This window comes from Carassius auratus, chromosome 31, assembly GCF_003368295.1.
Source record: "Carassius auratus strain Wakin chromosome 31, ASM336829v1, whole genome shotgun sequence".
NCBI lineage: Eukaryota > Metazoa > Chordata > Actinopteri > Cypriniformes > Cyprinidae > Carassius > Carassius auratus.
The window spans coordinates 25,573,088-25,861,445 of NC_039273.1; the positions used below are offsets into that span (position 1 = coordinate 25,573,088).

Here is a 288,358-nt window from a genome sequence, read left to right on the forward strand (position 1 = left end):
CTTCCTAAGTTAATAGAAACGGTGCTATCTTTAATGATGTCCCAGATTAATCTCAGTTGAAGTGAATATGAGATAATTTAGACATCGCTGCCCTATGACTGTTGAGCACAGTTTATCCAAAGACAGCATAGATAGAGTCTTATCTGCAGGATAAGGAAATACACTTCACAATAACACAGTGCTCTGTTCTCACATCTATGAGCACAGGAAGCAACATTAAACTGAACAATTTTGTTTGCATCATTCTTATTTTAAAGCCCATTTAAAAATCTTATAAATTAACAAATTGAATGCACATACAATCAAATAAAACAGAATACAACCGAATCTCAAACTGAATTAAACCAGTCTCTCTAATCAAATCTTACATGCCAAAACTAAGATGTTTCTGTTGCCGTGCTTCATGAGCTTCAGTGATAATGAAATGTGCTGTTTTTATTTATTATGACAGCACACAAATTAAACAGGCCTTGACTGCAATGACTGTTATGTGTGTGCCTCTCAGATAAATGCATGTTTGATATTAAAAAGTGTGTTACATAGAGATTTCCTGTTGACATATAATGTGAAAGTAGTTTTATGCTTGTAGGCTGCTGTAATGTGAAGATCTCACAAAACGTTTCACACATTTTGATCTCTGAGCAGTGAGTGTTAATTTAGGTCACTAGAAGTTAATTCTTTGCGCTAGATCTCTATGACCTTCATTAATGAGAGATCCTTACATTTCTGTTTCCTGTTACAGACGCACTGGCAAACTTTTGCCCTTCTGTATCACATCGGAACTTTTTGTCTATAGACCTTTTGCTAATAACTGGTATGAAAAGGAATTAAATAAGGGCGTCACTTCTCAAAGTAATAACAATACTTATCTTAAGACAACACTGGAAGCCTTCCCTTTGCAATCGTTCCTGTTCCCCAAGAGTTGTGGTTTTATAATCATGATAATTACACATTTACTGATCTTGTACCATGATACCATGCAGTATCGGCATGCATTTAACTTACTATATTACTGGTTGGTTATAGGGTACTAATATATGTATAACAGAACTAACAGAAGCAGTGGAATTTGTGAGTGACAGGTCAACTGCTATTTTTTTGAACACACCCCTTTCAACTAATTGCCCAATTGCACAGCCTTAAGAGCGTGCATATCATGAATGCTGGGTCTTGTTTGTTTTCTGACAATCTACTGAACCTACTGGTAACTTGTTTGCCACGTAGCAATAAAAAATATACTAAAAACCTTGATTATTCTGGTTAGTCACATTGTACTGCTATTATTTTGAACAATACTGTATAACATTTTACACACACACGAACAATGACACAACAAGACAGATAAAACAACATTAATCACAATTGTTACATGTAAACATTATGGTTTTCAGTTTCATTTCATCATTTTATAAACAAATAAATACATTAGATCCAGGGGAACTCAGCATTGGAAACCTGGAGAGAAGTAAACAATTAATCATTAATCATTGTTCGTCCTTAGCAGCAATTCGTCTGATAGAGCTTACACCTGTTGGACAAATTCACAGCGAAAACGGTATCATTAACAACCTAAGGAACAGATATTGTGAATTTTGGTTAATTTTGATTCTCCGGAAGCAAGTGAACAATCACTAAATAAATAATCGATAATTGAATCAATCAATTATTACACTCCTGACATAAGTCAGACCCTCAATCACCCTCACAGAGGTTGAAAACAAACATTGATTACAACCTTAATTTTAGAAAGGGTACCCTTAGCCTATAAAAAGAAAATCTATTGTGCATTGAGAGATATTGTTAGTATAAGCAAGCTGCATCAGGGGCTTCACTTGTGCAAGATGCTTCCATCGAGTCAAGCCTGGCTTGATTTCAATGAGTAGAGAGAAAAGTTGGAGTAGTCAGCAACACTGAGTAAGGACCTTCATACCTGGAAGACATTGGACCTAAATTCCCTATTTCTGAACCATTACTTTGTCCCCCACTTGTACAGGATTTTAGCCGTTAAATTAAATGCAGAAGTCTTTAAGTCTCCCGCAATTTGGATGCTGAGGGCACTGAACGGGCATCCTTAAATGCGCATAATGTGTACCCATGATCAGAGGGTACGAAAATAAAATCTACCTGTCAATGTGTAAAAGGTCCTCGCGGGCGAGGACTGTGGCTTATTGATATCATACCTCTTCATAATCGTGGCTTTGTTTGTAAATGATGGATATATCTGGACAGTCTGTCCCTCACAGATTGTAACATCTCTGGTCAAAACCATGTTTGTTGTAACATAGTATTAGTTTTATGAACCCCTTGGTGTGCAATCCTGTGGTATAGATCAATTAATATCTGCTAGGCGGAACACCCTTTTCATTTAGAGCATTAATTCCTTCTTCAGTTAAAATAGCTCCTAACCTTTTTGACATATTTCATTATCTTCATTTGTGTACAATTAAGATAGGGTTTCTGATCCTGCACAATTTGGATGAACAGGGAAAATTGCAGTTACCTCTCCAAGTGATGCACCCTTGGCCGCCTCTCTCACAGCCTTATCAGCTAGCGAGTTTCCTTTTGCCCACCAATCATTGAAAGTACTGTGACCTGAAATGTCCTCTGTCACAAATAACCACCGCAGCACAGTCATGTGCACTCCCTTCGTTCTCCATCAGGGAGGCAGGGTTCGTCCGGTTATCTGTAACAACAGTAAGCTGAGGACTCATTAGAGCTTTTTTTTTTCACTTAGCAGGTCGCTGATTTGAGATCGATTTCACCTTTATTTCAGGTAGCAAACGTAAAAAGCGATGTGGGGTATGTAAAATCGTCTGGTTGTAGCCGACGATGTGCTCGGTGAACTTCAGTGCCCACTCTGCACAGTCCAACGCCATCAAGCATGGCATCTGTCCTTTCATAGAAGAAGGAATCACAATCGAATAATATCCAACAGTTCCAAAACTTTTGTCACCTTTATGCTGTCCCAGCACGCAGTTGTAAGCATTCGGGCCTACATGTGTCCAAATGTGGAGCGGTTTTGGTCATTTAACACAGGAGAGAGGCTAGTGCGGATTTGAGAAGAGTGAAAGACTCAGCCATGTCTGCTGTCCACTCTAGAGGGGAAGCACCCGGAAGGCCTTCCTTAAGAGCCTCTGTTAGAGGTTCAGCCAAATCTGAAAAATCAGGAATATAAACCCGATTAAAATTAAATAGCCCCATTAATGATCTTAAACCAGTAACTGTGGTTGGCTTCTTTAATTGTGTAATTGTTATGACCCGATCTGGAAAAGGTCTTTCTCCCTCACGACCAACACTCTGACCTAGAAATGTAATAATGGTTGAAACAGCTGTGCTTTCCCTTTGTTTAGATGGAAGCCAGCCTCTTGAAGTGCTCTCAGCAGGAGAGTGAGTACACTCAGATGCTGCACCTTATTTGGAGATGTAAGAAAAATGTCATCACAATATTGAATTATAACAGACGGCACGCACGATTCTTTTTAAAATGGTTGACTGATTGGCAACAATGGGGTTGCTTTGGTGGTCACAGCATTCAATGCGGTGTAATTTATAGTAAGCCAATAGTTATCATCTGGCTTTTTTTACAGGCCACAGGTGAATCACATTGAGGGGCACATTTTACCACAATCCCTTTCTCGAGCTGGGTCACAATTGCCTGTGCCGCTCTCTCTTTCTCTCCGAAGAGGATACTGGAATACTGGAGGAGGTACAGGACCTGAAACATTTAGAGGTTTAATTCTGCAAAGACCAACATCAAGTTTAGAAGTTGACCACAAATCTGAAAATTTCTCAGAAAAATATTGTATCATTGGAGAGTCAGTAGACTCTTTCTCATTTGCTGTAACAGCTCCAATGTTAAATTTAGGAGTTCTATTTTTCTGACGACAGGAATGGGAACTGGCAAAATTTGACTAACTATTTGATTTAGTTAATAAAATATCTGCTTCCAATTTCTCCAATATATCCATTCCCACTACAGTGCCAACTTGACTTTCTCCAACCCAGAATTGCACCCAAAATGGTTTGCTTAAGTGAATAAATTATTAAGGGAATTAATTGAGACTGTGTGAAAAGACTGTCATCAGATAATCCTCGAAGAGTCATGTGTTTATTTGTAAAATGTAAATTGGAGTAGCTAAATAAATATGTAGCTATCCTGATCTCAAGTGCTTTGGTCAGCCTGTGGCATCAGCAGCTTAAGCTGTGCCTGCACGTCGACTTCCTTTTCTCTGCATCACCTCTATTTTGAGAGCGAAGCCGAAGGTGGGGGGGGGGGGGCAACTTTGCTGGCCGTTGCTGAAAAGAGGAACCTTTTCAAACATTTTAAAACCCTCGCTCTCCATCTCGCTCAGGGCACCTATTTACTTAGTGGCCTGTTTCCTGACAATTATAACAGGTAATTACAGAGACAGAGGGCGATCCAATCGCATCATCTGCTCTTTTCGTTTGGTCAACAATATCTTGAGCTCTGGTTCCCCACGTGTGCAGTGTGTAACAGTATATGAGATTTCAAATCAACAGCTTCTTTCGTATCAACAAACTCTTTCAAAGCTCGAGTGAAATGCTCAGTATATTTAACAAAGGGCTCGTTAGTGCCCTGTCTGATCAATGTTACATTAGTAAAAGTTTGGATTACTGATCCAATCACCCGCAGTACCTTCAGTACGCATTTCATTAAATTGCGTATCAAAATCATTTGCGATTGTAATTTGTATAGTTAGATTTCATAATTGGCAGCGTGTTTACAATGCTAGTTAAATCACGCACACCCATAGTTCGATAGACCCCCACTTGGCCACCTGCTTATAGCATGGTAATCTTGAATATAATTTCACATATTTGCCCCACTCAGCCTCAGCTTCTTCCAAGCTGCCAGAAGAAATAACAAACTATATTCACAATTCTCAGAAATCTGTTACATTTCTGCCAGTTATATATGTCATCAATCTTAGGAGCTTTGCCTATATCGGCTCTCGGCTCCTTTATTACAAGATTTAATAAATCCCACATATCTTATCGCATCTTTAACTGCTTGCGCTAAATTATAAACCTGTACAATTCTACCATTTCTGTCTGTCAAAAACCCTTTAACTTTCCTTGTCCATAAACAACACGTGCCTATTTCTCTTGTTCTTTGTGATCAGTAATTTCCTTCAACCTGTTAACTGTCACCCCGTCCCGAATACGGGGCGCCTACGTTGACTATACTATATTACAATCAAATCCAATCTAATCTTGAAAAACTATGTATCATTTGAAAGGTCTAAGATTCCCAAATATATTTTGCCAATATTTTTGTTGAAAATGATGTAGGAAAAGTAATAAAATTAATTTATGACAAGAGTACACCCTCAGAAATCTACATTACAAAAAAGATTTCCCCATTGCCTTTTCTCTATCACATTTTAGAAATCATCAGAAGTGATATATCACTTGAAAACATAAAATCTCAAAATTCATCCTTTAAATCCCATTTTAAAATCAGACATTACATTACCATGTAAATGGCACATCAAAATCATGTTACAAAATATTTTCAGTCAAGAAATTATAAAATTTTAGGTTTGTATCATGCAAATTCAAGTCTATCTTCAGAAACCCGAGTGACAGTTAAGGGGTCAAAACCCATTCACTCGTGGACCCGAAATCTCTCTAAATCCATCTTTAACCATTTTCTGTCTTATTTCTTCTACATTACATATTCATTTGGAGTTTCTTTTATTTGAACAAGTGCCATTATCTCATGTGCTGACAAATCCAACAAGGAAAAGGTTTAATCAATTCAGATACACTTAATTAAAATTAATTCTTTATTTATCTTATTTATCTTTACTTATTTTTATTTAATTTCTTTACTTAATTTTACTTAATTCCTACTTATTTTTACTTAATTCACCGTCTGACAATTTATTGATCTAAATTTAGTCGCAAGGTGGGGTTCTGTTTGTGTCGAAAACCGTCAAGTCTAATCCCAGAAATTATATCAAAAACAAGAGAACGGCATTCAGATCCGACCAGCACGCTGTAAGTAAACCCTCACAGCGCGTGTCTCAAAATACTGTTGCACTTTCGGTTTAACCCAAAAGTGCTCACAATACACCCCCGGTAACCCCGCAGGATGTAAAGCGCAGATATTTATCCACACTACCAGTACCCCTCAATAGTGAACAACACATTTAATGCCGCGGATCGCCGTCTCGTCCCCCAGCGCGCGCTGATTTTTCAAATACGGTTAAACCACCATCTACGGTTATACCACCGGCTATGCCCCAAGCTCGTTCTCTTGCTGCAGTCAAGAATAGTGAACGAGGTGGGTCCGCAGATATATCTCCTAGACCCGGCAGGCAACACCACAGAAGCCCATAAAGAGAAAAAGATGAGCTACTCACCTCTCTTTATTTTGCCTTGCTTTGCATCAAAACTTCAATAAAATGAAAACTTCAACGATCCCAGCGGTGCCTCCAAAAACTAATGCAAAAAAGAGACTGCAATCCTGGTCAGACGGTGGGGTGGTATTTTAGTATGCAAATTTATTCAAAGAATATAGGAAATGAGAATACAACTCATAACTTGCAAACAGATTAGTACGTATTAAAATCAGCTTCAAATATAGAAAATACAAATCCCAAAATTAATATAGTTTTAAAAGCAATCCATGTATGATGGATGTTGCCCAATTAAGAGTAATACAAAATGCATTATAATATTCAAAAGTAATCAAGATGTTAAAAATAATAATACAAAGTATACAACAATACCCTGCATATCAAAAGTTATAATAGTATTCATATAATAACAAATAATATAATAATAATCATATCTGAGAAGAATAAAACCTGAGAGAAGTTCAAAGTATTCAAGTGAGCCCGGAATCAAAGATAAAGAAGGTGAGAAAAGACTAAGTCCAGCTAGAAGGGTTTAGGCTGAACTCAGTCTGATCTGAGAAAAGAAGGGTGAATTGCCTCCTCTTATAGTCCTGCAAATCTGTATCAAACTAATGCCACGTCTGCGCAGCCACGTCTCAGACAGATATCAAAACATTCGTCATCTTTCTCCGAAAATACATATGAGCTCTTGCAGCCTAATTTCAGTTCCCTATTTCTGAAGGTCAGCAATCGTCTTGTTCCCTCTTATTAAGAACCCACAGGGGGGATTAAAATAACTCCAAATAACAGACGTGTGATGGAATATGAACGCCTCCAAATAATGCGGTTTATAAGTATAGAAGTCTTCTAAGTCTAAAGTTCAGCTGAGACCTTCAGAACAGGCTGTCCTGTACTTTTAAGCACGTAGCAAATGCACACATGACAGAAGTCAAAATTTGGGTTACACCAAAAATTAAATCTGCATCTCTATAAAGTTGGTCCGCAGCAGGAAGCATGAAGTGCTCTTAAACTTCCTGGTATACGGCTGTGTTGACCTTGGACCTCAGAAAACACAGTGGACCAAAACCAGCAGATGACATGACACCCCAAACCATCACTGACTGTGGAAACTTTACACTGGACCTTAAGCAACGTGGATTGTGTGCTTCTCCTCTCTTCCTTCAGACTCTGGAACCCTGATTTCCAAAGAAAATGCTAATTTACTTTCATCAGAGAACATAACTGTGGACCACTCAGCAGCAGTGCAGTCCTTTTAGAAGCGAGACGCTTCTGACGCTGTCTGTTGTTCAAGAGAGGCTTGACACAAGGAATACGAACCTGAAACCCATGTCTTGCATACGTCTGTGTGTAGTGGTTCTTGAAGCACTGACTCCAGCTGCAGTCCACTCTTTGTGAATCTCCCCCACATTTTTGAATGGGTTCTGTTTCACGCGGTTATAACTATTGCTTGTACACTTTTTTTTCACACACCTTTTCCTTCCCTTCACCTCTCTATTAATGTGCTTGGACACAGAGCTCTGTGAACAGCCATCCTCTTTTGCAATGACCTTTTGTGTCTTGCCCTCCTTGTGCAAGGTGTCAATGGTCTTCTTTTGGATAACTGTCAAGTCAGCAGTCTTTCCCATGATTGTGTAGCCTACAGAACTAGACTGAGAGAGCATTTAAAGGCCGTTGCAGGTGTTTTGAGTTAATTAACTGATTAGAGCGTGGCACAAGATGTCTTCAATGCTGAACCTTTTCACAATATTCAAGTTTTCTGAGATACTGAATTTGGGATTTACCTTAATTGTCCATTATAATAATCTAAATTAAAATAAACATTTGAAATATATCAGTCTTTGTGTAATGAATGAATATAATATTCAATTTTCACTTTTTGAATTAGTGAAATAAATCAACTTTTTGATGATATTCTAATTATATGACAAGCACCTGTATATATATACTTTGTATTGTTAAGTGTTCCCTTTTTTTTTTTTTGAGCAGTATATATATATTCCATGGTGCTGACTATGGTATGCTGGTGGTAACCAAAATATTGCTCTGACATATTTACAGAGAAATAAAATGCAATACATTATTAAATCAGTAAATCTTGTGTCTGTTGTTTAACGCAGAAAATGTTCAATGTGAATAAAAAAAAAGACACCCCAGTGAGAGAAACATGTCAGCTCACATCTTTTACTGATGCACATTAATGATTTTTACAAATACATGTATGGAAGTCCTAGAGCCTCTGCATTCAGAAGTGCAGTGAGAACAAGGCTCATGTTTGAAAGCAACACGAGAGGCAGAAGAAACGTGCCGAAAGCTCAAGATTTCTTAAATTAACTACATACAACTCTATCTCACAGTATATGAACATTAAACATGTATTATAAAACAAAGCAATAAAATAGACTTCTTGATAGAAAAAAATCTTTTATATTTTTCTTTTTTTATAGTGAAGATTAGCCCTATCTATCTATCTATCTTTCGAACAACTGAAGGACTGCAGCAACCTTCCTTTCTGCAAATCCTGTCAGCTAGACAGTCCTAACAACATCCTCCTCAGCTTTCATGAATGCATTTCGGTCTCTAGAGCTTGGCTACTGCAAGGACAAAGATGACAGTTCATAAAAGTACAGCTGAGAAGTGCAAAAATAGCTTATTAAAACCGTAGGGGCTTCTGATAAAATGTGGACAGCAGTAAGAAGCTACATTAATAGAAACGTCTGAATGAAAGTGTATTGAACCAGAGTACAAGGCAGGGCTTGAACAGCTGTGAAATATGCAATATGTGAAAGATCCTTGGCATTTCAGTATCTACGCAGTCCTCTTTACAAAACCAGAACACACCTATCCGTGTCAGACTTCAACAGCACTGGAACTCATACTGCAAAATCGACTTTTGTAAAGCACCAGTAATAAATAGGCTTGTAAAAAAATGACTCTAAGACACACTGAATTCATTATGTTCCAAATAATGTACAATATTCAGGATCTCAACTGCACAATTTATGACAGTGTAGATCTTAAAAAAGGAGATCTGCATGCATAAAATGGCAATGGCACCTCCGTTCTGTAAAATACGGGTAAAAACAGCACCCTCGATTAAGTCAAATAAATTAATGCAATTTGATAAAAGTAGATTTTATGAAATGGAGATTACAAATATGCTGTATCAAACGAAAGTAATTTGGAGTGACTCCATGAACCTGATGTTCATGCTGATGTGTTTCTAGAGTGTTTGTGGCACAGTGTCACAGCGCTGAGGTTAAAAGGGTGTCACATCCAATGACAAAGCTGCATTCTCTGATAAAGACACTGTGAAACACCCTGCCTCGACTCCAGACCCATATATCAGAATAGATGGTCGACTGAGGAGTGGTCAAACCCATCCAGGCGTCCGACCCCTGTGAACTGAACACTACTGACATTGGCAGGGTGTGCTGGAGACGCTGGATGAGTGCTGGTGGTTTCGGGTGAAGGCTGGGTCATCGCTGGCTACTCCATGATGGCTCGGTAGATGACGGGTTCGATATAGTCGCCTCTGTACCTGGAGTTGATCACTCTCTGTCTCTTGCTCTCCTGAACCTTCTTCTCTCCAAACATGCCATCAAAACGCATGTCCGATGCCTTCGACTAAATCACACACATGCAAAACACACACACACAGAGTGCATTAGTCCTCACCCACTTTCTCCAGAAGCATTTTTTTTTATTCATTTTTCCTACAGGGACTTTAAAAAAAAAGTAATTATTAAAATGCCCCTATAACGTCATGTGGACCAGCTGGTTCCACTGAATCACAACCTGTAAGTATGATTATTAATAGATGTTTTTATATTTTCTCTCAAGCGCTCAAATTATGGAACTATGGCGTGGAAAGGAGGAGTTTAGAAAATCTAAGAACTGCTTCAAACGAATTGTTTGAGAATTATTGGAAAATGAAGTGATATTAAATGCATATTTGAGAAAACTAAAGCATTTTTTTAACCTTGCATGCATGTAAACCTATTGTAGGAGACTCCCAAAACAATATTATGAACCATAAAAATGGCATAATAAAGGCACTTTAAAGAACTATAAACCATAAACCAAACCAATTAGTAGTGAGGTGATTTACAACATTACAAACTCTGTTTTTTGAAGCAAAAAACTGCTTATTGGCTATAATGGGGTAGAAAACTACAATTCCAAATGAAATGATCAAATTAAAAATAATCAATTTAAAATCGTTGATCATCTCTATAGAAACAACATTTTGCAAAATATGGATTTAAACTGTATGTGTATAAAGTATTGTATTTGGTCACCTTGCAATAATGTGGACTGATGGCCACTGACATCTGACAAACTTAACAGATATGGAATACTGTTGTCGCATTAATTTTATTTTATTTTTTTAATCTTTGTATTTTTAACATCTGAGCTCACCAGACGAGATTTGACTCTCTTGGGCAGCTCTTCGTCTAGTGTGTAGACGTCATCTCTCTTAGCAGTCAGCTGCGACCCGTCCTCAAACTCCACCTGAAGAGAAGCAGTGGTTTACTAAACGGCTAAACGCAGACTGAACTGCTGGAACTCTTCTCTTAGACATTTACCTGGTACATCTGAATGACACGAGATGCCACGAACTTAGCTCCATAGACAAGACCGTCCGTCCATCTGACCTGAACCACTTCCCCCTGCGGCGGCGGACCCAGCTGAGCACAGTCTCGGTTCTACACCAAACCACACAAATATTAAATATACAGTATTTAGGAGCCAAGAATAACTAGACAGTCATGCACTGCCGTTCAAAAGTTTTTGTAAAAAGAAATTAATACATTTATTCATCAAGAGTGCCAGTAATGACATTTATAATGTAACAAAAGATTTCGGTTTCAAAAAAATGCTGTTCTTTTGAACTTTCTATTAATCAAAGAATCCTGAAAATAAAAAAAAGTGTGCCCGTTTCTACAAAAATATGAAGCTTCATTTCGTTCCCAAAATTCCCTGATACTTCTAGGTTTTCCATGCCACTGACAATTAGATAATTTACTTAAAACTGTAGTTAAATGCACTTTTTCTATGTTAAACTGCTGTAGAGAATAGATCGAATTTCACGTCTTACCACAATGTCCTCTGGGAAAAGGTTATCACTGAAGGAGCCATCGTCAAAGTTGACCTCATAAAATGTGGCTTTTGTCAGCTGTATGACTTCACACTGGTAGTAGCGTCCATTTTTGTGTTTGCATATGACCTTCTGACCCACGCCGAGCTCTCTCATGGCTGCTTTATTACGCTACAGTGGAGAAAGAGAGCGCACTGGTCACAGCAGCAACACAAATGATGCTAGATGCTTTTTTACAAAGGGGCTGCATGATAAATGTTAAAGTTAGTCAAATTATTTTTCTCCAAAAATGGTCATGATTATCATTTTTACATTTACTGTATTACACTTTATGCAAATGGACACCGTTCTAAACGCATTATTGTTTAATTATGGTTTGGAGAAAGAAAATGCCATTCATATGCTGTTCTATTTGAACACTTAAAAATGCATGAAAAAGGAAACAGGAAGAGACTATTGGGCAACTTGTACAGCCATCTGCAGCAGTCAAATCTCACTTTACTGAAGTGTGTGTTACAGTGCACAATCTTAGTGTTTCAGAGTCTCAAAACTGCTCTTAAGACCATTTCCTGAAGATCTTGTCTCCATCTTGACTGCATTTGTACTCGGTCTTGTCTTGGTCTAAATGGTCTGGGGATTTTATTTCAAGACCACAAGTGTGGAGATATCAGTAAATTGCTGTTACATCGTCTGATTTATTTTGTTAACATCTTTAATATGTTGAAGTAAAACTTCCTGCTTTAAATGCAATCAATAATTTATTTCTAATTGTATTTCTTTTCTATACTGCTGAGCTCAGTCAGAATTCAATGAGGAATTGTGTCAAAATCACGATATGATTGCAAAAAAGTATGACATCATTTTTATATTATAACATACAATTAAGCACCATCACAAACGCAAGAGAGCTGTTTTCATGAATATGTGCAAGATTGCAAAACAAAATTTTATACAAACGTTAATAAATAAGCATTAAGTGAATATTTTAGATGCAATAATTTTATTGTTTGCTATTTCGGCAACAAAAATAGTTCCAAAGTCCAGCAATTAACTCTTGCGTTTCCGAGCAACACACAGCAGCGATTCACTACTGAATGAATCCGCTGCTTTGAATGAATCGATTGAATAAATGATTCTGTGAATCACACATTAAGTGATTTGCTACGAACTAGTGTTGTCACAGTTCTCTGTAACAATTTCAGTACCAAAGCAAAATACAAAAACATGCTAATTAAAAAATGTTTTTATCCAAATTGTGTGCATATTTAATTTTAAAGGGCTTTTGAATTTTAAAGCCAATAATAACAACTGTTAGCTGAAGAAGAAAAAAAATCCCAGAACTGATTTTCTGACTAATTTGAGACAAACAAACCAAATATATTAACACTTTTGTAAATTCTCTAAAATGCATATTTTAGATTCACAATTCATTTAAAAGCCTTTTTTTAAATATCATCATGTCCTCCTGTTTTTTTGCACTAACAAAAGTTATAGGAGCATTACATAGTTAATAAAGAAACGTAATTCTAATGCTCATTATATTGTTCATTATATAATGTTCATTATACCGCGCTAATGCTAACGATTAACTACTTTAATAACAGCGTTCATTTAAATCCGACATTCTATTCTCTGCCAGCAGGAGGCGCTTGTAGAACAGGAGAGATAGAGGTTTCCCTGGTAATTTTACCGAATTATTACCAAATAAGTGCGCTCACAAATGCTGCTCAGGCATTACAGACCAGATGAAATGAAAATGACATCCATCATTTTCAGAAGACCGTTGGCTCCTTCAGAAATACAGGGATATAAAAACACCTGCACCGGGTTTCGACTGACTCGTGCAGTGCTAATGTTTATTCAACAAAGTCATGGCCTTTTGTAAAAATCTATTTGTGGTGGTCAGTTTTGATTATTGTAGTGGGTCGCCACAAATATATCAATGTATGGGAAACACAATGAAACTTCCCTGCTTCAAGTCTTTCATTTTATCTGGGTGTCGGTTTGTTTTTTTAGGGGGTTTTGACTAACTATTTCAAAGTGCAATACCTCTGATTGTACAGGCCCTTTGTGGCGGCAACAGGTGACATAGACGACGAAGGGCCAATCGTCTGGGTGCATGATGACGCCGGCGGCCTGTGCGCAGGTCGGGTGATATGAGGTGGGACACCGACCGTGAGAACACTGCACACAACACCCCAACGTTTTCTTCATTCGCCGTTTGCAGTAGTAGCATTTCTGTAAGCACATTCAAGAGACATCAGTTCACAGGAAGTTAACTCAGAGGAAGCGGGACCGGAGGAAAGGGCCCCAAGTGTAGATATAAATAACACCAAGTCAGCACTTTCAGTAAAATTCAACATCCTGAAGTTAGAATTAGCAGCAAACCGAGTCGTTCTCTTGCACCAACGATGTCTGGTATAATTTAAGACACATCCAGCTGTTGATTCATGGAGGTTTGGGGTGGAGCCACATCTCAGAGAAGTGAAATGTCTGCACAGTTTGCACCCTGCAACAGAAACTCACCAGCTTGAATCTCTGTAAGGGAATGCCGCTGAGATCCACGGGTGATCGTTCAGCGATGTTCACAAAGCGAGCCTCCTGCACTGCCACCGCACACAGGACATGAACCCATCTGCACATGGAGACACATGTTAGGAACCTGGGATGATGATTTGTTGAATATGCACAACATTAACCGATCATTATATATATATATATATATATATATATATATATATATATATATATATAATTTAAATTTTTTTACTATGGGACACTATTTTCATGAAAACTAAATACATTTCCTTTCTGAATTACTGTAATTTGTTGTTGTACCTTTGAGTCTTTTTGTAATCAATAGGGGCTTTTGCGCTCGAGGGACATTTCATAGTTCCTATAATTACTGACGGAAATATCTGCTTTTTGACGTGTTCGCATAGCAGGAACCGAGAATGATTTTAGTTACAGAAACACCTTTCAGGGGGACTATTTTAGTGCTTACTTGAGAGCAGGGTCTAACCCAACACAACAGGAACTACCAGTGACGTAAATGTAAGGTGAATGCATTCTGTATAAAACACCTCCGCCTGCCATTTACATTAATTTACTCTACAAACATGGAAAACAGTGATAAATGGAGCACTTCTACATCCTCCACTTGATGACCTTGCTAAATACAGCACTTTTTTCATTGCAAATGCAACCAAGAAAATGGCCCCTAGGGGGAAATGTTGTTCTCAGGGGACCACCGTGGTTCCTTTAACTACCCAGTGTGAAAGCCCCTAATTATTCCCTGTGATCTTCTACTGTGATTACTAAAATACAGGCTGTTTGTACTCCAGTAATAAAAATTACTGTAAAAAAATTACAACCCCATTTCGTTGCTTGTACCACTGCGTACATACAATGACAATAAAGATTCAGTTCAATTCTAAATGTTTTATAATGAATGATACATTATAGTACAAATTATATATAATTTATTATATCTATTATAAACAGTCATGAATAATTATGTCAACATGGAAGGAAAAAAAAAAGATTATAGGCATCACTTCCTTTAAATTCCTAAATTAAATTCCTTTAAATTTAATATCCCATTTCTTTATTTTGATTGTGAAATGAATATGATCTCAAACCAGAATTGTGTAATAAATGAGGTTATTGTTTATCTGAAGCACACAATATCCACATAAGCTCACTTCTAACAATTCAAGATCAGGATAACTTCTTGTTCAGGGGTCAGTGTGGTTCATGGTTTTTCACTTCTGCCTTCTAGTGGACTTCCATTTTACTTACTTGCCATTATTGGCTCTGTGCAATGCTCCACCTCTCAACGAACACAGACAGCAACTCTGCCAAGAATCACAGATTCAAGCATCATCAGTTTACAATTCATCCCACTACGTCATTTAATGGAGAGATGAAAGACTAGCATATAATTATGTTTAATCCAGGTGCACAGTAGCCCGAAAATTATTTGGACACTTAAGCCAGACTTAAAACAGAAACAAGAAACATTCATAAATATTAAAGGAAAACAAACTGATAACGCAAAACATTCAAAAAAATAGAGTAGGTGCACAGAATTTCTGGGTAAACTTTTTTTTTTTTTTAAGTGTCCAAATATTATTTGGGCCACTACATGTGAAGCTGTTTAGGTGTACCTCGGCGAGAGCGTTGGCTTTACAGCGAGCACATTTCCAGTCTTTGGAGACTCTTACTGGAGCCACACCGTAACAACCTAGAACAAACAGCACAAGTGAAACAGACTATTCAATTAAGGAAAAAAAATAGAAGATATTATATTCTAGTCAATGTTATAACCAGACAAACTACAAAACCGTTTGAGGTCAGTGAGATTTTTGAAAGTCTCACCATGGCTGCATTTACTTGATCAAAAATTCAATAAAATAAAATAAAATTGTAAAATATTATTACAATCTAAAAAAACAGTTTCTATTTTAATATATTTTAAAATGTAATTTATTTCCGTGATGCAAAGCTGAATTTCCAGCATCATTGCTCCAGTCTTCAGAGTGAAACGATAAATCTTGTGTAACATTCTAAAAGTCTTTATTGTCACTTTTTTTTGCATACTTGCTGAATAAAAGTATTATTTTCTTTAAAAAAACAAGAAAAAAAGAAACAAACTTAATTACTCCAAACTGACTCCCTTTTTGATCAGGCACCACAAACAGCTACTAGATGAGGAAACGAACCAGTACTGTGATAGTCAGGGTTGTCAGCTCAGTACTCACTAGTGTGCACACGGACACTGCACAGGGAGCAGCTGACGAGCAGACTGGTGCCGTCCTCCTCCAGGTGAGGTGTGGACGGCTGGATGTCTGCGCTGTCCTCGGTGGTGGTGGTGAAACATCTCTCTGGAATCAGAGGCTTGGTCCTCATCTGACCGCCGGGGAGCACCACGGTCGGCTCGCTCTCGCCCCCTTCAGACTGAACACAAACACATAAACAGGAAACCACAGGAAGTGTCAGACATTTGATATACTCCAGTGACAGGAAACAGATAAACACAGATCCTTGAAACAGGCCGGCTTACCCGCTGATGTGCCTGGAAGAGCGCACACACAGCGCAGTATGGAGGCCGCAGACCCATCTCTCTGTTGTATTCTCTCTCTCTTTCTGGATTATACGGTCTATTCTGCCACAATTGGGCCAAAGGTCGTGCCCAGGCCTCACCGTCCAGCCCGTCCTCCTCGGACGCAGCCTGATCCTGCAGCTCTGCGCATGCACACACAATCCAACACATCATTCTTCATGCTAAAGATGCTTTTGCAATGTGATTTATGGTATATTTATATGGTTATAATACTTTGTATTCCAGTTTAATTTGCAGTGGTGACTCTAAGTAAAGCATTCATATGGTCACTTTCTGAAGAGTCCAGGGCAGGACAGTCATTTTGCACAATGTGCAAACATTTGTCATTCTGTTCGGTTGTGCTAGTGTGCAGGAATTACACACTTCTGATGCATTTCAGACTACAATGAGTATAGTTTTATAGTAGCACTGGTTTTTAAACTGTACAAACTGTATTTTTTATCGCCCTACCACACCCTACACCTAAACCTACTCCTCACAAGAAACTTTCTGCAATTTTTGATTTTCACAAAAAACTACATTCTGTATGATTAAAAGCTTTTTTTCCTCATAGAGACAAAAATGTCCCCACAAGGTCAACGATTTTGGATACAGCCATCTTTGTAGGGATATTATGACCCCATAACACAGGGTAAACCTGAACCACACATGACACACTAACACACACACACACACTCACACACACATATATATATTTCATGGCAGTTATATACCAGGAGTTTGTGAAGTACTGGGATTTTAGTAAACATACGTAAGCAGTACATTGATCCTGGAAAGTGGTCCGTTACACTAATGACAGATCAAACATCAGTGTTAACTTAGCATTATTTATATACTTTTAATATAGATTTTAAATGATCATAATGTTTTATATAATTTCATTATTTCTTTTAATTTTAGTTAGATTTTTCTGTGCTTTCGTAATTTTTATTCATTTTTTTATATTTATATTTAGCTTTATTGGATTTATCTACTTAGCTTTTATTTTTGTTTCAGTTTTATTTCAATTACTGAAAATGATTTGTTACCATATTTTAATTCTTGTTAACAGTAACAACAGAGCCACACAATCTGACCTTCGTCACTGATGCTGTCCTTCATCAGAGGATGGTGCCTGGGGAGTCTGGGAAGTCTGTGTTGAGCTTCCACTGGGTGTTCATCTTCTTTCTGCAGGACAACAGAAACTCACACTCATTACACACAACCACACACTCGAGATCCTACAGGGTTTCCAAAACAAGAGCTCGCAAACCCCCTAATAATTTATGATGGAACTGCAGTGGCTTTGTGATGATGTAACAGAAATACCCAATTAAATCTGGAAAAAAAGAAAATGTGCATATAATCATGGATGAATTCAGAACATGTTTTTGTTCTGCAAATCTGCATCTCCTTCACTATCTACTCCCAATTACAGAGCTAAATGCATGAAAATGCATACTGACACTGTTATTGTTGAGTATTTAAATGGAGTTATTGTCATTCTTTTCATCACTTTCCTATCCATGTAAACTAGCTCATTATATCATTATGTGGCCTGGAGTGATAAGCATCACGCTATGTCTACTCCTGGAAGCAGGAGGCACACAAACTATTAAGAGAGATGTTCATGCTCTTCATTAATTGGTGGCAGGAGTTATTCATCAGATGATGAAGTGTGCTGTAAGCGGGCATCTATCCAAACATGTGATGCAGTTGAGAGCAATTTCATCATTTTAAATAGCTGGGACTGTGTAGTGGAGTGATGAAGCATGAAGGAGTCTTCTGCATTCTCCACAATCTACAGCACAGGCATTCAAGAAGGAGAAATACATCTAGCGTTAATTTTGTGGATGTGTTTACATTGCTAACTGATTTGATCTATAAACTGCTGCAGGAAATGAGTCCAAAAACCTTATGGTTCCATTGTCAATGGTTTTTTTTGGTTAAATGCCTGAAATAATGTCTGTGGTGATCTCAAGCTCAAGATTTTTTCACGTTTTATTTTACAACATACAATACACGAGTAACACCTCACTAATGTTTTTTTTTTTTTAAGTCTTTACTTGTCTTAAAAATATGGTTGCTAACAAGAGGCTAAATGGGCCTACAGAGGCATTGAATGTCATTGTGCCAAACGAGTAAACTCAACTACTCACTAGTCGCTTTTAAAGACTAATCAGTGCACTTGCAATTTTATATATATTTTTTTTAAATAAAGACTTAAAGAGCTTAGTAATGGTAACTGAAGTTGAGTGATTGTGGTGTAGTTTGTTTATATCTTAATTTAGGATTTTTTAGGCAGTTCAAATTGATCAAAGTTGTGTCCATGTGTGAAGATTATCATGATGAACAAAATATGTAAGAATCAAACTGCTTACTTTCCAAAAACCAGTGGAAACACCCTATTAGCATTCTGTCAAGCAAACCAGGGTGATGCAAACTTAGAGGTTGTTCTACAAAATAATGCCACTTCAGTGGAGCTCTATTAATTTAGTGAATAGTGAGTCAGACAGCACGTACACACCTTGCAGTCCTCTTGAGACTCGCTATCAGAGTCGCTGTCTTGGTCTCTCTCATGCTGAATGCGTGGCTCAAAATTGCTGTAATCTCCTTTAGCGTAGCTGTGGACGTGCAGGACCTCCGCGGGGCTCAGTGTTCTCTGGAAGATGTGCTGGACTGCAGGTGGACACACCTGGCTGCCGGTCACTGACGCAGAGCTACACTGCGACTCACCGAGATTAAGGTTGATGGTGCTGCTGCTGGGTTCAGTGATGACATCATGCATGTGGGCGGAGCTAATACTAGGTTCGTGGTCAGCACTGACTGTAATGTCGGTGGGTTCTGGTTGGACATCACAGCTGTGGGCGGAGCTAATGCTGGGTTCATGATCAGCACTGATATGGTCGTCGCTGGGTTCTGGTTGGACATCACAGCTGTGGGCGGAGCTAATGCTAGATTCGTGTTCAGCACTGACGGTAATGTCGCTGGGTTCTGGTTGAACATCACAGCTGTGGGCGGAGCTAATGCTGGTTTCGTGATCAGCGCTGTTGTTGTTGTCGTCGCTGGGTTCTGGTTGAACATCACAGCTGTGGGCGGAGCTAATGCTGGTTTCGTGATCAGCACTGATGTTGTTGTCGCTGGGATCTGGTTGGACATCACAGCTGTGGGCGGAGCTAATGCTGGTTTCGTGATCAGCACTGATGTTGTCGTCGCTGGGATCTGGTTGAACATCACAGCTGTGGGCGGAGCTAATGCTGGTTTCGTGATCAGCACTGATGTTGTCTTCGCTGGGATCTGGTTGGACATCACAGCTGTGGGCGGAGCTAATGCTGGTTTCGTGATCAGCACTGATGTTGTTGTCGCTGGGATCTGGTTGGACATCACAGCTGTGGGCGGAGCTAATGCTAGGTTCGTGTTCAGCACTGATGTTGTCATCGCTGGGATCTGGTTGGACATCACAGCTGTGGGCGGAGCTAATGCTAGGTTCGTGTTCAGCAATGACGGTAATGTCAGTGGGTTTAGGTTGAACATCAAAGCTGTCGGCGGAGCTAATGCTGGTTTCGTGATCAGCGCTGACCCTGATGTCATTGGGTTCTGTGTTGACATCACAGCTGTGGGTGGAGTTAACATTGGGTTTGGGTTTAGGGCTGAGGGTCATGTTGCTGAGTTTTGGTCGGGCATCACAGGTGTGGGTGGAGTTAATGGCGGGTTCGTGTTTATGGCTGAACGTGATGTCGCTGGGCTCTGGTTGGCCATCATAGGTGTGGGAGGAGTTACTGCCTGGCTCACTTGGACTATGAATGATGGTATTTATCGTGCTGTCGCTAGGTTCTGCAGACACATCACAGATCTGGGCGGAGTTAATGCCATGTAGAGAGGAGATACTGCTGATTACGGATATGAGAGGTGTGATGTCAGTGGAACACGAATGGGATGTGACTTCACTCTGCTGGGCATCAGTGAGGTCACCGTTTTGATTGATGTCAACAGTCTTGCTTTGGACATCACAGCTTTGAGTGACACGCTCGGACTGAGAGGTGACATCACTGTTTGGAGCCTCATCATCAGCGATGCTGTTTGTGGATTCTGAGGATGAGGTGACGTCGCAGGGTTCAGAGGGAGGGACGATGTCTCTTTGCTGCATTGTGATGTCACTGCTGGAGGTGGGGTCTGATGGCGAGAGCTCCACCTCCATGCAGTGAGGGGCTTGATTCTCTTTCTGTTGTGGTGGGGGCATTTCTGTCCCCATCGTCTGCTCAGCTTGCACATCACCTGCAGAAATACACATTGGTTGTTTTAGCATTTTTATTACCGCATCACCCGTGTATAATTTGCTGTACACGAGGCTCCACCTGGTTCAGTGGAGATGGATTGTTCATTCTTGTCGTCTGTCTCAGTCTGGCTGAGTTTGGCTTTCTTCTTCTCAAATTCCTCCTCTTCTTCTAACTTCACTTGATTGTCGTCTTCTTTTGCTCCATCGTCAGGACTGGGTCTGAGCCGCTTCTGCCCCACATTCTGCTTTGGACTACTACTGTATGAAGAGAAGGGAAATCAGAAGACTAAAAACAAAAAACTAAACTTTTTATTGTGCTACATATAAACAATGAGGCGCTTGAGGTCACATTGAGGTCCACACAATAAAGCACAGCATGAATGGTTCTGTACAAATACATTCACATAGCCACTAAAAAATACGCCATCAGTATCTCAGATGGAGGTCGTAAAACAGCCACGTATTTTCTTTTGACACACCTGTTGATCTGCTGTGAAGTGCCGCTCGGTTCTTCATCCCGAACAGGCTTCTTCTCCTCTACCTCCAGACCTCCTTTCTCTGCTTCTGCTTTCTCCTTTGCACCATCGGTTTCCCTTTTCAAAATATCAGATTTGTCCTCCTCTCCACCATCCGTGTTTGCGTTCAGCTCTTCTTCCGCCTCTGCTTCTCCTCTCTTCTCCTGTGTTTCTGCTTTGCTGCTATCGCCGAGCTCTCCTGTCTCTTTCTCCGTCTTTCCATCTGTCAGGAACTCTGCTGCCTCTGGCGTGGGCTTTGAGTGGTCTATTGGTGCACTGTCCTTTCCTGCTTTCCAAAGTTTATAGCGTTCTGGCTGGAACTTGCGAACAAACACATCCATGGATATCTTCACCATGTCCTTCCGGCAGGAGCACTGAGAAAGAGACCCACATCAACAAACAAAAACATATCTGCAATAACATACTTTAACATACGTGTCCTAATGTAAAAGATGCATGTGAAATAACATACTAATGTTGCCAGCTTTCCGTAATCGATCCAGCGCTGTGTGGCGAAGTTGGTGGATTCTGCACAGTTGAAGCCATGGTTAAACCCAGCGTGATATCCAAAGGGGAAGGACACAATGAACTGGCCTGCTTCCTGTGTGACCTGACAAATCAAGCAGAAAGAAGTCAAATCATGAGATAAAATCAGCGATGACATGAGATAAGATGATAAAGATCAAGTAACTCACCTTCTCAAAGGGTATTCCATACTTCCTCAGAATTGACGGCGAAATTAATGTCATTTTGTGGCGCAGGAAGGCTTCACAACTTTGGGCACTTCCAGGAAAAAATCCTGCATGATTGAAAATGAAAAGAGTACGGAGTTAATGAGCTGCGGAAGAGGAGGAGCAATAAATGGGATGTTTCCAGAAGACCACTGTACCTTTAGCAAGACGCTCTAATCGCTTCCCATGTTCTGGAGGCACAATGTACCTGCAGAAGAGCCGATTTCAATTCAAGACCAAGTCATAATGCTTTTAAAATCTCTCTCGGACAGTATGAATATTACTAGGGTCAGTAAGCTCTTTAAAGATGAAAAAAAGTATCATTTGCTCACCAAGGCTGCATTTATTTGATCAAAAATGCTATAAAAACTATGTTATTGTAATATATTAAAATAAATGATTTCTATTTTCAAATGTAATTTATTCCTGGGATCAAGTTTTCAGAATCATTACTCAGTGTCACATGATCCTTACAATGTCTCTTTCTTTTGGATCCTTCATGATCCAAAAGAAAAAAAAACAATCTTAACTTCTGAAAGGTAGTGAATATGAACAAATGAGCTTTATAAATGAATCTGCCAAAAAGTCTCAACTGAGAATAACAAAATATACTATAAATAAACTAGAATAACAGCAAACATGTTGTCCAAAAACATGATTTATTACATTCCAATACATACAAGTTGTGACATTACCAGGATTTGGGCTCTCCAAAGTGAAGGTAGTTGATGCTGTAGAGATCCATGTCCTCTGTGTGCCAGGCGAACGTGCTTTTCCACATCCCGAAATAAAGATACGGAGTGTTGACTCCTTTGATTGTGATTCCACTCTCTCTCTCCACCATGTCCAAAATAGTGTTCAGACGGCCAATATTCCACTCCGTCACGTCCTGTATACAGTCAGAAACAGATTTATATTCACTGTATAACACAATAGCATTATCAAACTCGAAACAACTCCTGTAACTGAAACATAATAGTGAATACAAAATATTTCATTAATAAAAAGGGCAGATTACTCACTGGATCATAGAGGGTTCCACTGACATCTGCCCCATATAGAGGTGGATTGAATGTTAAATTCTTCCAATATTTCCTCTCTAGTTCATCAACATCAGCATATCTGGGATTACAGAACCTGCAGTCGAGTTAGACAACCATTTTATTAGGGATTTACTTTAATGAATCAAGATATTAAAACTTACACTACCATTCAAAAGTTTGGGGTTTGAACTAGCAAATTATTAGTTTCAAGGATGTGTTAAAATGATCAATTTATAATGTCACAAACGTTTTCTAGTATAATGCTGTTCTTTTGAACTTTCTATTATTGAACAAAAAAAAAGAAAAGAAAATTTTCACAAAAATATGAAGCAGCACAACTGTTTTCAACATTGATAATAATCAAAAAAAAAATCTTGAGCAGCACATCATCATATTAGAATGATTTCTGAAGATCATGTGACACTGAAGACTGGAGGAATGATGCTGAAAATACAGCCGAACATCACAGGAATAAATTACATTTTACAATAGATTTAATTTGAAAGCACTTATTTTTAATTATAGTAATATTTCACAATATTAGCGTTTTTTCTGTATTTTTTGATCAAACAAATGCAGACCCCAAACTTCTGAATAGCAATGTAGTTACATCGACAAAAAAGAAAAAGTCACGACATTGGTGGAGAATGTTTTTATTATTTTAAAATAATTTGCATTGATTAATCCTGCATAATAGCAGCAGGAACATTTATTAAGAAGCTAATTATGGCTAATTCTTAGGGCATCAGGAGTGAACTGTATCTAATTATCTCAGCGTTTGCTGCTCACTTGTCTGTGTTGGCAGTTTTGCGAAACTCGCGGACGGTCATCGGCTTCTTCTGGATGTTGTACTGCGTGAAGAGACCTGATTGGCCAGTGACCACCTGTTGAATCGGTGCGGGAATCACCAGATCATCAATGTCATCGTACGTGCGCCGGGGCTTCCAGTCCTTTGGTGGCACCACCTGACAAACAATTACATCAGTGAGCCATGCAAACCTTCAATGATCAACAGCAACACCACAAAAAATCCTGTACACTAACCTTAGCCATGCCGGCTCTGTGAGCCCCCTGCGACTCCATATATGCTATGTATCTGTTGAAGTCTTTGAACTCCTCTTTTGTGGGGTGAAAGGTCATGATCCTGGTGACAGGACTCTGGGAGCTTTGAGAGACTGAGTCCGAAGCCATTCTGCCACTTTGACTGTAAGAGAAACAGAAAGATGAAGATTTCAGCAACAAACACATAAACAAAACACAATACGCAACATATACTCATGCTTTTTTTTAAAACAACCACACCACAGCAACACAAACCAACACCAGGGATGCCGGGTTCTCATAACAAAACCCACCCAATTGCTACTCAAAACTTGCCCAATCACATTTTGAAGGGGAACACACTCCGGGGCTAAATATCATGTTATTGGGGTCGCTTAAAACCGCAGGCATGAAAATCAACCCACGACAATGGTGTTAAAGTAGCTTAATTCTGTGAGAAAACCTGGCACAAACCAGCACCACCAATTACATTTGTATTACTGGTAAGTGTCTTCTTACTCCAGACTAATAAACTCCACATGCAAACCACCATCACTATAACTACCACTACTAGACAAGAGAAGTTACTTATAACACATTTTATACACATATGTTATTATGCTAATTTAAAGTGATCCAAAATATTTGCACAAGTAAAAGATAAATCAATTTGGGTTAAATTAAACATAAATATACACATAATAATTTATAAAATAATTATACATTTTTGATTATAAATATTTTAAAGATTATATATAAAAAGTACAGGAGTCATCAAAAGGACAGAAAAAGTATACATATTAGGCATACAACTTGTGGGAGCAACTAAATACAAATAATTCCGGGAAAACAAAACAATAAAAGGATTGATAAGGCACATTAATATCGATTTAAGTAGAAAACAATAGTATAAAGTAACTTGTAATAGCTAACAACATGCTCATAGATTTTACTGACAGAAATAAACTTAATGAACTGTTTTAATCAAATCAACATTATACAGAAATACACTCGCTGCACTATTATATTCAAGCACACAGTATATAATAAAAACAGTAGATTAATTTCTGTTATAGTTATGAATGCTGAAGCACCTGTAAACTCAAACTAGCATGCTAGCTCAGGCTAGCCTGACAAACACATCATATCTAAACCTTTAGAGTGTATCATGAGAAAGCATCATATCTATGAATGTGTCATGATCTCATTTTGAGGTTTTGCACAGGACCACTGAAAGTGTACGACACGAAATATCTAAACTCACTGCAAAAACAACAACAACAACAACACACACGACGGCTAAAGCCGCTCAAATGAACAAACTTAACGTTACTCCTGTCAAACACAAAACACAAACACACCGCGTCAGGTCGACACACACACAAACCAATCCATCCACACAGTCTAATTAACGGTTTGTTGTAGTTAATAACTGTGTTATTACATGAATTATTGATCCGCTCCAAACTTTGACGAGCATGGTGGCTAACTACTGTAAACACCGACATCCACACACTAAAACACACATGAAATCACTCGACATGCATGAAAACCCGATCATGTGTGTCAGCAGAGCACCAGAGGAGTTAACTCACGGGTGTCGCGGGCTCAGCTGAGGGGTGTTGAGGGCGCAACTCAGAAAAACGGCGCAGAAAAAGACGATTACCGATCAGACATGTCCTCCATTAGAGTGCGACACGACTGCGCATGCGCACACACTGTTTACAAAGATGGAAGAAGGCGTTCCCTGATCAACTCAGTACACATGAACCTCATGGGGCCTTGTGGATATCATGGAAAATTCTCTCTATATGATGGTCATAGGGCTATATGTTATTGATTCTATATATTTAATCATATATCCAATAGAGCTCATACAACCTATACAGACTGCTCATGCCATATCAAACATATAAATCCAAAGTATATAGTCATTTTATACATCATTTATATATAAACAATGATATAGAAGCGGAATCATACAGATTATAAAGCCTATGGATATTTGTATAGATCTATATATATATACTTTTGATCATGGGGCCATTTAGATATAGATAAATAAAAAAGATTAATGTACAACACTGCATTTAAGTCTTACAATGTCTCTTTCTCATAGAAAATCTTATACATATTGATTATAGATAATGTAGATCATTTGTATATCTTACTATGCATCCTAATGGGCCCCTTTCCATATATCTCATATTAATTTTTAATCTCCTGGTCTATTGTGTACATAAATATTTTATATATACATTTTTAACCATATACATATCATACATAGCTCATATATATATATATATATATTAGCCTTAAAGTGACCTTGATATGTAGTCTGAACATACTTGTCTTTCAAATATCATATAGAGCTATGAGTATGAAGTATGTGAATGTTAAATAAATTACTTATGCATGTGTATAGTATATATATATATATATATATATATATATATATATATATATATATATATATATATATATATATATATCCATGTAAGCTAAATAGTTGTGTATAAATTATAAAGATTATATATCTGACTCTATACATCTCATTCGACTCCTTAAATCCACATGCCACCATTTAAATATGATATGCTCTGCAAATATTTAACTATTGACTTGTATTTGTATATCCCATTCCATACTGGCAAGGTGAATATGTAAGTTATATGGATAATAGACATTATTTCTAAAACTCACTCTTCACATACAGTAGATAGCCACCTGGCCATACTGATGCAAATTTATAAACTCAATAGATCATGTTACGTATGTATTAAAAACATACAGTAAAACCTCTGTGCAATTTACAACATTTTACATCTTCAGTATCTAAAATAAACGTTAAATATCTATGGTGTGTTTTTTATTTGGACAAATTGTTGGTTTTCAGACCACCTGTTAAAAAATGTACAACTAACTTATCTGTGTATCTCCCACAACAAACAAAGACATTGAATATCGTCTACCAACTGGTAATTAGGCTCAATTCTTTTTTATCTACAGTGGGAAACAACATCTCTGACCTTAGACCAAAGGGACAGTTTGTGCCTAATTAGTGAGATGATTAGCTTTCAATAGAATTAGTAAACTTTCCTGTCTGGTTGCTGAGATTTTTGGAGGAGGACTAATGTCTCCAGGTGTTCCAGAACTAATGAATCATGTAGAACAGGCAGAATCCAGTCCACATGCCTTCACATTAAACTGCAACGGCCGGTGGGCCGACTAGCTTTAGCTTTCTGGCAAGGACACGGACACACTGGAGAGGGACCAGCCATCTGTTCCCGGGAAATCTGCTGAAGGAACCGGGATACTGCAGCGAAATCCCCATAATAAACATGTACAAAACCCACTTAAGCATTTTATTAACACATATTTCTCTCCTTTTTATTAACAAATAGAAAACAGATTGGCTGTACAACAGATTGAATGCCGTTTTGTCTCTATGCGAACACAAAGTGAAATGAATTCTTCCCATGTCCGCATTTTTCATCTTACTTTGTGCTCAGGCCATAGGAGGATAGAAACACTTGAGTATGCACATATTTTCAGTCTGATGATGCTGTCGCGACGTTACGGGAGATTTGTCTTTACGAGCCACAGTGAGAAATGATCGGCTGGCCGTTAATACCACATGTGGAAATTTCAGGTTTTGTATTCCCAGTCTGTTTTTCCCACTTCAGCTGTTAGTCTGAGCGAATGACGGATGGCCGTGGTTCTACTGGAGGTACGTGACGGCTGTACATGTGTGTGCGGGTCAAGGCCTGGCCATTCAGCATGAGCTGACCTTTGACCTCAGCTGACCCGGCACGGGATAATAACTTTGCTGTGGCAGCAGGAACACCTATTTTCTTGTCTTTCTTTCACTCGAGAATGGAAGGTTTCCAGAAAGTGTCTGTTTACTGCTATCCAGAGCAGAACAGCTCTGACTGCGTTCTCTCGTTTCATTGGTTTATTCAGTTGTCCTTAACGACGGCAGGTTCATTAAGGTCACTAACTCTCTTTTATACTTGATTATACTGTTTTATAAAGTATCAGGAGGTGAAAAGGTTGTTTTTAATTGTATATTTTTTATATATAAAAGTTCCCCTTTTCCCACCAAATAAGAGTAGATCATTAAAATATAATAATGACAAAAAGTAAGAAATCATCAGCAGCTCTGAGTACTTCTCTTATAGTATTAGTAACCTGGGCCATGTGAAAATACATGTCCACATGTGCTAAAAATAACATACGAAAAAATTATAAAGGAATGATAATAATAATAATATAATAAAAAATAAAAAATAAAAGAACCCCTTAGATGATCAGCATAAATGATACAAATATTGTATTTTCTGACATGTATACCAATCGTCATGATGATACAGTAATAATAATGATGATAATAATAATAATAAAAACAATAGGCAATGTTGATCGATTTGAAAATGAAATGCTCGTAGTAATCATAAAGCAGTAAGGTAATACAGAGACAGGAGCTGTGCATTAGAGACCAGAATGAAGATTTGTTGCTGTTTTCAGAGACAGGAACAGGATTGTGATGAAGTTCCAGTGATTTCTCCTCTCTTCTGGTCTGCCCTTTCTCTCTGTCTGTTTGTCAGTCTCTCTCTCTCTCTCTCTCTCTCTCTCTCTCCAGCAGTGGTGACTCAATAGATATGATGATTATGGCTCAGAAACAAGTGGCGGCTCTCCGTTCTGAGGCATTTTGGGAGTGGTTACGTTGCATAGTGATCGAAGCTGCCAAGGTACTCCAGAGCGGCTCTGTAGCACAGCTGGTACTGATCCTGCACACACAGGACACACACAGTTAAAACACAGACTAAAACACGTGTGTTGCGTAAAAATGAACTATCTGTCTGATTTGGAGTAAATGATGACATGTGAAGTATTGCTGGGCTGTCAGGTTTACCTCGGTCTGTACCATGGCAGGTCTCTGCGTGCGGAGCGTTTTTATGGTCTGGAACATGTCCACCACTCCTTCATACCTCATCCGCTCCAGAACAATACTTAAAGTGATGAAGACCCCTGTTCTGCCCACACCAGCACTGACACACACACACACAGAGAGAGACAGAGAGAGAGACAGCAGTTCAGCACATGTACCGTACACAACATCTGGAGTCGGTAAAGCTTGTTTGGAAGAAGTTTTTAAAAGAAGCCTTCTGTTCACCAAAGCTACATTTATTCATCATTTATTCAATGTAATATTGTCAAATAATTTAACAAATTCAAATAGCTGTTTTCTAAGTGAATATATTGTAAAATGTGATTTATTTCTGTGATGAAAGCTACATTTTCAGCATCATTACTCCAACCTTCAGTGTCACATGATCTTCAGAAATCATAATTATATGCTGATTTGCTGCTCAAGACACAATTCTTGTTACATTTCTTATGCTGGAAACAGTTGGGCTGATTTCTGTGGAAACCTTGATCATTTTTGTTATCTTCTTTTATATTTAATTGTATTCTTTGATCAATAGAAAGTTCAAAGAAATTCATGCATTTATAATAAAAATCTTTTGTAACAATCTCTCTGTTTGTAAAAATCAGTCTTTTCCGTCACTTTTGATCAATTTGATGCATCCTTGATCAATAAAAGTATTAATTTCCTTTAAAATAATCTTACTGACCCCAATCTTTTAAACTGTAATGTACAGATACAAAGTCAGCTCTGGCATACAGTCAATAAAATATAAGACTGAGACTGATTTAATATAGATTTACCACATTTTGAATATGCAATATATCAGCCATGCTCTGCTGCACTCGTTCATTCTGCTTCTCACCTGCAGTGGACAGTAATTGGTCCGTCCTGTCCAAACTGCTCCTTGGTTTTGTGGACCTGGCCAATGAAATCAATAAAGCCCTCTCCTGTCTTTGGCACGCCTTGTTCTGGCCAATCGGTGAACTGAAACTGCCGGATCGTCCTGGACTGGCCATCCTGAGAGAGAATGAGAGTGTGATTTAAAGACACAGCACAGCTGAAGTCATGCGGTCACGTCTGATCTACTCACCCTGGCGTCTGTGACCTTAAACTCCCGTAAGATGTACTGCGGCATGTTGTATTCAGCCATGGGGTCCACGACGAAATACTGATAGCGCGCAGATCTCTCTGCAGGCCAGTACTGATGACACTTCTCCTGTGGAGCCAAACACACAATCATAAGAGGATCTCCATTCATTTGTCCAAACCCCAACTTTATTTTTTGGTTTCTTTTTTTTTTTGCCTTTGGTGTAATGCACAGAATGACAGCCTGAGGCCAGCATACAACTAGCTGATTTTCAGCATCATTAACATTTCATTAGTCATAAGAGAATCAGAGTTTTTTTTATTATTATTGTTATTATTATTAATTGCATATTCAGACATTTTCCTCTGCAAACCAACATTCATATCACATGTTTATTTTGATATTATTGTCTGCTACACTCAAATCAGTTCCTCCAGGATTTTGCGTCCTCACAATTGCAATCATTTGCAGCAGCTTACAATATTGTATATTTGTAAAAAAAAAAAAATCCTGAGAGAAGCAATGTTAATTAATTAAAAATGCATAAATCTGAGCACAAACAAATTGATCAATATGTGTTCAACTGCTGAACCACAACTGATTTCAGTAATTATGCGCAAAATGATCAGTAACAGTCCTTTTGTGGTCACTGATACTAATTACTTATCCTAAAAATATAAACACCTTTTTTTTTTTTTGAAAAGCTGCAGCAAATTCAGTTACTTGCCAAAATAAAAAATAAAAAAAAGTCTTGTGAAATCCTAATGGGACTGTTGAATGATTCATAAAATAAAAAGCACATTCATGTAAATCTTTTGCTTATCAAAGCTGTGCATGAATGACCCTGCCTTAAAGTCCACAGGACATCAAAAACGAGCAGCGTTTCACAATCCAATCACTTCCCAATGGATGCAGTCAAGAGCCACCCTACATTTAGCATTTTTGAATATCTTGTTTCACTCACAGTACAGAAGTAAAATGGGTTGCCATCCACATTGACTTCACATTGAGAATCTGAGAGTCTGGACTCACCCGTCCCATCTCTCTGAGCTTCGTCAGCATCACCACGATGGTGGAGTTGTGCTCCCAAAGCATCCTCCAGAAGTCCTCCGTGGTTTCAGAGAGAGGACCTTGTGTGGCGATATACGCCTTCTGCTGCCTGCAGGAGCAACACATGAAAACACAGTCTAAAAAATCAAGAATCTAGACAGAATACTAATCAACAGTGCGTAATGCTTGCTTAAATTGAACAGCAGGAGGCGCTGCAGCTCCATCACTGTGATCATAAATGCATTAAGACAGTCAGACAAGGAGATAAATATGCAGTGAGAGAGAGAGGAAACACTGGACAGAGAACGAGGGAGAGACTGTGAGACAGATGCTGAGAGGCAGAAAGACGCTGGTGGTAGAAGATGAGACAGAGAGACATGATTGTGTAATGAGGGCAGCAGAGCTGTAGATCACTGTTTGGCAGCGTGGGGACGCGAGCGCTTGTGCTGATGTCCTGCTGTGAGATCCCCAGGCCTCTGCTCAAGTTTTTTTTTTTTTTAGATAAATGCATCTCTGAGATGGTTGAACAAGTGGAGGAAATGCCTAATCTGACTTTGGCAGCCTCATTATTCTCTTACAGTGATTTTATCAGCGCAGGTCTCTGAGTGGTGGTACTGCTGTACACCCACACTGTCAATGAACAACGACTCTCACTGACTTCAGCTCGTTTGATCACGTCGAATCACTCTGTGAGTGAACACATCTGCACGCAGGGCATGCTGGGAGAAGACAGCGTTCATCCAACATATGCTGAAGAGTCCTGATCTACGGTACACACATGCACACATCTCACAGGTGTGATACAGCCTTATCTGAGTCACCGAACGACTGGAAACTTTGCAACCCCCACCCTTCACACACACACACACACACACACACTGAAAGCTCATCAAGCTAAAAGCATGTGAAAGCCCTTCTCCCTCGGTTCTTCATTACAAACACGATTACTGCCAATTACGCTGTTTACACTTCAGTACGGCGGCAGATGCAGTGGGAGCTCTTTGATTGGCTGTTAATTTGATTAAGCGCCAATAATGAGCCCAGATTCTTGACAAACCTCCGCCCCTCCACCTCACATGACCCCCCAGCAGCAGCAGAGGAAGTGCTTGATTCAGGATGTTAGTAAAGAGCTATTCATTTGAAGCACTGATATTTGCAGTAACCATTCACTGTGGCATAAAACGGCACTGAATCAATGAATCTCAGAGACTATAGTCACCGCAGATGGGATAGAGGCTGACTTAGGTAATGCAAGTTTAATATCCATTTTCTACAGCTTTCTCTTCAGTGAAGTATTTTCAGTGCACCATCCATCAAACAGACTGTAAAAAGAAGTGATATGAAATGTAACTGCTACCAAAATAAGCATGTGTTTAGCATGTATACTATTATTTCACGCTCTAACGTACTTGATTTTGATTAGTCATGCTTGTATAATGAGTGTTATACTAAAGGGGTGTAAATGATTGAATCCGATCTAAGCTGTGCAATTATTTTCAGGGAATAAGGAAAAAGTCATACGGGTTTTATAATGATATGAGGATGAGTAAATGATGACAGAACCAGGCATGTGGCCAGCTAAGCACCAAAAATGAAGGAAAACCTTTTTGACTATAGTCCTACAGTAATAATAAAAAATTAATAATAATATATATTTTTAAAATATTATTTAAATTGTAAAGATTAAAGACAATGAAGAAATATTACTATTGAAGTGATAATACTGAATTGTAAAATAAAAATCATACATTTACTACTATACTACTACTAATTATTATTGTCATTATTATGGCTTCTAAAATTGAATTTTTAATTTATTTTTAATTTAAATGTTAAAAATACATCCAAAAAATAAATATAAGTTTCACAATTATAATATTTTACTGTAAAATAAAAAACATTTATATTTTATAATAATAGTCGTATTTTAGTACAGTAAAATTACAATACCAATATTTATTTACAACAAATACACTTCTCTTTATACACAGTTTGTGATCCTTTTTTAAATTCACATCATAATCATCCCAAACTCACAGCATTTACTGTTAACCGAGAGACTGTAAACACTGAGTCATGAGCTGCTCGCGTGTGAATGAACACAGTGCCACGCTTTACTCTGAAACACACGGCTTGTCGGACTATATATTTAAAGAATTAATTCATAGCCATTACAATTCATTTTACTGGTTGGAAATTTTGAAATCTGTATCAGTTTGCAAAAATATCAATGCTGGGATTGTTATTGGTGAAATTATCCCCTAATTCAGTGGTACACATGACACAAGCCCATTGCAGTCTGAACGTCTATCTGTCTGTGTGTGTGATAGATTGAGTGCTTCATGGAGACCGGACTCCTCTTGATGGGTAATCCTTTTATTTGTGCACTGAACTGTGTGCATCACCTGTCAGCTCATGGGCGCAGGACCGCGCCGATTCCCCAGTGCTGATAGCGCTCCAGTTATGGACAGTCCTGCCAATAAGAACAATTTCTCCTGACAACTAGCAGCACTAATGCAGAAGACACGCAGACACAGACTTCCTCGATAGGCCATGACTCTGAGCTGTCACATCCAGCAGGAGTCAAAGAGACGGGGGACAGTGATGGAGAGACCTCTTCAGGAGAACACGCCGTCTTTCATCTGATTTCTCCAGAGTCTGATTCACAGTTGCTCTCAGATCTCTGTTTATGACTTCATGCAAAATTCTGAATTTAAGATCTGGCTTCCTTTCAGTTCAGGAGTTTGAGTTTGAATTAAGTTGTCAGCACCACAGGATGTTGAATGGAAGTGACAGGAAGTGGAATTAACTGAATTTTAAATTGCAAATTCTGATTGATTAAGGCCTACCTGTATCCATCGATGAAGCTGGCGTTAATGTAGTCGGACCCCTCCACGCCTCTGATTGGCTGCAGACACACACGGCTGGACTCGAAGGGCATGATGTTGACCAGTCGGTTCTTGAATTTGTTGCACGGCAGACTAGCGCTGATGAATCTGGAGGTGTGTGCTTTGGAGTTGGCTAGTTTCTGTGGTGGGAAAACACAGAACACATTCATATTGCTCAGAAATTGAGAAATAGACTCATACACACTACCAATCAAAGGTTTGAAAAAGAAAGGATGCATTAAACTGGTCAAAAGTGATATTTATAATCATGTAAAACATTTGTGTTTCATAAGTGCTGTTCTTTTGAACTCTCTATTATGGTTTCCACAAAAATATGAATGAAACAGTTTTCAACAATGATAATAATTAGAACAGAGCAGCAAGTCAGCATATTAGACTTCTGAAGGATCATGATGCTGAAAATTCAGCTTTGATCACAGAAATTAATTACATCTAAAAATACATTACAATAGAAAGCATTTATTTTAAATTGTAATAATGTTTCAGAATATTACAGTTTTTCCTGTATTTCTGATCAAATAAATACAGCCTTGAGCAGCAGAAGCTTGTGGCTGAGGAAAGCTAATGAGATGACATTTTAGCCTTTCAAACATTAGCATTCTGTCATTTTCCATTTATTTTTGTGAGTTTTTAATAAATATTTGAAAATAGCTTGTTTCTTTTAAAAGTCAGCTTTTTGTGTACATCTTATTTGGCATCATTATACTGTATAATAGATGTTATTAGATTATAGATGTTACATTGTGCATTTGTCATTGATTAATGAAATATAAGGAACACTCTGAGTTCAAAAGTTAAGTTCAGGTTCAGTATTAATAGCAGAATGATAGATTGCCACACTCAAACTCAAATTTTTTTCAACAATTAAGTGTCAACAACTGAGATCCTTCTTTGGCGGAGAATGAGGTGTTTTGAGCGGCTTTGTTCTCAAACTTCAAATGATCCTTGCATTTTCAATCTCAGCATGTCACCAAAATGCATCATGGGAAAAACAGCCCATTAAAATCATCCATGTTGTGAGGGAAACACAAACAGATTTCCACACACAGCTCTGTTTCACTGGCCCTTGAGAATCACATGATTCCCATTAACCATTATAGATGAGAGTCATAAGGAATATACCAATTCAGCTTCAGATTCTACATTATTATTCCAGTTTTTTAAAATTTTTTTTACTATTATTGTATTTATTGATATTTGATTTAGCTTAATTATTTTTATTAACACTTCACAGTAATATCTCATTTGTTTACAATTGTCAATAGTAGTATATAGCATTCATTAACCTTCAATATTTACTAAAAATGTTCATAGTTGTTCATAGTTAATATTTTTATATTTTCAATTTTTATCTTACATTTTAGTTTCATTTTAAGTAATTCTGTTATGTGCATTTATTTATTTTTTATTTATTTATTTTTATATTATTTTTCAGTTTTACTTTCTATTAATTTCCAGTTAATTTAATCAGCATTATTACATGGTTACTTAACTTGAAGCATTCATTATATTTCATTAATTAATGTCCGATGCTTACTCTAATATCTAGTTATTTTAGTGCGTTAGCTTAAGCCTATTTCAGCTATTATTATTAACATTTATGAAACATTTTAATTTAAAGTTATATTTTTTTTTATTCCAACTGTATTTCAATTAACAAAACAGTTATAGCTAGCGATAATAACCCTTTTCCCAAGTCCAAAAAAACAACCAAGATAAACCGCTAAGCAACAAACGGCATCTTCTGCATGTTAATCAGGGGTTTTAACAAGCAACAAGGCATGGCATCGTCAGCTGCTTACTAAACATCAGCGAGGTTCTGATCGGCTGTGATTTGGTGCCTTCACACAGTGTTTCGAGGAGAGAAAAACTGACACAGGAACCCTGTTGTGTCGTGCCAGTTTAAGGTTGATGTGTGTGTCTGTGTGTGTTTTCTGACCTTAAACTCCAGTTCCATGGCAGTGACAGTGTCTCCGGGCGACACCTGCGTGAGCTTCTGGATGTGTGTGTACAGGCTCCGCGCCGGGACCTCTGTGTTCCCGCAGGTGGCGGCCTCCAGCAGGGCCTCGTGGATGAAGATATACTGATCTTCTGTCTGCACCATGTAGTTCCTCTGAGCACGCATGCAGGTCACATGACCGTAGATATCCACCGACTTCTCATGCTTCATCCGCTCCAGCATGGCCTCTATTACGATAAAACAGCCTGTCCGACCCACTCCAGCGCTGCCATGGGAAACACAGATGTAGAGTGAACTCACAGATGCATGTGCATGCTAACAGATACGTGAGCAGAGATCATGCACTACCTGCAGTGCACCACCATGGGTCCGGCGTCAGGTGGGTTGCAGGCCTTGACCCTGCGTAGAAAGGCTAAGATTGGTGTGGGGTATTCAGGAACGCCGTGATCTGGCCAGGCCATGAACTGGAACTGTCTTACTTCCCGTTTCTCACTTGACCCATTCTGTCACAACACATTCAAGAAGATATATGATGTGATGGAAAAGGGATTTTTCTTGCGGTTTTTAAATAAAGAAAATATGTTTATAATAACTACAACATATTATAATTGATTATAATATAGAAGTATAATTTGTCACTGCAGGTAAAATGAAACAAAAAGTGATGAAAAAACAATAAATGTCAGTTTCATCATCATCCACACACAGACCTTGTAGAGAGCGAAGGTCCTGACGCTGTAGGTGGATAACTCCACCGTATCCAGCATGGACACTTGAATCATGCCGTATGTCTCTGTTCCACGGCTCGGCCAGTACTGATCACACTTCACCTGCAATCACAGACACACACAAACATCACACATCAGGGGCCATAAGAGCACAGGAGACGGCTGAATCTGAAGCAGATGGGAGCCGTCTGTGTTGCGAAGCACCGACTTTTTAAAAATCATGCCATGTTTCTTTTGCCCGTGCAGCACTGAAAATGTGAATCACTAAAATTCACATAATTTCCCATAATCCGTGTGTGCATTCACACACAATCCGTAAAGGTCCCGTAATGACACGTGACATCAGGATGTGACGTGTAATGTACGACGCCAATTTTTTTTTTATTCTTGTCAATTGTGTGCTTAAGTTTTTTATTCGTATTTGTAGAATTAATGCACATCTTGGCGTTTCCATGCAGTGTTTTTAATGTGATATTCCAACATGCATATAAAAATCGGTGGATGGAAACATATTGACAGATCGGTCCACTGTCCCAAGCATCTTTCACACTGGCCTCTGGACATCAGATAGTCACTATCTCACCTGGTCATGATCCGATATGTTAGCTTTACTTGGCAGCATACAGTAAACATATGCAATTGTTTGTAAATTTAACTGACTAAAAACCAAAGTAAATAAAGGGAGTTGAAATATTTCTTACCCTGTGGCTCCCTCTAGTGGACTGCAGTTGTCCTCTAGAGCTTTGGTTCTTAACCACATTCCCGGAGGACCACCATCACGGCACATTTTGCATGTCTCCTTAATCAGTCACCTGCTCATTAGTTGAGACTCAAGTACTTGAAATGGGTGTGTCAGATAAAGGAGACGTGCAAACTGTGCAGTGATAGTGGTCCTCCAGGAATGTGGTTGAGAACCACTGCTCTAGAGAGGTCTATGCAAGTCTATGGGAAACCTTTCTCAAGCCAACATAACTAGTTAATAAGTTAGGTAACATTAGTGTGGTGGATCAGTGAATGTGGGAGAATAGGAATGATAACACACATACTGTGCATGTGTGTGTCTGTGTGTTGCAGTTAAACTGAATGCAATGTTTATATCTCCTTGTTTCAGATGATGAGAGAGATGACTCTTAAATGTGCACTGAAAATTGCAAGATGATAAATCCTGTGCTCCAGGGACCATGTTCTTAAGATAATGTTAACAGTAGAAAATCAATCAAGTCTCCCCAGCTATAAATGTCATTGGCTGTTAAAGTCTTCTGTTGCTTATAATAAATTGACATTGATATCACATAAGCAGTTTTCAGAATGCTCTCAGTTACATGTAGATGCATACTGTATGCATTACTGAGTGTGGTGGTGATATAGTGTCGCTTTGGGGCGGTGAGTAGCTATGAGTCTGCGGTAAAAATCAGAGTATACCCAATAGAAAAAACTAGACTACACCACTGGCTGTGCGAGTAATGGCCGGTAGATCTGGAGTTGAGATGCATTAATGTGACCCATCTGGGCTTCCATAAACACTGCTGTCCTTCTCAACAAAGAGCAGGTACAATATGTGCACTTACTCAAGATAATTAATAAATACGGCTGACTCGAATTTAGGTCAAAAATGTAATTTGTAAAAGGCATTTCTTGTTGTGGAATGAATATGTTTATTTTGTTTCTGTTTATATTTATGATGCAAAGTATATTTGTGACAACAGCATGCAACGGAAGGTTTTTGAACACATTCATTTTCTCCACAGAATTTGATTCAATTGACTTTAAAGCAGATAATATCAAGGCTTGTCCAATTCGATCAGTAAATTATTTTCTGCAATATTTTAACATATTAAAACAGTTAAAATAAATGTTATATATATATATATATATATATATATATATATATATATATATATATATATATATATATATATATATATATATATATATAAAGACAGATAGATAGAGATATTATACATAAATAGTATATAATAGATCTATACAGATCAAATTATAATATCATTGTGAATCGTGTGGTACATAATTCCATTATAAAGCTTGCACTGATTCACATTAATGTATATTGAGACTGATCATGTGGAGGAATAACAGAATGACCATCTGGTCACACAGCAGGTGAGGAAACACGTGACACCTCGCTCTCTCACAAACACACATGCACACACATCACTTCCTGTTCGACAGTCCTATGAGGACATTTATGGTCACTTCCCTTCCTCTGAAATTCACTTTATTTGCATCTGGTTTGGAATGACATTAGGGTGAATAAATGATGACCATTTAAATTTCTGGGTAAACAACCAACTAAAAAAACATTATAAAAGCTGCTGCTTGAAGTAATGGTTGAAGTGCAATGTGTAGGGAGAGTCTTTATAGTGTTTAAAAGTCTTTATAAGTTCCTATTTTGAAACTATTCTTCTAGAATGTTTATTTAATTCCATATAAAGCCCAATACACTCTCCTGAGAGATCATTTCTATGTCATCTGCATCTCTTGTCATCACTAAAAACATTTCTCTGGCTCTGAGGCCGGAGCAGGAGTGAAATCTCACCCTGCTCTTCTCCTCCAGTCTGGTCATCATGATGATAGTGCTGGTCCTCTGCTCCCATACCATCCTCCAGAAGTCACTGAACGTCTCGGGAAGAGGACCCTGAGTGGCGATGTAAGCGTTCTGCTTGCGGTAGCCGTCAATGTAGTTTCCATTGATGTAGTCGCTCCCCGGTACACCTGCGGTTCAGCAGTGCAGTGTTAACACGCAAAGGCTGAGAACTGAGTGGTCGTTGTACTGATGGTCTTGATATGCACACATGGTATCTACAGACTTTTCTTATTTATTTTCTAACTATATTTTAAAATGCATTCAAAAAGAGTACTTTGAAATAATCCAAAAATATTTAATAAACAGGCATGATTTGGACTTGATGGCCTTTCACAGAATTCAGTAGATGAAGATTCTGTGCAGAACTCATCGAAGCTGAATGAGAGTTTTGATATTTTGAGATGTCAAGCTACAAACACTACTCTTCAAAAGTTTGGGGACAGTACGATTATTATTGGATGAGCAGAAGAGAATCAATATAGGTTTGATTTCGGACTCACCATCAATGGGGGTCAGCACGACTCTGGAGTGATCGTAAGCGATGACATTTGCATAGCGGTTCTTGGGCTTGTTGACCTCTAGGTTGGAGTTTTCCCAGGTGAACTGCTGGCCGGGGTCAATAGACTGCAGAACAGAAAGATAAAACATGAGAACGTTTGTTAGAAAGCTACTCCAACACCACTGACATAAAAAAGGAAGACAATAGACATATCTAAACTTTAAAGTGATTATTCGAAATACTAAATATCGCGTGAGAAAACGGTAATAATTTCCATTTTGTATCAAACCCTTCAAATCTTCTGCAAAAATAATGACTGTTTCCTAAATACGTTCTCATTTGCCCATTATTTAGTCCTGCCCCCAATCTTATTCCATTGGTTGAGCCAAATGACACTCGCCAAACGACAAAAACCTATTTTACTGGAACATAATTTATTTCAGCGTGAAACAGTGTATTTAATGAGAAAAGATAAAGGGAAACTGTATGATTTAATGAGGGAATGGACTATAACTTCATATGACAGGTGACTAGAGGGAAGGGGTTTTAAAATAAGACATCATCAGCTAAAAAAGAAAGTCATTTCAGAGGTGGAGCAAGTTCAATTTCATTTTGATTAAAGTTTACAAAGCCTAGAATAATGTGCACCAATGAATCATTCATAAAACAGACGACTCTGGCACAGCAGGAACTGATGCTGCAAATCCTCACAAACCCACCACAACTCTGCAAATCTCTACCTTGACCTGCATCGCTCCGGCGCTTTAGAGACCTGCTTAATCCAGAATGTACATGTGCAGTTCATTCTAAGTGCAATGCAACATTTTTTAGATGTCTGTGAAATGAAGAGCAACCAGAGGCTTATGTTCTGTCACTAACAGGTGGATTATGAATAACAGCCTATGAATAATCATAAATCACTACACATCTGTCATATTGCAGGTGACTGTTCGCCAGCTTACACCTTCTAACAACAGTGCATTTTTATTTGATTTTGTTCATCTGTATGTGTGTGTTTGTTGACGTGCTGTGATGAGGATTATATTGATCGCTGGACATCAATGCATTTCAAATGAGCATGCACAAGCCCTATGCACTTTCTGTGTTTCATGCTGTGTCTTAACATTGTGTGCTAACCTGACACAATACGATTCATAACAAGCAATCTGGAAATCTGAAGGCGAAAATTCTGCACAATGCTGCACAATCAAAGCTAATCAGAAGAGTGTGGGACAAGTTCTGTCAGTTAGTTTGCATTTTAGATCAAACGCACAACTCCTGTTTTTTCGACTTGCATGACATCTCTCCAGATGGCACTGATGGATTTGTCATATTATATTAATGTTTCTTTCTGATCCATATGTGATCAGTAATATACTGTTCATGAGGAGTGTTACTTTAGACCACTGGGTTTTTGGTGTGAATATAACTCAGATCTATAGCAACATCTGAGCAATGAAATATTCATTTTAATAGCATTTAATAGTGTCACACTATATAGTGAAGTCTTCTCTCTTGTCTCTATCTAATGTATGGGTCATGTCATTCACAGGGGCGGAGCGGGGGTGTGACTAATTGGGCTTTAGCCCCGAATGTTTTTTTTTTTTTTTTAATAACTTCAACTTTGTTTCATTGCCTCTGAGTCTTTCAGACTGGAGGGGCAAAAAAGGAACACAAGCTCAAATGGTAGATGTTTTAATGCAGATATCTATGATCTGAAGATGTGTTATCCTCGTGTGCTAGAAGCTCTGCCCTGATCTGTGGTTACTTACCAAACATGGAGAAAAATAGCAGTCTCTGAAGTGAAATACATTTACAAAGTTAAAAGTTATGTATCACAAGCTTCAATCAGCTTGACTGAAGGTCTGTTGGGCATTTTTTCATCTCTCTCTGTTATTTATTTTTTTTTGTTTTATTAAAAGAAGTCTCTTCCGCTCACCCAAGTTGCATTTATTTGTTTAATAAGATAGTAAAAACACTAAAATTTGGAAATATTATTACAATGTAAAATAACAGTTTTCTATATGAACATTATGTAAACTGTAATTTATTCCTGTGATCTGCAGCTGAATTTTCAGCATCATTCCTCCAGTCTTCAGTGTCACATGATCTTCAGAAATCATTCTTATACGATGATGTGCTGCTCAAGAAACATTTCTGATTATCATCAGTGTTGAAAACAGTTGTGCTGCTGAATATTTTTCTTTAAACTGTTATACTTTTTTTTTAAGGATTCTTGGATTCTTGATAAACATCCTTATTTTAATTTTGATCAATTTAATGTGTCTTTACTGCATAAAAATATTAATTTCTTTAAAAAAAAAAAATGTTGTTCTCAGTGAGGACATTCCCACAGATGACAGGCTCACACCGATCTATTTCCATTTTATTATTACCTACAGGTATATTACTTTCTCTCCATCGTTGTACACAATTCCCTCCCCATATGTCTGTCTTTATCTGTTTATCTTGTTAGCTCTTTTGTATTGCAGTTTAATGTGTGCCATTTGGCGTTTGATTAGATCACCGTTGCTCTCTCAGTATTTGATGTCTATATTAAGGTCTTGATTGTTTAAGTACTCAGAAGAGCTGCTCAATGTAACAAGTCAAGCAGACAGCAGAGTCCCGCCCCTTCCCTACACACACACACACACACACACTGCAGGATTAGCCATCTTATAAAGCAGGTGACTCTCACGCTAACTACACTTTTAATAGAGTTGTTTCCCAGCTTTAATTTCAAGCTCTGGTGATCTGGGTACTGCCTTGTGAAGCTGATGTGAGTGCACGCGTGTGTGTGTGTGTGTGTGTGTGAGAGAGAGAGAGAGAGAGAGAGAGAGAGAGGACTGTCTGTAAATGCATGTGTAAGTGGTAGTATTATAAAGGTGCACAAGATCTTAGTATCATTTCAGAACATTTGAGTAATGCACAGCAGTACTTGTTGAACATGAGATGCTGAAGGGCTCACATTTATAAAATCTTTCTGATTTATATAAGGAAAACACTTTTAGCTGTTTGTCTATGATTTAGTAGCCACAGCATCAGACAGTCTCCAACAGGCCATTCACTGTGTGATTCATTCTGCACGTAAAAATGTCAAGGTCAGGCTCAAAATTTGCACTTATGTGCACTTATATTATATGTTATGCTGGATTTATGCAACTTCTGGGATTTGGGGTACATCTGTCCATCAAAAGTCATATTTTAATGCAATGAGCTCTTCTGACAAAAAACGAATCACTGAATATTTTCAGTTTATTGTCAATTTCTTCAGTGTCTTCTATACAGATCAAGTTGGTCTATTATTGTGGCTTCAGCTATATTGAATAGATCTGCCCTTAACTAGCTTATAAAAGATAAAAAGTGTGGTTGGTAGCTTTACATGTAGTTCAGAGGTGAGATTTTCTAAAGTGAACCCAAACTAGCAATGGAAGAACTCAATTCACTTTCACTTCTCAGACCAAATTAAGTACTTAAAGAAATAACAGTATTTATGTTAAATAATAATCATTATGAATGTCTTTACTGTCACTTTTGAACAATTTCTTACATTCTTGCAGAATAAAAGTATTAATTTATTACTGACACTAAACTTGAAATGAATAGTGAGTGATATGATTAGCACAATTGCTAAATAAGAATGTGCTCAGGCTTCAGCATAACTACAGTTTGGAGCTCTATTTACAACTGATCTGCTTTAAATGTACAGCCACGATAAATCCACTCTTTCTTCACTGTTAGAGGCAACTTCTGTACTCTTATCTTCATTGTTCTGTCCTAAAATGTACATATTCACACATGCTGATGTAGGTCAGATGAAGCACGAGTGTTTTCCAGCTGCACAACTAATCTGTTATGGATGCATTCTCCTCCCGTCATTGTCCTGATTTATCTTAGTAGACATTTTTATTGAAAATTGATGTTTGCAGGACGTCACGCAATTATCTTTCATTGGTTTTAGTAGAAGGAAGAGAGAGAGCGATTCTCCATAAAGTTGTTTAGACGGACAATCTGACGTGACTTAGGAAGAGTTACCTCATATTCCTGTGAGAAGCGTAGGCCATCGTTGGCTTTCAGCCGCTCGATGTGGTCAGCCAAAGCACAGACTGAAACTGGAGGGTGTTCCTGCATTCCTGCAGGGAGAAAGAGAGGATGAACTGATAGCAGAGATTTCTATTGGCCTGTTTGGTTTTGGTTGGCTGAACTGGAAGGAACAAACACACTTAGATTCACACAGTTTTTAGGCTTTTGGAAGATGAGCACACATGAAAACAACCTAAAGCATGAGATAAATAGAAGACGAAGAAGAAAGCACTAAGCTTTTTGCACCATGCTATGTGCTAAGTCTAGGGGCAGTGATGTAAGCAGTGAACGGACATGCTCATTGGCTGAAATATGAACCGCTTACGGGTCAATAGCAAGGTGGCGTGAGCTGTCCAGTACAAAATGGCACGTAAATGACACCGGCATATTACACAGAAGGACTACAACCTGAGCACACGTTAAAAAACACCCATCACATCCCACATCTTCTCAACTGAGGTGTTTGAGACCGACAGCCTGTGGAAAGGACGTGAGAGATGGTGAAGCTTTAACTCAATGCAGCCAGAGTGGTGGAGGGGGCGTGGCTTAGATCTTGATGGATGGGGGGAGGAGCATAGAGATGAAGGTAGTGAAAGTTGACACAGGAAAGCAAGAGTGAAACTAACTTGAAGTGCTGGGGCAGCTGAAGGCACTGGAACCTGCAGAAAGAAGATGAGGAGGGACTGTGATTTATGCCACTTACAGAAGAGAGAGGAAGAGGAAAGAGTATGTACAGAAAGAGCAAAAGAAACACCCATGGGAGGAAGAAGACAGCATGAAACTGCTTCTCCAACATATTTAACTTCCATAATATGAAATAATTTTGATTGAAACAAAACAGACTCTGTAGGTTCTAACTCAATCTGATATAATATCATCATAATTCACCAATGGGCCAATGAGCTTGCTGCTCAACATTCAGATACTTGGCTAGTGCTTGCTGTACCAGTTGAAGCACGCTTTGGAAACCCTCCACCTTCCCCAGCTCCACCTGTATAATTTCATGTATTTTATATATGGGGTTATTTCAAACATGTTAGATGTACAGCAGCAGTATTTCCTACATGCTCACAAGTAGCATGTTGTGGATGTATTAGCAGAAGCAAGTTGCTCTGCAGCAGGAGCGTTGCAGATCTTTTCTGCCAATACCAAACACGTTAACATTGCCATGTTCTGTATATTACCAAGCTAAACTCTCAGAGAGTTGTAAGACAGAAATAATGTATGGTGGGGTGTTTGGATTAGATTAAGAAGCTGGCTGAGAAATAACTGGTTAATTTTTGTTTCATCACATTAAACTAAAAGTAGTTTCAGAAGTTCCTCTATACATCCGTACATATATAAAAATACACTACAGTTCATAAATCTGGGATCGGTACGATTTTTAATGATTCCCAAAGGCTGCATTTATTTGATCAAAAGTCCAATAAAAACAGTAATTCTGTAAAATGTTTGTACAGTTCAAAATATTGTATTTGAATATATCTTGCTGCTCAAAAAACATTTCTGAGTATAATCAATATTGAAAATAGCTGCTTAATTTTTTTGTGGAAACCATGATGCATTTTTTAAGGATTCTTTGATGAATATAAAATTCAAAAGAACAGCATTTACTGGAAAAAGAAACCTTTTGCAACATTAGAAATTCCTTTACTGTCACTTTTGATGAATTTAATGCACTGTTGCTGAATACAAGTATACGTTTCTTTAAATGAATGTATTGGCCCTTGAACAGCAATGTTTCTAGATCAACCTTCTAAAGAATAAAGCACTGCCATCTAATGAATTATAGGCACTTTGGGACATACAGTATTTTAATGATTTAAGCACAATGTCTAAAGTGCATGGCTCAAGGTATGTCCGAATTAGAGGATGACACGGGAGTGGATTTTCACTCCTGTCCCGTCCCACTCCCATAGAAAGAAATCTTGTCCCGTCCCACTCCCAGACCAAAGTTAAAAAAATAATCCCATCCCATCCCGCTCCTGGTAAATTGACTCCCACTCCCATCCCGCTCCTGTTTAAACTGATTCCCACTCCTGTACCGCTCCCATATATTTTTTTTCTTCAATTAGTGTTTAGTTAATACATAGAATTTGATTTAATCTGCTCTCCATCCTGTTTTAGACCAGCTACTGACGCCTGTTTCTAGATTTTCTCCAGAAAATGGAAGACAGCAAATAAAAGAAAAACAGTACATAGTTCACACCATGTGTACAATAGTTTAATAAACCCAAACAGCACATAAAGCTTCATTTTACTCATTTATTGTTGAGTAAACAATACATTTATAGTTTACATTTATAGTTTTTTTAAATTACATGTTAACGATTTTCAAAAGGTCTGTGGTTACAGCATGGTCCCTAGTCTGCATGAAAGGAAGAAGAATATTTTTAATGGGCCACAAAATATCTTACATGTAAAAAAGATTACCAGTTTAGAATATGGAGATATTATGGCGTTTAAAAATTGTAAGGAAAATCTGGTGTTTAGGGTTTAGAATTTATAGATCACAGACTACTGCGTGAGAGGTACAATTTATGTATAAAAATAGTGCAGCGTGACATAACTGACGGAGCTCCTCCATGACCAGCAGTTTTATTTTCTCATACTCCCTTTCTACGTGACGGGAAACTGTGCGTGCACATGGCAGTATGTCTTCCACCTGCACGTTACTTCCATATTTGGCTCCAATGTCGAGCAGCTCCTGTGATACATTGGTAAAGCCTTTCCCCTCTACCACAGAAAAGGGTCTGAGATCTTGGCTGCACATGCAAGCAATTTTGTCGGTCAGACGAGACTTGAGACCTGACGGCAATTTTCGCTTGATGAACGAAGCGATGCTTGGCTGATTCTTGCCTTGCCAGTGTGCCTCTTCAGACCGCTCGTCCCTGAATCACTTGCGTACTTGACTAAGACTAAGCATGTCTAACAAGCAGTGTACATCGTGCTATCACCGTCACATTCTACTTTCATAAACTTAATTAATATTTCAGACTTTCCGAACAGTTCTTTGAACATAATAGACATGTCATTACTTATGACTTTGCGCTGTAAATCATTTTTTGCCACATCGACTTCTCCGCGGCTGTTAGCTCTCTCCATCACTGCTCTTTGAATTCCGGCTGGAAGCCATGACAAAAAGCACTGATGGCTTCTGGGACGGCTGGGTCGTGTAGTTATTTTTTAATTGTGTCACATTGTAGGCGTATTAAAAGGAAACTACAAAATGGTGCATTTACTTTTTTCTTTTTTTGTCGTCTTTGCTATTGGTTGATTCCCGCTCCCGTCTGCTCCCGTTAACCATTTATCCTGTACCGTCCAAATCCCGTGATTAATAGCAAAGGTGACTCCCATCCTGCAGGAATCCCACGAGAATCCCGTGACCCGTGGGATTCCCGAAAAAATGTCAGCCTCTAGTCCGAATCAACTTTTGAAACTAGCAAAAAACACTTGCATCACACCTGGCACCGCATTGCGCTGGGTGCATGATAGGGCCCTTTCTTTCTTTAGTTCACACATTAAAGCTCTCGATTCAGAAATCAATGACTGTTTAAATGTCAGCATGTCAAAACACGGGGGCGTTTAAATTGCACTTTGTGTGTCACATTATTCACTGTTATGACATGGCCCCTCACGGAGGCCTTTCAAACACAGTTTGCCTGAAACGTCAAACATGTATCTACACAAAAAACACTCCTAAAGCTTTTTGAAACACAAATTCTAAACTTTCACAAGTAAACATCAACACTGGTAGTCTGGTTCTTAATTTGAGGATTTGTAAGGCAGGAAAATACATTTCCATGGCAGGGAATTTGACATGTTTTATTATTATTATTTCTCCCAGTTTCGCCACGAGAAAGACTGCTCATCAGTTGAGTGTGCGCTTGTAGCCCAACAATCTGACATAAGAACATGAGTCACCTTGCAAATGAAGCAAAAGCAGATTTCTTATTGAAGTCAGCAAAATGTCTGAGCATTCAGAGATTTCCCCTGAGAGAGAAAGAAAGAGACAGGGAGAAGTGCAAAATATGGATTGAAAGGAGTGCGAAAGAGTGAATCATTCAGTTTAATTCTATCCATCAACTTCAAAGCTCAGTCGGAACCGAATGAAGCAATACGATCTGATGCCACGGTGTGTGTGTGTGTGTTGTTTGAGATTAGCTGGCAGGTTCTGCTCCTCAGTGTGTCCTTCACCTGACAGTATGCCTCTGTGAATAATGTTTTGTCTTCATACCAAAGCTCCAGCTGAATCTCACATCCATAAATCCAGTGAGCAGTTCTGTCTCTCTTTCTGAGGTCTACATCCAAACAACCCCAAACTCATTCATTTCCTATAGAAACTCTGTTGCAAAACCTAGTGAGCATTTTAAGGCATCACAAAAGCACCGTTACAAAAGGTGTGCAGTATCATGATGCTTCAGACCTCGTTCTGAGATAGCATCGCATGCATCTTTTAAGGATCTCAAAATGCATATTTAAAGATGATGGACAGGTGTAAAGAAATGCCCAGGATAGTACAGAAAAGTATGCATAAAATAGTTCAATAACATTAAAAAAAAAAAATAAAATTATTTTCAAAATTTTAAACGTGCATTTATTTATATGAAGCTAAACTGACTTAACCTATGAGAAAGGACAGCGCAGACTTATCCAAAGCACCTCTTATGTGCAGAAGTCGCGTGAATGGTTTGTGGGAGCCACATGCATCTGTTGACTGCTGCAGGTTCATACTTTAATAGGATTTACAGCTCCTATCAGGCTGTGTGACTATGAGGAATAATTACCCCAAAATGTACGTCGTTATGCAGTTTTCCTTATTGCTCGTGTGCCAGTGATTATCCCTATTTTATTTTATTTATTTTTTACAGAAAAATGCTACAGTAAAGACCAATTTAAGTTACCTGAGTCTTGTATCTCATGTGCTTAGAATGAGCTCAAGTTTTCAAGAATAGCCCCTCAACAGGCAAGGAGAGCCAAACCTCCAAACCTAGCTTTGTTTTTAAAAAATGTGATAAGCTGTTTGTAACTCAATAGCTTGGTGTTAAAACAATAGAGGACCATGGAAAGCATCCGTCATGATATACCTTGTGTTTGGTAGTTGAGCCTCCTCATTTCCACTGGGTCAGAGGAGTGGGCCAGTAAGTGATCTTTAACTCCAGCAGAATGCTCATCTTTAGCCGAGGGAGAGGACCGCTTTCTGTGCAGACAAGAAATGCCATCAAACATGAGAGTACAAACAAGAAAAAGAGATAAGGTGGATGTATAGATATGTAAGATATTTCTTAATGGATAACACTTTACAGTAAGGTTCATTTGGTTTAATATTAGCATTAGTCAACATGAACTAACATTCTAAACCATTTATTTAATGTTAATTTCAATATTTATTAATGCACTATTAAAATAAAAGTTGTATGAACTAACAATAAATACAGTAAAAAAAAATTTATAAACCAACATTAATAAAGATTAATAAATATGAATGTCTTGCTCATTAGTTATTGCTAATGCATGTAGAATCTTGCCCTCCATCTCCTCCTCTGGAGTCAGACGTGGCTCAAGTCGCTGCATACCGTTCATGTTCCAGGGGAGCCCAGTCATGCAGCCAATGCACTCTCATGACAGCTTACCCTTCTGGGAGAATGGACACTCCATCAGATTTGGAGTTGATTTGGTAGGGTGGCCATAAGCACCATTCATACGGGACACGTCCCGGTCAGGATTTTAATATGGCCTAAAACATCCAGAGCAGTCCCGTATAAATGGCGCATATGGCCACCCTATGATTTGGGGAAGCCCATGTTGACCTATTCGCTTTGCAGCGATCCTACCACTGCCAGCTGTTCTATTCCCTCACCGAGGCACCCCTCGGGACGGATGCTCTGGCACATCGCTGTCCCCAGAGTTTCTGCAAGTATGGCTTCCTCCAGTGAACCTCCTTGCACAGACCCTGTGTAAGATCAGGGAGGACGAGGAGCAGGTTCTTTGGATTGCACCATATTGGCCCTCCCAGACCTGGGTTTCTGATCTCATGGTCCTTGCAACAGCCCCTCATTGGAGAATCTTCCTGAGGAGGGACCTTCTTTCTCAGGGGCAGGGCACTATTTGGCACCCATGTCCCAATCTGTAGAATCTGCATGTTTGGCTTCTGGATGGGATGCGGTAGACCTCTCAGGCCTCTCACATGCTGTGATAGATACTACCATTCAGGCTAGGGTCCCCTCTACCAGACAGGCCTATGTTTCAAATAAAGGGTCTGTTCGTTGATTGGTGTTGCTCTCACCGAGAGATGCCCGGTCAGCATATGTCACTGTCATTACAGTGCATCACAGTGCATTGGAGGGAAGATCCTTGGGGAAGCACAACCTGTTCATCAGGTTCCTGTAAGGTGTGCGTTGCTCCCTCTTGGGATCTCTTTGTGGTCCTGGCAGGACTATGGGGAGCCTCCTTTGAGCAGGTTGACTCAGTTGAGGTCAAACTGATGTAATTTAAGACAGCATTCCTGGTCGTGCTCACATCTGTCAAGAGGTTTGGGGACCTGCAGGCATTTTCTATCAATGAATCGTCCCTTGAGTTTGAGCCAGCTGATTTTCATGCTATTTTAAGGCCCTGGCCCGGTTATGTGGTGTCCAAAGTTCCTCCCACTCCTTTTCAGTACCAGGTGGTGAACTTGAAAGGGTTGCCCTTGGAAAGGGCAGACCCAGCCCCTGTCTTGCTGTGTCCTGTTTGTGCTTTGCACATTTACTTGGAGCACACCCAGAGCTTAAGATGCTCTGAGAAGTTCTTTGTTTGCTTTGGAGGACTGCAGAAGGAGAGGTTGGCCCACTGGCTAGTGGATTCATCACTTTGGTGTACCAGGCACAAGGCGAACCGTGCTCCCTGTGGGTGAGAGTTCATTAAAACTCGAGTGTTTCATCCTCTTGGGTGTTGGCGCCTGGTACCTCTCTAGCAGCCATCCGCAGACACCTAATTCACCTAATTCCTTCATGAGATTCTATTATCTCCAGGTGGAGCCAGTTTCCTACCGTGTGTTGAGTATGAACAGATATTTTGCAGGAGGTCTGGCTCGGTGTCTCGCTTGCAGGACAGTTTCCTCTGGATAGGACACGTGCATTTATCTTTTCCAGTAAGTTCTCTGTCTGGTGAATCATGGTTGATTCCTCCAACACCCTGCGGCATTCCTACTTAGCGGATGAGTCTGTTACCGCGTCCAGTATTTGGGTTGCACGCCATTAGTCACCCCATTTTACTGGATTTAATGCCATCAATGAAATTCCCTTGGTAATCCTGTATGTTCTTTCACGATACAGTTTCCCTTGGTAAACTCATGTTTTCCATAGACAGTTTGTTTACTGTCGGTCCCAGTTGTGTTTCCCTGAACAACTGGGGTCACAACAGTTTGTTTGTCTGTGCTGTGACCAGTCTTACTATCCACACTCCTATTTGAATGTGTCTCTGCACCCCAACGGTTGCTTAAATCTAGTAATGTGAGAATGTCAGAACACCCTTTTTTCAGCTTTCCTGGTAAGTCTATATACTTGTTATGTGATCTGGGTTACAGATTGAGGTACATCTGTCATCTGGTTATGGCACTTTCCATAAGGACCTCTAATGTCAGTGTCGATGTAACATTGAATGTGACTGACTGAAAATACAATGTCTCGGTAACGTATGTAAGATTAGATCAAGATGTTAACTAATAGCACCTTACTGTCAAATCTTACTGATATTTTCTGTGTGTTAGTATGTGTTAGAGAGCATTAGCACTAATCTGAGCTCAATTAAACTCTTAAATTGCCTCTCATTAAACACCAAACACAAACAAGCATTTGTTATCGGATCAAAGAGAGCCACTCAATACCAACCTCTCCTGTTTGCTGCATCCCACGGAAAAAGATGGAAAAGCAGAGGGAAGAAAAGAGAAAATGTCACAGGAAGATAACGGCACAGACGGTGTGTGTAGGGCAAATTTGTCAGAAATGTGGAAATGCCAATGCTGCTAATGAGCTCCGATTCGAGCTGATATTTGCAAAATGAGTTTTCTCTTCACTAAATGGACATCTAACTTGAACTCGGCATTTGATTGTCCTGCATTCTTCAATAAGGCCAAAAGGAAATGGTCATAATTGAGAAATATTTTCTGTGACTTTGACGTAATTTAGGGAGATCAGATTTTTGTTAGGTGTGCTATAAAATATCATTTCTGCAGTCTACTTAAAAAATATACTACCATCATTTGATCATTAAAGTTCTGTCAAAGTGTTCAGAAAAAGAGTATTCTAAGAAAAACTGCTGACCGTCATACTAAAATAAGATTTCTTGACTTTTTGATTTTCTGCTCATTCATTGAGTCAGCAATGTCTCTGAGAGAGCCTGGCTATTTATATCTGACAGAAGGAAGTACAGTAAACTCTAGTTTGCTAAGCATGGCGAAAAAGAAAATATGGTCACTAAAGCAGAATGCAATACATATGATTTCAGTGCTGAATGACTGATTGTATTTTTCAGTAAAGTAAAAGTACCTCTTGAAGAGCAGGATGGCGATGACTATAACGATGATGAGGACAACAGCCAGCACTGGTCCCATCACCCACAGCATCTCTGGGTCCTCAACGTGAGGGGACATCCCGCTGTGGAGCTTCACCATCATGGGATCAGAGTAAGGGCTCACTGTGAACATCTTATGATAAAGAAAGAAAGAGAGCATGGAGAAAAGACAAGAATTACTCAAATGATCAAAACACATATACTTATTCTTTATCATGACTACTTTCCACATTTCCACAATAAAGTCATCATAAACTATGAAATAATACAAACAAAAGTAAAGGAATTATGCATTAATAAAATACATTTAAACTTTTTTTTGTTAGTTCAATCCCTTTGACTTCAGATATTTATTTTTAATTTAATATTTCAATTATTTAAAAACACATTTGCATGGTCACTGTTCTCTGAGGTCAGTTATATGTCACATGACATGCAAGTAAACATTATATATATGTACATAGACTAAATATATAGACATTTCTCTAGCATAGAGCGTATAAGCATAGACCCGACCCTGAGTGAGAAGCTGCAGTCCACCATTACTGTTTTCTTGCTGTAGCTGCTCAGCACCAAAGCGGCATTACAAGTGTAGTTTTGGGATGCACCAACGAACAAAGAAGTCTCCACAGACTGCAGGACACGGTGGTAACATTTCAGTTTCCAAGGGAAAAACTGAAAAGTCCTATATGTTTGTGCAAATAATTTTACGCCAGACTGCCTCACAAACGAGGGTCAGTTCAGTGCTGGAGTTGTGTAAGGATTTCTTCTAAAAGAGGAATCGATAACAATGATTTGTGTGCGAATGTCCAGACAAATTAAGTATCACGTGTCATATTTTGTAGTCTAATTGAGCTTCTTGGCTCTCTGTGAGCCTAATGTTGCTAAATATATCATGTTGAATGTATGCCAGATTATGAGCTCTTGAAGCTCCACCCTCTTCTAAAAAAGGGAGGCGGGAGGACCAGCTCATTTGCATTTAAAGGGACAAACACAAAAAGAGCGCATTTTGGCTCATACCCTAAAAGTGGCAATTTCAACAAGCTATATACAATTATTTGTGGGGTGTTTTGAGCTAAAACTTGACGTACACACTCTGGGGACATCAGATACTTATTTTACATCTTGTAAAATGGGGCATAATAGGTCACCTTTAAAATGAATAAACATTACTGTAAATGCATCATATATGCTTTATTGGTTGTGTCAGAGGATGTGATAGAGATCAAGCAATCTCTTGTCTATGCCATCTACTATAAAAATGTTAATGTTTGTAGGTAAAAATTTAGTAGATATATATATATATATATATATATATATATATATATATATATATATATATATATATATATATATATATATTTTTTTTTTTTTTTTTTTTTTTTTTTTTATGAAACAGCCAATATGCATGTCAACACTGTCACTGTCAGCCTCATGTGATGTTTTATGACATTCAGTGATCACATACAAACTGAAAATCTATTGACGGGTGTTTGGGGAGAGCAGGTGGAATCCTTCACATCTTCAAAGTAGCACAGAAGTCAGGCTCCTTCCACAAATGCTGGCAACTAATCGTCTTAGTAACAGCTTTTAGACAGCACAGTGGGGCGCAGGAGAAAGAGGGATCGAAACAGAAAGATAGAGGGAGTGTTTGAGAGAGAGAGGGCTGAGAGAGGGCTGAGACAGGGGTAACGTCTTCCTTCCCGCTGAGGATATGCACCATCAACTAAATCCCATCAGTACTACACCTTCTGCATTGCTCCAGAAGCGACACCAGGAACCACAGAAACCATCGCTGCCCAAAACTCATTTACAGCAGTGCAGCACAAACACAGAGTCTCAGACGAGTCTTAGTGCACAAACCAACAGTTCACCCAAAAATGAACACTATCTCAAACTTTATATATAGACTTTTCTCTAAGTACCTTATTTCATGTTCTGCAGAGCAAATAATGTCAGGTTTGGAACAACACACTGCTAAATATAATTTCAAATATCAAAAATTCTTAAATCAAGACATTTACTTGAGATATAAAATTATTTAAATTATTTATTATTGTTTTCTGAAAAAAAAAATCAATCAAAACGAAGTGAAAAACAATAAATAAATAAAGAGAAATAATTGTTTTCCAAAATGCAGTGGATTTTTTTTGCTCTTGCGTTGCTCAGGAGACTTTTTTTTTAAAGTCTTTTGTGGTTAAATGATCACAGACACTAGTCTGCATCACAATTTGAATTTGGTTAATTGTATAAGCCCTACTCTTCATTTATTAATAAAAATGAAAACTTTGAATTTTGTGACATTTTGTGCCACTTCAGTGACTGGATTCCATGATTGCACATTTTCGTACAGTCACAGGGCTCTAGATCTGCCGGGGTATTATGATCATCACCTCTGTCTCTCCGGTGTGACAGCAGAGAGAGGAAGCATCTAAAAGCGCTGTGGGAATCTGTCACTGGGAAACTTTCATAGTGATCAATTTAATCTGCACAACCTCAGATGGAAGCACATCAAGAGCGTGAAAAATGCATCTCTGACTGACTCCAGCCACTATTTACTGATGCATATTCATGTGTGCTTTGATTCCTCCTTCACCTCTGCTCCATCTCTTCATCTGTAATGCTCAGGTCTCATTAGTGATAGCATCTCTCTCTCCTCCGCCGTCACACTCTCTGCTGATCTGCCACAGTCCTTCATGTGATGTCTCCTTCTCCTTCTTTCTTTCTTTCTTTCATCTCCTCCTCTAATCTGTTTTTCTTTAAGTGCTGTGTTTGTTTTGCAGTCTACCTTTTTCATCCAATTTCACACTCGCTACTCTGTTTCCCAGCCCACCGCAGACTGTCCTTTCACAAGATCCTCTCCTCTGTTTTTCTCCTTTCATTCTTTCTTTTTTAGGATTTAAATTTAAGATTTGAGAATGAAAAATCTGACTTTTTTGGTCATTGTAATTGAAAAGCAAAAAAAAAAAAAAAATGGAGTATTAAGATACTCAAGATACATTTACTTAAGAAGCAACATGACTTAATATATTAGGTCTTGTTTTCAGAAAAACTAAAAAAAAAAAAAAAATGAAAAAAGTTTTATTTAAAATAAGAAATATCTGCCAATTTTGTAAAGGGTAAGGAAAATCATCTTAATTTAAAGGGAAAACAAGATGATTTCTCTTGTCCCATTAGAAGATATTTTTTGTTATTTAAGAAAAAAAACCCACTTAATTTTCTCAGAAAAGAAAACGTAATATCTTCAAACGTCAATGTTTTTTATTTAAAAATATTTAAATGTTTGCAATGGAAAACAAAAATAAAAAAGTAAGAAAATCATACTTTGCAGTGTATTATTGTTTTGGAATATTTTGAATTTTAATTTTAATTTTATTTTTTGATTTACCATTTTAATTTTAGTTACAGTTTTAGTGTTCATTTTTATTATATAACTTATACATAACTATAATTTTATTTTATTTAAAGTAATGAAAATGATTTTATAGCTGCTTTAATTTTTGTATTATATAGTGTTACTGTTATTACTCTGGGTCACACTAAATACATTCCCTACATTATGGGGACAAAACGTGCCCACAAGTATAATAAAACCAGTAAATTTGGACCTTGTGGGGACGTTTTTTGGTCCCCATGAGGAAACCAGCTTATAAATTTTTTTGAAAATCTAAAACAGCAGATAGTTTGTTTGAGGGGCAGGTTTTATGGGACAGAAAATAGTTTGTACAGTATAAAAAACATATTGTCCATGGAATGTCCTCACAAAAAAATGGAAACCAGTAAATGTGTGTGTGTGTGTGTGTGTGTGAGAGTATATGCCTCACCGAGTCCCTGTCTTTCAGTGCCGCCAGTATAAATGTGCGATACTGCTGCTGTCCAGGTAGAGGTTTGTTATAGAAGCCAGAGTAGCTTTTCTCGTCTCCCAACACGAAGGTTTCTGGAAGAAACTCCAGCTTGGCAGCGATGTAAGGTCGCAGGAAGTCCTGAGTTTGTCTCCTCCTCCTCTTCCTCACACCTGAGTCTCCATTACTCCCCAAAAGCTGATAAAGCACAGTAAACACCTCATGAAGCACATTAGTAAAATCACAAACAATCTCAATACACTGGGAAAAACATACAATAACATACAAAAGATGTATAAGGTGCGCGCGCCTTTTAAACTTTCTATTCATCAAAGAATCCTGAAAAAAATATATCACGGTTTCCACAAATATATGAAGCTGTTGAAATGTTGAACTGTTTTCAACATTACAGTATATTAATAATAATAAATGTTTCTTGATCAGCAAATCAGCATATTATTATGATTTCTTAAAGGATCATGTGACACTGAAGAGTAATGATGTTGAAAATTCAGCTTTGCGTCAAAGGAATAAATTATATTTTAAAATATATTCACATAGAAAACTGTTATTTTAAATTGTAATAACATTTCACTATATTACAGATTTTACAGTATTTTTGATCATATAAAGTCAACCTAAGTGAAGAGAAGAGACCCCTTTCATAAAAATTAACAATCTAACCAACCCTCACACTTTTGAACAATATATTAATATTAGGGCTGTCAAATGATTAAAATTTTTAATCAAATTAATCAGAATTTTCAGTGGATTAATCAGGATTAATCACTATTTGCAATTACACCTGAATCCTAACCATTTTTTTTTTCTGAAATGCATACCAAAAGATAAATAACAGGACACAGATACATAATTTTCATGTATTTATTCATCAATATGTGATTCTTTTTTCTGAATTTCAAAAGTTTAACATTTACTTAATCAAATTTACCTGAGCACTATATCAAACCATGCTATTTAACTACTGATAGTGTAAGAGTTTTAGGTGAACCAGTGGTTTAATATAGCCACATATCTATGAAATTATGCATAGAGAAACTAGAAAGAATGAACTCAGAAACACAAACATGCGCCACCATCACATAAGCAGCACTCTGGGCACGCACAGGACACTATAACAGGAAGAAGCTCCAGCGTATCAACCAAAGTCGTTTTTTACTATCTTGAGAATTCAGAGATCGACGAGACTTTCCTCACCTGAATAATTTGTCACACTGCGCATGCATGAAATGCATTAAAAAATTTTACGTAATTAACAACTAACAACTAATTAACGTCGTTAACGCACTATTTTTGATAGCCCTAATTAATATATTGCCCATCAGTCCTCTAGGTCTGTGCTGAACTGCTGATTGGCAGAGCCAGAGGTCAGAGGTCAGAAACCAGCCTCAGGTTATTCAGTCACGGGCATCATTAATTCAAAATGACACACACTGGCTCCAATACTTTTATCTGTCTCTTTATAGAGCACTTCCTCTGTTTCTCCATCCATCCATCACTCTTCCTCTCTTTTTCTTTCTCTCCACAACCATTATAACCGACAGATCGTGGTTTATTTGGCTTTAGTAAAGCACATTTGGTGGAGATTGACTCAAACCCAAGGTCGCAGGATTGCAGATGAACAAATGGAGTCTAGCAGCAGAGAGAACGAGGTCTGCAGCGAGTATAATATCAGCACAGGGATAAACAGTAGCACAACTCGATCCAATAACACAGCTCTCATTTGACTCGGCAACACTCACAAATAAGGGGTAACACGGGGAAAATGCTGGTGACACCATTGTGATTTTTACAGAGCCGCTGCGTTTTGATATTCAGTAGGCAGCACCTGAAAAGTCTGCCCTATTTTGCAGACGTTCGTTTATTGAGAGCAAGCAAACTCATGAGAAAGCAGAAATGTGTTGGAGCTCAAGAGCTCAGTAGTAATAACAAAAATGCTAAAACGCAAAGAGAAGCTTTTTAAGAGCCCTCAAAGTGCCTGTGTGTCTCAACAACTGATGCAGAGATGTAGAAGAACTGAGACGCTAAAAACAGGCGAAAAATAACAAGTGGAAGAACAAAGTAGTTGCATCATACTGATGTACTGTATGTCCATAACATAAATAAGGTAACATCGTGTGAGACATCTGCTTGTTATTATGTGATCATACCAAACACAAACTCACCTCATCCAGATCCATATCCTCCGGGTTTTCCCAACGGCGTAGAGTAGATGTAGTTACTGGCACCACCACTATATAAAAACAACTAAGAGGAAAACAAACAAACAAACAAGTTATTAATAATATGATACATTTTCCTTTGAGGTTTTTCTTATAATGCACACAAGTTTGGGGTCAGTAAGATTTTTTATTATATTTGAAAAAAAAGTCTCTTCTGCTCACCAAGGCTGCATTTATTCGATCACAATTACAGTAAAATCTGTAATATTTTGAAATATTAAATAACTAATATTAAATAAATTCTCTATGTGAATATATTGTAAAATTTAATATACTCTTGTGGTCAAAGCTGAATTTTCAGCATCATTACTCTTCAGTTTCACATGATCCTTCAGAAATCATTTTAATATGCTGATTTATGATTAATACCATCGCTGTGGTGCGTCATAATTTTGTGGAAACCATTTTTTTCTCTTCTTTCTCTACCTGAAATAGAAATGTTTTGTAACACTATAAATGTCTTTACTGTCACTTTTGATCAACTAAATGCATCCACGCTAAATAAAAGTGTTAATTCCTTTTTTAAAAGTTATACTGACTGGGTAGGATATACACAATGTTTATTATAAGGCATAACGAATTTCTTTCTAGTATTTATTCAGTACTGTCACACTCAGTACATCGTTCAGTACTGGTCATGAGTTACACCTGTTTCACGTCACACACAACACTGAGATCGTGATAATGAAAGCATCTCTAATCAAGACAGAGTTCACAAACCTTTCTAGCTGCACTTTATCACAGGTTCAGCAGGTTTGTTTGTTTGTGATGAAACCTTCTGTGTGGACATTACATCACTGATTGCATTCCTAAATGAATCTGTGACAGCCTTGCATCCTGTGGCTCATTCAGTGACTGAAACAAACACTTGAAACCCAATTAACGACTGAGTAATTCCCACGCTCTCATGCCAGCCTGAGCAAGAGCATTGTTTGATATGTGTGATGTCTGTAACGTCTGATGTAACTGCCGCTAACAATCTTGCTTGGGCTTTGATGAGGAAAAACGTCTGGTAGTTTCTAATTAAAGGATTTCTTTGGTCAGAACCGATCCTCGGGCAGCGTTCAGCTAGCTCAGACTGAACAGAATTACACCAAATCCAGCATGCTACAAAGAACTAAACCCATGTGAGACGCTCCTGTGAGCTGCCATGGGGATTGTTTTAGTATTAGCCTTCAGCCTCAGTCTCGCTAAAGCACAACGGTCCAATATTTGCCCAGAGAGGAACAGGATTCTTAAGAGTCCAGCAAACATCGCCTGATCATCTTTGAGCTGTTTTCAGATTAGCTGTGCTAACAGTGCTGCAATAGATGAACAGTAACGAAAATGGTTGCTTTTACTTTGACATAAAATGTGCTTATTTTCTTCACTTCTTCAAAGCACTTAATGTACAGTACAGTATGTACAGTAATATACATACACTCTCTGTTTTTATTGATCCTGTGGCTTTTTTAAGTCACGCAATGCAAACCGTTTATTCAGAAAACATTGTTTTTATACAGGAAAACAAACCCTGGTTTCCATGATTGCTGTTTTATTCCCACTGGGGGAAAATAAAGAGACATTTCAACAATGTCTGAAAAGTTTTTTTTTTTGCAGGCCAAATGAAGCGAAAACAACAACAGCAACAACAAATCTGCCAACTATATGAATAAAAGAAGCTGAATGAAAAATGCTGAGGATACAAACAACTGAGAAACAAGATGAAATGGAAACCTGGGGAATCACTCATCTCGACATGCAGCAGAATTTATTTAGCAAATTTAATTACAGGTAAAATACATATCAGTCATCATCAGTGCAGCTACAATGCAATTTTTCATGTTGTTAATTACACTACAGAACAATAAACTATATGTGAGGAAACTTGAAATGGTCTGAGTGAAGAGCTGTAATGTATTTTAGTGGAACAAAGTGTTTTTTGTGACATTTTCTTTATTTTCTTTATTTATTCAAAGCCTAGCAATGTCACATACCGTAATGAAAGTCTGCTACTCTTCACTCAGATATGTGATCAGCTAAAGATAAAAAAGAAAATAAATAAAAAATAATAATAAAATAATAATAAATAAAATAAATAATAAAATTTCTATTGAAATAATGCTTTGTACTGTAAAACTAAAAAATATTTGAATATATACTACTAATACTGATTATAATTTTGTTTTAGTACAATTTTGTTTTTTATTTTTTGGGTTGTGACTTTTAAACATCTCTTTCGTTTACACCTTTTTTCTCTGTTGTTTATATATAAATTATTCCCATTACAAATTTAAGAAGATGGTTGGTGTGTGTTGTGTTTTCAAATGCTCGTTATTAGCAACCCACAGCAGAGCAGAGATGAAGTTTGTGAACCTTTTACTGTGAACCAAGCTGAAAACACTGAATCATGAGCTGCTCACGTGTAAATTAACACAGTGCCACGCTTCACTCTGAAACAGAGTTCTTGCAGTGCTGTTGGAAGCTATGCTGTCCATATAGATTGCTAGATCAATAATGATAACAACACTAACATGACTAGTGAAGACCCGCTGGCTGCACAAGATTACAGCGTTTCTCTGACTGACCTGACGAGGGCGCTGTTGTGTATTTTGGGCAGAGTGATGGTGAGTTTGCCGCCTTCTTCTGGGTCTTGTTTGTGAAGAGCCGGTTTGGTGGTGAACAGGTCTGGGGCGGTGCGGATGGAGACCTGCTGCTGCAGTCCGCCGGCGCTGTTCCCTCGGCTCATCAGCACAAAGGAGTAATCCGTGTCTGGCTGCAGGCGCGTGATCAACTTCCTCTTCAGGTCGCCCTGTACCTCGACGCTCTGCTGGTTATACAGGATCTGACAGCAGGCGCGCACAGGTTAACTCAGTCACGCAATGAGATCCATTTAACACTGCATTTCTGCTTCATGACTACAGCATCTCACCTTGAAAGGCACTTGAGACTTGTAGGTTTCTGGGACCTCCCACGTGAGCAGGACAGAGGTCTTCATCACAGCTTTCACACCAAAGTTTTTAGTGAACTCTGCAGAGGAGGTGAGAATTAAAGAATCACTGCATTTGTCACAGACGTATTTACACAGAGGAACCACAACGCTGTTTAAAGAGACTTTAAACTTGTTAACATGGTGTACATACATCTTAATACCTTCATCTCAAATCACACATGAAAGCTAACTATCTGTTATCTGCATGTGGTTTACGCTATAAGGAAGATGAGAAGTCAGCAGATATATTGTACCCCCAAAATGAATATTATGTCATAATTTTGTAACCCATCTCATTTCAAATAATACATTTTGGGCTTATGATTAATTGTCAAACAAAATTGTAATTAACGATTTAATTGCCTGTTTTGCTAATGTTACTTACAGTATGAGCTTAATAAATCATTTATATTTTATTTGGAAACATGATTAAGTAGATCCATACATTTTTCTCATTAATGCTTTGAAAATTATATTTTAAAAGTTAAATAACACTATGTAGCACTTTAAGAGTCTCTTAATGTTTCATATCTTTCATATCACATTCTTCCTATTTGACAGCAATTTGTGACTATCCTAATTATTTCAATTTAATTTAAAGCACAGATATCTGAGTCAAAGCTGATTCTTAAAACATAAATAAGCTCTCCATTAAATCTTTAAATCTCCTGAGATTTCCAAGAGCAACCTCTGAGCAGTAAAGATTTTCTCTGGTAAATGCAGCTTTGAGATCAGTTTTGTTTTGAATTCTAGTTTTGTTTCCTTAATGATTCCATTCACTATTCTTTTACAACTTTTGAAGGAGCTACTTCTCAACTGATCAGTGATGCATTAAAAACCTGCTCATTAGAATGATTTGTTCCTTAATCAGTGGAACAAATCATAAACTCATGCGAAATAATTTTAACCAGTGAGCACGTCGCAATAAAAAATGAATTTTTACTCTGATCACATTCAATTCAGATTGCACAATTCAACTCAAACTCACAGCTCAAATAAAACATCATTTCGTTATGATGTTATAGATTAAGTATTGGTGCAGAATCGTTTCTGAATTGCAGTCCAAGAGTATTTTACTGTCGTTTCATCAACATCAATGGATGAATGCAAACGTTTCGGAATGAATAATGAAAATTAATGTCATTCAGAGTTCTTTAAAAACTCACCAGGCATGGAGGTAGACATAGTTCTGCTCTGGATGCTGGGGCTGATGGGACCCCCTCCTTTACCCGTGAACGCCCTCACTCTGATGTCATAGGTGGTGTCCGGCTGCAGACCCTGGATGGTCATCTGCGTCTCGTCTGTACCGTTGGTGTGGTTCTGATGGCTGTTGATGTCACGGTACACCACCACGTAGCGTATGATCTTCCCGTTCCTCTCTGGCAGAGGCGGAGGGTCCCAGGCCAGTTTGGTGGTGGTGGTCGTCAGGCCCACCACTCTGAGGTTTTGTGGGTAACTGCTGGGGATGTCTTCTGGGGTGCCGATCTCTTTGCTGTACTCCTCTCCGTTTCCAGCACGGTTCTTGGCGCAGAGCTTGAAGATGTAGGTGGCGCCCTTGTGCAGGCCGGTGACGGTGAAGTGGTCATCGGTGCGTCTGAAGTCACGGGAGGTGTAGGTCTCCTCCTCTTCACGCTTATAACGCAGTCTGTAGCCCATCAGTTCGCCCACCATCTCTTTAGGGGGCTGCCACTGGATCAGAGCTGTATTCCCAATGGTGGTGCTGATGATCATAGTTGGCTTGCCGGGAACTACCAGTGACAGAGATAAAGGCATAGTTTACCCAAAAGTTCGGCATCTCTCTGTAGTTTCAGCTTGTCACGAAACTCTATCTTGGAAATGCAACTCCAATATTTACCCGTGTCTTGTTTCTTATCTTGTCCCAAAAACCATCTCGGGTCATTTATTTCACCCGTACGTTTGCACTTCACAGAACGTGCAGGCAAAGCATAATCATGAAAGCATAAACGGACGACAAAACGGAAATAAAGAAACGTGCCGTGTCTTCTAATTAAACTATAATTTTCTCCGGATTTGAAATTTTGTGGAAACTGTCGGGATAATGTAAGTACACAACTAAAAAATATATATAACATAGATATAGTGATTTCTGCTATTTTTAAAGCAGAAAAATTACATATTGCGCCTTTCAGTAACTAATGTATTTTTGTATAGAGCTACACCAATGAAATAAAAAATATTGTTGCGATACAAGCACTGCATTACTGTCACAGTGAAGCACATCAGTGTGTTCATTTACATGCATGTAGCTCATAATACTCCTTTTTAAGAGTTTCACAGAGGTTTTGTGAATTTACTGCAAATCAATCTGCTCCGAGATGTGGAAATGGCATAACATGAGCTGCACACGTGTGCATGATGAACAGTGGTGTGCTTGCCTTTGAAAACAGCAGCACATTTTTATGAACACTTAAACACACAATCTCACCGGCCCCTGTTGTGGTCACCACTTTGGCTTTGCTGCGTGCTCCATCTCCCTTAGTGGTGTATGCCGCCACAGTCACTGAATATGTGGTTTCAGGCAGCAGGCCGGTGATGATGGCCTCCTGAGAGAGAGACGGACAGACAAAAAGAAAGAAAGAGAGATCAACTGATGCCTGGTCAAGTCAAGGTGCTTCTGACTTTCCTATCAGTCACATCAAATCTTTTTAGAGCCAGACAATGCTGAGTTTTATTTTGTCTGGGGTTTAAATGAAGATATAATCATGTTTTCTTGTGGTCAATAAGTGGCAAGATGTTTTCAGAATTAAACTGCTTGCTTTGTGTCTTTATAATTCAAGGATAATGGTCAAATCCACACTCGTTCTGCATGCAATGTTTCAAGTACTTTCACTTAATTTAATTTAGAATCAATGCAGGTTTTTTTGAAGCATAAAAGGCTCTTTTAGATATTTTCTTTTGAGTTCATTCACTGCAGGGCTGAAGGAGACTATGGAAGCGTCTTTAAAGACTACATTATTACAGCATGTTGGATGTATGATGTGATTGGTGCCTAATGTGAATGTGTTTTTATTCCCCGAGGTCTAGATCATTTTCTAATTCTAGTTTTATTCATTTTACAAGCAGGTTTGCCAGTACTGCTCATGTAGATCTGGTTTCCTCTGACAAGACTCCAGCTGCTACACTTGATAAAACAAACACAGGAAACCCATCAAAGCATCTAAGAATGGTCATATCAAGAACAACAGTGCAAGAATAAAGAAAACTGATGCAGGGGTTTGTTTCAGTGGGTGGAAGAACGGCAGGAGGCCACGAATATCTGCCAAAACCCTACTGAATATCTTCCTATTGAATATGGATGTATGACATATTGCAGTCTGCTTTTTCAGGGGGAACTTTAGCATCATAAAAAGAAATGTAAATCCGGAAAAAGTTACAAATGTTACAAACACTCCCACATGTATTTGTAGGAATGAAAAATACCAAACATACTCAGATGTTTGTAGTAGACAACATCCACCAAACCAACATTTGTTCAAGCTCAAATTCTGTACATAAAGATGTCTCTGAAATTGTAAAATACTTGAAGACTGAATAAATTTCATTTTTTTTTCTGCACATGCTTATTATCAACCATGACTCCTTGCAAACAGACACGGTGAAACAAGCAAACAAACAGCAAATTATCCTCACCAACATAAGAAACACTCATTATTGCTCTAACTGTTAACCAAAAGCATCCTTAAATCAATATGAAATCAAAATAGAACATATTTTTATTACACTGGAAAAAATTGGTATGGGATTTACTCTAAAAACTATTTTCACTCAGACATAGCTTGTTAATTACACAAATAATTACGAGGAAATGGCAAGTATTTCCCACTTTTCATGATCTAATCCATTTACAATGGATAAAATCCCATCCATTTTCTTTCATTGAATATCCGGTTTATCCTGGAAATGCATCATCGTGCAGAAGTAAAATAGGTTGCAAACTGAGTTGCACATTGACTTTAATTATCACTTCTCAGCTAGCCACACGATTCCAGACTCTCTCTTGCAGGAGATCAGAGGAAATGTGAATAATGTCAATCATGTATAGCGTTTAAATGCCAGTTTGAAGCTGCACCATGGCCTCTCGTAAAACCTGCATTTGCTTTTTGCTTTATTTCCTGTTTCGATTAGTCCGTCTTATCTCTGGCATGTGTTTGGGGGAGTCATTGAGTCCTGAAAAGTGGGAAGACTTCAACATTTCACATTAAGGCATGATAGATAGACTGCCTTTGGCAACACAGAGTTTACCAGAGCCGACCACCATCGAAAGAGACGCCTCTATCTGTTTAGAGTGATATCACTGTCACGACTCATTAATAAAGAAGAAAAGGCAACAGAGAGAGACGGAGGGACGGCTCAGACACAGACAGAGAGGTTTAACAGGGCATAGATGCACATCAGCATCTATAAATATGTAGGACACAGGAAGAGAGATACAGGCTGCCAGCATCAGAAGACGAGATTATGCTCTGCACATCTCAGTCACACATCTTCTGAACAATGGCTTTTAAATACTTCGACAGCAATTTGTGATTACTGGATCTATCTATCTATCCTGCAAAAACAACTGACAAAATCCACGTAATATTCAGAATTATTTCAGTGACCCTTTCAAAACAGACCAGGAACTCATTATTGGATCAAAGCCAGCCAGATATTAATCAAAAGTTTCTTCTGCTTAAACAGCAGAGCTTCAGGTAAAATCAACAACTTTATTCAATGGAAAATAAAGCTCCCATTCGACAAGAGATTGAGAAAGAGAGAGAGAGAGAGAGAGAGAGAGAGAGAGAGAGAGACAGCAGTGATGCATTTGAGTTGTGTAGGATAAATACGGGCTCTTCAGGGTGCAAGCTCTCATCTTCAGAGAGATGAGGGAAGATAAATCTAAAAGATTTTAGTGACAAATCCATTTGTGTGAGATTTCATAAAGATGTTAATTCATTCCCCGATGGCAGAACACCAATTCAAAAAACCATCGCTGAGAGCACTTGAACAGACCGAGAGCGAGAATGAAGGAGTTGTGAGTCTCCCGTCTATAATCACAACACACACGCAGTATTTCACGAGGCAGATGGAGGCGTATTCCTGCCGTATGCCCACACACACACACACACACACACACACTTCATTTTGTGTGCGATACTGCAGCTGAACCATCAACTTCATCAGATGGACATGTACAGTGAGCAGCTATTGTTTAGTGCTGGGTAAATCTGAAATCAATGTGCATTGTTATTCAGCTAATAGTAGACCAGTCTTTGTGTCAATGTCTGACAACTGAAGAATAAATGAGGAAAAATATGCATTGCTCATATAAAAGTAATGTTAATATTTTTATTCAGCAAGGATGTATGAAATTGATCAAAAGTGACATTTTTTTCTTTTATTCTTCTTCTTTTAAACTGTTTATTCATCAAAGAATCCTGAGAAAAATATATCACAGTTTCCACCAAAATATGAAGCAATTCAACAGTTTTAAACATTGATAATAATACAAAATGGATGAAGGGTCATATGACACTGAAGACTGGAGTAATAATGCTGAAAATTCAGGAATGAAATGAATTTTACAACATATAACAATAGAAAACAGTAATATTAAATTCTTAAACATTTCACAATATTAATGTTTTTACTCTATTTCTGTTAGTAAATAAAATAAATGCAGCCTTGGTGAGTAGAAGAGACTGCAAAAAGCATTAAAAATATTACTGATTTCAAACCTTTGAATAACACACACACACACACACACACATAAATGTCCTACATTGCTATATCATAGTGTTAGCATCCAAAGCCATCATTGCACCACATAAAGGGTTGTGTGTACGCCCAGAAAGAGTCAAATTGGGCAGTGAAGAGCGTAAATGGTTATATGGGTAGTAACACACACACACACACACACACACACACACGCTGATGATTTAGCCCCTCTGTCAGTAAGTAGAGATTAAGTTTCACCTTCAGAGGTTAGAGGATATCTGCTTATTCAGCACCTCGCTCATGGATTACATTTTCCCCCTTATTCCCCTCAAACACACACACACACACAAACGCACACACACACACACAAGGCTGAAAGAGCCCGCTGTCTGCCAGTCAAAGCCTCACTTCCTGCACACGTCTGAGGGCAGCAGGGTGATTTCTCCTCTTTATATGGCAGCTGCATATTCAGTCAACACTTTATCTTCCCCCAGATGCACATGAAGCGCTGCCATCTCTCCACTGATGGAGGGATTTATATTCTGCTCCATAACAGCAAATAAAATACACACCGCCTTCAGACGCTACGAAAATGCATTAAACAATCATAAAACAGCGAATACAAAAACACAGAGGGATGAGAACGCTAAAGCAAGACAAAAGGTTTCTGTTCAACGTTGATGGGACAAGCCTCTCATCAAACACGAATGTGAGTCTCCAGTTTTGCACCTCATTTGATAGATTTTGGGTGACATCTTTCAAAGTTTGGATGTCATAAACCTTACAAATTAGACTGCAGTCACTAGTCTTTCCTCATTATGCGATCTCACGACCTTTAGAGCTCGGAGTCTGACAAATAAAGTCTGAGTGCTTCATGTCTCCTGCATTTGGGTCCTTTTTGAGTCTCCATAAACCCTTGAAGTGTGCATGTGTTGGCATAAGTGCATTTTGTACCTTTTATACCTGTATTTTATCATCTTTTATAGATGTTTTATAGATGTTCTTTTTGTTCATCTTTTATAAACTGTAGATGAACTTCTACACTTGATCCTGCACGTCTATGAACTGCATGTACTAGCACACGCGTGTGTTTATGTGCCAGTGCATCTGCGCATGTCTGTAGATGTTTACTGTGCCTGTAATGTGTTTCAGCATCACAAACATCCAGTCATACAGGGAAGATGTGCTCTGGTTCTTCAATAATCTTATAGTTGCAATGTCTGAACCACCAAACATCTCAAAAACAGCTGTGAGATGAGAAACTGCTGAGATACATATGAGAGATTTCTCATGACATTGATCAAAAATGTTTCAGGCAGAGAACAAAATAAGCCTTGCAATTCGTATTCCAATTTCTTTTTCTATTTTTAACAAAGTTTAAACAAAAAAATTATAAACAAATTATAAAAATAATAATAAAAAAAAAAATCTATTTTATTTTATTATAACTTAAATACTATTTATTAATTTTTTATATTAGCTCTTTAGTTTTAAGAATCATTAAATTTGTTTTGTGTGTTTGTCTTTTTATTGGTGTTTGTTTTATGTATTTATATACACAGCTATATATATATATATATCATGTGATGTCACCTGCTGCAATAACTGACTCTTTTGATTTACTACACAGATTTATCAGTCATGAATGTGGTAAATTATCATTGCATTAATGCATTTCACATAGGCTAAAGGCCAGCATATTTCAGTTGAAACTCTATTTTAACCCTAACTGTTTAAAGAAAATACAGAAGCAAAAATCATGTCTTTCTGTAAAAAATGTAATATGCTAAATAAATGTTTAAGAAAAATTACTTTTCTGTAGCCTAACTATACCAACTTTTGCGATTAACTTCTGTCTGAATGATGTCACTTCTTGTGTCACGATTAAACATTTTTTTTTCTTTTTTCTTTTTTTGCACTAGAGCATCAAGAGTGCTTTAAAAAATCTACTTCTTCAGGCTAATACATATGTTAGATTATACAAAAGAAAATGTGATTTGTGCCTCTAATGGTTTTACAAATGTCACGAGACACTAAAATGTATCATATTGATGCAAAGTGCCTTCAGCTGCGACAGGTCTGGAGTTTGAGTGCTTTTTCTCTCTCTTATGATGAAGATGAGAAGTCATTTGACTTTGACACTGATGCCTCTTCACAATAAGCTCCAAGAGAGCTGAGAAATGTCACATCAGACATTCCTCAGAGTGGACAAGACGCTACATGACTGCTTTTCAGGCTTGGGCAAATATGAGGGAAATGATGATATATGATGCCACGCAAACTATTTGTGCTGTTAAATTGTTATATCAGTCGGCACACATTGAGGGTCATGTTCTGTTTGAGTCTCAGCCTTCATTTTGAGCTGATAAAAGCTTCCATTAGCATGACCCGATGCCAACGCTCTCTCGCTCATATTTCATCACAGTTGGATTCCCGAGAGCTGGTTTGCTCAGACTAATGCCAGACGCATGCTAGGAGACAGCGGTCAGCAGCCTGCGCACATACACTACAAAGACGGTTTTTGCACACTTTACACAGCTAATCACTATTGAAGCTTGTTTCTGCCACAAATGTTTTATTTTAATACATTATAATGCAATTGTGACTTTATATCTGACAATTCTGACCTTTGCAGGATATAAACTTTCAAAATTCAGAGTTTGCATCTCAAAATGAGAATCTATCTATCTATCTACGTTGTTTCTAGGTTTAAAATTTTCCATTTAATATCATTGCTATCTGTGGCAGCATTAAGAGATCTTATCACACACGTTTGTTTTTGTAAGAAGTGTGTTCATCCGATAGGTGTAATGGTTTTTATACTGTACAAACTGTATATTCTGTCACCCTACACCTAACCCTAACCCTCACAGGAAACTTTGTGCATTTTTACTTTCTCAATAAAATTCATTCTGTATGAAGTGTTTTGAAAAATGGGGACATGGGTTATGTCCTCATAAGACACCCTCTCCTTGTAATACCTGTGTCATACCCATGTCATTATACAGAGTTGTGTCCTTATATGACACAAAAACAAGAGCACACACACACACACACACACACACACACACACACACACACACACACACACATTGAATCCCTGTAAAAAAAACACTGCCCACCATGCTCTATCCTTTTATACAGTATAGACCATTATGCCGCCCTGTATGGAAAAGATAGTCCTGTTTACTACAGATTGCTCCTCTCCACCTACATGAAGAAGCTCTGTGTGTTTGGCTGAGTTTATCTCTGTCTCCTGATCTCTCTCTCTCCCTCACAGTGACCGGGTCACCGTGCACACTCTCTCCTGTGCTGAAGGAGACATAGATCAGACTTTGACAGCATGTCTTATCTGATGAGACGTGCCTCATGCTTCACAGCTCTCCTCTCTCTCTCTCTCTCTCTCTCACATGCAGGAGATCTTCAAGGTCCTCAGGTATGAAAACAAAAAGCAGCCGCCCATCACCGTCCTGTACCAAAACGCTCCTGTATCCGTCTTAAACTCAATCCAGAGAGAGCTTCCTTCAGTAAGAATCAAATCCGACATAAGCATCTTCCAAAGGCCGCTAGAGACAAAGCAATGCACCGTCTGAATCCGTCAGACCAGTCCAAACATCAAACTCTGAACCAAATATAAAGTTTTCAGTTACAGCCAAAAAGACTTTTAAAACCACAGGAAAACCTGCCACATAGAATGTCTTATTCTCTAGTTCATCAGTTCATGAGCCTTTTCTCAGATGAACACCTTTAATATTAACATTTACTTGAATCATCCTCTGAGATGTTGTCACGATCATTAGATGGAGTGCCCATGAGCTTCAGTAGAGGGCACTCCACTCAGGACCATTCCACCCATCAACCACCAGATGTCACTTGGACACTAGCACCTCTCATACTGTTGCACCACACCCAAACTACATTACCCATAAGTCACTGCATCACAATCACCCTGCCACACCTGCACATCATTTACACACACACATATAAGCAGCACACTCACTCTCACTCACTGCGAAGTCTTGATTTGCTGTGTCTGTCATTTCGGAGCGTTTCCCTTGTGTTTGATCTCTCTGTACCTGACCTTTGGATTGTTTATACCGACTCTGATTCTCTGCTGCCTGCCCCCGACATCTGCTTGTTCCTGTTTTCGATTCTGGTTATCCCTATATACCTGACGCCGTTGCTGATCATTGTCTGTCTGACCAATCTCATTAAAAGTTCTGCATGTGGATCCGAACCTCTCTGTCTCATCATTACAGAAGACTTCGCCAAACCAGGATCCAGCAGCTTTCTTGAACCCCAGACCAGGTATGGAGTCAGCTAACAGTTCATGCAACCCTATAAAGGTGCTATGCTCCATTTTTCAATATGGTAGACCAATTGAGCTCTTTGTGCAGGATTTCATTCAGTATAGTCACCTTTTGCCTGGGGATGAGGATCTGGTAAAGGACTGTTTCTGGAGGTTACTTCCCCAACGTATCCAGCTCCTATCTGTAAGACGGCCGCCAGCCCAGCGCCACAGCACAAGACGGCCGCCAGCCCAGCGCCACAGCACAAGATGGCCGCCAGCCCAGCGCCACAGCACAAGATGGCCGACTCAACGCCTGAGTCGCCAGTCCAGGTGCCACCGATTCGCCGTCATAGAGGACGGAGGACGAGGAGACGGACGCCTACTGTTCCTCAAGACCTGGAGAGCGTTCCCGAGCGGGCCCCTGTCATCCAGGAGGACGTTCCCGAGCGGGCCGCTGCCGTGCCCGAGGTGGTACCCGATGCTGTTCCAGAGACCGAGGTGGTGCCCGATGCCGAGGCAGTACCCGATGCTGTTCTGGAGGTCAAGGTGGTGCTCGATGCCGAGGCGGTGCCCGAGGTCGTTCCCGATGCGGTGCCCGATGCTGTTCTGGAGACCGAGGCGGTGACCGATGCTGTTCCGGAGGCCGAGACAGTGCCCGAAGCCAAGGCACCTCGGTCTCCACAGACAGTTCAGAGTCTAGTCAGATTCCCGTGGACTCTCCGGAGTCGAGTCAGGTTCCGGTGGACTCACCGCAGTCGAGTCAGGTTCCGGTGGACTCTCCGGAGTCGAGTCATGTTCCCGTAGACTCTCCGGAGTCGAGTCATGTTCCCGTAGACTCTCCGGAGTCGAGTCATGTTCCCGTAGACTCTCCGGAGTCGAGTCATGTTCCGGTGGACTCTCAGGAGTCGGGTCAGGTTCCGGTGGACTCTCAGGAGTCGGGTCAGGTTCCCGTGGACTCTCAGGAGTCGAGTCAGTTCCCAGTGGACCCTCCAGAGTCGAGTCAGTTCCCAGTGGACCCTCCAGAGTCGAGTCAGTTCCCAGTGGACCCTCCAGAGTCAGGGCTAGTCACCGTCGACTTTCCAGAGTCAAGTCAGGTCACCGTTGATCAGGTCCCCGTTGATTTCCAGGAACCAAGTCAAGTCACCAATGATCTTCATGGGCAAAGTCAAGTCACCAATGATCTTCATGGGCAAAGTCAAGTCACCAATGATCTTCATGAGCAAAGGCAAGTCATCATTAACCTCCGTGAACTAAGTCAAGTCACAGTAACTGAGCCCAATACAACAATATGAAGAATTTATTTCATAAGTTTTCTTTTTTTTAAATGTCCAAAATGGCCATTTAGCCAAAATGATTCTTGGTAAGACAAGGGCTGTTTGCTTAACCTTTTAGTTAAAAATAAATGGACAGTAACTATATTAGAGCCATATAAACTCCCATGAAGCCCTGGGAGGCAGCATCTAATCAAGGCTTTATGTAGCAGTGTGTTTATAACCATGACGCCTTAAAGTTTCACATCACTCTGTTAATTTTTTTAATTAGTCAAGGGAGAGTGGGCAAAATGCCAGCTTATTAAAAGAAACTGCTCACATTAGTGCTAAACACAATCTTAGCGTGTTTTACCTTCAGTCACAACTCTGAACTCCAGCCCAGATGCGGCTTTACTCTGTTTTTAGGAGTGTGATGAGAAATGACGCCCGTGGAGCATAACTGCTGGACAGACTTCATCAGGACGGACAGCCGAGAGCCACTTCTTATCTTTCAGACAAGGACATGGCAGTCAGATGTGAGTGCATGGGTGGCATGAGAGAGCAGTCATCCGCCTCTGAGACTGACAGAACGGGTCACTCAGAATGATTCAGCACACGCTGCACAGATTCAATCCATCACGCGTGGAAGTGATGTACGAGTGTTCATCTCATCTCCACTCCCCAGAGAACAGAGAACGAGCAAACCAACTGCTCCTTATCGATTCTAATATGGAGAGGCTCCGGTGCGCAGCTCGCCTTCATTACACAAAAGAAGAACACATACTGAGATGATGATGGAGATTTGATCATCTTTACTTATAATAACTACTGTTTGATTCATTTTTCCTTTGCCAATGATGTATTTTATGTCAAATTGCTTGTTTTCACTCACTATCATCTTACTTTAGTTTATTTCTAGGGCCGGGACTCGATTAAAAAAATTAATCTAATTAATTAGAGGCTTTGTAATTAATTAATCGAAATTAATCGCATTTTAATCGCATATAAATATTTTACCTGTGAACAGTGAGAAGAAATTTATTTTCACATGGATTTATAGTATACCATTGAATAATGACTAAATACATAAGCTCAAGCAACAAAATATTGTTTATTTTTGTTCAACCAAGTCTAGCAGACCAGTGCAATTTTTGCCATGACGTGTAGCAATAGCATATTTAGAAACAATTTAGAAATAGTACATTTCAGAAATTCAGGTAGCTTATAGGTGCTGGAACCTTCTGTAAAGAGTTTTTTAAGTAAAACACAATACTTTCAATTACATTCAGAACATTGGAAACCCTGACTATTAGAAAACATCTCTCTGTTGCTTCAGAGGCCATAACATACTAAGTCCAACTCTCAATAACCTTGGCCAAAACAATAAAGAGTTCAACATAAACTGCTGCACCAACAAAATAATACATAGTTCAACATAAAGTGTAAAGTCCACGCTAGCTGCTATATGTTTTGCGTTGAGGTGATACTTGAGACTCGATGAGCTGCGGTGATATGCGAACGCTAGTTGGTGCTTCAGTATAATTGGTCCGCCGAAACTCATCCAGTGAGAAACGTTCCGCGGTGCAAAAATAAGTTATTAAAAATGCGGGAATCTTTTTTTCTGTAATAAATTAATCTTAGTTAACGCGTTATTTTTTGTGTAATTAATTAATCTCAATTAACGTTTTAAAGTCCCGGCCCTATTTATTTCACAATATTTATCCAATGAGGAGCACTTTTGAACTTGTAGACTCTTAGAAAATACATTTCAAATGTGATTTCCACCATGTCTCAAATTAAGTTTTGTATTTAATAGCATTTAAATCATCATAACCAGTATTTTATTGTATATCTAAATACAAAAAATTAAATATAATTTCCCAACTTTTGCATAATTTGAAATAATTTAATTGGAAACTTTGCCACAACAAAAATATTGTGTTTTTATTTTTCATTTGATCACATGCTTTTTACCTTAACTGTTGTTTCCTTCCTAACCAAGAACACTAACCTTTGAACAAAAAAAGTGCCAAAACTATTGGTTGTGATGCAAATGACACAAACAGATTGTATTAATCAAAAATTATATAAATTCATATAAATATGGTGCCTTCTCTTTCTGTTTCCCAAACTATGTTTGAACCTTATTTATTTGAGCAGGTGATGATGGCTTAAAACGTGTGTTATTGTTTCAAAAGTTGCCAAATGTTTTATAGCTTAGTTTGTTAATTAATTTGTTTATTCATTTATTTGTCTTTTAATGCCCTTTCAGCACTTTGTTCAACCCATGGTTGTTTTTAAATTAATGAATTAATGTTTTTATAATAAAATAAATTAAATAGAAAAATTAATTATGTAAAGTTATGTAAGTAAAACAACTTGGAAATAATAAGATAATAATGATACTAATAATTGTAGACATCATTTGTACTACTGTTATTTTACTATACTCACTGTTTCACCAACATAAATGTCATGTTTTTGTCATGCTAATAAAGTGAATCAAGATTAGCAGTCAACATGCAATAAGTTTCTACTGCGTGACTGATGTGTAAATGTATCTACACAAACTGTCAAGTTAGTTTGACAAATAGATGTCCATGTATGACGACTAATGACTTTAGGTTTGCATGAGTGAATGTGTGCATCTGATAATAACAACAAATGTGCAGAGATGCAAGAATCTTGCTCAAGACTCCTCATCTCCGCACAGATAAGACAGGAATGCAGCTGACAAATGGATCAAGAGGTGTGTGTTTATCTGCTGCGAGGGAGAAAGGAAACCCAAAAAGAGTGTATGTGAACGACAGACGAGGTAGACGAGGCAGATCCTTCTAGGATGCATCCAAACTTTCCTGCAGTTTGACTCACGTCTCGTTCTGTTCCTTGAGTTCTGACACTCATGAGGCACAGGTCTCTTAGCATCACGCATGCTGTAAGTCATGCATGTAGTGTAATTCCCTGTCACACACACACACACACACACACACTAAAGCAGGCTGACTGAGAGACAGACACCTGGAGTCAGAGAGTCGGCATGCTCCTGCAAGCTAAACACTGAATAACAATCCTACAGCAGCTCTCCATCAATACTCAGCAAGGATTAGAGCACACTACAGCTCCTGATCCATTTAATCAAAAACCAATTCCTCTCAAATACATATATATATTAATATTAACTTCATTTGAATAACACTCGCTGAGTTCGGATCATCCCTCTGCAAGCTGGAATTATATTTTTATGAATAAAACTCTTCCCACTTCACTTTTGTCTGATTTTGGTCAGATTGAGATGACTGCTAACATTTTATGCATTCAGTAACATTTTATGTATCAACTTGCTTGCGTTAAAATGTGGTTGAGCTGTGGTTGAAATGCATCTATTTAAAATGTATACAGCACAAATGTATTCAGTTGGAATGAGTCGATAGGAACTTAAAAAAAAAAGTTTATATTGAGAAAGGACAAATATATTAAAAAAATATGTACCGTATTTTTCGGACAATAAGTCACACCTGAGTATAAGTCGCATCAGTCCAAAAGTACATCATGACGAGGGAAAAAACATGAGTCGCATTTATTTAGAACCAAGAGAAAACATTACCGTCTCCAGCCACGAGAGGGCGCTCTATGTCTTCAGAGTAGACTACAGGAGCAACATAGAGCGCCCTCTGGCGGCTGGAGATGGTAATGTTTTCTCTTGGTTCAGATCTCTTAGTGCATTTCTCTTGGTTCATGTCAAATTAATTTTGATAAATAAGTCGCACCTGACTATAAGTCGCAGGACCAGCCAAACTATGAAAAGAAGTGCAACTTATAGTCCGAAAAATACGGTATATCTATCAAAGAGGTGAATATGAGGACATATTCAATAAATTTTTTGTCATAATCTGGGGATCCATATACAATGTGACTTGGTTGCACATTTTCTATTCTCTCTCTGTGAGTACCTGTGCCTCGGGCAGGGCCACGTCCAGTATGATGGGCTGTCCGCGCGGCTCTCCGTTCTCCAGCCGTGAGTAAACCACCTGGTAGCCGCGGATCTGTCCGTGCTGCTTCTGCTGCAGAGGAGGCTTCCAGGACACCCGCAGGGCCGTGGAGTTCACATTGTCCACCTCAACCCTGCGTGGAGGGGCGCCAGGCACTGTGGGAGGCAGAGAAGAAACATTTAGAGCTCGATCACACACCGAAACACACTCAGGTCATTTAAAGGTACAGACCCCACAAGACCTGCTCCCAGGCTACAGCCAACACATTTGTACAACGTTTAGTACTGCTAAAAATATGCTCTCTGTAATCAACTTTAGACATTATATTTCTCAAGAAGTTAACATACAAGAAAACATTTTTAAATTAAAAAAAGGACAGTTTTCAAATATTATTACAAAATAAAATCTATTTACGTTGATGTAAAAATTAAATATTTATGGTATTTTAATTATAATAAAAATAATTAATTATTTATATTATATAATAATATTTTTATATTTTTCCTATATTAATATTAAAAGTCTGATTCTGGGAAAAGGGTAAACCAATAAAACAATACAATATATATAATAACAATAAAAATAATATGTAAAAATAAAATAAAAAATGAAATAACATTATTATTTTTAATAATAAAGTAGGTATGCAGTTATCTACCCTCTATAATTCACTTCAGACATTACATTTCTTAAATACACAAAGCCTACAAAAATTTAAAGGATAGTTCACTCACAAATTAGCATTCAGCATTAAGACGTTCTTTCTTTGTTTTGAAGAATATTCACACTCCAAAAATAAATGCATCATGAAAGCACTCATGAAATAATTTAGACGGAAATACCAGCTTTTTGTTCAATAAAAATAATAATAATAATAAAAAATAAATAAAAATAATAATAATAAAACACTTTTGTGCCTTTTTAGAGCTTGGTGGTCATCATAAACTTTAATTGCATGGAAACAATCAGTATAAATATATGTCATTCAGGTTTAAAATGACAAGGTTGAATTATCCTTGTGACATGCATTTCACAATTACAAATGTGTTGCATTGAGAGTCTGGGAGACAGGCTTCACCAAACCCACATAACGCTCCCGGCCAGCTCAGCTCCCCCAGGAGTTTGGGCTGACTTGAGTGCAAAAGAGCAGCAGTTCAGTAGATGTTAATGACAGTCAATTGATAGTCAATAGATGAAGCAGTGAAGGGAGGGAAGACAGGAGTGAAGGTTAAAAAGCACAGCATTAAGAGATTAATAACCAGATCCCATCCCAGCAGTAACAGCTCAAGCGCAGAAGATCTATGGAGTGCTGAACGTCAGCAAAACAGGCTGTGCTTAATTGGAGTCATTTAACTGTATAAATGTCTTGGCGCTGGCTGAAATTCAGCCTTGACCTGCAGATGAGAGAAAAGTCAATGCCTGAAAACAGATAAACCAAAATATCATGCTCCTTTGCAGATGTGTGATCTGGACTGGAACCAAACATCGACACGGTCAATTTTAACAGCATGTTTGTGCAAGTTTAATACAAGTTCAGCTCAATCGACACCCTTTGCAGCATAATGTCAATTACCACAGACGCAAATCTGGGGAAAAGGTTGGAACTTACAATGGAGTAAACTAGGCCAGCATTGCAGGGGGTTGAAAGCTAAATGAATAATTCAGTCTTGCACATTTCATGTGAAAGTTTACTTATGCATTCTTGACACTGTTGAAAAATTGCATCTGACTTTACACAGACCAGTGAGTGATCTCTATCACACTAGCATTTATGTTCAGTTACTGTCATTACTCTTTTGAAACTCTGTATTTTTTAATTAGTTTCATTTACAGAGCGGAAATATGTCAAAATAATGATCTTTATAATTAATATAATTATTCTAAATAAGCATCATAATTAAATAGAATAATCACAACAACATAATGTTGTTCATTGTTTACACTTTTTACCAATGACTTTTCTAGTTTTTATTATTTTTTATTGACAAATAGCAATTTTCATCCATATAACATCCCAATTTCCATGCAATCCATATTATATATATATATATATATATATATATATATATATATATATATATATATATATATATATATATATATTCAATGTAAATGACTTAAGTTCAACTTAAAAAAAAAAAAAATCAATTTCCATTACTTTACCAGGTCTACAAATCATTCTTTAAAAATTCCACTTACATATAATATAATAATATGGCTTGTTATTTTAAACAATTTTAAGCCATTTTTGGGGCCCCTGGTTGAGAACCCCTTTTGTGGCCTTTTTATTTTTATTTTTTAATATATATATAGAATTATGCAGTATTAATTAACCAATTTAAAAATGTATGTCCTAGTACTGTGTACCCTTTAAAAATGTGACTAACATTTAGACTTTGGATACTATCATATTCTTGTAAAGAATAATATTGATATATTTAATGTACTATGTACCATTTAGGGGTAAATAAAGTAAAGATGTGCATTTCAGCTTTTTTACCTTAGGGTTCTGCCACAGTGACAGCTATTTAATGAGAGTGCATTAAACAGAATTTCTAAACAATAGAAAACCTTTGAGAAGTCTCATTTCTGTTCTGTGGTAATTGATGTGCTGTTGATAGAGTTTAACTCATATTAAATGCATAACATTCCTCTGAGAGATGAAAACGCAGATTTTGCTCCTCAAATCTTTCGTCTGCTTATACTCCATCCTGATGTCTGAATCCGCCGTCTTTCTCGCTCTCTCACCATGTCTCCATGGAAATGCCGACAGAGAGATGAACCGGACAGGACGGGTTCACACTATCCTCGCTGCTCACAGCCACTTCATGCCACTCCAACTCCAGCTCAAATCATAAATATCAGAGATCACCTGAGAGTTAGGCTCAGCCCAGCCTCATGCAGGAAATGTGAAAACAGGACCTGGTCTACACAAGCTGCTAATATGCAGCTCAACACATGGGCAGGTACAATACATCTGTGTGAGAATACAGCATGTATTCAGATCCTGTGTGATGTGACCTTGCTCAAACTACTCATTCAACCAGCAGCACGGCACTTTGCTTTCCTGCGTAAAGGACATTCATAACTGCGGTGAATAAACTATGAATGCCTCAAACCAAAGTGTGTGCTTTGATTTGTGAGAATACACACGTTAAGAGGTTGAGAAATAAAAAAAAAACCACTCTGTTCTGTCTGGGATCAGTTCTGCTCGATGAATATGGATGTTAGCGAGCTTCTCTGAATGGGCGGAAAAGGCAAGAAGAACCGATGGAAAAGTTTTCAGATAAAAACACATCAATGTCTGCACCTGCACCTTTCAGTCAGCGCCGTTTAAAGCCTTATCAGCCACCGCAGCGCATTATTCTCACCAGAATATGCAAAAGAAAACTCAATAGTTTGATTTATCTAATTTTGTTCTGATTAATAACCCTCCATAAGCACCTGAAATGAAATTTCAAAGTCAAGGGCATCAACAGCCCCAGGCCTGCATGAATCTTTGGTTTAGAGTTTTGTTCCTTGCTAAGCTTAGCATCACTATCACTATTGCTCATGCTTGGTTCAATATAGACTCACATACGATTTACTATTACTGTTTTAAGCAATCACTCGTACAATTTTTTGCTCTGCAGACGGTAAAACATTCCACAGACTTAAATTGCAGGAAAGATTCAAGCTATATCTAGAGACCAGAATAGCACAGAAACAACAATCCAGAACAATCTAGCAGTGTATATCAACAACAGAGCAATCAGCCATCAAAAAAACATTGTTCAAAAGATTTTTCTGCTCACCAAGGCTGCATTTATTTGATTAAAATATACAGTGGAATCGGTAATATTATGAAGCATTATTGCAATTTAAAATAACTGTTTCCTATTTGAATATATTTTAAAAAGTAATGTATTTCTGTAATGAATGTTCAGCATCAGTCCTCCAGTCTTCAGTGTCACATGATCTTCAGAAACCATTCTAATATGATGATTTGCTGCTCAAGAAACATGATTATTATCAATGTTGAAAACAGTTGTGCTGCTGAACATTGAAACAAATTGATCATTTGTACAAAAACTATTTTAAAACGAGCCTATATAAAGTACTGTCACGTTTGATCAATCTAATGCATCATTTTTAAAATAAAGTAATAACGAAAAAGAAAAAGAATGTTAGCATGCACTGAAGGAGAAACTGGACTCATATTTAGATAGCATCATAGAGATTAGATTTGGGCCAGTGAATATCCACTTAGCAACTTCCCTGAACACCCTGACAGCTAACATCCTAGCATCTTAGCGGAAAGTTTTGCATGAGCAAACACCACTTTTTTAACCTTCATGAAATGTAAAAATGTAGTTGAATCATGAGTGTAAGTGCATGTGTGTGTTCTGTCCATATGTCCATATGTGGGGCTTGTTTAATGCTGCACGTTTCTGTCTCCTCTGGGCTCAGCGGTTTGATTGACAGGTGAACGCCGGAAGGACATGTCCCTTGTCTGTTAAGCCTGTCAATCAAATTCTGATTTCCCATCTCCTCTCTTCTCTCTCTATAAGTCTCTTTTTCCTGGAAGCACATTTTTAGCAGTCTATCGGTGCTGACTGCAATGGTAGTTTCAGTGTTAGTGCTGCCTTTCTGTTTTATTTAAGCCATTTGTAACCCATTTCATTTGTGACAGAATAAACACTCACTGATTCTTATAATACTTCCCAGGGCACGTATGATATTAACTCACTTATAAATTCACCTTAATAATGTTGCACAGCATGACTTACTAAACTAGATATGCTAATTTAAAACAATGAATCTCATTATTCCTTATTCTTTATTCAGAACACAAATTAATCTTTAAAAGCCTGCTTTTTAAGAGTCACTTATGTTCTTCAATCAGAATGATTAAACAATTTCATACCGTTGTTTTTTTTTTGCTCACAAGTTGGTGTTTTAGTGAGTGTGTGTGTGCATGTTCGAAGAAACTAATACTTTTATTTAAAAGGGATGCAATAAATTTATCAAAAGAGGCAGTAAATACATATACGACGTGACAGAATAATTCAATTTCAGATAAATACTGTTCTTTTGATTTTTGTAGTTATTAAAGTATCCTAAAGAAAATATATCAGTTTCCACAAACATATGCAGCAGCACAACTGTTTTCAACATTGATAATCATGAGAAATGTTTCTTGAGCAGCAAATCAGCATATTTTCATGATTTCTGAAGATCATGTGACACTGAAGACTGGAGGAATGATGCTGAAAATACAGCTGCGCATCATAGAAATAAATTACATTTTAAAATATATGAAAATAGAAAACAATAATTTTTCACAATATTACTATTTATTTCATTACTGTATTTCATCAAATAAATGCAGCCTTTTGAACATTTATATATCTGTGGGATTTTCTACCTGTTTCATATGAACTATGGGATAGTAATATTTGTTTATAGCCATCTATAAAAGACTTCTCTAAATAAAGGTCCGTGTTGGTGTGTGCGAGTGTCTCAATGAGGTTTGTGAACCCCACCGAAACTCTCAGTTCGCCCACTCGTTCTGAGTCTTTTCATCGCACAGCAAAGACTGACTCACAGAACAAAACCTCAGCGCTGTCCTGAACTTTCACTCCACTATAGAGACTCTCTCGCTTCCTCTGTCTGGTGCACATTAATAAGAGAAGAGTGAGGAACAGCAGGAATAACCTCCAGCGTGAAGGAAGAAAGAGAGAGAATCGCAGAGGGAGGCGTGGATTCATGCCGTTCAGTCAGGAAACCCGGAACGAAGAGTTAGTGCTGGTGAGTTTGAGACTCAGTGCTGCTAGTTAGAAGACACGGAGAGCAGATCTGAAGAGCACCCGTGAGCCGAGCATTACCATCCTCTTTGGTTCTGACGCGGGTGCTGCTGCTCTCCGGGCCGGGCCCCACATCCGTGTGCGCTTTGACCCACACCACGTACTCCGTCCACTTCTCCAGCCCTTCCAGCACGTAGCTGGACACATCCGCGGGGATGTCCTTGACCTCGTGACGCTGCTGGTCCTCGCCCGACTCCGCCTGATAGGCCAGAGAGTACCTGACGATGTTTCCATGGCGACTGGCGGCCGGAGGAGCCGCCCAACTCACCTTGATGCTGGTGGAGCTGAGACTGATCAGGTGCACTTCCTGTGGGGGGGCGGATGGGGCTGGAAAGGGGTGCAGGAACACATGAGCTGGGACCAGTTGCATACACTTAGCATCTGTATGTCTTAAGATCCAGTCTAAGCAAGTTTATGCAACCAGCTAGCAAAGAAATAAAGGTCCTTTGCAAAACTGGCAAATACAGGCAAACACACATAGAAATGAGAATCTGTGTACTCTATTCCAAATAGACTAAATGATGCTTTGATTTAAATGATATTGCTCAAAAGTTTGGGGTCAATATTTTTTATGGGGGGCGGGGGAGGGGGAGTATTAATATAATTCACCAAGAATGCATTAAATTGATCAAAAGTTAAAGTAAAGAATTTTACAGTGTTCCACAAAAAACCTATTTCTATTCATCAAAGAATCTTGACTAAATGTATTCTGCTTTCCACAAAAAACCTAAGCAGAACAACAGTTTTAAACAATCAGACATGTTTCTTGAGCAACAAATCAACATATTTTCATGATTTCTGAGAGATCATGTGACACTGAAGACTGGAGGAATGATGCTGATGGGACAACATGGGAATTAATTACATTTTAAAAATGCATCACAATAGAAAACAGTTTATTTAAATTATAATAATAACAGGGCTTCCTACTGGGGTCTTTAAAGCACTGATACACAAATTCATCTATTTTGAAATGTTCTAAAGTCAAAAGAATTTAGAACCCCTTAAATGTTTGTTTTTTTAAGTTTCTGCTGCGGAGTCAAACTAATTTTGGAAAGTTTCTTTACAAGAGAGAATACTCATTATTATAATTTTTTTTAAAAGTCTGCATATACTGTAGTCTAAATATTGTGCTCTGAGGTGAAAGCAGAGATTGATGGCTCACTTCTACTCTGTATCTGTGAAAGTATGACAGAGATAACAGATACACTGTGTCTGACACACTGTCTTTGGCTAGACACGTAATTGAAGTGATTGATGGCCTGTCTAGTGTCTGAGATGCTCTATCGATTTACTTTTAAAATCACTTGAGTTCACAGAAAATCCCGCTGCTCCTGTCTATCCCATCCTGAGAACACGGCAAACTAAAACAATATATAGTAGGATTATTACACGGCTCTCTGCAATCCTTGATTCTGACTGAAGAAGCAGCAGACATAACATATGGGCTTTTCTGAACGATATCAGTGATGGTGCACGTATGAAAATGTGAAAACTGCATCGCTCCTGTGTTTTGTTCAGCAGAGCAGACAGAAAATGGCTTCTGAGGGAAAAATAGGTAAAATAAGAGGTTCGACTCCACACAGAAGATCAAGGAACATATCTGTGAGTGTGAATGAGATGTTCTACACCTGTGGACTGAGGAAACCAGGAGAGGAAAGACAATGTGTGGGAAAAGGTGGGAGAAATGGGTGAGAAAACAAGATTAAACAGAGACGAGAGAAACTGGACACACATCTGGACAAACACAAGTGGGAGTTGAGAAGAAAAGAAATAGTGAGAAAAAAGAATAAATACAGGGACATATAAGCACATGGTTATGAGAGAGACTTGAGAGTGAGGAAAAAGAAAGAGAGCAAGTATCAGCAGAGGAAAGTGTGAATGAAATAAAACAGGAAAAGTGAAGAAACTTAACAGAGACGAGAGAGACACTGGTCAGTGAGGAGAAAATACAGGACAGCAAGAAAAAAGCAATGAATAAAAGAATATTAAATACGGAAAGAAACGGAGCAGATGGTAATGAGAGAGAATGAAGTGAGAGAAAGCTATAAAGAGGTGTGAAGGTCAAACATAGTGAGCTGCCTACCTAGACAGGATATTACAGAAATAACTCATTCAATTAGTCAAAAAAAAAAAAAGATTTGTATGATTTTCATTTTTGGATGAATTATTCCTATTATATATTAAATCCCATTTATATATTATATCTTAATTATATATTAAAATGCTGTTTTCCATGTCTTTGGAAGAAAAAAGTTAGTTTTTTTTTTTAAGTAACCATGAAATCTAAATGGACAGTTCTTATTTTTATTGCAGTGTTTACTAATTTAAATATGCACGTAATTTTGTATGTATTTTTTTATAATTCATGTGTGATCGCTGCAATTAGCAAATGGCAATGATCCAATCAATCCAATCAAGTCCCGCCCTACATTTATTTCTAGATTGAGAAGCCATTTCTCTTTGATGTAAGTCACAACAGGGAAGAAATGATCACAATTTGTTTCATGCTGACTTTAAAGTGTTCATGCTGCTCTTTTGCTGCTTTTTAAGCAAAAACATAAAGTAAATGAGTCATAGGAAAAAAAACATGATGAACAGGGTTTAAAAGACAATTAATATCCTGTAATTTTATTGATTTAACTGCACTCACACTATCAGATGAGAACCAAATCTGAACTGAATTAAGCTGAATAATGACTGTATTATCTTCTGCACAGCTGCTTTATAGCTGAAATTGATTTTGTTTCATTAATGATTCCTTTTACAACATTAAACTGTTATTTTCCTGTTAAACCTGTCTATTAATCTGAAGCTGCTATGAATCAGTCTGTATTGTGTGAAGTGCTATGCAAAGATAAATGTGACTTAACTTCACTATGAACATTCAAAAACTTCCTGTGTCCTGTGTGAAGTGAGTTAAACGAGTCGCCCATTAAAGTCTACATGCTCCCTTGATAAGCTAGCTGCTCATGTAGGCAGTGAGGCAGCTCACTAGGATCTGGCACAGAATTACAGAGACAGAAAGACAGAGGGATTTTGGTGTCTCAGGTCTGTGAGGATAGCGACTCAAAGACGCTAGGACAAAAAAGACGGACTAGGAGACGTAAAGAAAAAGCCAGTGTTTCTATGGGAACCAAGCCGCGGCTTATATCAAACCTCTCAAAGCTGACACGTCTAACAAATAGCTCTGAAGAGCAGGAGATCTCTCGGAGGAGCTGTCATAAATATCTCAGCTTTAGTCCATTTCTCTGGAGCCGGAGGAAGATGAGGACAGAGATTAAGCCGTACTGACTGCGTCATTCTGACGCCACGAGAACACAAACAATCAGCGTGTGTCGCACTCCACGGTCACTTCAGCTCTACACGGACCTGAACCACAAACCAGGAACATCTGAGACCTTGATGCCCAAAAGCTGGAGTGATGCTGTGTATGAAACAGACACCAGTGCTGCTCTGCTCTATTAAACACAGGGTCTTTTGTATGGCGATAAAGCGAGATAAATAACCATTTAGTACATGTAAGGTGACGTTTTAGTTTACACTTTTATAGCATTTCACTCCGTCTCCTTAAACCACTTATAATGTTAATTAATGTGTCTCGAGCCAAAAAATAATCATGCATTCAGGGTACCAATGTAGTAAATATTTCAAGATGATATTTTTGTGTTTTGATGGTCAAATCTTTGCATTTTATTTGTAAACACCTGCACTGAATGTTTCTTAAGTCAGCGATATGGTGCAGTAATGGAAAAATATGGAAAGTAACATACCTTATTAACAATCTTTAGCCGAGTGACTAAGCCAGTACTGAATTGGTCAAAGTCTAAGATGGTCACAGTTTGAGTTAATGAACAGTTGACACTTACTGGACTGGGCCGTCCGGGCCTCTATGGGCTGTGTGTACACCCCGAGTCCCATCTCTGAGCGCGCGGCTAGAGTAAACTTGTAGAGTGTGTCTGGCTTCAGGCTTTCGACAGCATATGAACCAGCTGGGTTAAAGATGACATGGTGCTGTGATGGATAAAAGACAAAGAGAGGCACACACAAGCTGTTCAGAATGCATTATTAGTGTACAACTGCATGCTGCATAGTATATACAGATTCTCATCTGTGAAACAGTATGAATTATATAACAAACTGCACTGTAATATGCAGTGTTGTCACTGTTAATAAATACTAAAATGATCAAAACTAAAGTTGAAATAAATATAAATTAAATCTAAAAATACATATTTATAAAAAACGACAAAAGCACACCTGAAAATATACAAATATAAACAAAAATAAAAATAAAAAAATAATAATATATATATATATATATATATATATATATATATATATATATATATATATATATATATATATATACAGTATATATATATAGGGAATATATAAATATTGTTGTTTATATGTAAATTCAGTGATGCCCAGTCAGCATAAAAAAATAAAGTTTTTTTAAGCAAAAAAATAAAAATAAAATATATATATTATTATTGTTAGCCCACAAAAAAGACAAAATGATTTCAATATATATATAAAAAACATAGTTGATATGGCTGATCAGTCATGTGTTTAAGATGATTGCATAGTGTGCTAATATTGTGTATTTTATACTGTATTCTGTAAATTATCCAGGTATTCCATACATACAAAAAACTTGCATTCTGCATACTGCAAAGATAGCATGTATGCTAGTAATATCATTGTGAACTTACTGTAGCCATTCACACAGATTCAGTGACCGTAGCTGTGTTTTGCCTTTACCTTGTTATCAGTGCCAGCTTCCCAGTATGTGAGCTCATATTTGGTGATCTGATCCTGGACGGGCCACAGCCATGACAGCATGATCCGGGTGTCCAGCTCGGCCTCTGCTTCAAAATTAGTGGGCTGCGCCGGCACTGCAGTCAGAGATGGAGTTTGTCTTACTATACACTTAAATCACACAATTATATTGACATTACAAAATCTTCATGTAGATATGTTGTTGAATTATCTTTTCTCAGCCCATATCGACCAGATTAAAAAACAAAGAAACAAAAAACATTTTGTTAACAAGCTTAAATAAAATATAAATTAAAATAAATAAATGAATACATAAATAAAGCACCAAATTTTCTAAGAAATGAATCTAAAAATATATTAAAGTATACTGAAATAAAAATAAATTAAACCTAAACAGTAATAATAATAAAAAAAAACTAATAAAAATGCAGATAACACATTTTTTTAAACAAACTGAAAACAAAATTAAAATGAAATAATAATAAAATATTAAAATACAAAAATAAAAGATAATCATTTTAATAAAAACTATAATAATATATAAATATAAATATAAAATATATAAAAAAATATATAAAATACAATTTATAAATAAATAGCAAATAAATTTATAAATTTAGCAAATAATAAATAAATACATACTAATATATTATTTATTATAATTATAATAATAATAAATATTATTATTATTAATACATTAAAAAACACATAAGAAGGTAAAATCAATATCTAAAAAACATAGTTTTATTTTATAGTAAATTAAACATAAACGGTAAATTTTAAAAGAACTAAAACTAATAAAAATGACAAAAGCACATAACACAATTACAAAAAATCTAATGGAGTATTAAAAACTTAATTCAATTAAAATTAAATAATAATAAAATACTCAAATAAAAATATAAAAAAGCTTATTAATAATGAAAAATACTGAACTAAATACTAGAACAACACTGATATTTATACCATGTGCTCACTTTCATTAAACAATAAATGATATGGCAGATGTCTCACCTCCTTGCTGTGTTTTAACCTGCAGTATGTCTGAAGGTGGTCCGTCTCCCACAGACGTGAACGCCAGCACGCGCAGGCCGTACGTGATGTCAGGTACCAGGCCGGAGATAGTGGTCAGGCTGCTGTCCTCTGTGTTGTGTTTCTGCCATGTGCTGAGTGGGAAGTGCATGTCGGACGTGTAGTACACTCGATATCCTCGTATCTGTCCGTTGGGCTCCTCTGGAGGTTCCCACTGCACCAGCATGGTCGTGGCGCTCAGCATCCGGGCCTGAACACGCAGCGGAGGAGACGAGGGCGCCTGTTCACTGGTGCGGGTCTCCACCGTCCCGCTGGGCGGCCCGCGGCCGATGTTATTGACCGCCATGACGCGGAATTCATACTCAGAGTACGGGCTCAAGCCACCGATGCTGTAGCGGGTGGAGGCTACTCCGTCCACTTCCTGGAAACCGTTGTCTGAGACTTTGGCCCTGTACTGAATGATATAGTAGGATACGGGTTCGGGGTTACCAGAATCCCATGTTAGAGTTACACTGGTGGCGGTGGTTTCAGTGACGATCAGAGAGGTCGGAGGACGGGGCAGAGCTGAGAATGCAAAAGAAATGAATTTATTTAGTGTCCTGACAATTATGATTGTAAATAAAAATGATAATATTGGCAACCTTGCATGTGCATGAGCATCTAAAGTAATCCAAAAAAGGACAGTATGATGTGTTTTCTTTCATTAATTAGTGTGAATTGAATCAGCAGTACAGCTCAGTGCACTTTATTTTAACAGCCACACAATTATATCTAAAGCACAACAGAAGTGTGTGTGCTGTCAATTTATTTCAAATGAATTTCCTAAAAGTGTAAATATTTCTCAGTTTGATCAATTAGAGTTGTCAAAATCAACATCAAAATACAAACAGTAATATAATAAGATCATAACACAATAAAGAATACGCTATAATAATCGTCAGTCGCTAAATCATACAGTGCTATACTGTTTTTGCCACATGTCCTGGATTATTTATCATCCTTAACACGAAAAAGTGTTTGAAATGTATTTCTCAGCAACTAAACCACATATTCTGACATGCTATCGTATGCCAAACGTATGCAAATATATCCGCGACATTTCTCAGGTTAGATACATGCTAATTATCTGGCATTTAACATCAAAGTAGCAAAATGTGCCGTGTTAAACATTGCTATTACGATTATTCGGTGTCTGTATCAGCTCACCCTATTTCCACAGGCGGAAAGAAAAATGCCTGCATCGTCATCAAATAGCTTCTGAAATCGACTCTAAACAACTTTTGTGCTTCATGCGATTAGACAGCTGTCAGAATCCAGACAGACCAGCTTGAATAAGCAGCAGCAGTGTGGAAATGGATAGAAAAATCCAGAGAAACCTGTGGCTGTGTGCTGCTTTAGGAGGCTTAAAGAAATCCCTAAACACATGATATTAACCTCCGCTAGCATGAAAATGCATGAAGGGAAACGGCAGTGAGAAAAACCCGCTGTAATGCCAGATAAACTCAACACGCTGCACACTTTAATCAATGCTAATGCTGTAACTCGACTCCATGTGCCTGAATTGAGCTGAACTTCTCTTTGACTACTGCTCTAAATTCTTTATTTTAGACACTTCCCTAGAAACACCCATAAAAACAGGCTGATTCACTGAGTGATGAGGAGCTCAGAGCAGCCTACATTTACAAACTAATACAGTAATCAGTGCTGAGTGGATCATTTATAAGTTGTAGCCCGAAACTGATTGCAACTTACATGACAAAAATGTGGTCAGTAACCTATTCAATAATGTCATACATTTAAGGTAAACTATAATCAGACTACTTTTTACTTTTAGTGTTCCTGTAGCTCATTGCATTATCAAGCAAGGTTGGGGGTTCGATTCCCCGGGAACACATGATAGGTAAAAATTGATAGCCTGAAAGCACTGTAAGTAGCTTTGGATAAAAGTGTCTGCTAAATGCATACATTTAATTTAATTTACTCTTGAACTAATTAGTTTATCACATTGATTTAAATATGATAATATTGCGAAGAATACGAAGAGAAAGAAAATATATTACATTTATTGTTATTAACAACATGAAGTACATTTAAACATACAATTACATAAAGATTTCCCAAACTGGCATTCGTGAAGGAACTGCAGGGGGTCTGTGAGTTAAATGAGAATCAAATAATTAAATAAAATACATAATCATTTTAAAATAGCAACTATCAAAATAAAAGACTTGCTAAAAATGTTTAAATATTTTATTTGTTTGCCTACATGTCATGTGACCATTAACCAACATCAGAGAACTGTGAACATGCAAATGTGATGCTTAATTATTAAAATACGTATTTTCAACTCTCAGGGGTTCTTCAAGTAAATAGGTGAAAGAGGTTCAGCTGACAAAAAAAAAAAAAATATATAATAATAATAATAATTAAAGCTGCAAGCAGCGATGAACGGGACCTCGCACACGGGCTCACCGGCAGCGAGTGGCTTTAGTAAATAGGTGAACGGTGAGAAACATGCATTTAAACTCATAAATATAAGTGGAATACATCAAAGTTTACTCCATATTTGTGCCAATCTTTGTGTTGCCAGCAGGTGGTGCTCTCATTATAATGGACTATTGGCCTTCAGATGTGTTCAGGGCAGGACTGTTATCGAACATGTGAAGTTTGGGGAAGATCGAACAAATTATGCCTGAGTTACAACAACTTCTCTTGCTGTGGCGAGACATCAAAATTTGTCATGACGCCATGGACATGCCCTTTAACAAAAACTCAAGATCTCCACAAGTTAACATTGCACAGGCCTTTAGATTAGACTGACTACAAAAAATACATTAATCTCAAAAAAATTCTAGGAGTAGTTTGTCACAGCATGCAACATGTCACTTCCTGTTGCCAGCAGGTGGCGCTATGACTATAACTGAATATGGGCATGTAGATCTGTTAAGGGCAGAAGTCTTATCTAACATGTGAAGTTTGGGGCAGATTGGACATTGTAAGTCTGAGTAACAGCAACTTCCTTTTTCATGGCGAAACATCGAATTTTGTCAGGCCGCCATGGACACACCCTTTAACGAAACCTCAAAATCTTCGCAATTTAACATCGCAAACACCTTTAGATTTAACTGACCAAGTTTGGTGTTGATCTGAACATATGGTTACATGCAAACAAAAAAATTTGGATAATCATTCAATATGAATACCTTATTGCTATTTGGTGAATAATATGTAATCATGTACTGAGTTTTCCGTTTTCTGCACATTGTAATTCTCCTCGTTAATAACCTAAAGCGGCTAATGAAACGGAAGTCTCACCCATAGGCTTACTTCTGCATTAAGGAAAAAGGTGGATAGAGCGAGTTGTATTGTAGTTGCAAGAGTCTCTGGTTTCCTGAGTGGCTTACAGTGAGTTGCTATCATGCTCTTAATGATTTGGAGTGAGTTGTTAGTTGTGCTTACGAGCTAGAATTAAAGAGCCCATTCCTAGGTGTGTATGATATTCTGGTGTACGAGCACACCTATTTGTCTTTTAGCATCATTTTATCGTTCAAATCTTTAAACCGTTGTGTGAGAACAACAGTATTTACAACATGACACAAGGTGTAGCCTCTTTCTAGATTTCACAGCACGGTAATTCAGAGAGTGCGCTCTTTCACGCAAGCGTTTAACATGATAAATTTGGGACAATGAAATGTTTCGAATGGATTCATTATCGCACAACAGTGCTAAAAATAATCCTTAATGATGATTCGGAGCTCAGAGATTCTGTTCGCGCTGTCAAGGCAGAATAAAGGAGGAGAGAGATCTCCTCATCACATTTCAGCTCTGATGAAACATTGATGAGGTGATTGCATGCGCCGTCTGTCTGTGTCGATGGGAATCCCCATGAGTGTGTTATTGATGAGATCTCTCTCTCTCTCAACGTTTCTGGGCCCAGTCTGATTAGAGCAGCTTTGTTTCTTATCGTTCAGATAATCACAGATAATCACTGACTTTAAGTACACAACTGATATCAATGCTAGATGTATGGATCACTTATGGACAAAGATTATAAAAGCAATGTATTCATTTAAATTAATGTAACCAAGCATCATATCATATTACTACTTTACTTGAATATAAATATTTCTGTATTACTACATTTTGAAAAGAAAATTTAAATGCACTTGTCATTTAAGTGGGTACAATTGTAGTTTGCATAACTAATTCACAAACAAAATTATTATTTCTTTCTTTAATATCCAACCAACAAATTAACAACTAATTCTATTATTATTATTATTAACAAAAATATACTTTTATTCACCAAGGATGCATTAAATCAATCAAAAGTGACAGTAAAGACATTTATAAAATTACAAAATAAATTATATTTCAAATAATTGCTAATTAAAATGTCACAGTATGCACAAAATATTGAGCAGCACAACTCTTTACAACATTAATATTAATAAGAATAATCATCAATAAGCAAATCGGCATATTAAAATGATTTCTGAAGGATCATGTGACACTGAAGACTGGAGTAATGATGATGAAAATTACATCTTTAAATATATTTAAAAGGAAATTGCAATACTATTTCACAACATTACATTATTTGGTAACACTTTATAATAACTGCACACTATTAATCATTAATTAAGCATTAGTAAACAGATAATTCATAATTTATAAAGCATTAATAGACAGTAATAATCAGTTTATAAATACAGATATAAATGCTTTATTCTTGATTTAAAAGCATATCTATAATGTGTAATTTCATACTTTATTCATGATCAATTTATAATTTTTCAATGAAGTATATAGCATTATTTACAAACCAGTTATTTAGGAGTTGCCAGTGATTCATAAGATCACAAGAAATGTAGTAAATTCAGGTAGTTATAAAGCATTTAGTAGTGGTCAGTTAACTATTTATGTGAGCTCATCTAAAGTGAGGACTAGTTATGCCTTGTAAAGCATTTATAAAGGATATTTAAATGCTCAGTTATCTTCTAAACAAAAAAAACAGAAACACAACACAGTGATACAGAACATAGAAATATTAACAGCCTTTAAATCTCATTTGTAAAAGCTTTACAAGGCATAAATAGTCCTCACTTTAGATGAGCTCACAAAAATAGTTAATAACAACTACATGAATTAACCCTGAATTACAGTAGAAATACATGTTAATAAACCATTTATTAACACTATAGGTAACTATTACTATATGTCTGAATAAAAAGATGAATGCACATTTAAATAGTTTATTAATCATTTACTTACAATTTCTAAGTGATCTTATGAACCACTGACAACTCTTTAATAACTGTTGTGTAAATAATGCTATACTTAATTTAGAAATGATAAATTGATCATTAATAAAGTATGAAAAAACAATTATTAAATACATTATAGATATGCTTTTAAATCAGGTATAAAGCATTTATATCTGTATTTATAAACTGCTTATAAATGTCTATTAATGCTTTATAAATTATGAATTAACTGTTTCCTAATGCTTAACTAATGATTAATAGCATGCAGTTATTATAAAGTGTTACCCATTATTTAACTTTTTTTTATCAAATTAATGCAGCCTTAGTGAGCATAAAAATACCTCTTTCAAAAACGTCAAAACATCTCAAACCTTTGAATGTTAGTGTATCTTTAATTATATATAAGCATGACTACTTTTCACACAAGTGCAAACCTTAAGCAGCCCCTGCGTGACTTATATCTGAGGTGAAGCGTCTCTTACCTTTGACGGTGATCTGAGCCGTGGTGTCGATCATGCCCAGGGAAGATATGGCCACACAGGTGTAGTTAGCCGATTGGTGGATGTTGGTGAGCTCCAGCACATTTCTGCCAATGGGCATCTCCTCCTCTTTGGTGAGTTCCTGTTCCCCCTTCATCCACTTCACATAGGGCATGGGAGCGCCCACCGCCACGCAGGTGAGGTTCACGCTGCCGCCTGGCATCACCTCGTGATTGGTGGGTGGGATCGAGAAACGTGGTGGCACTCGCCGGACTGTTGGAGGAGCGCAGATGATGTAATAAGCAGAATACAGATACAGAAGGGCAGGGAATATGCTTCAGGAATGGCTCTGACTATACACCAATGACATCTAGGGTCTGCACTGTAGCTATGAGAGATATGAAATATGAATTAGCTCTCTCTATATCTTAATGATTAATCTGATCGGACAAATGCCAAGCATAATCAAAGTAACAAAGCTGAGAGCCTTAATTTACTAAACATTCACCATATAAGAGCCTGTTCTGACAGTAAATACATTTCAACGCCTTTCTTGTCTTTACAGTCGAGTGTTCGTATTGTCTCATTAAATTCAACTTCTGCCAAAGAGCTGGAAAGCTATTCACCATTATATCACTAAATGAACTCTGCATTACAAATATATAGTCAAGAGTAACATCAATCAAAGTCAGTAAAATCAGTTCCAGTAGCACTGAGGTGTGCAGTGCTTTTTTCTGTGCTCAGGACCTCGGCGGACAGTTGAATGTCACGAACTTTAGTCTTTTTCTTCCCTGTGACTGATAGGTTTAAAGTGCAATGCACATTTCCTTTATTATTTCATAGATATAAACAGGGATATTCAGACTCTGAAAGCTGAGATTTCCAATGCCTGTCACTTATAAAGTTTCTAATATTCGCCACCCCTTGCATTTTTGTTTATTTATGATTATCAATAATTTGATTATGCCTTCAGCAATCAATGAGACTGTACGGCTAATTTAACATCAACAGCCTTTTTTATATACAGTATATGCTGCCTTTTTGCTAAAAAAAAAATATTTCCATATGCCTTATTTAAATATTGGCACGACAATGTCCATTCTAACATTGTAAACCTTTATTTTTTTGCATCTAATTAAGATCAATAATGCCATGATTTGACAGCAGAATGTCCTCACCATGTTTAGTTGGTGTGAAGCCAAAGCCAAACCATCCTGTCCACTGAATTCACAGCAAACACACTGTGTATCTCCAGGGCAAACCATAACGAGAAGCATATTCTGTAGACTTCATGGTTAAACAGCCTTCTGAGAGCGTCCATGGAGAGCCCACTAATAAACCGATCTTTTATAATGTCTCTCCTTATATAAAGAGGAATTGTTTTCAGATGGCAGCTGAGTTTAACAAGGAGCTCTGCAGCCAGACGTCTGCCTATATTTCATGGATAAACAAGTCTCACTTCTCTCATCCAAATCTGAACATTACCTGCTCATTTCCTCACACAGGAAATGATTGCTGATAAATGAGGAAAGTATGCGGCTGAGCGATTACAAATGCTCAGTATTTATTTGACTTGAATGCAGTTTCTGGAAAGTGCAGCATTGACTATCACCCAAAGACCAGCAATAATCAGTCATCTCGCTCTGTCACAATATAAGGACAGTTTTCACTTTCAGCATTATTACAGTGGGTAAGGTGGGTAACTCTTTATTTTACCGAGTCCATGTTACAGATGTTACATTTACTTGCTATAGTAATAACAATAAATTATGCATAATTACATGCAACTAACCCTGAACCAAACCCTCATCCTAACTCTAACCATATAGTATGCAAGAAAAAATTAATCACAGCAAATTAAATGCATAGAACGAAGCTTTCAGCTCATGAGTTTCCTACATTTTTGCAATGCAATGCAATGCAATGCAATGCAAAAAAAAAACAAAAAACTCAGTGACAAAGTGACAAATGATAGTGGCTAGTAAAGGCCAAAATAGCACTCGGTTAGGCCACATAATTTTTTTTAACCACAAAACTTTTAACTCAGTTTTTTGTAATTTGAATATATCGCTGAGGTGCAGGTACCGTAAATTAATATTAATTTCAAAATGTTTTGATTCAAGCCAGGTAAACACTGAGCAAATTGTGCTTCTAGTGTGTGATCTGTACTGTCCGTGGCCAGAGGCGGCCGGACTGATCATCATCTCTGAGAGATACACACAGAGTTTGGACTTTTGGGATTGAGTTAAGTTTGTTAGTCGGGCAGGAATGCCTGCAGGTGTAAGAGTGCAAGAGAGACATCACATTAATCCATGTTAGTCACTGTACATAGAGAGGATGATGTTACCCATGGACATGAGGGATGGTCACGACATAATGGCAAGAGTTTCACCCAGTTAGAGGTTGTTAAGAAAGTTTGAGAAGTCTCTGCTGGCTAGTAAAACAGACTGGCGTGAGCGATGTGAGCGATGCCAGCAGTCATGGTGAGATTAGAGAATGGGCTGAGCTGACTTTAGTCACTGATCTCGTGAGAATATTGCTGGGAGTGTTAACAGAGCAATGAAAGCTTGCAGTTAGACATGCAGACAAACACATATGCATGCATGCATGCACACATTCAATCTGAAAAGAGGAAGAGAGTGCAAGGAGAGAGAGAGAGAGAGAGAGAGAGAGAGGAGGTTTTGAAGGTGAGGTTATTGTAGGTAGATGGGGTTTATTCAGTGCACAAGCAATTTCATACACACGCATGTACACACATAAACAATCCCATGCACATCAATGGTCATGCAAGCATGAAGCAAAAAAGCACACATAGGCGATAGTCAACAGAGCATGTATGTGTGACCCACAGACTTAAACACCAATAAATGAAAAAATAATAAAACATTTATAAAATAGTGCAAAGATACCAATTTTAACTTTGTCTGCTCAACAGAAAATAAAACATGGTTGGATAACTCTTTGAAACAAGCTGTGATCAGAGAGGGATTCTACAACAAGCAAACTCCTGATCCTGCCAATGTTTCTGCTGTCAGGGATGGACACAACAGCTCAACCGTCTTCTGTGGTTTCAACTCGCTGTGAATCTTCTGCTGGATTATTGAGAACCAGTCTCTAATCGGCATCAAACAAGTGCTTTACAGAAATACGAGAAACATGAACTCAGGGTCCAAGAACAACATGCCAAAGAAGAGTAAATCTTTTGAAACTGCCAGGTTGGCTGGATTTAGTCTGACCCTCACTGATATACGGTTGCATCGACAAAAACATAAAACAAATAAACAAACAAAAATATATACGTAATATTAGTGACAAAAAACAAGAAGAAGAAAAAACCGTGCGTGAATGTTCTCTATAATAGACAAGAGAAGTCAAATTTTTGACTACAGGGTGTTGAAATGTCTAATTTGTGCTCTGCAGGTGCCAATGAGAGAGACTGCAGAACAACAGCGTGTAAGATATCTCGCCCAAGGCTATATCAAGTGAATTATTCATTAAGACATGAAGACCTGAAGAGATGATCAGCACAGAGATCGGGCTGACCTAGAAACGACTGCCAGAAACCTGGGACATGTCAACCCAACCAGAACCTCTTTATCAGGAACCGTTTGCCATATGGTTATTTGAAAGTTCCTAATGTTACATTATATATATTCTTCAGATGATTCTACTGGTTTCTGGACTTTTAAATATATATATTTTTCCTAAATCTGTTTAATAATAAATAAATAAACAAATAATATACAACACAATTGATTAATTGATTGTATTTTTTGTGGATTAATTATGCACACAACCATGCCAAAATATCTCATTTTTATTTCTGAAATGAAATGCATCTAATAAACATATAACAGCATTATTTAAAATTTAAGGTACAACTTTATGTGCAAAACATGGAAAGTTTTGTTGAAACAAAGAAAATATCATTACAAACAAAAAATAAACAAATAAAAATCATGATGATCTGAATGGAATGCAACATAAAGTTGTATATAATATATAAAACTGTAAAACTTTTTTGGTGCAAACTGGAAACTACTTTTTTGTAAGGACATTTGCTGTGTGTGTCCTGAACCACCATATTCTTTGACAGTATGTTGTTTCTATTTTCCTTAAGCTTCCACACTTCAAAGGGAAAAAGCTAATTTGTCAATGTCATGCATTGTTCTAGCCCAACTGAAACGGCTTGTTTCTGCAAAAATGTGACATAAGGAGGACATTGTCTTCCTCCTATATGAAGAATAGATGCCCGGGTTCAATCGCACCGGGTTTTTGGAAGGATAATGACACTCTTTTAAACAAACAACGCTGGGACGAAAAACCTCTTTTGCTTTCTGCCATCTTATTTGCTGTCTGTTTGTATTGTTCTCCACATCGGAAGTCCTCACCAAATGACTGAATCCAGAACAAACAATGAAAGCTGCTTTAGCCAGCTTAAATACTTGAGAGCTCAAAAGGCTTTCTGGCAGTTCACAGAACAAGCCCTCTGAAGATGGAGCAGAGAGGGGATTGCTGCCATCTTTGAAATTTGAACTGGTATATAAACAGGTCTGAGCCGCAAAGCTAAGGGTGGATTCCTCTGTTTGTTCTTTGACCTCTGAGTTCAGGCTTTAAACAACAGGAAATCATCCTGTTCATTTAGAGAGAATGATGCTGACAGACTACGCTGTACAAAACACCTCCTTAAAACATGAGCATGCACACAAGAAAACTTCTGTACATAAAAATACTTCAGACAAACAAAATATCTGCCAGAGATCCTTGTGACACAAAGGGTGTTTTCACACTTCACATGCTTCGCATCTTCTGAGATGATGCCAGGAGATAAATGCAAGTGTAATGTAATGTAATTTGAGTATCATTGAGATACTATTACAGTTTTTATTATTATTATTTTGGGTAAGTTTTTATTTTATATTTTCAGTTTCCATTTTAATAAAATAATGTGTTTATGTTTATTTATAATGGTAACTAGCTTAAAATAAGTTTAGATATTTTAAGGTAACTTTTATTTAATATCATGCAACATTACTTTTTTTCATGGTTTTAGTTTTAGTTAACTATAATAACCTTGGTAAAAACCAAAGGAACAAAAACACAGTTGTATAATGAAGAGTCCTTACACTGCTATAGGACAGCAGTTCACAGCTAAATGTGAAACAACTCAAACTAGAAGTGCAGTTTTTAAAACAAGGACCAGATGGATGTTTCTTTTGGGCTTTTGCAGTTTGCAATTGGTATGCATGTAAAACAACACAAAACAAATAAAAAAAGCATAACTGAAAGACTCAACACTGGTTTCCATTTTTTTTTAAACAAATGCACCATAGATGAAGCCAAAAAACACAACACATCGATCTCAGGTTCAAACTAAGTAGTCGAAGTGTGAAAACAGCCTAAAAGATCCCTGAAGTTGCTTTAGGGCTCTTTACACAAAACTACAAAACATCCACAGTTCTGACACATGCATCATGAAGAAAAAGGCCAAGCTGAAATGCGAGACAGCATCATGCATGTGGAAGAGGAGGATGAGAGAGATTCAGGTAGAGCAGAGCTCCAGAGAGACAGCACATGACAGCAGGGGACGCACGCCGCCTCCCGTCCACCGGCCGACCCTCTGCGTAGGAGGAGAGATAGTGAAAAGAACGCACCTTCCCGCTGGTCTGAGAGTGAGGAGTGGATTGATTTTGGATGGCAGGGTGCGATGATGATGGAGGAAGGGAAAAAAGAGAAGAGAGGTGGAGGAGGAGGAGGAGGAGGAAGACAAGGAGAAACAGAGAGAGTAAAACAGGCAAATATTCCGCTTATCCATAAAAGATATGTGAGACGAGAACATGGAGACAATCACACCCCCAAAACACACTCACACATCCATTCATTTACAGATTTGATCTTGTATTATAAATCAAGGTGTATTTTATGACAGCTTATGCATTACATTCAGGCCAGATTTGAAGTCGATACATTGCAAGCGCATACTGTATTTTCTGAAAAATAAGTTGCACGGGGTCAAAATTGCAGAGAGAGAGAGAAAAAAAAAGATGCACTGGTCACATGTTCTTATTACAGTTGCATGGCATTATTACACTCATAAATAATATAATAAAATATCAGAGAATGAAAGGTTTGCAAACATTATAAATACTATAAACATTAGTGCCAGACAATATTTATAGTATTTGTTAAAATTTATGAATTTGTTAAATGCATCACACAAGTCGCTTTGCAATATTTAAGTTTGCAGCACGATTCAGATGATAGAAAAGTGACATATTCCAGAAAATACAGTACTTAACATGCATTCTTGCCTTGCAGTGGTGATGACTAACCGCAGGAGCAAATTACTATATAATTATTATAGACTAACCCCAACCCTACCCAACAAGAAAAACGCTTGCATTTTTAGAATAAAAAAGGACTGAATTGTATATGTACACCTGTGTGCATGTAAAATGAATGAATTAACCTATGGTATGTCTCTCTGCAATCTCTTTCTGCCTACAACTTACACATTTACAACAGCACAAACACACACGCATATAAACAAACACAGAAGAAGCATGATGCAAGACCCTCAACAGTGCTTGAGGGTCTGAGTGTGATAAGGCACATGAGAATGAGAGTGAACACACACACACACACACACACACAATCTTTCACATGAAAGGATAAGCAGTTATGAAATGATCACTCCTATATACAGTGATAAACACCTACTCACTGCAGTTGAACCCAAGCATAGAAAAAAAGACAGATAAATAAGAGTAAAAGAGAGACGAGGAGGAAATGCACTAAACAATCACACACAGGCCCACACACAGCGTTCAGAAGAGATCTGTTAAGAGTACGTGTGTGTAAGTGAAGTTTGAACACCTGGAAAGAGACACTTGTTAGACAGACTATAAAGAAGAACAAAACCACTTCACAGCATACAGAAAACATTCTCATTAGCAGGGCTGGCCGATAAGATTATAAACACTGACTGTATTTAAAGCAGTGATAAGATGGTACGTTTGATTCATTTAGGTGAATCAGTTTCAATGAATCAATTCAGGAATCAACTGATTCACTGATTCAGTAAATCAATTCATGAAAGTGCATGTGAGGCAATTTATACGCCTTAATATTTAGTCAAATATATATCTTAACCAATGCTGATGTGTTTACTAGTAAATGCTGTTATGTTTACTGTGCAATACTATTCAGAATTATAAAATATTCTCATTCATTCAGTGAAAAAACAAGCATTCGAAAGCAATTCTTGATTATTCTAAATATATTTTTTACTGTATTTAACTTTAACAATTTTGAATTCATTCCTTGCAATGAAACTAAATCATTTAAAGCAAATACTAAAATATTGAGATATTGCCATTATTATTGAATGGCTCTATCGTCCAGCCCTACTCATCAGTTATAGAATAACAATGGATGAGAAATGCATACACACACAGTGATAAGCCTACAGAGTTCACTTGACCATAAAGACCACATATTCAAACCCTTGAATAGAAAAGCAATAAGAGTATGACACTACCAGTGAAAAATTCATGGACTTACAAAATGAGAACATCTCTCTCTCACCATAAAGCATCAGATGCTCATACATATATATTAAATGTCATTCATCAAAAGGCAAGTCCTGAGAGCGTGTGTGGTCTGTGTAAAGATCAAAGGGCTCCTGAGAGAATTCACACGATATGATCTGCACGATGCATCATTTATATGAGCTTCTCTCCTATTGGTCGAGGCCTTGAGGAAGAAGACCAGGAAAATTTATGGACAAAGATTTGTGTCTAGTTCTCATTTCCCCTGTTTTCATTTCACATACACAAATGTAAAAATTCAGAAGAACAATGTATCACCATGTTTGAAGGTCTGAATTTGAAGTGTCCTTTAAGCACTTGCCAGGCAAAAGTGGCTGTTAAATAAGGCATTTCTTTGAAACAAGGCTTCAGTGGTCTCTACATCTGCTGTAATAGATCCCAACATTAATGAGGGAATTTCCACAACGGGATTCTCCGTTCTAGTCTGCAAGTCTCAACACGGTCCTTTCCTTGATGAAGCCCTGACAACACTTTCCTCCAGCCTTCATGACCAGCAGCATTAGAGGGCATTATATCTCATTTGCTACTCTTTACTATTTTTAAACATATTCTGCACTTGTTCCTGAAGTCCTATTATAATGCTAATCAGGTTTCATGCACAAAAAATGTACCTCTCTCTCGCATTACCAATTAAACAGGCTGCATTTGCTACTGTACCTTTAAGACCTTTAAGACTTTTAATGATCTCTGGTGAAAGGCCGACCTCCTCACAACTAACAACTAATGCAATATAAACTGTAAAGTTATGGAATTAATAAGTTAAAACACATTAAATATGTCAAAAATAATAGAAATAGCAATGATCACTGTGAAAAAAAGCTATTTAAATATATCAGTGTAAATCAACTATAATCATCTTGGATTTAAAAGCTTTTAAAAAGTATATTAAGTGTAAAGATATTAAGTGAATTTCAAACTATTCATTTCAATGAACTGATTCGGGATTAAAATATTGATTCAAAGATTTGTTTGCTCAAAATGGTCATAAAAGTGGCAGTATATGTTCTAAAATGTTTTAATAAAAAAAAAAGATAAAATAAGTAAAAATACACATACCCTTAAAATATACGTTAGATTTTTTTTCATCGTAATTTTTTACTAGTTTGCTACTAGTATTTTAAAGTAAAATTACATGTTTGTCCTGTTAAATCTATGTATAATTTTTCACTTTATACAGTAATGTATAGATTTGTAACTTTAAAATTTAGTCAAATTTAACATACTCTAGTAAAAGTTCAAAGGTTTTAAATGATAAAGCGATGTAAAAACATATCTAGGCAAATACTGTTTACTATGCATCACTATTTAGCAAAAGCTGTGTGGAAAACATTTCTCGATTATTCAAAACTGGAAACCAGTGGAGCAGTTCTCCGCTGCAGAACTGTGTTTCTGTTAAGACAAATGGGTGATTAGAGAGAAACGTGAGCTTTTGAGTGACAGGTCCTGTTCTGGCCGTGCTAAAGCCTGTGTGGAGAGCAGATCGAGGTGAAATGGGATGGGGTTTTAGATTTGGTTGCAGATCTTACCTCTGACGTAGAGGTTGGCAGGAGCGGAGTAGCGTGTTCCTGCGCTGTTCACCGCCACACACTCGTACTTGCCCTGGTCCGATTCCTCGCTGTTCTCAATCTGCAGAGCCCCTGCAAACACAACACACACAATCACAAACGCTCTCTCACACACTCACAAACAATCTCAACCTCCATCGCTTTAAACCAAGGCAGTCTGAGGAACAGAAACTATTTTTCTGCCTAAACAACACATACATACACACTGACTAACACCCGGCTGGCATATGACCTTTCTTGTCTCTCTAAACACAGAAAGAAAAGAGCAACATCTTTCACTCCATAATTCAATAAATCTAAAGCAAACGGCGTTATTTATTCATTGTGGCAAGTACAAAGACCTGCAGGCTATGCCAGCTATAAACGTCACTGTATATAAGCTCTGCTATTCTGCGAGCCGAGACAAAGCCGTGCTCTTAGAGAACGAGAGGTAATACAACCGTTGCAATTACTGTCAATACATCTTTAAGAAATCCACTGACAAGAAATATTGCAAACAAAAGCAGTTCCAGGTGGACTAAAACTAAAAGTTTGTTTTTTTCTGATGGCAATGTCATAAAGATCTCGCAGTTCATTATCTCCGTCTTCACACTGTCACTTACCTGGGTTCGGCATTCTGTTGATAACACATGAAAAGGTTCATATACATTGCGTTTTTGACAAAAATCGTTAGCTCATTAGGTGTTTTAGTATGGCGGTGCTGTTTGTTTGCGTGATGTGACATACATCATGCAATCTGTGGATGATGGAAGCACACTGTGAGAAATAAAAATGCTGTCAAAGAGTATTTCAGAAGTATTCCTGAAATGCATTATGGGATGGGTTTGAACGTGTGCATTAACAATAGAAACATTATCGAAAGACTGTGAGTGCATGGGACCAGAGCATTAACCTCGCTCCACGAGAGTCTTTAAAACATTTACAGCACACATAAACACATACACACACATATGAGATCTGTTCCAAACTCAAGTGAGCTGTAAAAAAATACTTGTAGAATCACCCGGGGTTATTACTGTTTACTAAAAGTATTCAAAAAAGTACTTTAAATAAGGTAAAAAAACTATATACACTTATTTTATTTTGGTTATTTGCCAAGGGAACATTTATCATAACATAAATCTAAAAGTAAACGCCACCAATTATGTAAAACTACTTTTCCCAACATTCTCTGTGTCAGCATAATGAAATACTAAAATACAGAGTTAAATCATAAATCGCACACCTAATGCATGTTTTATTCTTTATTGTGTTGAACAAGTAGTGAAAATGATTCCTATGCACATTTTATGTTTAGAAGTATCTTCCTAGAAAGGTGAAGATTCTTTGATTTGGTATTAGGTATCTTTTTAATTATGCTGTTTGTAATGGCTTTTTGTTGCAGTACATAGAAATGCAGCTCAGCAGTGTTTGGAACAGAGCTACTGTCTCTTCTTCTCTAGTCATCAGGAAAGCAGACTTTTTCTATCATGTATTACATCTGAAGCGCCGGTGTCATCCTGACATTGAAAGATGCTGTTCTGCCCTCTCTCTGTCTCATCTCACTTTCTCACCCTGATATTCTCTCAGAGTTACAGTCAAATCTTGCATTTCTTTCCTTCTACATCAGTCCTGTCATATCAGTGGTGAGTTTTCTATCCCTCAGTTGAGCCGTTCTGGACTCTTCAGCCGGAGACGAGAGGTGCTCGGTTAATACAGACTGTCATAATGACATTACATTTTTCTGCTGCTGGGAATGAGATGTTGTTCAGGTATCTCGCAATTTCTCAAGCCACACTGCAGCTCTCCTCAGTTATTGATCAGACAAACTGTCAGCCATCTGGACAGTAAGTAAAGGTCAGTTCTGCACAAAATGACAGTTAAGCTCATATCCCCCACTTTCACATATTTAACTTCAGCCTTTTTGGTAATTATTGCTATATTCTCAATGAGGATCCTCAAAATAACATATGACAAAAATAATATATATACTATATATACATAAAAATGGTAATCAGATGCATTTGTTTTTGTGTCTTTTGATTGGTAGAGGGATGTATTATTTTCAGTAAGACTGAATCAGACGTCCATTAGTGAGACAGACGAGCAGAGGTTCATGCACAGAGACGAGGCCGGATCGAAGATGAGGAGGAAGACGAAGAGAAAGACTCCAGAATGAGAGAGAAGGTGGGGACAGGGTGATGGAGGGGGACACTTGGGGGTGAGAGAGGAATCGAATGATGACGCATTTGGATGTTTTCTGTTTTCAGCATTCTTACCTCTGATTGGTGTACCACCTGGTGAGGTAATATGAATGCAAATAAGATTAAAGAGAACTGTTAGTGTGAAAGAGAGGATAGCGAGAGAGAGAGAAGAGGAAAGAAAAATATTTCTTATTTAAGAAGCAGCATATACAATCCTCCCCAGAAGACGTTCGGCTCTTCTGTTCTCAGTCTGTGTTAATTCACATTATATAGCTTACATTGCTGCTTCAGGCCAGAAACATACAATATGAAAGTGTGCAAGGTCCTGTTGTACATATATGATGTTCAATCTCCAGAACCCAAGAGAGTTACTTTGCTAAATGTCTGTGCAATTAAAACAGCTGTGTTATTGTGAGGGTAGCTGGCTATAAAACATTCATTTGAACTAAATTGCACAGCAAAACATGACAGTAATGTCCATAGAAGAAGAGTTTCAGTAATATCTGCAATAGCATCCCTTGTACTTGAGTTTAGAGTTCATGTAGATGTACTTGTTTAGAGTATGTTTTGGCCTTTAAATGACTCATTCTTGTGAGCAGTAACAGTTTCATCTCTGTCTGCACAAGGGTCTTCTGCTATTTTTACAGTGATGCACAACTCTGGCCTTTTGATTTTTCCACAGCTGTGCTAAATAAATAGAGTTGTCTGAAGCATCACGGAAGAAAACCTTTTTGTGCAAACTGCAAAGTGATAGTTCAGATTCACTGCATCGACTGACCCTTGAGTCTTATTATTATTTCAAAAGAGACTTGTTTAACTTTGAAAAAGCTCCAGATACTTTCCATTTCATTGTTACCTTTTTTTTATGACCAAAATCATGTTGTAATTAAAACCTGTAGTAAATGCCTTGGAGTGTTGTTTTTATATATACTATACTTTGTGATATGTTGATATGAAAAGTTGCCTTAGATTTTAATCAAAAAGAGTCCATATAGAGTTTGTTGACTATGATGAAGATTCATGTCAATCTGGATCATTAGTCAACACTCCACCATGTGAAAACAGTGCGGATTTGGGAAGGGGGTCAGAGACACGAGGAAGCCCCTGTAAACTGTGTGGATCGTGGTCCATCAGCAGTTTACAGAGAGCCTGGCGTACACAGGGACCCTCAGAAAGCCCAGGATGTCCAGTACAGGACATGATTGAGGACTTTAAGGTGAGTCTGCAGTGTAACACAAACATAATGAAGAATAGTAAGACTTTACTATATCTTCACTATGGCAAGAGGGAGAAAACTTGAGTATGTGTTAATTTTTGCAGTTGGTAGTAAGAGTTCTCCATTCGTTGGCAGTCGAGAGACAGTCGCTATCAATCCTGGCTGTATTTAAGACTTTAAACAGCAGCTAAGCTGGACATCCGTTATCTTACTGAGTAGAAATCAATAATCAGCCCAACACATCTCTGTTCATAAAGATCGGCACACCAATCATCATAAATCACCTTCGGCCTGAGAGCTTAGTGTGGCGTAGTGGGTAAAAATTGGTAATGCATGTCTATGGGATCAGTGCTTTTTTATTATCTGTCAGATAAAAAAAAGTGTTTCGATTGCTTATAAAAGTAATTACACACCTCAAGAAGCTGATCTTTTTAAAGCATCATTTGTGTCTGTAGCACAAATGTTGCTAAAAAATTAAGTGCATAAATGATAAAAGATTTTTGTTTGAACAATGACGCTGATGCGTTTCCACAATAATTAACAGGGCCTAAAATTAACACTCGGTAAGCACCAAATGCACGTAAAAAAAAAGTATCAAAAACTCTTAATTGCCAGTTGGCTGGTAACTTAAAAAAAAATTAATTCCAACAATGCTTGAGTATGCAATATAGTGCAATTATCAAACTGCACAGACCGTGTTGTAATGCAACCTGATGTGCTTTGTGTTTCGAAGTAAAGCGTTGCGATATTTTCACGTGAGCTGCTCATGATAACAGTGTTTTCAATGTCTCAGAGTGGTTCACATTAAATACTGCTCCACACAAACGACATGTCCGTAAACGCTGTGAATTTGAATCGCTACAATTAGATTACAATTAGATGTGCTTCCAACGAATCACTGACTAATGGCAGGTGTTGGAAAATGTTCGTTTTAGGCCCTGCTTATTTACATCTAGAATCTAGAGAAAGAAAATTCTAGAAAATCTAGAAAAAGTTCTTAGTGCTGTATTTCCATTCTTAAAAACATTTAAAGTACACTTAAGTTTACTCTATGTGTTATATTACCTTGACATTAAATTACAGCAAACTGGGTGTATGACATCCTTTAACCTCGTTCTCTCTTCTGAACCCCTTAATCAATCTCAATATGTTTTTCCTCTGTTAGAAAGTAATATAAATACTATTGTTTGTATTCACCACTATAGAATTTGACCTAAGTGTGATAAAATTCTACCCCTAAATGTGAAAAGGGTCGACAGTAATGGACGACCTTTGGCTCGTGTGCAAGAAGCCTGCGTGCGTATATACTGAGAGGAGCAGGATTGCAATCCAGAGATACTCTCATATCCCATCTCTCTTTATCAGATTCGGTCTCACTGTCTGCGTATCGCCCGGCTGCATTGTAAACAGATTGTTGATTGGTGTCCAGGGCAGAATCACCTGCTTTGGCGAGGCTGGTGGTAATTACTCGTGCACAATGACATGCTCCAGTGAGATTAAGGTTCTGTTTGAAGTGGTAGGTATTGAATCATGAGTGCTTTTCCTATTTGTTCTTATGCATTCTGTAAAGGTCACAAATTGAAAAATTGTTTCATTAGCATTCGTTAATGGAAAAAGACCTTGGCGCTAATGGCTGGAGAGCAAAGTTAATCTCAGGATCAAATAATGGACTATATCCAAACAATTAAATGATGTGATTGTCTTGTAGCTGTGAGGTGGATTGGCCAACCCGGAATAATTTGACAAATACGGAGCTGTTTGACGATTGACGCAGGAAATGATCGTTGACAAGGGTCGACGATTCTAATCAAAACAAATCACTGTGCTGTCATGTTAATTATGTTTGTGTGTCCTAACCGGAGGGTTATGTGAATAATAACTGTGAGCCACTCTGTCTTCCTATTTGTTTCTGTTTACTTTAAGACATGCAATTAAACCGAAGGCTCATTTGGAACTGAAATGTCACTTATCGTACAGATGTGCAGCAATAGTAGGATTCTAAAAGTGAAGAATCCATTCATTTCCTCCATAGTGATTTAGCAAATGGAAACCTTTCCACACAGCCTTACGATGAGCTCTGAGGTTGTTAAATGACGATACATTGTGAGTTACCAAATTAACAATGAAAAAAATTGCACTATTCTGAATATTTTGTAATAATAAAGTCAAGCATATGGAATTTTATACTTTTAATCTGACATGTTTTGAAATAAGTATTTTTCGCTCACCAAGGTTGCATTTATTTGAACAAGAAATACAGTAAAAACAGTCCAATTTAAATAACTGTTTTTTATGTTAATATATATTTACAATTTAATTTATTCCTGTGATGTTAAGATTAATTTTCAGCAGTCATTACGCAAGTCAATGATACATTTTATTTTTCAGGATTATTTTTTGATGAAAAGAAAGCATTTATTTTTTTTATGTTAAATAAAAATCTTTTGTAACATCAGCAATATCTATGCTGTCACTTTCGATCAGATTAATGTGTCCTTGCTGAATAAAAGTATACATTTCTATTACAAAATGTAAAAAAAATCTTACGAAGAAATTTATTTTGCATTGTAATGTTATTTTTGATTAAATCCCATCATTCAAAAGGAATGGGAAGAATCTTCTGGAAAAGGTGGTCGCTCACTGCTGTGCTCTATCGTCTTTGAGGTTAAAAAAAAGATGTGGTTAGAAAAAAAAATTCATGTTCAGCAGGTGCCGTCGGCTTCATTGTTCGCAATCATCATCTTCGCAAAAGCGCTCATTATAATTCATTCTTCAAGCTCGTTTGCATTTTGTGTTTACAACGTTCTTTTTACCTGAACGGAGTTGCTTGATTCGTCCATTGCTGCTGTTAATGTCGACAGGCAGAAAGTCTTTAAACCAGGTGATCTCCGGGTCGGGGTTCCCGCTGGCAGCACAGAGCATGGTCGCAGTGCGTGTTCGCTCCACCACCTTCAGCTGCGGGCCCATGTCTATGGTGGGGAACCCGTGAGGGATCTGGTCCTCTGGAAACAACAAAGAGAGAGGCATCAGCACACATGATTGAATTGCATGATAAGCTGTGCTATTTTGGTCAGAAAAAAGCACCATGGCTCATTTTTCTCAAGCATAGCTCTTACAAATGTTCGTCTGCGGGACCACCCAGGGCGATTGGACGGTAACAGCTGAAATGCATGACTGTAAGACAGAGGTGGAGTAGAGATCACAGTGTGAAATCCACTGCTAGTGTAAATACGAGCGAGCCGATGCGTGACTAATCTGCCCGTGGTGTTCTGGTCATGGATATATGAGGGTGAGAGGGGTGATTTCCCTCCGGCTGTGGTGACACCTCACAGAACGGCTGGCTCTGTCTGACCCAAAGTTTCACTACAGGAAGTTTAATGCTGGCATTACTAAATTAGGTACCAAATATTGCTGAAATGAAAAAGGTAGAATTACATCTTGTGTTCACATGATCTTCTTTTGCACTGCAGAGGGCATGTGAAGCTCTTGCTCTCTCTGGCCCTACTTACACCTGCTATTATCATGCATCTCATATGAATTTCATGCATTTTGAGGGTGTGCATTTAGTTTGGCTATGTGCATCACTTATTACGTTGTCAGTTAAAAGAAAGATGGAATCTTTCATCCAAAAAATTATATCACCCACATGACATCTCAAACCTTTATGATTTTCTTTCTTTTGTGGGTGGTGATTCTTTTGTCTGTATGCTACTATTCAGAAGTTTAGGTTTGTTAAGATTTTTGTTTTTGAAAAGAAAAAAAGTATCTTCTGCTTACCAATGCTGTATTTATTTGTACAAAAATACAGTAAAATAAGTAATATTGAGAAATATTATTACAATTTAAAATAATGTTGTTTTTTTGGGTGAATATATGGTAAAATGTATTTTATTGCTGTAATGCAAAACTAAATTTTCAGCATCATTACTTCAATCTTCAGTGTCACATGATCTACAGAAATCATTCTAATATGCTGATTTGCTGCTCAAGAAAACATTTCTGATGATTATCAATGTTGAAAAACAGCTGTGCTGCTGCATATTTTTGTGGAAACCATGATTTATCAAGATCTTTTTTTACAAATGTAAAGTTTGAAAGCATTTATTTGAAACAGAAAACATTATAAATGGCCACTTTTGATTAGATCACAATTTGTTTTTGGGACCCCATTTATACTTGCACTTGGCACAGTCCACTTGTGATTTCAATCACTCGAGATGATGTCATTAAAAGTTGTAAACTTGCTGTATGATGGGGCTGGTGTTGGCGAAACAACTTTATGCTAATTGGCATCATTAAGAACAGCAGGTGCATACAGGAAACACACGGGACTAAATGCTCTAACTGTTCTCTGAACGTACACTAATTGAGCTTTAACAACACACAAGGGCTGGACAATTATTAGAGATAACATCAAAACTCTGATAGTGGCTTTTAAAAAATGTTTTAATGTGAAATCGATTTAATAATTCTCCACATAAAATCGATCGTGGGAGCTGCGATAACTTTGATTTGATTTAGGATTGCATATGGAATGGGAACTGAAGAGGATCTGGATTGTTTTTCATTTGATTTAATTTTGCATCAAGTGTGAACACTATTAAAGAGAGAAAGACTTATTCTACAGGCAGCCGAGCAAGGCTAAAACATTTCATGTATTTCACACAAAATATTTCACAAACATATTTTCAGATTTAATTGTAGAATATAATTTTCTCAATCAGCATTTTGTATTGTTTTCTAACAAAATATCAAAATATCCTTAAAATATATATTTTTACTTCAGATGCAAATGCAAATGCAAATTCAAAAAAAAAAAAAAAAAAAAAATATATATATATATATATATATATATATATATATATATATATATATATATATATATATATATATATATATAAATATATATATTATCCTTCTTTGGCTTAATTATAAAAAGTTTCTAGTTTTAAACATCTAAATACATTTGTATTATATTACATTAAAACAACTTATTAATTATAATTATTACAACTACAATAATTGTGCTCTAAAACGGTTTAAGATATCTAATGGTTTAAGGATGGTTTTTTTTTTTTTTTTTTCAGATCATACCCCAATCATCTTTTAAAATAAATAATAAGTAGTGGTTCAAATTTCAATAATCAATCAATCAATAAATAAATACATACATAAATACAGCCCAATATCTTGCATTCCACTTTGGCAGTGAAACAGTTAAACACTGCTTATGGTTTTTCCACGGCTAACACAATGATGAAACCGGACTCCTCAGCGGTTAAATTACGGTGTCACTGAAGCATTAAAGTTTCATTTTCTCACAGGAAGGTTCTTTTATGCTACACTACAGCTGGAGAGTTTCTCTGAGAGACAATAGAAGGAGAATTTGGGAAAGCCTTCATAAAGAGCTTAGCATGAGCCCTGCAATGAGAGAATGCGCCCAAATGAGGGGAGGGAGACTCCCTGGAGGGCCCCATGTCTGTCTCTCCATGTGTGAGAACGTGCACCAGAGGAACACCTCGTCCTGCTGGAGGTGCTGCCTTTTGTTGCTGTGTTTGTTTTCACTGGAAAGGTGCATTGTATGAAGGACTAGGTACAAGGACTAGGGTCACGGCAGGGTCGCAATTATGCACCACAGGCCTTTGTGTGACACGCAGCTCTGGTAATAGACCCCAGTGGGAATAAACCAACACCGGCTGCAGAAACATACATCTCTATGATCTGAAGGAATCGTCCATTCCAGGTCACTGCCAAAGGGAAAGGAGGGTTTGAGACAGATACTACGGTGTACTATTGTATCAGGCTGGGGTAGTGGTTAAGACAGAAATCACAAATGAGATGAATAGTCTTCTGCTTTTAATGCCGAACTCTGTAACAGTGCTTATATTGTTTATTAAAAGTATTATTATTTTTTCATTAATTGAAACATTGATTAAAAAAAACTTTTAAACAATCAAACAAACATAATAAATAAATATTACCTTGGCAATTAATACAAAAATGTAAAAATCAAACATTAAATAAAATATAAAAATGACAAAAGCATTTTACAAAATGATTAATTTCAAATAAATATAATATAAACTATATATTTTTAAAATGTAACAGATAAAAGCTCATTTAAAATATAATAAATACTATTATAGTATATACATAAATACTAAAATAACACTGGTAACCAAAAATCAGAGATATCAATGTAAGTGCAAACATTTCTGATCAAAATCTTTTTTTTTTAAATACATTATCATAAATATAACAAAGAACTATTTTAAGCAGCATTAACACACTTATAAACAACAACAACAACAAACACAATTTATTTTATTGGAAAGCATGACTGATTTGACTAGATAATACAAATGTCTTGTTTCTGACTAAAACAAGAACATTAGAGAATTTTATTTAGGAAAATGTGAGTGGTGTTTTTCTGTACAAAACCTAATGCTAGAATGCCAGGGCATTCTGGGTGGTTGCCAGGTCCTCACTCAGGCATCCTCGGTGTTGTTTAGTTCAGTGTTATGAGGTTGCTAGGTTGTTGTGGTTGGATGTTTAATGCCCCAATTCAACACCCCGAGTCTCTGATATCCTGGTCGCCAAGATAAGGCTCAGGTCCCTCCTTCAGTGTCAATCTGTGTTTTTTTCTGATTTCCTGCCTGACTTAGCAAGCAAGACTGAAAATAAAGAGGTTTCATGCCCCGCAGCAATGCAAATGTGCAGACTGTGCCAACAACATCTTCCAAAGTGCTCTAAAAACTAAACGCACTGAAGAACTGAACAGAAGTCAGGCCTTTGTATCTGGGTTTCACACGTCAGTTTGAGTTTTTTAGTGCCATAAACTCCACAAGGAAAGGTCGCTAAACGTCCAGCTCTCAGGAGATTTTTCGTATCCAACCCCAACACTTGTTTTAAGCTCTTTGTTAAATCTAACAGTTGAAGAAACTCAGTTTGTGCACTAGAAAAGAATAGTTATAAAGGAAAGCCCTTTAAACTCAGATCACCCTTATTATTCTCCAATAACAGGGTGACACAAATAGCCATGCTAACAATGCCACCGCATTTGGACCAGATGACGCCAGCACGCGTGATACCGCAGATATTCCCACAGTAATTTAACACTCAGATATTTAATTAAAGCGTGCAATGAGCTGGAAACAGAATTCAGACTGGCTCACCTCTGACAAATTAGTCAGGGGGAAATATTACGCCGTATTACGTGACCTAAACGCTGCTGCGATTATTCGCTGGAATTTGTGAAATTGCGGATTACTCCCTCCACCCTGTAATCCCTGAACGCTGGAATCACACAGAACTGACAGGCTGTCAGTCACAGAGAATTAGCAGCAGAGACAACGCCGTCCCGACACGCCTCACCGTCTCGCTCGCAAACCGTCGCCCGCTCGTGGAAGCTTATTGCCAAGGCAACTCCCACGAAAACACTTCAGAGGAACGGGGCGACCCGTCTTCAACCGCTGGAGGAAATCACATGAAAGACAACATTCTCCCTGTCTGTTTCCATCCCTGTCTTACCTGATAACTTCATCACCTCGGGGAGATTATCAAAAACAGCCAGACTGAGCACATTACGCTCTGTAAAACAGACGATGAGCAGTGTGTTGGAGAATATCGTCATTGCCAAGTGCAAACACATGACTGCACTGCATGTGAGTCTCTTTCTTAAGAGCTAAACTGACAACTAAGGATCCAGCCACCATGATGTTTAGACAGATTGAATAATCTCAATCATATTTTACAGTCTCTATTAGAAATGGGTGGCATGATGTAACAATATACAGTCATGATACAGTTGTTTTTGCTATAAAGTCAAACCAATTTTTTTTTACATAATATGCCTACAATTTTATGATAATCATGTAAATTGATAATAAATATTTTAAAGATAAAAAATGTATTAATGCATTTTAAATTATCAACTATATTTTATTTAAAATTGTATTTGTAATATGGATGACATTATTATCTGTTGTCTGCATAAAATTGTATATATATTTTTAAAGAAATGAATACATTTATTAAGCAAGGATGTGTTATACAAAACAGTAAATACCTTTATAATGTTAAAAAAGATTTATATTTTAATGCTGTTCTTTTAAAATTTCTATTCATCAAAGAATCCTAAAAATAAATGTAGCACAAAAATGTAAAAAAAAAAATTTAAGCAGCACAACTCTTTAACATGAACAATAATAAGATATATAAATATATATACTTACAAATTAAATTGTTTTTTAATCAAGGATGCATTTAATTAATCAAAAGTGACAGTTTATAATGTTCTCTATTTCAAATGAATGCTGTTCTTTTAAACCTTAACATTCATCAAAAAATCTTGATGTATAACTGTTTCCACAAAATTATGAAGCAGCACAGCTGTTTTCAATATAGATAATAATCAGGTTTTTTTCTTGAGCAGCAAATCAACATATTAAAATGATTTCTGAAGGATCATGTGATACTAAAGACTGGAGTAATGATGCTGAAAATTCAGCTTTGATCACAGAAATAAATAAATAAATAAATAAATAAATAAATAAATATATATATATATATATATATATATATATATATATATATATATATATATATATATATATATATATATATATAAAATCCCAGTATTTTCAAACAAATAAATGCAGCATGGGTGAGCATTTGAGACTTTACTCCGAAACATAAAAAAATCCTACCAAACTCAGTGTTTTGTATCAGTAGTATGTAGCAGAATCACTAACACATTTCTAAAGCAGCACTTTTAGTGTCAAACCTCCCAGATTTAGACTGTATAAAATACCCAGAATGCCTTTGCAGTGCGGGTCAGGTGTGCTGACTGAAGCATAATGAAGTAGCCCATTCAGTCGGACATGTGTCACAATGACCTGCACCCTCAGCTCTGGAGTGTGTGAGCAGGGACAAGACGCCTCCAGACTGGGGCTTTTTGTTCTCCGAGTGTTACTGTGACGGATTCTCAGACATTTCTGGAGGCGAATGAAAAAAGAGTCACATTCACCTGAAACACAGACAGACAGAGGGAAGGATTTGCTCAGGGGAAGACAGCGAGTGTCGTTGAGACTGTCTCACACACCGGGGCTCTGCTGAATTTAAAAGACGTGAGACAATGTGACTTAAGGCCCTGAGGATATTGTCTAATGTTTCTAGGTTGAGAATTCCTGGCATGAATGATTCACAGAATCTAACTATGCACCTTTTTTGTAATTTTAACGGTACAAGACAGTAAAAATGATTGTTTTCGGTTGGTTAATGGTATTTTCCCTTTCTATACTCAGATCTATTAATTGTATAGTATCTATTGTAATTGTACAGTAAAATACCATTAACTGTACAAAACTTATTATTTATAAAAAATGATTTTCAAGATATTAAATTGACATAAAACAATGTAATTGAAATTCACAAAATTCAGCTTATATTTGATGATATTTCATTCAAATAGTGATGTTTCTCATCAGCTGTATGCATTAGGGGTTTATGCAATCTCTTATGTTGTTAAATGAATGGTCTTTGCCTTATTTTACTGTCGTGGGTTTTGTATTTGTGTGTATAATGTCATGCTGGAAAAGCTACTTGTGGTAAACTTTCTCTTTACTACTTGTCTTATAAAGGAGGTCAAAAAACAAAAACAAATAATTTTTTTAGTAATATAGTACATGAACATGATTTCAGTTAATGATATACACATATGTTTGTTTATTTGTTCACTGTAAATTGTGGTTAGATCAGTAAAGTCTAAACTGTTGCTACAATTCTTTTTTAATGGTAAAATTGTGTTCATTTATTTATTTTTACAGCAGATGTCACAGATAATTTACAGCATGAAATGGGGTGGTGAGGATGTTATAAACTATTACTGGTTATAAACTAAGTATAAACATTTTCAACAGTTTGCTCAGACCATTCTCATTAAAGACTGCTTTCACATTGCTCACACTCAAACAATTTTCATGAAAACTTTTCCAAGATAAAATGACTTGAGCTGGAATCCACAAAACTTTGATGGATCTATACCATACCATATCACAACTGACTTGAGTGAATAATGACACTATTGTCTCTTTGAGCTGCTTTACAGCAGAATCTGAATGTGTCCCCATAGCTGAGTTTCCATAACTGATTGTGTTATTTTCATGTTCATGCTTGTGAAGCTGCTTTGACACAATCTGTACTGTATAAAGCACTACAGAAATAACAGTGACTTGACTTGCCTTGGTATTTATATTAAACACATATGAAGCCTCCATTAATCTCTTGAGCAATGAACGAGCGATCCCTGAGCAATAAACTGTTCCCCCGGGCTCATTTAAACCAATATATTTGTGTTTAGGAGAATCAGCTGTAAGTCTGAACAACAACGAGTTCCTCTCCCGCAATGCTGTCTCCTCTCACAATCACACATGCACACGTTCTCTCGGTCTGGGATGACAATCGTTTTCACAGGTCGTGGCAGCGAGCGAGTGCTTTAGACATGCAACAGTGCTGGTGCACACAAGCCAAAATACACATGCTAATCCTACAGTCCTGACTTATTCACATGCACCAGAATGAACAATCCCCAGGAGCCAAACATCAGTAAATATTGGTTACAGCTAATCAAATGGATATTTAGTATTGAATATTACATTGTAACAAAACTACGATAGCATCTATTAAAGAAGAGTATCGTAATAGTATCATATCATGAAAAAATGTTAGTAACAGTAAAAAAATAGTATCTCAATGATACTAAAATTACATTGTAATGCACAGCCTTCCATGACTTATATTAACTTGCCAAGCACATTTATCACATTATCCAAGTGATGCTAAAAGCTCTGATAGAGTTTAACAGTTAGACACCCAAACACGAACAATATTAAACGGTGGAGATTTCATTTCTTCAGGGAGGAGAAGCCTCCTGCCCCTTGTTAAATCCTACTGCTATCGTCCCTAAGCAGAGTTTCTCGAGTAGGACATGCACGCCTCATCAAGGACCCGATTCCCACCAGAGCGGACCCAGGACAAGATCACATCCTCCAGCTACTGCTGTTTTAATTAACATAACATGAACTCCTCTCCAGCTGGGAGGAAAAGACCCACCAAAAACAAACAGAATACACCTCTCTCAGCCCCTCGTTCGGATGACATTTCCTCACGCAGCCTCTCATCTTCCCTTTAATCAAGGAGCAGGCATGATCCCCCTTGGGGAAATTGAATGCTTTTAATAAAATCTTCCTCCAGGCAGATAAAAAACAGATTGCATGGGGATGAGAGGAGGAGAGGAGAAGATACAGAGGTGATGGGGGTAAGTAGGGATTCAGGAGAAGGACAGAGCTGGGATATATTCAATGGAGCGAGGTCTCACACCTGTCTGTATTTACTACATCTGAATATTTCTGAATATTTTATTACAATCTGTGAGTTTGCATTTGAAATCGAATGTAATTATACCAAATATTCTGTGAAATATTCAGAGAATAATAAAATAATAATAATAATAATAATACTAAAATTACCCACTTGCCGAGGTAACATTTTTCATATTTGTTTTGTAGTTTAGTTACATAATCACCTAAAACCAAATAAAGCACACACACACACGCAAGCACGCACACACACACACATGCATGCACACACAATTACAAAAACGTTAACTAAAACCAAAAAGGTAACAGAAAAAGAAAATGAAAATAAAAATAAACCTTATTCAAAATATTAACAAAAACTATAATCAATGATGCTTCAATAAAAACATTTGCATTAGCTTTGGGATATTTGATTCGTTTTAGTTAATCAGTATATTTAATGAACTGGTTCAAAACAAATTAACAGGCTGATTTGAGAGAGTCATCAAGATGTGTATTGTGTACTTTATGTAATTTTTTGTGTGAAATAAGTCTTGACCTAATTGCAAAAAGATAATTAGCCTGTGAATTATCATTACTGTGCATTTATTCATATATAGATGATATTCCAGTTGTTTGCTACTGTTAAAGATTAGCATGTCAAACCCCTCAGCAGGACCTGAAGGAAACATGTTTCACATTAAGCCGAGCAGAAGCAGCCTGTCTCCCGTCAGTGTCAGGGATGCGGGTGTCTGGAGAGAGTGATGTCAGAGGGCGTGGCCTCGTCCTGCTCTCCTAGCCCCCCAAAATTGCTTCTGTCAATCCTGCCACCATCGCCGCTGTGACCTTGTTTCCGTTTCATCAAGGATAATTAGTTAGCAGAATTTATTTGCATTGTTAATTCCTTCCCCTCAACTATCTGTCTCACACATGCACACACACTCACACACATATGGCATCTCAGTAACTAATAAGCCTTTAATAGCTGCTGTTTGAAGCTGGCTCTTTGAAGCATCTTCCCAGGAGCTTTGCAGAAGTCAGCAGACTCCATCTGAAGCTGCTGGTTGGTGCTGTTTGTGACTCTGGGATCACTGCAGTAACAGAGACAGCGTTTGTCTGTCTATATCCACATGATTTTATTACACACTGTGTGTTCTTCATTAGGTACTTACAAAATAAGTTACAAAAGGTTTTGAAGATGTTTTATTTTAATAAATGGCCAATGATAGGAGGCGCTTAACCTTCAGAAAATGTTAATCATCAATCTTTCTGAAGATCATCATCCTCTTTTTCTAGCAAGGAATATCAATTAACAATTACATTTTAAATTAAATAATTAATAAAATTACATATGAAATATTCATGATGGCCATATACTGTACACTTTAAGAGGGTAAAAGGGTAAAAAAGCTTTCATTGGGGCGGCATCATTTCCAAAGGGGACACCTCTGTACCTTAAAAAAGTCTCTCGACAAATGTGTAATGTGTCAGCAGAGTACTGCAGTACTTCATATAAACCCCTCAAAAACAATTTAGATTATTATTGCATAATCATTACGCATCTGTTATGATCTCATATTAATTGAGAGACTGCATAGAAATAAATGATGTACATTAAAGTGAATAACTAAAACTTTTCGTTTTGCTAAAAAAAAGTGACAAACTCCAATACTGTGATACTCTCAGTATTATATATATATATATTATAAAATAAAACGTAACTCTTCTCATAAGAGACAGATTTGACTACTACTCAACATTACATCTGGCTGATAGACTTTGAGACAGATTGCAACAGATGAGGATGGAGATTTGATCCACTAATAAGGGTCTTTTTGATAACCAATAAAGGTAGACCCTAAAGCTTTAATATTGTCATTATATTTAGAATTTGACAATGTCAACTAAGTAAACCTACAGAGCACTGCGTTTGAACTGTGTGTTATAAGAACAGCACACATCTGAACAAACAGCCAATCAGACATCTGGCACACTGACAGCTTTGTTTCATCTGATCATCAAGAAATAATCAAATGTGTTTCTTCGAGCGCAAGTGTTTGCAACTAAGCAACAGCATTTCTTGTCAAATGTCAATCTGGGATGTCTTATAAAGTCGGCTGCCACAATGGCTGAAAAAATTACCCTCATCAGCTGGAGGAGGGTCTTGATTACATATTCATGTTTTACCCACTCTGTAAAAAGTGCCTTAAAATTGTATGTTTAGTCAAAGTGAAATGCAAGTTAATTTTAGTAGTAAAAAATAATGTTTTAACATTTTTTTAATATATATATATATATATATATATATATATATATATATATATATATATATATATATATATATATATATATATATATATATATATATGCTTAGAGACAAACCATGTGCAAACGCATCAGTCAACACCACTGACACACTATCAGTCACCACCTTAAGACTGCAGTTTACCAAAGACAGACTCAAAAAGGCGGTTTGAAACAGACCGTTTTCTACCGTCACAAACATTTAACCAACTCGCAGGGTTTCTACCTAAGGATGTTGATGTTTTGAAGAGCTGTCTGAAATGGTGAATGGGAATGTGGTTTGTGTAACATTAGCAACACATTATTAGCTGTTTGATAATGTAGTCAAGTCAAAGGCTAATGATATCAATTACTGTTACGTTGTAGAGAACGATACATAAAATGTTTTCCCACTCCGTACTTGTAGATGAGCCTATATAATTCACTCTTCTTCTTCTTTTTCTAGGATCAGTTTCTGGTTTAAAAAAACATGGCACAAATATGAATGAATCCAGTATTGCCATTTGCCAGTGTGTAGATGCTAGTTGGTGTAGCTGGTGTGACTGAGTGGGGGCGGGGTCTACTTTGAATATTAACGACTCCACGTGTACTAAAGAGGTAAGTGTTATATTCAAGGCATTTTAAGGCATGTCAAAATTATTTCCACGAATATACGTAAATATGTAATTTAGATATCAAAGACAAGTTTCAAGGGATAAAATTAGTGACCGCAGGGGAACTTTAGTTAAGTTTAATTTGCAACAATCATTATTTTACAGTGCATGTGATGTAATTGGTTTGGGATTGGGATGTTTAGCTGACCAGAAAGGAAAGCAGTGATCCCGTCTTCAGAACTTCCTCAGACTGTCTGGGGTGCAAAATTTCCTTGACACAAATTAGACAACAATAAACAAACCACAATAATATATGAGCAAATACTGTTCAATGTCAGACGTATGCTGAAAAAAAAAAAAGATTTCTGGTAAATAAGTTGTTATTATTGAAATAAGAAATTCAGCAGCTTTAATTACTTCTTTATCAGGCCCCGGCATCCCTGCGGAGCTGTGTGTGTGTGTGTGTGTGTTTGTGTCTGTGCATGGCCTGTTTGTTGTAAGATAAACTGCAGTTTCTCTTGGCTAATAGCTGCAGCATACAAATGTGTCCGAAACTCCAAACACATCGGATCTCCTAAAGCAAGGACAAAACCACACACGCCCATTAAACATACTATATAACCACACAAATCTTCTAAAAGATCGTGCAATACTTAAAATACAACAAATGCCACATACTTAGAAAGGATAGTCATCAAAGAAATATAATCACATTGCCCTTAAAGCAGCTTAATGCAGTTGTAGCCTACTGGTTAGAGAGTCGGACTTGTAACTAAAGGTCACGGGTTCGACTCTTGGTACCGACAGGGATTGTGTGAGAAGGGAATGAAAAGTGCTCTCTTCCACCCTCAATACCACGACTGAAGTGAGACCCTTGAGCAAAGCACCACAGCAAAAATAGCTGTTCATGGTGTGTGTGCATGTTCGCTACTGTGTGTGTGAACTGTGATGGGTTAAATGCAGAGCACTAATTCCAAGTATAGGACACTGCACTGCACATCACGTCAAATAAATTAATGTCTGCAGTGCAAAACATAAATTGCTTCTTCCTTTGAGCTTTTAAAAACTGTTGCAGAACGTTAGCTGCAAAAACAAACTTTGCCATGTTATTTTTATGTAATGGTCTAATAACAGAGCGAGATGAAGCACGTCTGCAGGTATGCATCCTTGAACACAGTGCAGAAGAACAGAAAAGATCGAGCAATGAAAGCCTCAGGGCTGACGGCAACACACTGTCTAATGATGAGCTTTAGAGGCGACATGCAGCGCTAACTACCCAGCATGCTTAGCTGCATGTTTCTCTTTTGCTCCTTACATAACACGCTATGTTATAGAGTACACTTGTAATGCGATGATCTCCATGTGCTCGAGGCCATCTCTGGTTAACACCCTCTCTACATTGTAAATTAGCAGAGGACACCACTAATACACAAGTTGCTGAAAAAGCCTGTGGAATTTCAAAGGACTCCTATAGAGTTTCCTTCACTTTGTGCTCATGAGCAGAGAGCTATGTAGAGTGTAATGTATGTATGGAAAGTGTTTTTACAGTCACTGCAGTAACAGGATCTCCCTGTTACAAAATTGTCTTTTGAGCAGCAAATCAGCACATTACAATGCTTTCTTAACATCATTCAACACTGAAGACCGGAGTAATGATGCTGAAAATTCAGCTGCGCATCACAGAAATATATTACATTTTAAAATACATTCAAACAGAATGCAGTTATTTTACATTGTAATAATATTTCCCAATTGTGCAGTTTTTTACTATATTTTTGATCAAATAAATGCAATCGTGTTGAGCAGAAAAGAGTCACAAATGCTTTATTTACAAGCTAAGTCTTGGTCATTGATAATTTAAACATCCATCATTAACAAAATTCTAGACATGGTTTAGTCTAATGACTGTGTGTTTTTGACAACTTCATCTATACATAAAAGAAAATAATTTTAACATTTATAATTATGCACTGACAGTAAGTCAATAAGTCAATAAGACAATTCTTAGATGAGCTTCTGCTGTTGAAATAAACATGGATTTAGCTCAAGCTTTGGATTTCTCTGCATAAATCTACTGAACGGGACACATGGACAGGTTGACGTCAGGTCAGAGGTCAGGACTCCACCATGGCACCACACTGGCGCCTCCGAAACAGATGGAGCATGTGAAAATTAGACGCTACATGCACAACGGTTTAAATGCCATCTCATATTACAGGCATTAACACATTTTTAAAGGCATGTGGGTTTCTCGCATTAAAAAAAAATCCTCAATATCCTCAATGCTAAAATAAAGAGTTACTAAGAGTCATATTTTCTGTGCCAGTTTTGGGGATTTAAATGTGCAAAATGGAGCTAGAATATTTAATAATCAAACATGCATGTGGTGTGAATGATGCATGCAACAATGCACTTAGCTTTTACTACTTTAGATACAGAGACAATGACTTGGAAACAAGGTGTTTTTCACTGTCTTACTACAGCAGTTCATTTATCATGTTAGACTTTCCACTCTTTATATTTCACTGCAGGCAATGAGGTAGAGAGATTACTGGTTGAGCAGCCAGGACATGGTCCGTTTTTAGACTATTCCATCTGAGTCATACAGTTTAACAATTGAACACATACATGGCTAACTGCTTCCTCAATAAAGTGCTTCTCTGCCAGACTGATTCCACCCCAGCTGAGTAAATTACCAGTCCTGTTGTGGCTACTTCACACACTGCTGTGTTGCTAAGCTAGTAAAGAAATGAACCAGTGCACCCTCTCAGCCTTGTACTCCTTTCATATCCCAGTGTCTTTGAACTTCCATTTCTACTTTCTACTTATTTGCTCAAAGGACTGAAACAAGGGTTCCAGAAGAGCAAAGGATGATCAGAACAATACCGTCCAGCCATGCAGAATGACCTCGAATAAAAGATAGCAAACACTAAGAGCAAGACACACAGGATTTGTAAATAACCCTGAACTAGCCTTTCACCTTCAGCACAAACATTTACATCTACAGAGAAAATAATCAGAGCAGAACACGGAGCAGAGTTCAAAATCACACATTATGGGTCAGGAATCTCACAAAACCTGCCGAGGACAGGTCTGGGTCACATTAAGCTCTAAAATCAAAATCATAAACATTTGTGCACATTTAATAATTTGGGTGAAAAACCATAATTCCTTTGTTGGAATTAACATGACCAGAAAATGTTTTGTGGGATTCAACCGTACCATCTCCAAGGCTCTGGCCTGAGGGTCTGAACATGTTTGTGGGAAAGCAGTTTCTACTGTGAAAAGCAGTCTGGAGGATTTCGAGGGATCTCTTTCAGTGTTCACTGACACCATCGCTTTGAGCGTAAGACAGCTGAGCCGCGGTCTGTGATGTGAGGTCATACCTTACACATCCTAAGGGAAATTAAACCAAAGTGAAGCTCCTTTTTCATTTATGACCACAACTGTTGACGCTCAAAATTTTGAGCATTTAAAATTACCGATCAATGTAAATACGATGAAATGTCCTTTCAGGGTTTTAAGTGCTTGAACATCCTAAAACCTGATAAAGAAAACCATCACACACACACATATATGCTTATATCTTGGAATCATTTCACCATCATTAACGTCTGTCACATGTCTCCCAGATTATCAAGACATATTAAATTGGTAACCATTTAGGAAACATGACATGTTCACAAGCAATAAGGTTTTAACTAGAATTTATGATCCAATAAAACTTGAATTAATTTCAGGGCCTATCGTCACTGCCATACGTAAAATCCATAAGGCAACATAATGATTAACCATAAATATTTTAATATAACACAGGTATAATGCATATTGCAAAAGAAGATATCTGCATCTCTTTCACTTGCACATATGCTGTCATTGGTTAAAATCTGTATGACTTTATTATCATTAAATAAAACTCACAAGCAAATTAATTTAGTGTAATTTTTGAAGTACTAAAATAAATAAAACTAAATAAGCTAAAAGCTCAAACTTAATAAGTATATAGACATATTTTTTAAAGAAACACAACACAACTACTAAAACTTGAAAACAAATCTAATTTAAGAACAAAAATCATAAATCAAATTTAAATATCAACAAAAACTACAATCGTATATCCGTGATATTAAAATAGTACTGTTTGGAACACAAAAGAAAATATTTTTTGGGGGAAAAAGATTTTTCTTTCATACAATGAAAGTCAATGTCAAATTCATTTTTGAACCTCAGTGACAAAAGCAGCTGAAACATTCTTCAAAATATCTTCTTTTGTGTTTGTTTGAAGAAAGAAAGTAATTCAGACTTGAGGGTGAGTAAATGAGTGAACTCTCACTTTAATGCAAATACCCAGTCAGAAAGTTCATGCTTTGATGAAGCTTTAGACGTGATGTTTCTGAAGAAGACTGATTCAAAGGGCATACACAGCTCTTAATCCAAAGAAAATTCTAATGTGCAAAGTTTTTCATTTCAACGATACATAATTTGTGCAGAAACAGAGTAAAAGTGATGCTATATCTGAGCTCCGGCACACACTTCCTCTGTATATTTAGTCCCAACATCAAGTGAAATGAGAAGTGTTCCTCTGTTGTATTTCCTCCAGTGTCAATTATTCAAAAGCCGCTCTTAGATCAATTTAAGGTGGAGAAGAGAATCGAAATGCTTAGAGGAAAATATTTCAAGCTTTCTACGTTTCTGTGCCTCTCATCTGGATCAAACAACATCCACACTAACACAGAGAGATTACAGCGGCGAGGAAGACACAGATTCAGTGTAGCAGTTTAATGAGAACGCGGTGAAGGTTAGCTTGACATTCTGAACTTCAAAGAAAACAAACAAAGAAACAACTGAATTAATGAGCCATGTCAGCTCGTGTTACATGTCTGTACCATGGTGAGGTTTCTCTTTCTTTTTTTTTTATGTCTTTTTAAAAATGCACTGTGAATAAAATGGCAATGTATTATGGTAGCCTATACATAAAACTACCATATCTGAAGCTGATACATCACTTTACCATGGTATGGCTATAAACAGTTGTAACCAGCTGAAAAGAGAACATCTGAAGTAGAAGAAGGGATATATGAAAAGGCTGCGCTCATTCAAATGTAATGCTGATTATTTATGCATATTCTTTACTCAGCAGCGTGTGCGTATGTTTATGAACACTGTATATATAGATAGATACTAAAAAAGAAAGAAAGAAAAATCTGGGTAGCACTTTATTTTACAGTCCTGTTCCCCATGTACATACTATGTACTCATTATAGTAATTACAATAACTATGTAATAACTAGGTACTAACCCTAAACCTAACCCTACCCCATGTAGTTACCTTGTATTACCAGAACTTTCTTAGATAAATACACTGTAAGTACACTAGAAGTACATGTAAATACATGTACTGTAAAATAAAGCGCAACCAAAATCTGTTTTGATAGATAGTGTAAAATAAATCTATTGTGCCCAGCTTGTGCAAAATGGAAGCTTTTACCAAACCACCATCACACACACACACACACACACACACACACACACACACAGGTGGATGTGGCAGGTAGCCCAGTGTGATGCTGAGGAAGGAGGTGAGTATTTACCATGCTGCAGTTCACCACTGATGGAGAGCTGAGTAATTGATATTTTGCTAAACTCTAACTCAGCTCAGTGGGGGACTGGGCCACTGCCAACCACTGGAAACTAAACCTATGTCATGGATCAGCAACTCTGTGTGTGTGAAACCGCAAAATGGAAATGGCATGTTGTAATTTCTGCCCACTGCCCTCTTAAACGCATTAGCTGATCTTCGGAAAGGCCTTTCTAACAGCTTCAAGACGTAAGCAGGCGAGCGGCGGGGACAAGTAAACAGATGGAGTCTGTCTGCCGAGCATGTTTGCTGATAAGGAATGACTTTAGTGGGGGAAATACATTTGCAAATGTCTATGGGATAGAATTACCTGTCTGAATCACTTCATCTATTTGCATGCAGGGAAAGTGATGCTATATATTGGCTTTCTGTCCGGGGAGACATCTGTGTACAAGTTTTACATTTATGTCACTTATAAGTTGCAGCGCTCTAGCTGACACTTCCTGTCATTTTAGGAAAATATACCAAGAGGAGTTTTTCCTTTCCATGGTGGAGCATGCAGTGCATTTTCAGGAGATCTCGGAAAGGCCTTGCTCTTTTTGGGCTCAGATTTAGCATGCTGATCATTTTAGTAAAATCCCTTTGGGGGAGACTCTCTTTGGATTTCAGGTGAAATCATTTATTATAGCAGCAAGAACAGGACTGTAAAATTAAAAAAAAAAATTAATATTGCAAATTCATATTGAGTCACCATGTGCACTCAAGCCTTACAGTCAGAGCAGAAAAGAGAAGTGAAATGAGACAAAACTGAGGAAAGATGTGAAAGATAACAAACAAATGAATAAATATGAGATGATTCACAAACAGAGAAGATAAACAGAATGAGAACAGAAGAGGACAAATGAGCAGAGATGAGATGAAACGAGACAAGATAAAAAAAAAAAATTAATAACAGAACATGCTCAGAAAAGAAACAAGATGAAAATAGAAGAGAAGGAGAATGGGCTCAAAGAAGAGAAGACTTGATTATACAATAAAACATAAATGAATGAACATTCAACAGATGCAAGAAAATTAGTGATTTATTCTTATTTTGGTGTTGTGCTTTATCTTCACGCTTGATTATGTGTTCCAGCATGCAACTCTCAATACATGCTTCTCAAAATTGGAGATAAACACTTTGCAACAAAAGGACAGGTGAGAAATGATGCTCCCAAAATAATGAGACCACAGATATAACACCTAACCTACAAACCTGGATTCCTGCACAGGTTCAGCCCACCTGCTGATCCGTGGTTTTCAACATTTAACGGCACACTGGACCGAAAGCATGAGAGAGCGTGGCCCAATTTCAACACACTTGGCATTGTATAAACCCACACATTTCCTTCCTCTAACTGAATTCTTCAATTCCCCAGATTACCGCACAGATATTTTACAATAGACACCCTGAGTTGTGCCCCATGGTGCCGTGCTATGACTAGAACTGCCTTTATAAGGGGATGTTGAATTTCAGTGAGCTGTAACTGTGCACTAAAGCAAGCAGCCGCATCGACTCTTTGTCTAAGAACAGCATTTGGACTGAGATTTATCACCATGCAGTATCAGCACCTCCATATTCCTCATGTATGAACACGAATCCAGCTGCAGTGTACAGCAAGCTCACATAATAACACATATCACCGCTATCTGTGTGTGTGTGTGTGTGCTGTAATCTAGCGCAGGGTCACAGGGCCAGGCATGGAAAGATCACTCGATCAGAGCTGCAGGCGCAGGTAATCTGCTCAAATGTGGCCTGAAATGAACTCGAATCTTGAAACACAAGCGTATTTACACACACAACTCTTACCGAAAGGCTTGCCGAAAACAGAGGCAGCTATCAGAACTCTGCACATGTTCCAATCCTGTGGTAGAGTGTGTGTTTGTGTGTGTGTGTGTGTGTGTGTGTGTGTGTTTCTTCCCCTCACAGTCCTGTGAGATGGAGGGCTGATAAGCTTCATAACCATCGGCAGAATAACAAACCACTGAGAACAAAATGCCTGATCTGGCTGAACTTCTTACAGTCGGCATGTACCAAGATCCCAGCGATCGAACAGAAAACACCAGTGAGAGGAAGGCAGGAATCATTTTGGTAAAACATATTTGAGCAATATCACATAATCAAGCTGGTTCATAATATCTGCATAGATTCGGCCATAGGCACAGGATCACAGGTACTCACAACAAGTTATATTTAAACTAGGACTGGTAAGCGATTACAATTTTTAATCTAATTGATGTGGTGATTAATTAATCTAATTAATCACACATCATATTTGTAGAAATTACTATCAATAGATAAAAACATTGTTGTGCAAAGCAATAAACAGAGATTACAAAAAGTAGGTTCAGCAAGACATATTTTGTTTAAGAAAAATGTATTACATATAGCTTACTCTTTTGGACCATGTGAGTAAATGATGACAGAATTGTTTGGGTGAACTATAACTTATTAATAATTTCTTTTCTTAATTGTATTAATATTACTATGAAAAGATGAAATTATTTCTTTAATGAAATGATACTCTAAATAATAAACTAAAGGGTGTGGTAATGTCTTAATGATTAAGTCATCGCGTCATTTATTCATTCGTTTGATTCGTTCAAAAGGCTGATTCATTCAGGAGTGAAGTAAATGGTTCTTTATGAATGTTTCATTGAATCATTAGGCTTCTTCTACTTGAAGCGGTTCATCACCATCAAATCGATCGATCGGTGTGCGACATCAAAGAACCACAAGAGCTTAGAGAGCAGACGACTCCTTATGCTTTTGAATTACTTTTTGATGTCATTCACCGATCGGTCTGTGCAGCACCACTTCAGAGCCAACGTGACTACGGCCAATGGTTCAATGCGCCAAATGGTTCACCAAATTCGTTCAAAACGTGGATTAAGAAATGAAATGCCGCTATGGGTTGCTCGGAGATGAACAGTTCTGCTTTGTCTTTATATTTTGGTTGGCAAATTGAGCAAAACAGACAACACTGTGTCTAAAATAACACAATATTAATTTCTTAATGAACTTTTGTATAAGATGTGTATCACATTTGCACTCGTGTGATATTGCAGTAAGCCTACTTCTCGTGTGATTTTTTTAAACTATGTGATGTAAATATTAGACAAAATTTCAAAAAGGGGCATTTTGTCCCGTATCTTGAATTTTAGGGATATTCTCTAGACTCTATCACGCAGTAAGTTGTTGTTCTGCCTCATTTTAGTCATCAATCGACTGTATGCAATGACAGATGATCCACACAGCGGGGCACATGCGTTAATAATTTTAACGTGTTATTTTTCTCCATAATTATTCTAATTAACGAGTTAAATTACAAGCCTTAATTTAAACCAACACTGTTTGTATGCAACCGTTCAACAAATAGAAAGTTAATATTGAGTACTTAGATATTAGACACAATACAGTTTTTTACAATCTCTCATTTCACATACCTCAATTCTAAAGTCACTTTTTCATAACTCTTCACACAGTTCTCCTAACCATCTTTCAACTTGACAAAGCAGTTCATTTCACATTCAAAATGCAATAAAGTGCCAAAACACTTCATTATTGTCTCAAATCAAGGCATTCTTCCATAACACTTGCAAAGGTTTTCACCAAAAAAGAAAAAGAAAAACACTCTTAACACAACAACACTGACAAAAGATAACATTATACAATGTTTTCTTTGGTAGCATTTCTTTATATGTTCCATGTTTACATTTCAGAACAAAACTATTCCTAAGTTTTTCCCTTTTGTATAGATGGTGAAAAAGAAAGTGAAAGACTAAAACCTGTGAAGATGTTCAACTACATGCAACTGCTTTGATAGTTTTTGAATTTGTTTTTTTAAATTCATAATATTTTTCTATGTTATTACTGTAGAAATGTTGCAAATTTCTCTATTATTATTTGGCAAAAAAGTATGTAAACAAAGTTTTGGTGGTTTGAGAAATGTGTTGAAATGAGAAAATAATTAATGTAATCTGACAGATATCACTAATGGATGCATTTAGTGCCCAAGCAATTAAAATGGATCCACAGTTTAGCCCACATAGACTGATGTTGTGTTTGCTGTGAGAAGAGTTTTAAAAAAGTGACATAACTAAGAAATGTGTAATAGCGATTGTAAAAAAGATACAACATCTCCTAGGTGACATCAACTGAAACGGAATGTTGTTTTTGATGTTGCAAGTTATTAATTTTTCTTCCTTGCAATAACATGTGCTGAAGACTAAAGTAAACATCATCAAATTTTATTTTATTTTGACTTTAATCAGATGTTCCTGCTGCATTAGTGTAGGTAACAGGGTAATTTCATCAAACCGGTAAATATTTGCCAAAGCTAATCGTGATTATATGAGGAAACTCAAAGTTAAAAGGAAACTGCCATGAAAGGCTCTTTGCATGACCCGCCCCACCCGACAGACCACCTGCTGAATCTAACTTCAGCTCAATTCCTGTTTGTCATGTTCTCAGAATAGTAATTATATGAGAGCCAAAGCCCAACACTTAACAAGAAACTGAGTGTGAGAGAAACCAAAAATGTTCAGCCAGTGCTTCTTTGATTTCACTTCTGCACCATCCCTACACAAACCATGCAATGAATGAAGATACAAATGCAGCTGGAAATCTTCATGAAGTGCTAGAACAAAACTATGCTGTTAGAAAGAGAGAGTGTATTCTTACCTTCTAATACAGTGAGTTTAGCACTGGTGTTAATTTCTCCAGCGCTGTTGGTAGCTGTGCATTCGTAAATAGCTTCATCTCTATGTGTCCGTAATGGCTGGATCCGCAGCACAGAGCCTGAGCCGTCATCAAACTCTATTACCTGAAAAACACAGTCCAGTCATATACCAGTCAAAGGAAAAGTTTAACCGAAACTAATAAAATAAATCAAATAAAACGAATAAATGATTAAATAAATAAATTGACTGCAAGTTACTGCATGGCTTGTATTACATACTATTAGGCCCATATATACAGTAGTATAATATATAATATGCTTGTATAATATAGTGTACAAAACTACTTTTATGCTGATTTTTTTTTCTTTCTTTAGGAGCTTGACAGTATAAATCACCATCCACTTTTCTTGTGTGAACATCTCCTTTTGTGTTTCATGGAAGTTCATGGAAGTTGGTAAAGAATGATAAACCTGCCATTTTTTGCAGTGCTGCTCCTTGTTAACAAAATCATGGCAGATAGAGCAATTACCAGCCAAAATGTCTTGAGTACGAAAAAGTGATGAAACCATTTGGAAACAATCAGACTCACTCTTATATGTCAGTGGTGTTAAAGAGATCTGCTCCTGTACAGTCTCTGCTTCACTGTACTGGATGAGTGAGACACAGAGAGTTAAAGTAAGTGAGAAGCCGGTGCTGTCAGAGCCCGTCTCGTTCATGCTCCGTCAGCTCTGTTGACAGTGTGAGGAGGGTCGTCTCAGGAAGCCCTCATGCTGGGGCTGGCGTCAGCTTCTCTTTGTTTTTAGGTTGACTGCCAAATTGAGATCAACCTGCGCTCCCCTGCTGAAGCACGCAATGGCTACACTGATGTTGAAAACAAGCTCAACACTCCCCGGAATGAAATACTTCAGTTTGAGCTTAGAAGCTTTCACAACAGAATCCCTTTAAAGGGGCCGCATTTTTGCCACAGTTCCATAGCATCAATTGTCTTCACCTTTATATATTTAGTTTAGATTTCTTACATCAAAAATATTCACAATGTGTTTTTTCTTGACCATCAGTACCTTAAGCTAACCTTCACACTGCAGCTTACCAATAGTCAAAAATAAATAAATATGAAGTAGGTGCTGATGTGTAAACAAGTTGTTAATATGCTCAAAGTTAGCATCATAATTATAATCTCTGAGCCATTTTTGCAACTTAGTTTCAATAAATAATGTAGTCCACTTTTACGCTGCACATGCCAGTGATACCAGACTTTATGCTTTTGTTCCAAAACATAGTGAGCTGCCTTGCTCTTTACTACTGACTCCTAAGGCATCATTACAGTCATAAAACCTCAACTAGAACTGATCTTAAATATTCTACATCGAGAAAAAAAACCTCAAAAATCAAACAAACTAGCAAATAGTTCTCCATAACTGAGTCTACGTAGCTTTAGCATGTTGCTAAGTTAAAACTAATACCATAATAAGCATACAACAGCACAGCAACACATAAATACTGGGTGTAGTAAGAGTAAACTTTGTAACTAAACCGAGTTATATCTCATTTTAAAAACAATTTTAAAATAATTTCTAATAATAAATTTATCTCTGTTTTCTAATGCTGCCAACTACAGGGAACAGTTTTTGTTTTATGAATATGCCTATAAGTTTGATAATGTGATTATGAATAATAATAATAATAATAATAATAATAATAATAATAATAATAATAATAATAATAATAATAATAATAATAATAATAATCATCATCATCATCATCATCATCATCATCATCATCAGATTATTAATTATAACGTGATTATGAATGCTGCTTATTTTGGCAGCTCACTAGATTTCGGAAAAGAGTATTATAGAATTAAACATTAAATATTTATGATAATTAAAATAATTATTAATTATTTATAATAAATTAAAATGAATAATTTTTATTTATTATTCAACAACGATAATAATATGATAATGAATGCATTATAAATATGATTACCAAAAATAATATACAAATAATTCACTCTGTTAATGATTCATTAATTCTATTCAATTCAAGTTTCTTTGTATAGTGATATGATTTCTTTTACGATACAAATTGTTGTAAAGCAACTTTTACAGAAAAATTAAGTTTCTACAATATTTAGTAGTAGTTTATCAGTGGTGAATATCAGTTTATGCAAATATGGCAGGAAAAATCAATTTAATATGCAATCAAACAAACGATGAACATTATTAACAATTATTATATGATGCAATCAAACTTATAGCACAATTGTGTAGTTCTGTATGTTGTGAAGTTAAGCTAACCGATTTATAAGAATCAATAATTTTAGGATTAAATAACTTCAATATTTTTGTTGTGAAGAGATATGAAGATATGATAATTAGAATTGCAATTAATTTAATAGATTTACTTAATCTTTTTACTCTTATATCATATAAAACAGACTCAAAACTAAGCTAAAATAATGCTTGCTATAAAATATATTTGAACTATGACCACTGTTTCCATGACCAAGACACTTAACATCATTATTCAGTATGATGACATCTTCATAATGCAGTCCATGTATTGAAAGTCCCTGGCTTCTGCACACCTCTCTACTCTGGCCCAAAACAGCCACAGAGAAGCTCATCTGGACCTGTTGCAACTGCTGATGAGTTTATTGTGGCCTCTGTTTGGCACCAGACAGTCAGATGTGAGTTTTTGGAGAAGTGGGCAGAGGAGGTCTGACAGGTCCCCCTGCTCTCAGGCCAATAGTAGCGATTACATCCCTCACTGTCCTGGCACTGATGCAGTCTTTGCCTCTGCTGGCACATTCGGCAGTGGTACAGTTGGCAATACAGGTGGCTCAGGTCTGCTGTGGTCACTTTAGGGTGACCGGATCTTGGACGCTCATCTGTCATGCTGATCTGCTTTAACCTTTTTCTGCACTGGCTAATATACTCTATATCTGTTCCAAAAAACCATATAATGTCTGTAATATCTGACAAATGTTCCTGACACTGATGCAGCGCTGGGTATATTAACTAGTCAGGTACTAAGAGCAAATTACATGATAGAAGTTGTAGTTAGTAACGTATTCTATTGCATTACATGTATTAGGTTATATAGTCTGACTACTTTTCAATTACTTTTGGACTACTTGTTTATCACATTAACTTGAATAGAATAATCTTGCACCATACTGATATAAATATAGCAAATATATTAGGCCAAGTAGGTTTGGATGCATTTTTATTTAATTAATGCATTTAAAAGATGAGTTTTCCAAAGACAGTAATGAAGTGTTAAAAACCTGCTCAAATGATGGGTGGCCGCACAATTTTCTGTTTAGTTTTTTAGTTTTAGTTTCTTATTTCATTAAAAATAATTTCATATTTACACAATAATAATATACAATTTTAATTAAAGGGATAGTTCACCCCAAAAAATTAAAATGATGTCATTACAGTAAACTGTTTTGGTTACTATTGACATTACTCTGATTGTGTGAACAACAAAAAATACTGAGAGATTTTCTCCAGGGGGATCATTTCTCAGCCAAATTTGATGTGTGATTAATTAGTGATTAATTTGAATAATGAATCACCACATTGTGCAATTAATTAGACAAATTTTTTTTATAACTTCCCAGCCCAGTTCCAAATGTATTCATATGGGCTTTTTAGAAAAGGATTTGTAAAAGATAAAAAAGAAGAATTAGGGAGAAATAATACATTCGAAATAATTTACTGCCAGTGTGTGAATAATATATAATCTGACTATGAGTATTTTAAAGCATAATATAATTTCATTACAAAAACACATTTTTGGAATCTGATTACGTAATGTGGATTACATAAAATATTACACTGATATAGACGTCCACACTTTCTCAGCCAATGAGAAAACGAGTAATTGTGTGTGGGTTTTTCGACTGGCTGAAGTAATGGGGACAGTTTAACTGAGTGGCCAAGTTTGGCAGAATTTAATCTCTCTCAAACAGCAACTTTAATTTTCCAGTCCAAAAAAAAGTGCTGCATTTCTGTTTTTGTCGTCAGCGTTTTCTGGCCTTGCTGTCTAATTAAAAAATTCCAATGAGCACAGTTTTACCTGGGATCAGCCTTGTGCTGCTCACAGACCACATGTGTAATTCAGGCTCACTGCACTTCATATCTTGGTCAGTTCAGCATAATCTCATCTGTTCAGGTGTCGGCAGTGGTGTATGAACTCAAAGAAACACTCAACACTCGACCTGGTGCACGGATAAAAGCTGAAAACCCCTCACATGATCTTAATCAAAGAGAGCTGCTGTATAAAATGGGATGCCTTGAAGACATTGGTGAGGAGAAATGGTAGGTCCTTTGTTGCGTCTGATTTAATGATTTGATAAAAGAACAGCTGGCAGGAAGCAGGTCGATCTCCAATATGATGCTCAGCTTCACATCTAACCAGAGCGCAGGCACAAAGAAGCACATCTTATTATTTCAAACCCACCTCAAAGCGCTGTGAGCTGACTTTCTTGCCCTTCTTCATCCAGGTGATTCGTGGTTTGGGCTCCCCCACTGCTTGGCACACGAAGGACGCCACCCCTCCTGAAATCCCCGTCTGATCTTCAGGAGTCTTAATGAAACTCGGCATGCCTGCGAGAGAAAGAGAGACATTAAGACACTTTCACAAATGCAGGGAAAAGAAAACACAGATCTCTTTTTAATATATCATTTGTTTGCTGTAGATAGCAGTTAGATAAAATAGAGGTGGGTTTGAAATAATAAGATGTGCTTCTCAGTAGACAACTAGCTCACCAAAAAATATCTATGTAATCAGCGATATGATAGTTAACTAAAACTATATAAATAAATTTTTACTACTTAAAAATAAGTCTGTCTAATTACTAAAATAAATGTTAACTGAAATAAAATCAAATTAAATTGCTCCATTTCCATTTCCATTAAAGGGGGGGTGAAATGCTATTTCATGCATACTGAGTTTTTTTACACTGTTAAAGAGTTGGATTCCCATGCTAAACATGGACAAAGTTTCAAAAATTAAGTTGTATGTTTGAAGGAGTATTTCTGTTCCCAAAATACTCCTTCCGGTTTGTCACAAGTTTCGGAAAGTTTTTTTCGAGTATGGCTCTGTGTGACATTAGATGGAGCGGAATTTCCTTATATGGGTCCTGAGGCACTTCTGCCGGAAGAGCACACGCTCCCGTATAGCAGAGCACTGAGAGCACAACAGACTTCACTGATCAGAGCGAGAGCGTCGCCAAATGTCACAAAAGAAGTGTGTTTTTGGTTGCCAGGGCAAGACAACCCTGCACAGATTACCAAAAAAAAACAGCATTAAGGGACCAGTGGAGGGAGTTTATTTTTACAGAGCATCAACGGAGTTGTGCAAGTGTTTTTGTTTGTTCCCTGCATTTCGAAGATGCTTGTTTTACAAACAAGGCCCAGTTTGACGACGGATTTGAGTATAGTTTATTTCTTAAGGATGATGCAATCCCAAGGAAAAAGGGTCACGATTGTGTGTTGGAACCGCAGGCGGTGAGTAAAACTGCTTAAAATATCTCTGCCTCCTTGTTAGTGCGTCCCCTCCCATGCCGGAGACCCGGGTTCGAGCCCCGCTCGGAGCGAGTCGTTGCTGCTGCTGCTCTCGTTCAGTTTCAGCCTCTGGATCTGATTCTGGATCATAAATAAACGGCTGAATCTGACTGTTAGCCATGGTTTGTTTTGGATGATGGGTTTTCCCTCACGGTAATGTCACAGCTTCTAAACGCTCTCAACGCAAAAGCCTACTGGCGCTCGTGATTCTTTAGCTCCGCCCACACGTCACGCCTCCAGCCGGTCGTGTTTTTCCGGGAAAAATCGGTACAGACTATCTTTCTCTTATGAATATAATAAAACTAAATACTTTTTGGATTTATGAAGGATGCAGTACTACTCTATAGGTACTCAAGATTAACAGGATATTGAGTGAAAATGAGCATTTCACCCCCCCTTTAAGTTTAATCTGATGTAGTAAAATAATCAAAAATAAAAATTAACAAAAACTCACAAAAATCATATTTTAAAAATAAATAATAAATGTGACTAAAATTAAGATAAAATGTAAAATTAGAAAAATTATAATTAGTTCAAAATGTTGTTTTATTTATTCATATATAATAAAAAAACTAAACAAACAAACAAGCAAACAAACAAATTGAATAAGAAATAAACTAGTATCTTAATCACATTAAAATAACAATGTAATGTGGAGCTGAAATGATATTCTTGGACGATCTATTGCTGTAAGTCTTGTGAGCTACGATGGAGCAATCACTGAGCAATAAAACTGTCCTCGCTAGAAGCGTTGGAACAAAAGCAGATCTTTTGCCAATGTCTAAACACTGCCTTGAGCTAGACCTCCAGGACGGTACAAGTAATGTTCCTCCATGTGCATTGGGTCATGTCCCTCATGGTGAGAAACAATAAATACGAGCGATATGAGGGAATTCTATTTCCCCTACTGCCTAAACTCTCTGCTTGGCTGTACTCGAGATAAAAATAAACTGTTTATAAGCCACAAGAGCTTCATCTCCGAGGATGTATCAAAAGCATAATTAAATGCTCTGACAGAATACGAGCCATGGCAACCCAAACAAATTGAGCTCCCCGTCCACCACCATCCCCCGGTGAAAGCATGCCAGTAGAGGAATAGAGAGCTGACGGGAACATAATGAAAGATTCCAGCCACCCAGCTCACCGCAGGGAACAACAGATATATCATAACGTGCACTGCCTGCTTTGTTTACCTCTGTCTCTGGCTACAGATGCATAATGCAAACTGCCGGCCTCGCTGGAGACAATGTCTTCATCTTTTCTTTGGCAGGAGCTTTCTCGGTCCCAGTTTTTGTCCAGGGGACCCTGTCATTTTGCCTTTCTCTAATTCTCTGTCTCTCTCTAGCTTCACAGCACTGATGTCAGCAGAATTGATGTCATTATGGTGGCCCTTGCCTGGTGCAGTGTGTCGTCAAAATGTAGACTGCCAACAAATTCTCTGACTTCACATGAGGTTTATGGCAACTTTCCACAAGACATTAATTATATCACACATTCATGCAAACGGGGACAAACTACTTCTATTGTTTCACATTAAAGCATTTTAAATTATAAACACTACTGACTAGTGTTTTGTACAGACATGGGAATAATATACAGAATTGTGATATAACTAGGCCTGGGCAAGTTAACGTGCTATTATTGCGTTAACGCATTAATGCCGACAATTATTGTATAACGAGTTAACACAGTTTTTTATTATTATGAAAGTCATTTGTTTATTGGCTCTGAATACACATACAGACAAATCATGGGTCACAGGAGGGGATGCTCCCGATTAAATTATTAAGGCTAAGCATCAACATTCAGCTCTTAATCATAACTTGAAAAGTTGGAAATAGGAAGTTTCTGATAGCATGTGAAGACAGCAGAGAAGTGCTCTCGCTCAACAGTGGAGTGAATCGTTTTGTTAACTTTGTGGTTTATTATTTCAAGTCATATGGGACATGGTAACACACTGCCCTCTCACAATATATTGCTTTACAGATCTATCACTTTTTCCGCTCAGAAATAATCACACAATCATGGAGCATGTATTAGAAGATCTGCACTCCGGGCGGTTAGCGCTCACACTCACTGATCTATATATAACTGAACCACGCTCTTTCCCACCTCTTCCAACCGAGCCAGGGACTGCTAAACGAAATGATTACACTAGTCAAACGAACCAGGCTTTGGGAGTCAAGCGCGCTTCAGCATGGTTAAGATTGTCTAGTATGAGCGCACCCTAATTATTCTCCTGCATCCCGCACACACGAGTCTCTACCCACCCATCAAGTGTTGTGCACAATACACTACTTTTGAATGCATTATTAGTTTTGTGCATAATAATGTGATTAATTACGATTAATCACAGACAATAATTTGATTAATCGGGATAAAAAAATTAATCATTGCCCAGCACTAGATATAATATACTCTTTTCATTGAACATCTGACCAGTAGTGAAAAATAAATATTTTTATTAATTTAATATAAACCACTGTTCAAATGTTTGGGGTCTGTGAGATGTTTATATTTGATTGTTTTTTATTTATTTTTTAATCTTTGAGAATTGAATTTTGCCAGATCTAGTTAACTTCTGTTGACAGTTTTGTTTAAAAAAAAATATAGTATCTATTTTTGTGTAAACAGTATGTGTAAAATATGTGGGTATCAAACCTACATGCACATACACTCTCATATGGTGCATGACGATTTTAAACAGAAACACAGTCTTATTCACACTTCAGGACGATCAGTTCTGTATATTAGCATCAACCTCTCCTGAGGTCAAACTTCGTCTCATGACTCATTTATCAGACGGCCACCCGGCCAGATGACCTCTGACCCTGGATGTGTCACACAAGACAGGCATCACAAGGTCTCAGTCACACAAAGCTCTTTGTGCACGCTTTAGCATGCTGGTCTCCTGCAGTATTTACCGTGTTCTTCAGGCAGTGCAAAGCAATCTGCTGCCAAGGTTTCTGCCCTCTGTCTACCTCAAGTCTCTGTCAAGAACATTGCTTCATAATGGGCTGACAATTTGCATGGACATTTTGATTGGATAACTCATATTTAATCTTAAGAAACAAGTGCCTAGAAAAATCTCATGTAGACAGAAGTACATGCATGGGAAAAAAAGCATTTCTAGACATGACAACTAAAGCTTCACTCTGATGCCGTATAAATACTACATTACAATCTCATGATTTAATCATAACAATTTTAAATTGCTTAAAAGCAATCCACAGACTCATAAAACATTGGCATGTGATTAAAATGAGTATTTGTATGTGAACAAAACCCACTACAACAGGATCAAAGCCATGCTTAGTTGATGTTAACTAAAGTAGTTTACTAATGTTAACTATTAAACCTTATTGTAAAGTGTTGAGTGACAGAGTGACAGTCTAAACATCAAAAGCGCTATTCATTTTCAAAATTAAGTCAAAATATTATCTTACTTTTTATTATCTTTTCCAAAAAGTCAAAAATGCCATTATCATCACACAAAGATGATCTGATGTTTCAGATTTATTTCATCATATCTTTTATTTTACAAGATTTTGAGTAGCTAAAATTGCTATAATGTAATAATCACCCAAGAATGCATGTTAATTATGTATAATGGGCCAGCATGTTCACAGTGCACAGTGATGAGCAGCCAACCACAAACAAGGCACCCAAATCCCTCGGCCTGGTGCGAGGACACCGTTAATCTGCCCGCTGACAGATCACAGGATTAATGAGCATCAACAGCTCTGAAACCAGATGATCAGCTGCGCCGTGCTTCTACACGTCAGGGAGGATCAGTTGTGAGACACCCTTAATATTAGGTGCTAATTTAAGAGCTGCAATTTCTCCATTTTGGAGGTTGTTTAACCATGACTTTAACTCAAATTTACCAGATCTGACAAGAAGGCATAACTGGCAGAAAACACAAAATACACAGACAGCAGAGCAAGAATCTTTTATATTTCCTGCCACACAGCATAATGCAGATAGCCACTCCCTTGCAGATCTGCATGAGGTGAAATAAACTGACAGCATCCAGAAAATCAGCCTCCTGCACTCTGTCCCTAAACATCAAGCAGCTCAACATCGATCGAGACGCAGCAGTCCAGCCATTTATTCTCATTAATTATGGATGCACGGCTTACCTCCAGCCGAGCTCTCGCTTCATGTGTGCAAAAGATTATCTGAACAGAAGACATTAATATGCCCAACATCAGTGCTGCTGATACACAGGAGAAATAGACAACATGTTTGTTCAGACAAGAAGTCGTTTTAATTTTATTATTCATAAACTCCTTTGCATTTCTATGTTTATGCAGAGTTCACAGCTTGAACTAAAATAAAGTGCATGGTTCATTTTTTTTTAGAATAAGACGAATTCTCAATGCACACCTTGGCAATAGAATCAAAAATATGTCTAAACTTATACTCAGCTTCTAACTCAAAACACTGGCAAGTGAAATCTAACAATTTATTATCCATTGCTAATCACAGACATTATTAAGTCACCTATTAAAATGTTTGTTGCATATGTGAATGATATACTCACTAAATTGTTGGACTGCAATGAAACAGTTTTCATTAAAAAACAGATAGTAAGTTCAACAAATCATTTTAAAGAAGTAACAAATTGAATTAAACCTGACATTTTAATATAGTTTTAAAACATACTGCAATGATGCTTATTTGCAATGAAAAATACCTTTTTTCGTATACCCAAAGCATAAAAAAAAGGATTCACTTTGTTTCTGTGTTTAACATTTGCCCTCAATGAGCTGACCTGAGTTGGTCAAACCAATCTTTAGAGTCAAACAATGTGACCTCTTAATTTACAAGTGGTTTGAATAGTCTGTCGGCGGTAGTAAGGTGAGAAGGACACTAAACTCTCATACCGAGTTAGTGAGACTCCAGCCGGAATGCCTGGCTTTTTATTATTCAGGAGAAGAGAGGAGAGGAGTGAGATAAAGAGAGAAATTGCTTCTCTTTTATTCCCCATTGGGTGGTGCATTACAGTAATGGCTCTGTCTAAATAGCAATAGAGAGGCAGAATGGTGCCCCATTATCAACACCATGACCAATTCCTCTCTCTCTCTCTCTCTCTCTCTCTGTCTCTCTCTCTGAGGTGAGATAGCGGGGGTGGTCTTGTGCAGCCTAGTGCAATCATTGTGAAGATCGCTCAATAAATGGTGAGTGAAACAGAGAAACTCTGGAAGTGATTATATGGAAGCAATCAGAACACCGTCTCACGTCTGAGGCTCTGACTCGACTAATAAACTCATTCATCGCTCCGAAAAGTATGAATCAGAAAATGAGCTTTTTGATGACAATTTAATTGCCTTTCAAAAGAGCAGGAGTTATTTAAAAGAAACTGAACGATTGGGTCTTGGTAGTGTAATTTCTGTAACTATTCACATGAGGGTTTACTTCATGATTTAAAGTTCATCATACATTTATATACAGTGTATATTATAGAGTGTACATCCCCATCTCAAAGCAACCAAATCCCAAACATCTTTTCTATTTCTCCATCTTTATTTTACTGAGACTAAATGAATGATGACTAAATCGAAGCAGGTTTCCTCTTAGATGTGAGTCCTCTTCCCGTGAGAGCTTTTAACCACACTTTACATGCTTTCAAAGTGCAGAATTTGGGATGAAACATCTTTGTGTGCAACCAAAGATAGAGAGAACCTTCTGAATGAACATGCACGAAATAACAGAAACTAGATTTTTACATTTCTGTGCTTTTTATTGCAGTTAAAAAGGGGTTGGCCTCTGCAATTGTTGAGACTACAATGCTAGAAAAGTTGCTATTAGTAATATAACAATATATCAATATAGATTAATGCATTTACCAAATATCTATTACAATATGATGTAAAAAAAAAGTATAGTAAAATAAAATAGCACTATACTTGAAGACACTATCATAAAAAAGACATCAAGTTGTCACTGATCAACTGAACAATTACCGGGATACTAGACTTAAACATTTTAGAAAGCACAGAGGACTGAAAAACATTCTTGACACACTACACAATCCAATGATTGTGACTGATTGTCTTGTGTGCGTCTTGATTTATTTAATTTCTATATTATTATTTCTATATATTATAATTGGATGTCCCAATTGGGAAACAGGATTTGCTATTTTCATGAAGTTCCATTAAATGCAGTTATATTTTGGCAGCAACTTGTGACTTAAAGGGACAGTTTAAAAAAAAAAAAATGTACTCTCCTGTATGAGTGAGATATGTGCAACCAAACAGCTGATAATAGCAACTGTATTTTTTCCATACTATGGGAATCAATGGGGATTGATTCCCATAGTATGGAAAAGTATTGTCTTTTATGCTGAACAGAAAAAAATAAAAGTTGGCTCAAATGACAAAAGTCACAAACATAACTAAATATGCATAAAATATGTTTTAATATGACATTTTAAAGCCACTGTAACCATAAACTTGCTCCTAAAAACTGAATGTGAAGTGTGTGTCTGGCCATTGGCTGTGATTTAGGTTAGAGTGCCACAAACACTGCTAGTAGCAGTATACAAGCAGAAGGGATAAAATGTCAAGATGAAATAGAGACAGAGAAGCCCCCCCCACACACACACAGAGAGAGAGAGAGAGTCGATCACTGCAGCAGTGCCATTGTCATTCAACACCCTGCTCTTGTCCTACAGGACCTTTCTCTAATTTGGGCTCAGATAACCAGGGTTTAATGGCATATAGGCAGACAGCCAGATGTGAGTGGAGGGAGAACTGCATTTAACAATGACAAATTTCAAACAAAGTTGCTGCTTTTTGGACTGAAAAGCTCTCATTAATGGTGCAGCAACCCCGGATCAGTCATGCACATCGAGAGGAATCACTCACACAAACACAAAGACACAGGCACAGAGGTTTCACCAGCCACAGAGGTGCACAAGTCTTCTAAATGGCTGATGAAAAGAACATGCACTAGTCAGTTTTCGCTCAAATGATAACAATGTGGAGAAAAAGCTCTTCAAATAGTCTCAGATGTTTGTGAAACAGACCCCTGGGTAAGCTCAGGATACTAAACAAATCATTTTCTTAGTTGGATAAATACACTTATTTTAAAATGGCTTACTACTATAGCACTCCTGGAACTGCAGTTTATTGTGGACAGTATGAAAATATTGAATGCATGAAGTGGCTGACGGTATGTGAACCATGCATGAGATAATATGACGTTTTTACACAAAATGTAAAAACAAAAAGGCAAAATAACCACATTTACTGCGATATTTATTCCTATAATATAATTCTTTATTATCTTTACTATTCAGAAGTTTTTGATCTTTCCTTCTATTCAGCCAGGATAAGATACATTTATGAAAAAAAGTAATAGTAAAGATTTATATCGTTACATATATGCTGTTCTTTTAAACTTTATATTCCTCAAATAATTCCAAAAAATAACATATACATTATGATTTCCACACACATCTTTTGCATATTAGAATGATTTCTGAAGATCATGTGACACTGAAGATTGGAGTCACAGGAATAAACTACATTTTAAAATCTATTCAAATAGAATGCAGATATGTTAATTTGTAACAATATTTGACAATATTAATGTTTTTACTGCTTTTTTTATCAAATAAAGCCTTGGTGAGCAGAAGGCACTTCTTTACAAACATTTTAAAAAGCTTTACTGACCCCAAACTTTTGAACGGTAGTGTATATATATGATTTTTATATAAAAAAACAACAATAGTAAATAGTACACAATGCTCTCCTTACAGTATGTTACATAAAAATGAATTTTGTTTCACTAGAAGAACTGTCTGTATCTGCTCAAATGCTGCAGGATCTTTCTGCTCATAATTTTTGTTTTTTAATTATCTGGTGTTTTGGTAATTTTAGTGGATGTGTCCCAGCAGACTCATATCCTGTAGACATTCTCTGTGTTTACAGTGTCTCTTTGGTTACCTTCATTTTCAGGTTTATTTAGTGCTGGCAAAGTACACAGGATGATCAGTGTGCGTTCATGCACCACAGGATCTGGACAGAATGGAAAAATCCAAATGATCTGTTGGAACATTTTCATCACCTCACATTTCTGAACTCTTCATGGTCTGTTGTTTCTTTGTTGACAGGATATGAGAAATATAATCATCTGCTGTCATAAATCTGTTTTTAATGGACACATATAGTCAGTCAATGTCAAGCCTGCTCGCTCACATGTGAATGCACGTGCGTCTCTCAGGAGTGTATGTCCCTGGGTCAGTGTGTGTGGGCTGATGTGCGCTCAGGGAAAATGAACAGGTACAGAGGACACAGTGTGTGTGAGAGAGAGACAGAGAAATCCACACGCAGGCTTTTAAGCTCAGACATAGTCGAGTGAGCAGGGCTCCAGAGACATGCCTTATTGAATAAAGTGGCAGAGAACACACACACAAACACACACACACACACACACACACACACACACACACACACACACACACTCACGCACACACGCACGCACGCACACACACACACACACACACTGTATACTGTATTCTTCTCTCCAGTGTTCTCTAGTATGGTATTCATACTATTCTATTATACTACAGGGCCGTTGAATGCTTGAATCTGATTGGCTGATGAACGTTCTGAGGTGTGCAATTATTTTCTGGGAAACGCACGGTGAATGTAGTTCCAGGCAGCTCTCTTGACCGCATTACAGTTCCTTATAACTTCACATAGTTAACAGTAATAACGGTCACACGGTTTGCACAAAAATGTGTTGTCAGCGCTGCCCTGACACTTTTATCAGTTAGCCTTTATAGTGTAGCAACTTAAAGACAACACATGACATTTCTCACTAGTGAGGTAATAACAGCGCTGTTTAGAGACGCACAGAGCTAGCCTAATTCACACAAGCCCTCTCTCTCTCTCTGTGTCTCTGTCTCTCTTGCTCTCTTTCCTCCATTACCAGCTTTAAATTACATTTTGAACTAGCAAAAGAGACATTCGGGTGTGCATCATTTTTCTAATAATTCAACCGCCCGTCGTCAATTATTCCTTACTTATTCAACCAGAAGACTAATCTATACTAATATAGAATTTATTAACACCCAACTTGAAAACTACGCTTTATTAAAAATATAAATAAAATATAGAAATAATATAGAAAATAATTTATATTCATTATATACATAATTTTAGTAATTGTAAAAAATATCTAAAATATATTTTTTACCAATTGTATTTGTCATAACTGGTTTATATTTGATTTGTATTGAGAGTCATACAAGTGATGACTCCAGAAGGACTGGAATTATTTATATATAATTTATATATTTTTTTTTTGTATTGTTTAAACACAGTATTGACTTGGTGTGAATGTACAGGTACTTTTGACACCCTTACTAGCTAACATGTCATAAATGAGTCTGATCAGCAAAAAGGTAAACACAATTAATTTATGACAAGCTATGAACTCTCATAAATCAAAATTGTATCTTTATCAGATGACGACCATCATTTGCTATGTCACCTGGAAATAACCTGGTAAATCGCACACATATATAAGGGTCCTTTAGCTCTAACGAGTCTTCAATTTGAACACTAGCTCTCTCCGGTGTGGCACACAGCTGTATTTCTGGCCTGCAGGATGTGCAGCGCTCCTGCCGATGGATCTGAAGACTGACTGATGAAGTGACTCCTGCTGTGATTGTGTAGGTGTTCTCATCCTTCTCTAGACAGAAACACTCTCATCAGTCTGTCTGTTCATTCTACAGCCACTTACCTGCTTATAATATACAATAAACTCTCATACCTGCTTATAATATACAATAAACTCTCATTTAACACAGTCGAGCTGATCTGATTACTTTCTATTCTACATTAGAGTACATTTTGCACTCTTAAAGGCTTGGGAATCACAAATGAAATGTCCAAGATTATTAAAATAAAAAAAATATATATAATCACCTAGTTTAAAAAGTAGGTTTTAAGAATTCATCATAAAACCATTTTAAATATTTTATTCAATGACAATGTCGCATGGTGCTTCTATGCTTCTTAGGTAGAGGTTAATAACACACACATTTATATAAATATATAAATATTTATATAGTGTATGTGGATACAGCTTTTATTAATGTAACTAATATAGAAAAGGGTCTCAAAAGTTTCTTCTCCACCTTCTTCTTCCATGTTGTCAAGAGCGCTACGCTTCTGGCTCGATGCAAACACTGAAGTGCATCTTTATTGGTTCCAGTTCTATAAAGGATGATTCATGAGCTCTCGCCATTGAGCAGAACACTTAACCTCAGGTTACTCCAGAGGGATTCGACTTGAAATAAGCTAACAGTAAGTCGCTTTGAATAAAAGCATCCATCAGATTAGCAATTAGGAGCCCCTTCACCTCACACCTGACCTGAGCTCAGAGGCTCATGGGAGTCACGACACAAAACACTCACAACTGAACCGGCCAAACATCCGCTTCAGCTGCACAGGTTTAAACAACATTGATTATTCATGATAAATCAGTTCAGATTCGATTAAGAAGTGCTTCGTCTGAATGAACACATTAGAGGCACTCCAGTGCTTAATGGGTTAAAAAGATCTGCGTAACAAGATTTCACTAAATCTTTTTAGATTTCGCCCTGTGTGTGTCTGAAGAGAGCTTAGGGGACAAGCAACCCTTTTTTTGACCCCTTTTTGGGGTCAGGCAACAACCCATTGTTAACTCTCTTGTGAGTATTGGTGATTAGTTTAATTGACGCAGATGTCAATGGATTTTCTGGATACACTTCCATCAGTGTAATGTGTATACTCTATAATATTGTATATTGTATAACCTAGTTTTCCCTGAGTTTGTTCGATTTGTCATTATGTTCAACAGTTTGTTAATTATCTCATTAGTCACTGACTGTATATAAAAAAAGTTTTATTTTGGCTGAAAAATACAGGGAAACTTTTCAAAGGCTTCTCTTTGGTTGACAACAGATTTATAAATGTCTTTCTACTTCTGAATGTAATGTTTTATTAAATGTGTTAGTACCGTATTTTTCGGACTATAAGTCGCACCTGAGTATAAGTCACATCAGTCCAAAAATACGGCATGACGAGGAAAAAAACATATGTAAGTCGCACTGGACTGTAAGTCGCATTTATTTAGAAAACATTACCATCTAAAGCCACAAGAGGGCGCTCTATGATTTCAGTGGTGGACTACAGGAGCACTGAGCAGCATAGAGTGCCCTCTAGTGGCTGGAGATGGTAATGTTTTCTATTCGTTCATTTCTCTCGGTTCATATAAAATTAATTTCGATAAATAAGTCGCACCTGATATAGTCCGGAAAATACGGTACCTGATTCTTTGTAATTATTTGTGAAATTTGCTAGCAATTTCAGAGTGAATTTTTTTTTTTTATCACATCTAATTTTCCCAGTGTACGACTTTTCTAAGCAATAGTCGATTTTGGGGTTGAGAGATGAAGGAACCAGGCAAAGAAGAAAGAAAAGGAGCAGGATGGTTCTTTCCTTTAGCTGCATGTGGCTTTAGCGATATCTTGTTGAGAGGTGATTTCCTTTCCCTTTGCATTAATCTCATACTGGAATTAGCACAGAAGCAGCTCTGCAACACAGACTCAGCACAGCATCAATTAGAGGATGTGCCGCTCTACAAGTCCTGGCGCTGCTGAAATCACACACTAAAGGTGCACCGTATGTGCTCTCATAAATAAAACATGGTGATTTTGTACTCTGTGCTTACAGTCTTCAAGACTAATTCCTACACGAGTCTGCAAAGAGACTAAAAAGAAATGGAGGAGTTGAGAAAAACATAATGTGAACACAAGCTGGTCCAGCTGCTGGTGGAAGGACATCCTACAGTGAGGATAGAGAGACTGTGAGAGCCAGAGATTATAAGAGTGAAAAAACCAGTGCATTCAGCTGAGAAACCTGCTAAAGGCTTTTCTCACCCCTGCATAAGAGCACAGGGCTCCAGCGTCAAGAGCAAAGCAGAGCAGAGGGCAAATTCAGGAACATTCGCCATCTTCCCCATCTACAGACCTGACATCTGAGTCACAAACACTGACAGCTGTTATAATAAATTGTACAATGCCAACATAAAATTAGCCAGCATTACAATGATTTTAAACAACCTTTAGTTTTCCTAAACTTGTGCCACGACTCAAATTATGAGACCATTAAGACAAAAACATTTTAATTGCATATCTGATTTAAAATTAAGTCATAAAAGTGGCAACAGAGTTTGATTTGATTCTGCAGATCAGTTTTGATGAATTGGTTCAAAACTCGAATGAACATATCACATGTGTCACATCTTGCATGGCTGTGTAGTTGCATGCATAAAGATGAAGATAAGTCTTTAATAATCCGAAGAGGGCAAATCCAACTGAAGAACAGGGAATCCAAACACAGCAACACAAGACCAGAACCGGAAATGAAGCAAAAGGAGGACCGGACTTCAGTATTGGTGATAACAAGACACACCTGAACATGATCAAGTGAAAAACCATGTTGATACAAACACGGAGCGGGAAACTCATGGTGGTGTGACAATGTGCATCATCACTTACAAATGTTGTATAAAAATACTATGGTCGCTGTTTATATTAAATATTTTTATGTTGGGGAATATGAAAATCAACAATTACTCCACTGTAAAGACCACTGTAGATTATTTTATTATCTGAACTATATTTTAATGTATTTTACTTCATGCATTAAATATTTTGGATTCATTTGGACACAATAATTGTAAATTAAAATATCTATTTAGATTTTAAATACATTTTCCTGGATACTGTCAAAAGGCTCAAAATTGGCATAGCATTTATTTGCTCATCAATACAGTAAAAGTAAAAACATTTTAAAATATAATTGATTTCTATGATGCAAAGTTGTATTTTTAGCATCATTCCTCCAGTCTTCAGTGTCACATGATCTTCAGAAATCATTCTGATATACTGATTTGCTGCTCAAGTATTTATGGCCCACATGCCCCAGATATTTACACCATCTATTTCAAAACAAAGTGAATAAAAGACCACAGCCAATAGCTAACTTAACCTTGCTGTAAACCAAACACACTACATCTAACTTGGTCAACCTTCCAGAAGACTGCAAGATGTAAATATTTTTCTCAAAGTACACAACTATAATTCCATATAAGGTGAGTCCTAGTCTGGTAATGCTAGCGATAAGTAAATGATTAATGCTGCTGGTATTACTGCACCATAAAGATCAGCAGCGGTAATAAGTGACCAGACTTAGGTGTTCTTATTGTTTTTATTGGCCTCAGGGTTCAGGGACTACATGACATAAGGCCTGTGACTCTCATACTGCTGCACAAACACACTCTTATCAATTCTGATCTATTGCTGGAGTAAACACAGCTATTTGATTTTGCAAAAATACTTGCTGAAATCTTTCTCCAGGGACTCCTATGCTTCAGGACCCAAATCTTTCAATAATGACACCCGCAAAAAAAGCAAACTAGCAGGTCTCATATTTTAGGACTTTTTAATTTGCCCTTTGAAAAGCTAGATAAACGTGACATGGAGCATAACAGATTCAGTAAAATCCCCCTATTATTCCATTTTTAAGGTTCCTAATATTGTTTTTGGAGTCTCCTACAATAGGTTTACATGTATGCAAGATTAAAAACACCTCAGTTTACTCAAAATATGAATTTAATACCACCTCATTTTCGAATGATTCTCAAACGATTCGTTCAAAACAGTTATAAGATTCAGTCTCTCTGAACCCCTTCTTTTCCATGAGCCTACTCTGCTCTGATTGGTCAGATGCCACAGTCTGTTGTGATTGGTCAGTCTGTGTCGGAAACGATACCCTCATCACCATAGCTCTGTATTTTGAATGCTTGATAGAAAATATAAACATCTTTTATTTATCATATTTGCAGGCTGTGATTCAGTAGAGCCACTGGTCCAAATAAACTGGGTACGGAGCTAATTTCTCAAAAGCAAGTGTTTTGTGAATCCGATGTAGACATAGTGTCTTCTCGACATGGTGTTAACCACACAAAGCTACAGTTATAGTGTTTGAGGGCATAATAACTCTAATTATCATGCAATTTCAGCTTTACAACTTTGCAGCTACATTTTACACTTCATGAAAGACAATATTCGAAATACGGGCCCTTAAAGACCTGCGCGGGTCCCTCGAGACAAGCAAGATCGATGTGAATCCGAAAGCTCCTACTGCAAATGTTATTACACAAACAACACAGCAGTGATTGCATCCAACATCTCAAATCCCTCTGACATCCATATTTTCTCATCTCCTTTTTTTCCCAGGCTGTGCTTATAGCACTAACCAGAATTCCCTCAATTTAGTTGAAAGAAAACAACCCTTGACAACTGGTGTGATGTAAAACGAAAGAAGCTTGTGTTTGTTTTGTAAACTGCATGATACTCCCATTCCTACACACTTGACTCTTTAGATCATAGATGTACGTACTCAAAGTCTTGTACTGAGAAGAGAGTCATTTTAGTATTTTTAAGAGTGCTACTCACTGTCTGCGTGGATTTGCGCCGCCAGGCAGAGCAGCAGCAGGAGGGACGAGGTTCTGCCGCGAGGAGAGGCCTGTCGGGTGTGTGGCACCATGATTCGTGGATGGCACTCACCGCAGGGGTTCCTAAACTCCTGCTGGATCACTACACACTCACGCTACCATTTAGTGAGACCTGACGGGGGACACAAAGGAGAATAACATCAGAAAGATGCAAACCAAACAGCACATACAATACCTCAAACACGACATCATTATTAGCATTACATCACATTCCTGTAATTCTATATGATCGTCCCATAAATTAAAGCAATAGGAGAATGACACCATGAAGCATCATAGTAATGGATGCAATCAAACATTGCATCAACACATTTCAAACATTACTTCATTATTAGTACTCGGAGAGCAAAGCATTTCATATGAAGTCTTCTGAAGTCATACGATAGATTTTGTGAGGAACAGAGCCAAAAAATTAAGTCATTATTGACTGAAAATCATGTTACACAGTAATCTAAATATGTGAAACAAAAACATGAAATAACCACTCATTTTTGGCACAATGATTCATCAGCGTGACTCAATATGGTAACTAGAGCTAACTATTAATTAAACAAATCAGCTCTGGAATCAGACTACACTGGTGTTGATGTGTTTCTGAATAACTAAATAGATAAACTAATAAAAAAGAACAAAAGCCTATACCACTTTTACAAGAACTTGAACAAATATGAAAATAAAAATGTATGCAAAAATAAAAGCAAAATCATAATTTTAATACAATAATACTACAGGTATGTAAAAAACTGAAAAATAACACCAGATGTACTCCAGTAGTGTTTTATGGCATAATAAGAGTAAACCTGATTTATTTCCATATGACATTAAGTATAAGTTTAAGGATTTATTTCTCTATGACATAACTGGTCAGCAGGAGAACATAAAAAGTCAGTCAATGGCATTCTGGGCTGATCTATTCCTTTGACACAGTGACATCATGCACACAACGAATGATGTCACTGTGTTAATTTAATAAAGTGGTTATAAACACAGGTAAGTGAGCTCCAGACACAGTGAGTCCCTGGAGAGCATTTAAATGACCACAGACGCCTCTGACCTTTGGAGGTCACACGCATCGTGCCAGGTTCACACTGAGAGTGTGTGTCTTGAGGTGTGTGTGTGTTAATAGCCTGTGTGCTGAGGGCCCTTGTGTGTCTTTCCAATGAAGCCACCCCATGCTCACTCTCACTCACTCATGATTAAGATGAAGCATTCATTTATTAACCAGAAGTGTTCCTCATGTAATTGGCCAGACCTGGGCTAATTAATCATGCTCACACAATGCAGACATCTGCTATCCAACACCCCCCCTCTGCCACAGAGAAAACAATCATGGAAACAGCACAGAGAGAGACGCCTGTAGACCAGCACTAATCACACTGCCACCACGGCAGAAAACAGCTTCCACCATCAAACCCTCAAACACTTGATCGGGAGCTGAAGGTGCACTTCCACATTCCTGCAGGCTGAGCAGACGGAAACATCTCTCCGTCTCCGAGCGTGCCATTTCTCCCTCTTATTATGGAAATCATGAGTCTGGAAGAGAACCGCTGAGCTGACAGAGTCACCGACACTGCATTAAACTGCGAGCATTTAGGGACATGCACACAAACACTGCAGTGCATGACGCTCAGCACACACACACACACACAAGTCTCTCTGCTTCAGCACACGCTGTAATTACAGCAGGCTGCTCCCCACCGTCTCTGCCTTTCCAAAGAAAACACAGACCCAGCTTTTGAGTGGGTGCTACAATTGCACCAGCCAAGCGTCTCCGGCATGCCCAACCTGCAGTCTCCTGAACATTCCTGCAGGAAGAGCACGCTGGGAAAACAAAGCACGGACTGAACGCAGCCTGCATTTCTAAAGACCCCAGTTGCTTCTGCTGAAAGACAAATGATATGAGCAGGCAGCTAGACTCTCCATAATGGCAAGCGTGTTTGAATGAAAGGTCAAAGGTCAGTCTGTTTCTCTCAGGACGTGACTGCACAGGAACTGTAGAGTAGGGATGCAGCGATTCAAAAGCACGTCCCGACTACACTGGTCTTAAGTAGCATGTGATCTGTATATAAATAATGTGAAATATATTTAAATATTTACATCTAAGATCAGTGTTGTAGTCGAGACCAGCTCATTCGAGTCCGAGTCCAGATCGAGTCCAGAGAGGGTTGAGTCCGAGTCAAGACCGAGTTCAGAAAGGGTCGAGTCCGAGTCAAGACCGAGACCAGAGAGATTGGGTCTTTGACAAGACCTAAAGAAATCTTCAAGAGTATGTAAAATGTTTGGTGGAAACAATAAAGGGTAAAAGGGCCACATAGTATGTGGTGTAAAGGTAATTTTATTAGTATTATGAATTGTAACTTGTCAATATTAAGTGCTCATTTTCACATAACATCGTTGTACCACTATACACATCCATATAACCTTTCTAGTACAAGTAACATTACTGTACCACTATACCTGTAAATGTTCAACTGTAACAGCTTTTACATAACTTTTAACATTGAAGCTTAACTAATGACTGCTAATATCCTTACAATGTCTTGGATTATGTGCACTTTAGATGTTGTGAAGATTACAGATGGGCATCATTACTTTTCAAAAAAATAAGTGAGGAGACCATCCTGCTATCCAACCAAGCACGATGTGGTCTCATGATCAATCCACCCCGACTAAAAACACTCTACTGGTGCAGAGGAAGCGGGGACTGACAACAGTTACCATTTTATCACTTTCTGTAACAGCATCGGATAATCTAATGCTAATTTCCCTGGATGGTGCGTTTTAAGGGTGAAATACACACTAGTCCAAGTTTTTTTTAGTTACGGAGGGCATACACACAAGAGCCGAGTGACTGTCCAGGAAAATTTCATGCAAAAGTGTGTATGTGCCAGGGGAAGAAAGCTGGATGAAATGCCATATAAGTTCAATGCATTCTGTCAGACATGTTTTTGGGGGGAGATGATTAGTGTTGAGACAATCAGTCTGTGTCTGTATTCATTATATAATTTAATTAAACGATATTTTTTGTGACCATTTTGTCCTACTTTGTAAAAATAACACAGTTGAGAGAAATAATGTAGCAACGTGGCTTTCTGGAAAGCGGGATCACTACAGGCGGATGGCAGGAGGGTAACTTAAGGCCGGTGACACAATGGCTGCGTGGCGTCTCTGCTGCGTGCTAGAAACGTGGTGGCTGCTTCGCGTTTTCTGTGTCTTTACACACCAGAAGCGTGCCTGCATGCGGCGCTTGGCGCGCTGCTGCTGCTGTAGGTGACATAGAGGGAGACCTCTCCTTTTTTTTTTTTACACACCTACTGATAGGACACCGTCAACAGTATTGAAGGCACAATAGAGTATGTTTGACAGGTGCAATATTTGAAAATCGTTCATTATTAATTTATTTTTTAAATTACATTTATATCTGAATTTATGCCAACCTATAGACTTTCAAATATCAAAATGTCATGAATTAATATGTATTTATGTACAAAATGATATATAAACATATTTTCCTAGTATATTTTGCCTGGAAACGCTTCCAACATGCACGCGTGTCGCGTGAAAAATAGGCGTCGGTTCTATTTCTAGCATGCACGGGTTTTATGCGCGTCTCACGCAGGCAGTCTGCAAGATCTAACCTGTTAACATGGGAGCCGAATTAAAAACAGACACGCCACGCAGCTGAGACGCTTGCGCCACACATCCAGTGTGTCGCTGGCCTAACGTCTCAGGTCAAAAGAAAACCACCAGTCATTGGATGTCTCAAACATACATCAATTTAAATAAACATTAACATACAGTAATAATCATGAAATATTTTGATTGGGACTCGAGTGGACTCGGACATAAGTCCGATTCCTAATATGTTCGAGTCCGAGTCAATACCGAGTCAAAATGCACACGAGTCCATGACAAGACCGAGACCATTAAAATACGGTCTCGAGACCGAGTCCAAGACCGAGTCCGAGTCTCGAGTACTCAACACTGTCTAAGATCTAAAAACAATTACGGCATGTTCTCCAAACTGTTTTTCACTAAATCAAGGGCAAATATTTTATCATTTAAATTTATATGCAATAATTAAGCTAATTATTATAGAGTGCGTTGCATTAAAATGCATTAAAATTACTGTTATACTTACAACGTTGCATAACTTTATTGACAGCAAAAATCATCACAAAAATGTATTGCAAATATTAAAAATATTGCCCGGTCATATATCTCCATCAACAGTTTTGTTTTCTAGAGTGGCCCTCTAACATAAATGCACATAAATTCTGTATAATTTTGTCGTAATTCCAGTCCCAACATGATGTCACTTATTTGCAGGAGTGTTTGATATACTTATAGCTGAAAAGAGCACTTGCTTTATTACTTTTGGATTGATGTATAATCTATCACAATCCCAGAGGAAAAATTGGTTGGTGCAGATTTCTTGTGCCTCGACAGAAAACCCTTCAACACGAGCCAGAGCAGTGGTAATATCTGACATATACTTAGAAAATCAATGCTCTTTGAATATTAATAGTTCATCAGTCTGATGCATATGTACTTCCCTAAACAGCATTGCCATTTAAAAAGCACATTTCTTGCCGGATATTCAATTAAGCAAATGAAATCAAGCAAATGAAGGGAGAGGGCGGCAATGTGTTGTGCTGCTCATTTAATAACATCAATATTGTTACAAAGAGTACTGCTATTATCTATCCATGCAATGTTTATCCCTGAAATGAAGGTTAATATTCAGATGTCAAGTTTCTTATGAAACAGATCATACACAGAAGTCTCAATAAAGTAATCAAACAAAAGGTGATCCTTCACATTAATCAATGGTTTATTACCACAGATTTCCGAACTTAATTATAAAGACCTGTTACTTTTTTTCTTTCCTTTAAATGAACACCCAACATCAAAGTGATGCTTCAAAAGCAAATACTACAGAGGTCTTTTGATTTCGGCATATTGGCTCCATTCCAAACCCTAGTGAGCTGCCTAAATAGACATCATGTGCACACCTATAGGCTGTTTTAGGCTTTAAAAGATCTCATTTTGGACAAAATTCATCCAGCATCATCTCAATCCTTACTGAAGTACAGAACTGAAAAGTCACCATAAAAATAACATCTTATTAAAATGGACTATTTTACCCAATATAGATGTGAGCTTCATGTCTATTGTATTAGATTTCTTGTTTGGCGACATGGTTTACAGATGCAAACTCTTTATGTTTCTCTGGGTCTGATGCAGGACCAAGTCAGCTGTGTATACAGCGACAGGCAGAAAGCAGCACAGAGGGAATGATATCTTCTCGCAGCAGACTCTGGGGGTGTGAAGGGGAAACGATGAGGAGCACCCTTGAGGGGCAGCAGTCTCTTATCTCCCCTGTTATCCGCCCACTCCCCATGGGAAGCAGGCGCAGTGTGAGTCATAAACACCGGCTCTGTATTGCAAACAGTTCATCCAAATTTCATTAAAGACAAGAAGTGCCAAGACTGGTGGATCTTTAGTTAAGAAGGGGATTGCAGTTTAACAGCAATGCTAATGAGACATCTGTGTCTCACTTAATTCTGGATATACACTAGCAGCTAAATATCTCATTTCTTACTATGGCTACTTTCGACCACAGATCCCTGATGTCCACTGACTGAGCAACATCTATGTCAGATACTGAAAGATTGCGCAAATTATAAGGCGTTTTACTAGCATTATACCGTCCCCATAGGAGTAAAATTGTACATATGTTGAATTAATTATTAATTTAACCAACGTTTATATCATTATCTGCTGCAAAATGAATGCTGTTAACAAAATCATTGTTGAAACATTTGCAGTTAGCCTACTGTACGAATAAAAACTCTACTCTAAACTCTAATTTACTCTAAAATACTCTAAATTACATGAACAGTGAATAACTGGACAAGGTGAATTAAGGTAGATGCAAAGCATAAATCTTTACTCAGATTTCATAATGAGCACTTTGTCTTTTGTAATAGATATATTGAGCGTCCGATGTTCATCGTGTAATGAACTGTATATGAACGTAACTTTTTAATACGCAGGGGAAATTCGAGACATGAAACAAATAACCATTTACATGCTTAGGACGTTTGAGTTGAGGGATACTTCAGATTTATAAATGCTGACTTGTCAGGTGATGTTTTCTCATTAAATTCATATAATTGTCTATTAAGTCAATAGAATGTAAGGGCATACTTGGGAATACCAAGCAGTGGTGTCACTTTTATGACACAGATCAGTGCTTTTCACAATTATTAATAACAGTTAAAGTGCCCCTATGCCATTTTTAAGGTTGCTAATATTGTTTTATGAGTCTCCTAAAACAAATGTATATGCATGCAAGGTAAAAAAAAAAACCATGTTAGTTTTCTCAGAAAGCAGATATAATTTGAAAATCATTTCTAAATGATTTATAAACGAATCATACGAAGCAGTTCAAAGAATCAGTCTCTCTACACCCCTCATTCTGTGAGCCCTCACCTCTGTGATTGGTCCAGTGCCGTAGAGAGATCTGTCTACAGCTTTGGATTGGTCTACCACATACAGCGAGTGTAGGAAACAAAACGGCAATTGCCATGACAGAATGACAGCCCTGTAGACTTGTCAATACGTAGAAAATATGGTATAGGTTGTATCTTACCAACTTGAGCCAGAGTCTAATGATGAAACGGTTAAACTGGCTGATCAACAAGAGACTTGTTCAAATTTTTATACGTTTTTATTCACGAGATGATTAAAATTATGAATAAAAATAATATTAATGATAATAATTAAAGAAAACTTTCTTCATAGGGTGCATGCTGGGATGCTTAGGAGTTCACATGTATGCTTTAAAAAATAAATCAATAAAACTGGTGTCACAGTTATGGACGTTTTTACTGAATTTCCTTATTTGGTCATGTTCCTTTTCTTGTTTAGTTAATTAAACAGCCCCACGCTTGTTTCTGTTTCCCATTGATTACGTTCTCAGTATTTAAAAATCTGTGTTCTCCATTTTTGCTTTGTCCGCTACTGATGTTCAATTATTTGGATGTGTGTTTGAATGTGCCATATTTTTTTTCTCCTGTGGATCAGTAAAATAACTATTTAGATAACTCCTTCTTCGTGGGTTTTGATTTACACTCCAGCACATCTGACAAATGGAAGAAGAAAATATGGATAAAGTAAACTAAAATTTTATTGAAATAAAAACAATCTAAAAAGTTCAAATTCATAAAAACAATAACAATAGTAATTTGTAGTGTATTAAGGAAATTATGCGTCAATATCATTTACGTTTGCCCACAAAACTAATTTTAAACATTTTAGAAGTCTTTGCATCAAACTTTTTTATGTATATAATATATACTGTAAATTCAGTGAAGTGTGTCCAAACTCATGGCTGCATGTCTTTAAGGCTCTAGCTTTCATCTTATAGCTGATGGCATGCAAGGAACAGGAAGAGGAATTCTGGCTCATGCAGAGTGATAGAGCTCATCACTGGCAGCCAGGTGCAACGCGTGGCTCCACTGGTCGCCCTGCAGCTACGCAATACTGCAAGATTTGTGGCTTTCAAGTGCTGTGTGATGCTAGGAGATTTGTGGAGCGGCTGAGGGAGATTGTGCTGCGGAAGGAATCTGCAAAGATGGAAACGGATCTGAGGCTGTAAATATTGGAGCAAAGGAAGGAATGTAGTCTTATTGCCTCAACAGAGAAAATTGAGGAAAATTAAGGCGCCTAAAGGACGTTGGTGTGCTTCCTTTACCTTTTTTAACACGAATACACACAGTAATACATAGAAAACAAGGTTTCAAGATCATATCGCTCAGGATAAGTATGTTTACAGAAAGGCCAGACATAATGTGAGCAGGTATACGAGCCAGGTGTTAGAACAAATATTCACATTATAGCTACAATATATTTTATTGGAGATGAATAAATAAAACTTAAGCAACATAGTGAATTTTCTCTTTATTAATTAATTTATGTATTTGATACACAATAATAGTTCATAACAATTCAAATGTTCCAGATTTAGCCATATTGGATTACATCCATTTGTTTGGCAATTTAGTCAGTATGATTGATTCATGAATCCATCAAGGTCACAGAAGTCTCTATGTGGCATTTTCCCCATTTATTATTATTATTATTTTTTTTTTTTAATTAAACATATGTAGTGAAATATGGCTATTTATTATATATAGTTATATGTATAGTTATAATAATAATTATTATTTTTATTTAAAATGATTCAGCATAACTCAATATAACTTAGTACAAACTACTTTTAACTGGTCTTTTCAATTATTTATTAAATCTAATTGGCTGTTTGGATGAAATTGTGGTTTGTTTGACTGAAAAAAGTATATTTTCAAGCCACTTAAGAGTAGACATAAAAAATATCAAAATGTATACTCAGTATCATCAAAAGGCAAAAAAATATATATATATATCAAGAGATTCACTCAGCGCTGTACAACATGTTCACTGTTCCTCAGCTATCAGTCTGAATTGAATCCATACTAGACACTCAAAAACTCAACAACTTCATCTCTTTACAAGCCATTTACACAAACACAAACAGCACTAAAAACTCTGGGTGGCAGGACAGGGCAATACCCACTTAAAAATCAATAACACAAAACATGGAGACAGATCTTGACCTTGACTGATCCACAGCCGTGCTCTCAATGATTTTACTGCAGTCATTCCCGAGGGCCTTGTAGGAGCTTTTTGCTCCTCTTTCTGAATACAGAGCCCAGCATGCTGGATGATAAACTTTTTTAATCTTTGTATGAGGGAATGAGTGATGTGTGGCGCTTACAGGATTATGTGGCCAGAGGCGGATCTGTGACTTTTATCACCCTGCAACTAATTATTAGTGGTGAGAGAGAGCACTAAAAGAGTGCATGAGTATGTGAGTCAAAGAAAAAAAAAATCTAACAAGAGAGAAGAGATGAGCCCCTCAGGACATGCTATTGCAACATCCTGTGGTGTGGCCATAAAAGTTTTACGAAATAACTTTGGCCCCAGTGCAAAGTATCAACAGCAAATCTACAGTAATAGTCTGATTACACTAATAAGGGGAAAGAGATGGAACTGTGTTGCGAATGATGACATGGTGAAAACAACAGATAAAGAGAATGCAGGAGCGTGCAGATAAATGCAACTTCAGCGTGAGATGCAGACCACACAGAGCAATTTAAGAGGAGAAATCCTCCTGTGCTCTGCGACCGGGGCTGTTATATTACATGAGCAGAGCAGGTTGAGGGCATCGGAGGTTTATTCGTTGATCTCTTACTGAGTTCAGACACTTACATCACACTTGAAATGCACGAAGAGCATGGCACTAGCATTGCCAAGGTTTGATCTGATAAAATGTAGAACTTATGTAGAGCAATATAAGGTGCTTTTTATAAAAGCATTTGCCAAATGCTAAAATGCATGTCATTGTATTACATAACAAAATATATTTATTGTTTTATCATTTAAAAGCTACAAAACAATATTGTTTATGTATTTATTCATTGCTTGTAAAGTGTGTTTGCTATTATTAAAAAGTCTGTACACTTTGCTTAATATTTTGTTATTTATGTAATACAAAATATAAATTTCATAGTTAAGTTGCTTTGGATGAAAGTGTTTTCAAAATGCATAAATGTCACCTTGATTACATAAAATCTGCAATATGACACTATATTTATTGTTTTAAAAAAAAAGAAAACTACCAAGGAATAACTGTAATTATTTATTTAGTTATTTATTAATTAATTTTTTGCTTACAAGGGTGTTTGCTATTATCAAAATAAACACTCACTTTGCTAAGTATTTTGCTATTATTACAATAAAACAGATACGTTTCAGTGTGCAGCATGCACTTGCAATATATTTAATTCTATAAAATTTAAAATAGCATATCCTGTTTTCATTATTTTGATGACTGGATCATGTAGAGTTGCCTTCATATGATTCGTGCTTAAAGGATTGGAAAATTCTTGGTTACATCAGGCAAAAATGAAAAAGTTATCACATTTCGATGAAAGATTACACCAATGTGCACCAATGAATAAATCCCAATAAGAGTGCATATTAAAGTGGCTTAAATGTGCAGATTTTGGGAGCTATTGTGCATGCTCTCCTCCAGTGACCCAAGACAAAAGTGCAACTCTGGAAACCACTAAATGAAAAGGCAAGTGAAGATTCTATAAAGACAAAGTGTGAGCGGTTTATTTCCGAGTCTGTTGACAGTGCTTGACATGCCATGTCAGTATTTGTTTAAAAGGTTTATGAGCAATGATGTCAGCCCTTTACACATCTGAGAAGCTGACTTGTCTTAAGGTCAATTGAACATGTCTACAATATGATGTCATGCATGCAAGGTTCGAGAACATGAGAAGGGTTTAAAAATTAATCGGAAATCAATCAAAGGGAAGTGAAGGATGTAGCTATTGAAGCCTACAAGGAGGAACAGATGACCCAGTAGAGCAGAACACCTCGAGCGATTAGCGCGATTGGGCATTTCAGGAAGTCTGAATCACTGAACATGAGCCTATTCATGCCATCACATTCCCACGGCATTCCAAGATTCCATTCGGAGTGTTTTATTGCTCTGTACAGAAGTATTCTGTAGCCTCCATAAAACTGTCAGAGATCTCAGTGCACTGGAGTTAAAGCTGATCTACAGCCTGATACACAATAATGAGTTAATGATTAGCCATGGGTGACCCAGCTCTTCAGTGAACCGGTCAAAAGTGCCCCAGACGCCACAATGTGATGAACTGCACGTCCTGTCGCCTGGCTCTCTGCAACTGAACCTGCGATTCTGGAAATTACATGTATTGCGATCAACAGTCCAGATTTATACTCATCCCGTGAGTCTTATTCCAGCACCGCTGATGTTTAATGCTTAACGGATCATGAGACCAACAAAAGAAAAACATGACTGTATATTATCAGCTGTGGTACTTGTTTATACTGGAACAGACTGATGGCACTTATAGGAAAAAGTATGCAGTCTTTATAAAACTAAAGAGATGCTTGCATTGCTTGAACATATTCAGTCATCATTTATTCTCCCTCATGTCACTCCAAGCTCATATGACTTTCTTTCTTACTACTGAAAAACATGCCACAAGGAATCGGTCCGGTGCAAAAAATAATTACTTAAATACAAAGAAAATGCAAATGTAAGGAAGATTGAGATCTAATGAGTAATGACATAGTCTGGGTATTATAACTTTTAATCTTTTGATAAGGGAAGCACAGATACTTGTCAAAACATGAGTTTTTCAAGAAAGAAAGATACAAGTTTGGAAAAATAAGAGGGTGAGTAAATTATTTTTCATTTCAGGGGGAAATAACTATTAAAGCTGATGGATTTCATTCATTTCAAGTTTAATATTGCTACAAACAGACTGTTTCAAAGCAGCTTCACAGTATTAAAACAGGGAAGTAACATAATCAATGACGCCAATATTTCAAATATCACAATTCTGCTGGAAATCAGATCTAGAAGACAATAGTTTCTAAGTGAACTCGGTGTTCAATAACTGTAAAATCAGCTCATCTGAAGAAAATAGTGTTGTTTTTCAGCTCAAGTCAGTTCAATGATTCAATTCAATAACTGTCAATGTTGCAATTATACAAATTAATAAATAAAAATACATAAATATGACATTTTTATCAGTAATACAAATTAAAGAACAAGTAACTCATTAATTTCATATTTTGCATTCATTGAAACAGTTAATATAAGTACAAGCTACTTTAAACTAGATTTTAAAAATTTTGTACTAGCAGTACTAGATTTGTGCAATTCCTGTTTTTTTTTATGTGGTCAGTAGGTTTTTTTTTTTTTTGATAGTTTTAGTTTTTTTTTTCTACCTTGCATGAAAAGCACCTTCAAGTCTGTGTGGACTTGTCTCTGAATATGGCTAAGATCCCTCCTTCAAAGCAAGTCCATGTTATATATTTTCATGTTTCGTTTCCAAAGATTAATATTTAGTTCATAATAAGATTAAAAGTTCAAAATGTGGCTATAATTGCATGCATATTGATTGTGTGTCTTGCTGTATTGGAAACCTAACAAAAAGACTGGTTACTAACAGTTAATCGCTCCTTATAGAAAGAATCTGTGTCAAACACATTTGCTAGAAGGCTTTTGTTGATTCAAATAAAAGCCTAAAATGACGAAACAAGCATAAAATCTTTAAAAATCCTATGGTTTTATGTCATGAAGCAATTGGGGGAGTTGCTCCTAAAGTAGCTGGTTTAGGATTCACACACACTGCTGCGCATTGATTGTTGTGTTTTGATTAATTGGGCTTTCAAAGGCGTCTCATAAATGCTCCGCTTGTGATTAAACGCTGAGGGCCAGAGAGAGTGCCTTCAACCAATTAAATGATACCGTCTGCCACCAATCAATATCCTGCCACTGACATTTGGGAACAGGCACTTTTGCGCTTGAGAAGCTGTGACAGTCACATCTGTTATGACCTTTTGAGCGAGTGATGGCATAAGTTCAGAGGATTTAGCCAGTCGTGCTAGCATTAGCGTAAATGCTGTGGCCCATAGGTGACCTGGGTTAATGTTCAGCCTCGGGACACAACAGTAATTAACCTCTCCAGGTATCTGACCTCACAGAGTGCTGGCTGTTTGCTCTGACCCTGAATGTTTTACCATATGTCCAAGAGGGTTTGTTGTCGTGACCTGCCCAGAGCACTGTCATGCTCAGCTCTGATTCATTCGCTGTACAGGATATCAGTCATATGAACGCTCAACGATGCACTTCCTGGGGAATAAACACGCCACCTGCTTCTCGTTATAATACACAAGTGTGCCACATCTATCACCATTAGAGCTGGAGGTGTAGTATAACAGGAGTGACGGGTTGTCCATGATGTTGTCTCACGCTTAGTTAAAATTCACCTGTATTTCCTCTTATGCACGAGTGCGCTTACAAAGAGAATAAGAGGGAGAGCGAAAGTGTTTCTATCTGCCAGCTGGGTTATAACAGTACAGCAGTTCAGCAGGAGGGAGGGAGGGTGTAATGTGACTTCTGGGAGTCCCTAGAGCACATAAATCTGTCTATTATAACGATGTGGTCAGTGGCCATAGCAGGTCCCTCCTCAGAGAGATAGGCACCCAGGAGAGAGCTCTTGGCTTTAATAGAGAAGACAGCAGGGGAGAGGACTCCCTTCTCTTTTTCAAAACTATGAAACCTTGAAAGGCTTCAAAGCCCCAACACATAAACTGTTCCAAAACCAAGATTGGGGATAAATTCCAAAACAACACAATCTATAGAATATAAAAAAAATGTAAATAAAAACATTTAATGAATAACATGACATGCGGAGTCCCACAAGGGTCAATTCTTGCACCACTCTTGTTTAACCTGTATATGCTCCCACTAAGTCAAATAATGAGAAAGAACCTATGCTGATGATACCCAGATTTACCAAGCCTTATCTCCAAATGACTACAGCCCAATTGACTCCCTCTGCCAATGCATTGATGAAATTAATAGTTGGATGTGCCAGAACTTTCTTCAGTTAAACAAGGAAAAAACTGAAGTCATTGCATTTGGAAACAAAGATGAAGTGTTCAAGGTGAATGCATACTTTGACTCTAGGGGTCAAACAACTAAAAATCAAGTCAGGAATCTTGGTGCGATTCTGGAGACAGACCTTAGTTTCAGTAGCCATGTCAAAGCAGTAACTAAATCAGCATACTATCATTTAAAAAACATTGCAAGAATTAGATCTTTTGTTTCCAGCCAAGACTTGGAGAAACTTGTTCAAGCCTTCATCACCAGAAGGATGGACTTCTGTAATGGGCTCCTCACCGGCCTTCCCAAAAAGACCATTAGACAGCTGCAGCTCATCCAGAACGCTGCTGCCAGGATTCTGACCAGAACCAGAAAATCTGAGCATATCACATCAGTCCTCAGGTCCTTACACTGGCTTCCAGTTACATTTAGGATTGATTTTAAAGTACTTTCACTCATATATAAGTAACTAAATGACCTAGGACCGAAATATATTTCAGATATGCTCACTGAATATAAGCCTAACAGTGCACTCAGATCATTAGGATCGAGTCAGTTAGAAATACCAAGGGTTCACACAAAACAAGGGGAGTCCGCCTTTAGTTACTATGCCACCCGCAGTTGGAATCAGCTTCCAGAAGAGACCAGATGTGTTAAAACACTAGTCACATTTAAATCTAGACTTAAAACTCATCTGTTTAGCTGTGCATTTATTGAATGAGCACTGTGCAATGTCCAAACTGATTGCACTATATTTTCACTGTTTTTTTATCTTATTTTATTAAAAAATAATTTTCTGTTTTAAATTCATTCTAAATAAGTGATTTTTAAAATAATTTTAAAAGTTTTAAAATTGCTTGTTTTATTCTTGTTATTATTCATTATTATTTTACTTTCTTTTATGTAAAGCACTTTGAATTACTATTGTATTCGAAATGTGCTATATAAATAAACTTGCCTTGCCTTGCCTTGCCTTGCCTAAAATTCAAGATATGGGGCAAAATCCCCATAAGAAATATCACACGAGAAGTAGGCTTAGTGCAATATCACACGAGTGCAAATGTGATACTCATCTTATACAACAGTTTATTAAGAAGTTAATCTTGTGTTATTTTAGACACAATGTTGTCTGTTTTGCCCGAGCAACCCATACCGGCATTTCATTTCTTAATCCACGTTTTGAACGAATTTGGTGAACCATTTGGCGCGTTGAACCATTGGCCATAGTCACGCTGGCTCTGAAGTGGTGCCGCACAGACCAATCGGTGAATGACATCAAAGAGTAATTCAAAAGCACAAGGAGTCGTCTGGGTGGGGCATTTTAACATAAAATGGTACTCTGACAATAACTCAATCAGCACAGTATCTGTTGTTTTGGTAGTGCAGAAGTTGCCCAGCTTTGTAGCATCACAGTCATTGGAAATCACCTTATTGTTATTGAATTGTTATTCTTATTGAAAAGAAATTACTTGTGGTTGGTGTGTTGCTATCGGTGTGAACATCCCTTTAGAAGGCATCTGTGCAGACAGAAAACAGCAAGGTACTGTAGCTCACTTGGGTTTGTAAAAGAGCTTTTCCCTCTATATCTTTCCTGTTTCTTGCATCAGTGCAAAATGCAGGAAGAGGAGAGGCAGCTCATCCCGCTCCATCATGGTGGCTCACAGTAATCTTTCCTCAAAGCACTTAGGCCTTGAATTGGAATTAATTACCAGGAGGGCTCTCTCACTCGCATTGCTCACTTTAACATCTCACTATTCACAACAGTGTTTATGTGAGCATGTGTGCTCTGATGAGAGTGTCACTGTAATCAAGATCTATAGCATCACTCTCTCTCCCACCCTCATGCATGTGTGCAGCCGTCGCTGTGAATTTATATATATATATAAATATATATTGTGAATATATATATATATATTTATATAATTCAAGACTGACAGAGGTAAAGTGCTATTGATGCACATTGTGTCTGCACTAGGGGAGTTTTGTTACTGAGCTTCATGTGTGTGTGTGTGTGTGTGTGATTTGATGTTGAGGTTCTGTCTTTGAGAGATATACTGGCAGCTCTCACTTTTCTGCAAGTGAAATGAATGCAAAATAAACTTGAGAACGAGAGCGAGATACTAAAAAGTTTCAATTAAAGAAGCGCTCAGGGATGCGGTTAACATGCCTCAGTGAGTTATCACTGAGAAGATGCCTTATCATACGAGGGGAAAAGAGAAAGAGAGAGCAAAGGGGGAAAAATTCAATTCTGAAAAATGGTTCATTAGTAATATGATTGAAAGATAACGTGTTCTTCTGCCTTGACAGCAAGAATTTATTGCTTGTTCTAAAGAAAAAATAGAGGAAAACAGTTTTTTATACAAGCAAGGTCATGTGCAAACAATCTCATCAGAGAAATCACTGATGGAAATGTGATTTTAGAAAGGTTTTTTTGCTTTAGATGATAACCGAGACAAGATAAAGAAAACATGCATTAGTTATTAAAATGTTTTAATTTAAAAACTTGACGAACCATACAAAAATACCTGTTTTTAAAGAAAGAAGAAAAATCTACAAAGAATAGGACTGTCTCAAATTATCCAACCATAATCAATGTCAGGGATTTTCTCAAAAGCACACCGGCAAACTAAAGTGATTCATTAACAAAGACTTCCTTTGATCTCAATGACAATGGGATGACGAGACGAGATGAAGAAGATTTGATTTTAATTAAAACAACAATCACAAAACCATGAGAGAAAGAATAACACAGCAAGATATTTACAAATGCACTAGCAGTGCTTCTGAAGAGAGAAGAAAAATCTACAATATTGTGGTGGATTGATGCAAATGAACTCTGAAGTGTTTATAACTTAGTGCTTGCTATATAACTTAACCAAATTTATCCTATACATTACTATGACATAAATCAGATATACACAACAAAAAACAAATATTACAACTTACATCTGCACAAAATTATGCAAATGCACAGCTGAACTAATTAGCTCCTCTGAATGTCTAAGTTGCATTGTGAATATGCTTTTAAGTAACAATGCACTAGAAAATGGTTTATGTACTCACATGTTCTTGACAACTAAAATATTAGCTAAAAGGTGCAATTTTTGACTAAATATTGACTATGTTTAAATGATTTTCTTTCAACAAAAGACGAAAAACAATAGTACAGTTTGGTGAGTGTTTGCTATGTGCTTGCTATGGTGTATTGAGCATTTTCTTATCACGTTTCTGTGTGGTTGCTTACTGGCTTACCTTTGTAAATATGCAAAATGATTCTAACTATGGCCAGAGAAGCTACTTAAAACTTACATAGCATTTTTCATCTATAATCCACACTACATATCCTCAAGAATGACCTTTCTGAAAGACTATACAGAGCTTTTCAAACAGTATGATCTTTCCAGTGAAGCTGGTTGAGTCTGGTAAAGCTAGTTAAGGAACAAGTGAACGAAGCAACAAGGCAACCAACTATGCTGCTGTTTTCAGGATGGACAAATCTTTTAACAGACAATGTTAGAGACGACAGCTCCTCCCTGCCTGTTGGTTGTCTCTGTCAGGCCCAGTTGGGACATTCAGAGAGCGGATTATCCCAGAGAAGAGGAGGAGGAGCGGATCGATAGCATGCGGCTCTGACGAGCATCTCAACATAGCTGCCGTGGGATGTGGGAATGCAGCTCTGATCACTGTGAGTTAGTGAAACTGAGCTCATTGGTCTGGTTGGGTCATTCAGAAGATGAATGATGGGAGTCTGTGGGCAGGACACAGAAACATCGTGGATGTGGAGACAAATGTGAGAGCTGAGCCCAGGAACTAAGAAAAAAAGCAAGCTCTGCCAACCATAAATAATGAAAATAGTATGATCTCTAGCAAACAAATTTATCCCAAGGCCATGTTAATGCAAATATTATTGGTCAGAGGTTACATTTTATAACTGTGATTTCTCAGTTAAGTTTCTTTTAAGTATCAACTGTTATTCCTTGAATACTGTCAAGTAAAAAATAAAAAGTCAATAGTAATACTGTATGAATGAATGTGGATAGCAGCTGATGAGAAATGTTTGAGCTCATAGTGAGATCTTTGACATTTGATTGCGGACTTTACAGATGAGAAGTTGGAGACACTGATCACTATTAAACTTGTGTGAGATTCAGATGCTTTGTGCAGGAGAATATTTTATGTATGACGTCCTCTAATTGACCCACATGTACAAAACCAGCCACAATCTACTACATGCCTTCTGTAATTTGATTGATAGTTCATTGCTTTTTTTTTTGGCAAGTAAAAATTTCAGTGTCTGCATCATTTTTGTTTGGTTTAGGCCTTAACTCAACATTTTCACTTTATCATACAATATGAAAGACGTATCAAATATGATTCAACATGTGCAAGCAATTTTTTTGGTCTAAAGGTTCAATAAAAGTTTCAATTTTACGAATTTTATGACTTTCCTTCAAATATTTTTGCAGGGTTGAGCAAAACTCTCCATTTATCCCTCTGTTTTATCTAACTACTGTCTAGGTGAAAAATAAGAGATATTAAAGAGATCTCATTTGTGATTTTTCTTTCTTAAGTGTTAATGAAACCCATCATATTGCAAGCACACATCTATGGTATATCTATGGTTCTACCTCGATTAAAACGCTCTTGTATCTCCTACAGTGTTTGGAAACATGTAACCATCATATGAGCACAGGTTAATCAATGGCACCAGACCCTGATCTGTTTTCTGTCAGGGTTTTGGCAAGGAGGAACTCAGGTGCAGACAGGATTTACAACACAACAGGTTTATTTACAAAAAGGGGAAAATAAAAACCCACGAGGGGGAAAACAGGGCTAGGGCAGATACAACAAATACTAAACAGGACTGATCAGACAAGGTAAACAAAGACTCAAAACTAGAGAACACTAACTACAAATAACACTCACGGTTATACAGGGACTTCAGAGGTACAATCACAAGTGTAGAACACATAAGTAGTACACAAATCACAATGACAATGAACCGACGCAAGACAGAGCACACTAGGAGATCTAAATAGGGGTACTAATCAAGACACGACAGGTGTTACAGATAGGACAATCACGACACGACTATGATAACAAGAGGGCGGGGCAAGGGAACGAGACAACACAAGCACATGGCCCAAAGACAAGGCCATGCGCTTGTACACAAAACATGGGTCTGTCATGATCCTGCCTCAAGACTAGGAAAAATCAAGGACACGAGGGCAGAATCATGACAGTTTTCCATGAGAAGCCCTTGGCAGTGTCTCGACAGGATCTGCCCTTCAAATACTCTCCCGCAGCGCGCTTTCAGTCTGACAGTATTGATCACTAACTGTATCATTCATTCGATTACGGATCTCGGTCCGACATCAACATCCCAATCAATAACACTGGGAAAAAAAAGGTTACAAAAATCATTGTGTCTGGAATTGAATTACACGTAGAGAAAATATCAAATCCTCCAGAACTAATCTGACACCTGAGATGAATCAGACTCATAGAGTCGAAACAGATGGGCTGCGTATGGCTATGATTTGAATAATCCGACCTTTTACAGGGACACACGTTCATTATTTCCCAGTGATATGTGTATGTTTGAGTTCCTCTCACTTTTCCATCTCTAAAACAGGAAAAGAGGATTATGGCATGAATAAAGCTTTGCTATCTGTCACTGTATCAGCAGAACTAATTGAAGGATTCATGTATAAACCCAACATTGTTCCTAAGAGATATTTTATTCATATTTGACTTGATTTACAAGTTTGTCACCCTATTCTCTCATCTAAATGTGGTGTTTTTAACATTTTAACTGTTACCCTGTCCCGTATACGGGATGCCTACATTTACTTCACTATATTACAATTAAATCTAATCTAATCTTGACAAACTATATATCCTTGGGAAGGTCAAAGACTCCCAAATATATATTTTACCAATGTTTTTGTTAAAAAGTATGTAGGAAAAGTAATTAAGATTAATTTTTGAAAAGAGTGCACCCTCAAAAATCTACATTATAACAGGAGTTTTGACCTTTGTTTAAAAAAAGACTTCTTCATTGACTTTTTCTCTATCACATTTTAGAAATCATCAGAAATTATATATCACTTGAAAACTTAAAATCTCAAAATTCATCATTTAAAACCCATTTTAAAATCAGACATTGCATTACCATGTAAATGGTACATCAATATCATGTTACAAAATGTTTTCAATCATGAATTATAAAAAAAATAAGTTTGAATCGTGCGCCATAAAGTCTATGTTCAAAAATGTGAGTGACAGTTAAAAATCATGTTGCATATCAGAATATATTTAGACACATTTCAGTTATATAACCACATAATGAAGAATAGTTTCACTTCCCAGTAAACGGCAGCTTTAATATCACAATTTCACATATCAATGCAAAGCTTTAGATATAGATAAAGATAATCTTGTTTAGATATACAGTAAATCATCTTCAGACTATAAATTATATTCTTGACCAGTTAATAGTTTTTGCAGTAAAAAATCTAGAAGAGAAAGTATATGAGAAGTAAAATCGCATAAGAACATTTTGCTTCACAGATTTCTTTTCCTTATCTGGTTTACCTGACAGACTGTTTTCCCACTAATTTTAGATTATGGCTTAAACAAACATCAGAATCTTATGCAGTCTTGCTTATCATGTAAATGTTTAATCTTTTCAGCAGTAAAAACAAATCTAAGCTTCATTAGAACAATATAAATGTACATGAGAAGTAAAATTGCATAAGAATGTTTTGCTTGACAGATATTTTTCTATTCTTGTTTCCTTGACAGACTTCTTCCCACTAATTGTAGGTTTGATGGCTAAAAAACAAACATCTGAATATCTTATCCAGATCTGCTTATCGTGTAAATCTTGTCGTAAAGCTATTTAGGTAGCTTTTGCATAGACACAAGTTTAAAACAGCGTTTTTGCAGTGTTGTACTGTTTGAACAGTGATATATAAGAGTAAAAAATACATTGATAAATGAGTAAACTTCCACAGTGTCCAAATTCAGTTTTGGACATGTTTTCCACACAGTTGTGTGTTCATTAAAAGCTGAAGGGACGCAGTCAGAGATGCTGTTATCCAGCGCTGATGAGGAAAGCAGTGGGGTGACAGTCCCGACATGTGGCCCACTGGAGAGAGACTACGTTTAATCTGAATCCACCGCTGTGTGTATATATTTGGTGTACGTAAGGGAGACACAGGGGTCCTCCAGCAGCTAGGAAGATATCTAATGAAGGAAAGTAAAAGGCCTTATCTGAAATGACTGATTTGCATATGGTCAGCCAGTGGCAGATGAGTCAGAAAATGAACATGGATAAGAATCGTAATATCTCCTCAAGTGATTTTGACAGGTACAGACGAGCCTGTAAATGTAGAACATGACCGGCTAATAAATGACACGCTGCTCTGTATTTCTAGGTAGTCATTCATGCAAACAAACACTGTCACTTTTTGTGTTCCACAACAGCTGAGAATCTTTCTCAAACACATTCAATCCGATGCTAATTTTCCACGGTCGTAGGGTGTGTCAAAAAAGGTCATGTAACACAAAAGGGATACCTGTGACATGGATATGAATGACACCTTCCAAGTGGAGAGAAGAGCTTACAATGCAGTGGGACACCTGTTGTAAAAGCACCTTTAGACAGTATTCTGTACGTTTCATTGTACAAAGTTTTAAAGAGTCGAAGACTGGGTTTCCTATTGTCTACAAATGGCATTCATACACCTTTCTTATCCTCTAATCCTTGAGTTTTGAGCTTCATAGTGAGCGGGGAACAGACTGAGATGGTCTCCAAGCAACGCTACAGTCAGAATCCTTTCTGAAGATACTCAAGGACAAGTGCAGACTTGTGTCAGACACACAAACACACACACACACACACACACACACACACACAGCAGGAATCAAGAGTCCCTCGGGTTCTCCGGCACAGACGCCAGACATCTGTGACAGAGTATACAATAAAAGTTTAGAAAAACATAAAACTGCATAACATTTAGAAATGCTGGCAAAGAGTATTTGTGCTTCTTTATATTGCAAAACTACATTTACATTTCCACAAGGAAAAGGCAGTGCTTGCAATGCTCCTAAAGACTAGTGTTTTAGTTTAATGTAAGTTTAGGTTATATTCTTTGGGAAATAAACAGCACATCAGAGCATCGTTGCTGTTGTCATGAGACTCCCGAGAATACAGTACATAATACAACACCATCTTTGCAATGTAATCTAAGTGGATGAATAGAAACAACAACGGTTTAGTTTATTACACATTCAAAACACCATTGAGAATTCAGTATGCAAATATTATAACTATTTTGAATACTGAGCATTCTGTCAATGCAATTTACATAGAGTAAATCTTAAAGGGGTCATATGACGTTGTTAAAAAATAACATTATTTTGTGTATTTAGTCTAATTAAATGTGTTTATGCAATTTAAGATAAAAAACATTATTTTCCACATAATGTATATTATTGTTGTTCCTCTATGCCCTGCCTTTCTGAAACGCGTACAATTTTACAAAGCTCATCGCTCTGAAAAGCAAGGTGTACACTGATTGGCCAGTTATCCATTGGATTGTGATTGGCTGATTACCTCAAGCATGTGACGGAAATGTTATGACCCTTACTATATTGTGATGCCGTGTGTCCCGGTGTGATGAGAGAAAACCAATAAAACCCATAACAAACGAGGCATTTGTAGCATCCAGTGGGGACATAATTACTGATTATAATAATGTCTTTTTACACACTGCATTGCATCGCGCCATGTAAACATAAAACTATGTCTGCATTTGTGATAGGAGAAATGACAATCAAGCGCTATTCTGTACTGCTCAAAACTCACGTTTGAATCATCAGTGGCAAATCAATTAAATATAAAAACATACTTACAGGCTGTGAGTCAGCATTATTTGTCAGAACACCAGCACTGTAGGGTACTCTCCAAGGAAACAGTCCTCATCCTCTGTAAAATGTGCTGCACACATCTGAATATTTTCTTTGAACTGTTCTGGAACTGTGCTGTAAATACAACTTAACCACTGATGTCTAGTTGTGTCCTCTTTTGGAAGGCCAAACAAAGTAGTTTTGCTTTCACAAAGAAACACAGAGAATCTCCACAACATGGCAACAGCAATATTATACGTATGCATGCAACTTTCATTGTGTGACATTATTTGGGAGCTTTTAATAGTTTTAAAAATGCATGCTTCACATTGCAGGACTATACAAGACATACATTTTCTCTTAAAATATTATATACGTCTGACCTAAAATCTAGATGTTGTTAATATGCTGAGCTAATGCTCAAATTATCTACAAAGCATGTGCATTAAGCTTCTCAAACTGAATTAATTAAAAATATTTAATACTCAGAGTTGAACTGTATGTTTGAAGAATAAGGCTACAGCTCTGCAAGCTCTGTAATTACTACAGATGGATCCTATTTCATAAGGGGGAAAAGTACAGAGCTGCTCACCAATCAAAGATCTCAGGTCAAAGGAGATCAAAGTTTGCAGATTCACACATCAGCTTTTGAAGTTTTCAAAGGAAGGCAAGATGGTTGATTTTCAAGATTGTATCGCCACTTTTAAAGCAACAAGCTGAAAATAGCAGCCCAGAATAATACTGTTAAACGCTTGGCGCCTTTCACTCGGTTCTCCACGGCAGGCTGCGATAACAGAAATAACAGACAGAGAGGCAGTTTCAGTGGATGGCACTGTAAATCACAACAGACAGAAATTCAAATGCTAATTAAATGGTTTATTTTGAACTCCTCTTCAGAGGTTCATGATGGGAGGACTTTGAATTCTCCATCAAAGAGAGCAATAAACAGCAAATTCAGTCTTTATAAGCCAAACAAATTACTGTCGCCACTGCTAACAGTGGTTTCATTCACATCCAGTGAGATGAAACGTTCAGAGGAAACCCCCTGGACTCTGTATCTGTTATGTGTCCATCCTCCAATGACAAATAGAGGAGGAATTCATGAAAAAAATACACTATTCTTCATTTTTCAGACATTTTTTAAAACACGCTATGTTATTTAAAATACATGCTTAATAAGGGTTTCAACTTTCATATGCCAAATATGTTTAAAATGTATTTCAGGTGAAAGAAAATACATTTCCAATCTCATAGTAGCCTACCCTTATGAAACAAAAATATATTGCAGTATATTGGAAAATATCATGTAATATATTAGTATATATTCTTATATATATTTATTTTTTCCAAAATATTGCAATATATTGAAAGCGGCAATCATTTTTATATTTTGCAATATATTATATAATATATGTATCATCAATATATTATTAAATGTATTCAAAAATATAAAATATTAGAAATTAAAAAGGGTAAATAATATATTACAATATATCACAATATATTATAAGAAATATATTGGAAAATATATTTTCCTTTCGTAAGGGGTATATTTAGGCTTAATACTAATGTGGATGAAAAAACCTACTAAAGGTCAAAACTATATTTATACTGATTTAATAAAGTGTACAGTACATTACAGTGAATTAAATGAATAAAAACAACACTAGGGTCCACTAACTTTCACTGTATGGATTAAATAAAAGAAACATGTCCTGTGTTTCACAGAGGAAAAAGCTCACTGTCCCTTTAAAATGTTGCCATTATTTGGGGTTTGAAACCAACAGCCTCCACCTACTTGAATCACACTGCCACAGCAACCCAAAAACCAGAGCAAATCACAACAGTCATCATGCAAAAGCACTGTAACAGACCAAACAAAAAGATCCACAGAGCAAACAACACTGCATTAGCAATAAGCCCCTATTCAAACTGCTGTGCCACCGACCCAACTGACATGACACATGATGAACGTCCCCTTATACACACAGACTTGAATGGGCTTAGCATACAGTCGTAAAACGCACCATTCAATTGGGACAGTCGAACCACTGGAAGGACGAGAGAGGTCACAGATTGTGTTCAAAAGGCCAGCGGGGTCACAATCTCTTAGCATTGCTTTTATTGTTCCATCTGGGGACTAAACAAAGCCACAAACAGCCTCTCTAGATTGATGTCCCATCTCTCTTGAATGTCTCCTTCTCTGTTATCACGAACGAGAGCAGCCTGTTGGTGGTCCATGTAGCAACATGCAAGCCACTGAGAAAGAGCAAAAAGTGAGAAAGCAAGTGAGAGAGAGAGAGAGAGAGAGAGAGAGATATGCTGGCAGTGAGTGAATGGATGGCGTTGCAGCAGGGCAGGACTGTGGGATTAGACGAGACAATGGTATGCTTGAAAGACGTAAGCCTCTCTGTGTGAAATAGAATCACTCCCTGGGGACAAGACTGCCTTCCCCGCTGAACTAAGTGAGACAGACAGCCTGGTTCCCGCTGACTTCTCTCCAAAATGACACTTTTGATAACACCACTCAATCACGGTTCCCCAGCTCAATCTATACAGCTCAGATTCATTATATATAAAAATATATGTAAAACTCACTTTAAAGAAACAGTCTCAAAATACCAGGCCGTGAGATTGTTTCACACGTTAACAGTTTATCCCTTACAGGCCCACATATTAATTTTCAGTTTCTGCATTTTGGTTTCACCGTTCACCTGTTATCATATAGTGTTCTTGATTGTTATACTGTAGTCAAACATACACTTATCCAAATGACTTATTACAGGCATTACACAAATGAAAACGTGCAATTGTATCCTAGGTGAAAACAACAAACACGCCTGCGGGTATATACATGCGCTGCCACTGCTTCTGTGTGCCAAATTACTCATTCATTCATTCATTATTGCCTATATAGTGAATGCAATATACTGTATAGAAGGACTATATATAAACTATATAAGAAATAGGGAACACTTCTTACACTGAACAGATGGTGATGTAATGAAACTACATATCTCCCATTACAATTTAACAGTTCTTAAGTGTTAATTGTTTACACTAAATGCATGTATAGGCTAACTGCACAATCACAATCACAATTCGTGGTTGTATAAAGTTATTTGTATTTGTTTTAACTATTCAACTTGCTACTGATGAAGAACATCTGAATAGTCAAGGCAGACCTCTGCTTTGAAGAAAATATTTAACCACCTTGTGGTTAATAAAGTTTATATCTGATACGCAACACTACAATAACATTTTAGTCCAAAACTCTGATACTGAAAATTTGGAAAGTGATAATAAATAAACAAATAATTACAAATAATAAATAAATAATATTGAAGTTAAGTAAAAAATAAAAGTAATGACATAAGTTAATCAAATACATTTATCACATTGACTAGTGAAGTGATTTTCTTTTCATTGGAAGCTCAAGATGCCTTTTGGCACTTTCTCAAATCATCAAATAAGCTTGATTGCTGTGAATTTGTATTTAAATACAAAGTCTGTTTATCAAATTCGAGAAAAAGCATGTAAAATCACAGTAGTTCATAATTTTTGTACTTCACAAACTGCACCAGTTCACACAATCTCTGAAAAACATTTCCAGAAAAGACAGCGTAATATTACAATATCCCCCTAATTCAATCTAAATAATACATTCAACCAGACTAAAAAAAAAAAAACTTAAATAACACATTTAGAAAAAGCAGCATCTGGGGTGTATATTATTGGTTTCTCAAAGCCCCCAGTGTGTTTCTGTACAATAGCAAAGAAAGTGCACAGAAGAGATGAGAGACTAATAAGACCCTCATTTAATTAAGTGCAAATGATGGAATATTATTATGAAACACCAAGAAGATCATGCACACTTCCACTTCTTGCTACAATCCAATGCATGTGCACCACTTACCCATGTGAAAGAAAAAAAAACATCCAAAGGAAATTAGATTAGATTTTAGGAAATCCTTCAGCAAAAACCTGGAAAACTAGTGGATCCAAACCCAAGTTCTGAAGAGGAAGGCAAGTGCAAGTGTGCAGCAAGTGTCTAATCCATATATCAGGCACAGCGCAGGCGACGTTACTCTGAGCTCTTAGCTGGGACAGAAGCGTGAGTGTCTCCGGGGACAGACGCGCGGTTTCTGAGACTGTGTGAACAAGAACAATTCAGGCGCAAGTGAAATCCGTCAGGTGTTGAATTACAACAGAGGCTGAGGGAGCGGCTTCATCTCTCTGGCCAATCAGAGAGGTGGGCTATTGTTTTATTTTGCACAGGTAAACGAGGCAGCCCCTCCTGTTCCCACCTGGCAGCGGACCAACAGGTAACTGAGGGCAGTAGAGACACTGAATGGGGCTGGCTTGTTTTTTATAAAGTAGGTAGACAGACTGACTGGCTGGCAGTAAAGTTGTTCCTGAGATAAAGAACTCTTTAAGTAGAACATGCTGACTGATTCTGAACACAGCCAGAGATGTTTGTCTGACCTGTGAGCTGTCATAAAGATACTGCTAATAAAACCAACAGGATGTAAAATGTAACACAGTTTGTGGCTTAAGAACCTGACTTAGAAAAAAAGACTTAGAAAAACATACAGCTATAGAAAGACATTAAACATTGGTACAAATAAGATTCATGATCAAAAAGAACTGGTGAAAATTAAATCTCAGCCAGGTAAATTTACATAAACGCATTTATTTTTATATTTTGACTTAAATAGACATATTTTGAAGTATTGTATCAGAATCAAGAGAAATGCTTAATTTCAAATAAAATGTCTTAATTCGGAAAAAAAAAAAACGCTTTTACGCTCACTTGAGTTAGTTTCGTGATTTATGCAAAAATTGTTAATGCATATAATGGAAGATGGAAATACATTTTGCGAATAAATTCCTCCAAGCACATCAAAAAAAGTCATCTGACTTTGCACTATGGGACAGTAAATCCAGACTAATCAGCAGACCGATCTTGTTCCACAGCATCTGAAATGTTGTTTTATGCTCATTCAGAAATGCCAGAGCAAAGTCTGTCATCAAAGTATTTCTGTGTAATTGCCTCCCAGAACTGTTAAATGACTACATTCCCAAACAGTAGCATCCACCTCCAATAGCAAATATAAAGCAATAACAACATTCATTGTGTTTCGTCTGCTTGTTCTGAGGTGCAAGTGATTTATTATATAAGAAAATGATTATATTAATTAGCTTCTCCTACTTTTCTTAGTGATGTTTAGTGCCAGTTTATCAGTAAGTGACGAGTTTGTTCTCTGACTTGTTGAGTGGAAATGGTGCTTGTTCGCAAATGTTTTGTGCGATATCCCAATTTTACGCATAACTTTTTGTTGGAAACCCGCTATTGTGATTGCAAAAAGTGTGTATACACAAGTATGTGTGTGTGTGTGTGTGTGTGTGTGTGTGTGTGCACCGATCACACTTGAAATAGTATGATGTATTAAAGAGTATTTTATTCACATAACTGCTATCTACCAAAGTGCAGCTTTGTTAATTTGTTTTAAAAGCTCATGACTATACACCACTTAGATTTCTAAATAATGTAGAATGGCAGCAAATTGAGTCTGCATCTCACAGCTCAAACCCCTGAACCACCTGCCAAACATGTGTGTTTCCCTACAGAAACCAATTACTCTTGAACAGGACTGCTGGGTATTCTAGATAAAGTGCTTGGACTATTAATTATTGTGTTTTGACTAAGAAAAATGAGCCAGAATTAAATTACAGATGTATCATTTTTCAATAAACTTCTGGTTGATGGAAGGGCTCTTCAAACCATGAAAGCTAATGCCAGGAAAAAAAAATAAAAAAAAAAATAAGACTGTATCACTCTCAAAAGCACAGATTCGGTTTTCATTGAAGCATGGTTCCTGGGGTACATTTTTCAAAATAAAAGGGGCATATCATTTCTGAATGAAATGTTACTAAATAAAGATAAAGCGTTAATCCGTTTTCACCAACTGCTACCCACTGTTCACAGCATTCAGCAGTAAAATCAGCAATGAGCATGTGGCTGAATCTGTGCGTGCATGCCCAAAATTAACACTCGTCAAGTGCCAAATGCAAGTAAAATCACCCGGAAGTACATGTTGTGTATATAAAATTGCAACGTAAGATCGATAATCTGACCTTTGCCATACTGATCTCACCAAAGTGATGTAAGTGATTCTATAAAAAGTTATGTGACTGTAATGGTATGAAGCTGATTTATTTTATTTTATTTTAGGCATGAAAATCATATTGCGAAAATCAGCCAATTACATTTTTTGTATGTATATTTATTTATTTATTTATTTTTGTATTATTATCTTTAACAGGTTGCACTTCACTGATAGGCAGTATATGATGCTATAAGTGATACAAATAGTCTGTTATTTGATGCCAAAAACAGAAATAAACATAGATTTATATTTGTAAAAAAATATAAATAAAAAAAGAAAAAGAACTGTTATATTTAACTGCATGACACATGTATCTATTTTTACCCTGGATTATTAGCAGGTGTGACAAAAAAAAAACAAAAAAAAACCTTGGACTGTGTGCATCTCTATGTGTTTGTGAGTGTGTCACTTTTTTAATGAAACTTGAAATGTGCACTATAACTATGAAATGAGACACTCTACTGTACACAGTCTCAAGGCAGGGCTTTGAATCACAGACACACACACACACACACACACACACACACACACACACAAAGGCAGTGAGAACAGGGATAAGTAACATAATGCACAAACTGAAACTGAAGCCATGATTCTTGGTTTTTTAATAGTATTGTCATTGTGTCACATACGTAATCCTACAAATGCCTCAGCTCGAGTTTCACTTCAAATCTCACATATGCCCACATGAATGGATGTTTATGACACTGCTCTCATCTTGATTCTAGCCGAAGCTTTCAAACTAAAGGACAATAGCATCTGCTGTAAGCAAAGTGATATCCAGTGTGTGCAAATCTTTGGAAAAGAAATGAAGCGACTGAGCTACAGCAGATTCTTTTTTATTCAAGCTTGTTTTCCACGAACTGTTAAATGTTGATATAAGAATTTCTTTCCAGTACATCAGACTTGTAAAGCTATTTTACTGTTGTTTAATTAGTTTGCTAATTGGTAATGTCATGTAATGTTAATGCAAGCAAGTCTTGCTTGGAATAATGTGGCAATGATTCACAGCAGATGAACAAGCCAGGAAATCTCACATATGCATGTACTGTGATGGCACTTCTGCAGTGGAGCAAAGTCTCTGGCTGTAATCCACCAGTTTTCATGCTTGCTAAATGCTGACAGACTCTTTTTCGAATTAGACAAGTAATGCTGTTTCATTCTCTTGATCTGCGAGTGTCTTCTCTGTAATCCTCGCGCTGAGAAGGATTGCGTTTATGAGAATGACCCAAACCAGGAAGTGATCGGGTTGGTCTGGTTTGGCAGTCACATCAAACTGCCAAATTCATCACCAAATTCTGCTAAACAGTCCTCTGGGGATGTGTGAAAAGTGTGTACAGACACTTGAGGTATTACATAACTCTTTCTCTGCTTTTTCTAGGATGTAACGATCAGTGGATGCATCCCTCACACAAATGTAGGAATGTGTGGAGAAATTGTTCATTTGTGTGTAATTATTAGATATTTTAAATTAACTGAAACAAACTGTTTATTCTATACTGTAAATTTATAATACATCTATATAAATGCCTTATTCATTCATTCACATTATTTTATCTAACCCCTTTACATACTGAAATTACTAAATTATATTTACACTGATAGATTTTTAGTCGTCAACATGCTTTGAACTTGCACTGGAATTAATTGGAAGAAATTAATTGTTGAAATTATCTTATGCACTACTGAATTCAGTAAAATTGGACATTTAAAAGACTTTCTGTTGATTAGGTTTTTGTGGTTACTACTGTGGTAAAGAGTAGAGCTTGTGGTTGGGTTATTAAATGGTTACATGCTGTCTTTGGATTTTGTTGTATCATTTGAATGTTATCTGTGCTAATGTCAGTGCAGCGACAAACCACAAATGTATGTCTAAAATTGAATTTAATCTAAACAACGGCCTTAATAAATTGAGTAAAATCAAAAACTTCAAACATCAAAATCTTAATTTTACCTAACTTATTTAAGTAGATTTTACTTAATTCCAAATTTGAAACTTACTTAAAGCCCCCAAAAATGTAATTGTTTTTCAGTATAATATTACAAAAGCATCAGTATCAGAAAACAGATGCTAGCAAATATTTATTTCATAATATTGATAGATTATTGTTTGTACGATCACTCAGCAAGAGGAGCTGTGCTCAATATGTCAACGAACACATTAATTTCTACCACACAGTCATATTTACTAATGCTCAGAGAGGTTAGCTTGCAAAAAAAAAAGGATCATGATTGTCAGGGAAATCATTTATTTACACTAGGATCTGAAAAATGAAAGCACAGGCAATGTCGAGCACACAGACAATGACATTTCCATAGCACTCAACTACAAGAAATTTCAGTTTAACACACAGAATGTAAAAACACAGGCCCTCTGTGATTTAAACAACGAGGATCTTGTCTCTGCAAGATATAGGGTGACAGCGGGGTGAGTTCACATCTGTTCTGATATACCGCTCTGCTCCCCAGGGCCAGAGGCTGTACCAGACAGACACAGTGGCATGAATTCATAATGTTAATCAATGTGAAGGACGACACACCCCACTGTGACAGAGCAACAGATTCACTTGATTTATGCCCATGCAGAGCATGGAGAGGAAGTGCCATTAGCCAAAACACAATGCATTAAGATTTATCTTGTCCTAATTACATTCCCTCTCTCTCGGCACACACAGGGGTACAGTAATTACTGAGCTGCTGGTCATCCGGTGTGCTGTCTGTGCTCTGTCACACATTCAGTCACATGACACGATCCCAGCCTGACCACCTCTGGCATCTGTGCTTGACAAAACCACTATGCTTTCTTAATTTGTGAGAGTGCACATCTTAGTGGAAGTGGTGCGGTTACCAGTCTGGGAGCATCTCCCATAACCTTTGGATGTCATCATGTTTAAATGCAGAATGCATGTTTGATTGCTGTTTATATGCCATGCTTTAATATTTCACGAAAACAAAAGCTCTAGTAACTTTACCTTCATTTTATTTAGGATGCCTACAGTTTTTTCTTCCAGAGCTCCATGTGAGAACACCAATATTCAAACGAAAAAAAGGAAAAAAAAATTATGACACAAAATCTTCACAATTGCTTATAACAGGCCACTAATTAGTTTAATTGCAATAGGGACACAAATATACCTTTAATAAAAGTAATGCAAATACAGTTTCATGGCTGGAGAAAAATAGCTGTTTATGGCTAGTAAATATTCATAATTTATCCATCATTGGTAGACATGACAGAAAGCTCCCTGTAAAAAATATGACAAGTCATAAAAGTAAACAAAGGCAGACTGACTGTAGATTAATCTTATAATTACACTAAAAGCCAAAGTCTAATTTAAATTCAACCACAACCTCAAGCCACGGTCCTCAAAGACACACAGAGATCTTACAGAATCCTCCAAAACAGTTAAACCAGCCACAGAGAGATGTTTGGTGGTTAGCTTAAAAAATGCACTAGCAAGTGAGCTACTTGCATATTGAGCTTGCTATGAAAACAATAGGTGATGTATTATTGCAGACACAGGAAATTTGACAACATAGAGGACTCATTTACAACATTACTGATTACTTTCTACGATATCTGTAAACTGTTACTGGCTGTCATAAATATCCTGAATTGGTTTAATGAAGTCAGTGTCATGAAATGATTACAAAGGATTTTTATTTATTTTTTTCAGTGATACAGATGTACAGATTGCCATAAGAAATGCCACATTATGGAGAACACATGAAATACTGATTAAACTAAACTAATTACATAAACCAGTCTGCCTAAACCAGTTCTGATGGCTACGCATTGGTGCAACGATAACACCGCCCTGCATCATATTCGATGAATTAAATCCAATACATTTTTCTTTAATTTGGAGTTTCTTATTCCAAAATCTATTGGAATACGGTTTTGCTTGAGCATGTCTGATTTCCACTCTTTTGCAGATTGTAAGTTAAATTATACATTAAAACTTTTGACATTTGACTGCTTGTTATTTTGATAAGTGCATTAAAGCTGACAACAGTGTTGTAACACATGACAAGTAACACAAGTTAAGTTATCGATGACATTTTTCAAGTAACTAGTAAAGTAGTAAACTAGTAACCAATAAAAACATCACAAGTTACTTCAAATAAGAAAGAAAGCTACTTAGTTTTTCCCATTTATTCACCGACACCTCTCCTGTTCCTGTGTTGAGAGAAATTGGGAGTGACATGGAGAGGCAGAGGTGCTTCCTTCAGCCTGAAGCTTATTAATTTAACTTTTTGTGTGAAAGGGACAAAAATAAAACTTTGGGGGGTTTAATATTAAAAACAAAGGAGCAAGCACAGGTAGCAAAACGTAATGCATTACTTGACATAAATAAGTAACTAAGAAACACAATTAGTTTTTTCTTTTCATTTTCTTTTTTTTTTTCTTTTTTTTGAGTAACGTAATGGTAAAACATTTCTTTTAAATGTAATTTTCACCAATACTGGCTGACACACATTTATAATTTGAAAAATCTTCATTCTTATTTTGTGAAAAAGAAAAAAAACTGTAAGTGTTTATTGATATTTTGAACTTTTTTTTTTTTTTTTTGCAAATCAGCAGACATGCAGGGTTATATAATTTAACTAAATCTGCAGGACTGGCCTCACTGATGATTAAAGAGTCTTTTTCTTCCGAATCTCAATAATTCATGCTAATTCACACATTCTTCTCTCCCAGGCAGTGTAGAGGAAGATTATGAGCTCTGATAGGGGAGAAGAACCCGGCAGCATCCAGACTCCACACTATAGGTGGCCCGTGAGCATCCTGAGGCTCGGGTTTCAGGCCCACTCATTCCCAGCCTGCATGCACAGGCCTGTCCTGAAAGCTCTCCTTATGTACACCCCTGCTGGGAATGAGGGTCTTTTGATGTCAGCTTACACAGATACCACTCATCAGGGTAGTGAAGAGTCATGTCCGCCTCTTGTTTTATATTTCAAGTGAAAGGAATTGAAAAACACAGCTATATTTATATAAGGGGACCACCTCAGGAGGGTGAGTAAAGAGAAAGGCATTACAGCGAGGATGTGTGGTGTCACAACACAGAATAGGTGGTGGTGCTTAACATTTTGCACTGCCAACACAACAGAGTCCAGGTAAGCGGACCTAAAAAAAGTGGAAAGATAAAAAGCTGTCCTATCAGCACTATGTCCTTGAGCAAGACACTTAATCAAGATCGCTCCAGCGGGAATGAAGCAGCATGGCGTGCACTGTAAGTTGCTTTAGATAAAAGCTAAATGGCAAGCAACCCCCCAAAAAAGGCTATCTGGAACAGAAATATTCCCTCATTTAGATATTTATAGATACAGAACACTCTGAAAACTAATTACCTATAACAAAAAGGGTGGTGTAAAATAGACTGGTCTGAAATCAGATTTAAAGCCATTGTAAAATAGCCATTATACACATTATTTACATGCCTGTAAACTCTGAATAGGCTACAGTTAAGCTGATGGAAAAACACTTGCATTAAAAAGATTGGGGTCAGATTTTTTGTGGATTTTTTTATGGTTTTGTCTCTTATGATCATCAATGCTACATTTGAGCAAAAGGTAATTTTGTGAAATATTATACTTATACTTAATACTGTAATATATTTTAAAATGTAATTTATTCATGTGATGTAAAGCTGAAATTTCTGCATCATTCCTTCAGTCTTCAGTGTCACATCATCCTTCAGAAATAATTCTAATATGCTGATTTACTAACATTTCTGATTATTATTTATTAAACAATTATTATTAACCATGATAAATAAATATATAAATAAATAGCAAGTTCAAAAGAACAGCATTTCTTGAAATCTTTTATAACATTATAAAACATTTGATCAATTTTATGCATTAAAGTATTAATTTCTATTAATTAAATAGCTGTGTATGTCAACCAGTGTCAACATTCGTCTACTTTCTTTTTCCACTGCAGACAGATTTAAAACATCTGACATGAGTATACTTTGCACATTCTGCCGCAGACAGGAGCCTTTAATGTAGACAGCTTCATTTAGGTTTTGATATGTTTGGCCACAAGGTAGTTTTGCATCTTAGACGTCAGACCCTCCAGGTGTGTGCAAAATTGGCTATTTTACAGCTCCCAGACTCACATTTAAAAACAGATCCAATCCATATTTACAAACCAAAACCAAAAAAAGAAAGAAATGTATTTGTTTTTGAAGATACTGTATTTTATAATTTTGTTGTTTCCTCATATAATAAAACTTCTAAACTGCAGTATGACTAAAATAAATTAATCAATTTCATCTACTGTCCGTTTCCCATTCACAAGCACATAGACATTGATGCCTGCTGCCAGACTCTCTAAACTCATGCTCTGCAACTCAATCAGACCCTCGTTTCACTATTTGCAATTCACATAACAATGTCAGAGTTTACACAGACTCGCACACCTGTCTAGGCTGAAAGGTCGACATGGTTTTTGATCCTGTAATGTTGACACAGTAGGAGCTGTCGGCAGGTCCATCTAGCATGATGGCCACCAGAGCGAGACTGACAGAAATACCATGTTAATGCACAATTCAGTATTTCTAATGAATATCTCAATTAAACACATGATTCTTTGTCTGGTAAAGATCTGTGGCATTAAGCGAATAACTACAGTACACAACAGAACAATTATCTCTCTGAATGGATTCTAGACAAAACTGTATAACTCAAGACACCTGACAGAACACATGTGCTATGTGGGCATTTGTGCATGCATATTACATTTTTCAATGTGCACCGTCTCAAGTCAAGTTTGTTTCCAGATGTACATGTTTGTGGACTACAGCCACTAGAGGTTTGAAAGGATGAGACGTTTTGTTCATAAATGTAGTTCACAATTCAGATTTTCTGTTGATCATAGATAGCAGATACAGTATTCCAATCATCATAAGAAAGAAAATAATCCCCACGCTCTCCCTGTGAGTTCAGGTGCTTCAAACTAATAATTAAGTCCATAAAAATAAATCTGCATGCTTGAAAGATCTTACCAAAATACTTTGTTTTAATACATAATTACAGCCAAAGAGGGAACATGTATTTTTGTAAGACATTTGCAGAGAGCAGATCTCTTTTGAAAGGATATAATCATACTTCTGTTCTCTCTTAAAAAAAAAAAAGCACATACAAAAGCTGTGCTCACACAGGAAAGAAAAATCACAGATAAGATCTCTTTAACATCTCAACTGTATCTTTCAGACAACAATGAGATTTAATGAGAAAATGAAGACTTGCTTACTTTGTCCCATGCATAAAACCACAATAATATTATACGCATCTCGTGTAGAGTTTAAGATGAAATCTTCACAAACAGTCAAAAAAACAAATCTCAATTCGATCTCAAGTATTTCTCATCCAGTGTTAAGAAGACCGGGGCTGCGTTTCCCGAAACCTTAACACTACATCGTTCTTAAGTTATACCGTAAGCTGTACCTTATCGTTAATATGTTTCTCCTCGAAACCTTAACACTACATCGTTCTTAAGTTATACCATGTCAGAAGCTAAAATTCTGTAATAAAAATTATAATAATTGCCTGCCACGGCAACAAATTCAGTAGCTTTTAGATCCTGAGGAGACAAACTTCAACAGAGCTACTGAACCCCCTCAGCCCCAAAATCCAGCTACTGGCGGATCTCCGCTATCTCTCTTTAATTGAATAGGTCATCCAATAACAGAAATGATTGTTTTTTACCAATAATGTAATGCGGCTAAATTCAACCCTGGTTGTGGAGACAATGAAGATGCAATTGAAAATGTATTATGACAATGTAAATGTCCCTTTCAAAGGCCAGTGAAGGCATACTGCCAGTTACTGATACGCATGATTGTATAAAATATCCAGGGTTGGATTTTGATTATTTAAAAAAAAAGTCCACGAGTCCTGATAAATTGCAGTTTCAACTATTTCTCAAGTACTTCTAATTGGAAGATTTTTTTTTCTTTTGTTAAAAGCTGTAAATTATTAAGCAGTGTCTCATGTAGGTTTTTTCCATTTGTATTTTATATTGTGACCACTGGGAGTTGATCTGGGCATATATTTTTCTTTCTTGGTTTTCGTTACTGATGTGATGTATGTTGGCAAGCGAAAGTAAAAGTTTCTTGCATGTTTGTTGCGTCCTAACAGGAAATAATTATATCTTTTTTTAAATCAAGAACACTGTTTTCTCACATAATGCTCTGAAGCAGCCCCCGCATAGAGCCTTTCGAGCCATCGATATCAACCAATTCAGCACCAACGCCATGGACATCACCTGGTAACGTCGCACGTAAGACGGTATACCTTAAGGAACCACCTAAAGGTATAGTTTGAGGAACATGCCTAGGTACACTTTTAGTTAAGTCTTCATAGCGCACTAAGATTATCAGAACTGTACGTCCACCACTAATGGACAAATGTTTGGAATGATTAAGATATTTTTATCTTATTGTTTTTAAGTCTCTTCTTCTCACTAAGGCTGCATTATTATTATTATTATTATTATTATTTTTGCAAAAATACAGTAAAATTGTGAGGTATTGTCATTTAAAATAACCGTTTTTTCTATTTGAATATATTGTGAAATGTAATTTATTTCTTTGATGTGTAGCTGAATTTTCAGCATCATTACTCCAGTCTTTATTGTCACATGATCCTTCAGAAATCCTTCTAATATGCGTATTTGCTGCTCAAGAAACACATATGATTATTATCAATGTTGAAAAAGGTTGTGATGCTGAATATTTTTGAGCATGTATGCCAACAATTGTCATTTGTTTCTGTGTTTCTTCTAAGGAGAATGATTCTTAAATGAAATGAGAGCTGCAAAATAGCAGCCAATTAGATTTCCCTGTGTGCCAGAACAGCTCTACATAACATATTCACTCTTATTTGCAATGAACCTCTGTAGCTTGTAATGTAAATAATTTTAGAGTTATATTCTCCCGGCTAATTCAGCTCTCGTCCCCAGGACCACAGCAGGAAATCTCTGCTTTAGAGTCAAGACACGGTGCACAAACCAACAGACAATTAACCAGGCCACTTCAATCTCTTCTATTGTCTTTCAAGGGCTGCCCTCAATTATATACACAGAGAAAACTGATTATTTTCTCTGTGGTGAGATAAAGTTTCTTCTTTTGTGGATGGTTTGGGATTTATTAGGTACTGCAAGCCACAAGGATTTGCTCAGTATTGGCTGGGGTGAGATTTCAATCATGCAGGAACAGGAAACACATATTTTCCTCATATCCATTTGCCATTTACTGCTCAGATAAATGGAATTACATATTCAATATGCATCAATATGTATCAGGCCCAGGCAATTACAGATAATCTTTAAACTGTAATTTGTATGGATTACTACATCCATCATACACAGCGAGCATGTCATTAATATACAGTTGATCTCATGTATTTGTCTGATCTTTGTTATGTGTGGCCTCATAAACATTGACCTTGGGCTGTCAAGGACTGTTTTGTATGTTAGCGGTTTTGTTGTAGTTTTTTTTTTTATATTGTGGTTGTCATTTTAGCAGTTAATTTTATTCTTTGGCAAGCTAAGTGGCTCAGTAGTGGTCAGAGTGGAGCAAGGAACGAAAAGAGACAAGGAGTACATCAATCCATAGAAGTTGAATTAAACCAATGAACAAAGAAAACTCAAATTATCTGTAAATTCAACAATACCGAAGAGAACACAGGAAATACTATTTATACACATGACATGGAACAGATTCTAACATTGCTCCCCCCTCATGGCACACAGTATCCAATGGGGAGTTGTGGGCACTCTGGAGGTCCCTCAGGACAGACAATGGAGAGCGGGCCTACAGAGTGGTACCCGTTCGGGGCACCATGGCGGATCAGGAGACTTGGATGGCCATGGTGGATCTGGGGATCTGGGAGTCCATAGCGGAGCAGGTGCTTTCAAGGAGTGGGCACTGGAGGGTGCTCTGGAAGGCTCTTATGAGGAGCAAGCACTGGAGTGCACTTTGCACTTTGGGGCATTAATATTTGTTGGGCTTGCCACATTAATGTTTGTTGGGCTTGCCATATTACCGGCCGGTGATCGTGTGTGAGCTGCGGATTGCTGCCAGGAATCAGGAACTGCTGGCTGATGGGAACAGCGCCTCTAGGGTTTCCCCCTCGAGCGAGCTGGTGAGGGCGAGCGCCACAAACGCCCTCATGAAGGCGATGAGGTTGGCAATGAACATCACCTGTTCATCTATTTCTGCGCGGCTGAAAGAGCAGGAACACTTCTCAAAAAACTGAAAGTAAACATGGGGAGAGGGGGTTCCGCTTACTGTTTTGGGTCTGGTATTCTGTCACAGGTGCACTATTGATTGGAGTGCGGAGCAAGGATAATAATAATTCCCACTAGGCTGAGAGTAAAATGTGCATAAAATACCACAAAATTACATTGAAAGACCAGAATAAACAGACATGAACAAGAATGAATACCTTAATAATGCATTATGCAAAAAGGATTCACACAAAGTGCTATGAGTAGGACTAATGACTCTGGAAATTTAATGACTGTGAAAAACTTGTTCTTGAATATACCGCTTATTACAATAATGTCCTGATTTTCCTTAGCAAACCACACAGCAGCTTTCAGGAAGTGCGGAAAGGAAGAATCTGAATGGACAATTAAAGGAAGCAATAGGTTACAGAGTCTGATGTGCAAAAAATCATGGCGTAGAACAAGTAAACAGCAGAAGAGGTGATTGTGATGATTTTTGATGTGATGCCACACACATCTCACCGTCCCTTACCTACATGTTCCTCTGGGGCGGGAAACGAACTTTACACCTCGAGCCTCCCTCACTAATGGCCTGTCAAAACTCTCACTGCAATCAAATAACACTTCTCTCCAGCAATAACACAAAGGCTGTCATTATAACAGACCCCGAGCAGACAAGAAGCCAGTGAATCGGAGAATGAGGACAGGGTGTGGACAGAACTGAGGGACAGGGAGAGTCTCTGAGTCTTCCTTCAGTCTAGCAGAGGACATGCAGAAAACCTATCATCTACTCTGTCAAACTGTGTTGAGCCCTTCTAGCAAACAGCACGGCCAATTAGCCTTAATAACAGACCTCACACGCCTTGCCCAATCCTCTTTCATCTCCACACTGTCCAGTCCAACACAGATGCAATGCATTACCATACATCAATGTGCACATTGCTTTCACTCTCTGTAATATCCTAGAGGACAATTTTATTCCTCAGAGGTTGCTCTTCCATGGCTCTTTACTTGGCTGTAGATATTGTACAAATGATGTTTATATACAGAAAGCTCCTGAGGCCTTATTGAAGTCTCTGACTTTTGATTGCAGACTTTGCGTTCTTGGCAAATATGAGCAGAATTAGTTTGAAACACCAGAAATATTGTTAAAATAGCATCTAATAGAGTTTCAACAGAAACTGGGGCCTTGTTCTCATCACTCAATCACATAGCTAAAAAATTGAGACATTGAAGATATCTTATTTGTGCTTTTTATGAACACAATTCAACGTAAATTACAGCGAGTAGATTTTTTTAATTTCAGATTTCTATACCATATATATACCATATATAAATTGATAGATAGATCACATATTTAATGCATTAATTGTCTTGTAATACATTACTATACTTATCTATTCAGTGTTGCACCTTTAAAAAGTATATTGCATTGAAAAATATTATGACAAAAAAAAAATACCTTTCAGTTGTAACAACGAACCTGCAAATATTGTAATGCATTTTAACTTTGATTATGGTTATTCATGAAAAGATTAATTATAACGTACATTATGGATATCTTAATAATGCATTATGCAAAAAGGATTCAAGTAAAGTGCTATGAGTAGGACTAATGACTATTCATCTACATCATGGTTTTAATTACCCCTGGACACATCAAACCAAGCTGCCTTCATGCTTCCCCATATAAATGTGTGAATTTGTATGCTTGCATATGCACTAAAAAAAAGTATCCTGCATGAAAATGGTGAATCCCAGTGACACAAAAACACTTTTGTCCACCTTTCAAGTTTGATTCTTTGGTTCATGTGTTTTTAGATTTGTGTCCAAATAAAATCCAGGAAAACTTATGATTTTTTTTCTTCTTCATTATTTAAATTCTGTTTACAAACTCTCAACACACAATAATGGTCAATAACTGTAATTTACTCAAAGCTAGTGGTGAATTAATAAGCAGAACTGTGAATCTCATATTTTTGATAAAGCATTTACATTTGTTTTTATGAGCTTTAACCTACTGTACCTACTTACTGTATATTGGCATCATTTTGTGTGTCCACAGTATAAGAGCACAACTGCCACTTTTATCTATAACATGAAACAAGTATGGGTTTGATTCAGGTGCATTTATTCTGTTATCTGAAATTAACTTCATAAAAACAATCTGTTTCTGTCTGTGTGAGCTGGAGGATTTTGGTCTCTGCTCAAAGGAGCTTCTCTCCTCCGGTTTATCCTGTGGGTGGCTCAGTGCAGATCCATCTCTCACATTAATAATGTCCTGACGTGAGGAGAGTACAGCCAAGAACAGCCACGTTACACCTGCACTGCAATACAACACAATACAGGATCATTACACGCTCCACATCACCACCTAAATAAACACTGCATGCACAGGTGTGCACATGAATGGAGGTCCATGTGCTCTATAAGCATTATTTCCGAACTTTGTGTCTGTCATGAGACATAATAAAGAGCCCTTTGTGGAGGAAGGACATGTAGCAGAATTACAGGAGATCTGTGTGCGTTCAAGGGCTTTAGTATCCTCTCAGGACCTAATCTCCAGCTAAACCTCATGATCTGTCTCCATCAGTCTTGAGAGGCTGGATGATATGCATTAGAAACTGATGGAATGACGTGCTCAGGTTCCTTCAGACCTTAGGGCAGAGTTTGATTCCTATATAGTGCTGCTCTGCTGAAAGACGTTTCTCATTTCATGCTTCATGTGAACAGACTGGTGTATGTTCAACATGCAGCTCACGGAATCAGATCCGGTCTGACAGCATGCTAAGTGTTGAATATATAAAGTCCAACCTTCTTTCTTAAAGGCACAGATCACAAATTTCCATTATTTGCATACCCATGAGGTTGAGCACATTTCCATTTAGGAGTGAACTATTCCTTTCAAGCCTGTTCTGACAGAAACTGGCAGAAGTATCGTTAAAAAAATTGAGTAAAAGGGGGAATGGGATCAGAAACATCACCTACACACACCTACCAACCACACAACACATCACACACACACACAAACACACACACAATGTATCTGCAGTATCCACCAGGCCATGTCTCTGACAACTTTCTATACTTGTCTAAAAAACAGCAAAATATAGTATGCATAAAAAAAAATATATATATATATATATGCAATTTTTATGGAAATAGTTGTGTCATCTACACATCAGCAGGTCATGAAAAGCATGCATTTGTGCATCATATAATTAAAAGAAAGGCTGCTACCACTTTTATTTTATTTTTAGTGTGTTTAACACTCCTGCTCGAGTGTGTGCGATTGTGCATGCACAAACATATTACTGACACACGAGGAAAGCTTCTTCACACAGTACCACAAAGTGAAACACGCACAGTATGCCTTAGTTCAGTCCAAGGGCTACCGATCAACAGAGAAAGAGCCTGATCAAGGCCAAAGCAGCCAGCATCAGATTCATGTGGGTGTAAAGTTAAACTGGGCTCTCACACAGGCTGCTGTATCTGCACCGCACCTGAAAACTGCATCCCTGAAGAGACTTTTGTCACGAAATAAGCCTTTGTATAAATCATTTTGCAGATTAAACAAATGGAAGGCAGCAGCTGTGGTGTCGTGAGATACGGTCCATCTGTCTCATGGACCAATGGGGGTCTTAATGTGCTCATAAGCCTCCAGAGCCCCTCAATCACATTGTCGTCCCACACAAGGGAAATACTCCCAGTCAACCAGCAGGAGAATAGCGAGCTTACGTATCCCAGCATCCCCTTCCTCCAGCTGTCCTCGAAAGATGCCGTATGCTTCTCCACCCTGTGCTTCACTCTGATGAATGCTCTCGCCCCAAAAATAAACACATTGCATGAATCTCAAAGCTTCTCCTCCTAAAGAAACATGGCACACAAACACAGAACAGAGAAGAGATGTGACGTTTGAATTAAAAGAACAGTTTACCCAAAACTAAGGAAAGTCAATATGGTTCTTTTATGTTTTAAACCCCACTTATTTTGACTGTTGAGGGAAGAAAATCAGGTTCCACGATTTGGGTGAACTATCCCTTGAAAGCCTCACAGAAGTTATTCAATGCAAACATTTCTACACAATTCTTATCTTGGCAGCAAAAAAAAAAAAAAAAAAAAGCACATCAGTATTCAGCTACATGATCAAGATGACAATTTGATTCAAAAAAGTGTTGCATAGTGATATTCACCTCTGTCAGATTGAGTTTATCTACTATGCTCATCATATAAGTTGACAAAACAAACTTTTAACAGACATACACATTTAGGATTTACAGTCTTTGACTTCCTGGAAAATGGACTAAACATATTGATAAATCATATGCATGGCTGCATACAAATATATGATAAATTTGTTAAAATAAATACTCTCTAGAATGAGAGTGTCCCATTTTATAAATATAAACACCACCAACCACAGATCAAAGTTTCCATGAAACAGCTCAGAGATACAAAGTCATACGCAAATAATTGAATTTGACCATTTGGCATTAATGAACCCCCGCTGACGACAACTGGCCTCTTCATCGCACTCAAACATTGGCTTCCATAATGCCGTATATACTGCCTAATGTTGTTTTAAAAAAAATGACATGAAATGAAAATAATGTTTTTGGGAAAAATTATCTTATAAATAAAAAGGCTGTGTTAAAATATGTTTTCCTGTAACCATTGGCAGCCTTATCAAATGATGTGTCAAGAAAAATTGTGGGTGATATTACTAACAGCACACTGGAATTTGTACTGGAAGCAATGCCAAGGTCAAATTATGCACATATGCAGTTTTGCATGTGCGCTGGTATATACTGCACATTTAGACAAAATAAAGAAGTCATCAGTTATTCCATGCATAATGTGCACAATACACACACACACACACACACACACACACACACACACACACACACACACACATATATATATATATATATATATATATATATATATACTGCAGAAATAGGAGAATGGAAGTATGACATTCTGAACAGTGGTGTAATGCAACAAAGTAAAAAAAGTATTTTTTGGAGAACCTGAACTTTACTTGAATTTTTATATTTCTGTCAACTTTCACTTTATCTCCACTATATTTCCTAATTAAAATGTATACTTTTACTCCGATACATTTGTTACTTCAAGACAGACTACAAGAAAGCAGGTTTGATGAATCAGTGTTCTGGCACTTGCAAGTTAGACTGCAAAAAAAAAAAAAAAAGGCGTGCTGTTTGACTTGTAAGGATGTTTGTTTGCTTTCCATGTCCTGCTGTTGCTTTTATGTGGGCTAGCATCAGCAGGTGCGAGTCTGAGAGGTGATGAAATTCAGGAAGCCACAAGGAAACTCTGGTAAGAAATACAATATGAATAGACATGTGGTGGACGGTATTAACCCTCTCATTTCTCAACACATCAACCAGCGTGCACATGCCAAGAAAGTGTGGAAGAACACAGTCATCGGCTTCAGAGAATTCCTGGAAACGTAAACACATTGCAGTGAGAATGAGAAATAATTAACCTGGTCACAGCACCTCGTGGCACATAGAGGTGAAAAGCGCTGGTTGTTTATGATTTTTTATCTTGTGCTTTATAAAACAACAATTTTCTAATTGCACCAAATCAGCCTCAGGAGAGTTCATGGCCAGAGGCTGCCAAGCTACACGCTAACTCATTAATAGCGGGAGTTCAAGTGGACATTTCTGCACTTTCATCCAACCGTGCGTACAGCAATTGCTCTTAGATAAAACACTACTGTGCATGGCTACTCAAAGAACAAACTTAATCAAGGTTATTAAAGCCGCTAAGGTTAACTCTAAGTAGTCCACAGATGCTCTTTTGGAAATGTCTAATGGCTACTTTATGGTTTTGTTTACCAGAATGCTTAATTAATAAAAATCACTGCGAGGCATTGTAAACAGTGAGTGAAGGAGAACGCAGAAGCCCTGTGGCTTAAAGGCAGATAAAATATATAACATGCAGCCCTCCTTCTTTCTGTTCAGAGGCCGAGAGGCAACTGTGTTCAATGTGCATTGATGTGTTGAAAATGAAGTCATGAGAGAATATGGACTGTCCTGTGGTCATACTGCTGGCACTGAGTCTTTCTTTCTCAAAGACCAACGTCACAAAGTCTAACAAAGTCTACCATCAACACACTTCCCACATAGTGAATCTTCATGACTTTTCCATGACCTTTCCATTGATTTTATTTTTCGAATTTTTCTGAATTATCTTTATAGAGAGACTGCTGAATCTGTAATGAATGTCATGTACCAGTCTTAATGAATAATTGATTAATCTCTTCCTCTTTGTTAAAGCACAAAACAAAACATGAATGCACACTATAAGGTATGTCTGAAATGAGTTATCTCTCATGTAATCTCTCAATAAGTGTTTCAACCATGGAAAGAGACGTCATAAAAATACTTGTAAAAAACACATAATGCTACATTTACCACAAGGAAAGCCATTTGATGCGCAAAACTGGTAGTTGGTGAGAAAAAAATAACTATTTTGCTAAACATATGCATTATATTTCATATTTATTATATTATGAAGGATAATGTTTTGTTTAATGTATGTTTTCATGACAGCAACTATTTAAGTGTTTATATTTTAACAAAAAAATAATGTATAAAAAATAATTATATCGTAAAAAGGTGATATAAACTGCCTTATGTTCAATTTTCACATGTGAGTGTTGATTATTATATCTAAAACTACAAAGCGACTGTCTTTAATAGTTTGGAGTTCTAATTGTTTATTATTTTTACCCTTTAAGATTTTAACAATGTATCAAGTAAGAGGGTTCCCTCTATAATTTACAGCAGTGGTCTTCACTATTTGTTTCATGGGAGCCGCACTTTTACCATGTAGTATTAAAAGTTACATCCAGTCTTAAATAGCATGTCTTTTTATCAATCTGTCATCCCTGATATGCAATGCATTGCAATACAAAAGGAGCTATCATTCTTTATCTTTTATTTGTAACTGAGACGAGATGTTTTTAAAAAAGCAGGGTTACCTTAATGCTGGAAAGACCTTAGGTTATTTTTTTTATACTAGCCCATCATGTATCTAACCATCCAAGTGCACATTCATTCAGCATTAAGAGCTGTTAAATGATTTGTTATAGAGCATCACTTCATGTCTCTCGTTTTCTTTGGTATTGTTTTATTGCACATTGAGTTACAGAAACACAAATCACTGGCACTAACAGTCACTCAGGATATTAGTCAGTGGGGGGCAGCAGCACATGGACTGACACGTTACAACATACATTTGGCAACAAATCCCATGCACTTACACTTGCTGTAAGTATGTCTGCACTTCTAAACAACTCATTTATATGACATTATAACGTTAAGTACATAATGCATGACAAGAATAAAGTGCAAACTGCTTGCCTCACTAAACCGGAGCCTCCTTTTGATAACAGAAGCAGTTCCGTCAGCGCACAGGCGCACCGCCCACAGTGGTAGCAGATTGCATTGAAACTGAGTGAGGCCAGACCCAGCAGGCCACTTCCCCTCATGGGCACGGAGTGGAAAACTCATCCTAAAGCATGCCTGTGACTGGTACGACACTTAAACACTGACCGGACATGGCTTATCATCAACAGTCCAGATGCTTGAAACAACAACCTGTGAACAGATGACATCTTTACAGAGGTGATGGTGTACAACTGATGTTTTATGGTGGAGAGAGCCAGAGGGCGTCATGTTATACAGGTGACTCAGAAACATGCCTGTCCAATTGGACATGAAATATTACATCATTCTTCTCTCCTCAGCGACTTAATAGGTCAGAATTGGAATAGGATAACAATTTTGTCAAGGCTTTCCTACCAAGTTGCCATCAGCCAATCTATTACGAATGCTCTGACATTTCTCAAGTATTCCACTTTTATACAGAATGAAAACAGAAAGCTTGTTGATAGAATTTAAGTAGTAAATCTCAGGGAGAAGAGACACATTGACTTATAGTCTATATAAAGTAGAAGCACAGAGACACATGAACAACAAAAACAAGAGCAACAAATATCAACCGAACGGCGCTTGCTGAAATTGCTTGTGTGAATTTGTGACTAAATCGTTCTGCCTCTTATTGGTTAAAAAATTATGCCAGTCTATGGGATGTCATCAGAATATCAACAGGGGAAATGCAAAATCAATTTGTATCTCAAATTAAAGACATCTTTTATTTACAATAAAAATGTTTCCATGAAACAAAACCAATAGTGCTTCACAGAATGCAAAAAGACCAAAATCTTTATAGCTGCCACACATTTGACAGCACTTACAGTAAATACAACATGAAACTTACCTATGACTTTGCCATTTCTAGGAACTTAAACACACTTTTAAATGCACTTGCATTTGGCAGATGCTTTCATCTTAAGTTACTTACATTGCATTCAAAGTATATATTTTATCAGTTCATGCATTCCCTGGGAATCGAACTCATTCTTTGCGGCTGCAAGAGTTTCCTTTCTAATCTCAGCACTGTTTCATTAGCTAAAAATAAATTAAAAATCATGTGTTGCAAATGTGTTAATTCTCTATCTATATGAGATGCAGTTTAGACTGTCAAGGCCCAAGGGAAACTGCAAGTTATTTAAGTTAGCCTTCTTTGAGGCTCTCTGGGGTGTTCCTCTGATGACAATGATCTGTGTCACACTACAAATTACTTTTGAGCTAAAGACAGTACTTACAGAGATGGCCCAAAAGGATCCATTTAACTCTAAACGCCGTGTGCGTGACTGAGTCTACACAGTACTTAATGACTGTAAGTCTAGTTAAAGGAACTGCAGTAATTGTGACATTTCAAATAAGACTACATTGCAGACTCTCTGTTTCTTTAAGTATTTATCCTGTGGTGTGTTTGTATGTATGGTCAGTGAATTGGTAACACTGTGAAACAGAGAGATCAGTCTTATCCAGAATTCAAAACCGTGGTGAGAGATTTAAAAAGAGTTTTGCATAAGACTCAGATCTGACTATATTGATGTTCTATCATGGAAACAGCTGAAACTGGCTAAACGTTGCTTTAAGTTTAAAAATATCCCAAGTTAATTGGGGAATAATTTGATGCTTTAAGCACATATAAAACTTATAATACTGCAATGCTGCAATACATATAATACAGGCTAGGTCTGTCATACAACAAGTCTTGAACACAACTGTGAATCCTATATTTCAAGAAATAAAAATCCCAGAGAACTGTGGAACATTGGCGACTATCAGCAAACGCAAAGGATACACATTATAAGACATTTCAAGGTCAACAAGGATACAAATACAAACACACAATTGAGGTTAAAGTCGATGTGTGAAAGGATTCTCCTCAAAACACAGCACAGTCCTGAGTGTTTTCTCTCTGATGATAGGATTTGTTCCACAATGTGAGGTAAATAATGAATACAAAGGTTCAGTCAGCCAGTAAACAGGATCATCGTGTCCATGTCTAAAGTGAGGTAAATGTTTCCCACCACTTGAGACATGCAGTAAAGTGGTGAAGAAATCTGATCCTGTCCAGCTGTGCAGGAGATCGATCATGTACATTGATCAAAGTTTCTACGCATTAACAAGAATAGACATAGAGAGACAGAGAAGCACCAGAGATCAGATTTGATGTTTTCATTGACAACTCATTGAACGCTGCCACCAAGCATTGCAGTATGTAAAGTTCAAATGTTAATTGTTCTCCATGGTGCATGAAACAAATGTGCTGCAAAAACCACAAAACGGCATCAAAACAGCAGGGGCGTGCAATTTATTTTCTAGAAAGCTCATTTTTTTTACTTCAAAGTTCAACTTTGAGGATTTGAACTCCATCCCATGTTATTTTTAAGGTCTTCTAGCAAATGTTCTTGTTTTTTTATCTTTAACGAAGCTCTTGACAAAACGTAAGATAAGAAAACAAAACAGTCGTTCATCCTTGTCCTTGGTTTGTTAAAACAACGCTTCCCGCTGGCTGCTTGCAAACAAAATCTCTCTCGTCATAAATTTACAGAGGCTTTTTCCTTCTCCATGTCTCCCAGAATTTATGTCTGAAATAAACTTGAACTGTGGCCATGAAAATGCTCATATCCCTCTGGTAACACGACTAACTATTTGCAGCATCACGGCCGATAAATCACATGCCGTACGGCCTGTCCTGGCCGGAGCGTTTTCAGACCCATTTACTCCTGATAATGCCTGCAGTTGACCGGGTCTCGGCGGGGAGGCAGGCAGGTGAGCTCATGAATCATTCACTTCTTTTATCAATGCTCACCTGCGGGGCAGGTTTAGGGTTCTGCAGAACATGAGGGGATAAAGGGGTTGAGGAGAGGGAGAAATCCCATTTGCTCAGTGCCCACACGCTCACATTAATTAAAACTTAACCAGACTAAGAGCATGGTGGGATTTGCTCATTAAATAGCACAGATTTCTTCTTGAACCATTCCTGCTTTTATCTGTCCATCATGAGTGTTTACATGCACAAAAACATGCTGATAACTATCAACATCTACTTATTCTGTAAATCAGATAATGCAATAAAAAGTGCTAGCGTGAGGCTTGAAAAGATCTATTACTGCTTTCTATTCGATTTTGACATCAACAAATAAAAAGATACAAACACAATATACACATCAAACATCATTATGGCATAAGATTATGCCTTTGACAGTTTAATCCATCTATTTGTTTGCTACACAGCTCTTTACCCAGAAATATTACATTTTATAAAAGAACTACCAAACAAACTTTTGTAAGAAAAAAGGAAGCAGAAATGTAAAAATAATATATTTTTTAAAGCCTTCAGGAAGTCTGTGGTTGATTACTGTCTACTTCCTTATCACATCTATTTGTGTAAGATGCTCTTTATCCAGAAATATGCATTTTTCTTTTAGAAAAATAACTTACATTTCTTTTTAATTAATTCAATTAATTATGAAAAAAATAGTAATAATAACAGGACAGCTTTCAAAAATTCTGGGGGTTTACTTCACAGTTAACATGTTTATTGGAAAGTATAGAAAGCTACTGTAAGCACTGAAAATTGATGATTTAAGATGATCACATCTAAATAAACTATGACTTCATTAGTCCCCGTGCTTCACAGATAGCCTTGGGCACTTCAGACTCAAGCACAAAAAGCTTTCCTGCTGACAGATATGATGGAATATTTTATTAACCAACGGTGGCTTGATATATATACACTCTTGAGTTTCAATCCCCAGAGCGTGTCAAGGCCAGAGATGGACCACTTTGTCCTGTGGCCTATTATTGCAGTCACAATCTAACACCTATCTATCCACCATCTGGGAGAGGCTTCGTAAAACTCCCATAAAAAGACAGAGTGGCTGGTCACTTGCAGATCGCCTTCAAAGGACACGGCTCATAAAGCACACACGCTCACACACACGTGTAGTCACGAATCAAATATGAACAGTCAGAACATCAAACCTGAGTTGTATTGTGGTCCATCCTAATTTGAGACATGTCAGAGCCTTTGAAACTCAACTGATGGATTAATGACCGTAATGAAAGTCATCCGACACTCATTCGGTCTCAGACAATCTAATCAACGAATTTAAGATTAAAGATAAAAGAAGTCCATCTGATATCTAAGTCCATCTCCCTCGAAGAGAAGCGCTGTTAGGGAACTGTCAACACAGACATGTGACATTGGTGTGTTTTATAATGCAAACAAACCTGAATACTCGTGATGATTCATGTTTACAAGAGAGCAATCGTCGTTTTCACTGTAAGCGGCCTTATATCTGTTATCTGTATGTTCACATAACTGTAAATAGGATTTTCCAAGCACCTAACAAACGCATTAATCATTGGTCTGTATGTGTGGTAATGCAGTTAAATATGTATGTGTGTATAACCCAGCTGAAATATAAAGTGTTCATTCTATTTCAAGTAAAAAATAAAAGTTCTACATGGTTTTAGTTTCAGTTTCAGTTTTAGTAAACTTTAATAATCCTTTATAGTTAACTATAGTCTACTTAATTATTAAATTGCATTTTATTATATGCATCGAGCACTATGTTTTCCTGCTGCTCACAACAGCAAATCAAAACATACCAGCATGTCATATAATTATGGGTTATTACTGTAAATATTCATAATACGATTTGAATCTGTTACATACAACAGGATGCTTTTTGTTTTACCAAAAGCCCACATATCCGCTCAGCTTTTACAAAAGTTGACTCCATTATGTGCTGCCGGAAAGCTTTAATCAGCACATGTCAGTGTAATAGCAGCTCTCATCATCCAAAGACCAAAGTAAAATTATTCTTCCTGTTGAACCAGGATTACACTCAGCTAGAAGCCAGCACTGAGGATACGATGGGTCAAATCTCTGGAGAATAACTGCTAGAAAAGCAAAACATTTGCTGTACTGTCAAAACCGTTATATCTTTTCTATATTACTGAATTTATCTTGTGAATAAACAAGATATCAATTTTATCTGCGGTGTAAATTATTCGTTGAAGAGTTCAATTCCAAAACACTCTACACTTATTTCCTCTACAGACCTTCATAGTACCCATCTGTCTTGTTAAATTATCAGACTTCATTTATATATATATATATATATATATATATATATATATATATATATATATATATATGTGTGTGTTCAAAGAATATACACACTTATATGCACTACATATACATTTTATTTGTACATTTACAAGTGATTTTATTGTCTAATTGCCTTAGGGACGACCACGCAAATTGTCTAATTAAATAAAAAAAAAGACATGCCACGTTTAAGAATAAAAACAGCATCAGAGGATCTAGGCTATACATGTAAATAATCAAATTAGGAGAGGAAATATTTCTCAAGCAGGGACATACTTTTTTAACAACTTGCTTACCATCAACTAGAAGAAGAAAAAAAGAAACGATGCCTTCACTATTGTACCAACAGCATTGATAGCACACCTGCCGTTAGTCTAAAAGATCATTTTACCGGTTCTCTCTACTGCACATGCACTGAAAAGTTGTGAAAATGTGAGAGAGAATGTAGGGAAAGTGTTCTTCATTAAAGGGAACAGCAGAGGGGATATATGTCTGCTGAGGCATTGTTGGAGATGTTCGGTAGAGCCTGACAGAAGAGTATTTTTCACCAGTCAGTCTTTCTCATGACAACAAATGATAAGTAGAGCATGAGCAGATCTCACGATGCAGACAGAAAAAAAGACATTTCTCTGCCTATACCGCTTCTACAAAGAAATCCACAATACTGAAAACAGACGGATGAAATAAAACACAATTTTGTCATCTTCATGCCATGTTTTAATAAACCCTGCAGGACATGATTTGTAAGTTTTACCTCAATGAAGGGTTGCTGTTTGGATGGTTAAGTCATGACAGAAAGAACAAAGTATCACGCCCCTACATGAGATGAGCGAAGACTTCAGAAGAGTGAATCGTTCAATGAATCATACAGCTGAAGTATTGCACATACTTCATGCATGTCAAAAACTAGATCCTATCCACTGTGTTTTAACATTCTGTTTTAACCAACATCATACATTATGTTCAAAGAACCACATCAAAATGTTCACCTTTGTTCACAAGTGTAGGTGGAAACCAAATGAATAAATTATTAGCAACAATAACACTACAGTATTCATATTCTTAAAGGTTATTTCAAGTATTATTGTATGATATGATAATCGAGCCTTATTTAATGATAGAAGCTTAGTCATTAGAATTAAAACTTGGCAAAAAAGTATGCATGCATATTAGGGGGAAAACTAACTAATAATTATAATATTTTGACAGGAAACTGCATCAACGTCACCAAAGAATATTGTTTAGAGCGTAAATTCTGCATGGTATGTAAGACTCTCTCACTCTCTCTCTCTTTCATTGTGTGTGTGTGTGTGTGTGTGTGTGAGAAAAAGAGCTCTCAGCAAAGTGACAGCGAATTGTGCACCTTCACACTAGAGTTTACTGTACGACAAATACAGGTGCGCTGTTTTAGCCAATGGCTAATGTTAGACATCACTTATTTTAGGGCTGGTTTAAATAAAAAATTTTGAGCATCGAAGCTTCATAGTAATCAACATTCGAAGCTTCGGAGAGAGGGGACTGAACATATTCTTCTCTCTAATAAAGACAGGAATATCTGTGTCTGTCTGTCTATTTGCATTTATATTATGTCGATAACCATTCATCCAATCGATTTCATGCGTGGCAGGTGTGTTGCTGCGGACCCAAGGGAGTGCAATGTTGCATTTTGTTTGTTTTATATTGAATGCAACGAAGCTGTTTACTTGGCTATTTGATCAAATAGCGTGCTTCCGCTTAGCTAGCCATGGAGAAACTTGTAGCCATGCACCAGAGTGGTGACGTCAAGCACATGCACTCTAACAGCACGGCTAAGCTCAGTTGTCTAACCGTGCCGAGAATGATTTAATTCAATTCATGGGGAAGTCGTGGCCTAGTGGTTGGAGAGTTTGTCTCCTAACCCTAGGGTTGTTGGTTCAGGTCTCGAGCCGGCAATACCACGACTTAGGTGCTCTTGAGCAAGGCACTTAACCCCCAGCTGCTCCCTGGGCGCCGCAGCATAAATGGCTGCCCACTGCTCCGGGTGTGTGTTTACAGTGTGTGTGCACTTCGGATGGGTTAAATGCAGAGCACGAATTCTGAGTATGGGTCACCGTACTTTCACACTTTAATTTCGTGCCGTGCCATACCAGGATCATATGGAAATACAACTGTAATCGTACCTGACAGTACTTAGAACCATTCGCCCTGGTAGTAAAAAAAAATAATAATTATATTCAAGCACGAATGAAGACCGTTTCGCGGGGGATATGAGGTGTTCAAAAAACAAAAAAGAAAAAACACACACACACAAAAAGATTATTCGATTCTCAAAATTTTCAATCGAATGCCAACCCACTAAACGAATATTCAAATAATCTAATATTCTGGTCCAGCCCAGATTTGTTCACACAGATGGAAGATGTAGTCACATATGCAAGTGATATACTTGCATTGTAGAATGTTGATGAATCCTAAACAGTTGTTTTTGTTCTTACAGACTTCTTAATGCTCCTCACATAGATGCATATTTAGGTCCTTCACAGTCTTTAATAGATGCACAGACAAGGGTGAGAAAGAGACAACTTCATCACAGGCCGCCCTAATAGCTAATAAATAAGTCTGTTCTGCATGAAAGTGATAAATGCAAAAAGTGTTTGTGTCGTTTGGCTCATTGCTTTCCTTTCTGTTACTTCAGATTTCTCATTTACCTCTTTTGCAAGTAATTTTCACCTGCCTGTTTTGATAAATAGCTGAATATCAAGCCTTTTCAGAAAAGAAAAAAACATCACAATTTGTCATGAAAATTAAATACTGAACAAAACAGCTTTTCTAACTATATTTCCATTCAACCGTATTCAAATGTACTGAACTTGAGAATCTGCACATACGCAGTAGTGTTCATTTCGTTAACAAAAACTATGATGAAAATTGTTCGAAGACAAGCTTTTTTCCCAGGACTTTAACGAGATGATACGAGATGACAATAAGGTCAATAAATGATAACTGTGACAACTATCAACATGCAATATCGTTAATGATAAAAGCTGACACTAAAATGTATTTACAAAAATATAAACTATACAAAAATTTATTTTTATTTTCGTCGATTTGTCGCCAGATATTAAGAGTTCAAATGATGATGAGATGATCAGCTTAAATGAAAGTGTCATTCAGCCAGATGTTGACTATTTTGCTTGCAACTGTGCAATCTTTGTGCTTTTAGCAGTTTTCATAATGTAGACAGAGTACATATGTAACAGAGGCCAGCTGTTAGGTGCTGTGCAAGTTAACTCCTCCCTCACTTCATTCACAAAAACTTAGGCCAGGTTTTGGCTACAGTTCAGTTAGGACATTTAAGTATCTCTTATAAATGTTCCTTAGAAAAAAGAAAAAAACATCACCGGTGTGCATCTCGAGAAAAAACAATGGCACTGATATATTTTAAAACATGTCAGTGCAAGTTTATTTAATTTAAAACAGCGCAGACATGCATTTAAGTCTGGCATTAGGCTTAAGACTTGTTTGTGAAGCAGGGTTGACTAAAACTTGATTGAAACAGGACAAAACATGACTAAACATGATAATAAAAGTACATTTGACACAGGATTAAGACTAAGACTAATTTAAAATACTAAGACTATTTTGATGACAACATTAACACTATTACTCAGAGCAAATGTGTTCTTAAAAATAGTAGGGTACACAAATATTACGTCTTATGAGTCTGCAGATAACCTAATAAATGGTAACTGGGGATTGAAGGCATGCTTTACTCTTAAAAACCAATTAAAATTAATCTGTAGACTTCACAAACATCTATTTTGCAAAATAATTTTAAAGCTTTAATAAATCATGTAAATTCAATTAAACAAGTCTATTTGTCCACACAGACCTATTAAAGTCACATTTACAACCACTGCAGGCATTAAAGCATAACACATTTTAAGTCTTGTTAACTATTATGTTTGTCAGTAAAAATTATACAAAAAATAAAAAAAACTGATAAAACTTTTTTTTATCTCAGATTCCAGTGTTTCAAGATTCAAGATTGATTGAGAAAGCTTATTACTCACAGCTTGCTGGTGTCCAAAGTTACAGAACGGTGTTAAATTAAAACCAGTGTGTTTACTGTGTATAATTTTCTGATGTGTTTTAGTACTGGCCTCTAGGCCGCTTGCCAATCTGTCTGTATGTTTTGTGTTATTGTTAATTGTGACAACCGCAAGCAATCTATTTTTTTTTTTTCCTTTTAGTTGAGTGAACTGCTAGAAATTCCCCAGCAGTCACTTAAATCGTGTTGTAATACAATCCAGCAATACATGGGTCAAGAGTTTAAAATGTTAAAAGCAGGACTTTAACAAAGACAAAAACAGTTCTGGTTTATGTGTTAAATGTCTTCAGAGAAAATCTGACGCTTGTAATAATTCTCAATAACTACATCTACAGTACAGCACCCAAATAACCTGTTTATAGAAGAATTGATGGTTCAGTTGGACTGAAAAGCCTTCATCTAATTGAGCTCAATCGAAATTACATTTGATCAGATTGAAAGGGGTGCAGTAAACCTGAGACAATAAACAGGACAAAAAAATAATTCTCATTCATCAGTTTCAAAAATATCTTTGTGCATATGATGCAAACATTTACATACACTTCACATCACACCAACATGGGTATTTATTTATTTGTTGCAAACGGGTTAGACGAAACTTTATAAGTATTTGCTAAAATGCTCTTCTAACATAAATGTCAGGTGTCAACTCCATTTGGTGGTATTATTGTGGTTCTTTCTCCAGTTTTGATAAAAAAAAAAAAAGTACATGTGGAGTAGTATCTGTAATGCATATGAAAACGAATAGGATTGCAGCATTTAGAGTTCATATAAACAAGTCTCAGAATCTGAAATCAGATTGAATTCATTCCGCCTGAAGAAAATGAGTGCATGTAAACTTAACTAATGGCTCAATTACAGTAATGTGGCTGCTTCGCTAATATACTGTGAAACAGGCCTAGGATATGAATGGCCCATATACTGTATTACAGACCAGATTGCTGTCCTCTGATCGTTTTGTAGCAGCTTGTGACTATTGTGCCTGTCTATAAGTCCTGCTGATTGAGTCTGGCCCTTGATCTATGCTGGGATGAAACAAAAGAACTCCCTTCCAGACTCTGGTCGAACAACAAACAAAAGCACGGGTAATTGAAAACCCTGGCCACTCTGTTATAGTCTACTGGTGGGAATGAAATGTGAGCGCCGCAACTGGTCTGCAGATCGGTCAATCCACACGCTACAGTATACAAAGCACCAAGGGTCTTCTAGCCTTTCCCTATGAACCGTTATTGCATATGCAGTTTACAAGCTTATAACATGTGATGCACAAACCGGTTCTACAGAGCGTGAGATGTGTAAGCCAGTGAACACATCACTCACGTTTTCAATCTGCACAAACACTGACCTCACGATATTTCATCCAAGTCGTATTTCAGACACCTTCGTTACTAGAGAGATAGATGTTCAATGCGTAGCTGCACTTGCCATTACTGTGAGGGGCTTTACCTGCTGCATCACCCTGTCATGGCATGGAGAAACTGTGGTACATCATAAAATAAAGGTGGGGGGAAAACTACCTCTCTCCACATATGTTTACACTCCCACTCATTACTGAAATTACACATCATTTATCAGCACGGAGAGCCTGAATGAGCATGGATAGAGCTGCTAAGAGAGAGAGAGAGCAAGAGAGAAATGCTGTTTGGATAGAGTAAAAGAGCAGCTCTCCAACATCTAATTAGCTGAAGCTGTGTTTTTCCTGCATTTGCTGTGGCCTGCACATCTCCACCCATAATTGGAAATCATCAGCTTAGGCCATAGGTTCAAAACGGATACAGATGTCCAGGCCTGGTGTGCATCAACAATAAACACTGATACTGAAAGGGAATCCAACATTTAAGAGACAAATTCACTTACTTCCCAAATTAATTTAGGAGAAGGCCTTTTTAGTCCCCAAAAATAAAATAAAATCAAGGTTGGATTGGGAAAACAAGTTTCCTTTTTTATTAAAAATGTACTGTAAGGTAATTTATAAATATGATTCATGTGGTGACATTTAAATGCACTGGTTTATTATGACTCAGTTACTGTGACTGCATTTTGGATACATCATCAAAGGCCAGTTTTAGGGGTCAAGTCTGGAAGAAATAGCTTGTAACAACTGCACAGTTTTATCTTTCACATAACAGAAAGGCATTTAATTCAGCAATTAAATGGCAGATTTGAAATGGATGAGACAACCTCCCCTCTTTTTTTTAAAGGAACACTCCACTCAACACTTCTACTAAACAAACTAGCTGAGGACTATTTTTAGGCACTGCTTAATATAACTGTGCCTAGTGCACCCATGGTAAAGCAGCAAAGTTTCTTAATTATTGCGCCAGAATTAGAGTATAGTTTCTAGCCATATCAGCCGAGAAAATCTCAACTTTTCATTTTCCGTTGGTTTTAGTACACGGTGTAACTACAGAAGAGTCCAGTTTTAATTTGGAAAAACATAGAAACTCTTTGGTCATTTTTGAGCGAGTTGCTAACAGCCTATTCAAATTCAATGATTTATGCTAAGCTAAAAGTGCTACCGCCAGACAGAGATTGGCTGAATGGATTTAAAAACGGTAAAACTCAACTGTTTAACCCTAGGGGAGTTGGAAAATGAGCCTATTTTCATAAAAGTGGAGTGTTCCTTTAATGGCTTTTGTATGTGTACAGTGTTATGGTGTTAGAGCCAAAACCTCAAGCCAAAAACACTGGAGAAACATCTGCAGATCAGGAGAGAAAAAAGCTTTGGACAGCAGCATTTCTGCATCTCTCTCTCTCTCTCTTTAAAGTATTTACAAGAATAAATCTACACACACACACACACACACACACACATATAAACCTTCAGCTATTTATTATAGATATATAGACAAATGTTTGGCAATAAAAAAGCATAGGATATCAAAAGTGTACTGCTACTACGTATATAAAATAAGGAAGCATATTTTACTTCTCTGAATAACACTGATAAAAAGAAAAGAAAAAAGAAAAGAAATCTCTGAATATGAGAAAATAATAAATGTAATAGTTGCAAACCTAACCCTCCATCGTGATCATTTCTTTACAGCCCAAACCGAGGTTTGAAGTTGAATGCAGATAATTAGTCATCATGTCGTCTTTTGATGTGGTGGCTTCTCCAGTGTCGATTTACACAGGTTTGTTTTACAGTAGGATACATCTCGCAGCAGATTGGGTTTGTGCCTCCCAATTATTAATCCGCTGGAATTAGCATTAACAGAACGACCATACTCTGAAAACGATCTGTCTTTGACAGGAAAATGTCATTTGCGAACTGAACAGAAGATGCGATCTGAGACGGAGAGATGGAGCGCGCGGACCAGCCCATGACTCAGTGCTGCAGCCTTCGGTTTCCTCCAGTTTCTCTCATCCAGACTCCCAATCTGACATCTCATCACATAACCAACAAGCCATGACAACACTTCACATTACCGTGTGTCCACGTTAAACATTTTGCACTTTCATATAATTATCTATACTGGCAATACGAATTAGTGTGTGCAGTCCATCAGAATAACCACACGCACTTCATTTGTGTTACGTGCTTGACACAGCATTAACATTCGCGTTTTATGATAGGTCACAGTTACGTCTCCGAACTGATTTTTTTTTTTTTTTTAAATAACAGATATATCTAAATCTTAAAGTTGAAGATCTGACAAGTGTCACATGATGCTGATACACGACCAAGAGACGAGCTCAATTATATATAGAACAAGCAACTGACAAGCAAACATATGTATTAATAAAATATGCTAATCAAATATTAATCGAATAATATATTTAAATAAAACAGGGAGAAATAGAGAGAGAGAGAGAGAGAGAGAAAGAGAGAGAGTAAAAATAACAGCCAAATTAGCTTCCAATGAATGTCAATCAAGTGAAAGGTCGAACAACAACTGTGCTTTCCAAATAAAATAAAACAACACCAAAACACATTTGAACTGTAACAGGAATGTTAACAACTCAACTTACTCTTCAGCGCCTCATTGGTTAGCGTCGTTTCTATATTTTCTTTGGTCGTTGGCATCAGCTGAGACTATTTTCTCCTCAGAAGTGAAACGGGATAAAATACTCCTCAAATCAGCAGCTCCTGACTCAAATCCCGATATTTCTTCTTCACGGACACCTTGCGCGCACACACAAAATAAAATTCAAGTATAATATATCCTTCAAGAACGTGTTGTGCCTGAAAAGGTCCGTTTTCATAGAATAACAATAAGAGTATTTTCGGCACCGACTCTCTCCTCCTCGCGCGCTGTGTGCGGACAGGTTGCGCGCTCGCCTCACGAGCTCTGGATCTGCGCTCAGTCTGCCGCGCGCCCACAAACACACGAGCACGCGCGAACTGGAGCGCTTCATTTTCCACACCGGACACCGGAAGCGTCCTGTATACGTGTGTGTGGGTGTATTTCATGTTATAGTAGGCTACACTGTTTTCTAGGGCATCCCGAGGTACTGTGTAATCATTGCCACCTTGAAAAAAAGAGATCCATGTCGAGACAAACTGCTTTGTGCGCTGTATTTTGCTGCTATGCCCTCATTTTAAGAAAAAAAACATAAGAGTCCTCACTAACATTATTTCCCCAGTGTTGGCTAAGCTTTTTTTTGTTGTTGTTGTTGTTCTTTGTGTGGCTTTCTGGCACGTACAGCTTGATGTTTTGGCTTCTGTTGGAATTATTTTCGTTGGTGGAGATGAAAAACACGGAAAAGTGTTTTTGCCACACTTTTTCCAGCCAGACTTCCCACTGAGGTGCCTTGATACAGCACTCTGGGAACAGCCTATTCGATCAGAAATTTCTTTCTGTGTCTTACCCTCTCGCTTGAGGGTGTTAATGATGGCCTTCTGGACAGCAGTCAGGTCGGCAGTGATTGCGGTTTTGAGTAATGAACCAGGCTGGGAGTTTTTAAAAGCCTCAGGAATCTTTTGCAGGTGTTTAGTGTTAATTAGTTGATTCAGATGATTCGGTTAATAGCTCATTTAGAAAACCTTTTCATGATATGGTAATTTTTTGAGATAGGAACTTTGGGTTTTCATGAGCTGTATTCCAAAATCATCAGTATTAAAACAATAAAAGTCCTGAAATATTTCAGTTGGTGTGCAATGAATCTAAAATATATGAAAGTTAAATTTTTATCATTACATTATGGAAAATAATGAACTTTATTACAATATGCAAATTTTTTGAGAAGGACCTGTATATCCATCTTTAAATAGGGAAAACATGGAAGTGTTTGGTGGCTTCTAAATTCATTCCTGTTTGGATCCTAAGGAATGAATGGTGCTAAAATAAAAGCTAGCATAGTGGTGCCGCGCGCTACAACGGCTGAGTGCATGCACTGAGACAGGAGAGGTACATATCAACTTATCTAAGTTAAAGGAAGAACATAATGGAATATAGAAAAACGGTGGCGTTTTCCTTTTCCATATATTAAATCCATAAAATTAAAAGTAGTTCTAGTTGAACCTGATTGATCAAGCAGCATTCCAATAGTGCTGATATAACAGTTCAAAAGCACTGGGACTTTTAAATGTTTGTATTTAAATGTCTGTATTGGTGTGGATTTTAAAGCTACCCTTTCTGCGGGTTCAATCGTTACGCCAGTAGGTGGCAACAAGTGGCTTACTGTTAAGTGAGTCATTGACGATTCGTTCGAAAACACCAATTCATTCTGAAACAGTTAATTCTTCTTTGGCTTTGTTTGCAAGTATTTTCTTTGTTGCTGCAAACAAATCAAAACGTACATTCTAGCCGAGAACGGCGCTGACCCCTCCGCTCCCTCACGGACGGCAGCTGCCCCTCCACATCATGGGCGGCCGGCAGCGAGCTCGCCCGTCCCCGGCAACTCCAGCCCACTGCCTCGAGCGTCCATGGCGGCACACTTCCTTCAGCAGCGTGTCCCTCCTTCTCCCGGGCTTCGACACCACTGTAGCAATGTACAAACTTCATAATCTTCGGGAAGAAGGAGGCGGGAACCGGCAGACAATCCAATGATATTTTAATTACAAAATAAACACAAAACAGCGAGTCAGCCCCTCACGGATGACTGATGCACACAAATAAAAACCAAACACAACTAAAACGCAGGCCGGGTCCTCTCTCGTCCATATATCCCTCCATCTCCTCCGTGGAACTCGAGACCGGTGGGTCGAGCAGGTGTCGCTCTTTTCCAATCAGTCCACCGGCCTCGCTCCTGTTCCCACGTCTCTCGCCCCCGCCCCACTCATCACAGTGTTAAAGGCCTGTTCACACCAAGGACAGTGACTATAAAGATAACGATAAAGATATAGTTGTAAAAATCTTTATCGTTATTTAATAAAAGCAGTGTCCACACTACAGCTATAACAATAAAGACATATAGAAACAAATCGTCACTTTCACAATTTTTTTTTCCCAGCTGATGAAAGATAAAAAAACATTCACAGCCAATCAGAATCAATCCTGCTATAACAAGCTTAAAGAATTTAAAGTGTCAGACAAGCGTGCATGTAGAATAAACAGATGTTATCATCTGCTGGTGTGGACGCTAATATAGTTATTTTTATAGTTATCATCCTTGGTGTGACCAGCCCTTAAGATAGCTAATGATTAAACTAATGATTTAGGTAATGTATCTTTATGTCTTCAGTGAAAATGTTCGCAAAGTGTTAATGGCATTCTCCATGACCAAATAACTGACACACACACAAAAAGAAAGTTAAAGTTATAGATGTACATATATATAAATGTATTTATGTATGTAGAATGGATTCATCATCAATCCAGTTATTTAGTAGTATTCAGTATTTTGGCACTTCTGCTGCAACAATACTTATTACTGGAATCCTTAGAAATGGAGGCGGAATATTACAAACACATGACATTTCTTGACCTTGCGCAGAGTGCCGGAAGACACTGTATTGATTTTTATAACAAGCCCTGCATAGAGCGCAAACCAGATTATGTTATTCAGTCTCTCATTAAAATGTACAGACCCGCCCATAATCTTATTAAGGATAAATTAATGTAAGACAAATGGATTAATCAAAAAGTTCATTTTACTTACATAGATTTATGTCCATTCACACACCCTCAAATATGATTTTCTCATACTGTCTTTTAGCATGTACAATGTGATCAGTGCTGCAATCCGGTTTACCAAGCACACACCTGCTCTCCACTTTCAGGCATTGAGGAAACATTTCTCTTCTGCACTGCCTCTTCAATTTACAGCCTCTCAGGCATTTCAAAACAGGTAGAAATTTACAACATCTCAAGCATTTCAGATTGGTACAATGGATAATATTTTTGGCAGTGAGCTGTGATATTACAGATTGATTTTTACTGTGATATTACAGATTGATACTTCATCCAATAAAAACGATTTCCTTCATTTGGTCTTAAAGGAAAAACAACCAAAATAAAAAAGGGGAGCCGATAGCTTGGGCCCTATAGGACATAAATCTTTTATCCATGGCTTTTGAATGGGAAAAAGATAAGGCACAGGCAAACGAAACACTGAATGGCTCATCTAAATCTCCCAGCAGCTCAGTTCCCCTGAGTGGGCTGATGCACAGACAAATATGCCAGCTCGAAATAATGAAATAAACATCCTCGTCGCTTTGCTCAAAAATAAGTGAATATCTAAATATGTAAAAGCCACAAAAATATAAAGAACAGAAAGCAGACTCAAACTCTGTCAAGTAAATGCCAGTAACAGTGTTCAGATAATGGGAAAAATGCCATATTGTGGATGTTTTTATAAAAACATTAATCAAGATACTATCTAGGAAATCTCATTTATTCTATCCTTCAGCTCTATGACTGGATGTTTAAGCATAATTATGCTATGCATCAAAATCAATGCATAACCTAGAGCATAATTTACAGTGCACAACCTGTCATGCAGCGAATCTTTCTTGCATTGAACATTGCAGTGCGATTCCTAATTGTGTGACATATCCTATTCCAACTGTCATCTATTTTAGTCACCCTTATTTGGATTAGCTTCAGTGTTGTCATTGTCAACAACACAAGTACCAAGAAACCCCAAAAACAATCATTGAGTGAAAGTTGTAGAAAGGAAATGTAGGTTCAGTTCAGTTAAATTTTATTTATATAGCACATTTAAAAACAACATGGTTGACCAAAGTGCTTTAACAATGTCCAATTTTTTTTTATAAATAATAATAATAATAAATAATAAAAACAACAACACACACAAACAAGAAAAGTACAGTAAAAACATCACAATGTCTCAGCTCAGCTTGAAATAAAAGCCATGGAATACAAGAGTGTCTTAAGTAATGAATTAAAAATTCCAACAGTCTGAGCAGTTCTTATGTGTACAGGTAAACTATTCCACAAATTGGGTGCCACCACTGAAAAAGCTCAGTCACCTTTATTTTTTAATCTAGTTCTCGGAAATCAATCCTGAAGCGAACAGGAAGCCAGTGTAGTAAAGCTAACAAAGGGGTAATGTGTCCATACTTTTTAGTCCCAGTAAAAAGCAGAGCTGCTGCATTTTGGACTAACTGTAAGCATTGAAGAGATGACTGATCAAAAACTACATATAAAGAGTTATAGTAGTCTAGTCTAGAAGTTATAAAAGCTTGAATTACACTTTCAAACTCCTTACGTGCAAGGTAGTGCTGGACTTTAGCCAACAATCTCAGTTGAAAGAAACTGGCCTTTACAACATAACTAATCTGTTTTCCCATTAAAAGCACTGTCAAAAATCACACCGAGATTCTTGGTAAATGGACGAACATACAAACCTAATTTACCAAGTTCATCTAAACAAGCAGTTAAATCCCCAGGACGACCAGTCTTATTTTCATTAAGACAAAGAAAGTTCTGATCCAGCCATATTTTTAAATCTCTCAAGCAATTAAGTAATGACAGAAAGAAAGCTTTGTCATTTGTTTTGACAGGCAAATAAATATGTACATCATCCACATTATAGTGGAAGGAGATATTGTGCTTTCTAAAAATATAAAATACACAAAGAAAACCTGACCCTTGGGGGATGCCACCAAAAAGAGGGGCAGCAGATGACGAAAATTCACCAAGGTGAACAGAAAAACTTCTGTCTGTCAAATATGACTGAAACCATTTAAGGCTATGCCCTTAATGACGACACACTGTTCAAGTCTACATAATAGAATATAGTGGTTGGCCGTATCAAAGGCCGCAGTCAAATCCAAAAGGACTAAAACAGCAGAGTTACCAGAGTCCACAGTTAGTTGCATTACTGTGACCAGCTTAAAACAATACTGAACATTTTCATAAATTAATCTAGAATTGATTGAAGTTGATTAAAACAACTCTCTCCAGGTGTTGAAGTCAGATCACATTGTAAAGCAAGATGTGTTTGCATTGACTCTGCATATGCATGTCTTTTAATGCAAAGACATGACTTGACAAAGTCCTCTGACACTTTATATATAGCAGTATGGACTATACAACAATAGGTTTCATTCACTAAATATGCATAGGCCCATATTTTTGCGTGAAATGTGCCTACGGATTACTTGCTACGGGAACATTTCAAAGAGAAATTGGGGATCGTGATGGAATATCCCAACCTTCTATAAGCCATGCAATTCATAATGTGGTAAAAGCTTTTGTAGGTCTTATTCCAATTTATGTAAAATTTCCTTATGACGTGGCACACCAGATTGTAGTTAAGAGGGGGTTATGAGATCAGTGGCATACCTAATACCATCAGTGCAATAGACTGTACCCATGTATGTATTAAAGCACCATCCGCAAATGCAGTAAACTATGTGAACAGAAAAAATTATCACTCCATCAACATTTAAATAGTCTGTGATGCCAGCTGTAACATAGTAAATGTTGTTGCATGCTGGCCTGGAGGAACTCACGATTTCTTTATTTTACAAAACAGTTATTTAGGACAGCGCTTGCAAGCTGGGGGTGGTGAAGAGGGATGGCTTCTTGGTGAGCAGAAGTGTGCCCAGAATATTTTTAGTTCATTTAAATAAAGGTTCATCATATGATGCTTGCTGTAGGTGACAGGGGTTATGGTCTCAAAACATGGCTTATAGCCAACCCAACGACCCCTCAAGAAGTGCGGTACAACCTGAAACATGCCCGTGCGCGCTCAGTGATAGAACGCACAATCAGGTTACTCAAATCCTGTTGGATGTGCTTGGATGCAGCTGGTGGAATGCTGTTATACAGGCCAGAGAAAATCTGTCAGATTGTTTTATTGTTTACTGCACAACATCTCAGTGGCACGGGGTATACCTGCTCCTTATGGACCACACGCACAGACGGAATCTGTGGGTGACGAGATGCACGCACCAGCCCAAGCAGCGCTTCAAGCACGCCTTCAGTTGATACAACGTTTTATTTTCAAAATAGCTTTTGTAGTTTGCTACAGTGCATTTCTATAATTAAGCAAATGGAATTTGTAAAAGTGCTTTTAACGATAGCAAAAAAGTTTTAAGGAATATTAAAACGCACCAGAAAACAGAAATTTGCCGCAATATTTATTCACTTATGCACTTCTGTGATAGCCAAGCAATGCTATCAATTTATTCAGTGAGTCATTTATTTCCCGTAGGCCAGCTGTCACCTCGGCAAGGAGGAGGGCATCTTGACTAGCGAGTACCTCGTCGGTCAGGACTCGTGCACTGGTGCGCCTCTGTGAAGGGGTATAACGAACACCAGTAGATTGGGAAGTAGATGGTTGGACTTCAGCTTCACTTGCATCTGCTGTTTGTGGATGTTCTGTAAAAGCCGGAAGTTTTGAGTAGATTACTTGAATACATTCTTTAAAATAAAGATTTTGATTTAAACAAATTACCGTGTTGTAATTTCTCCTGTATTATTAGGTCACTTTCACCCTCACTCCTTTCTATAATGCCACTCAAGCTTGACTGTTCTATAATTGCAGCCATTCTTTCATCGAAGGCAGACAGATCAGGTGGCCCCTGCCCTCCAACCCATGTCTTGAAATTCTTCTTTTGGCCTCGAACTTCATGTCAAACCACTTTTTTTTTTTTTTACTTCAGTAACCGTCCGAATTTCTGGTGAAACAATATTAACGGCATGTGTTACCATATCCCATGCTTCTTTTTTTACCTGTGCCCGTTACGCCAGTTCATACACTTTTAAATTATGAATGAATGTTTCGATGCCATAATTGTCTTTCTCTGTACAAGTGCCGCTTTGTGGAAAGCCCTTATATGGAGCTGGTTTGGGCATGCATTATGCTAATTACTAACCTCGAGCATGCGGGCGCTCATCTACAAGACTCCAAATTCATTAACAGAAGAACAAGTTTAAGAACAAGCTCATGTGAATTAGGTGGAGAGTTTTCGTGAGAAGTTCGAATGTGCGTATGCAATTATTAGTGAATGAGACCCAATGTTTTTGTGTAAATTGAATTGATTTAAGCAATCTTCAGATAATTTAATTATTACAGCTTGCAGTATGAAATGATTTCCTTGTACTCATACTACCATGTCAACTGGGTTTACGCACACTAATGGATTGCATTGGTTGTTATGTTGCTTCTTTCTAATCTGGCTGATTAGTTAGGGTCTAAAATGAGCTCACACGTACAGATGGTAAACAATGTAACAGCTCGGCATCATCCTCCATGAGCCCTTAGGGACAGAGTCGGACTCTCAGAGCCTGCTGCGCCCTTTGACCTCAAGATCAAGCTCCTCAATAACTTTATACCTGCACACAAGGATGGGTGGGGTCAACAATTCAGTTAAAGCCAGCAGCACACCCACTAATCACATCAGGTCTGGCAGAGTTTCATTAGTGCACAAGAGTCTTCAAAGCCCTGCCTCTGTCAGTAAGGGGATTGGCCACCCGCTCTTTCATGCTTTAATTAAATTTGAAGTCTTGTTGGCCAAGAAGGCAGATTCAGTATTATGGTTCTGAGGTTGATGAATGTTATATAAAAACTAAAATGATTGCCAATGAAGCATTTTTAGTTAATATGCAAATTATATAAAGTACAACTACAAGAGATGGACATTTCCATGACATATTTAAAAAATAAATTATAATTATAATGCAATATATATATATATATATATATATATATATATATATATATATATATATATATATATATATATATATATATATATATATATATATATATTAATAATAATAATCATAATTATTATTATTATTATTATTAAAAACATGACTCAGACATGTTTTCGTGAGATTAACTGAAAGAAACATTTCTTGGAGGATTGTATGTGTTGATGACAGTGACAGTAAGAGGAATCGAGGAGGAGAAGGGGCAGAGCTTCAGGGAAAACATACTTCTTGAACCTTTGCAATTTTCAAATGAGCTCAGGCTAAACTGAAATTCAAAGAAGCAGAGTGGATAAAGAACGGCAGCTGTAAACTGAGAAGTCACTGATGGGGAAAATACTCTGCAGGCTTCCTGCGCTCTACTCAGAGTGATACGGGTGAGACACCAAACAAGCGTTTGATCATATTGACTCAAGAAACAGCGCTCTAAATACAGAAACATAGCTTTTCTTCACTATGATCATATATAGTGAAATACAACACATCTTAATTTATGTATTTTTATTTTTTTTATTTTTTTATCACACACGGTGGACCAAATGACTATTTAGTCACAGCAGCCACACTTAAAAAAATTATGTAATGCATTTTGCATTAGACAAAATAAGTGGAACTAACCTTACCACTTTGTGTTTTTGTGGTTTTTAATAACTCCTTAAGTTCACACAGGTGTCCTAGAAGAGGACATATAGAACATACTTTTTTTTCATAGTGGTTTTAAACGGATCCAGAGGCTTTTTAGGTCGGGTAGATTTAGTTTATTTGCTGGCTTCCATGACAATATACTGTTTTTTTTTCCTCGCCAACTGGCAAGCCGAGAGTCAAAATACTATTGGATATATCAGGAGTTGATGGAGTCACACAGACCAAAACAAAAATGGACTTTCTTGCACGGAACACACATTTCAAAGTAGAATAACTGGCTGTAGCATAGTTTTTAAGAGGAACAAGTATGTGAACTTAGAATGTTTCTAAAATATACTGTATGACAGCATGTTACTGTATTTTATGCATTAGTACAGTCAAAAAAGTACAGTACCGTACAGTATGGCTGCGAAGTAAGTTCAAATTCAAATGTAGTACCTACTCAGACAGTATGTGATTTCAGATGCACCTGAAGTGTTGTAGTACTTTTAGGGGTACGTTCCAATCACCCAATAGTTGGCAATCTTAAATAAAAAACTAAGACCCCAAATTGTAGGAAGTAGACTATAACTCTGACTATACAAAGTATGCATTAATGTTTGACTTCACCGAAAGTGAACAGCAATTAAACATAAGCAGTTGCACACTTTCTCAGTACTAAGTTTAGACCAAATAAATGGCCTATTGAAGAGGCTTTTTTTTTCACGTCATGTTTTAAGTGTGGCTTAAACATATTTAAGTGGTTTAAATACTTTTTGGGCTGCTATCCCTGTTAAATACCACAGAGAGGAGGAAAGAGAGACTGGGAAAGAAGAATAAGAGGGACAGTAATTACACTGATGATTGAGCGTGAAGCTTCCCATCAGCTCATGAAATGATGGTTCCTGTGGATCAGTCACTCAGTGCTCTTTACTCAAACAGCATTTTGGGAAGTGAGAATGACATGTTGTGTTTCTTTTCATAAGGAATTATGATACAGATTAAATATAGACAAATGTGTGCCACAACACCAAAATAAGATCCCTCGGTGCCCAAGACCTCACATCACCCCATAAATGAAATCAACTCTGTCAACTCACATGGAGCATCCCATTGTAGAGCATAAACTAACTGCTTGTGCTCTAAATCCAACCCTGATTATTTTATAGCTGATGTCTTGGGAATTACTGTTCCTTCATGACAGTTGGAGTCCCAAAGCGGTTAATCTCCTCGGGTCTTCTTTGTCATTGAAAAATGACTGTCCTCACAATGCTGCTTTCTGCACTTAAAGCAACAGTGTGTCATTTTGCACTGCTAGCAGTACCAAATGGATTCGCAAAAGTAATGAATAAATCATTTCCAGAGAGGTTACCCAAACACTCATCCAACCTGACATTTTTTTTTTAAATTATGATTATCTAGATTTTTATATGCGGCTGACTGGACTGAGCTACATAGAATTTTGGTGCAACTTTCACAATGACAATAAAGAAATTAAATCTAAATTTATTTAGAAAAACACATAGTTCCATCAGAAAGTTATACTATTATTAGGACACTTACATATGCACTGACCTCATGTCTTCAGGAACATGTAACCCAACATATTACAAATATTATGTAAAAGAAGAAAAAAAAAAATCAAATGAGGGTCTGAAATTTATGATTAATCGATCAATTTGAACTCACCTCTACAAAAATACCAGCCGTTCAGAACTTTCACTAGCCAAAAAAATATCAAATATTTATTTATTATTTTATTGAAATATATTACAAATCCATTGACCGCTAAAAAGCTAAATCATTCTCACTCCCTAAGCATCTGATGAAATTTATGAAAATCATGCCCCAAAATATCATGGTGATTAAAAGATACCACAGCAATATAATCGAATGATAGAATGCTCTCATCACTGTGTAACAGTGTTCATGCAAATTAGACTTTATCAAAAGGATAAATAAATAATCAGAAGTTAGCCTTCAATTGATCAATATTCAGAATGGGTTGTTGCACTTTGCATTGTAAAAATCTTCTGCCTGATAACCTGAAAATACATTAACTGGTTTGAATCAAGTCTAATATGTTATTTAATATGACCAAATGTACACCATGTTACACAAAAAGTGATTTTTATCGGTCAGATCAAGTAGAATCATAGTCTAATAATGTAATAAAGTACAATGAGCATCTGTGTCAGGAGTCATTTGTAGCCTATTGTTGATGATAACATCAATCTTTGGCCATTTTCTCTCACTAATGCACCAGCCGTCACTTCACACTACAGTTTTCTTCCTGAGCTATTTTCTGTGCGCCCTTAGCAGCTCAGAAATGGGTTCTGTCTCACTGACTTCGTTAATAATCATAATTATCTGCACATCTCGTTTATCCTCTCTCTCTCTCTCTCTCTCTCTCTCTCTCTCTCTCAGCGTTCCCTCAGCCGATCAGGTTTCTGACGTCACGTTGTAAGACTGAGCACTGGGAGTTTCTCTTTCACCCTCTATCCAAACTTGTGCATGATAGAAAAAAGACATCAAACTGATTAATTTTTAATCTCTTGAATGCAAAGCCGTGTAGCACAGGACTCTGCACTAATGGCCCAGATTGGATAACTCGTGCAAGGCTCTGGAGATAACAGAGATCCTTTACTGCTGGATGATGGGTATGATTACAGGTCAAAAGAAAACAAGCTTCTGTCAAAGCACCGCAGTTGCACATACTGTCTGTCTGCAGTCAGAATGCTTCCCTGGCTGCTTCATGCTGGAGAACATGCTGTCTGAGCTGACATATGACAGCTGTCTGTATTTCTGTTTCCCAGCACAAACCAGAAAAGAAACCCATAGCAAAAATGTCAGGACAAAAATAAAGTCATCTAAGGGTCTTCCTTCAAACACTGCAGCTTTCACTCTTAGCTCAAGTAACTAATACAGAATTGTTCTGACATCTTTTAAACCATCAAATATTTAATATTTTAAAGATTTTGGTCTCAGATTTTGCATTTACGATGTAAAAAATCCTATTGGTGTAGCCATTAACATAAATAGCATAAACAATTAACACTTATTCAGCAAATTTACAGGAAAGTGAAGCTGCTGCTAAGCTGCTAATTTCAACATTGACAAATTGACAAAAACATTTGACATTATCAAAATAAATGTTTTTGCACAATTCAGTGTTTATGTTAGATTTTAGTAATAAATCATAATGTCTGTGTAGTTCTTTCCCATCAAATTTCAGTGAAACTAACGAAGAATTGATTCAGATCATTGCAGGTTTATTGCTATTCTTTTCATGGCAGGCCTGATGTATTAAAAAAAGCATGACATTTAGTTCCTGTGAAACATGGCACAAAGAAAGCGATCTGTGATAAGAGAATGACCATGCCAGCAAGCCATAAACAATTAATACAAAAGATCATATAATAAATATGTCATGAGGCTGAAAGGATGAACAAGTTTGAACAGATTAGAAAACAATACACATTCAAAACAGCATCTATGCATGTTTTATCAATTATATTCCAAATTTCATAAATTATAAAAAAGACATCAAATGTACAACTATTACGCTAAAGTTCCAGTAACTAAGAAGTTAATTTAAAAATACAGTCATTTAATAGACGTTTAGCTGTGCATGCTGTATTTGTTGTCTGTATATTGTGAATACTGTTAAGTAGTTCTGTTTTTAGGGCACAAGGATGCATTAAGATAAAAATAAATAAAGAAATAAATAAACACCCACTTACCAAAAACAAGATTTGAAGAAAGATTTCAAGTTAAATTAAATCTAAATTTACAGTATTAATTTTCATTTCATTTCCATTCCAAGGCAAAATGTATTTTTGAACCAAAATGAAACCAAATTAAATAACCAAATGAAATAAATAAAATTAATTGTACACAGAATTTCATGTAACTTTATTCAGCTTTAATCTAAATCCATGCACTTAAGAAAATGTACTTGCACAATATTTCCAAACATAAACAATGAAACTTTCACCTTTTCAATATGAAAATGGTTTGCGTTGTGAGAGATAAAAAAAAAAAAAGCAAGTGAGAGATTATGCTTATTTCTCCCGTCCTCAGTCTGTATGTGAATACAACACACATACTGTGCTTTCCAAATTGCTGACTTTATCATTTCATTTCTGCACTGGAAAAATAGCTAGGATGATAAAACCTCCCGCTATCTGAATCAGACAGGTGTAGCCTATTCAACAGAGAGAGAGGGGGGGGGGGGGGGGCAGAGTAGATTGTTTTTGTAATGCTACAGTTCTCTTAACATATAAAGCTAGTGTGGTGAGTGACAGCCAGCTATTTAGTTGGTCCTGGACTGTACAGCACACACACATTAATAAGCACATGCAGCTCCGCATCCTCTCACTCATGCACAGAGATCAGCGATACGCGGCTGCCAGCACAGCATGCAAATCTCACTGTGTCTCACATTACACTTATTTGCACGATTTCGCCTCTCTCCTCACAAACAAATGTGGCTATATTGGTCTTTGTAATGCATGGTTTTATCTTTATCAGCATTAAGATGATGTAACTTATTTTGTAATTATAAAAATGATGTGAGCAAGGTCAGAGGCCCAAAATCATTTACTCGAATCACTGCTTTCATAATGTCCACAGTAGTAATGCTGAGACAGGAGCTGGACAAGCGTCCCCTACGACGTCCGGCCAAACCTAGAGCCACACTGACAGATGGCCTCCCCCAGGACACTGCCTCCAATGGGATGTGCGCTGGGAAAGAGGAGGAAAAAAAACACTAATATTAGACATACTTGAGCATTTCTGAAGGTACTGGCACTAACAGATGGCAACAGAGCTCTGATTCACGGCATGAACACAGAACGATGGCGCAAGTCTCTCTGAGATGATACGCCCTGCGAGAGCGAGGAGCTGGAGCCGTGATCGGGAACGGCCCGAGATCTCTCAACGGAGCATGTCCAGAGAGCGACACTTCCCTCTCCTCATGTTCAAAAGCTTCCCTACAGCATGCTCAAAATCCTCCAGAAATCTCTCCTTGAAGCATCTTCTACCAAATAAACTATTCACATTGTTCATGTCAACATGCCAAGATGTTTGTATGAAAGCATGTCACCCATGTGAGCGCCATCATGTGCAATCGGCGTATACTCTGGCTCTGATTAATCCAATTCATTTTAAATAACAATAAAATAACAAATAATATTTCATAACACTGTACTTAAAGCCTTTATATATAATGCTCTTAAATAATTATACTGGGGCTTAAAAGGTTCTGTAGCACCTCAACCACCCCAAAGAACCACTGAAGTACCACTGAAGTACTAATTTGTGTGTGTGTGTGTGTGTGTGTGTGTGTGTGTGTGTGTGTGTGTGTGTGTGTGTGTGATTACCAAGTGTTTTTAGTTCAGTCCAACCAAAAACTCCACATATTCTCTGAAAAAGTCTTATAAAAATGAACAACTGAAGACTTGGATCAGTTAGACTGCTGCCATTAATAATAATGGCCTCCAAATCAGTATTATGTTCACATAAAGGTTCACATTATTTAAAACCCTGATTTTAGCCCAATCGTATCTGCATTGCTAGCTGATCCCATTTCCATAGAATAATTGGACGATCATCATCTAAAAGCTTTGTCTAGTGGCCGACATTATCAAAATGACAGAAGCATTATCGGTATATGTCAGTCTCTGAAGATGCTCTCAGTATGTCTGCTAGCCAAAGACAAACTGCTTCACTGCATCTACAAAAAAAAAAACACATTCACTCTCCCTCTATAGTTCTACTTTGACCGTGACATGCACAGGACAACAACTGAATAATGTCCAGATATCTTAAATTCATAACATTGTGGCTGCAGCCGTAGGCAATGACATTTCAAGGTTTTGCTCTTGTCTGTGTGTTCTGATAAAGAGAACACAGATACAACAGATCCACACGCAGTATTTACTCTGAGTCTTATCTGAGCACACTGAGAATTCTTCCCATAACGCCATCAAATGCGGAAGGTGCAAGCACAAAATTATAACTCTATTACTAGATTTATTCATGGCATTGGTATTTAAGCTATTTTTAATAATGCCTTCAAGAAAGCATTATCACAGGAAATAACTATTACTATTGCACACATTAAATGAGGATAAAAAATAAATAAATAAATAATAAAATAAAATAAAATAAAATAAAAATTTACGAATCTCTGAGATACCCTTTTCACTTAGAGGACAGTAAAATAGGCATGGTGGGACCTCAAAACATATTTAAGGACCAAAATTTCACAGATAATGTTTAGTATTGCCTTCAGGACAACATAAATATATTGCTTATATTAAATAAATAACCAAATCTTCAATTCAATTCAATTCAGTTAATTAAAACCCATTTTTGAGGACCAGAATTTCGAAAATATTGTATTTGATTATTATTATTATTATTATTATTATTATTATTATTATTATTATTAATTATTCATATTATATAGAGGACAAAATCTGAAAAATGTAAATTTAGTAAATTAAATAAAATAGAAATTAAATAAATAAAATGATAAATAAAATAATACAATTAAAAATGTCATTAAATTAAATCAAACCAAACTGAATCAAATCTAATCAAATACACAAAGTTCTAAGACGTAACATTTTCACCAGGACAGTATATCAGGTGCAGGACAATGTCAAAACATATTTATGACCAGAATTTCTATATAGTTCCAGTTGCAGGTTTGGATATTTTACTTCAGACTCACAAGCAAGCACATAGCAAAGCCCCAGCTACCATTTAGCATAAAAAACACATTTAAAACACCTTAGTGAGCAAATAGCATCCTGGCAGCCAGCCATAACTGCCTAGAATCAGGCAAGCACCACTCATATTTCCTTCAGAAAATGTAAAAATATACTTTCCTGCAAACTCTCCCACACACAGCTTCAATCAGCAGACGGCCGTCACTGCGCTCTGAATCTACTGAGGAAATACAACACATCTGGGAGAATGTATTGCCAAGGGCACTCACAAAGTTTCCCATAAGACATTAGTAACTTAAACAGGTAATAGAGTTACAGCCCAAGCATGTGATTAGGATCACATTAATGTACAGCTCTCCACAGTATATTAAGTGTGTCAAGAACTTAATGTACAACACCTCTGACCGCATCTGTATCATACTCTCACCAGCAGCAAAACATCATGAAGTAAGCAGCATATTACATGAGTATTACATGATATTACATTAAGCGCATTTGCAATTAAATAAAATGAAATATTCAACTTAATATTTAATATAGCATTGTTTGCTAAAGGCTAAGAATATTATGCAAGATTACAGGTTATGCTGAAGTATTTAGAGCTGATCAGGATGTTCATGTGGGCTGAAGTGTCTTGATTTGATTGTGTTTTCCATCTAATCAATAATCTGATTCTGTTTATTCGCTGATTTTATATTCAAATTCTAAGCATAGATGTCGTAGTTCTTTTTATATTCTGATTTTATGTGAACTGCCGTTAAAAAATGTGAGGTTTGCAAGATTTTTGTTTTTAAAAGAAGTCTCTTCTGCTTAGCAAGGCTGCATTTATTTGATCAAAAATACAGTAAAAAATGAAATATCATTACAATTAAAAAAAAAAATTCTAGGTGAATATGTTGAAAAATATAATTCTGACCAAAGCTGTATTTTCAGCTTCATTCCTCCAACTTTAGTGTCACATGATCTACAGAAATTATTCTAATATGCTGATTTGCTGCTCAAGAAACATTTCTGATTATTAACAGTGTTGAAAACAGTTGTGTTGCTTCATAATTATTATTCTTTTTTTAAAACAATGATACATTTTTGATTTCCAGCTCCTATTTGAAAGTATAGCTTCATATGAGTTGTCATGTTTTTACTTGATCAATTTAATATCTATCACATGCGTCAAATGTTCAAAGCTGGTGTGCATTAATAATCTATACGTTGTACTCATTAAACCACATTTCACAATGGCCGGGAGGCAACCAACAAGCAACTTTTCAGCCACAGCTGTGGTGATGAGTTCTACATGAACATTTTTCACTAGAAATGTAAAAATCTTGTTTTTAAGAATAGAATGAGAGAATGTATTCCACAGATGTCTCCCAAATAACTACTCGATGCACTAACAACCTTGATCCTGAGATTTAATTACATATCAGGGAATTAAATGTACCATCAGAGAGAGAGTGAACGTGAAAGAGGGAAAGAGGGAGAGGAGCGTGAGTTGATTGCTCAGTGACTGGTTGGATTCACATGTGTCTGCAGGCAGAGACAGCATCGATCACCGCGCGGCTTATTCTGCTTTCAGTCTGATGCATTTACAAGTGAAATGGGATATTCAATGAGAAAGAATATGTAGGGTGGGATGGATTTTATCCATCATGAACTGAACTGATGGTGAAAAGTTTCTCTGTTTGACAGGTGGATGAAAATAAGATGGACGGATGACATGAGCTGAACATGAGCTGAACATGAGCTGAACATACATGAGCTGCTTTCGCACATTTGAATTATTCAGTATAAGACAATAAAAAAATAAAAATAAATAAAGATAAATGCTAGAAAATATGTCGATATAACACAAATGTATGTATAATTTTGGCTTTTTCTATGCCATAACCTGCTTGTGGTATTATTATGATTATTTGATGATGATGATTATCATTAATATAATAATAAAAATAATAAAATAATGATTAAAAATTATGTTAATAAATATATCAATTTTTATAAATAAAGTATAAATTGTAAAGTAATATCTTATTACTCTATAAATCAATAACTTCAAGATAAAATAAATGAAATATAAAGATTTGATGTAAAATGCTACAGTAGAAACTATTTAGATGTGTCATAATTTCAAATTTTCTGTGGATTGAAACTTCCTGTGGCTATAAAGCAAAATCATTTTTTTTTTCCAAAAACAAAAACAAATAGTGACTAAACAAACAATGACATTCTGCTGAATTTTCTACACAGGAGCAGATAGGACTCTGACCTCCTATAACAAAGGATTATATTAAAAAAGCAATAAGACAAAGCAATTAATCAGAGTGCAGATGAATGAACAAATAAAGTGTCTTGCCACTTAGTGCATTAATGAGGTGTTAATGACTTTGGCAGTTTCACAGCACTGGCAGCAAATGCACTATAATATCGCCCTCACATATGTAAAAACACGAAAAATGAGCCGTACCAATTCATTACTCACATTGCCATGGTGATGCATAAAGTCTGTTAATGTAATACATTTACGTGATTAAAATATTGAGAGACATCTTGCTTGGCTTGGCCACGAAAACCCTTAAATAAATAAGCCGCATATGGTGCATTAAGTCTGCAAGTGGCACAAACACACACTGATGAGTTATTCCATCTGCCTGTCATACCTAATATGCCGCAGCAAATAAAACACATCCGGCGAGAGCAGGTGGCATTTCTCTGTCTAATGGACGGCTTTATTGTGAGGAGAGCTGGACAGACAGAGGCATGAAGAGACGTAAGCTGCTGTCAGAGGTCAGACACAGAGGTCAAACACTATTACAGGACTCTGATTCTCTGCACTTGGACTTTGCACTCTGCAGTTTTTCCAAGAATGATTTTAATGAGGGAACGAGCATTTTTAGACAGCGAAGATGAGACCTTTCAAACGAGACCGACCAAACAAACATTTAAAATCATCTGAATTATATTATGGATGTATGTTTGTTGGGATTTACTCACTCTCAGAGTTATTTTTTTATTTATTTTTGTTGTGCTCAGAGAAGAAACCCCCCCCCCCCCCCCCAGAGGAGAGAGACAGTCGGACTTGAGTTTAGTGTGTATAATAGTCTTATAATACAACTGCCCACTGTTACTTCTGATTGCGTTTATTTGGAAAAGCTGCCCGTAACCCCTGGTCTAAGATCTGTTTTTTTCATAATAATAGCATAATGAAATAAAAAGCATCAAACGATTTTACAATGCATTTTCACAGAGGTGAGCAATGCTTCCAATAACAGACATGTTTGTTCATTTCTAAAACCCAACGACCAACCAGAGGTGTTCAGGTTAGAATCCACGCACTCACTGCTCAAGTCACAATTTTTTGTCGAGTGCTTATTTCTATCATGCACATAACCTCTTTCTAACAAAGACATTATAAAAAGTTTCATCGTCTGGTCACGTTCATTGTTTTAGTTTTTTGGAACGTTGTGAAGTCGTGATGAGTGACAATTTTTTATACATTTATTGGGAGCGCTCTTTGCATGCTGTATACAACAAAATTCTGTTCTGAATTTAAATAAATGTAATCCTTGACAAGCGGCCACATATGACTTCATCTACAGCGATAACATTGACTTGATTGCAAATAAATGCACAGACACTATTTAAACTGAACAGAGATGACATCACTGAATACAATGATGAACTGCCTTTAACTGTCATTTTGCATTATTGACACACTGTTTTCCTAATGAATGTTGTTCAGTTGCTCTGACGCAATGTATTTTGTTTAAAGCGCTTTATAAATAAAGTTGACTTAACTTGACTTGACACACACAAACTACTACACTATATAGCAAAAGATGATAATTTCAGAAGCACGTGTGATTTTGCAAACAATCTGGTCCTAGTCTCAGCCTCAGACATCACACCCATGGACCATTGCCTAAACGTTTGATGCATATGGGACACAAAAGTGGAAAAACTTCAGGCATGTCGAAGTCATCATCGGATTGGTTGAATATACAGGATTGCCATGAGATGTGTGTGTCGCGTTCTTTAACGTTCAGCCTGGAAACAAAAAGGCTGTGGTACCAAACCACCACACGAAAGAAGAAAGCCATCGAGTTTACAACTGTGACGCTGAGCGCTCATCAGGATCAACCAAATGCTGGATATACAAAAGTATGTAAAATGTTTAAAGTTTGCGGCATAGAATCTTTAAAATACGTTTGAGAGTTTTACTCACTGGTGTGTTATTGTGTTGACATTTCCACTCCCTGAAATTTGATGCTGAATGAAACGAACTGTTGTTGGACCAGACCAGACTTTCAGCTGACTAGCTATGCAAGACTAATCTGGTCCAAACGCAGGATTTAGGTAAAGAGTTACTATTTGTATTGGCTGCAACGCCAAATCATGCACACTTGCTTGCTTCTCTTTTTAATTTATGTAAGTGTTTTTGTGAACATTATATATATATATATATATATATATATATATATATATATATATATATATATATATATATATATATAGAGGCTACTTTAATAACAAATAACACTTTTCCTTATGGTTCAATTAGTTAATGTTAGTTAATATAACAAAGTGTATTAACGCACTAGTTTATTATTGTAAAGTGCTACCTAAATAATACATTACATGCGTTCACTTGAAAAAATTAAATACTTAGTTCGTAAACGATGACCAAATTTTGGGATCTTTTTAACTACATTTTCTTCAGTGGTGTGACATAGCTCAGCTGTTCTCAAAATAGTTTAGTTTTTGTAAAAATACACATACTGTAGCAGATAAAGATTAAGCATTGTCTGTGCTGATTTGCGGTTTAACCTGCCTGTGGCTGTAATGCAAAACCAAAATGTTTTTTTTATTCAAGTGCAAAATGTTGAAAAAAAAAAAAAAAAAATTGCTAAACTTTCTGCAGAGAAGCAGATGCATTTGAAAACTAAGACAAATAAATTAATCTGAATGCAGAAAAAAAAATCACTTAGTGAATTACTGAGGTTTGGCGGCTCCTCAGCATTTGTACTGTAGCGTACTAAATACTACATTTCTTGTTTCACATTAAATTTTTTTAAACAAAATCAACAATGCTGTCTTATTACATCTCTCTCAATTAGCTTTGAAAAGTCAAATTCATTTTAGCAAATTGATTTCAATTCAACGAATTGGTGAAATACATCATGTTTTGATTACAAACATATTGCTTTGAAAATGCTTTACAAAAGAGTATGAACTCAAAATCTTCCAACTCAACATCACTTCTGTACCAGATATGAGGAAAATAGAGGCCAAACATTACAAAATTATATATTAATAATGTATTAAATAAAAACTAATTCACAATATTAATAACTATAATAGTGTCTCAAAGCTAAAAAAAACAAACACCTGCTCTTTGACTGATAGTCTTGCTAACTGATTCCCACGTTTCATCCTGGTTTGTTTAGAAGCAGCGCATCATCCAGATTCCCACTGGGAATGACTAAAAGCACCGTCTTCATTTGCCTGAACTGCTGTGACCTTGCTGTCTTATTAAAATTCTGAATAACATAATAAAGATTGTCTTCTCTCTCAGTGGGAAAGAGTGAATTTGTTTGTTACGATTTTCCCATATAACTGATTTGTTTAGTTCTCCTATTTAGTTTTATATACTTGGAATATTGGATGCAAGTACTACATAGATAAAGACAGACACAAAGTCATACATCAATAAAACACACACAACACGAACACAAGCCACCAGAGAACAGGAGATGACTGCTGAGCATTAATATCCGGACACCCAGAGAGGAGGAGATGAGAGAATTAATTTACTGCAAACATCATTTACATACAGTATAATAGCTTTTAAAAACCTACAGTCAGTAACTAAATACGAAAAAAAAAAAAAATAGTTGACCGAAAAATAAAACGTTTCAGTAAATGTACTCACACTTTCAATTTGGAAAAATGTTGCATTCCAATGTCGTGTTACATGCTCTAGAAAACTTTAAAAGTAAATCTAAAAAAAAAAAAAAGCTTTTAAATAATACAATCCCTAAAGTAAAAAGAATAGAAATTAAAGCTTAAAAAGCATTTTGCTCAACATTTAACATACAATTGATCAGTATTGTCAGAAAATGTATCACCTCATTTCACTGACCATTTTTAAATAGAAAAAAACTGTAGTATATCTGTTCTAGGTCTCTCCGTAACACTTCAACTGATAAGTTCAACTGATACAAGTTCCAAATAAATGAACTCACAGCTGCAGCTTTTCAGCGTCTCTCTGATACAATGTATGAACTGTTGAATTTATCACTCTGTAAGAAGCAAACTGTGCGAGTATAGCAAGGTGACCCCACAGAAAAAATATAGCCAGACGCCGCCAAGACTTCCCGGGGAGTTATTTGTCATCCACGAATCTGCTGTGCAGAGTTACAAAGCTCCAGCCGCCAGTTGATCAGCTCACACACATACACACACCAACACAGGTGGGCAAACATACATAAACACACACACACACACACACTTTTGGCTCTGAGCTGAGCTGTCTGAGCATTGCATCCTTCTATACATATATCTGTCTCTGTAAGAGTCTGTCAGCTGGCATTTATGCACAAAAACTGCATATGAGAGAACTTTCAGTGTGCAGCGACATATTCACAAATTCATGTCGATGACTTCACCTCTAAACTGCACAATCTGTCACAATGTAAACTTATGACCTTCAAGTATGGCTCCATGAAGGGCACAGCTTGTTTTGTGGTGTATTATGATAACAAATCCAGACTTGAAGATTTTCTGGGTTGATGGAATGATTGATCGATTTTGGATGCCGGCTGGTGGAGTGCGATTAATAATTCAGCCACAGGGGTCAGTGGAAAAGAGCCACTATTATGGGAAATAAATTATTACAGTTGTGGCAATCATCACCAGCCACAGGAAAAATCACAATTGAGATCTCAGTTGTTTCTGCTACATTTCTAATTCTCCTACTTCACATGTGTGAAGATCCAAGTGACATGAGTTTCAGAAGAGATCTAAATATCTCAAACTGCATTCAGGTTTGCCAAAATCACAAAGTCTTGCAGTCAAAGATCAGATGTCTCATTATGAACATTTCTCCTGAAATTCTATCATATGTTTAATAGTTTTTCTGCAGTACAAACATATTCTGTTACTAATGTAACATCGGGTCCCTTAGATACCGAGCAAGTACTGCATCATATGCCTTAGGCTAGATGCTACATGGAAAAGTCCTTTTTCTCAGATTTCTGAAGCCTTTTTCAATCACGCAGTGAAACTGCATGACCATTGGTTCGTGGAGTTCGACAGAAACTAACCAATGGCGGCACGGCAGAGCGTGCCCGGGGCCACCAAAAAGGGCGGGGTATGGGGCTATATAAGCAGTCGTCTTACCCAGGCAAACTGATTAAATTCGACTGAAGCGACAATGGAAGGTGTCCTTGTGAATGGCACGGAAAAGTATGCAGTACTCATTCCATATCTAAAGGAGGAACTGAGGTTACGTTGGGAACTGAGTACGTTCCCTTTCAATACTAAACCTCATACTGCGTACTATGCCATTAGGAAGGATGACCGAGTATTCATCTAAAGCACAAAGAAGGGCTTGTAATGAACACCTAAGAATATCCCAGACATTTCGGGGATGCAATAGTCACATTCATCTTGATGAGCTCATAGAGTTCAGGCACCAAAGGGCCTGGGAACGTTTAGGGGAAAAGCTAGAACCAGAGGCTCGGACGTAGTCCTGCTCCTTGGCTGGAAATCGAGCAAAGCCGACCATGGTGGTGGGGCTTATTCTGACAGCGAGGCCCAGCTGGCCGCCGCATATATTTCTGCGATAGACACACCACTAGACCACCCCCACGAGGAGGCCATGCCCGAACTCAAGACAAGAGGGGCTCACGGAGAGCACCTGTAAGTCTCCTACTTGCTTAACCAATGCTAGCGCCCTTATCCGAGCAGTTTTCAATGACAGAGAATATAAGTTGGCAGTTTGAAGTGGTTCAAAGGGCGGCTCTTTGAGTCCACTAAGAACCATGGATAGGTCGCATGTGGGGATAGTGAAGGGGCGATGAAGGTTTAGCCTTCTGGACCCCTTCAGAAAATGAACAACCAAGTTGCTCTTACCCACAGACTGCCCAGCTATAGGAGCATGAGAAGCTCCAATAGCCACGACATAGACATGGAGGAAGGACAATATCTGCGATATGTCACAAGTGAAAGGGGCTTCACTCTGGGCTGTGCAGCAGGTGGTGAAAACTGACCATTTAAGGCTATAGAGGTGCCTTGTGGATGGAGCTCTAGCCTGTAATATGGAATTCACGACACTCTCTGAGAAAAGGTCTACTGACTCCCATCAAGAGGCCATACATGGAGAGCCCAGAGCTCGGGTTTGGGGTGGCATATCATTCCTTCGCTTGAGAGAGGATGTCCCATCTCAAGGGGATCGGCCATGGCTCTGCTAGCAACAGCTGTGACAGGTCATAGAGCCACGGTTGGCTCCTCCACAGAGGGGCTATCAAGAGGATCTTGTGGGCATCTTCCCAGATTTATCTGATGACCTGGGGGATCAGAGTGATCGGGGGAAAAGCATAATGGAAGGAACTGAGCCAATGCCTTGCATATGCGCTGCCCTCAACAATAGCAGGTTGTGCTAGGCCCACTCTAGAATGCCTTTGACTTGAGTGAATTGGGGTTTCCAGGAGAGCCCGGCTGTGTTTTGTCTGAGAAATGTCAGGGTCTAGGAAGGTACAAGGGAATGTCCTCCATCTCCAGGAGCGGTGCGTCTGCAGCAGTGCAGCGATCGTTTACGTACCGAAAGCATAATGAGTATGAGTCTGTGCTGCTTCAGCACCACATACGAACTGCACACGGACTGCATATGCACTGCAGACAGAGTATGTGTGAAACAGGCGAGAGTCTTGTCGAGGTTTCCAATGGGAAGCTTCTTAAAAAAAAAAAAAAAAAAAGGTTCCCTGAAGCAAACCAGGCGGCTTCAGCTGCATCCATGTTGGCACGTCACGTTTGATGTGGCAATTTCACAGTAGGCATACACACAGGTTCGAAGACTCGTTCTCTCCCTCTACAGTGCAATTCAGCTAGGTATACACCCGTGCTAAAATATCAAGGTGAAAGTCATCATAGTATAGTATAGACCTAGTATAGACCCAGCTCTCAACCCAACTTTGAGAATGTGTAAAGTAAATGTTTATTTCAACAATTAATTTATTCATTTTAAAAAAATTTATACATACATATATATATATATATACATATATATATATATATATATATATATATATGTATATATATATATATATATATATATATATATATATATATATATATATATATGTATGTAGTCAGCGAGTGGAACCAGCAGCACACAAACACTGTTAGTAAAGCATTAAGAGCTGTCATATACAGCTTTCTGTGTGTGTGTCTGTGTGTGAGACAGGGCACATCTGAGCTTAGTCTGGTGGTCAGAATTAGACTCTCTCTAGCGACGCAGGTCCATTCGATATCCGACTCATCCTCTGCGCTTGGGGTTCTGCCTTTCATATGCCTGAAAAATGATCTGTCAAAATGTGCTTCTGAGTTACATGGCCCCCCTTCTCCCTTTCACTTTGGGGACTGCAGAGAAAGACCGGAGAGATTCTCTGTGTTCAGAGATCGCTTACTCTTTCCTCCACTCATAAAATATGCTTTCAGTCACTGTAAAAGACACACAATAATCAAACATTTCCGACTTTTTTTAGAATCTAAAATTCCATTTATTTAATGAGCAAACTTATCAAAGTAATTCATCCAATTTAATTATACCCAATTAAATACAGAGGTGTCAAGTAAAGATGTACAAATACTTCGTTACATTACTTAAGTATAAATTTTGGGTATCTATACTTCACTTGAGTAATTATTTTTCAGCCGACTTTTTACTTTTACTCCTTACATTTTCATGCAAGTATCTGTACTTTCTACTTCGATACTGCTATTTCATTTCGGCTTGTTTTCATTCTGGCTTGTCATCATAAAAAACAAACAAAAAAAAAACCTATCCAGATAAATCGCGCCATCCAGATGGAGTGAATTTGATTATGGTTGGATGAGAGATATAAATATATATCGACACCATATTGGTTTGTACGCGATCCATCGAACCTGCACATGACACAAATCAAATCACACTCCAGCAAGGACATGGGTTTAGTTTTGGGTTCGTTTATCAAAAAATATATTTCTTAAAAGTAGGGTTGGGTATGGAACTGGTATCCGATCGCCTCAGAGTCAGTCCCTTTAAATTTCATATGAAACTGGCGTCAGACCGGTCTCCTCTCCGTCTTTCAGCGTGCTCTTCAATCCGCAGACCGCGGCGGACTGCACTTAAACACAAACAGAGGACACAAGGTATGTGTTCATCGATAGATTGATAGATAGATCTACTGTAAAGTTTTCACTTGTCACCATTCATCACACCACAGTTGTTTCCTCCACCGACAATTTATCCCTTAAAACATATGAACGAACACTTTAATTACACTTATTTAAACATACTTAATTTAATCATACATACTTTATACATACACTACTGTGCAAAAGTCTTAGGCATGTTAGTATTTTCACTTTAAAGAATGGTGTTCGGCCAGTTATTTATACATTTTGCTGTAGTGTGTCAGTATAAAATATCAGTTTACATGTCCAAACAATCATTTTGCCGTTGTCAGACTGCTTGTGCATTCAAAATCGCACTAGATTATTATTAAAATTAATGGGAAACTGATATTTCCTACTGAGACACTACAGCAAAAGATATAAATAACTGGCTTAAAACTTGGGAAATGAGAGCATCCAAGGTGAAAGCTATGGATTTATTTTAAATACTTGTAATGTTCTTTAATGTCATCCTTAGTTCTTTTTTTTTTTAAGTATCCGTTCAGGCATCGTTTAGGAGCTGGTACCGTTTTAAAAGTATCGAAAAGGCACTGGACCCTACTTAAAAGTTATTATTTCTCACTGGCTCATTAACCAAATGGGTGCTTTCTCTTCGTCATCTGCAAATTTAGGTACTGTAGGTTGTTCAGTAGCGAGGCGTTTTAAAAAATTATCGTTTGCGTTTGCTATACCAACTTTGTAACTCATTACCCCCCCCCCCCCACCCCACACACACACACACACTGTGGATATAGCAGACCTATGTACCGAATACAGGAAGCTATCAGTCAAGAAGGTATCAGGATTTTTAGTCATTTTTAGTTTTTGATTAATCACTTGGATTAATCATTCATTTTGACAGCACTATAATGTTTACTGTAAATAGACAACGTTACAAGTGTAATTGTTACTAAGCCTGCACCAATGTTCTTGTCCATTGCCCTCGCAGATTCCTGCAGCTAATCTTGGATGTACATTTACATTCCATTAAAGGTTATTGATGACATGCCTCTGAAGTTTGATTTTTGCACCATAACAATACTTATATGCAACTAGTCATCCAAAATAGAGCATCCCAAATTTTTCAACATGAACATTTTAAAGGTCCCATGACATGGATTATTTCCTTTTCTTTAAATGCTTTTTAATGTTTCCTTAGGTGTACTTATATTGTTAGTATGATTTTTACATTTAAAATTTTGAAATAAAAAGCATTTTTAGATTTTCACAATTTAAATAACAGATTTGTTTCATGCTACTCAGAAAAACAACGTGAAGTTGATCGTTTAGTCACTGGCTTGATTCACTGATGCATAAGTATTAAACGATTTAGAAAGAAAGTCTGTGTGAACTTGAATGATTAGCTACACATCAGAAATCACTGATCACAGATCAGGCATTAATGAACACTGTTACTCACTGTTTGTGCCGGTGCTGTCGAATCCATATCATAAAAGTCTGTTTGTAACGACATTGCGACTGAATTAAATGTAAATATTTGGGCGGGCAAAGCAGAGAAAGGGGAGGTAACAATTCTCCTTACCACGTCACAACGAGGAGATTCAAGATCAGCCCGTTTGAGCTTCCCTTTTCTCAAAGGCAGAGAAAGATAGAAAAATCTCGATTTACACCGATTAAAATTTCTAGAAACTTGGGGAGCATATACAGGCTAGGGGAACTGATATTAATGTTAAAAAACCTCAGAAAGTGAAATTTTCATGTCATAGGACCTTTAAAATAACATTATAGTCATTATGGCCTATGGCCTTTAGAAAAATGTTTTTTTGAGGAGGTGGGGTAGTGCACATTAGGCCCGAGGCGCGGACTAAGCTTTTGTTCTTAATGGCATTTTTTTCCCCTTACATTACTTTTACTTTTACTAAGTAGTTTTTTAAACCACTACTTTTACACTTTTACTTGAGTAAAAAGCTTGAGTTGATACTTCAACTTCTGCAAAAGTCCTTTTAAACCCTAATATCTATACTTCTACTTGAGTAATTAATGCCAATACTTTTGACACCACTGATTAAATGGATGGCTTAATATCAACAGACTGACCCACACAAAGCTCTCTGACTCTGAGCCGTACTTTCAATTTGTCCATCAAAGGGAAAACCTCAAGATCTGTATCAACCCCTTGTGGGTTAGTTTGAGAAATGTAACATGTTTTTGATGCACAACAGCTCTGAAAGATCTCCAAAGGTGCAGAAGCTGAAGGTAGAGTCAAGATAAGGATATGAGCCATATCACAAAAAAGTAACTCAAAAAGTAAGTTTCAAATGTCCTAACCCTAAACTTGAAGAGCCAAATTCCCATCAGCCATGCCACTTGACTGACATGTAATGTTTATATTTTAAAAGTGTAAAAGACATTAACAGCATCATTTGTGAAGACTTACAGGTCGTTTAGTTTCAGCTTTGAGTAATTCTGCCATCCACAATGTTCAAATGGCAGTGGCTCAGTGTTGTTATTGTTAACGAAAACAAAAACTATATGATTACATTTGTAATTATTAATTATGATTTTAATTAATTAATTATTACAAATTAAAATAAAATAAATTAAATTGAAATAAATTAAAATCTAAATATTAAATTCAACTTTAAAAACTTGCTTTTTATTCAATTATTTGCTTTTGCAACTTAATAAATAAAATGTAATTACAACATTTTAATTATTACTAAATTTAAAATAAATTAAAATATAAATATTAAATTAACTTAAACTTAAAAGACTTAAAAAATTACTTGTTTTCGCAACTTAAGTGGGGATGTCCCCAATTTTCACAAAAACAAATGTGTGTGTGTGTGTGTGTGTTAGTATATCCCTCTCAGCTTGTGGAAAAGTTGTTTGTGAAGAGCTTTGATTAATCATGTCATCATCTGAATTTCTCATCACCACCTGTTTTTGGTGGTTATCAGTATTACAATGGTTCAAAACAGATATTCGTACTTCAATATGTTGGTTTATTAACATTGCATTAGTTAACTAAATATGGTTCTTTATTGTGCATTTAAGTTAAGTCTGTAAAACCAAAAATGTTGCTACAATATTTTAAATGGTGAAGTTCTGGCAAGTTCACAGCTGCCAATGTTTTACCGTAAATGTCACAGTTTTGTTTTTACAGTGTCAGATATCCTCCCTGTGTGTCACAAGCATCTGTGTATTGCTGTCTGTGTTTTGGTGCTGGTAGTTGGAAGTCTAAGAGTCACAGCGGTTTGTAAACTAGAATGAAATTCTAATTAAAAGTCATATCATGCAGTCTGTTTACATCTGGGATCAAAGCGCCTGACAAGCTGGTTTGAAGTGTGTGGTAATGGAGGAGACATGTTTGATTGGTAACGTCTGAAAAGAGCTGTGTTTAAAACAGATCTTCTAACCTGAAGGGAATTATAACAGCACATGCACACGTGAGAATCACGTATCCTCATAAAACACACACAGCATCATTAACAGGCAGAAATGAATCACGGATCAAGGTCAGAATCACATCTGAATGATTTAGCTATAATAAGGAATGATTTGCAGTCAGCTGGTAATTTACACTTAATAAACCTGCTGTTTGTTTCGCCATAATGACCATCTGACTGTATATGCTTCCACACTTATTAAATAATTCAATGGGTTTGAGCTGAAATTATTATATTGTGTGATTTGAGAGACATGAAAATGATGCAATAATCTGTTAGATTAGAATCATCTCACCAATTAGAGTCAAGGATTAAAAAAAAAAAAAAAAAAAAAAAAAAGATTTTCACAGCACACTTCACAAAATATTGCTTATGACCAGACACATACAAATATAATAAACCCTGAACATCACACATTTAAAAATGATAGCAATAAAAATATTTTTTGGATGCAACGTTTCTGTATAGACAACAGGTTTCTTGGATTGAACACAAAAAATAGAAAAGATAGTTTTAAGTATGTTTCATTATTTTCTTTAAGTTTTTTTTTAATTTTTATTATTTCTTTCTTTATTTATTATTTAGTTAATTTCATTTTTCATTTATTTATTTTTGTATTTGTTTAGTTAATTGTTAAAAAATAATATTTACCACAATATATTATTTTATTCGGTCGGTTTAAATTTCAATTTTTTTTTTATTTAATTTTATTTGTTTTAATTTAAGATTAAGATTATTTACTTAATTTCTCCAAGGCAACAGGCTCTTAGATTCAATTATTATAACACAAAAATGTAATAGTTTTAATATTACACACTCTTCTCCATTTTTCTATTTAAATAATTAAGTTAATTTATTTTTTTGATTATTATATAATTATATTACATTCAATAATTATTATATTTATTTTGTTGATTTATCTAGTATTTATTTAATTTAAAATAAACAGTAACCACAAGATATATAAAATATGATTTAATTTAAAAGGAAACACAGATTCCTAGCTTTATAAATGTGTTGAAAGCACAAGAGTGCGGCTCTGCTGTTTTTGCTCAATGACAGACTGAAAAGGTCAGTGGTGATCTATCGGATCGTCTGTGCCTTGGAGAGTCACTGAGGTTTGATCCTATTCTCTTATCGTACGTATCTTATCCTCTTAGCCTCTGATGGTCAAAACAATAGCACAACATGTTTGGCTTTAGCGCCTTACGCAGATCAACATGCTGCTCTTTTGGCCCAGGTGGACTGGGATTTGTTGACATGGGCTAAGCTGTCTGTTAGCGAGCCGCCCTGTGGACACAGGTTTCCTCTGAATGCCAATGAGAGCAGAGAGTCATGGCAGGTCTTAGCCGAGGATAAGACCGCGGCTTATTGTCTTCATTCAGCCACCTGCCGGCCTGACCTCCTGGCTTAGACCGGATGCTTCACCCATAATTAAACAAAACAATATGCTCCAAATCCGATTGGCTGCTACTCCAGTCCAAATCGAAGGATTACCAACCAGATTCCTCGGGCCGGCGTGACTGCACTCGCTCCCATGATGCTCTGCTCAGCAAACATTCAAAGGCAATTTAGTTGCAGAGAGCAGGAGGAGAGGCTTTTAACGTCCTGCCAAAATGAATGACGGCTTCTCCCTGACCCACGGCTAAACCGCCGCGGCTGTTTGCTGTGTTAGTTATCTCATAACCGCACAGTCAGGAGGAGGAGGGAGGATTCTTGTGCTTTTATTGAGCAAGGCCGCGAGGTCTCTGAGGGAAGCCGCTCATATTAAACGGCACGGTTTGAAGGCATTTCTATAGAAAAACATTGACAGATTATTTGTTTGATGTGGATTTATTCAGTTTTGTTTGTTTGTTGTGATTTCGGTATAACTTTTGAACTCCAATGAGCAAGACATTAATTCGTTTTTTCTCTCTTTCTCTCTTCTTCACTCTGGAAAGTGAGCAGATCTGTGTCTCTCTCAGCGGTTCAAGTTAACAAAACTAGAAAATGTGAAGGCGTTCAGTTTTTTTCCAAATAAAGAAGTTCTGAAGTCTCAATCAGCAAAGGAAGGTCTGAGATGTTTTTTAAGTGACCAAGTAAAACCGAACCTGAAGAAAGTTCACAAACTGTTTAGACTAGCCTTTAAAAGTTAGTCATCTTTTTTTTTTTTTTTTGTAGGTTACAGAAAGGTAGATTGATCTAATTTGAATTTGAAAAAGACTGATTACCTCTCGTCTACAGCTAGTTGTTCAAACTAGTTCTTAAGATAAAGTCTTAACATATTGGCTATGATTATGCATCCTGTATTTATTTTGTGATAAATCTGTCTATAATGTATTCTGGATAAAGTCTTTAACCGAGACTAAACCTTCATTTTTAGTTCATTGATGTGGCGTTGTTGTTGTTGTTGTTTTTTTTGTTGTTTTTGTCACATATAAAATTTATTCAAAACACATTAACAATCCATTATTAGAATGACTTGAATCTTTTTTATGATGTATCTTATAAATATTTGAAAAGATTAATATTTTAAAAACTTTTTCTGTTGCATATAATATTTTCACCTTTTAATGACATGCAGTTTTAGGTTGTCAACTGTCATAAAAAAAATAAAAATAAAAAAACATGTTTCAATATGTAACCATGTCTCTAAGTTTGTTTGTAACTGGTTAGATCTGTAGACCAAAGTGACGAGAACATGCTTTTGGTTTGTCATTTCCAGCTAGAGCTGCTTTGCTCATGCAAACTGAAAATATGCAAAGCCTGTTCAAAGAGAGATGTGACCTGGAGCATCCATATGACCGCATTAGCTCTGACGCTGACCCTGCACAGACCCAAATGAAACCTGTGCATAAGGCAGACTCAGAATGTAAGTACAAACCTTCAGATTTCTGAGGTTTGAGCAAAATGAGCAGACAGCATGAAGTCCATCTATTGAGTGTAGAACTGGAGCCATTTAAAAAAACACTTAAATCTGGAGTTCATAACGCCATAAAAGAGAACATAAGGAAGCCCACAGAGGCCATGCACTATAATGTTTCTGTCTTGCATTCATTTTTTTACCAAATAAGTAAAAAAAAAAAAAAAACACGATAGTGCATGCATTAAAAGTAGCTTTTCAAGCAAGTAATGTTGTATTGTGACAAATGCTGTACAATATTTCTGATTTTACTGTTGTGTTGCACATGCAACTTTATAAGATGAGCAAACTGATACACCCCTTAACTGTCCTTTCTCTCTAATATTCTAATATCTAATATTTACTGTATAATATTTACTGCCATATCCAGTTAATTTTATTGGCATGACTGAAGTAAAATTTGTATAAATCAATTTAAGACCCCTTTTAAATCTTTAAAGCTACTTTCTGTTTGCTTGTATCTGACTAGTTATTTTTATGTTGTTGATTTTTTAGAAAGGTTAAACTTCTTACTACGATTGTTATCTTCGGAAAACTCAAAATCACATCCATAACACTGCTTACTATTACTAAATAATCATAATCATTCTGGCATAATTAGCCTAAATATACACAATACATGCATTTCCATTTCTTTTCTACAATTAAAAGGGAAGAGTTCCTATCCCGAATCATTCATTCATAATTATCAATTGCAGGAATAAGAAAATGCATGAATTAACTGAACGAGTGCCAGTGACTGAAGTTGAATGTGGATTGTTATTCTGTAGGGCTCATAAGGAGCTGTCAGCGGAGAAGCTTTCTCTCTCGAGGTACACAATCCTCACTGACAGCGCAAGCATCATGTGACACGTCTGTTTCTATGGCTACAAAGTCTTCATTCCTGAAGTGAAGCCCAGCGTTTTAAAATAAGCTGATGCTTGGTCAACAAATAAGCCATGCTACATTATCAGGGTTGACTAAGCATCAGAAGATGTCAAATGCGTATTGTTCTGCGCACACATGTGGAGAATTAGCAGCCGCTTTGACAAACACTGGCGCTTCAGAGCGGCTGCATTGAGATCTGCTTGTGTAAGGATCAGTGGAGTCTCCTGCTTGACATTTAGATATTGATGTAACATGTAACTGTGCCTAATGTTCAGAGTTAATCTAACAGGCTCACAGATTTAAAATCATGGGTGGCCGCGTGGTCCTGAACGTTTTACAAATGTTAAACATTCAGTCTGATACGTGCAGGACATGCAGATTTATAATCTCTTAACTCGTAAAAAGAAATGCAGAATTGAAGAACATTCACACAGTTCCAAAAAGCACAAAAACACCATAAAAGTAGTTTATCTTATATAATGTGTGCACTGTATTCAGAGTCTTCTGAAATCATAAAAAAAGCTATATGTGAAGAACAGATCAAATTTAAGTTATAACTCACTCACTACAAGATTTCTCCCAGCAAGTATTTCTAAAATTTCACTCTCAGTTGCACATATTTGCATGAATGCACATACAGCATTTAGAAACAGCACATGCAAGAACCAGTAAATGATGTCAAACCTGGTGCAAAGTATCAGCAGATCATATTTGAAACTGAACGTAAAAGTCAATGGAATTTGACAGCTGAGGAGAAAGCACAATATAAAAAACTTAAGATAAAAGTTTCTTTGAAAAATAACTCAAATTAGAGAACACAATATCTCAGTTATTAGTGTTATTCTGGCACCTTGTGCTAATTTCCTTAATTATTTGACAAACCCTATCTTACTGGAAGAATTGGTTTAATTTTCACTGAGATTGCAAGATGGCGGCCCACTCTAAGGTGACTAAAAGTCTGAAACAGCAGGTTGTCCAGATGAAGGCCAAAGGGATGACACTTTCAGCCACTGCAAGAGAAGCCTGTCATTCCAAATCTGTGATTTCTTGAATATTGCATCTTTATAATAACACTTATTCATTCAAGTCCCTATAAAAACTTTGTCATCCAAGATATGGATGCACTTAAATGCACTAGAAGACAGGATAATGCAGAGACTCTAAATGAGGAATCAGTTCAACACCACAGCTGGAATTGATCTGTGGTAACACTTTATTTTAAGATGCAATTCTCGCAAATAATTAGTTGCTTATTAGGATGCATATTACTAGCATATTGGCTGTTTATTAGTATTTATAAGGCACATGTTAATGCCTTATTCTGCATGACCGTGTTTTAGATCCCTTATTCCAACCCCGTACATTAACTTAACAACTAACTTACTAACTATTAATAATATTAACTATTAATAATATTAATTATGCTCCCTATTCTTAAGTGTTGCTGGATCTGTCTCTGCAAGTTTGATGAGAGCAATTTATTTTTAATTTTTAATTTTAATTTATTTTGGCCAGATGGGAAACATTTTGTTCAGCATCAAACTTAAGAAAAGCTGGAGGAGGCAGTGTCATGGTTTGGGGAATGTTTTGTGCAGCAGGAGTTGAGGCTCTTATACAGATACATGGAAGGGTGAATGCAAATGTTTATCAGAATCTCCTTCAGCAACATGTGGTAGCATCTTCCAATCAGCCTGCAGTTTTCATTAAAGATGATACTCCCATCACACAGCAAAACAGAGTGGAAGAAGAGTAGAGCAAGATCACATCAGCGCAGTGTGAGAAACTAGTGAAGTCATTCTACATTACATTATATTGTTCTCTAATTTTTACCTCCACTGTACATCCACCCAGGGCACTGCAGGTCATCTATAGGGGACAAAATTGCTGTGAAAACACAGTGGCATGCTGATTCTGCTGAAATGGCCTGCAATCACACAAGATTGGAAGAAATTGTGGGCAAATCGGCCCTGAGTGTTCCCAATATAACGTTAAGGCCATTTGCAGTAGGGCTGTAATTGAGTGTTCGGGGCAGAACTGAGAGTCACTACCTGGGGCAGCAAGAGACGGACAGATGAGCTAATGTAATGTGCCAGTGATACAACTAAGTGTGGCATCTCACACGTAAACTCTGTCCCCTGAACCACTTTCATCAGCCGCTCACGGTGCCCTACTATCACAGAGGACACGAGTCTGGGCAAGTAAAAATCTGCTTAAAATCATACACCTTTACATACAAGACCACAGTGCTCTGTGACCCTGTCTGATTACTGACTTCATGCATTTTTCCAAAATAGAGACAGCACAGAAAATGTGTGTGTGGACATGTGGCTGACTGAATAAATAAACATATAGGGAATGTATCAAATGACCATAAGGAGTGAGAAGAGTGTTCTAGACAGACAGACAGACAGAAAGAAAGAAAGAAAGAAAGAAAGAAAGAAAGAAAGAAAGGAAGAAAGAAAGAAAGACAGAAAGACAGACACATACACATACATATCCACAAACACAGACAGACACAAACAGACACATTCACATACACATACACAGACAGACAGACAGACAGACATACACAGACACAGACAGACATACACAAACATACACATACACATACACATACACGGACTGACAGACAGACAGACAGACATACACATACATAGACATACAGACAGACAGACAGACAGACAGGCAGACATACAGACAGACAGACAGACAGACAGACAGACATACACATACACATACACAGACAGACTGACAGACAGACAGACATACACAGACAGACAGACAGACAGACAGAAAGACACATACACAGACAGACAGACATACACATACACAGACAGACAGACAGACAGACAGACACAGACAGACAGACAGACAGACACATACACAGACAGACAGAAAGACAGACATACACAGACAGACAGCACAGACACAGACACATACACAGACACAGACACAGACAGACAGACAGACAGACAGACAGACAGACAGACACATACACAGACAGACAGCACAGACAGCACAGACACAGACACATACACATACACATACACAGACAGCACAGACACATACACATACACATACACAGACAGACAGCACAGACACAGACACATACACAGACAGACTGACAGACAGACATACACAGACAGACAGCACAGACAGACAGCACAGACACATACACATACACATACACATACACATACACATACACAGACAGACTGACAGACAGACAGACATACACAGACAGACAGACAGACACAGACAGACAGACAGACAGACAGACAGACACATACACAGACAGACAGACAGACAGACACATACACAGACAGACAGACAGACAGACACATACACAGACAGACAGACAGACAGACAGACACATACACAGACAGACAGCACAGACACAGACACATACACAGACAGACAGACAGACAGACACATACACAGACAGACAGCACAGACAGACAGACAGACAGCACAGACACAGACACAGACACAGACACAGACAGACAGACAGACACATACACAGACAGACAGCACAGACAGACAGCACAGACACATACACATACACATACACAGACAGACAGACAGACAGACAGACAGACACATACACAGACAGACAGCACAGACAGACAGCACAGACACAGACACATACACAGACAGACTGACAGACAGACATACACAGACACATACACAGACAGACAGCACAGACACAGACACATACACATACACAGACAGACACCGATACAGACACACACGCATACAGACAGACACAGAAAAGAAAAGAAAAGGTATTGGATGTCAGAAGCAGTGAAAGCTTAAACTGAGTGCATTAGCATATATTACTAATACAACTTCCATAATTCATTTCAGCATGCTTCAAATAACTTCTTAGCATGAGCAAAATGCTTTGATCCCTGTTGCCTTTAAACCTCTCCATTCCCACACAGACAAACACACATGATAACACACCGATCATGTTCACCATGATTCAGCAGAGCCACCTGAACTAACCCACTTCATCATTTACCTGCTGTAATGCACTTCAACCTGAGCTGAAGGTTCTATTATTACAGGTCATACCTTACCCTGGGTTAGTAATGAGATCCTTAACTGTACATATAAACCTATAAATACTGTAGGACTATGAATACTGTAAATGTCATGTGACTGATCACATTAGAGCTGCATGTTGCCTGCTAAAAAATACAAACAGATATTAATCTGATCAAAAAACACAGTTATTTGATATGGAAACCCTTGGTTTAAATTAAACATTTTCTATTACATTTGCTATTTTAATGACATCAACAAATGTGACACTGAAAATCATGAGTGCTGGTTCCTCTCAAAATGTAGAGCTTCAGAATTAAGGTAAATGTGATGAAAAGTATCAGTAGATATGTAAAAATATTAGGAGAAAGATAAAAAATATTACACAAATATAATTAAAGATAAACAAATATATAATCAGTAAAGGTAAAACATAACATCATAAAACTAAAAAGTAACCTAAATATTTTAAATAACATGATGATCAGAGTATGAATGCATGAATAATTAAATCATCTTTAAACACAAAGCTGTCGAGGGATCATCTCAAACATGAACACAACTCTGCCTCCACATTGTCAAAAACTGATTCTCGTGGACCTTTCCTGACAGTGATCAAAATTTTTATTTATTTGTACATTTTTAGGAATTGTACTGCACAGGATCAAACATGGCCTTGTGTCATATTAAATGTGTGAGTTTTTTTTTTTTTTCCTACATAAAATTGTAAATGATCCCCAAATTAACTAGGCAGGAAATTTTTTCTCATTGACAATCCTGTTTGGCTATGAAACATGTCACTGTAGAGAAGTAAAACGGGACTGCGTTTCATGCTGAACCTTTAGGATTGTACGACTATCCAGGATAAGTGATCTAAATGAATGAGACATCAAAAGGTTTTGCTTTGATATCCTCCCACTTCATCACCGCCTCCGAAGAACGGAGCAGAGCCAGAGCGACAGGTAATTGCCTTACATTACAGAACGTCACAATCTACCCTGCTTCACTGGAGTTATTGCCTGATGAATTACTGGCACTTGAACACAGTGTGCCATTACTAAAGCATCAGGGCTACAATTCACATGTCTTTGCTGAGACAACTTCCAGATATGTTAGACTATTATCCAGTGTTATTTCAGTATCACTGAGATACTATTATAGCTTTATCCTTTGTTTTTTTATGTGCATATAGTTTTTTTTTTTTTTTTTTTTTTTTTTTTTTTTTTTTTAGTTTTACTTTTTGTTGTTTAAGCACATCAAGTTAAACTAAATGAAAGTTAGAACTGTTGCTTTGGAAACTATTTTAAATGTGGGTGCACCTAGTTATACATCAAACTAACAGAGTGGTCACATTAATGTTTTACTAGCACAACCTAAAATTGCTTACTACCCCAAGAGGGATATTACATATCAAACATGCTAGCCAATGTATTCATGAAAAGAGTGATTAATTCAAACATCACTATACCTGATGCTATTTTGTAGTAAAGACACTGATAATGTTACAGTGCACACTGTATAAAGCTGATAATCCGAAGCAGTGTATATTTACATCAGGAAATCTGAAGCCTATAATAAAACACTCCACTGAGAGTGATTGACTTTGTACTCAGACGCCTTTAAATCGACAATCATGGCATGGCATTACAGTCGCAGCATCATAAGTGCAGTGCGATTGGGTGTTTAATGGATAATGTTGCCCATGAGAAGGAGTGCAGTGATCATTAGACCCAGAGCTCCAGGGAAGCGATGCTAGCATGACTAACTGATCATTTATAAATGATAGCCATTACAGGAGAATCATGAATATTCTCCATGGTAAGACATACAAATTGAAGAATTAAGTGCGCTGGCCCAACGCGTTAAATGCTTATGAAAAGAGCGGACAGAAAAAAATAACACACACACACACGGTCGCCCTTATCAAGATCCTCATTGATTTTGTGCCAAACAGTTACTACTAATTGCAAAATAATGTCAGAATATCATCTGATATCTATTTATAAAGATTTATTTTTTATTAACTAACTATTAACTAAGACTATTAATGCCTTAATAGACTCTTTATTTGCTGCTTATTAATAGTTAGTAAGGTAGTTATTATGTTAATTTTAAGTAAAATATGGTTATGCAGTATAAGACATTAATATGTGTTTTACAAATTCTAATAAATAGCTTATAATAAGCATGATAATGAGCAACTAGTTAATAAAGTGTTACTAATTTATCATATATTTTGCATAGTATACAAAGTTGCTGTATGTACTGAAAACACAGATGATCTGCTACATTCAAGACAAATGTGTGTATACAAGAGAACACAATGTATGAAAATTACACATTGATAAAACATGCCTGTCTTGACCTTCCATTTCCAGCATTATGAATGAACTGGACATGATTACTCATACAATTTTTTTTCTTGATGCATTATTTGTTCAGAATGCCAAAAGCATTTTGTTTTTGTTTTTGTTTTTTTTTTGCACAAAGTGGAATTCAAAATGAAAGAGAAGATGATAACTGGACGTCAGCAGCAAGTAGTATACTGTGCATTATGTGCACTGTTCAGAAAAGCAAACACACTTTATTTCTCAAGCTTCTGTAACAACACCACGACTGACCAATCAGAATCCACTGAACCAGTCTCTGGACTCAATCAGTGACTGGCAGAGGAAACTGTGGCATTTCAAGAAATTAATTGAGTGCCACCGTCTTTATAATCCGCCATCAATATCTTGGCCTTGCTGCCTAGAGCTCTTATGGAAACAATGCTGGGATGAGGAAAATTAAACATGGCAACAGCCTGGCGACGGAGGTCTGGCTGGATGATAATTGGGGTTGTGGTCAGTGTTTAACGATGGCTTTGAGCTCTCAGCTCACACCTCAGGAGATGATCTTTCAGCTTGATACACTATTAGTAGAGTTCATGTTGTGCTTTCTTTGTTTTGCAGAACTAGTTGTTTGCACCAGGTAAACTAAAGTTATATCATCTGTAATTGATGATGTTCTTACAACATGTTGATTTGGGAGATCAAAAACTGCTTTTTGTATCTTTGGGGCAAGATTTCTACTTTTGTGCAATAAACAACACCTGCACAGAAATGTACAAATATATCAATTGCCATATTTAGGAAACAAGCACCATTTTGCTGGAGTAATTAAATCTGTGCTATTATCTCCCACAGGAAGTAGGCAGTAAATGCGTTCATTTAAAATAGTTGTTTGTTTACATGTTCTTGCAATTGTGGTGGCAATAATTCATCAAACGATGCTATTTGAATTCAGTGTTGTTGCTTATGCTTTTGTTATTTAATCGTTGTAACTCATGGAATTATGATGTTATAATTCCATAAATTAGATGCACATTTCAAACATCTATTAGTCATAATATCTGATGAATTGAGTGGAATAATTTATTCTGAATTCATAGTCTGTTGATTATTATGTTCTCTCTTCAATTAAAAATGTAAAATACCAATATATATATATATATATATATATATATATATATATATATATATATATATATATATATATATATATATATATATATTGTGTTCAGGCTGTATGATTGCTGAAGACTACAGAAATGCTATAGGAATGATGGTATTCAATTACATATACAGCTAGTATATTTCTTGTCTATTGCCACCCACTGCCACTTATACCAACCACAGAAATAAAACCTACAGTAATTCCAAATGGCCCTTTTGTTACATTAAGGTTTTTGGTACTTAAGGTTTGGGGCAGGAAAGCAGATGTCTTTGATCATATGATCAACCGTACATTTCAAAAGAATTCTTTGACACTGAACACCGGAGGAATTGCTGCTGAACATTCATATTTGCATCAGAAAAATTAATCACATTTTAAATTATTTTCACATAGACAACAATTGATTTAAGTTGCAATAATATTCCACAGTATTATTGTTATTAATGTATTTTTTCTAATACAAATACAGCCTTGGTAAGCAGAAGAGACTTTTCAAAAACATAAAACAATAAATAAAAACTTACCAACCCGCAAACTGTAGTGTTAATAATTAAAATAATCAGTGTTATTCAGATGTATCTTTTTCACTTGTATTCTGTTATTATTCTATTCTATATTCTAAATTGTTGAGATGCATACATTTACATAAGACATTTGAATATTTATAGACTGTTTAACATTAATGACATTACTATTTCTTTTTGAAAAAATTGCATAAATAAGAGAAATGAAGCATGAATATAAAAGTATCAAAACATCCAAATGTGGAACAAATGTTCTGCAATTACATTCACATAAATGTACTGTAAGCTGCATGATTCACTGTATCCTGACTCTTTTTATTTATTTTTTCTTTGGTCTGCCAAATCATGGTCTCAGGGCATTGTGTGTCCTTCTTGTCTAAAGCAGGGTGGTTTTTTTTATCTCCAAGCAAAACAATGCGTCTCATCTTTCTAAAGGCTTCTCTTGTTAATAATGTCCTCTCTCAGACAGACATTCCCATAGTTCCCTACGCAGCATGGCACGGTGCTTTGAAGCCTCTCTCTGTCTCCATCACTGCCTGGCAGCGAGACACATATCTGGACACAGAAACACTGAACACAATCTAGAGCTTCAGGACAAAAGAGAACATTTACTCTTTGAGCAGGTACTTGAGACATGCTGCAGTCCGCCAATGTCAAGATGTGTCTGAGCACCAAAGCAGCTAAAGTTGCATGGGAAAGACCACCAAAAATGTTTCATAAATAAATAATTCTGCCATCATCTACTCGTGCTTTCCCATGTAATTCTGAACCAGTTTGAATTTCTTTCTTCTGTGGAATATGAAAGGTGAATTTCTGAAGAATATTTCTTCTCATATCATAAAAATGAAGGAAGATTGGCGCTGTCAAGGTCTGAAATTACAAAAAAATGATATTCCAAGCTTTCTAAAGCCAACTTTTTGGAAGTAAATGGCATTTATGTTTATATTGCACTATATACAGTAGTATAGTTTCCAGCATCAAGTTATTTACAGTATGTTAACAAAAATGATACATGTAGCTCCAAAACAATTAAGATCTATTTTAGAAATCTAAGATAATAAAATGTAATTTAATTCTGAAAATGTAAAAAAAAAATGATGTTGCCTTTTTGTTTTTCATTCACATATATTGGTTGTTGTTTTTGTTGTCTGTATGTTTATATATATATATTTGTGGTAGTTATTAGTTAAAGTAAAACAGAAACTTGCACGCTCTCTTTGCTGTGAATATAGCTCATTATGCTCATGTTCATGTGGACATGATTAACAAAAAAAATTTAAAAATTAAAAACAATTTTTTGCACAAAATGCCATCAGGTTTACAAACTCGTTCATTCAAGTAAACTAATTTGGACCCTAAAATTGCCAGTCTAGGAAAGCAAATATCACCACAGTCTTCCATTAACAATTTCAATGTGCATTATTTCATTCACAAAACACTGTATTTTAGTGTCTAAAGTGTGCAATTTCCTTTCCTTTCCTCAGTACTCGAACTATTCAAATAATCACTTAGAAAAAAAAATTATAATAAAAAAAAATAACAAGTTGTATTCATTTCCTTTGTTTAAAGAGGCCAAGACTCAACTTGTCCTCTCCAGCAATAATCTGGCAATAAGATAATTACATTTTAAAAGGGTCATCTCATGCATGTTTTTTTATTATACATTTTTCCCTGAGGTTCAACTTAAATTGTTAACAAAGTTATTAGAGCCATGAAGCCAAAATATGATGACTTTCACCTTGATATTTTAGCGTGGATGTATGTATGGAGTTAGAAATGTGTCTTTATTACATGCGAGAAAATAAAAGATCTGAGAGAAAAAAAAAAGTTTGAGAGAAAAAGTTATCACACTGATAGCAAAAAAACATTTCATGAGAGAAAAAAGAATATTTGAGAGAAAAAGTTTTCATGCCAATAGCAAAAAAATAATAATATTTGAGACTAAAAAAAGTTTTGAGAGAAAGTATTTTCTCATAGAACATAAAAAAATATACATTTGAAATTTTAAAAATTATTTCTGAGAAAAAAAATCTCTCTCAAAAAACTCTCAAATATATATTTTTTGCTATCAGTGTGAAAATATTTTCTCAAAAAAAAAAAAGTGTTTCTCTCGAAACGCTTTTCTTTGCTCTTGATGCAATTTCTTGCTCTCATGTCAGGATTTTGCTTTCACTGTGAGAATTGTGTCATGGGCGGGGCCACGTTCCTATTGGCCAGTCGGGTGAGCATCGTCTTGTCTTGGGAGTCGAACTGAATCATTACACCATTGTTCGGTTCACCTGCATAGATGCCGCCTCTGCCTTATGGATAGTTAAGTTGAGCAGTGAGCACGGACACTCCAGTGTTTGGGTAAGATGATGACACACAGCTGGCTGAGCAAGTTCAGTATCACTGAAGATTAAACATTAAAAATAGCACTCATATTAATGAATGTGTATTATATTATTTGCTTGCTAATTGCTAGTAAAGCTAACCAGCCATCATGCTAGGTAAACTTGCAAACTCACCTGGTTTATACTATGTTTAAATCAAATGCCAAATTAATGTTTTGATTTAGATAGTTTCACGCCTTATTTAGTGAGTAGTGAGCAGTGATTGATATACCGTTTGAAAGTGTCCCACCTAGTTTTGTTTAAAATAGTCTTTGTATGGTTGTTGCACATGTTTAGCTACACTGCATGTATAGCTCGCAAACTCAGCTACACGGGGCTTATTCTAAATATTTTTTACCATCTAGCCGAGGTCTAGAGCTGACAAGGTAAATTGCAGGTCTAGGACTAACTCTTACATTAGCAACCCACAAATATGTTTGTGCCTGTACTGTCATGGTAATTATTTTTTCTTTTAAATCTTTCAAATGGTATGTCAATCATTGTCTAACGTTAGCTAGTTGTAGGGTTGCCACCTTCCATGCATACTAACGTTAGTTGAAAGTTGTGCGGGAGGTTGTAAGAACAAGCAGTTACTCTTCAGGTGCTTTGAGGCTAGCAAGTGCAAAGGTAGAAACTAGCTCACTACTCACTAAATAAGGCGTGAAATCTAAATCAAAACATTAATTTGGCATTTGATTTAAACATAGTATAAAACAGGTGAGTTTGCAAGTTTACCTAGCATGATGGCTGGTTAGCTTTACTAGCGATTAGCAAGCAAATAATATAATACACGTTCATTCATGAATATGAGTGCTATTTTTTAATGTTTAATCTTCAGTGATACTGAACTTGCTCAGCCAGCTGTGTGTCATCATCTTACCCAAACATTGGAGTGTCCGTGCTCACTGCTCAACTTAACTATCCATAAGGCAGAGGCGGCCTCTATGCAGGTGAACCGAACAATGGTGTAATGATTCAGTTCGACTCCCAAGACAAGACGATGCTCACCCGACTGGCCAATAGGAACGTGGCCCCGCCCATGACACAATTCTCACAGTGAAAGCAAAATCCTGACATGAGAGCAAGAAATTGAATCAAGAGCAAAGAAAAGCGTTTCGAGAGAAACACTTTTTTTTTTGAGAAAATATTTTCACACTGATAGCAAAACATATATATTTGAGAGTTTTTTTCAAAGTATTTTGAGAGAGATTTTTTTTCTCAGAAATAATTTTAAAAATTTCAAATGTATATTTTTTTATGTTCTATGAAAAAATACTTTCTCTCAAAACTTTTTTTAGTCTCGAATATTATTATTTTTTGCTATTGGCATGAAAACTTTTTCTCTCAAATATTCTTTTTTCTCTCATGAAATGTTTTTTTGCTATCAGTGTGATAACTTTTTCTCTCAAACTTTTTTTTTCTCTCAGATCTTTTATTTTCTCGTATGTAATAAAGAACCAAAACTCACTCCATATGTATGCCTAACCGAATTGCACTGTAGGGGGCGAGAACGAGTCTTTTAAACCTGTGTGTATGCCTGTGAAATTGCCACATCATACGTGATGTGCTAATATGGATGCAGCTGAATCCGCCGGGTTTGCTTCAGGAAAGTTTTTTTTTAAGAAGCTTCCCAATGGAAACCTCGACAAGACTCACGCCTGTTTCACACATACTCCGTCTGCAGTGCGTATGCAGACTCATCCTCATGCTTTCACACAGGAGGCATTTGCTGTCCGCTACTCGGTACGTGAACGATCGCTGCACTGCTGCAGACGCACCGCTCCTGGAATGCACTGACGGACCGCAACCACGTGAACGCTGGAATCCGTTAACATGGGTGCGTAAAAAAATATGCAACGCATACGCACTGCAGACGGATTATGTGTGAAACAGGCGGAAGGTTGTTTGCACCTTGTGCAATGTGGAAATCGTTTACCGCTTTCTCAAGCACTTTGTGATGCATTTTGGAAACAGGAGATGAGCCCCTGGTCTAATGCACCATCTGGCTTGAGAATCCCTTTCTCAAAGACTTAATGTTACTTTTAGTCATTGTTTATTTGGGTAACACACATATTCTGAATGCCTTCGGCAGAATTCAAATGAGCCATTTTAATAAAGATTAATCTAGATTAATTCCAAGATTACAGTGAGATTCATCTAGATTAAAAAAAATTATATATAAAATAATCTATGCCCACCACTAATACACACACACACACACACATATATATTTCTTCGATTCGATGGTCTTCGATTACCAGCTTTAGTAACTTTCAATATATAGAAATAAAAAATGAAAAGGCAGGATATTCTTCAGATATTCAGCTTTTATATTCTCCTGAAAAAAGAAAGCCATACAGGTTTGGAGCATTCTCTGCAATGTTGATTGATCAGGCATTGGACCAGAAGAGCTGAAAGGGAATTTAACCTTCAGTGTGACATGAACTACTTCTAGTCCAATGGCTAGATTCATTCTCTACCAACACGAATAAAAATGAATAAACCCGCTGAGATCAACCTGTGTTCACAACAGCTGCACTCATCAATGCAAAATGGCTTACTTTAATGGGAACAAGTGCAAGAATTTCTTGTTGGAATTGAATATAGCAGGACTGAGGGAGATTGGCAGGGTCTGTGCGACCGACTGTATTAGACTGGGCAGCCCAGTTAATTAATGTGTTTCTGCTCTGCCCAATGGGATTCTGGGCCATCTCCATCGCCAGACACTTTGAATCTGAGAGCTGCTACAATCTGATGACTGGAGCGCCAAGATGACACCAGCTCTGGATCTCAGTGTCTTTCAAAGATTTTTCACGGGAAGGTCTTCCATCACTAACTATGCTGGGTAAAGATAGAGAGCTACACAGAACAACTCAATAAATTTCATGCATTTATATGCACATTATACAAATTAATCAAGTATTTTTTTGCTTATACAATTAAAGAAAAAATATTTTTGGAAGCTAACCTCAGTGTTACAGTTATGCACTTACAATGGAAGTGAATGAAAGCAATTTATTATTATTCAAAAACTGTTTCAATAGCAAAGCCACAAGACAATATGCATGTGATCCATGTCCATTTTACAACTTGGTAGCCATAACATCTAAAACCCTAAAATTACCACAATGATTTAAACAGATTTTCAGCTAAACTAACATGGTACTTACAAAAAAAAAAGTTTCACATATCTTTTAAATCTTCCAAAATTGGCACATTCAGCTTCACAGTAAGTGCCTTGCTGTAACCTTGAATTTTGCTTTGAGGGAGTTGGATTTTTTATGTTTTATTGATTTTTTTGGGGTAGAAATCAACAATATGCTACAAATTCTGTGGACTGAACCCAACCTGTGATGAAGCCAAAAAATGCATTTATAGAAAAAATTCTAGACCAAAATTCTAGGCTATTCTGCCTTTATACTAATACTACTGAAACATTCAACACAGACACATTGGAAAACTGTGCCCCTACTCATAAAAACACACCTTTACACAAAATGTACGGCAATTTCCAGCTGAAATGAACACTAGTGTTAGGGAAAACACCAACTTACTTTATTCCCAATTTTTATTTTTTTATTTTATTTTATTTTTTACAAATTATGACTACAAAGGCAGATTATCAATTATTAAAGACTTATGTTGGTCACACTTTAGTTTGGGGACCAATTCACACTATTAACTACAAATTTTAATCAATAAAGTCCTAATTACTGCTTATTAATAGTTAATAAGGTATATGATAAGTTTCGGAATGGGGGGGATTAAGGGATCTAAAATATGGTTACACAGAATAAGGCATTAATATGTGCTAGTAATAAAGTGCTAATAAGCATCTAGTAAATAGTGAGAGCTGGTCCCTAAAATAAAGTGTTACCCATGAAACACAAGTCACGATCAAAGAGCCTTAAAGACTTATATAAGCAATCAAAAATCACGTGGTTGCTTTATCAAATGCGATTTTTAACTGATGTTTGCTTCTGATTACACTTTGGTACTTTTTTTATTATTTCGGAAATGTTGTTTTCAAGATGAAAATGTTGAAAATGTCCTTTTAGGTGGAAGTAATGGATGACTTTTGCAATTATATTTTGTAGTACTGCACAGCAAGTCTAGTTAATTCTAATACTAGTCCTTGGTAATGGCACACAAGCATAATAATATCACAGTTTATCTTTATTACCTCATTGTGAGTGGATGCACACATTTCTTTGAAACTCTTTTAACATCTACTCATCCTCATGTCGATTAAAACCATCCTTTCCTCTGATCACAAAAGAAGATGTTTAGCAGAACGTTTAAAGCTTCTTCTTTTTGTTTCACTAAGCTATCATATGATTACAGAAGTTGTATACCGTAGATACTTTAATAGGCCTTTTTTATTCCCCAAGCTTAACATTTTCTGCCGTTAGTTTGGAATGACATGAGGATGAGTAAATCACATTTACATTTAGTCATTTTGAAGATGCTTGTATAAGTGACTTACAATTGGGGAATACATTAAGAGTCGCTACAGGAGGCCTTTGTTCACCCCCCTGAGCCGTGTGACACACTTTTTTATGGATGGGTGCTTTTTATTTCACATCTTTTGGACTGGAGCTATGCAACACCCGCTGACTGCAATGATAGAGCTTGAAAGATCAAAGACTATTTTTGTTATTACTCCGACTGGATTCGTCTGAAAGAAGAAAGTCATATACACCAGGATGCCTCGGGGGTGAGTACAATTTTGGGGTGAACAAACCCTTTAACCTATCTATCTGTCTGCTATTTATATATAGCACTTTACAGCAGCTCTGCAGAAACGGAGACTGTCATAAACTGAAAGTAATTTGCAGAGTACTTTCCAAAAGTGTTGCACAATTAATGTGCTGTTCAGCTAATTACATTCAATTTGATGATTCCCAAGGCACATTCCACTTTAACAAACCAAGACTGATATAACCGTCAAATGAGTAATTGTGGCTGACGGCGCTTCATAGCAGGACTGACACAGTCTGAGAGAAGCACACCAGATATTATTCTACTCAAAAGCTTGGCTTCGGAAAAAGAAAAAAATATTTGGTCTCTTTTATGTTCATAAGTTCATGTAAGGATGGCAGATCCTCTGGTTGTGATTTCATAAGTCTAAGATGACAGTTTTACTACAGTAAAGTATTCTGTTTTTACTAACACGGCTATAGAAACTATAGAAACTATAGACAGCTATAGAAACATGTTAATTAAATGAATATATATATATATATATATATATATATATATATATATATATATATATATATATATATATATATATATATATATATATATATATATATATATATATAAAATTGCTGTAACAAAATATATATTTATTATATTTATTTATAATTTTTTATACAATTTTATTGATTTTGTGATGAACATTTTTATACTAAAAATAAATTAATTTAATAAGAATTTCAATTATAGTACAATTTAATAATACATTTGTTTACTCCACTTTAATTTTGCAATATTTTAATAAAAATACCTAAAAAAAATCATAAAAAGTATATGAATTTTTATTTTTTTAAATTAATTATTACATTAAATATGTAATAATAAAATACATATGTAAACACGTAATAATAAAAATATTTAATAAGTATTTTAATAATAATAAAATGTATTGATGCATTTGTTTGCTTCAACTCCAATTTAAGTGCATTTTGGTGCCCACTGAATGTTAATTTAGGAGCCTGTTTAAAAAATATAATGTTGTAAAAGAATAAACTTCCAGCCGTACAGGCTCATGTTTAATATTCAGATGATCCGCTCATGCTGTATCCACACAAATAACAATTTCCACACCTAATGTCATCCTAAGTTTTCCTCAAAGTGTCCAGATTTTCAAAGTAACCCGAAATCGAAAGATCTTTTTAGAGGGACCTTTCTTCATTCTTCTCTCCAAGCGCCGGAGAGCAGAGCCACCTGTCTTCAGCATCTCCTTTCTAACGTGTGTTTATTTGAGCAGCAGCTTTTCAGAGTGTGTCATCTCCAAGTCCCATTTGCTGCCAGTAATGAGACCATAAATCATATATTGATGTGTCTCAATGGCAGTTTTCGCTGCTGGACTAATGCATAATATTAGCTCTACGAAACCCATAAAGACACACAGCTGACTGTCTGCTGCTCAGAAATATGTGCGTGTGTCATGGACAATATATGTATGTGTGTGTGATTTCACACAAAATGCTATAAAATGCACAGAAAATTATTGCCCAGTGCGTTTTAACAAGAATTGGGGTCTGTCAGAAAAGAAAATGAAGAATCAAAAATATGTATAAAAGATTTACCCATTTAAAAGTTGTTTGTAATTATTCAGTTTGGGTTAAAGTATGATGTATTACAAAAAAAGCATTATAAACAGCACATTGTATTTCGTAGTATGACTGATCAGAGTTGTTTTTGTTAGTTGTTTACTCTACATGCGAGTCCCTGCGTTAACAAACTTTAAAGATGTTAAAGCTTTCAAGTTAATAACTGACTAACTTCTAAAAATAAATTTATAGTTGTCTTTGTAAAGAAATATATAGCAGTACAAACATGTCCAGTTGCCGAGATCAATTTACACGGACAATGACAGAAGAGACTGTATTCATTTTTACATTCTGAAGAGAAAATATAATTTATAATATAAGAGCTGAATATAAAAAAAAATAATCATAATAAATCAATAAGTCCATATATCTTAACAAGTGGTCAAAATTTTGAAATAATTATTTAATAATAGTATTTTTGATCAAATATATATATGTGTGTGTGTGTGTGTGTGTGTGTGTGTATACAATGACAATATGTGTAACAATTTAAAAGTCTTTACTGTCACTCTTTTGTTCAATTCACTATGTTTTTTTTTTCTGAATAAAATATGAATTTCCCTTTTTTTTAATCATAGTGTGTAGTCAAATGAATTAAAAAAATATGAAAAAAGGATAAATGAATTAATTAAATAATTAATGAACAAAGAAACAATCAAACACAGTTACATTTTCTATTCAATCAAAAGCTACATAAAAATTGTTATTAGCTGTGCAACTAACAGTAGCAGATTAAACTATGAAAAATTATTTTCAGTTACTACTGTAATGAATTAAATAGTGAACACCATAATACTGGATGCTTAAAGCCAGTGAATGATATTGAATCAGCTGACGGTTCACAGGCGGTCAGTGGGAGTGTGTAGAGACACAATCAGGTGACCAGCGGATAGCTGGAGTACAGACATCTCGGGACACACCACAGGTTGTAGAGCTTAGTGTGAGCGAGCGCTGCGGGGTGGAAGATCACTCAGCTTTCACTCTTATCCAAAATGGAGCTCCCTCATCCCTCTCCAGGCCAGCTCTGCTCCTCACATGGATTTAGGTCTTCTCTCAGCCTGCTTTCCCTTTGTAGCTCTCTAATCTCTGGGCTGCGGTTGGCATTTGGAGCCTGACGGAGCCAGTGGAGTTTTGCAGCACGTTTTCTTGGTTTGAAGGGAATCCAGTCCCTCCGCTCAGAAGGAGGTCGGGCCTTTTCATCTGGTGTTTGGGTGATACTGTGCTTTTCATCTGTGAAGGTAACCAACAACCTACCTCTCACACCCTCTATTACAAAATTTCTTGTTTTTGTTTTCATGTGTCGCTGCATTTGTGTGTGTGGGCTGAAATCTGATTGGCTGATAAGACCGGACATAACTTTGAACCATTTGCCTCAGGCTCTAGATTACTGGTAATAATGTTGTGAATAATGTTCAGTTTCTTGCACAGAACGATTGCTCCACTTCATTAGACCTGAATGTATTATCAAGTTTTTAATTAATACATTTATCATTATTTTAAAAAAATCCTTGAATTTCAAAAAATATGAAGCAGCACATTTGTTTTCAACATTGATAATAATCGGAAATGTTACTTGAGCAGCAAATCAATAATTAGAATGATTTCTGAAAGAACTTGTGACACTTTCTTCTTTCTATAATTTATAGTTATTTTAACTTGTAGTAAATTTTCACAATATTACATTTTTTTGCTGTGTATATATGATCAAATAAAGCCTTTGTGAGCAGAAGAGACTTCTTTCAAAAACATAATAAAAAAGGAACTCATGACCCTTATACATTTGAACAGTAGAAACTATATGTCAGACTCTGTCCCGTGTTTTGTGTGTGTTTTTGCTCATCTTCATTGATTTCATCCCAGGTGTTTCCTATGTGTTTCACTGATCCCAGGTGTGTATAGTCTGTTATCCCATTTGTCTGCGTATAAATAGTAATAGCAGATTATGACAGGGATGCAGATATCCTGAGACTGACATTTGTTTAGAACATTTAAGTCTGAAAGGAACATGCTGACATTTACCTTTCACACATAGATGAGATATGACAGAGCTAATTAATATTTTAATAGAAGGTCAGAAATAACAGGCAAATGCCAACGGAGATCTAAAGCATGTGTCTGTAGATAAACACACACACAGAATCAGTGCCACTGAGTCTCCGCACGTGTAAGAGACCTCAATGTTTCGTCACTATAGCAGTGAAGATCTACAGGTACATGCTGAGGACTCATTTATTTATTTGACCACTCAAAATTAGATGCTGCATGTAAATAACTTGGCTAAAATGAGCCAAAAAGGAGTATTTGTGTGCATGTCACTTTCACAGTAAACGACACGCAAGACAATTAGAATTAAATGTATGCATAAAAATAGAAAGAAATCCAATGATACAGTGGAGTAAAAGTCATTCCATATGATGAATTGATAAATTACACATGACATTTATCACTGAAATGTATTGATTATGTGTACATATACAATGTTTGTGGATTGGAAATGTGTAGAGGTCATTGTGAGTCATTTTTGTTGCACACAGCTGTTCTTTCACACTCCCATATGTTCCTTAGAGCAGCACATAACACTCCTGCAAGATAATCAGGTCACAGTTACTCAAACTACAACCGGCCCATCTGTGAAGAACAGAAACATCACTTCAAATCGGATCATAATGGAGAAAAGATCCTCTAAAGCATAACAACCACAGTGGACAGACCTTTAAAAGACACTCTTCAGCCTTTCAGGGTATATGATGATGTCATACCACCAACCATGAGTGACTTGACCTTTGACCCTTTCCTATAATTCTAGGCTATGTCTTCTTGTCATTGTGGATTATATGATAAATTACAACTGATGCAAGACAGAAGAGGCTAATCACAATTCAACATGCAAACAGATGTAAGAAATGGAGATCTGTCACATGCAAATATTCCAACGCTATCATTTATTGATCAGTTTCAAAATCTATAAATTTAAATCAACACATTTAGATTTTGAATTTCTTCAGTTACAGGACATTTTTTCCAAAATGTTAATAAAGGAAGATATTTTGGAGACTGTTGGTAACTAAACAGTTGATGATAGCCATTGACTTCCAAAGTATGAAAACCAAAAAAAAAAAACTATGGAAGTCAATGGCTACAGTGAACACCTTACATTTGAACAGATTAAATTAATTAAATTATTAACATTATTTACATGGGCTAGAATAGGAAATCCTCTAAAATAATTAGTGAATTCTACAGTGATGTAATCCCTGAACCAATTCACCAAACACCCAGAACAGATGGTCATAAATTGGAGCTTAGCAAGACATTTTCTTAGTGAAAATATTTAATTTTCACTCCATAAAATCAACGGCAGCAGTTTTCTGAAAGAATGTACAGATGATCTGATCACAAGACTTTTTAAACCAATGCAAAACTAATATCAAGTGTTCAAGGAACATTTTAGCACATTTTAAAATGTAAACTTATAATGCAAGTTTACTTAAAATGTGTTTTAAAGTGTAAATTACGTATAGATTAACTTTACACATAAATATTAAATTGGCTGCCTCTAAATATGTATTATTATTACTATTATTATTATTTATTAGATACCAGTTTAATTATTTTGCAATTCTAATATAAAAAGTAAAATACTTAAAGGGATAGTTCAGCTTCCATTGACTTGCATAGTGTTTTTTAAGGGATAGTAAACCCAAAAATTTAAATTATGATGATTTACTCACCCTCAGTTAAGCCATCCTAGAGTAGGTGCATGTGACTTTGTTCTTTAAGATCGGAGTTAAATTAAAAAAGTTCTTATGTTTTGTTTACAGCAAAGGAAAACCAGTCTCCTCTTGGCATACTGTATATCGAAATCCTCAAGACATTTTTTAAATCCTTGTTTTGTACTTCTAATTTCTGACCATGTTTTGCTGTCTGCTCTGCGCTTCCGCATTCTTGTCTCGGAGCTTATGCTTTTATAACTCTGATTGCATTCGTCTGGAAGAAGAAATTTAGATTTAAGGGTGAGTACATCGGGTAATTTTCATTTTTGGATGAACTGTCCTTTTAGCAAATCAGAACAAGCCAACAAACAGCCAACACCAACCAAAAGTCCTTCATAACAAAGCAATAATACACAATTTGCTACATTTATCAAAACTATAACTGATTGTAAAATGCATTGATTTTGTGTGAAAACTAGTTACAGGAGCTATCATTGGTTGAGTCAGCAGGGAGAATGACAATAACTGAAGCACAGAGATGGTGACTAGTCGTGTATGAAGTGCATCTACAGAACAGAAAACAAGAAACTGTTCATCATTGAAGGAATAGTTACACATTTCAGTGAAAACACTGATGTCAAACCTGATCTGACATGTCCTTAAGTGCCATATTTGATTTGAGAGTTGCAACAGAGAACAATCATTTTCAGTGAATACAGTGCATGAGTCACTCTGATTACTCTTATGATACTTTCATTGTGCTTTTTTGTCCTTTCTACAGCTTGACAGCCCCCATATCCATTATATGGAAGAGATATTCTTCAAAATTTCACCTTTGTGGATGCTATAATTTTGAGGGCCTCTCATATGCAATGGCTTTCATATAAAGACAATATTTACTATAAACCAAGTGGCTGACATGATTTGATTTAAAGCAAAACTAGGATTTGGCTGATTTATTAGCCTTTCAAATATTCCAGGCCACTTTAAATGTCTCAACAATTCGAGTTCACTATTTTTGTGAGGACATTTTTAACAATGTGGCCCCCACAAGAAATGACAAACCTGTAATGTGCACTAGAGAGAGAGAGAGAGAGAGAGAGAGAGAGAGAGTGTGTAGCTCTCCACATCCACTCACTCACATCAGGTCACATCAGACCTCCTGTAGGCTACAGAGACGTACTGAAAGCTGTTTATACTCACAGAGCCAGGTAAGGAAGTCTGAGGAAACGTCAATGCGAGAGATCATCATCAAATAAAGAAGACTCATATTTTTTCTTTAGAATTTAATAACTGGCTTCCTTGCAGTTCATGAGTTAAATCTGTAGAGTCACATTCTACAGAATCTTTGAATGACAGGTAGATTAATTTACTGAATTAACATTCAAATGCATTTAACAACAGAGGTCATAATACAATATATAATTTACAATTTATTCTCAGATATACATACTGCACATTCTCTAATTCTCTAAACTACTGTTGGTTACATTTTGAAATTGTATGTAATACTGTATACTAATTGTAGTATTTTTAATTTTTTTTTAATCAGCATTCATATCATCTAGGTAATATTTATGGGTAATAATTATGGGCATAAACTTTTGAAACTGTAGCATATATATATATATATATATATATATATATATATATATATATATTAATTACATTGCATTTAATATCATAATGTCACAAAAAAAACACTTATAAACTTACACGCCAATGTTCCAAAGATGTCACTACTGTTGATTACATTTTGAATTCTGAGCTTTATAAATTTAACTTGATAAATTTAAATTTAGAATTTTATTCAGGTATTTGTAAAAAAATTTAACATCCAGTTTTTAAAGTTAATTCAAATTCATTGATTTGCAAATTAAGAAGGGATTCTCAACTCGATTCAGAACAGTTGTTTCTGCAATTTTTATATATATATATATATATATATATATATATATATATATATATTGCATCATTTTGGGGAATAATTATAAAAAAGCTAGTACTATAAATAAACTGAGATGTGCTGTGAACAACACTGTCAATAAATGAGTGAAATCATCTGAAAAATAGGAACATCAATAAATGGAGGTGATCTCTGAAGAAAACCACTTACTACACTTACTTACAGACTTTGGTGAAACTCTCCATTTAACGTATGGAGAGATGCATGGACATTCTGCAAACAAACAGCCAAGTGCACACACAGAAACACACACACACACACACCACACAAAGTAAGGCTTCTGTGGTTACAGTGTGTGTGCACCTGTGTCATTTACACTGGTTAATTTCTTTTCCCATGGGTCCACTTCAGTTTAATGCAAACTGTCAACATTTGTTCAGTGGCGGTCTGGAGAGACTGTGTTTTTGTCACAGATTCTTGCTTAACCATATGCAATTTAGTCTAATTTAAACAGCGTTCACAACTCATAATCCTGTTGGATTTCCAAAGTATATCGACGTAAAACATAATGCCACATGAGAAGAATGTACGATCGGATTAGATTTGCAATGTGAAAAAATAGCAAAGAAAGTTAAATACAGGTTAAATACAACCAAATCAAAGATCCATGATAAAACACAGTAACACATTTACAATAGAAGCATATGGAGCAACTATATCTTCTTCCCTTATTCTTTACAGTTTTTTTCTTCTAGCTTGTGAGCTTCTCTAGTGTCCACTGGAGCAGACAGAAACTAGATTAAGAGACTGTAAACTACAAATATTGTTGCCTCTTGTAATAAACTGCTTGTGATGCTGCTCATTTGTAAATCAGTTTGGATAAAAGTTTTGGCTAAATGACTAAATATAATACATTCAGTTGATGGGTGCATATGATATTTAATATACTTTGAAATTATAGCACTTGATGTGGCATTACCCTGAATTAATAACACTAAGATATTAATTAATAATATTTTTTGCTCTTGCAATAATCTTTTCTGAGTGAAAACAGTTTCAACAACAATTTTTATTTTTTTCAGTGTAGTGTACATCAGCATCGTTTCTATATAATCCTATAAAAAAACAACACAAAGAACAATTTAGTGCCCATCTCTGATGCTCATCTGCTGATGACAACGATGCAGATGTTTGGTCTGAACTAAAAACTGACATTCCTCTACACGGCCGTATCTGTGCTTGGAGATGAGTCCTAACCTGCGTGTGAAATCTTCATCTGTGAGGCGAATCGGTGCGCTTGAGCAGAGCTGTGATAAGAGGCAGAAATCTAAGAGTTCAGAGATGAGAAAGAGTGTGTGGAACGACAGGGATTTGAAGCTGGATGATGAAAACGCAAACAGACTCATTAAGTTGGGATGAACTGACACCGGTTGAGACCACAGACTCCAAGCATGAGCAGAGCAGGTAGCTTTAAACATATACCAAGCCTAGACTTTTTATTAGAAAGTAATATAAGATGCTAAAATAAGAATATAAGAGCTCAATAGTATCAAAATTCTCTCTATTTTTCTTTTTTCTTAACCATCAAGTTCTGAAACCACAATGCACTTTCTCCCATTCTGTACAAAGATATTTTAATTACGTGAACACATTCTTCAACCAAATTCACTCCTATAAAACAGCAGAAACAACCAAATTGGTATTAAAATTACAGAGTGTGTACAGAACAAAATGATCCACCTTACAGGTATGTTTAGTTAATATGAACTATCGTTTAAAAGTTTGACGTAAGAAAGTAAATAAAGTGATACTTCCATTCAGCAAGGAAGCATTAAATTGAGTCTTAAGATACTTATATGATTTCAATTATTTGCTTATCGGAAATATTACGTTATATAATATCACATGCAATATTTTGAGCACCAAATCAGCATATTAGAATGATTTATAAAGGATTATGTGTAAACCCTTAAATAATCTCATAGTATTACTGTTTACTGTATTTTTGGCCAAAATAAATGCAGCATTTGCAAACAGAAGAACAACGAACAAACAAAAAACAGAATACAGTATTTATATATATATATATATATATATATATATATATATATATATATGTGTGTGTGTGTGTGTGTGTGTGTGTCTTCATTTCAGGCTGCAAAAAAAAATAAAATAATAAAGTGATTATTTTAAAAGGGAAGGTGGGTGATTCTTTTCTATACCCACTGTAATATTATTACGATATGCACATAAACTAATTGTTCTATGGGGATTTTATACAGTATATGTTATGCGCTAATATCATCATCTACCCAGAGAATGAAGGTACTCTATGTGGCAATTATATATCACCTCACAGGTAACATGTACGGTAATATCACTCTTGATAGAAAGCAATACAGGTTTTTTAGAGCCATGAGATGCCATGTGAAAGCCTGTATGTGTATCCAGTGTGACCTCTGAACTTTGGTTTACAGTGGTGCTGAGCAATCTTCGGGTGAGACATCAGCAGCGCAGGTTATTTGTGTCTGTGTTGAGCGACTCAGACTTCAGAGAAGTAGATGGCAGCTCAAAGGCCTGTCTCAGCGTACACTTGTGCATGTCACCAAAAAGATACAGCGAAGCCTGCTGTGAGTCGACTTCAGCCGCGACTCTCAATCAGAATAAACACCCACACACACACCCACACACACACACACACACTCCAGCAGTGGTGTGTTTACTGGCATCGCAGCGCTGAAGCTGTAACTGTGTTGGCTGCAGGTTGCGCTCTCATTGTCAGCGTGTCAGCACAGTGGGTCTGATGGCTGCTATTTTTACTGCTTAAAGTGGGTTTATGTAAATGCATAATTATACAGGATTATCATTGCAATTTTAATCTTCTACTGCTCTGAAAAAAATAAAATAAAATAAATTAACAATTCAGAGTGAATGATCTGTGCTGACAGATAAGAATAAAATAGCTGGAAACAGAGTTTCTCGTTTTAGCTGCATGTAGAGCAAAACAGACAGACTATGAAGCAGCTCCAACTCAACGTGACTCTTTGATGAGTTTAAACTCAAACTGAGAGGAAAGAGCGACTGCTCACATAAAGAGACTGAACGTGCATCAAAGGTGGATTCTATGTGCTATTGATAGTAAGATTACTCTCTATTTTATGGCAGCCTTGTTAGAGTGTAGTTGTACATTTAACGATTGAGCAACAGTAATTAACTAATTAAAAAACCTATTACTTACTACAGGGTTTGGTTTAGGGTTATTGCATGTAATTATGCATAATTTACTGTTTTTACTATAGTACCTACACGTAACATAAAATCTGCTCTTAAAAAGTCACTGTTCAAAGTGACTTTTATGTGATTTTTTTGTAACAGTTTTTTATTTGATATTAATTTTTTTCTTAAAATAGTTTGATGTCTTTCCATATATATACATTTTTTTATTTTTGTAAAGTGCTTTGATTTTGCTGTATATAAAGTCAATAATGTAGTATATAATTATTATTATTATTGCTATTATTATTATTATTATTATTATTATTATTATTATTATTATTATTATTATTAGTTTATTATTAGTTAGTGTGTCTGTGAAAAACACACAAAAAAAATTTACTCTATATTAAGGATTGATGTATTTTAATTGCGAATAAGGTTTAAATCCATTTGGATGAAACCTAATATGATGCATTTGTCAGTCATCCAGAAATAAATATTTTTTTCTTGTTTTCTTGCATTAGTACTTATGAATCAAATGTGTATTAAATACACAATAATCAGAATTCTATATTTATCATTAATAAATCAAATTTATTATAGGTAAACTAATCTCATACATTCTAAATGAATCATGTTCCAGAGCTAGCCATATTTGAACCATGTTCATATTTTTACTAATTAAATGTAAATGTTTGCACAATTAATATATTTATGCAGATTTATGTAAAGTCTTTATTTAAAAAAATACATTTTGAATATATGATTATTTAAATTAAATGAAATGCCTAATCAGATGCAAATACTACTTAACCTATGCCATGTTTTTTTATTTTCTTTTTTTTTTATTGTATTATGAAATCTTTATTAACTTTCAGAAACAAGGCCTCATATCTGTATAAAGTATAACTTTGTTAATATTTTTAATTATATTTTATTTGTATATTTTATGTTTCAATGTTAATTTTAGATAAAGTTTTAGTATTTCTGTCTTATGTTTTAGTCAGTTTCATTATTATAATTAATATTATTATATAGGTTTTAGTATGCCTATTTATTGTTTATTCTTTTTTATTTCAGTTTTAGTTTTTAGTTATTTTACTACATCAAGTGTCTTGCCTCTGCACGAGTGTTGGAAACAGTTCTGCTGTCTAATATATTTGATCAATAAAAGGTTAAAAAGAACTGCATTTATTAAAAAAAAAACATCTAATAATATATTTTATTTACTATTACTTTTTTTATCAATTTAACACATCCTTGCTGAATAAAAATATTGAGTTTATTTAAAAAGAAGAAAGAAAACAAAAATACTGACCCCAAATTACTGACCAGAAGTGTATATTGTTATTACAAAATAGTTATATTTTAAAAACATAGCTTCTTTTTTTATTTTATTTTTTTATTTTTTATTCATCAAAGTATCCTAAAAAAGCATCACATGTTCTGAAAAAATATTAAGCAGCAGAACTGTTTCCAACTTTGATAATGAATCATCATATTAGAATGATTTCATGTCGTCATGTGATAATTATCCTAAAAATTCAGCTTTGCTTCACAGAAATAAATGATAATTTAAAGTATAATACATTTTAAAACTATTATTTTAAGTTATAATAATATATCACAATATTACTGTCTTTTCTGTATTTTTGATCAAATAAATGCAGGCTTGATGAGCAGAAGAAACTTCTTACAAAAACATTAAAAACAGTAATGCTTCCAAAATTTTGGTCTGTACTGTATATATAATTTTTTTTATTTCAGTTAGCATTTATTACAATACAATTAGATACAAAACATTTTTTATGCTTTTATTTTTAGTAAACTATGAAAAGACTGGTATAAACTATTACCTCTAAATGTTTGCTCTGTTGAGGTGAGGAGAGTTTTTAGTGTTTCAAGTCATGTTGGAACACCTTAAAGGAATAATTCATCAAAAAAGAAAGAAAAAAAAGAACTCTAGCATCCTCAGTCATCATTTACTCACCCTCATGCCGTTCCAAACCTTTATGATCTTCTTTCTTCCAGAGCCAAAAAAGAGACATTCAGAAGAAAGCTGCTCTAAAACCAGGCTCTTTTCATCTCATTTTTAGCTCCATAGAAGAAAGTCACATGAGGTGAAGCAGACGATGACAATTTTAATTTCTCAGCAAACTATTGGTCTTTCTTCATGGACCCTGTGGAAACAGCAGTTGAGGAATTCAAATGTAAGCGTTGAATCTGCACGACTTATTGAGTTTGCACATTGTGTGTAAAAACGTGTGTATTTGTGCACTTTACACTTGATGTTGCTGCTATTTTACACCTGAATCCTCCCTCTGGGATCAATTAAACACACCGGCAGTCTTCTCTGTCTGTCTGTATACAACCAGCTGCAGTATTCCTCATCATCAAATGCATTTGGTTAACACGCGTGACACAAACAGATCTGTTTAGAATCATATGATGGACTCAGACATCGTGTAAAAATGATATTGACAAACATTTCACATCCATCTCTCTCGATCGATCAGTTCAGCCAATATGCGCTCAGCAGAAATGAAGAAAAGAAGAAGGCCGGCTGATGGGAGTTTTTAGGTTTATTCAGAGTCATGTTGCCCAATACACTGTAAAAAAATTAATAAAAAAATAAAAAAATAGTAATAAAAATTGGGAACAATGTACTGAATTGTCCATATTATTATTATTATTATTATTATTATTATTATTATTATTATTATTATTATTATTATTATTAATAATAATAATAATAAACCTTATTGAAATGTATTTTAGAGTTAACGGAAATGTCTCTAAAATGACTGGATAATGTTCTGGGAGAAAATTACCAGTTGTTAATTAATTAATTTATGTATTTATTTATTTTTTTAAGTTTACACCAACAATTTCCTCAACCAGCCTTAAATCTACACAATATATAGGCTATATATATATATATATATATATATATATAATTATTACATTGATTATTATAGAATTAGATTTTCTTGTTTTAAGCATACAAATCCAATAATTTACTAAATAAATGTAGTAATATTTATGCTAAAAATAAATAAATGCAAAATATGTTCTGTCTTAATGTTTCAATAATGCAATTTTGAATAAATCTTTCCTGTTTTAAGAATTTTTATACATTCATAAAAGTACTGAAAGTTTTATCCTATTTGTGTGTTTTTTTTTTGTTTTTTTATAATGTGTAGTTATGTCTTTATTGTGTCTGTGTTGCTCTGAATTTTATTTTAGGATTTTGCATGAGTTACCGGTGATGTAGAAAGGCAAAGATCTGCAAATCAAATCTGTTTAGCCATGCGTAGCCTGAGCAACAGCCAAAACATCACACTGTTTCAAATCCGATTAAATTAATAACAAATGAAATGCAAATCTAATAAATTTTTGAAATTACGATTTCAAAAGTGAGACAACAATAGGTTTGTTTTTAGTTTTTTTTGCTGTCTCAATTCACTTGTCATTCGAACTGAGAGTCAGCATATCTTTAAATTGAAAATGTAAACCGATTCAGATCCAGTACGAGCACAAGCAGTATTTCAGTGGGAGAGGGTGAAGGGGTCTGGAGTGAGAAGAGGAGAGAACGGATGGAGTTTTGTTGAATTTTGGTGGGGGATTGGACCACAACTGTTTGTGTGACCCACAAGCCAACAGCCATTAGGAAGGAGTGCTGACCCGTGATGGACTACTGAACACAGAGAGAAATAGAAACACAGACAGACAAAGAGAGAACATTTGAGACTCAGCGAGAGAGGGCAAGATAAAGAAAGAGAGAGACGCACACAGAGATCAGGATTAATGGACGGTTGTGAGAGGTCAAAGATGTCTCTGCACCTGGAAACAACAGAGAGAACCGCTCCAAACACAACCACACACTCGTCTACTACATCACAGTATTACTATTATTATTATTATTATTATTATAGTATAATACATTCAATAATAACTTTATAATAATAATAATAATTAAATATACAATTATTAGTAATAATATCAACAAAGCAATTATTATTTTTATTGTTATAAATAAATAATATATTGCAAAATAAAAAACACATTTTTGTATTAAATTTATAATAATAAGTAATAATAATAAGTACAAATTAATAATATAAAAAGTTTAATTAAGTGATTGATACATAAAAACTAACGACAACAATGACATCAGTAGTAATATACTGTGGTTACGTACATGATAATATATTTAATATTAAATTATTAACAATAACACTACCAGAATTATTTTATTGTTGTTGTAAATAAAGTAAATAATACAATAAAGCAAAATACATATATTAATTAAAATAAAAGTAATAATAAAAAATATATATTGTACAATCAATGTTGTATTATTATTATTGAAAGTAAAATAATAATATATAAAATAAAATTATATAACATAAAAGATATAGTAGTAGTATAATAGAGTACTTAACTATATATATATATATATATAAAATGATTCAATTAAGTAATACTACATCAACTAATGACAAATGTTACTGAAGGCTTCATGCACCAAAACCAGTAATTAAAACTGTAATTTTCCACAACTGTTTTCCAGCTCTCATGCAAACAGACTTTAGATTAAGTCTTTAGATTAAGTGATGTGCAACATATTTTGGCCATTAGACAGGAAGAGACCATCAAACAACATCTAATGCAGTCGTGAAATACATCTTGGTTTGATTACAAATCCCTGTGTGTGTTTATCATCATAAAACCAGATTCGAGTTCTGGAAAGGAAAGAAAGCGAGAAATCATCAAACTTGTCTCATCACTGTCTCTCTGTTTCCTATTGGACAAGCCAAGACAACAGGACACAAGAGAAGCCGCAGTGATCTGTAATACATCGGGTTCTTTCAGAGCTTCTCTAAGTGCTGTAAATGAGTTTGTGTTAATGACAGAGGCGAGCGCTAATGACTCTCAGATAAAACAGAGCAGTGATGCAGTTTGATGAAACATCCTCTCACTCGCTTCACCTGCTCTCCCCGACAATACCTTGCATTGCTGAGAAATAATTAAAGAGTAATTATGGAGTGTGTGAGCATGAGGATGAGTTAAGGACGTTAATTACAAGGCACTCTGTGTTAACATATTCCTGTTAGATGACATTTCATAGAAAGAAAACCCACAAAACACATTGTGAGGTGGGTGAAAAAAGTTTTCTGTACTACAGAGCATAAAGTAAAAAAAAATTATATAATTACATTATCATAAATGTTTTATTAATAAAAATATATTTGTTATATTAATTATCAATTATAATAAAAAAAACACATTACATTAAATCAAGTGATAAGAAATATAAAACAGTAGTTGTTATTGATCATTTGTTTTCATAAAGTTATAATTACTAATTTTCTGTCTAAACAAATTGTGAGGTAAGTAAAAACGTTTTCAGTAAAAATTCAGAGCATAAAATAAAATTAAATGTAGTTCCTGTTGTAGTTATTAATTAATTATTATACATTTATATTATTATATTATTAATAATTTGTTATTAATAATTTTTATATTAATAAATTATTTATAATAATGGAAAAGTACAGAGCATAAAATCAAATCAAATGTAGCTTGTTGTAGTTAATTAATTAATTTATTATTAAGATAAAGAAATTGAAGACTACAAAAAATAAAATAAAATAAAATAAAATAAAATAAAATAAAATAAAATAAAATAAAATAAAATAAAATAATGTTGAATGCCCATTTTGCTTTGCTTTATAAGTGTTTCATCTCATCAACACTTGTTAAAAGTCAAACACCATTTTTTTTACTGGAGGATATGCACAGGACACAAATAAAGTAGCAATAACATGATAGCATTATCTGGAATTATTAAACTGCATAATAAGATCTCTTTTCTTTAAAAGACACAAAAGAGACTCAACTTTATTCCACTTAAGTCAAAGCTCATTGAGTCCCAGACCAACTTTTCAAGCACTTCAGAAAACAAAATGAAACTGAACTGCTCCAAAACCTTTGAGATATGAAAGAGAGCAATAACACTAATATTCTCTGAATGAAAACACAAGATCTTCTGGAGCTGCTGTTCATCATTAGAGAATCGTGACGTCCGTACTGAATCCAATATCATCTGGTGAGGCTCATCTGATGCTTGCAGAGTTTATCTCTCAGTGCATTTCATATTCAACTGATGTGAAACAACACACTCAATATTCATCAGACTGTATAACCGCGGCCACAGGTTGTGTGGATGTCAATGATTTGTCATCAGAGTAATTGACTCCAGTCCTGCTGCTGTAATAACCTCAGCTACAGTGTCATTCAGTTTATTGTCCTGGATCTTAATTTGATTAGTGCAACCACACAGATGATACATGAGGCGGCTCGACACGAATCATCTTATTCATTCATACATCCTTTATGCTGCTGTCAACACCGCTGAACCCCCAATATACATCACATCTGCTGTCAAATCATAAAGTTGGTCGCTCTCACATCCCACATGGCAAAAAAAAAAATTTATATATATCTTGTAAATAATAATATCATCAATAATAATACAATAATAATTAATTAATTACATTAATGAAATGTAAATTATATTTAGTTTCAACTTAATACACCAAAATGTATCTCAGGTGCAAGAAAATGCGTTTTCCAATCTTACATGATGTGCACATCACAGAGGACCTCTCCTGGACTGAAACACTGCAGCACTGAATATACATAATTATATGATGGCATGCACCAGTCACTTTGTGCAGCATTAGTCTGCTCACTACCTCATTCAGCATGGAACTGACGTCATTCCACTACCTCATCAGTCAGTTAGATAAAATAACTGCTCTTGAGCCCTTTTTATTATGTCTTTTTTTTTACATTCCCTTATTGTATAGTTGTATCTACATTTTATATTTGATCTATCATGTTAATGTTATCTGTATGCACCGGGGTCTGAGAGTAACACAGTTTTGATTCTCTGTATGTATGTACTGTCCAATAAAACAGACTTGAACTTGAATATATTTATGCATTTATGCTAAATGCAGATAAGGTTAGAACAGCCTATATCAAAACTAGATTTATAATGATTTAATAATGTTGATATATACATTTATATACATACAGTGCCTTGCATAAGTATTTATATCAATAATATCAGCTTTTTATTTTATTAAGTTCCTTGCTGATCTATATTCAAATGTCTTCACATAGTTATACAGAAAACCAATAAAGTTTTTCTTTAAATGTGACATTTGTGTGTTTTTTAATTTTTAAATATATGGATGCCTATATATATATATTATATTATTTTTTTTATTTTTTTTGTAAATATATATTTTTTGTAAATATATTTTTTTAAATGTCCAAAAATTTGGTAGTAAATACATTTCCATATACATATTTTAGAAAAATGTTTGTATTTTTTGGTAAATTATTTGAAAAATATTTTTTGATTGTTATATATTACTTGAAAATGTATAATTTTGCCATGCGGGAGTGTTGGGTGAAGTAGCTACACAAATGCAAATGGGATTGCAATCAATTTGATCAATTAATCACATTAAAAATGGCTGTTTTTTTTTTTTTTTTTCTCTTTTGAGCATACCCGGCATGATTATCATTTGATAATCTTAAAATGGCAAAACCGCACAATTTATCAGCTTAGTCTATCATTTTACACACAGTGCAATTTGTCATCATACAACAGAAAATGCACTACCTGCAGGGCGCATTTCATTCTTCCTGCTGGTGTCAAATTACAGCAATTTGTGTGCACTTTATTTGCTCTAATGAAATGTTTTTTGTTTTTTTGTTTTAATCTAGGGTGCTGTCAAATCCTCAAACTGTTTATAGACCACCTGCAATTTTAACCAGAGGATAAAAATGTAATACAGAGCCGCTACAGAGAGCTAAGTGCAATTTATCTACATACAGAAGACAGAAATTGACCACAGACTGCATAAACTGGACATGACTGATTACTGGACATCCTGCTCACATACACACAAAAGGAGCAGAACAGAAATCATGCAGGAAAATACCTGCACACTTAAAAGGGATGCCATTTTTATAATAATCATTGACTTTCCTGACCCCCAAAATCTCAACGATCCAGTAACATCTCTGATGTGAGAACCAGTAAAATCAACAGTTTTACAGTGTATGGCCATTGCTGATTTAGTTTAGTTATCACTTACAGTGAGTTTCAGTGATGTTTGTGTTCAGACTCGTGTCTATTTGAGACAATCCAGTTTAAGAATGGGCCGTTAAAGCATCTCAACACACAAGCTCTTGACTCGCACTCATATCCACGAACAGGACGGCAGGACTCTCATCTCTCAGATAAAGAACATCTGAACCAACCCAGAGACCTCAGAACAAATGCTCTCGATTTGGACCATTCACTGTGGAGCAGATGAATTAATTAAACGCCATAAAAATAATTAGGAGACATCTATAATTCATCCGTGGGAATGCAAACTCATGAATCTTTCATGACTGCGCTCTAAGATACCACTGAAAATCTGTTTTGAGACTGAAAAAAAGAGAGAGAGAAACGTGGGCTATCTCTGAAAGCTTGGAGCAGAGATGTTATTTAAAGCAGAGACGTAGAAGATTGCTTTCTGAATCCTGAGAAAAATAAGCACAGCAGCAGAGGTCTCCATCTGCGGATCTTTTATAAGACTAATCCGCATATCAGATATCTGCAGCAGTGCAAATGTTAGAGGAGGCGGACTAGATTTATGTGCTGTCTCAAAAACGCCATTATACTGAGAGAAACTCAAACAAGAGGTTCATATGTCATTTGTAAGTACACTGAATACTAGAGCTCCTACAACCCAAGCGAAAGAGTATTAAAGGGGTCATTTTATACACATTCACAGCCGTTTCTGCCTGAAGTCCACTTATAATGTTAGCCGGCGTTTCTTGCACCAAAAAAAAAAAAAACTTTTTCTTGAACATTTTAGATTGGAATTACACAGGCAGCTACTGTGCCTTTAAAACCTCTATATGTGTGACTTGGGTTATGACTGAATAATCAATCATAGTGTAGTTCACGCTGGCATTCATCAGTTACAGGTTGCTGAACAGCGAATAGGTGCTGATATGCTGAAAGGTTTGAACTTGAAACTGTTGCCTGAATTGCAGCAGTGGCCTTCCTCTGCATAGACGGCACAAATTTAATTTGCACAGATGAAAATATCTTTGTGAAATACAGACATGCAGGCAATTCAGTGAGCTGATGTCATGTCAGTTTCCTCGTTTGTCCACTGAAATGATTGAATAAATATATTTATTTATGTATATGTTTGTTTGTTTGTTCATGAAAGATACATTTTAAAAATTTTCGGTAAGTGTTATACAAATAATAATAATAATCATCATTATTATCATCATTATCAACAAATTGTCTTTGAGCTTGGGAATGTGCAGTTTTTTTAATGATAATAATAATAAATGCAAAACCAAAAAAAAAATGAAAAAAATAAAAATAAAATTACTACGTAAATAAAATAAATATATTACATAAAAGTTATTATTATTATTATTATTATTATTAACAATACTAATAAATGCAAATACAATAATGTCTTAGATGACTCCATCTATAGTTATAATTATAACATTAAGTATTATTATTATTATCATTATAAAACTGGCTATGAAGTACTATCTTATTTATTATTAATGAACAGAATTATAATATAGCACCCTTTCCAAGCTCAAGTACACTTTACAGTCAGAATAATAAAAAACAAATAACAAAATAAAATAATAAAAAAATTAAAATAAAATAAAATAAATTAAAATAAAATAAAGGCATATATATTGATTAAGACTGATTAGGCTTATGTTTGTAAACAGAAGAAAACTCATCACAGTACATTATGCATGAACAGATGCAAGGAAAGTGTTTGTTAATGAAGTAAATCTGACAGCCTGTGGGTGGCGGTAACTGAAGATTTCAAGTCTTTTCAATTTTATTTTGGAATAAACCTCAGCACTTCATCTCATCTCTTTGCTATCAGCGTTTAGCGTGCCAGGCTCAGTTTCCACTAGTTTCCTTGGAGCTAATGAGCTACAGTGTTAAACAGTCTTCAGGCCAAGTCACAGAGCCGTACTGACGCCAACCTGATGTTCAAGCAGTCATGGACCTCTGCCACGGCTGACTTCAACAGCTTTCTCATCTACTCCACTAACAGATCTTCTCTTTAATGTTCCTCTGCACCAAATGGTGGAGTTTCTCACCGGATGCCAGGCGATGAATGAGTCTTTCAGTGAACATGTAAAACTGCAAAGCTGGAGGCGTCCTGCCGTCTTGAATTTATGTGACGCCAACTGAATCTACCAAAGTGTTTCTTCTTCCTCCTCCTCCGAGAGTTTGCATATCGCTGCACATTTGTGTGATGCTCTTAAAAAGAAGGAAAAGAGGCTGTTTATGAAATCCAAAGTATCCTGTAAACAGATATTAACTGAGCTAATGCATGTATTACACCAGAGTACAGTGTCTCTTCACTTCAACACTACATTGCTGTGACATCCATCGTCTGTCCTTATGTACTAACTAAAAATGTTTAGTTTTATTCAGCAAGGACACAATCAATTGATCAAAAGTGACATTAAAGACGTGTATAATGTTTCGGAAGTTTTCTATTTCCTGGAAAATAAAATATATCACAGTTTCCAGAAAAATATGCAGCAGCACGACTTTTTCAATATTGATAATAATCAGAAATGTTTCTTGAGCTGCAAATCAGCATATTAGATTTCTGAAGATCATGTGACACTGAAGACTGCAGCTATGATGCTGAAAATACAGCTGTGCATCACAGAAATAAATTATATTTACCTATATATTTACATAGAAAACAATTATCTTAAACTGTAATAATATTTTACAATATTTTAGATTTTTCTGTATTTTTGAGCAAATAAATTCAGCCTTGGCGAGCAGAAGAGTCTTTCAAAAACATTCAACATTTTTACCAACTCTAAACTTTTGAACATTAACTCACTGCCAACACCTTGACTTCTTACTTAATCTTCCAATTTATGGTTTGTTTAAATCCTGCTTGGAAGTTCAAATTTACAAGAAACCATAATTTTTCTGTTCTTCCAACAGTGAACTCAATCTGTACAAATGCACCAACAAAATTATTAGATCAACTTTTATTGGAATAACAAGGAATTCTGTAATTTTCCAGCAAATCACAAACAAGAGATCTGATTTTGAACCATTTCTGAAATAGCGTAATAACATTGTTTTAAACATGGATTTATTACAGTAGGTGCAGGCTCAATAATTCATTTTTTAAGTGTTTTAAAGAGCCAGTAAGATGAAAATTCTAAGCTTCCTATCACTGTTTATAAGTCCTGTACATTAGGTTTAAATCCATCCAAGGTTAAAAAACATTGTCATTTTGTTAAAATATCATTTTAAAATTACCTCAATTCTCAGAGATCCCCAAACGGTTCACGCGAAGCTGTTCAAAAGATTCAGTTTCCTTAAACCCCACCTTTCGGTAGCATACTGTGTTCTGATTGGTCAACTGACATAGTTTTGATTGTTTGTTCCGCACACAACTTCATGGTAAACAATGCGTTAGCATCTGTTTGGGATGAATTATGTCTTATTCCTCTTACCGCGAAGCAAACAGTAAAATAAAAAACTTGAACAGTCTCGCTGCTTTTTTTTCTGTGTGTGTGTATTCAAGCCGCGCGCTTCAGTTTGAATCTGAATAGCGCTTCAAAGCGGGGGCGTGGTCACAATACATATAAAGAAGGGAGACGTGAAAAACAGACATCACGTTGTTTTCATATGGATTACTTTATCACAGAATATCTGTTTTCGGCAGCACTTGTTTAGTTTTAAAGAAGACATTTCAAGCTTTCTATAGATATCTCTCTCATGTCTCTTCGTAGAGTATTCACGGAGTTACACTTCATTTTAATTACGTGTTTGTACATGACGATCAGCGCAGACAGGCTGCAGACAGCACACATACTGATAAGTTATGATTCGGAGATGCTCGTTGGTCTAAATAAAGTTGGTAATGAACCCTCTTTTATGGCCAAACGTTTTGAAAATCCCGCTGTACTCACCGAGATTATAAAAACAGTCATCAGTGAAAACTACTCTGTTATTGTGGTAAAAATTAATTTTAGCCATTGGTTCTTCTGATCTTCAGTCTTTGGGAGTGAAAATAAAACAAACTTGCCTTTACGATTAAAAAACACAATGTCCCCTCGACATGATGCTCTCACACCAACCAGAGCGTCTGTGTGTGTGTGTTGGGGGGGGGGGATTGGGGGGGGCAGGTCAGAGTTCAGTTTCTCCCATGACGGTAGGTGGAGATTATTATGCTAAGTGTTCCTAGTGATGTACATAGAGATGGGCAAAAGATTTGAAATCTATAACGACTCGTTTCAGCGATTCAGAGTCGACTCCTACTTTAGAAGCCAATAACTTTATAAATCGTGTACTTTTTGGTTTAATTACTTTGCACATTGTTTACACTGATGGACAGCTACATCATACACTGTAATACAGGTAATTTTTGATTTCCCATCTGTGTGGCTCTTTAAGTATGTTGAAATGAGTGTAAGGTACCTGGATGGTTTACTGTGGAAATTCAAAGTGCAGATCCATGCACACTATAACGGCTCATTTGGCCACAATCCATTGCCCATTGGACAAGGATTCAATTAGTGCTTCAAACACGAAAAAAAAAGTGCTACATGCTCATTTTGGCAGCACTAAATGCATCATGCACATTTTTAAACTGCTTATGCTGTATACATTCAGAAAGTCTTCTAGTGTTGTGGACATTGACACAAAGACCAGTCACTAATCATGCAGCTATAATTGTACTGATAAATAAGAGAAATGATAGGATTTTTTAAATCCTAACATAACGTAATGTTTAATGCACTTAATGTTGCTAGCAACAATGAATGGAATTTATATTCTTTCTCTTTGTGTTGTTTTTATATCAATATGGTACAAGATTATCATATTCAAATCAATGTGATAAATGAGTTAGGTCAAAAGTAATCTAAAGTAATCAGAAAGTAGTTAGATTATATTACCTAAAATGTGTAATGTAATGGATTATGTTACTGTCTACAATTTGTGTCATGCACTTTGGAATCAATGATGGATTATATCATTTGTAATCTACCCTGTGCTTAATAGCGGGTAATAAATCAGATGTTTTGCACATTCACAAATTTTTGTTTTAGTAAAATAAGACGTATAAGAACTTACAAATGCGACTGACAGCTTCCAGTCATAGGAAAACGGAAAACAGTCTTAACGACTGAGAATATTCTCTAAACTGAACACAAATAAAGACCACGGATCATCTGTTCTGCGGGGGCACATTTATAAACGCCAAAGACGTCCACGATTCTCCCTTATTCAGAGGGAGGCGTCATAAAACAAGCGTGGGGATCAGAAGAGGCTGACAGATGAAATGATTTGACTTCATTTTGGCACACAATGCAGCGGTTTGATCCCACTAGCGTTTGATGTGCGTCCCCGCCGGAGGATCCTCTATTGTTGAGCATTTCTTTATTGTCAGTGTTTCTTTCTCTCCACACACAGATGTCTCAAACTACATTGTTAAAACAAAGGACGGTAGTCCAGTTTAATGTGAACAAAAAAAGAAACACAATTCCATCTGGTGGTGTTAATTATGAAGCCATTCACCGCAGCATTACAGGCGCTTGGCTTTATATTTATTGAACCATGTCTTAATTTGTCCGAAGAAGACTCTGTGAGGTGTAATTCAATTTGGAAAGCTCGTCCAGAACAATAACTATTTGTTTGTGCCATTCAATTTTCCAGGTACTGGGGAGCACAAAGAGAACTAGAACATTTAATTGAACGGTGATTGGCTGGGTTGCTGGTTATTGTGTGGACAGCAGTAGAGATGTAGACGGTGAAATAATGGGCCGCTCTGTAAACCAAGACAGATTTAATAAGAGGTTCCCATGTCGACACACATATCAACAAGAGAATTCATCCGAAGCACTCACAGCACTCCTTCATTTAAGAGAGAATATTCCAACAGCTGTTGCTCGAGCTTTTAAACAGTTTGGATTCTAACAGGTTTCATCCTGAAGAGTTTAACTCTGTATGATTTCTCAGTAGGGCTCATTTAACTAAAACAATGATTGCAATAACAATTCATTGAAACAGACAGTTTGAACGAAAAAGTTTGATGAAAAGTCTCAGTTTCTAAAAAAACTGAATGTTAATCTTTTTTGTGCATATTGTTATCACACAATAAATAAATAACATGCATCAAATTAAATATAGAAAACTGAGATTCCAAAGGTTTTTTCAGGTTTAAGTATGAGATATGAGCATAAAGAACTGAAACTAATCTAATGACAATTTAATAGAAATCTTACAAGGCAAAATAAAAATCTGCATTATTACAATATTACTTAATCTATCAAGCAAACTATCAGCATCTGCTCTGGGAAATGAGGACAACCACTCTAAAATTGATCTGACTTGAGTTTGTTATCAATCCACAGTTCAGAATGAACCTGTTCCTGAAGTTGGTAAGTGCTTGAACACTTCGTTCCTTCATCATCGAGTACGATTTGCATTTTGAATGGTGGAGGACAGACGTGGCATTTGCACCGCTGATCGAGTATTCATTGCCATTACATGTGACATTTTCTGACAATTACATTTTTCTCTTGTAAATTACAGAAGAGGACCTCTCTTGCAGCCCATTCTGAAAAACCAGAATCATAATTCACCAGAAATGAGCTTCTCTCATTAAAACTTGAAAGAAATCTGCAAAACATATGCAAAGGAGGAGAGAACGCCATATTCTATATTTTGTGTTGCATTTATAAAAAATATATATATATTTAAATGCTGTTTTCCTATTTAGATTCATTCATTCAAAAACACTTGTGACAGAGAAATTCTGCTCTGATGAAGGAGTGCTAAGCTTTTAGCATTGACTATACAGTAGTACAGTGAAGTAAATGCCATTTACTTTGAAATAATTTTCACTCACAAATTTCTAGTAAATTTAAAAAAAGTAAAAAGTAGCACATTGAAGTAAATGTAAAAAAAAAAAAAAATTAAGTTTAAAAGCTGAAACAGTATTTTATTGTGCAATGCACTCCAATAATATAAAAAATCCAGTACATGATTACAATAAAGTCCAATTCTGTCCTCATTTACTTTACTAATAACTTTACTAAGATTATTCAAGAGTAAAATGGGTCACACTGTATATGGTGTCCTTAGTGTTGATTTCATTAATGAAAACTTTGACGAAATTGTTGACAACTTTTTTTTTTCAATGTCTATGGCAAGAAGACATCAACATCTTTAAATAACAATAAATGCTGTATGTAGAGTGAAGAAAAAATGATGATGATGAGCTGAAAATATTGAAAACATCGAAATCTGAAATCAAACCTTCTCAGTGACAAGCTGTAAATGTTTGAGATGATGGTTGCTGAATCTTTTTTGTTTTTATTTTAATAGACAACATGAATGTAATTTGGAATTATTGATATTAATATTAGGATATTACAAGAGGTAAAATAAACTATGTGCATTCTGACATTCTCTTTATTTTTATCTATAGGTGAAAGTGCAATAATTCTGAGGTCTCAAATGAATTGTAATCAGAAAACACATTTTAATTTGGCTATACTTTCAAGTAAAATAAGTTCTCATTGACTATACTCTCTCTCTCTCTCTCTCTCTTTTTTACATTAGCCTTAACTAGTATGTACTAACATTTAATACCTGCAAAATATGGATTTACTGTGCAACTAACATCTTGTTCTGTAAAAATCCCACATTTAGGCCTACTGTTAATTATAGGGTTATAGGGGATAGAGTTATTACTACACACTTCAAATGGTAATTAAATGCATATAAGTATATGCCACCTAATAAGAAATGTGATTTGAAAATGTTTGTCTTAGTAATATTTTACCATATTAATCAACTTTCCTTTTTAACTGGCATCACTAATATAAATGAGATAATATGATAGTTTTATAAATATTTTAAATCAGATTTAAATTTTCATTTTCATTTTATTAATTAATTTATTTGTTTATCTTTTTTGACATTTTAGCAGTTTTTTTTTATGTCTGTGTGGTTTTTAATCAATTCTATTCCGGTTCTAGTTTGTTATTTTAGTAAAATGAGGAAAAAACTAGAAACTAATAAATAAATATATAAATGTATATTTTTTTTATATTTTATTTTTTTATCTGCATATCAAGTAATACATTTTTATGGTTTTAGCTTCAGCTTCTTGCACCAATTTGCCTTATTTTCCATCAACTACCCTCCAACCATCATATAAACACTTATAAACAAAATAAAGTAAAATATTCCTGTAAGTAACAGCTAGTTTGACTACACTAGTTTATAATGTGTTCAGGTTGCGGCAGGTTATACTGGGTCACCCTAGATCCATAATAATCAGCAAAGGAGCTAATCAACAAAGTGAGGTTATGGATTAACAATGTGCTTTTTATAAACATTCTCATCTATGCTTTATGAGGGAGCAAATCTGTTAGCCTATCTCCCGATTCAAGATTGCTACCTTATGACTGCTAATCCATTTCTATAACAGCAAACTCCCTTTTCACAGGGAAGCAGTGGATAAATCTAAAGTTCAGGCCAACCTCCATTTAAAAAGGAATCGATCTGTTGTCTCAATACAGAGTCATGTGATGAATTGTATGAGGATTTGAGGGCAACCCCAGAAGAGGAACAGAAAATTAACTGGGTCTCATTGTTGACATGCAGCAGAGCAATCAGGAGCGCAGAACTCATGAGAGACAAACAGCACTTTACAGAACAAAAGGAGGAGCAACTCAATGAATAAAAGAGAGAAGGGACATTTCTCCTGTGCACTGATATTTAAAGACGGAAATCATAGCAGGTTTCTTTTATTTCATAACTATAAAAAAAACTAAGAACATACACTGAAAAATATAAAGGTGTAGAAGCAATTGAACTGATAATACCACAATTAATTATAAAGAAATGGCAAGTAAAACAATGAATTACTTAAATTAATTAATTAATTAAAATGTTTATTTTTCTTGTAAATTATTGTAATAATTTTTTTACACTGTACAGTGTTTTTTATGCAAAATTAGGATTTAGATGGCAGTACATGTCAGTATAAGACGTCAATCAAAATAATACTTTGCAGAACATAAGATAAATAAAAAAAATTTTTGTTTTTTGATGCTAAATCAAGATTGCATAACATAACTCTAATAACAATTCATGCAACATGTGAGAAATATCTACCCTTTTAAAACATACTTTTTTTTTTAACAACAATATTTAAAATAGTAACTCTTTGGTTTTGAATGCACCACTTTTGCAATGAAGATCTTACGCTCAAATGGCATTTCATAGCAATGGCTGATGCATCACTGTCCATCTGTCCTCATTTTGCTTTTGAATCACAATCAAACACTATCTTCAATCGGCTCATCAAGGTTTTTCCACTATCATTCTGAGCATCGCCCCTGATGGAAATCAGTTCATCCAGCAAGTCAAAGATGAGGCCTGACACGTCAGGGGTCACAAGAAAAAAAGTCATCTACACAGACCGCCTTACGATTTCTTTCTAATGATGAAATGTTGGCCACAAATGTCATTTAGTTCATTTTATTGTATCAGTCAACCACTTTCCCAAAGCTTTCTGTATGTATATTACTATATAACACATCAAAGCCCAAATGTGCAGAGACGGAGTGATACTAAAGTAAAGGAACACCATGATTTTTACATCATGATGATTGCGTAAATGTTTTATGATAAGCCATATGCTAACAGATACTCAACAAGGGAAATGTCATACGAAACCTGCAGAAAGTAAGGCTTCATTATAACAAAAAGGAATTGACAATACAATCTGCCCAAATTATGTCTTATTAATGGCTCCTCTACTGGTTCTCCTGATTTGCAGGCTTAACTAGGCAAACTCGTACCATCTGCCAGACTTTCCTCACGAAGAGCGATTCTCACCACCTGTGGCCCTGCTTCGAGGGATAAAAACAACTGTAGCTTTAAGAACTGCCAATGCAGAAGATAGTTAAAAGTGGAGTATGACACTTTACAGTCGTTCCATATGGACCATACCGGAGCTAAAGTGACAGCTTCAGAATTCCTAATGAGGAAACAGGGTTTCCAGAAAGCGACCGGTGTCACGGTAAACAGCCCACCTGTGACAGCGCCGGGGATGTGCTGGTTTGATCAGTGGCTCTATAGCGGGATGCAGTTTAGCAGAATGGTGGAGGCTGGTGGTCACGGGCTGCAGGTTCTTCATTTCTTCATGCTATGTTTATATCCCTCCATCTGTCCAAAAACAGAACGGATGAGTCAGCCGAACTGACATCATCCCCAACTCCATTCTGGACACACACTGTAAATAACAACTTCGGAGTCAATTTGCTCTGCTTATACTTGTGCACTTTAACTTTCATTGAGAACTGACTAACAGTATTAGTTGTGTGTAGTAATTCAAGCATCATTCGTACTGAGG

The 288,358-nt window shown here is 36.6% G+C and overlaps 2 protein-coding genes across 20 annotated transcripts; both read right to left on the reverse strand.

Annotated features, from left to right (window-relative positions):
- Positions 1 to 8,553: 8,553 nt before the first annotated feature.
- Positions 8,554 to 25,925, reverse strand: LOC113050981 (lysine-specific demethylase 4A-like). Of its 2 annotated transcripts, none has more exons than XM_026214503.1 (22): positions 25,790 to 25,925; positions 24,198 to 24,357; positions 23,943 to 24,118; positions 23,133 to 23,247; positions 22,806 to 22,999; positions 22,269 to 22,318; positions 22,075 to 22,178; positions 21,852 to 21,989; positions 21,344 to 21,753; positions 20,944 to 21,119; positions 19,116 to 20,863; positions 17,686 to 17,776; positions 16,550 to 16,731; positions 16,248 to 16,443; positions 15,654 to 15,730; positions 15,286 to 15,341; positions 14,011 to 14,119; positions 13,534 to 13,722; positions 11,485 to 11,655; positions 10,973 to 11,092; positions 10,806 to 10,898; positions 8,554 to 10,010 (listed from the first exon to the last, which is right to left on the reverse strand). In XM_026214503.1, exons 2-22 carry the CDS (start codon positions 24,342 to 24,344, stop codon positions 9,873 to 9,875), a joined length of 4,680 nt encoding a protein of 1,559 aa, XP_026070288.1. In that variant the 5' UTR covers positions 24,345 to 24,357; positions 25,790 to 25,925; the 3' UTR covers positions 8,554 to 9,872. The 2 variants fall into 2 exon arrangements, with proteins under 2 accessions (XP_026070288.1, XP_026070286.1); XM_026214501.1 differs by having other exon boundaries at positions 20,944 to 21,122.
- A 1,620-nt stretch (positions 25,926 to 27,545) lies between these two features.
- On the reverse strand, positions 27,546 to 211,449 carry LOC113050982 (receptor-type tyrosine-protein phosphatase F-like). 18 transcript variants are annotated; one of them, XM_026214506.1, is made up of 37 exons: positions 211,115 to 211,449; positions 194,215 to 194,343; positions 151,546 to 151,716; positions 135,913 to 136,058; positions 131,441 to 131,582; positions 109,699 to 109,887; positions 105,745 to 105,762; positions 103,448 to 103,558; positions 99,966 to 99,977; positions 94,315 to 94,584; positions 88,548 to 89,129; positions 87,516 to 87,649; positions 86,618 to 86,762; positions 82,770 to 83,075; positions 76,864 to 77,057; positions 64,101 to 64,218; positions 62,821 to 63,402; positions 61,595 to 61,692; positions 61,251 to 61,507; positions 58,627 to 58,708; positions 56,423 to 56,638; positions 52,574 to 52,731; positions 51,917 to 51,928; positions 49,136 to 49,248; positions 44,675 to 44,707; positions 44,001 to 44,098; positions 39,967 to 40,090; positions 39,419 to 39,594; positions 36,844 to 36,963; positions 36,482 to 36,636; positions 36,113 to 36,398; positions 34,114 to 34,292; positions 31,247 to 31,373; positions 30,218 to 30,343; positions 29,990 to 30,144; positions 29,110 to 29,245; positions 27,546 to 28,984 (listed from the first exon to the last, which is right to left on the reverse strand). In XM_026214506.1, the coding sequence occupies exons 3-37, from the start codon at positions 151,634 to 151,636 to the stop codon at positions 28,916 to 28,918; spliced, it is 5,760 nt and encodes a 1,919-aa protein (XP_026070291.1). In that variant the 5' UTR covers positions 151,637 to 151,716; positions 194,215 to 194,343; positions 211,115 to 211,449; the 3' UTR covers positions 27,546 to 28,915. The 18 variants fall into 18 exon arrangements, with proteins under 18 accessions (XP_026070291.1, XP_026070289.1, XP_026070290.1 ...); XM_026214504.1 differs by lacking the exon at positions 194,215 to 194,343; XM_026214505.1 differs by lacking the exons at positions 194,215 to 194,343; positions 211,115 to 211,449 and adding an exon at positions 177,983 to 178,240.
- Between the last annotated feature and the right edge of the window lie 76,909 nt (positions 211,450 to 288,358).

Bases quoted from the DNA above. Each gene is read 5' to 3' on its own strand.
- LOC113050982 (XM_026214504.1), bottom strand. From the start codon at position 151,636: ATGGTGCCACACACCCGACAGGCCTCTCCTCGCGGCAGAACCTCGTCC. The intron at 61,693-62,820 runs GTGAGTTTTTAA...CCTCCTCTGCAG, and splicing joins TATGTCTACCTCCATGCCTG to AGTTCACTAAAAACTTTGGT. The intron at 30,344-31,246 runs GTGAGTCCAGAC...TTGGCTCCACAG, and splicing joins AGCTCAGAGAGATGGGACGG to GAGAAGTGTCATCAGTACTG.
- LOC113050981 (XM_026214501.1), bottom strand. From the start codon at position 24,344: ATGGCTTCGGACTCAGTCTCTCAAAGCTCCCAGAGTCCTGTCACCAGG. The intron at 21,990-22,074 runs GTGAGTTACTTG...TTGATTTGTCAG, and splicing joins ATGGAATACCCTTTGAGAAG to GTCACACAGGAAGCAGGCCA. The intron at 10,011-10,805 runs GTGAGCTCAGAT...TGTGTGATTTAG, and splicing joins AGAGAGTCAAATCTCGTCTG to TCGAAGGCATCGGACATGCG.